General features: G+C 41.1%; 9 protein-coding genes across 13 annotated transcripts; 8 read left to right on the top strand and 1 right to left on the bottom strand.

Annotated features, from left to right (window-relative positions):
* Positions 1 to 6,695: 6,695 nt before the first annotated feature.
* On the top strand, positions 6,696 to 12,315 carry smfn (small fragment nuclease). The gene is made up of 7 exons (XM_070844173.1): positions 6,696 to 6,991; positions 7,953 to 8,036; positions 8,120 to 8,197; positions 9,492 to 9,603; positions 9,693 to 9,793; positions 10,200 to 10,261; positions 11,842 to 12,315. The coding sequence occupies exons 1-7, from the start codon at positions 6,707 to 6,709 to the stop codon at positions 11,960 to 11,962; spliced, it is 843 nt and encodes a 280-aa protein (XP_070700274.1). The 5' UTR covers positions 6,696 to 6,706; the 3' UTR covers positions 11,963 to 12,315.
* Positions 12,316 to 53,508: 41,193 nt separating this feature from the next.
* LOC139213494 (CXADR-like membrane protein) lies at positions 53,509 to 117,254 on the top strand. Its single transcript, XM_070844205.1, has 7 exons — positions 53,509 to 53,543; positions 109,770 to 109,927; positions 111,381 to 111,579; positions 114,055 to 114,222; positions 115,495 to 115,617; positions 116,162 to 116,303; positions 116,882 to 117,254. Exons 1-7 carry the CDS (start codon positions 53,510 to 53,512, stop codon positions 117,252 to 117,254), a joined length of 1,197 nt encoding a protein of 398 aa, XP_070700306.1. The 5' UTR covers position 53,509.
* A 13,292-nt stretch (positions 117,255 to 130,546) lies between these two features.
* LOC139212954 (protein Aster-B-like) lies at positions 130,547 to 164,300 on the top strand. The gene is made up of 21 exons (XM_070843537.1): positions 130,547 to 130,569; positions 136,722 to 136,968; positions 140,670 to 140,690; positions 142,339 to 142,359; positions 146,867 to 146,951; positions 147,167 to 147,270; positions 148,115 to 148,210; positions 150,124 to 150,204; positions 150,944 to 151,059; positions 151,745 to 151,913; positions 153,857 to 154,037; positions 154,240 to 154,383; positions 154,895 to 155,013; positions 155,185 to 155,327; positions 159,552 to 159,655; positions 160,241 to 160,453; positions 160,615 to 160,702; positions 161,192 to 161,203; positions 161,316 to 161,423; positions 163,141 to 163,261; positions 164,211 to 164,300. The coding sequence occupies exons 1-21, from the start codon at positions 130,547 to 130,549 to the stop codon at positions 164,298 to 164,300; spliced, it is 2,286 nt and encodes a 761-aa protein (XP_070699638.1).
* A 5,774-nt stretch (positions 164,301 to 170,074) lies between these two features.
* On the top strand, positions 170,075 to 187,320 carry LOC139213029 (dapper homolog 3-like). The gene is made up of 3 exons (XM_070843629.1): positions 170,075 to 170,571; positions 183,769 to 183,898; positions 185,545 to 187,320. The coding sequence occupies exons 1-3, from the start codon at positions 170,290 to 170,292 to the stop codon at positions 187,188 to 187,190; spliced, it is 2,058 nt and encodes a 685-aa protein (XP_070699730.1). The 5' UTR covers positions 170,075 to 170,289; the 3' UTR covers positions 187,191 to 187,320.
* A 16,859-nt stretch (positions 187,321 to 204,179) lies between these two features.
* Positions 204,180 to 227,141, top strand: LOC139212947 (myotonin-protein kinase). Its single transcript, XM_070843527.1, has 15 exons — positions 204,180 to 204,494; positions 218,631 to 218,722; positions 219,868 to 219,951; positions 220,120 to 220,215; positions 220,567 to 220,715; positions 221,688 to 221,781; positions 221,939 to 222,136; positions 222,414 to 222,662; positions 222,917 to 222,996; positions 223,098 to 223,188; positions 223,339 to 223,493; positions 224,387 to 224,484; positions 225,462 to 225,523; positions 225,753 to 225,827; positions 226,432 to 227,141. Exons 1-15 carry the CDS (start codon positions 204,329 to 204,331, stop codon positions 226,531 to 226,533), a joined length of 1,791 nt encoding a protein of 596 aa, XP_070699628.1. The 5' UTR covers positions 204,180 to 204,328; the 3' UTR covers positions 226,534 to 227,141.
* Positions 227,142 to 231,405: 4,264 nt separating this feature from the next.
* Positions 231,406 to 235,282, bottom strand: LOC139213493 (putative transcription factor ovo-like protein 3). Its single transcript, XM_070844204.1, has 4 exons — positions 235,183 to 235,282; positions 234,848 to 235,071; positions 233,222 to 233,411; positions 231,406 to 231,728 (listed from the first exon to the last, which is right to left on the bottom strand). The coding sequence occupies exons 1-4, from the start codon at positions 235,280 to 235,282 to the stop codon at positions 231,406 to 231,408; spliced, it is 837 nt and encodes a 278-aa protein (XP_070700305.1).
* Positions 235,283 to 241,993: 6,711 nt separating this feature from the next.
* On the top strand, positions 241,994 to 251,047 carry LOC139213484 (vasodilator-stimulated phosphoprotein-like). 2 transcript variants are annotated; one of them, XM_070844191.1, is made up of 13 exons: positions 241,994 to 242,142; positions 244,132 to 244,303; positions 244,876 to 245,056; positions 245,616 to 245,664; positions 245,826 to 246,180; positions 246,351 to 246,448; positions 246,545 to 246,593; positions 246,714 to 246,756; positions 247,126 to 247,168; positions 247,360 to 247,413; positions 248,140 to 248,206; positions 248,573 to 248,630; positions 248,762 to 251,047. In XM_070844191.1, the coding sequence occupies exons 1-13, from the start codon at positions 242,138 to 242,140 to the stop codon at positions 248,809 to 248,811; spliced, it is 1,224 nt and encodes a 407-aa protein (XP_070700292.1). In that variant the 5' UTR covers positions 241,994 to 242,137; the 3' UTR covers positions 248,812 to 251,047. The 2 variants fall into 2 exon arrangements, with proteins under 2 accessions (XP_070700292.1, XP_070700291.1); XM_070844190.1 differs by having other exon boundaries at positions 247,339 to 247,413.
* Positions 251,048 to 251,448: 401 nt separating this feature from the next.
* LOC139213539 (RAC-beta serine/threonine-protein kinase-like) lies at positions 251,449 to 264,316 on the top strand. Of its 4 annotated transcripts, none has more exons than XM_070844255.1 (14): positions 251,449 to 251,555; positions 253,614 to 253,775; positions 253,995 to 254,123; positions 254,296 to 254,407; positions 254,615 to 254,765; positions 255,815 to 255,946; positions 256,384 to 256,449; positions 257,384 to 257,452; positions 257,557 to 257,679; positions 259,435 to 259,563; positions 260,856 to 261,070; positions 261,154 to 261,241; positions 262,053 to 262,155; positions 262,249 to 264,316. In XM_070844255.1, exons 2-14 carry the CDS (start codon positions 253,730 to 253,732, stop codon positions 262,326 to 262,328), a joined length of 1,443 nt encoding a protein of 480 aa, XP_070700356.1. In that variant the 5' UTR covers positions 251,449 to 251,555; positions 253,614 to 253,729; the 3' UTR covers positions 262,329 to 264,316. The 4 variants fall into 4 exon arrangements, with proteins under 4 accessions (XP_070700356.1, XP_070700359.1, XP_070700357.1 ...); XM_070844256.1 differs by having other exon boundaries at positions 251,452 to 251,555; positions 253,617 to 253,775; XM_070844257.1 differs by having other exon boundaries at positions 251,470 to 251,544.
* A 3,563-nt stretch (positions 264,317 to 267,879) lies between these two features.
* Positions 267,880 to 284,206, top strand: LOC139213103 (CLOCK-interacting pacemaker-like). Its single transcript, XM_070843726.1, has 5 exons — positions 267,880 to 268,110; positions 278,745 to 278,950; positions 280,572 to 280,756; positions 282,312 to 283,655; positions 283,689 to 284,206. Exons 2-4 carry the CDS (start codon positions 278,752 to 278,754, stop codon positions 283,653 to 283,655), a joined length of 1,728 nt encoding a protein of 575 aa, XP_070699827.1. The 5' UTR covers positions 267,880 to 268,110; positions 278,745 to 278,751; the 3' UTR covers positions 283,689 to 284,206.
* The last annotated feature ends 4,152 nt before the right edge of the window (positions 284,207 to 288,358 follow it).

The raw sequence follows: 288,358 nt of genomic DNA, 5'->3' as shown, positions 1-288,358 counted from the left end.
GACCTGGGGAAGAACACACTGGCCTTTCCTGGGGGCCCCACAGTTGAAATGGTGCACCCCGCACAGGCCTCAGGACCGCACCTGCCAACCATGAGAGCAACAGAGGAACATCATGGGTCACACCCCCCACCCCAAGCAGCCCCCCCTACACCCCAACCCCTCACCCCTCATTCTCCAGCCGTTGTGGGCCCTCCTGCCCTGGACCTGCAGTCCACGGTGGGAAACGTGGACAGGCTGACAGTGGTGAAGGAGGTATGGAAACGCAGCTGCCACAACTTGGACCCCGCACAGCAGGAGGAGCTGTGGCAGGTGTTATTGGAGTTTAAGAACATTTTTGCACTGACTGAGGAGGAAGTGGGCCTGACTCACCTGGTGCAGCATGACATAGACACTGGTGATGCACGGCCCATTAAGACACGTCCCCGCCGTCTTCCCTTAGCACATCAGGCTGCTGCTGACAGTGCAATAGATGAGATGCTGAAGGCTGGCATCATCGAACCCTCTGACAGCCCCTGGGCCTCGGGGGTTGTGATGGTAAACAAGAAGAGGAGCCCAAAAATGAGATTTTGTGTCGACTATAGACCACTGAACAGCGTGACCAAGAAAGACTCGTACCCGCTGCCCCGCATCGACGAGTCTCTGGACTTAGTTTCTGGCTCATCCTGGTTCTCCTCATTAGACCTGCGCAGCGGATACTGGCAGGTGCCCCTCTCCCCTGAAACTAGGCCAAAAACTGCTTTCTGCACTGGCAGGGGGTTGTGGCAATTTCGTGTCCTCTGCTTTGGCCTGTGCAACGCCCCGGCCACATTCGAACGGCTGATGGAGAAGGTGCTGGCTGACATTCCCCGACAGGAATGTCTAGTTTACCTGGATGACATCCTGGTCCATGGAAGCTCCTTCGAGGCAGCTTTGGCGTCCCTGCGGCGGACTCTGCAGAAGATAGCGGCGGCAGGTCTGAAGCTCCACCCAGACAAGTGCTGCTTCATGAGAAAGGAACTGGAATTCCTGGGGCATAAGGTTGGAGGTGAGGGTATCAGCACACTGGAAGAGAAAGTGCAGGCTGTGAAGGACTGGCCAACCCCCGCCAACGTGAGGGAGCTGAAGAGCTTTATTGGACTGGCATCCTACTACAGGCGGTTTGTGCGCGGCTTTTCTTGCATTGCTGCACCCCTGTTCCGCCTGCAGCAGAAAGACAGTGACTTTGCCTGGACCCCAGACTGTGAACAGGCTTTCAACCATCTGAAGAAAGCCCTGATGGAGTCTCCCATTCTCATCCCCCCGGACCCCCATCTGCTATTCACCCTGGACACAGACGCCAGTGACATTGGGATGGGAGCAGTGTTGAGCCAGGTGGGGCCAGAAGGGGAGAAAGTGGTGGCGTACTTCAGCAGAACCTTCAACAAAGCTGAACGTCGCTACTGTGTGACACGCAGAGAGCTCCTGGCCATTGTGAGAGCAATCGGCCATTTCCGATATTACCTGTGCGGCCTGCCCTTCACTGTCCGAACTGACCACGCAGCTCTCCAGTGGTTAATGTCCTTCAAGGAGCCGGAGGGGCAGATTGCACGCTGGCTGGAGGAACTAGCACCGTATTCCTTCACAGTGGAGTACAGGGCTGGAGCTCGCCACACCAACGCTGACGCCATGTCCCGGCGCCCCTGTGCCACTGACGGCTGTCGATACTGCGAGAGGAGGGAGGTCCGGGAGGAGGAGCTCCGCGCAGAGGAGGAGCGAGACACCAGGCACCTCAGAGACAGGCCAGCCTGCAGAGCAGCACAGGTTGTCGACCCGATAGAATGGAGAGCGCAACAGGAACAGGATGCTGACCTCCAACCAGTGCTACGGTGGGTGGAGTCTAGACAGAAGCCTCAGTGGGACGAGGTCGCTGGGTGCTCGCCTGCCACAAAGGGGCTGGTTGAAAAGTTTGGAGCTCTCCGAGTTAAGGATGGAGTGCTTCAGAGAGCCTGGAAAGAGCCAGCTACAGGAGAGGAGAGGTGGCAGGTGGTGGTCCCCAGGGCCCTAAGAGGGGCGGTTCTAAAGGCCTGTCACGGAACCACTGGGGCGGGACATTTTGGAGTTTCCAAAACCCTTCGTCGGCTCCGGCAGAGTTTTTACTGGGGCCAGCTCAGGAGGGATGTTGAGGACTTTTGCCGCCGCTGTGACCTCTGCACAGCGCACAAAGGTCCCCCAGACAGGTCCCGTGCCCAGCTCCAGCAGCTGGCGGTGGGGGCTCCAATGGAGAGAGTGGCAGTGGACATAATGGGTCCATTTCCCCGCACAGACAAGGGGAACCGTTATGTCCTGGTCGCCATGGATTATTTTACAAAATGGCCTGAGGCGTATGCCATACCAGACCAGGAGGCGGAGACTGTGGCTGACACGCTGGTTCAGGGAATGTTCGCCAGGTTTGGGGCAGCTGAGACGATCCACAGTGACCAGGGGAGGAACTTTGAATCTGCTGTGTTCTCTGCCATGTGTGCACGCCTGGGCATGCACAAGACCCGGACCACACCCCTACACCCGCAGAGTGACGGACTTGTTGAGCGGTTCAACAGAACCCTGGCACAACAACTTGCCATCCTCACTGCAGAACATCAGCGTGACTGGGATATGCACCTCCCCCTCGTCTTGCTAGCCTACAGGTCAGCTGTGCAGGATTCCACCGCATGCACACCTGCCCTTCTTATGTTGGGCCGAGAGCTGCGGACACCAGCAGAAATGGCGTTCGGGAACCCTCCAGACACACCAGCTGTTCCACCAGGACCAGAATACGCCAGGAGGCTCCAGGACAGGATGGAGTCTGCTCATGCTTTTGCCCGTGACCAGCTAGCAAAGGCTGGGATAAGGCAGAAAAGGAACTATGACATGAGGGCAAAAGGGAGAGACTTCAGGACTGGGGACCTAGTGTGGGTGTATAGCCCCAGGAGAAAGAAGGGCCGGTGCCCTAAGTTAGATTGCCACTGGGTGGGGCCCTGTGAAGTGTTGGAGAAGCTGGGGGAGGTGGTTTACAGAGTCCAGTTGCCACCTAGGGGGAGACGGGTGGTTCTCCACAGGGACAGGTTGGCACCATACAGAGGCAATGCGTGCCCACTTCAGCCCCCAATCAACTCCCGGAGAAACAGAGCAGCCACACCCCCAGACTCACTGACTGTGTCCCCCTCCCACTCCCCACATTCTCCCCCACCCTTAAACGCACCCTGTGTGCAGCAGCGGGGCACTGCAGGACTGCAGACACAGCCTCTTGTGTCCGCTACGAGGAGGCCCCAGAGACAGACAAGACCCCCAGGTCACCTCAGGGACTTTTTATGTGATCTCTCGGGGCGAGAGAGTTAGTAAGAGGGGGGCAGTGTAGCATCCCTGTTGTTGTTGTTGTGTTAAATGCTGTTTTGAAAAGTCCCACTGTTCCTGAAGGTGTTTTGCTAGGCATGTGAGTGGCTGAGAATAGGAGGAGGGCGGGGCGAGAGTGTGTGCTTGATTGTGGTGTGTGGCATGTCTCGTCCTCTGGTCGGCGCGCTTGGTGAGAGAGAGAGCTGCTCAATTGTTCCGTTATTGTTATGTTTATGTTGGCGTGGTTACGGCCGACAGTAACCGAAGATTAGTAATAAATTACATTACTAACAACTGGGCTCGTTATTCCACCATCCTGCTGAACGTTACAGTATTCATGCTGCATTTCCAAAACGTGAGTAGTGCAGATGATACTTATAGTGCATTATTCTGCTATTGTTAAATTGGAACTTTAGTACTGTTACATTAGAATTGAATATTACAACAAAATGTTTTCAATGTCTGTTGACATGATTTTATCATGTCAATAGTACCACCATAAAAAGTCTGAGACGGCACAGAAGGGAAAAATCTCTCTTGCCTGTGAGAGTGGATGTGTGTTCTGAGAAGGTCACTCTGACCGCACAGAACAAGTGACTCTGCCTTGTTGTGAGACGCAGATAGATAAAGACGAAATGCACCAGCCACTCTGTTCTGAGTAGGAACCAAAAGTGCTTGTGTTGTGCAAAACATATTCTAAAGTTATGACTATAGATACACACCTACGCAAACAACATCCACAACTGTTAGAGTACCATAGCATCACTTCAGGGTTGTGCTATCTGTGACCCACGAACCCCAACAGCCAATTAGACACAGTTACGTACGGTACTCTGTCCAAACAACACTTTAAAAGGACACGTCTAACTGAGTTCGGGGCTCGCTGACAGAGATCCACGAGGCCTCTGTCACTCTGAGCCCAGCGCTGCACGTACTTTACCTGTGACCTGAATAAACTGCTTCTGAGAACGACAGAACTCTCCGGCTGAAATCCTTGGGCTGTCAATGATAGAATCGGGTTCGAACACTATGATTGATTAGGCATTCATTGCACAATTGATGAAGTACAGTCTTACAAAGATTGCCACCAAGATTTTACAGTGATTTTTTTCAGTGACCTGAGTGCACCAAGCTTTAACCTGCCGACATCAGACAGTCACATAATCATGCCCCACTCTTCCCAGATGGTGGTAGACAGACACACTTTAGTTGTTTTTTCCGACTTATGAAACTAAATAAGAGGAGGAAGAGGAGACTTTCTCCGTTGTGTGTTCTTTTGGCATTAAGTACAAACAGCAGCTTTACATTGTTGTGTTCTCAGTTGAGGGCCTGACCTTATTGCGACCCTCTGTTGCTGTCCAGCCTGCTGCTCACACCTCTTCCTTTATCTGTGGAGGTGTTGGCTAACTGTCCCCCCCCCTCATTAAACACACACCCACGCGCACACACACACACACACTAACACACGCCTATGATGCCCCCTGTCTACCCTCTGCCACTGTGGCTTGTCTGACTTCAGTGATGAAGTCAGAGTTCAGTGATGTGTTACTACTGCTGGTTTGTCTGTCACATGCAGAAGCTTTACTGATGACAGTGGTTTTTGCTCTTCTTTTTTGATATGCTGTCATGGTTAGGACTGCAGTAACAATAATTTCCATTATAGAGGTAATATTGACAAATTCCTCTCACAATTAAAGGTGGCCTCTTCAGATGTCTGGTTTTATCCAACAGTCCACTTCATAATCATATAAAACAGGAGAGCAAAAAACTTAAGTCACTGTTTGAGTAAATATAATCATTGCGTTTTTGCTCAATAAATAACTCAAATGATTAGTCTAATATAAAAATTCTTGATTGAACTAATTGTTTGAGTGATGTATTTAAGAGATAGAAGCAAAAGCCACAACTGCTCATTATTTTCTCTGCTTCTTTTTCATGGGTTAATGCTCTTAGAGAACAGCAGGCTAACTCCACGTCACAATAAATGAAAATAAAATAAATTAAAATACATTTAAAAAATGGATTCTGGAAATGACTGCACTTCTAGTCTAAAAAAAACCCCAATGGTGGTTACAAAACACTAGATATAAATACTCGAGATAAAATCTTATATCATCCCATTCAGTGTAGGGTTTACAGATAACCTCCTCCCTGCCTTGCTCCTGTATTGTACTGTGTATATTTGATATCTTTCATCTGCTCTGCCCCTTCATGGTCTGTGGTGGCTCCATTTAGAAGCCACTTTATTAGGCTCTCCTGTTCTTCTGCTTGTTAACACAAAATATCTACTTAGCCAATCACCGCTATTATCAATAAGTGATTTAATAGATTCTGTTTTACAACATATATTTGATCAGACTGTTGCTATTTCTTACCATTACCTCACAAGCGAGGTGAGTGTTCTTACACAGACCAAATAAACAGACTTTCCAGACACTGATAACAGTTTAGCTTGTGGTTCACTGAAAAAGATGAACATATTGGGTTTCCAATTCTGTCGTCTGTGTTTCTTTGTTCCCGTCGGTCAGCAGTCTGTCGGGTAAGACCTGGGTGCTTCCCCTACACCTGGGCCCTCCTCTTCATGTCTCCCCTACATATGCAGCTCATCGCCTCTGATTAAGGTCACTCAGTGTTCAAAATAAAGATACAAAAATAATGTAACACACCAACAACAAACATAAATGGCTCCTACAGACTTAGTACAAGATGATTCCAGCTAAACTGGACTATTGAACTGATCAGTGCTTTATCAGTTTTTGTTGTTAGCTTTTAAAAACATTGGAGCCATTAGCATGCTGTCAAGGCATCATGGACGCTGTAGTTGTTAAATGCTCACAAAGTAATTGTTTTATCGTAGTTAAAATGATGTGCGGCTGTATTGTCCAGTACACACTATGGCATCTTACCTGAAGATGTGGTCAGGGAACAATATACTCATTACATACATGGCACGGTAAAATTCAAGTTGAGATTCTCAGAAATTAATAATTCTTTAATGGCATGAATGTCAATGGTACATTACTGCCAAAGATACAGTCCATTAAAATGTATGGGCTAACAGAATGATTGAACAAAGTAGAATAACAGACTGTTTTCTGAAGGTGTTGGGAAGCTCATCTGCACTGTGTGGCTGACATATGAGGGAATTTTTCTCTTATTTCTTAGAATATCTGAGGCCCTGAATGCTTCACCTCCACACACACACAGTGTTTCATCTTCTTCCCCAACTTAATAATAAAAGTTGATCAAAAAGTAACGGCTGAAGCGCGACCCACTGTGGACTACTGTGTTTTCCTCAGTCAAGGCTGTAGTGTTGATGAGTATGACGAGATGGCATGAAGTTGTTTTTACGACAGTTCAGACCAGAAGTCGGCCCAGAATGCCGGTGTGTTTGCGGACTCCGGCATGGGCTCGCGTTACCGTGGAGTTTCTTTGCGGGAGCAGACAGCCCGTCCTCCGGTCCAGCAAGGCAGCACATCATTCACGCTGCTCTGGTGTTTGGCGGAAAAACACTCCCTTTAGTCGTATAATACCGGGGACCGCACCGGGAACAGGCCCCGGCACTACTTCCAGATTCGGTTCCATTTTTGACGTTCAGGTGTCCAGAAAAAGCAGCATGTCGTCCACCGGGATGTCCCAGAGAATGGTGTGGGTGGACCTGGAGGCAAGTCACAGGGCTACAACCAGCGTGGAGCTCAGCTAACTAAACGCTACCGTGTGAAGTTTGCTAACATTAGCTAATGCTACTCGGGCAAACTAGAGGTAGCGTTAGACGAAATTATGGCCATGTTAGGCCGCCAAATGAGCTAAGCTCCATGTTAGTTCACATGGAATACGTGCCACATGTGTAACTAACGCTAAATCATATGTAAGTACTTGTGGGGGGCTGTAACTTGGCATAACGATGTAGCTACTTTTGCCAAAACGGAGGGGAAACCTCGATATGTAACGGAAAAGTTGGTGAAAGTTCCAAGCCGTCATTAACTGTTACAGGTGCAGTGAAGGCATCATGGACGTCATGTTTGTGTTTTAATGGTTTAATTGTGGCCTTACACATCAGTGAGAACAGCTGACAGTTCACTGAGCTACTTCATGTTAGCAAGCTTTAGCACAGATGGACAGGGCAGGCTGAGCTCAGTGAGAGCAGCTGCAACATGTTTTGCCTTCTCTGAAGCACTCAGTGTTACATCTGCTTGTAAACACACTCACATGTGTAGATGAAGATTCCAGTTTATGGGATGTTACTGATAAATGATGTGACTAACCAAGCAGAGCTTAATGACCGGATGAGTGGAACTACTATCATGTGAAACAGAAATGTGTGGCAGTAGGCTCAAGATGTGTTTGGTTAGAAACTGCATTCCCAAACTCAAATTAATGGCTCAGCATGCCTCAGTGGGTTTTGGACATGTGCTGCCTGCATGCAAACATGATGGATGCAGGCGTACTACTACTAAATACTATCTACTTTTCAGCAATGTTTGAAGTGACTGTGCCTGCTGCTGATGCTCTGAACCCATCCATCCTATTAAAAGAGTAATATGGGATGTGATGCTGCCTTTCAGGGATGGACACATGTTAGTGATTTAATTCTCAAAGTTCGATCTATGTGTGTGTTTTTTAAGATGACCGGTCTGGACATTGAGAAGGACCAGATCATTGAAATGGCATGCATTATCACGGACTCTGACTTGAACGTTTTGGCTGAGGTAATGTAACCATGAATACCACTGGCTTGTCTCTTGTCTTCTACCTGCCTTGTGAATTAAACTCATATGATCTCGATCGGCAGGGGCCCAACTTGATAATTAACCAGCCAGATGATCTGCTGGAAGGGATGTCTGAGTGGTGTAAAGAGCATCATGGGAAGGTAAGCTGTCTTTGTGGTGAGGGCCCAATATAGGGCATACAATTATTTTTGCACAGCTCTGTGCGTTGCAAATCAACCAGTTGACCATTTTGTTCTTTTGGCCACACCCCAGTAAGCATATGATGTCAAACAAGTATTCTGATTACAATAACTGATGGGAAACGAGCTTTGACAGCTGAGAGCAGAGCAACAGTCATTTTCTGAAGCAATTTACAGTCCAAAGGACTTGCCTGTCTGCCTGCCTGCCTGCAGCTATATCACCATGCAGTGCCAGTCTATTGCAGGGCTGGTTCGATCCCCGGCTCCTATGAGTCAGCATGTCGAAGTATCCTTGGGCAAGACACTGAACCCCAACTTGCTCCTGAAGCAGCTTCAGTGTGTGAATGTGCACGTATCAGTATCAGGCTGCCTGCCTGCCTGCCTGCCTGCCTGCCTGCCTGTCCGCAACTAATCTCGAAAAATGCCAGATCTATCAACTCAATATTTTCTGAGCATTTTTGCTGACCTACCTCTTGCATTTGGCACGGCTGAAAACGAGCCTCACCTCACCTGTTCAGGCCACATTTTGTTTGGTCTTGTTTTGAATGGAGCATCTGCAGATTCATTCCATACCTGTTTCTGTTATCTTTGCTGCCATCTGCCATCTATTAAGCTAATTGGGTTTTTTGATTAAAAAGCACAGTTTTCACGGTCATTCCAAGCTACATTTTATACGTTATAGAGACCCTGCCAGATTTTTATAGTAGTTGTGTATTATGTTGGGTTATATCGAGAGACACATGACCCTAGCGAGGAGCGTGCATGTGTGTGTTAATGTGTGTGTCTCCTCAGAAAATTGAGCTGCAGAGATGAGAGAAGTTGCGACAGCTTCTCTATTTTAAAGACTGTGGCGAAAAGATGATGTGATTTCAGTCCATGTGCTCACTCCTGGGAGAGGCATCATATTGCTGACACACCATTGGAAATGTAGACGACATGATTGGGGATGGGAATCGAGACCTGCTTCAAATCGCCCGATTCATCTGACTCATAAGCCAGCTGAGCTTATCATTTCTGAGGGGAAGAGAGAGCGGGTGGTAGAGAAAGTGATGGTGGATACAGGTGGAACAGAGGAAAACTTTAGCAGTAAATGTATAGTGTCCATAAAATCTTGTGAATCCCGTTCAGGAACTAATGCTATATGACATTCTGTCCTTCCTACACATCAGACAGATAAGATTTGCCGTTATGGGAAATATACTTAATGTGTATTTAAAGTGTTTCAAGTGTTTTAACCAGTGTAATTGTGTCTCAGTCAGGACTGACCCAGGCTGTACGGGATAGTAAAATCACCCTGGAGCAAGCAGAGTACGAGTTCCTGTCCTTCGTCAGACAGCACACCCCACCTGGACAGTGTCCACTCGCTGGTGAGTTACTTTTTAACACCAGCAGGGCAACTGTGATGTTACTCAGCTGATTTGTCATTTGTCATGTCCTACGAAACCTCTTTCCGCAGGTAACTCTGTGCATGCGGACAAGAGGTTCCTTGACAAGTACATGCCACAATTTATGTACCACCTTCACTACAGAATCGTCGATGTCAGCACCATCAAGGAGCTTTGCAGGCCAGTGTTTGTGTGACTGTCGAGCATCTCAGAGTGTGTGTGCTCTTTCTGTGTGTGAAAACTTTCTCGGCTACATTCATTAAATGAGGCCTCGTTCTGAGTTTTGTTCAGATGTGATTGTATCAGTATGTCATTTGAATATTTTCCACATTGGTATCTCACCTGTCCTACGTAATCTGGAGGTAGAGCCATGATATGGAAACACTCTATAAACTCTCACTATAAAGGCCATTTTAATATAGCATTGCATAGTAGGCATTGTAACTCAGTGATTGGAGAGCTTCCATACTACAGTGCATCAGAAGAGATCAGATGCTAAGACGTTCTCCTAAAGGTGGCTGTATATGTATATAGGTTGGATGCAAAAGGACATTGATGTTTATTTTCATTCTACAAACACTTTCAGACGGTGGTTTCCAAAGGAGTACAAGATGGTGCCTCACAAGAAAGCAACCCACAGGTAAAAAATGAGAACAAACACCAACATGTCTCCTCGCAGCAGACAACCTTACTTAGGTAATCAGTGTTCCGATAGCTGTTGACCGCTCTGTTGTTGCAGATAGGCCTCTCTTAGAGAGGCACGTCTGTGGGTTAAAGCAGTGTCTCTGTTAGCACTATGCCATGCCCGCTAGCACTAGTGTAGTCCTGTCTGCATCTGCTCCAGTAACTCCTCTCAAATGTGACTTCAACTCTCGCTAGTCCCATTGGCCCACCACCCTCTCCCACCCCTGCCGTCACGGTTAAACGCACTCTATTGACCGGGGACTTCATTACAGGATGTAGACAGAAGCAAACTCGCAGCAACCGCCAGTGAGACTTTGTTCATGCTGGTGTTAAACCATTACCCGTGATGGAGTCCCTGTTACGAGTGTGTGTTATTTAAACCTGTTGGTGGGCAGGGAGGCAGCTTGCTGACCCAGGGGACTAACAATGGGTTGAAAACCTGCTCACAATCAGAAGGGTGACTGCAGCAGCTGGCAATGAGACTACGCTAGTGCAGGTGCTAGGAGGCCTGCTAACCAGCCTGCAGCCAGAGCACTCACAGAGATCGTGGTGGATATCTCCTGGTTTCAGCACCTTCAGCTGACTCGTACCCAGCCTTTCAGCAGAGACAATACTGCTGACTTTTTGAGCATTTTGAAACCCAATTTTCACCCAACTCAGTTTTTTTTTTTTTTTTAATCATTCAAATTTGGCTGTGTGGTTAATAACATTTTTCTGTGGTGTGACAAAACACATTTGTTATTGGTTTACACAGACTTTATAGGATGGGTTATTTAGACTTAGACTTAGACTTAGACTTCTTTTATTGATCCCCCATTGGGGGAAATTTGCATGTTACAGCAGCAACAATAGACAAGAAAGAGTGAATAAAAGCAACATTGGAAAATAAAGCAATAGCAAAATAAATGTGTTGTGATGATAAATAAATATTTACACTATGGAATATTTACATTACGGAATATTTATACTATGTATCATAAAATAAAATGTGAAGTGTACAAGTATGGACAGGAATATCAAGGAGTGGAATGATATGAATGGAAAAACAGTGTGTTAACATCAGCCAGTGATGCTGCTGTTAAAGAGTCTGATGGCTGATGGGAGAAATGACCTGCGGTAGCGTTCCTTCTTGCAGGGTGGGTGCCTCAGCCTGCTGCTGAAGGAGCTGCTGAGGGCCCCCACAGTCCCGTGCAGGGGGTGAGAGGGGTTGTACATGATGGACTTGAGTTTTGTTAGTGCTTTCAGCTGCCTTCTTATTTTAGTAGCTTTAGCCTTTGTTGCTGTCAGTTATAAATTACACTGTACTCACCAAAACATGAGCAGTCAGAGTCAGAGCTGGAAACAAACCAACAGTTGTAATTTATTGGTCAAACTACATCGTTATCTGTTAACATAACCCAGAATATTATAGCACAAACCTGCACAAATGAGATCAAAGTTGAAATGAATCCGAAGTACCCATAACGTTTGCTTTGCTGTAACTAATGTGCATAATGCAGCAAGGAATACAGTTAAAAGTGTGATTTTCTCCTCCAGAGCCTTGGATGACATCTGGGAGAGCATCAAAGAGCTGCAGTACTACAGAGCCAATGTCTTCAAAGCCTCAACAGAGGAGACGTGCAGGGTTGTAGAGAACGGAGGCAGCAACAATAGCTAGCAGTGTTGTGTTATCCAATTTCTTGAAAAAAGCAGTTTGATCATTCAGTGTGACCTATGTGATTATTGTCATTGATTTTAGTTTTCGTTCATATTTATCTGCCCAACTATCCTTTTTTTTTCAGTGTTGTTCAGAAGTTAAATGTAGGGGTTTCATCAGATGTAGCAAGACTATAGTAACACTTTATTCAGTTTAAAAGAGGAACATATGAATGTGACCTTTTGGTAGTAATTTTGTATTTGGACATCTTCAGTCTGGGTTTGGTTCTCATTTTCCTTTTTGTTTTCAAAATGAAACCAAATAAACTAAGGTCCCTGAAGAAGAGTAAAGTTCACCTCTGTCTCCTTCACCACAAATACCACAAATACTGAATGAACTGCGTGTAGTATGTTTACACAAGAGAAATGTCAAAATCACAAAAAGCAAATGCATTATTAATGAGTACTACACTTTATGACGTAGTGTGTGAGTGTGGTGTCGATGGACACTACTGCTTAATGAAAGTTAAACATTTTAGAGCCTGATGGAAACAAACCAAAAAAACATTTTGTTATTGTAAGTTTTTGCACAGTAGCTTTTCAAAGTTGATGTGTCATTACTGTCTGTGTGTATCACTTCTTATTCCAAAATAGTGCTATACATTACTTTTTAAAAGAAATAACTGGTAAAGCAGTAAACTCATACATATTTATATCATACATATTTAACAGAGAACACATTAGTGTTCAGTGTGGAGATGGAGGAACAACAGTAGATGGCAGTGTGCAACTGGGAAAGTACAGTACAGTGTTATGTCCAGTTGGAAAGCGGGAGAGAAATAAAAATGGCAAATGCTTTGAATGAAGACAGATGACGACAAATGAGCTGAATTATTATTAATTATGATGTATGATGAGGGGTCTGTTTCAGAAGATACGATTAACAAATCAGAGCCATTGTTTGGCGTTACAATGATCACATCGAAGAACTCTGTTCACATTGTACACATGACAGTTTTTTTTCACAGGCATAAATATAAAAGATAATTAACTATTTAGCAACACACAGGGTTACTTGCTCCTGAATGTCAAGTCAGCAGGATTTTACTCAACCTTTCTATCCATTCAAAGCCCTGTTTGTTCAAAGTTTAGGATTCACATCTGTCAAAGTGATGGAGAAGGTAGAATTTCAGTTAATGTTGAATCTGTTACATCTGCTTTGCTAATATTGGGCTGCTGATGTGTTGGTTGGACTTTAAGTTGCTTGTCAGTACTCATTGTTTGTGGTACACAAAGAGTGAGTGACATAAGTTTTTGTGTTTGTTGCCATTCTCATTTTATATTACTTCATAGTGATGCTGACTTCTATAAAGGCCTCTGTCCTTGAAGTTGCTCCTTTACAAATGGAACAAATATACACTTTGATTGTGTGAGTGACACAAGGGCTTTGCACAAGGGACATTTCCTAGAATTACTACGCATACACACGTACTATCCTCCCACATATATGAAAGCAATGTCATTCAAGTACTACACTGAAAACCACACACACTTATGCATTTACATACACAACTGAAAAATGTTCACAGTTAATATTGAAAATAATTTGGCATGAAAGCATGTCAGTTAAAACTCACACTTCCCCTTAGCCATCGGTATCATGTACCAGCATACAGTACTGTGGAAAAGTTTTAGGCAGGTGTAAAGAAATGCTGTACAGTAAGAATGCTTTCACAAATATAACATTTATTTTATAGTTTATCTTGATCAATTTACAAAATGCAAAGTGAGCAAGGACAGCACTGAAGACACCATTAATCCTGACCAAAATCCCCAACTCCATTTGCAGAAATGCAGCCCCAAACATACAGGGAGCCTCCACCATGCTCCACTGTTGCCTGCAGACACTCATTATTGTACTGCTCTGCAGCCCTTTGGCTAACAAACTGCCTTCAGCAAAATGTTTCAGATTTGGACTCATCTGCCCAGAGCACCTGCTGCACCCCAGTTCCTGTGTGTTACTGCATAGCTGAGTCTCTTGGCCATATTTCCACATCGGAGGTATGGTTTTTTGGTTGGAATTCTTCCATGAAGACCACACCAATGCATCTGTCCATGGCCTCAGACTTAGAGGTGCTGACTCTCGTCCCGATCGCTTCACACTCAGCTGCAAACCGCCCCAGTGTATGTTGGAGTTCACGGTCTGAGGAAGCCATCAGAACCACATCGTCTGCAAAAAGCAGAGATGCAATTCTGAGGTCTCCAAACTGGATGCTCTCCTCACTTCGGCTGCGCCTTAAGATCCTGTCCATGAATGTCACAAACAGGATTGATGAAAAGGGACAGCCGTGGCGGAGTCCAACACCCACTGAGAACATGCTTGACTTTGTGCCAAGAATGTGTACACAGTAGTAGATATATCTACTGAATCTACTGCATATCTAGTACACCCAAACTGGTAATAACGCTGCACCTACATGATCCATGTTAAGAAAAATTAAACATGTTGGCTTATGTCAGATATTTATACTAGTATTCTAGAAGATTAGGTTTTGGATTGGCAGCTCATAAAAGGTTGTAAAAATGTATATCTCACAAATATATAAAATATCTGGTAAATGATAAAATAGTATCATAGTAATAATACAAGTTTTATGAGGTATTACAGGAAATCAGATCCTGGTTCTCCTACAACTTTCTCAAGCTTAACAGTGACAAAACAGAGGTCCTTCTCATTGGCACTAAATCCACCCTTTCAAAGATATCCTGTCTCCCCCTCCCCCAGGTTAAGAGTCTGGGTGTTGTCCTCCACAGCACTCTTTCATTCCAGTCCCATATTAATAATGTCACTCGCTCAGCCTATTTCCATCTACGTAACATCTCACGTCTGTGCCCGTCTCTCTCACCCAACAGTACTGCTATTCTGGTCCACACCCTTGTTACATCCCGCCTTGATTACTGTAACTCCCTTCTTTTTGGTTTACCTGACAAGTCCATCCATAAACTGCAACTGGTTCAAAACTCTGCCGTCTGAATTATTTCCAGAACCCCTTCCTTCAGTCATATAACTCCTGTCCTACAGCAACTCCATTGGCTTCCTATCAAATTTCGTATCACATATAAAATCCTGCTTCTCACCTTCAAGGCCATCAGTAACCTTGCCCCTCTGTACCTTACCGAGCTCCTTCACACGAACATACCCAGCCGTACTCTCAGGTCCTCCTCCTCCATCCAACTCGCCCTCCCACCTGCTCGCTTGTCCATCATGGGGTCGAGAGCCTTCAGCCGCTCGGCCCCCTGCCTCTGGAACTCTCTGCCACACGACATAAAACATTCAGATTCACACATCTTTTAAAACACACCTTTTCAGACAGGCATATTCCCTTTAATCTTGGGACTGGAATGACCTCACCGCTGCACTTTACTGCTGTTTTTATTATGCTTTGTATTATTTGTTTGTCTATGTTTTACACTTTATTTATTATTTTTGTCTTATGTACGGTGACCTTGAGTGTCCTGAAAGGCGCCTATGAATAAAATGTATTGTTATTGCAGAGCGGACTGTGTTCATCGCCATAGCAACGGTTGATGAGGCTCATGGGTATTCCACAAAGAAAAACAACATTTTTTTTTTAATCAAGGAGGAAATATTTCAAACTGAGGGCCTTAGTAGTCTGTCATACTGTTCAGCTGTCAAGGACTCTTTCTTCTTTTTATGTTGAAAAATAAGAAAGCAGTGACAATGAGGAAAAATGAAGCGTTTTCGTCTCCATAGAAACAGTTGAATGCTTCCACGATTAAAAATGGACAAAATCGTGATTTTTCAGGATCAAAGGAGAAATTCATTAAAATGGATTGTCAAACTGGTCGTGTTGTTGACTTATAAAGCACACGTTTTATACTGACACCGTACCCTCCTTACTGCCACGGACTGATGTGGAGCGATACAAGGATAGAATCATGTGATTAAACTTCTCCCATTGGACTCAATAGACTGAGAACCTGCTGTATACAGGAAAAGACTCTTCAGTGTGCACTCTCATATCTAACCGTCTCTCGTTTCAATTAAACAGGAAGGTGTTCGTTTATGTAAATATTGATTTGAGCATAGTAAAAAAATGATTTAAAAAAGATTATTATTTTTTTGCTCTTGGCAATTTTTGATCACATTGATCAGGTCTGTCTCTTCCCGTTCCCCTGAAGAACCTTCCTGTTCCACTCAAATGCCTTCTGTTTGAACTGAAATCCTCTCATACAACACAGTGAAATACTGTCATACAAAACTATTATTTTCAATGTCAACTGTAAATGATTTTCAGTTTTCAACTCTCTTCAATATGCTTTCCATACAGAGCAGGTCTAGACCAAACTCTTTAATTAGAGAGAGACCCAACGATTCAAGAATTCAAAATTAAGAATTCAAGAATCCCCACATGAGCACAATCAGATATTATATATGGCAAAAGTGGCAGGAAAAACTCCCCTTTAACAGGAAGAAACCTCAAACAGACCCAGGCTCAGAGGTGGGCAGCTTCCTGTTGGGGTTGAAAGTTGAAATGCCAAGATGCTATCGACAGCACAGTACACAGAAGCTCCAACAAACCGGAAATGACGTAACATGCTTACCGTAGGCCGTAGACCAGGAGAGAGCACAGTGACAGTACTGTAGATGTATGAGTGGTTTTCAGTGTAGTATGTGAGTGACTTTTATTTCATATATGTATGTGAGAGGAATGTGTATGTGTGGTAATTCTGAATAACGTACCTGCTGGCCCCTCATACTGTATAATGTCCCTAATGACCCCTCATATTGGGCAGCACCACAGTCATTACCGTTTTCATATGAATGTTCCTGGTCTACATTATGAGGCTTCATCAGAGTGTTACATACAACACAAATACAAATACAGAGGACTATTTAACAGAGCACACCGTACACACACACACACGCATTTGTATTTTACAAAAAACGCTGCCCTGCTTTTGCAAATCGGTCTGGTACAGTAAAGGTTGAGATTTGATATTGAATTACTTTTGTGTGTATGTGTGTAGTCTGTACATAGCAATTTCAATTTTGACTCACTCCAAATTCTGTAGTCCTCATGTCACCTCTGCTTTTCATCTCAAATGCAAATCGATGGTGTAGCAGACAACTTGTGCTTTTCACACCCACACATACACTGCATGAACATGTGACAGCCTTTAGACTCAATCTCAACCCCCAGATCTGAGTTAATCTGACAAGGCAGGTCATGAAAAGGAAGGCGAGCAGCCTGTGCTAACCCCACTTCAAAGTTAGGGAGAGGATATGGAGATGGATAGACAGTGTTCTGATCTGGACTGTGTGCATCCATGCTGTGGTGTGAAAACTAGTGGCCCCTTTCTGACCCCTGACGTGCAGCCAGGCTGTCACTCAAATCTCTATTAACTTTGTTTTTTTTCTTTAAGAGACAGCTTCAGGTTTACCTTCTGACTACCTATAAAAAAAGATAAAACCTTAGCTCTGGTTAATTCTTTGCATCCAATACAATACAGCAAAAATCTTTCTAACCTAACTGGCTCTAAAGTATCTAGGAAGTGCTCCAATTACTGATGTATAGCAGTCATTATTTGATGAATATGACAAATTATTAGATGTACTGTACCAAAATGTCTGGAGGGAACATTTGTCCTGAACCAGTCCAGTTTTTAAAAATCTAATCCTCATCTGCCTATTTACTTCTTACATTAGCTGTTAACTACGTTGGTCAGACCGGCACAAAATAATTAAGAGCAAAATATAATTCAGTTACAGAGAGTTGAACTGATTAAGTAGGTTTCAGTGTTCACTTTGCACTTTTTTATGCTTCCAAGACCTTAACTGAGATCTAGCTGGGTAGAGCGCTGGCAATCCTGCACTGAGAGCTGAATAGAAATGGATAGCCAGACAGACGGATAGAAAGATAGATTAGGGTAGCAAAGGGAAGCTACACTGAAAAACCGAGAAATTCCTTGTGTATACAGTAATTCCCTTAAGCTAAGGGATTTTCAGCACAACTTTGCGGAACACACATCATGTTTGCAACAGGTTAGAGGTTGCTCTACTCAAGATGATTGTGTTGAATTTGGAGGAACCACCTGTAACATTAGTTGTGTTGCGCTATTTCAGTTGTTCTTGTTAGAGTTGTTCATTGAACATTGAACACCAATACACCTGATTTGCAATGGGGGTTGAATAATTTTGAGTGCAACTGTTGGACTGGCTCAATGTTGCTATTAAAGACTTATTTATGATACATCCAAAGTGACCGACAGTTCTTGTGGCTCAGCCACAGTCCCTGATAACAGCACAAAGATATCAACAAAAAAAGCATGCAGATAATACAAACTAACAAGTCAACCCAAAAGAAAACACAGATATTCAGCTTGTGTGCTCCGTGACAGATGTGCAGTCTGAGCTCTGCTAGCACGTTCTTCTTGCTGACTGACTCACTCTCACATGATCACTTGAAAATGACATTATACTGTGCAGTCCCGCTGTCAGACATGCCATCAAGGCAGATCTCTCCCTGTCACTGCTGTCCATCAGCAGTCATCTCTCTCAGTGATGTAGGGCTACCCAACAGCCTGTCAGTCACCTGTCACACCTGGCTTGTGTGGGAGGTCAGTGCTGGCCACTCAGCTCTTTGCATGGAGGGCCTGTGGTCACTGCTAAAGAACAGGGTAGAGTGTAAGGGGGGCAGGATTGCAGCCTCATCAACCGAACTCTGCAGGGGAGCATCATTAGAGGACATTACTTGTCTCCTTCGTGATCTCCCATCTCTCTACCTTTGTGCTGTCATGTCTCAGGGACATGGCTTCATGTTGGATGTCTCACTCTGTGCTTGGTGTATCATCTTTGGTGCTGCTGTCCAATATGGATTCACACATTTAGATTATGTTCGACTTCTAGCTTGAGGGCATGTGGGTAGTCAATGGTCTTTGTTTTATTTACCTTGCTACTTCAAAAGACAGAAGAAAAGCGCTTGCATGGGTGTTTTATAGTGTTTGGTTGCTACCTCCTGATAGTGAATCCCTTTAGAGGATCTGTACTATATAGAGGTAATGTAGCTGCTAACACAACATCTCTTCACACTGACTCACACTGGACACTCATTTCGTCCAATCCTGTAATATACCCGTGTCATGTCTTTGTATCAATACCAGCTGTCAGTGACCCTACTTTACACTTGAAAGCTGTAAGTTATGCCTTGTTTTCTGTTGTTTTGCTGTTTGTTTGGAAGGTTAGTCTGTTGAACTTGGCAGAGTAGAAATGGGATTTGCTTGTGGGAGCTGACAAATCAGAGCAGACTGGGCTTTGTGGGAGTGGGTTTAATGAGAAGAAGTCATGAAGTGATGAGAGATGATAATGCACTGAATGCAGGAATAACATTTAGATATAATATAATGCAATGTTTAATAGAAGTTGGAGTTTGGTGACAGACTATGTGACTTTGGAGTTTTTTTGACCAGTCAAAACTGGCTGACTGGCAGCTTCATGAGGAGTTGTGCAAACACAATGGCGAAACAGCCAGCAATGAAAAAACATGTTATTTTTTACCTCTGTGGAGTATTGTGTGCATTTCCTTTTTACTCTGGGAGGAGGAAGCACTGCAAAGCACCATAGTATGTTCATTTTTGGTGAGCAGAAGCCTGGCTGTTCAAAGATGAAGTGCGTTTCGCCACACTGGTCCCCCTTTCCTCCTTTTTAAACACACAAAGAACTGATCTTGGTGGCAAAGGCTGAAGCAAGCAAGTTATGCTAAGGCTAAGCCCACTTAAAGTGCTATTCTACAAATTAGTTTCATGTGGAAAGAAGACAGTATAAAAATTCTTCAACACTGGTATCCAGAGTTCACATCCTGTTGCATTAGAATGATGTATTTCTGTTACTGTAATACATTATATGACACACAGATATTAAAAGCATTAGTGAAAGTTTTGCAGGCAATCCAATATGAAGAAACTGTCTTCCACAGCATGGAAAACAGAATCTCAGCTGCATAATATTTCCTGCATGAAAATGGGCGTTACTGAATGATATGCTGCCTATGTATCCGACAGGTTCAATCAAGTTCATTTGTCACATGGTATATGGTAAAACCACAGTAAAATGAATGAAGCTGTTATGGTTCTGTCTTCATGAATTATTACTATTTACTGTGCAATTCTGTCTTCTGTTGAAGAAAAAGTCTAATATTTAATGAATGGCATACTTACCATTTTATATAGGATAGTAGGTTTTTTTATCTTGCACTTAGAGAATGTTACCTCATAAAATTCCACAGCAATGCTAATACTGACCTTTGGGTTGCTGTTTTCACCAGACGAACTGCATTAGAAATGAATTACCACCCCACAGAAGACTGTGCTCAAACTGGATCTCAGGGCTGGAGTCACACAGACAGCAAGAGTGGTTTTCTTATGCTGGGCAAACACTTCCATTGCTCTACTTATCAAATGGAGTCGAACTAGGCAGAAAATGGCCTCAAATTAGGACACTGAGGAAATGATTGTTATGTCTCATGTGTGGATAATGAATGAAAAAGCAAATGCTTATTCATCTTGCCTTGAGTCATAGAGTTCAGTCTGTGTAAACTCTGTTGACCTCTCTTTGTTTTGCGACCATGCTAATATTATGGGAGTAGTGGTCTTGACCATCATAACTACTCATATTGATAAATTTTATTTGATGCCAAGCAGTCTGATTTAAAGTGGACATAAAGCATTCAGATGATTTAATAGATTTATTTCCTTTCTAATCATCAATTATATAACAAAAATGACAAATATAAAGATAGAAAAGAAAAAAGACGCCCTGTTACATGTTTCCTGGCAAATGTGCTGCGGCCATCTTGCAGTACTATAACCTGTGATGTCATGGGGTTGGTTGGACACCGATACAACAAATACACTGGTAGAGACAGTGAGGCGACTATGGAGCCACGGGACAGAAGACAAACGTCTGAATACCCAATATCAGACTGTCTACACACTATGGTGTTTAGACCGCCGTATTCCAGACGTTAGTTTCATAGCGTGCTGCACAAAGACGACAACATTTACTAAAGTGTCATATCGCACCACCTCTCAGACATGTTTGCATCACACTGGCTCATTCACCAGCAGCATGTAACCTGGTCGGCAGTGTAAACCAACGAACAATGTTAGCAACCTTCATTTAGCTAACAGCTGTTAGCGTCAACTAACAGCTTGATAACACTAAGGTTTAGCTAGTAATTAGTACCGAGGGAACCACATAAACAAAAATGAGTTGGTCAGACAACAACTACACTATGTTGAAGGAAAAAGAAGTGTGTGTGAGTTGCTCTGCTGTCTGCTTGTCAACACAATAAAGAGTAGAAGATCGGTTCAGAGGAAGTTCAGTTCCGTGTTTTATTTTATAACTTGCAGAAGTTTAGGCACATACAAAAACGCTTCGCTACAGAAGCAATTGGACTTATCACGGGCTCAACAGGTTGTTTAAGTTCATCTTCCTCGTCTAAATAAGCGTCACCACTTAAATAGAAATGACGAAAATAAGTCATATCTGTGGTTCTCCTAACATGAATATACACTACAAGTGCCAAAACATGCACATTTAATTTCCTCTTTAAATAACTACAGTATATGATAAATATGACCAGTCTTTATAAGTGAAATGGTTTTTATGAAAGGAGATCTTCGTAATCATCATTTCACGATCTGTCCCTCAACATACATCAGAAAGAGATGGCCACCCCCAAGCCCCTCGGATTTTGAGCCTATGCAGGAAGCCCGGACCTGGCTGTCTACAGCGCAATGCATATCCTTGCGCTCCTGCCTTCACTGTGGTCAGCTGGGGCACTCTATTGCTTAATGCCCATTAAAAGTGCAACACATACCAGGGGATCAGAAGCTACTGGTGATCACCTTGCCATACTCTGAATCCTCCGTCAAATGCTCCCTACTAACGGCCACCCTATAGTGAAAAGATCAGCTATTGGAGGTTGCTGTGCTGCTGGACTCTAGAGCTGACGAAAGTATGATTGGTATGATTGGTTGTCTGACCAGTGCTGTGGTCAGACAACTGGGTATCCCCACCCAAGAGCTATCCCAAGCCATGAAGGCCAATGCTCTCAACGGCCAACATCTTGCCAGGGTAAAATATTTCATGTAATCACTGAAAAGATGATCTGACACCCCCTAGGTTCCCATAGTTTTGGGCTATCCCTGGTTGGCCAAACATAACCCACATATTGACAGGGTCACTAACACCATTCTGAGGTAGAGCACCTTCTGATTGTCGCAGTGTCTCATGTCAACTTTGCCACCAGGTGGTGTTGTGGAGCCTCCGAAAAAGTTTCCAGACCTGTCTGAAGTGCCAGCCAAATATCTGGACCTTAAACCTGTGTTCACCAAGTCGCGCCACTTCTCTTCCTCCACAATGGCCACACGACTGTGCCATTGAGTTTCTGCCTGGAACATCCCCACCTAAGGTTAGGCTTTACTCTGTGACATCACCTGAAATGGAGGCTATGAACAAATACATTGAAGCTTTGTCTGCAGGTATTATTCAGCCATCCCCGTCTCCAGTGGGTGCTGGTGTCTTCTTTTTGGAGAAGAAGAACCGTTCCCTCCATCCTTGCATAGACTACCAAGGTCTCAGTGACACTACTGTAAAGAACCATTATTCATTGCCTCTAATCTCCTCAGCCTTCAAAGATTTACAGGGAGCTGCCTTCTTCACCAAACTGGACCTCTGAAATGCGTTTCACCTGGAGTGCATGTATGAGGGAGACGAGTGAAAGATGGCCTTTAACACACTGTTGGGCCCCATCAAAATGGTGAGGACTACATGTTTCTTTGTCTTTTGAACAAAGGGACCCAGCTTTACAGCCACGATTGGTCAATGTGTGACACATGACCCTACAACCTCAGGTCAATAAAAACTCCCCCACTGCTCTGGCTCTCTCTCTCACCCTTCTCCTCTGGACCTCTGAGGGTCCAGCCCTGTTTTGGTCTCTCTGACTTCTTGTCTGGACCTCTGTTTGGAGACCAGCTCAAGCCTTGCACCTCGTCTCATATGGGCCCCTGATGGTCCATTAACAGGCAGATGCTTTCTCCTCCAGCTCCAGCCTCAGTGTGGCCTGTACCAAGCAGACCACCTTTTCCATGGCAGTGACGTGAAGCCCTGCATGAACCAAGTTTCTCAGCGTCAGCAGGTATGACCTGACGTCTGCCAGCTGATCTTCAGAGCAATAGGAGCACACCAGCAAGGGATACTACCCTTGAACTGCCGCTGTTGCCCTTGTAGTTTGTTATTTCCTGCACTCCTTGCCACACCCGCCTTGTGGTGTTGTCTGTCAGGTGGACCTCAATTTTCCTTGTGTAGACCTGTTTGGCCTCTTAAGGTCAGGTCTCGTGTTGTTGCAGCGGGCTCTGCCCCCTGACTTGAAGGCTGTGTCACGTGCTTTGAGGAGTGTGTGGACTTCCTTCGTCTTTCAGGGTATCTGGTTTGGAGACACCCGATTGCCCTTCTGCACCAGGCCCTGTTGTTGAAATACATCCCAATTAATTAAAACATTGCTTATCACCTCTACAGGGCACTGCCCTTCAAATTTGTTTTGGGTGTCAACCCCCACTGTTCCCCTCGCAAGAGGAAGATACTTTTGTGCCTACTGCTCAGGCCTTTGTCTGCAGATGTCACTGGACCTAGTGACTAGCCCGTACCCAACTCCTTCGGTCCTCAGCCTGTCTGTCTGGCAGACTGCCACTACTCTGCCACCCCCTGTTACCGAGTAGGACAAAGGGTCTGATGTCCAGGGACTTGCTCTTTTGGACTGTCCCATAAAGTTGACTCCCAGGTTTGTTGGCCCACTTCCGGTGTCAAAAAGGATTAATCCCTCTGCTGTCCATCTTCAGTTGCCCCAGACTCTTCGAGGAATCCATCCCACCTTTCATGTCACCTGTATCAAACCAGTTCGATCCAGTACAAATGACCCACGTGCCAACCCTCCCTGGCTCATCAATGGAGAAGAAGTGTTCACAGTCAAGAAACTTCTCAAGTCTTGGGGCAGAGGGTGGGACATTCAGTATTTGGACACGGTGGGCTATGGCCCTGTGGAGGGATCTTGGATCTCTGCCACTTTACATCTTTGACCCCATCCTCACCAGGGACTTCCATCGTCTGCACCCAGACCAGCCCAGAAGGAGGAGGGGGTACTGTCATGGACATTGCTGGAGCTTCCTGCTCCTAAGCCCCACCCTCCAGCACACCCCCCTCTGCTCATACTCCAGTCAACACCTGCCAGCTTTTCCTGCCACTCCCCCTGTATTGTCTGTCAACCAATCAATTCAATTCAATTCAATTCAATTTATTTATTTGTATAGCCCAATATCACAACAGAGTTGTCTCACAGTGCTTTACAAAGTGCCAACCTGCTCAGTCTCTGTTGCTGGTTATCTCATTATCCCTCAATACTTGTACCAGCCAATTTGCCTTTGTTGGTTGCCAGATTGTAGTTTGCGCTTCTATCTGTTTTGTATCCCGACAATTAACAAACACTAAAAATGATAATGTTTATTCAGAGTGTCAGTATCGTTTTTAGTGCCCCATGATGGTATGAATTGTGTCTTAGTGACTTTTCCATCCTGTCAATAATTAAAAATGTAAAAACCAGTTTGAAAGATATTCCATTACTTTCATTATTTTTGGCTAATCTAAATATATCTGCACTGGCCTTCAAAAACCCGCAACAGGCCAACTCTAATGTGCATTATAAATTAGGATTTAGTGAGTATTCCTAAATGATTAAGTTCAGATGAACATAAGTGGAGCTGCCCTGTTTTCCTCTCCAGTGACATCCTGATTCCCAGGCTGTGCCATGAATCATTCAAAAGCGTTGTGAATGCGCTGCCCCTGGCTCACCTCATTCACTAGCTGCCACTGCTCTTCTTAAAGTTAGAGAGGAGAGTGACGCACAGTGCATGCCTTACAGCCCAGACCTTACAGCTCAGACTCAGCACTGAGACACTCACAAGGTCGGACACTGTACATGACAAAAGCCGGAAAGGGACAGTGCATCTGCAAGTACGGACATTTTAAGCTCTAAAATCAAGCCATGTCATTATATCTGACACTGCTTATTAGACAGATATAGAAAAATCCATCAGACACTGAATTGTTGATGCAAGCTGGCCGTATGGTTTCCTACTGCAGCCTGATAACAGTGGCCCTACCATTATTATCAGCATCATCATGCGGAAATATCCTGTCAGGTGGAATCTAATTGCTTCATCACAGATTTTTGTCCCTTTGTGGTGTGTTCTACATGGCAATCACAGACAAACTTCGTTCAGCATTTCAAGGAGCCTTAAGATGGAACTGTGAAGTGTGAAGTGTGAAGTGTTCATGTGAGGAACCTGTGGAAAATGTATTATAGATTATAGTTCACAAATTGTAACATACCTGCATGCTTTATTTGAAATGTTAAACCTCATGGATGTTGATCACCTTCATTGTCTGCTCTTTTCTTGTTTCACAGAACTGACCTGAATTGCACAAAACTATTTTGAATCCTTCACTATTCTAAAAGACCACAATGTCTTCTAGTGTCCATTTTTATCAGTTGGCTAGCGACAGCATTCTTTCAAGTTTAACCATGTTTGTGGCTGGGGGTGAGAAGGGGAAATTTTATATATAAATACACACACACACACACACACACACACACACACACACACACACACAGACAGTGGTGGTGTGTCTTCCTCAGGCTTGGGTTCTGCGCTGCATCTTAGCTGTTCCTAGGATTGTGTTCTTCTGGACAGAGACTTCAGATGTTGTACCTGGAATCTGCTGGAGCGACTCTCCCAGTTCGTGGGTCACAGCGGCCAGTGCTCCGATCACCAATTTCACCACATTTGCCTTTACTCCCCACATCGTTTTTAGCTCCTCTCTCAGCCCTTGGTATTGTCCAAACTTCTCGTGTTCCTTCTTCCTGATGTTGCTGTTGCTCAGGATTGCTATATCTATCACCACTGCTTTCTTCTGTTGTTTGTCAGTCAGCACGATGACAGGTTGGTTAGCCATCACCAGTTTGTCAGTCTGGATCTGGAAGTCCCACAGGATCTTAGCGCGGTCATTCTCAACCACGGGAGGTGTCTTCCATTCTGACTGTGGGACTTCCAGCCCATACTCAATGCAGATGTTCCTGTACACTATGCCAGCCACTTGGTTATGGCGCCCCATGTTCACTGTTCACCTGTCTGCATCTTGCACTCTGCTATTATGTGCTGGATTGTTTCAGGAGCATCTTTGCACAGCCTGCACCAGGGGTCGTATCTGGTGTAGTAGACCCCCACCTCTATTGATCTTGTACAAAGTGCCTGCTCTTGTGCTGCCATGTGCTTCCAGCCACTGGTAGGATTTCTTGATATCAGCCATCATTTATATCTGTTGGTGGTAAATGTTGCTTGTCCCTCCAGGAAGATTCATCCTTTCATCCTCCTCTTCTGCATTATCAGGTTTCTGCTGTCTGAGGTATTCACTTAGCAGCTCATCTTGGGAGGGCATCTTCCTGATGTATTATTGGTAGTTTTGTCCTCGACAGTGGCATTCAGTGTCCGAATGACATTCCGATGTTGTTTGGTTGTTGTGATGTGGAGCAATGAGTTGATGTCTTGATCATTCCTGGCATACTACTGCTTGATGTCATCTGTGTAGAGGAGGTGAGTGATGGTTGCTCCACTGCAAAACTGGTATCTGGTGCTATTAACCTACCTCAGGATACCTCAGGATGAGTGAAATGCAAATACAAGAGTAATCCCAGCTCAGATGACGGGTCAAGAAGGTCTTTGTCAAGTGTTGGAAAACCAGGGCAGCCTGATCAGAAATGGGCTACTGGAATGAAACATAGGTGAACATATATGTAATGGATATAGGGAAAAATGACTCAAAAGAAAACACTTCAAGATTGCCAGATATCATGTTTAATTTGAATATGAGTAAATGTTCTCTTTCTGGCCTAGATTTCTTCTTTTCTTGCTTTTTTCCCAACCGTTGTGTTATCTCAGCATTACATCATCATAAAAATGTTTTATTTATTGATCACATCACATCCCAACTGAATTGACACACTTCATGTTCTAAAATATTTATTTACCATATTATTTACTATTAAATTAAGACAACACTAATGAATTTGCAGAAAATTCTTACTTGAACTGATCAACCCCCCCCCCCCCTTTTTTTTCCATTACCAGCACAGCTCCTTCCAGGCCAAAGAAAAATTACAGCACATCGATTTTGGGACCTCAGTGGAGTGTTGGTGTGTGTATGTCCAGAACACAGCTGGCCAATGAGGGAAGACCTTGCTTAAAAGTGCTGACGCAGCTCCTTGGCTGTATGAGATTGTCTCATCCCATCAAGTGACGTTATAGATTGAATATTGACATGCACCTGCCTGCCAACCACTGAAACAAAACAGCAAGGGCAACAGCTACAATCTCACCAAGGCAACTGTAGAAGGCAGCTTTTTACAGATTACATGGCTGTAGAAATTGAATTTTGAACCCCAGGAAAAAGATAGAATAAAACAACTGTAAGGACAAAGGCAAAGGACTTTTGAATAATGCAAGTGTTATGCCCCTGACAATGAGGACACGTAATCAGGAGAGGTAGAGTAACATTTCCTCAGTGAGAACTTCAATCTAATTATTTTACAAAAATGTAACAATTTACAAAACAGCACTTCCACAGCTAATCTATGTTTTTGTTGAGAGCACATGCCCGATTCAAATTGCAACAATATACACAGTATTTCTTATAAGACATAATTCTCACTTTCTCAAATATTACTATCAAGTGCAAAAGTATCTTAAACTAAGTGACCTCTCACAAAAGTCATAAAAAATTCAATAAAGTGCACGAGACATATACAGATAACAATGCAAAATATAGTACAAAATATGTACATGTGAATCCATAGATAACACAAAATGGCCTCACTCAAGATGGGGATGAGTCTTTGTACAAATGGGAGGTTGGGAGGTTGAACAGCTGAACCTCTGGTGTAGCCATAACAACCTGGAGCTGAACGAACTGTGAAATTTAACAGTGGACTTCAGGAGGAGGCCCCCAGTTGCTATCCCCCCTCACCATACTCAGCAGCACTGTATTGGCGCTTTTCCACTAGCACCTACTCGACTTTACTCGACTCGACTCTACTCGGTTTTTAGGGTTTTCCATTAGGTGATACTGTACATGACCTGAGTCATGAGAGTGACTCGTTCACAAGAATCAAACTCGTCATTTTTAAAACCTGGCAACAGCGTTTTTATTATTTCTGTGAACGAGGTAAATGGTTACACGCAAACCAACACTCGATGTCCTTAGTTGTGTTGTGTTTGTGTCGCATACAAATTACGCCACTGGAGTTTCGGGCCGCCTTGCTATGATGACCCCACCCACTTTGAGGTGGTACGCAACTGTAATGGAAAACGACCCAAACCGAGTCGAGTCGAGGTGAGTAGTGCTAAAACTGTGTAATGGAAAAGCGCCATATGTATGGTAACCTTCAGGTTTCTGGGATAGATTGTTTGTTCGCTTACACTTGTTTATTTCAGTGAACTTTGTAAAGCACTATGAGACACTCTGTTGTGATATTGGGCTATACAAATAAAATTGAATTGAATTGAATTGAATATACAATTGCCTAGGACCTAAAATGGGCAACCAGCATTGACACAATCATGAAAAAAGCCCAGCAGAGGATGTACTTCCTACAACAGCTCAGGAAGTTCAACACGCCGCAGGAGCTGCTGATCCAGTTCTACTTTGCAATAGTCCAGTCTGTTTTCTTCACACCCATCACTGTCTGGCTTGGAACAGCCATGTCAACAACAGATTGGCTTTCAAAGGCCTTGGTTGAAGGTGACCGGTGACTCCAGCTGTGAGCTAATGGCAGCAAGTGTTCTGGACTGATGAGTCAAAATTTGAAATATTTGGCTGTAACAGAAGGCAGTTTGTTCGCTGAAGGGATGGAGAGCGGCACAATGATGCAATGATGAGTGTCTGCAGGCAACAGTGAAGCATGGTGGAGGTTTCTTGTAGGTTTGGGGCTACATTTCTGCAAATGGAGGTGGGGTTTGGTCAGGATTAATGCTGAGATATACAGACAGATACTTATCCATCATGTAATACCATCAGGGAGGCGTCTGATTGGCCCCAAATTTATTCTGCAGTAAGACAATGACCCCAAACATACAGCCAATGTCATTTGGAACTATCTTCAGCGTACAGAAGAACAAGGAGTCCTGGAAGTGATGGTGTGGCCCCCACAGAGCCCTGATCTCAACATCATCGAGTCTGTCTGGGATCACATGAAGAGACAGAAGGATCTGAGGCAGCCTACATCCACAGAGGATCTGTGGTTAGTTCTCCAAGTTTGGAACAACCTACCTGCCGAGTTCCATCAAAATCGGTGTACAAGTGTGCAAGCATACCTGGAAGAATTGATGGTGTTTTGCAGCCAAAGGTTGGTCACACCAAATATTGATTTTATTTAGATTTTACTTTGCATTTTGTAAAATGATAGAAATAAGCAACAATCTAAATTTAATTCATATTCAATTCATATTAAATCAATTTTTGTTTTTGAAAGCATTCTTACTTTACAGCATTTCTTCACACCTGCCCTGCACAGTGCTGTATAGGCATTGTGTGCCGTTATTCATCATTGGTAATGATATGCATACACTCCCCTCCAAAAGTATTGGAACAGTGAGGCCAATTCCTTTATTTTTGCTGTAGACTGAAAACATTTGGGTTTGACATCAAAAGATGAATATGAGACAAGAGATCAACATTTCAGCTTTTATTTCCAGGTATTTACATCTGGATCTGATACACAACTTAGAAGATAGCACCTTTTGTTTGAACCCACCCATTTTTCATGTGAACAAAAGTATTGGAACATGTGACTGACAGGTGTGTTTTGTTGCCCTGGTGTGTCCTGTTGATTGACATTGATTATTCAAACAATAAATAGCGCTGAATGTCTACGTTCAGTTTCAGATTTGGGTTTTGCCTGTGCAGACTGCATTTATAGTATAGAGGCGTAACCAACAAGAAAACCAGAGCGCTGTCCATGGGTGAAAAACAAGCAATTGTGAAGCTGAGAGAAGATGGAAAATCAATCAGAGTCATTGCACAAACATTGGCCATAGCCAGTACAACCATTTGGAATGTCCTGAAGAAGAAAGAAACCACTGGTGTACTAAGTAACAGATGTCGAACGGGTGGACCAAGGAAAACAGCAGCAGTTGATGACAGAAACATTGTGAAAGCTGTAAAGAAAGACCCTAAAACAACTGTTGACATCAGCATCAACCTCCAGAGAGCAGGAGAGAAGGTGTCACAGTCTACTGTTCGCAGAAGACTTCATGAACAAAAGTACAGAGGCCACACCAGAAGATGCAAACCACTCATTAGCAAGAAGAATAGGAAGGCCAGGCTGGAATTTGCCAAAAAGTCCAGAGACAAGCCTAAAAATTCTGGGACAAAGTTTTATGGACTGATGAGACAAAGATGAACCTTTACCAAAGTGATGGAAAGGTTAAAGTTTGGAGAAAGAGAGGATCTGCTCATGATCCCAAACATACAAGCTCATCTGTGAAACAGTGGAGGTAATGTCATGGCTTGGGCTTTCATGGCTTCTTCTGGGATGGGCTCATTCATCTTCATTGATGATGTAACACATGATGGCAGCAGCAAAATGAACTCAGAAGTCTACAGAAACATTTTGTCTGCCAATTTAAAGAAAGATGCAACCAAACTGATTGGGAGATCCTTCATGGTGCAGCAAGATAATGATTCAAAACACACTGCCAAAGCAACACAGGAGTTCATCAGGGGCAAGAAGTGGAAGGTTTTAGACTGGCCAAGTCAATCTCCAGACTTCAACCATATAGAGCATGCATTTTACCTGCTAAAGAGCAGACTGAAGGGAGAAACCCCCCAAAACAAACCACAACTGAAAGAGGCTACGGTGAAAGCCTGGAAAAGCATCACAAAAGCAGAATGCAAAAGTTTGGTGATGTCAATGAGTCACAGGCTTGATGCAGTTATTGCAAGCAAAGGATTTGCAACTAAATATTAAGTCTTTTCACGTTAATGTATTTGAAGTCTATCTGTTCCAATACTTTTGCTCGCCTAAAAATTTGGTGTTCCGTTACAAATAATGCTATCTTCTAAGTTGTGTATCACATCCAGATGTAAATACCTGGAAATAAAAGCAGAAATGTTGATCTCTTGTCTCATATTCATCTTTTGATGTCAAACCCAAATGTTTTAAGTCTACAGCAAAAATAAAGGAACTGGCCTCACTGTTCCAATACTTTTGGAGGGGAGTGTATATAACCTTTGTTAAAAGTCTCTGACTGAACAAACTAATTCAAATTCTAATAACTGAATTTAATGTGGCCATTAATTTTAACATAGCTCATCTTACCTCTAATGTTCCTAAAGGAATACATGTAGACTTGGTGCTGCTGGTAGAAGAAAAGTGAGGGAGTCAATGAACTCACCCTCTGGGGATCATGATCTAAACGGCTATTCTGTACTAATTGTAGTAATGCAAAAATATGGTGACATGCTGTATTTGGTGACATTTAGAGGACCATGGAAAATTATCATACAGCTTCAGCATCAACCATAAAGCAGTGCAGTATTTTCTAGGTGTGGTCACATTGCTGATGGGTTTCGAAACACTAAGAAGCCTCTTTTTGTTCAAATCTGAAAGCCATTGCTGTGCTCTTGTTGGACCACATTCAAAAGGAAATAGCTCCAGGATTTGAAATAACAAGCTGCTGCATGTGTGAAAATCCCTAATGCTCCTATAAATCCACAATACCCCTTTACTCACATCCATGATTTTTGAATGAGATCTTTTGAGAGTTTGTGTGAGTGTGTGTGTGTGTGTGTGCATGCCTGTCCTGTGTAGCAACCCAGGCCTGCAGCTGAACACGGTAGCCTGTCTCTCTTGTGATCTGCCAGGGCTCTGGTGCCCCTACTGCTGCTCTGCCCTGGGCTCTCCCAAGGTGACCCCTTTTATCATCTTGCTGTTGGATCCTAGAAGGCTCTCTTCTTGTCATGCAGCACCCAGACACATACATGCTCGCACACAATGAATGAATATGGTTGTTTGGCCATGTTAAGCATGATAATGTTTTGCAGATGCACTCTTAAAAAGAGTCTTCATCCTTCCTGTGTTTGCTTTTTCTAGGCAGCAGCAGGAACCAGCAACACAGACTCAACTCAATAACTGTCCCACAGCAGTTATTGAGACTGATGATAGACTGATGATGTTGTACAAGACAACAATGTAGTCCTTCTGTGTATACAACAGTATAAGTATATAACGTCAAACAAATAACAAACAAAAATGAAATAACAGTATGCCCTGCTTTCTGTAAATGCTTTTCCTGTTTCCATATTTAAAGGTCCCAACACTGCCCCCCCAACAGAATAAAGTTGTAGTTTCTCCTATTCATGACAGTAACAACTACAATCAATATCCAAAATAAAACATTTTGCAAAATGTGAGTAAGCAGTTGGGTATTTGAACACATATTAAACACTACAGAATTAGGTCTCTCTTTTGTTGTCACTCATGTTTACTCTCATGTGATCTGCTCATCATCATCAACACATCTTACAGCAATCATTCCTACATTAGAGGGAAGCTTAGACTCTTGGTTTGAAATGTTTCTTTTTTTTTCTACACTTAAGAGTAGGCTTAAAAACTTCCTTTATGATAAAGCTTATAGCTCAGGCTGGCTCAGGCCTGGGACCAACCCCTAGTTATGCTGCTATAGGCTTAGAATGCTGGGGGACTCCCCATGATGCACTGGGCTAATTTCTCCTCTTCTTGCTCTCCATCTCTATGCTCCATGTCCCCTTAATGTCTGTTACTGTTCCTTATGTCTGTTACTGCCTGTCATGGATTGCCTGGCTGTGGTTCTCTGGCTTCCATGGATCACTGCTGTGATCTCTCTCTGTCCAACCCCCACCCAACACGGATCCTGACAGAAAGCCGCCCACCTCTGAGCCTGGTTCTGTTCAAAGTTTCTTCCCGTTAAAGGGGAAGCCTAATGCCTGCTTGCTCATGAGGAGCACAACCAACAACAACCAAAATAATAAGAGCAAATATAGTACTGACAATAGGAATATGACCAATAATGAGCAATATGGTAAGAGAAAGCCAGTGATACCCAGAGGAAGCATATATAAGGTAAATAATATCGGTTCAAGCACCGAACCTTGTGGAGCACCATATCTAACTTTAATGTGGACAGAGCACTCATTGTGGACATGTACAAACTGAAATCGATCTGATAAATAGGACAGCTTAATGCAGTTCTTTTTATGGCAATTAAGTGTTCCCATCTCTGTAATAGGATGTGATGGTCAATGGTATTAAATACAGCACTCAGTGCAGACAAGTCCACTGTCTGCACCTTCACCAGTGCTGTCTCTGTGCTATGGTTCGCTCTAAAACCTGACCTAAAATCCTCAAATAGACTATTGGAATTTAGAAAATTGCACAGCTGATTGGCTACTACTTTCTCAAGGATCTGGGAGAGAATGGGAAGGTTGGATATAGGTTTGTACACCTAATACACCTGAATCAAGAGTGGACTTTTTCAGAAGAGGTTTAATTACTGCTACTTTAAAGGACTTTGGTATGTAGCCTGTTAGTAGAGGCTGATTGATAATATCCAGTAAGGACGTGTTAATTAAGGGTAGGGCTTCCTTAAGTAGCCTAGTAGCAATGGGGTCTAGGAGACAAGTTGACGGTTTGGATGAGGAAATGATTTAAGCCAATTTAGGAAGATCAATTGGAGAAAAGCAGTCCAAATGCACATAAAGCCTCACAACTGTTTTCATGGTTTCAAAATTTGAGGTTGAATTAGAGCCTGGTGTGCACATTCCTGATGACAGTGTCTCCAAGAAAGGTTTGGTTCATGGTAGAACACACTCACACCTCTCTTGTGTAGATCCACTTAACAAACAACAGTTTCTACACTGTGATCCATCAGATGAAGCCCCTGGGACTCTGTGATGACAGTACATTTGTTTTTGTTTTTAGGTACATTCCTGCATGAGCCATTGAACATGCCCCAAAACACTTGGCATAGAAGCCCCTGAAATGCTTTGTGATAGTGTAGAAATTATCAACATACAAATCATAACGTCTCCTGCAGAAGGCATGCGGATGGGAACAGTGGCCAGTGCATCCCAATGTTGATTGGTGGAGTAGATGATTGATGTCATGGACAAATGTAAGCCTGGATATTGTACAGATGTTGATTTTTACTTTCATCCAAGAACATAAAGTAGACAGTATTTCTTTGCTACAGAATCTTTAAATGTGGCTTTTGAGGCAAATTTATATATATACAAAAAAGGAATTCATTCGGTTGAAGACATGAAGACCTTAGACTGTTAAACTGCTCAATTTGCTTGGCTAAAGCAGCCTTAATTGATTTTTGCTGAAAACTCAACAACTGGCAACAATTCAACCTAAAAAATCAGTGTAGTGAACTTATTAGCAAACAGTTACTAATTTAAACATCCAGCAGACATTGAGTAACATTTGCAGGCACTTTATTCATTCAGGCTGTGTTGAGCTGGATGTAGGTTGAATATTCACTCTCCTTTTAGCTCTGGTTTGGTCTCTGCCAGCTGTAGCTGGTAAAAGCTCCACCATGTTCACCAGCTGGTTGCTAACTTTGTCTGTCTGTTGGATGGTGCTGAGCCGATAATGTACAGTAGATTTATATTTTTCATTACGGCTGCCTGCTGCTGGATAGCGGTGACACTGAACCAAACAGTCAAGGTGCTAGCTATAAACCAAAACAATGAGCAGAAATATACTGAAACGCTCCATAGAGTTAACAGGTACTATAGAGTCAAGTGATAACTCTCTGTGTGTTCAACACTACGAGTGAGCCCTTTCACGTAGTAATCCACTGGTAATATGGAAATGATGTTTAGTACGAGTTTATGTAGATGCACTGAAGCTGACACAAATCGTATGTTCAGCCAAAGTTTCCTTTGTCTGGAAGGTGTTGTTGTGAAACTAATGGAATAAAGTACCATATTTCACTGGGAAATGAAATCTAGTGTAATAACTGACTCATGACTAATGTATTCAAAAGGCTGTGGCTATTAGCATAATAGTAACGTCTTAGAAATAAGAGCCTGGCACACTTAAGAATAATGTCCATACGGGCAACATACTCTTTGTTGCAGATGGAGGAGAAATTGTCTCAATGTCACAATTTGGGTTTAACACAGGAAGCCATGTCTTTGCCATGTGACATTCCTAGATTGCTCAAGTGGAGGACACCATCACTTATGCACTGCAATTTGTTTAGTTTAGTGGAGAGAGTGTGCACTAAATATTTGGCCAGATGTTCAGAATAAAAAAGGATTAGTGTTGACAGTTATAAAATCATTTGCAAGTCTAATGGTTGGCAGCCCTGCAGACGCCCATACGACAGTCTGTAATGCATTTAAATAACCCACTTAAAATGATGACGTGTGTGTGGACAATGATTGACTCATACTCATCATCAGCTTCACCTCTGTGGAAGGCTTAACTGTCTCTAAATATTTCAGTCCTGAAACTGTTATATATAGGTAAACAGTTTACTGGTGACGCCTAGAATATTGTGTTTGTGTTTACCTGCAAATGTTGCCAGTCACTTATTTAAAGTGAAAGGTTAATTAGAGCAAATCATCTCCCAACTCATGAAATTAATTCTTGCTAGAAACCCTTGTGTGCATCTTTGCTTTGGAAAAATGTGTAGACCAGACGGAGACCTTGAAATAGTGCTGCAGTCACCCTTTCCTTTGATAATGATGCTTGTAGTACCTGCCTTGCTTACTCCTTAAACACACACTGCAGCAGACAGGAGAGAGGAGGGGAGGTAGAACTTCACGTATCTATAATTTAGCCAACAGAATTGGGTCTATTTTTAGTTCCGTGCCACTTCTGTAGTATGTGAAGAGTGTTAATTAAGTGCCTGGCCTTTCCCCATCTCTGCTTTAAATGAACGTGATTGCTTCGTGTGTTTCAGTGAGGAAAGATCACATCTCTTTAATGCTTTGTCTTTTATCTTCTGATATTCTTTCTGAAGAATATCAGTAAAGCTGAATAGAAACTAGCAGAAGTTAATTCTGCTAGTTTTACCCCGTTCTGTCTGTCTCAGCCGCTCTGCTCAACTGCCCCCCCCCCCTATTCCTTTTGAACCTTGAGTTATTATACTTTTGAAATGGATAGAATCATGTATGTGTACTTTTGGGGAAAACACGCTCAGCTGTTCACGTATTGTTGCACAGGTTGTTCATTAAGCAGACGCAGTATAAAGCCCTGGTTGGTTTACACTCAGGTGTGATAATTCATAACTTCTCACAGTCTTTTTTCTCTTTTTTTCTGGTATCTGTCTGTGCGTGAGTGAAATCTGCTGATCTATGTGCCATGCTCTGTACAGGCTATTTTGCTTTTAGTGACTGCCAACAGAAAATGCACAGAGTTAAGGGTACTGTCCATCACGCACTAACAGGGTGACTCCCCCCCCAGATCTTTAACAGATTAGAAATTGTGAATGTGATTTGTTCAGGCAGAGCACTGTCAGCTGTGCAGTGGACTTGTAACATATGATTGTGATTTTACAGGTGTGTTAGACCCGACACTTCAGCAGCTTTCACAACTCCACACGGTGGTAACTTACCGCCTCAAGTCCTCTTTAATGAGGGGACAGTAGAAGGGATGTGGTTTTGATCATGGCGGTAGAGGTATGAAGCGGTTGCCGCCCATGTGAACACACAGATTTTGCTCTGCTGCCCAGAGCTGAACTTTTAAAAACGCTGTTTTCTTGGGGAAAGCTCTTCCAGATAGGCAGTTGCCATGTGGCTGTGTGAAAAGGCCTTTGTCCCTCTTAGTGGGCATTCAGACCAAAATAATCCTGCGTTAAGGCTGTGTTAAAACTCTAGAAACCAATCTTTATTATTAAGAGGGACATACAGTACAAATAGTTACCTGGTTTCCGTTAGTTATCTCTTACAGTAGAAAAGCAGGATCAAGCAAAATGGTAACCAGCCATTTAGCTGCCAAGAGTAAAATGCTAGAATAATGAAATGATAAAGTATACATATACATCTCCATGACTGTCACATTACCTTGACTGCCTTCCGTCGAAGTCATAGATGTTTTTTCATTTGTAATTTTTCTTTTCTTTTTTTCTATTTTTTTTTTTTTTTTGCTAATTAATGACAAACCACTTTTATTTTTGTCACAGTTTGTGTCCATGCTGACGACACTCTCTAGCACCTGTATTAGCAGGACTAGAAACTGGACATTTATTTTTTATTGATTATGCTTCAAATCTCACAAACGCACAGATATTCAAGGCCAGGTGGCACTCATCAAGTGAAAATGGTCACTTTACAACAAGTTTGTGTGGTTTGTTGAATCTGAGCACTTGATTGAGCAAACTTAAAAATAAGAGAGGTCAAGGATAAAAGTATGAGAATGTTCTTACAGGAGCCTTTTTGTTTCCCCCTTTGCACTTTTTGTTTGGGCACAGAAGTGTAGTGTGGCATCTGCTATGGTGGTAGAGGTTGTTAAGATTTCTAATTTGATGTTGGGAAATTACAAGTTTCCTTCATCACTGTTGATTTTCTCACACTTTCACAGTGTTGCTTGTCCATTTTTCTTAGGCTCTAACTTTGGATTTCTCCATCCTGAACACCATATGTTCATAATACGCACTGGACCATCAAAACTTTTTGTTGAAAATGAATTACTGGCTTTTATCAAGTCAGTTAGTGTGTATGTGTGTGTGTGTGAGGTGCGCAGCTCTGTCCCCTCCAGAGGGAAGTGGGTGGATCTCTGAAGGGACTTGTCACCAATACTGTACCTGCAGGAAAGTTAGGATTACAGCTACAACAACAATGAATCACACTCTCACTTCCACACACATCCAAATAGTATCATGCACAGTGAATATCTATCAAGCTGACCTTTGGCTGGTATCCCGGACACAAAGGGAAAACAGTACATGACCAGAATTATGAAGCAGGCAGGCAGACAGCACCACAATAAATATGATTTATGTAGCAAACAGTTTTTTCATTAATTCCAAAATTGCTGGACATTAATAATTCAAACACTATGAGCCTTGGGTCCATCTAACTCACAGGCAGGCTGCCTTTGTATTTTGGGCCGCCACCTTTGTTAAGAAGAGATTTTATGAGATTGATGAGATTTTATGCCAAAACATCACAGGTAAATACAGAAGTGTCCAAGAAATTATATTGGGCACTAACAGTGGTAAAAGGGGTAGATCGAGAGTCCTTCAGTTGCTCAGTTGGTCCAGTCGTACCAAAAGCTCCACGCTGCAACCATGAGCTGCGACAGAGTTATCGGTGAATGTCCCTGCTGGTGTGTCACTATGAGTGTATCATTTGGCCTTTAACATTTAAACCCAATGTTGTGATGGTAGAGGCTCAGTGGTGAGTGGCTGCCAGCTGTTCGAGATCAGCCCTACCTACTAAAACACTGATGAGTCATCGAAGACCAGGGGTTAATAAATTAATCACAAACACCCCTCCCCCCCAAATCATGCCTACACATGGGCTCAGCAGGGAGAACATTAAATGATCAAGTGAATAAATATTTTAAACCAAAACACAGTGCATAGAGCTTTACTGCATTATATTCCATTGTACAGAACTTGGATTGTCCCATGGTGCCTGACCTTTGTGTTTTTCTTTATAAAATACATTTCCACCAATAAATTGGTGTATAAGTAGATAAATTGGTGCATGAATATGTGCCAGAATGCAGGAAATTTAGTGTTTAACACTCTAAATTTCCTGGGGGTAACTTAATATAAAAAAGAAACCCATCCCCTCGACACCAATCTAAAGGTGTGTGCACAAACCCAACCCTATGTGTGCCATGCACGTTCTCAAGCTTTTGCCATTTTGGTCCTAAAAAATTCGAAGGAAACCCTGAGAACCCCCCATGTGCCAACACAGTGGTATCATTGAAATGAATGAGGAAGCTGCGTGTTCACCAGGGTAAAGCACGTGGGGTTAAATCCATAACTGGCATTAGTGTGCAACCCTGGAAAACACATATTTCTTCCAATCGCAGCGTAGACTAATATGCACTTATCTTCTGTATAATAAATACATATATACTCATGTCATTTAAAACTGATAGCTGGTAGCTCATCTTTCTCGCTTCTGTGTTTTTGCTCATATTCTTTTATCTTTGGCTACTTGGTTGTATCAATTTTTCAAAGTTACCTGTTATCCAATTCCTGTCTCCTGAATATTTTGCCGGTGAAAACAACCCATGGCTAGATGAATTAAGTTCATACATGCTTGGGAGACAACAAAAGATAACAACTGATGCTGCAGGGTGAGCTCAAAGCATGGCAGGGCCCTGCTCTCATATTTCCTCATCTGTTACTTGGAAAAAATAGAGTGCATATAGATAAAAGTCTTCCATATATCTATTTATGAATGCAATTCTAAACAGAGGACACAATGCATTTTTTTTGTGTTAATAGTTACGCTCGCTGTGACTTTTGGTCGTTTTGTTTAATTGCTCAGTAATGTTTTATTCATTCCTTTTTAAATGAGTCACATTTCTTTTAGAGAGAGAGCCACACATGCCTCGAACAAGGAGCACACCAGTTGATATAAAACATTCAACAGACGCCTGGTTGGAGGTGGTTCGACAAAGGATGAAAAAGTGCAAGCATAAATAAAAACTATGGGGAAAGATTTGGTTACACAGAACACTTGCATAACGCATCAGAAGAGAAGAGAAAAAAATTGCTGTTTGTTCTCATTCTTCATTTAAGTGTTTATCCCTGACCTGAAGATTCAGATAAACTCTTTAAGCTTGTTTGTTTGATATTGATTAATTGCCTGATTTCTTTGGTATCGGTAAGAGTAAGGGTTAGACATCCACGCTGCAGGACTTCAGGAGATCAGGGTCATGGTTCATTGTAGTGGAACAAAATGAAAAACATTATAAATCGAGGTTTTGCAGATATAAGTATCAGCATGTGTTGATTTTCCAGATGTTTTCCAGAGATTATAGGAGGGTTGACAGGAAATGTCTCAACACAACAAAAACAACTACTAGGGCAGCCATGTTTCACCATGCATGAATATAATGCAAACATATTCACAGCACTTCCAACCAAATGCTCACCTTTTTGACCACATTAAGAAAATAAAAACTGGCTTCAGTAGGTGCCATGTTGTTTGGTCACTTGTTCTTTTTTGTTCATTCTGGCTGTCAGCTTTGACAATGGACTGGATGTACTGCACTATTGGCACTCTCTTCTAAGCTTTAACCAGGTCATGATAATAAGTTGCTCCCTCTGTGCATTCCTGTTTTTCACAAGAAGACCTTCATGAATAATTGGTGGGGGGAGGTGGGTTGGGTGTGTGGGGGCTGTGGGGCAGGCCAAAACAGAAATGCTTTTGAAGTTGTCCATTTCATAACACAGAGAAAATAATCTAAGCTGGGGAAGAAATAAAGTCCCTGGGCGAGTTGAACAAATATGGCTGTCTTCAGTAATAAAACATTGGATGTCTGATGACAGGATTTCTTCTGAAGACAAACTCACTGACTGTAACAAATGTGTTTGTTTCTGTGCCCGTCGTTCCAAAGAAGACATGACACAAGAATAACAACCTGTGTCATTCAGCTGTCAGAAAAACAACCTGTAAGGATTTATATCATAGCTGTATGCTTTCAAGATGCCCTGTGTATGGACATTTGTAAGCCCTATGGAGTCAATGACAAACATTCACATAGAGAAACTTCGTCAGCATCTTCTTGCTAAAGATTTTTTTTTTTTCATGCAGCTTAAATTCCATTGTGCTCTTGTTTTGTAAGGGATCTAAACCTGAAAAGTCCATTTCTATACTTCCAAGGATGTGATGACACAGCTACACACGCAATGTGTGAGACAGACAGAATTTAGCTAAATCCTACATTTCAGCGGATTGTTCTAACCAATGATTACCAACATTCTGAGCTTGTGATGCCAGAATTCAAACCCAAGCCTACTGCAACCTCTCATCACTGTTTGGTAATGAATCATTTTTAGAGGTCTGGAGGTAAAACTGTCCAGTCTGTCACTGATTTCAGTGTTCTGTGTAGTAATGTTTTATGTTACAAGTTTTTAAAAGGTAAATGGTCTGTATTTTGTAAAACACCTTTCTAGTCATTTCGACTACTCAAAACACTTTTACTTTACTTCTACCTCTCAGCCACAGCCACCCCCTTTACCAGAATATTTGAATTCTTTGTAACTTTGCTATAAGAATTTAGGTCGGTCTAGTATTAAAGTTAACTAATCTATTATTAATATTATAGTTATTCCATTCTGGACAATGGCTACAACTACAATACATGTCAATGAAACACTATCACAAACAAACTATGCATTCTTAGTCCCTGGACTGCTTCACAAGTTAATTTCCTGTTCTGTTATACAAGAATATGAATAAATATGAGCCTAAATGCTATGAAGATTTACACATACTCTATATTTATAACCATACAAAAGCATGACGATGTCTTATTTGTTCCATCAAATAAAAACATCCAACACATATCTACAAAGTTGTCTGACCGTTCATTTCCCCTCAATATAACCCAGTGACATAAGCTGGTTGTCATAGATGCTATCAGACTTTTAGCAGTCTTAAGCATACCTTTGCAGTTACAATGAAACACACCCAGGCTGAGCTAAGGGTCTTATCTCAACGTATGTGCAAACCTGTAGAAACATTACAGCCAGAAAGGGGAGAAAACAAGCAGCCTGGTTTGTGGAAACAAAACCAAAAGACCAACCAACCAACCCAGCAGCCTAAAACAGGTGACCTTATCTACCACAATGTGAGGGAGGCCACTTGATCATTTTGTATATATACAGGGGTTAAATTGTGGTTCAGGGGCAGCTGTTGCTCAGAGGTAGAGTGAGGAAGGTTGGTGGTCGATCCCAGCTATGTCAGCATGTTGAAGTGTCCTTGGGCAAGACACTGAACCCTGACTTGCTCCTGAAGCAGCTTCAGTGTGTGAAAGAATGTTTTCCTCCAACTTAAATTCCTCCTGAATGAATGATGGGTGAATGAGGATGTGATGTAAAAGCGCTTTGAGTGGTCGAAGTGACTAGAAAGGCTCTATACAAATACAGACCATTTACCATTAACTATGGCCAACTCCACACGTCTGCAGCTGTCTCCTCCATTCGCCTGACGTCATCCAGACAACTCAGCAGCGCTCACCGACAAGCAAGTATACATCATTGGCCCTCATCACCAAACTGATTCAAAATCTTTACGGTTTTTATTAGCAGCTTCCAGTGACAGTCAGTAACCTGTAGTTGTTTTGGTTAAATCATGTCAGGTGACTAGACTACTTCCCCTGTATTCATTTTATTCCTCCTGTGTCGGCATTCATTGTGTAGTTAATGTTTTTGTGTTGTGTACTCTTTGTTGTCATTGTCTGTTAGATTGTTGTGATAATAAATGTGTGTGAATTTAAGGTCTGTGTCCAAAGTTTTCTGTTAAGTTTTGCTCAGTCGCTTTATGTTATTAAGTCTTTACGTTAAGTTCAGATTATCCCTGGTATCATCACTCTTGACTGATCACCAAAACATACTGTGGTGACTCCTGAGACTATATTGTAGGACAAATAGTCCAGGCATGTTCTTATTATCACATTACTTTCTCCACAAACTGAGGTCATTTCCCTACACTGTTATTTAGTTTTGTGCAGATTCAATTTTGTACTGTACCACTTTGAATATGAAAGTGCAAATTAACACCAGGCCACACTATTGGACAATCTAACCCACTTAATAGTTCCATATTTATTCCAGCATAACCTTTTCATGTTCCTTCTTCTTGATATTGCTGTTGTTCGGGATCGCTACATCTACCACCACTACCTTCTTCTGTTGTTTGTCGATCAGCAAGGTGGGGGTGAGGTAGCTTAACCCCTTGAAGGTCCTCAGAAATAATCACGTTAAAGATCCTTACACACATAAATGTGTATGCATAAAAACAAGCCATAAAAATGTTAAAAATCTTTCTTTTTTTTAAATTTTTTTAAAATAGTTTTTTAGACCAGCATCAGCCCTAATCATACATATCAAATTTTAATTAGTTTTTAAAAAAATTAACCCTTAAATTGCCATGTTTTTGTCATGATGCGCATCATTTTATGGTCTAAAATACACAAAAAATACATGAAGAAAATTGAGAACTCTGAAAAATTCACCATCTTGCAAAATTATAAGCAATATGCATGAAAAACTGATAAAATATGCTAAAAATAAAAATCATAACACACTAGAAAGTGCTGAAGACCCTCAAAGGGTTAAGAAACTCAATGAATCACATGACTTTGATCGCATCTTTGGTCCCACTCACTGACTGTTGTCACCCGTGGGGGAAGGTAGGATGGCAAAGGGAACAGGTGTGTGGACTAAACCTGCAAGGGTATGCATTCAAATAACACATCGATAACATCTTTTAAGGATTTGTTTAAAGATTACAGCGATTTTGCTTTATTAGACAGGTATTAGTCCAGTTCAATATGTATTTTCATTCAAAATTCTCTATACTTTTTTGGAATCATTGGAATATAAGAAATATGAAAACTTTTCCTCCATTTTTCTCAGTCTCTATGGCGGCCATTTTAGTTGCTTTGCCATCAAGTGGAAATGCCTGCATTTCTGCAGCTGGGGAAGTCACAGGCTCAGGCCTTTTCTAAGTGCAAACTTTGGAATGCTCAGTGTGATTGTGTGGGCTTGCCGGTCCCTGTTTATACCCCTCTCCTCCTCCTTCTTCATGCCTCCAGGCCAGGGAAGGACGCCTGTCTAGCCCACATGAATTGGGTGCAGCTGAAAGTGGACACCAAGTCTGCATGTTGATTGCGTTAAGCATACACAAGTCAGGTGGGACCCCTCTAGCAGGGGATTTTTGGGTTGCCTCTGGGGGTTGGTGAGGGTCCTGGCTTGCCCTCTCCTTGGCAGAGAAGTACCCAGCATCTCGTGAGGCCATGAGCTTCCAGTTCTGCCGTGCTTAAACCCTTCCTTAACCACAGCCACAGCCGCCCCTGTGTCTTAGGGGAGTGCGCATATGAGATTCAATATTTTGGGAAAAGGGTTGGTTCTGAGGGCCCAGACTCGTGCCCAGGCTGGGGGAGCAGTGTCTCCCTCACCCTCCTCTCTTCCACTGGAAGTGCCGTACACAGCCCATCATGTGTTTTTGCAAGGCGTGGAGGGTGGGCTGGTGGAGGGGATCAGGTGCTGCAGTCAGTGGCAGCAACTCTCTAAGATTGGTTTTGGGTTTTGTTGCACTCTAAACTTTTCAAAAATGTTTACTTTATAAACTCGCTAAAGATTTTTAACAAAGCTTGCAATAAGGACATTGGGAACGTCATCATATAGGGGAGAGGGACAAGAGACATAGGAAACAAGCCCAAATATGCAATGGGACTTTAGAAAAAAGCCAAAAAAAAAACTGCAACCCTTGACTACTGATGTCTTTAAGCAACTTCACAGAAAAAAGCCCAAAGTCACTTACAATAAGCGAACTTGGCAGCTGTGAACTGACAATGATATATACCATTGTCTTAGCCTTGTGACAAATACTGCTATACATCAGTAACTACTGCATACAGTAAGTGCCTTACAGGAATGAATGAAATATGGATTGCTTAGTGCAATCAAACAATACCATATACCAATACTATATAAAAATAAACACATATTTTCCCTTCATCAGACAGTAGAACAACAGCCGACAGTCATGTATATTTATATATCTGTCCTGTTGGAGTTTCATTAATGCTTTATGTTTGTTCTTTTTGATTACTTAAGATGACAAATCTCTCACCTTCAGAGTGATACTTTGAATGATGTGGTTACAATCTTGGCTGTCACATCAGATCACATCTTTAATTAATGTATTGAATACACATTAAATTGCATCTGCAATTTGGTTTTGGTGTCTCACCATAAATCTCAGGTTAATGTGACAGGTCACCCTTTTGGCTTGAAATGGCACAGTGAGTTCATTGTACCTACATTCATATGCTACAGGAGCATGTGTCATGTATTGCAGTGAACAGTGTTCTTACGCAAAAAGAATTACTCCAGGTACTGCGCACAATGCATAATTACCCATGCTTACATGAGTGTTACAGCGCCAATACTTTTCTGTTTCAGTCTTCAGTTTGTCTTAACTGCATCCTCTTGTGACACAATGGACTGGGGAACAATTTGAAAAAAAATTTCTGTTGAGTTAGAATTTTATGCTGATTAAAACTAAAATTGGCATGCTGATTCCAAAATTGCAGTTTTTTTTCTAGCACGTCAAGTTTTTTCTCCACAGCTTACCCTCCAGATAAGCAAAATTCCACTGATTAGCTGTAGTAAGACTTGCCAGCTGATTACGACTGGACTCATCTACAGCTATGTGGCAACTTGTTGCAGTCACAATTGAGACAGTGCGGTGAGAGGTGCGTGCAGCTCCCAATAGGTCAGTACTATCAATATCTGCAAACAGAAAGCTAGCATAGTAGGAATTAAGAGGATTTGTGCTGGCTTTTCTCTTAACCTTGTAACCATGGGCATACCGTTGTAAGTTCTATTTCGTTTTATGCTGTTTTTTTAGTTTTCGAAGCTCGTAACTATTCCATCTTAGTGTTTTATTTACATAGGTATATATTTCCTTTGTTCCAGATCATGTCTGCTCCTGTTACTTCTCGTCGTAAATGCCTAAACAACCCTGACTCCTTTTGCTATATTTGTGGTAGTTTCACCATTCCAAGTCAGGCAAACATCAGTGCATTTGTCAAACAAGCATATTTTGCACATTTTAAAGTAAAACTCGTGATCAAGACAAGCCATGGGCCCCTCACAAAGTGTGCAAGCAGTGTGTCGAGAGTTTACGGATGTGGACCAAAGGAACACTTGAAAAGTTGGCATTTGGTATCCCCATGGCTTGGCGAGAGCAAAAAGATCATTGTTACTTTTGTTTAGTGAAAACATCAGGATTTAACAAGAAAAATAAAAGTATGCCCTAAAAATATTCTAATCTACCGTCAGCTATAAGACCAATGCCTCATTCAGCTGAAATTCCAGTGCCAGTTTTCGAACAACTACCTCCTCTAGAAGATCTGAGTGATGTTGAAGAACGCAGTGACAGCAATGATGCAGATTTTGACGAATTGGCCTCCAAGATCTGATCTTAAACCTGGGGATCCCAACATTCTACATGAGCCACTTGTTGACAGGAAGAAAATAATATTCCCACCTCCACATAAAACTAGGTCTCATGAAGCAATTTGTAAAAGCATTGCCAACTGATGGCGACTGTTTAGTCATCAAGTTGAACACTCCAGAAAGAGCTATAAACGTAAATTTTTACCTTAACTACTTGCACACAATTATAATTACAGTAGCCATATCCTTTGTAAAAACATAATAGTGTTAAATAAACATTGCAGTCATGCCTGTTTCTTTCATATTTCATTGTATGTCAATATTTGAAAATTTTTATAAAACAAGAACATATCTGTTAAGTACAGTATTTTTCATATTTTTTAAGAAAACGGGGATCCTATAGTTCAAAAACTTGACGTGATTTTGGATTGGACAGTTTTGGATTCCGCACCCAAAAATTAGTTAAAAACAGCTGTCAGACCTAACTCAACAAAAATTGTGTTCCCAAGTGTAATCATTGTACTGAGTGCATTAAGGCCACACTCATGATGGTGAATTTAACAGCAAGTTATTTCAATTCAATTCAATTCAATTTATTTTGTATAGCCCAATATCACAACAGAGTTGTCTCACAGTGCTTTACAACGTTCACTGAAGTGTAAGCGAACAAACAATCTAATAAAGAGTCCAGCAGTCGATGAGGCCAATGGATCAGTCCGATGGATCAGTCCGAGGCATCACTGGCTCTTTATGACCCTCCTTCTTCGGGAAGGAAAAACTCAAAAAACCCAGTGGGAAAAGAGAAACCTCCAGGAGCACCACAGTGAAGGACAGATCCAGCTCCCAAGGACGGACAGGCTATAGCCTTGGACAACGCACATCCATTGACTGATGGAGAACCACATCAGCAGGACCAGGACCAGGACCAGGACCAGGACCAGGATCCACAGGAACCCGAGAATCACATCAGCAGAACCAGGACCAGGATCCACAGGAGCCAGAGAACCACATCAGCAGAACCAGGACCAGGATCCACAGGAACCAGAGAACCACATCAGCGGGACCAGGACCAGGACCCACAGGAACCAGAGGAACCAGAGGACCACATCAGCAGTGTGGAAGGCTGTGGAAGGTTGTCCCAAAGGTGTCCAGTAGCCAGTCAGTCAGTCGCCAGTTACATCTTATTTACTTAATATGATGAAGCTCCTCAGCTGACTGAACTGGAGGCCCTATACAGAGGGAAATAAAGTAGCGAGAGCTCATCACCTGATTAATCAGCTTGTAGTTCAATGGAGGGCTATGGTTATTCTGCAAGTTGCTTCCATGTGAAGAGTGACTTGCAGCACCTCTACGAGGGAGGATAAGTGTGGGTTACTTTGTGTGCTTGGTCTAAGCATAAAAGAGGCACAAGCGCTGTTCATTGCAATCTAGTCTCAATTAATGTGAAAATAACATCATGCCAGTTTTCACACCGATCAGACTGAGTGCAACAATCGTGGTTCTGAACAAATACCCCCGAGCCATATCAGCTTAGAGTGGACAAACAACTCTCTAACACTTGTCAACATCAAACAATCATCTCTGAAAAATCAATGCTTATTAACACTGAAGAATTTGAAGTGTAACAAGGGAAAGTCAGTCAATCAATATACAGACATCACTCAAACATAAAAACATCTCTGCAGTCCAGGCATGTAGCTGAACAGGGAAACATTTGCGCCCTCATGAAGTCAAAGGCACTCTGCTCTATAGTTCTCTTTATTCTCTCTCATTTATTATACTGAGCAGAGTGAGTGAAACAAACAGTCCATTGGAGAAATTTCCCCGTTAAATTATTCATGGTGGAGGAAGATAAACACCAATAATGTGGCAACTCAAAAATGTTCCTTATTAATATCTATAAACCATTTAAAAACATTAATATGGCTGTAAGTTACAACTTACGATTGTGACTAACAGCTTTATGACTTCTGATTTTAAAGTATGTCTTATATGAAAGTGGTACTGAAGTATTGAATTAAGATTGCCACGAGTCTTTCATGAAAAATGTCCACTTTGTAGTGAACACAAAAATACCAAAAATTAAATGAAAGATCACTACATATGCTGCCATTTTTATTTCTACTTAAACATACCATTTAAGTGGATGTCATCACAGTAGCTGTGATAAAATCGCTGCTTTTCCTATCCAGCCCGCATCAACACACGTCAAGACGCCACCAGCATTTGTATGTCCTATAAAGACAAATGGAAGATCAGAAGAGCCGGAAGTACTGGTTGATGACATGTTTCAGCATTTTCAGACAGAAATGCACTTGTTCCACTGGCATACTTCAGCTGCATAAAGTGGAAAGACTGCATTTTAAAATTGAAATGTGTTGACAGTGTCTACGTGTATGAGTAGGACTTGTTGGATATGCAGTATTGGATATTACAGAGAGTAGTTGGCCCAATTCATCCTTAAAGCAGTCGAAGACAATGGCAGAAATTAAGCGAGGAATAAAAAAACATTGTTTGGTGTGATGATAATGTCCTCAGCCTTTACTGAGCCATGAAGAATCCCTGAGCAAGGAGAAACACAGGGTCTGCTTTACCCTTGATACATTTTTAATGAGCCTGTCTTTGTTCTGCTCTCTGCTATTTCAGGAGGATTTTCAGTCAACATGCATTTGATCATGTAAACTTTATTTGCTGAGAGTAAGTGTTGATGCTTTCTCTGATCAGGCATGTTAATATCACTTCAAGGCTGATATTAGATTGAGTCCATACAGTTCAGTCTGTTGTAGTAGAAAAATGACACATTTTTTGTTGTTTGGGCTCTTAAATGCGGACTCTCCACATTAATGGGGTTACTTACATGTACATCAGATAGCCCATAGTTGTAGCCCATACAAGAGAAGCAGTCAAATCTGGTTATAAAATCTGTAATATTTGGAGTCATCTGTAGTTACTGTCTATCACCCACAGACATACAGTAGTAGACACTCTATATCTCCACTGGTGATGTTCTGCCGGCTCTGAACTGCTGCCAGCCTCTATTCTTGACTATTTCAGGGGCTTGTCGTCTTTCACCTTTTCTCCAGCAAGTATAACACATTTTCAGTTAGACTGTAGTCAGGTGACTGACTTAGACAGAAAAGCACATTCCACTGTATGACAATACATTCTCTTTGTTTTCTTGCATGTACGCATTGTTCTAAAATAAAAATCCATATATAAAAAATATGATTTCCTAATGAAACCTAATGTAACCTCTCTCGGTCTAGGCCTATTTGTACCACTGTACGTGTGTGTGTAGGATAACGGTGCCAGGTAAGGAAAGGATGGTTAGTTGCATGCAAGACCCTGTGTCTGTGTGAGCAAACTAACAACATGCTGCTTCTTAGCCTGTTGATGAGCCAGGCTGGAAGAAGGGTTGTGGTTCTTGTCTTTGCTGTCCTGGTTGCAGGCTGGAGGAATCCTTCACTGCTGCTTTACTGCTGGTGCTAACTTGCTGGTGTGCTCCAGTTGCTCTGAACATCAGCTGGCAGGTCATATTGCTGGCGCTGAGAAACTTGGTTAAAGCAGGGATTCGTGTTGCTGCCATTAAAAAGGTGGTCTGCTTGGTACAGGCAGACCTGACCTGTTGACCTGAGGTTGTTGGTTCATGTGTCACACACGAGAGAGACTGAGTGTGTGAAAGCAGGGATGCACAGCAACATCAAAAATAATAACTATGATAGAAATAATAGGACTATGATTATAGAAATAGGACTAATAATGAATAATGTGACTGGTAATGGAAATATATAATATTATCAGAAACAGTGGAAACAGCAATTCATGGAAGCCCAATAACCACAGCCAGGCCTGCTGCACCCCAGTGAAGACAGCCCAAGCTATATCCTTCTGAAGGATATTAGATTCTCTTCTAGATTTGACTGGGAACCAGTGAAGAAAAGCTAAGATGGGAGAAATGTGATCTCTTCCCCGAATAGTCATCAGTAAGTACACATGAAGCAGCATTATGGACCAGCTGGAGTCTTGAAAGACTTGTTGGGGAAGCCTGATAATATAGCATTGAAATAATCCAGCCTGGATTTAACAAATGCTTGGATACATTTATCTGCATCATTCTCAGACAGGTTCTACTTACACCTACTTGTTAACAGGTCTGAGCTAGCTAGCATAACTGCCTGCATTCTAACAATGTTCTTACTTATTACAGAGTGTGAATAACATCTTCTACCGGGCACAGTTAAACACATTGACCAAACTTTGAACAACGCAGTGGTGAATTGAACATCGGATTAACATTCCGCGGGCCGTAGTGAATAACAATGGCCGCTGACGCTAACCGTTAGTACTCCCGCGTTACTCCGACATTAGCTTGTCATGCTAATCGCTAGCGCGGGTAGCTAATGCTAACTTCACTCACACGCTCGACATATATGCACATCCCAGCCCTGCATGAACATTCAAATTCTTTTTATTTAGTCCCGTTAGCAGTCTTACCTGAACATTTAACACAGGTCAGCGAGGCTCGTGTCTCACCGTATTACTCGCTCTGTGTCTGACCTCTGAACCTCACCGGGTGTTGACAGCAACGCTTAGAGCGTCCTCTGCTGACATTTTCCTGTCCTAGCACGGGCACAGGTAACAGTCTTGGTCTGTCACTGATAAACAGAACACTCTCAACACTATATTACTCAGCAAAGGTACTGTGCCGTTGGTCTTACCCACTTATGGGTCACACAGACTTGGGGTTTAGTCAACTGATTGGTTTCATCTGACTTCACTAATAAATTGATATTACCTTGAGTACACACATATAAGTTAAATAACAGTGGTCCAAGTACAGAACCTTGAGGATGTCTAACTATTGTGTGCATGGAGGACTCATTGTTAACATGTACAAACTGAAATTGATCTGACAAATAGGATTTAAACCAGCTAAATGCGGTTCCTTTTATGCCAATGAAGTGTTCCAGTCTTTGTGATAGGGTGTGTTGATCAATGGTATCTAATGCAGCACTCAGATCTAGCAAGATAAGTACAGAGAGAAGTCGTCTGTTGGATGCCTTGGGGAGGTCATTTGTAACCTTCAACAGTGCTGTCTCTATGCTATGGTGCGCTCTAAATTGTGACTGAAAATCCTCAAATATACTACTGTTACGCAGCTGATTGGCGACTAATTTCTCAAGAATCTTAAATTGGAAGGTTAAATATAATTCTGTAGTTGGCTAAAATACCTGTATCAAAAGTAGGCCTTTTAAGAAGAGGTTTAATTACAGCTACTATAAAGGACTGTGGTACATAGCCCTCAATAAAGACCCATGTAGTAGTTAGTGACACTTTGACCTGTAGATGGCTTGACAGGAAAAGTAAGAGGGTCATCAAAGAATGTATATATACTTTTCTATTTGGTCAAATGATCATGAAAACATAACCTTGTTAAAGACTGCATGCATCAGTTACCCCATCTGTTCTCTTGGTAAGTGTAAAATGGCAAATACTGTTTCTGATTATTTTCAAGGGCCCTTTTATCATCTGCCAGGGGTTAAACTTAAACAATATTTCCTGCTCATTCTGTTAAGTTCATAATAGGCAACACGTCACTAATGATAATGTTTATGATTAAATACAGCTGTGACTGTACTTCCTGAAATAATTTGAGAATTACACAGTAACATAACTAGTCTGATGCTAATAACTATAGCATTTAACTTTAGTGCATCCTATAGGATCACATTAAATCAGCTTAGACATCAAAAACAGATGCATCATGTTTTGAACTGGATTTTTTGTATCTCTCTTTTTGTGATTAGCTATTTGATTGGTCATAATCAAGGCCATATCTCCACCTGTTGTGTTTGCACCATGTAGTGCTGAATGCACTCTGTCATGCTCTTCAAACTGATGAAAACTGATTCTTAAGGCAATTTAGGAGTATCTCTCTCTGGTTGGGTAAATGTTGGAGATAAGTTTAAAGATACAACAAAAAGCAGTGCCTGGGACTCAGTTACTGTGAAAACACACACTGAAGTATGATTAAACTAGAACAAACGCTCATTTTTTGTTAATAGACTGTAATTTCACTGCAAGACCTTATAATGAATGTGGAGGAGTGAGATTTTTACTCTCTACGGCACTGATAAATGGAGAAAGGAGAGATTAGGGTTTTTTTGTCTGGCATTCACAAAGTATATTTTAGCTAGGCTCTTTTTAAATGATTACGATCAGCATTTTTTCTCATTCTTAATGACCGCATATGTATATAGCTTATGTTCATTATGCGTAATGCAATTCCTCCAACACCTTGATTATGCAGGTCCTGAATGGAACACAGTCGAGAAACTACAAGAGAAAGATGATCAGTATAAAACACTTAAACTTAATATTCCAGAATAGGACTTACAGTATGGTGTATTTCATTTCATTTCAGATTTAGTGCTATCCCTGTATATAATATAAATCCCTACAGGGACTCATAATTTACTGATATGTTCATTTACATTATGGTGTTTTCCTACCTCTTATCATCTGTATTCTACGGTCATAATCTGATTTCTCCAGAGACTACTGGTTGACTAGCTGTAGTTTGTGATGTGCATTAAGTCTAATGGGAACTATTAGAGGTTATAGTATTCTTTATATTCAGTTACAGGAAGATGAGGGATTCCTCTTTTTACCTCCAGTATATGATGCAACGTATTTAGTGATCGTGAGGAATACATCATAGATAAGAAGAAGGGGGGGCAGTACGATGCCATGGCTGTCCCGTAAGAGGATTCGTGTGTCGGGACGCTGTAGTACTGTATAGTGTAATATCCAGTGGGTGTACGCCCATATCAACTGAAGAGGTCCCCCTTTTACCGGCTGCTACACGCGCACCTTTGTTGCACCTCCTCTTTTGGTCTCCGCGCAGTGGACCACAGGGCAGGACGGACAGAGAGACGCCGAACGTGGACTGGTGTACATCAGGGAAACACCCCGCACACGGGCTCAGGGTGAGCTCAAGGAGAAGTGGCTTTTTGCAGGCGCTGAGTGTAATAAAGCAGGAAGATGCTGCAGCGCTTGAATGATTAAGGATCCTGACGCTGTGGCTGCGCGGCGTGCCGGAGACATGCAGTATTCTTCACTCCAGGTCGTACTGTAGTTACTGTAAAGTCGATCCGGTCAGTCACAGAGACGTTCCCGATAATCTCTCCTTTCCTTCTGGGAATTGTCCTCGCTGGATGCCGGGATGCCTGCTTCTCCTCTCATCACACTGTTCTTGGGTAAGTTCACTGCACGTTCCCGGCTGCAGTTGTGATCACTGATTTTATGCAGAGAAAGACTATTAGGAAATGTGTGGTTGTGTGTGTGTGTGTGTGTGTGTGTGTGTGTGTGTGTACACATAAAGGTACTGGATTAATATTGCAGGAGTGGCATTGTCATGAATCCATACCATATACTGTCATTGATTTCACTAAATACAAGTATATAAGTCAATGTAAACTCACTATTGTGGAGCATGTCTGTGGCAATACGAAAATAACACAACAGACCCATGAGCTGTTCCAAAGGTCAGTATAAACTGTCTGTGATTCCCAATGATATATTATTATTAAGATATCTTAGAAATATTACTGTGATGTCATTGTTCACTTTTAAGTGGCAGAAAAAGTGTACCATTGCCAGTATTCAGATCACTTCAGGATATATTATAATAATATAAATGATGAATTTTCCAAAGGAAAGGGGGTCATGCATTGGTAAAAAAAAAAAATCTCCTTGTTGTCCGGACACTGTAAAGTCATGAATATACTAAGCTGGTTGTGGAACATAATGATTGTAGTGTTTATTTTCATTGTGACAACTGGGGTTTACTGCTGGCGTTCAGCTTTGGGCCTTCTGAATAATTGAATCAACCTCAAAGGCTTGTAAAAAATTCCATAGTAGGATTAAAATTTAGGTTTATCTGCCTGATGGGAATTTGTTCTAAACAATCTTATCTGTAACTTGACGCCCCCTAGAGCCAGTGTTCATGCAGTGTTCTCTGTCTAATTAATGCACACAAGTAATTGTCCTCTAGCTGGAAACCACAGAACAAAGACTCATGTTTGTCATGTTACAGTGATGCTCAGCCTGGAGCTGCACCACTAGCAGACCATCCCATCCTGGACGTCTGAACTACAACCAACTGCCATTATATTTTAGTGCTGTTAGCTGTGAACAATTTTATTTCTGAGTAAATCATTGTGGCTGTCACTGATGTCTTTTCTGTACTTAACAATTCACTCTTCCGTTACCTTTACCGGAGATATCACTGTTATAGGGGCAGCACAAAATCTCTCCTCCTGTCTTTTGTGTTTTGAATCATGAATTAGGTGCTATTCCATTTTAGCGATGACGTGGTATCTAGAATGTTTAACTTATACCCCAGACTTGAGTGAGTTAAAGTAAATAGTTTACAATGTGCTTGCTGTACATCTTCTGTAGTGAAAGTCCTATTTTTCCAGGTCCCACCAAATGAAAAAATAGAATGCCTTATGTGCCAGTATTGTGTATATGTAATACATTTATTCAGTTTGGCTCAAAGCAAATACAAATCTATTAATGCACAAGATAACATTTTCTTTCACCACTCTTGTTCACACAAAACATCATGAGTTGCTCCACTTTTTCAAATTCACCTCTATAGAAAATAAAAGGGTCCTTCCTGGGTTTCCACTGTCTGTGTGTGTGTGTGTCAGACAGCATGCATCAGACACATGTGAGCACATCCCAGCCTCTTGCTCAGCCGTCATGACAGCACGGGGCTATGACATCACAATTAGTCCAGTTGTCCATGAGGTGATTGGGGCTTTCATTAGTTGCATTATGGGCGTGAGTTCGACAGGCCATGGCAAAAACATGTTCTACCTCATGGCGCTGCCTCATTCCCTCCGCAGTTGAAAACTTGTCCTAGCTTTTGCCACATATTAAATGCAGCTGAATAAATCAGACGGAGCCACAATTAAATTTTAGTTGCATTTTCTCTGAGAGTGTAGCCACTAAGCTCTATATATTAATTAAGTGACAACATATTTGAGGGTGGTCAGCAGTCTGTTCAGTGCTGACTTTGTGGTAAGTCACTTCAGGATTGTAGTACAGCTCACACACATGTGTGGCGATTTTCAAGACACGCTGTGCTGAAAGCTATTACCATTCAACAACTGCAGACACTTGTGACCTTGAAAATGAAGGTAATACAGCGTCCTAGCCCAGTATCATACGATTAAAAGGCTTTTTATAGGAACATTTTTGTATTTGTCATTCACGTTGATCAAAATTAATTAATTTCCCAGTTGTCAAAGACTGATTGAATGACTTTTGGTGGCTTTATCTGCCAACAGCATGATGAGGAAATGAGGCTCTTGTGTCCTTTGGTCTGGACATACTCTCCAGCTCTTCCCTTGGATTTGTCTCCTTCACCCAGTTGCTTGTTGGTTCACATTCTATTTTTAGTACACTTTCTATGTGACCTTTATGACACTAATTTTTTTTGTGCCTCCTGTCCTGCGCATTACTGAGAAATATCACAGATATCCTCAAAATTCAGCTGGAGCCAGTGCCTCCCTTGTCACCTGACATGCACTGCATGTCGGGTGTCATCATGGCGTTGATCACACAAACAATTCAGCCGTATCTGTTCCCCTGTCTCTATATATAGAGGAGATCACCAGCGGCAGGCCAAAGGATCTGTCAAGTATGGAGATGACAGAAGTCTCCAGTGCCAGAGGTTAGGATGTGACATCTTGCAGCACTCTGGCCTCAAATCTCTGGCAGCCGCCTTCCCTTGTCTCTCTTTCATTCCTCTCCCATTCCTTCTTGTCCCCTCGTGCCGCCTCTGCACTATGTCGCATAAGTGACATTGACAGTCAGTAGGCTGATATAGGCAGATAGCTTTCAATTTGTGGCTTTGAATGGTAAATGGTCTATATTTGTATAGCAACTTTCTCGTCATTTTGACTACTCAAAGTGCTTTTGCATGACATCCTCATTCACCCATTCACACATCATCCATATAGGAGGAATCTAAGTTGGAAGGGACTATTCTTTCACACACGTTCACACACACTGAAGCCAGGCTTCCGTAGCAATTTGGGGTTCAGTGTCTTGCTCAAGGACACTTCGACATGCTACTGGGCCGGCCCAGATGTAGGCTTTGATATAATATCTGTGGAGTGTTTCAGTGATTCAGAACGTGCTTTTTGCAGTTTCTTTTAATGCTCAGAAAGAATCAAGTGACCAAGTTCACCTTAAACCCAGATGAGCACAAAGCTGTTATTGATAGCAGAGAGACAGGTGAGCTCCTGGGTTTGGAGGAGTTTTTATTGCGGTACTATAGAGGTTCTCAGCTGAGAACAACCGTGAGGCTTATTATGTCTGTCCGTTAGATATTACAAGAGCTGTAACAAAGTTACCAGTATGGATTCCTCTGACAGCAGATGCATGCCTTGATCCTGTGGAAGTCACTGGGCTGCATGTGTGTGCGCGCAGGCATGTGTAAAGTGTGAGTTTTAATTAGCTGAGCGCAGCAGCAGGGGGGAACTTCCCCTTACTGAGCGTCTCCTCAGTCAGCTGACAAAAATCACTGTGACAACGTCGTCTCTCTCCCCCTCTCACATCCCCCTTTCACATCCCCCTTTCACATCCGCCCCCACCCTTCTTCTTCTCTCTCCCTCCCTCCCCGGCCACACTTCATCCATCCAAACATCCAAATTCATCTCTCTTTCTCTCTTAAAGTAGAAGTGGAGACTTTGGGGAGCAGCTTTGCAATCTATACACGCCAGTGGCTATTTATAAAATCAGCTGTATTGCTGCCAAAGAGCTTCAGGCTTTTATTTATTGCACAGAAATTAAATGCGTCTACTGTTTGCTTACTTTTATGACAGGCCCTTGAGTAGTTTTCACTTAATGCTCATTTTAATGAAGAGATTTAGTTTTTGTGTTCATCCATTTCAAACATAGAGGACACCTGGTGGAAACAACAGGCAGAGAATATGTTATGATGTTTGTTAAATATGGATTTATTTCACTTGAATATTCAATCAGGTGTAGCCATTGTTATTCCAACCATATTATTCATATCTTTCATGGATGGCTGCCAGAATAATAATGCTTACTTAGGGAGCCTTTATCACCCTGTGTTGTTTTTTCTTGCTTTGAGCCCTCTAAACCAATTATCAAGTTTAGTTCTGGCTGAAATTCATGAACCAGCTTCCAGAGGATCTTATCATTCTACCAGATTGCAGTATTTTGTTGGCAGCAGTCTCAAAAGGTTTTACTATTTCAAAATGACTTCTTCTAAATGTCAGAACTCATCATGGTTTGGTATAGTGCTGTTTAAAGTTGGGTTTACACCTTGAGTTGCTCTTGAGAATGAAATGTCTGACTGGATTGAGGCCAGGAAGCGTCCTCTCCACCCGACTGTTGTGGAAGGCTTTTGTAGGACTCCAGTTCCCTGTAATGGAGACCATATGTTCTCCATGTTTTCTCTGGGAGAAATGAGGCTGATATTCATTTCCAAATTATTTGTCTTGCAATATTAATTCCACCCACTCCACAGATTTATGGGCTGTTCGGTCATGAATGTGTGCTGCAGTGACTTAGCACTGTGCTCATGAGTTGGGCTGTAAATGAGTTGTTTGTGAGAAGTAAACATCATGAAAGACAACGATCATGCTTGGTGGCTTGCGGAAATTCACTGTCCTGCTCATTAATGCTCATCCAGATCACTGTGGAGACGTGAGGAATGTCTGAGGATTGTAGATCGTGTGTGTCCCCGCTCCTGAGATGAGATGCTGCATGCATTCCAATAGAAACAATCTGCCTTTTATCCCTGTTTTGTGTGGAGGTTTTTACTGATGTAGAGTTTTTGAATCTGACACTGGAAATCAACAGTATCTGATCAATCTGACAACAATGCTGCAGGGCATGTCTGCTGTCTGAAAAGGTCTCTTCAAAGTAGTGCTTGTGCAAGGAGTGGAGAAACAGTGAGAAAGAATAGCGCTAACAGGCTGTAGCATGGGATATAATGTGCACACCTAGTGTATGCTTCGATAAAGGTTTTTGTTGTCTGATGTTAACTGATGACATGAATCTATGTTGTATTCAATCCACTGCTGCTGGTTGACAGAGCTGTTGAAAGGACAGAGCGTGTGACAGCTAATTGGTTGTGTGTATTTTTTCTGTTAATTGAAATTGAAAAGGCGTGATGAAAGTAGAAAAAATCATCACTTCACACAGCAACTGTAAATGAAATGTAAAAGAAAGCCTAGCCCTTATATAACCAAACACATTCTGTATTGAGGCGTTTGTATAAATTGGTTGGTGTTGCAGATTATTATTAATCATCAATAGGCTTAGACACGGCTGCATGAACTACAGTGGCACTGAATGATTTGTGAGTGCTGTGAGGCCGGAGTGTGCCATTAATGACCCCTGGCTAGAAAGTATCAGAAATGAAGCACATATTTTCTCTGGAAATGAAAAGCAAATAAAGTGAAGTGAGTCGTGTTTGCTGAGGAGATCAGGTCACCCATTCAGCTGAGGTCAGGGAACTGATATACTTTTCTTTTTAGCTGAACTTCCTGCCCCTCCCGCTCCTGCATTCCCTCTTGGTGTCCCCCTTTCTGCTCATTTTGCTCACAGATGGCACTGTATGATTCACAGTGACTGTGACAGTGTCATCTTTATTTAAGACTGAAATAAAATCTTCTTGAAGCCAGACCTATAGGATGCATACAGTTGCACTCAAAATCATTCAACCTCCATTGCAAATTAGGTGTATTGGCAAAATGTACAAACTTTCAGCATTGTGAAGTGAGCAACCGAAACAACAGCAATTGAAATAGCTCAACATGACAGGTAATATACAGGTGGTTTCTCCAAATTCAACACAATATGCCATATTTAATACTACTGCAGTCTGAAAAATTATTCAACCCCTTCTTGACAAGCATCTTTAGTACTAAGGAGAGCACCCTTTTGCTGTTATGACCTGCTGCAAACATGATGCATAGCCAGACACCAGGTTCTGACAGCGTTCCTGAGGAATCTTAGCTCATTCCTCATGGGCAATAGCCTCCAGCTCTGCAATATTCTTGGGTTTGCGTGCTGCGTGTACCACCTTCTTCAGAGTCGACTTCTCTTGTGCTTTTGGGTCAGTAGTGGTGTATGTCTTGGATTTAAGACATGGAGTCCTTCAGTGTTTAGTATGTGTCTTACAGTAGAAACAGAAACCTCAGTGCCTGCTGCCACCAAGTCTGGCTGCAGGTCACTCGAGGGTTTTTGGCCACCTGCCTCCTCAGAAATCTGGTGGCAGCCGTTGATGGTTTCGCCTTTCTGCCACGTCCAGGTAGTGTAGCCAGTGTTCCTTTAGCTTTGAACTTGTAAACTATGCTTCCAACAGCATCTCTAGGAACTATCTTTTTGTATCCTTTTCATTGTTTGTGCAAGGAAATGATCTCCTCTCTTAACGTTTTGGACAATTATATTGACTTACCCATATCTCTAACATGCGACCAAACATCACTAGTAACAAACCCCAGGTCCAGCCCAGGTATTTGATGTGTTCTCAAGACCACCTGATGCAACTAATGAGGCCCTTGATTAGTTGCATAGTAGGTATGCAGTAAGTATAATTGCACTCCCAGTTTAGATTTAATACAATTGTTTTATCTCTTCAGTTAAAAGTTTACACCAGTGACAAACTGAAAGTTTCCATAGAGTTTTTGCAGACATTGCTCTGAATGCAGGTGTTATTTATTTGCCTGTGTTTGTGTCAGCTGTCTCTTTTGTCCATTCTTTCTACCTTGGTGCTCATGTGCAAGGCTACCAATAAAAAAACAACAAAATGCTACCGCTCCTGCTCTGATTGCCCACCTTTGCTTTGCCTTGTAGTAAAGTGTTGCATTTAGGAAAAACATGTAATTTTCAAGAGCAGGTGGGAGGACAAAATGAGACATTGTATCCTGATTTTCAACGTTTTGGATGTGATATATAATACGTGTTTCAGAAAATTAGATGTTCAAGATTACTGTGTGTGGGATTGTGTGTGAGTGTGAGCAAATGTTATACCACATTTGGTTTATTTCGGCCAGTCAGTTTGTTGGAGCAAAGCCGTTTCCTCAATAGACAAATTGAGGTAAACGGCTTAAGAGCAAAAGAAAGGGAAAGCTCATTATGGTAACTATCTTACCCTAATGAAATGCTTCTTGTTTTTGTGACTGTGGAAAATGATGCGAAATAACAAGGTGCTTTGTCATTGTAGCAGTAACAAGCTCCAACATCTCAAAGGGGTAACCTACCATACCATAAACTCTCCTCATGGACTCTTGACACTGCATTCCATGCAAAAATACCTATTATCTGTTCTCTCTCATTAACTATTTGTCAATTAGAGCTCAGTTCTACCCAGGCTGTGTGTTCCTGTTCCTGTTCAATTGAAACTTCTGATTTTATTGGCATATTGTGGTTTCTTTTTTTTCTTTCTTTCATTTTTCCCACATTTTAATTAGTGTTCAAATGTGTTCATTTACTAAAAATCAGCTAAAAACAGTCACTCAAAATCTGTAGGCAGTAGGTCATAACCACGGACTCCAATCAGTCTACACATAGAGCTAGAGGCTATAATACTACTACTGCTACAACTACTACTACTAATAATAATGTGGTTTAATAATCTGGATAAACTATGAGTGTCTTAATCTGTTCGATCATCTGACTGCTTGTGCTGACCATCTGGATGTCACTGATTTCCCAGACCTCAGTTATTAGTTTGAGGAGTACAGGGTTTTTGTAACTGTTGTTCGGATTAGGTTCAAACTGTAAATGAACCAGATTAATCCTTTAAACAGTGAATCCAACTTTGTCGTTGGATATTTAAAATATACTTGTTGACTAATATTTAGATATATTGGAGAAAACACCAAAAATGCTGAGAAAAGGTTTCTTCAACAGAGTCTAACATTTCTACTTAATCTGCTGTTTACAGAAGACACTCAAATGTGTCTTAGGATAAGTTTAACTCATAGACTGTAATATGTTGCACAAATCTTAAGAACTAACTTAAGATGTTCCCAACTGCAGGTTTCCCCAAATTGTCCCATCTATTGTCTTAATGCAAGAATTACAGTCAGATGTAGAGACATGGAGCAAAATATGTGCAAGAGTTAATTTTAGTAATGTGACAAGTAACAAGTAAAGGAAGTGGCACAGTGACATCGCACAGTCCTATAACTGCCTTAAGACATGCATTTAGACAGTAGATTAAAACACAACACAACACAACATACTCTCCAAACACACAGTCAGTATCTATAAATATAATGGAGCAGCAGCCTTGTGTAGCACTGCATCAGTTGGACACGGATGTAGGGAGTGTTCAGTTAGTGTAATGGTTTGAATAGTGAAAAGAGAAGCAAGATCAACTACTGATTGCTGACATGCATTGAGAAATTTATTTTAAAGGCATTTAGAATGTGCTTTGGTTCTCTTGCAAGTTTCATCAGTTGACATCTTGTATTGTCATAATATACTGTATATACATATATATATATACATATATATCTTTAGCTTGTCCACTGTGCACTGGAAAGATTCCCATTGCCTTATCTGAAATTGCATTTACACATTTGAATAATTAAATTCCATGTAATCTTCACCCACTTGATATTCCATGTTATTGTCTTCTCCTTAAGAGCTGTAATCCCATCCAAGGAGAAAATAAATGACAGCTATCGCACAACCTTGACCATTTGTGCTTCCCTTTGTGCTGATAGCCTTAGTCATAGAGGGGAATGTGTGGATTCAGCTACAGAGTGCAACGAATATGTTGAGAATGGATTTCAAACATGCATTTGGGCTTATCTGTCAGTGGCGCTGGGTGATGCATGTGTCCCAGAAGCGCTCTTGAACATGTCAACAGTAATGCTGGCTGCAGAACTGACATACCAGTGGCTGGAAATTAATTGAGTGGCTGTCCCGAAATTTCACAGCACAGTGGAGTGAAAACAGCTTTGGAGAAAAAAACAATCTAGAAAAGAAAGCAGATCACGACCATATAAATAGGATTTCACTTTCTGCCATCATTGCCCTGCACAATAATATTATTTCTGTGGTTGTGAATGTGCTGAAGTGATTTGACAAATAACCAGAGGAGGCTGAATAACCTGGATATCTGCCATAAGGAATGGCCTAAGTCCATGCAGCCTCCCTGAAGAGAGAGGGAAAATGGTATTACCAGGAGTGTCAAGAGGGCTGCCGGTCAGACTGTGGAAGAACACATCTCTGAATAAACCCATTTTTTGAGGAGATTTAAGTCAGAAGTAGTCATCTCAGTAAATTGCAAGTTGTACTTTGCTGCAGTGATATGACGGACTTTTGTGTCTCAAACTTACTGACAACAAATTGGTTAAATGGACAGTGACTGTAACTGTGAGAACAAAAGCGAAAATGTCCAAAACAAGAAATAGATCTAGTGCAAGTACTTACTGAATAGTCAGTGATATCAGTGATAACAACCATTTTACACTCTTGTGTGTTTAATTGCTTCCTGTCATAAAATTGCTAAACTTGAGACATGACAACTGGAACGTGGAAACAGCTCATTGATTCTGGTCTGAAAGGTCTAACATCTCACTTGATCGTCTGTAATGTCCTCTCGTGCCTCTTTGTCTCTGTCTTGTTTATTACCAGCATGCTCCATGTTAATAGTTGACATCTGGGAATGTGCTGACGTCTGATGGTCCAGAAACACGAGCTGTCAGACGATTTAACAGGCTGGAAACAAACCCCAGGTTTGTCAGACTTATTTGGAAGAGAGAACAAAAGGTGAACGATGAAATTATTACCTGAGCTACTGCTAGACCTACTATACATACCGTAGTTTCCTAACTTTCCTCGCTACCTCCAAACACAGGTTGAGATAATCTGCATAAACCTTTGGCTTGTTTCCACCTACTGTATACTGGAAGTGATTTCACTCACCCCCCTGAATTGGAATGAGAAAGAATGGAGATTGATTGATTGATTGAATAATTGACTAAAATGACTGCATGAATGAATGTATGACTGCATGAATGAATTAATATATAAAAAATCTGAATGAGTAAATTATTGTATCAAGATTATTAGGCTTCACTGTTCTGCATCACTTGAAATACTCTCTCAAAGAGCTTCATGCCAGTGGGCGCTGCACTCTGCCTGCTGTACCACTGATGTTTACACCCTCTGTCAGACTGAGCTGTGCAACATTCAATAGTATTAAGTGTAATACTGGTCTCACATTGGTGTTACAGCACAAATGTTAGCCCCTATTATCCCAACAAAGACCTTCCTCTGAGGTGTTTTGGCTTTTATACAATAGCTTCCAGTGTATGTATGCTGTCTGACCAATTTTTGTCAAACTAGTGTGCACAGTGCAGAAAAAATCAGAAAGACATATGACTGAGTAGCTCCTGTTACCACAGTTACTAGAAGAGGCAAAGAGAGTGTGGCTGTGATCAGCACACCATCTATGCTTTTTTTTTTATTACAGACTGTTGTGTTCCCATTGAGCAGTGCTGGAGTTAAACATATGTCAAACATAATGTTTTCTCATTACACTGCCCCTGGTATACATATATGCATACACACACATACCCCATTACAACACACATTCCAATTGTTATGATACCAATTGCTACACAAATTATACCGTCCAGACCAATTGGGTTCTTTAAGTTTGCATCCAACAGACTTATATAAACAACTGACAGTTGTCTGCATGGCCATGTGTCTGTGTGTCTATTTGCAACTGCGTGTGTGTGTCTGTGTGTGTGTGTGTGTGTGTGTGTGTGAGTGAGTGAGCTCATCTGTCCTTGGTGTGCTGCTGGCTGGTTGGGTCCCTTTGAGTTACGACGATCAGTCAGTGTGACATTGTTTTGAACTCTACCTAACATTAGAAAATAGAGGAGTAAGGGCACACCTACTGCAGCAAAGCAGACACACAGCATGGCTCTCCAGCCCGACACATAAGATTATTAGTTATCAAACCCAAGTCCAATAGAAATATCTTTCTGTCTTTTGTGAGTTTGCTAATTTTTGTTCAAAGAACATTATTCCATGTCAACTTCTCTGACAGCTAGTGTTTACCTTTTGAAGATTGAGTTCTTTGTGACATAACTAACTGTTGTGGAGTTGGCTGATAAAATTGATCCTGAAAACATGTCAGAGCCTTGGTGCATTGTTAAATCAGTGGTATGTAGCTAGAAGTCAAGACTTGGGTGTCTGTTTGTGTGTGAGAGAGAGATCGCATGTGAACATCTGCCATATTGCACGTAAAATGATATTGGAATATCTCATAGCCATATTCAATACATCACCAACCCTAACTGCTTCACTTGGCTCTCAGTCAATCGCTCTCTCTCACACACACATTATAAATGTGTTTCATGTGAGCATTGGCTCCACTGTCCCAATTGATCAGCAGATGCTAGTGATGTAGATTTCAGTGTAAAATGATGGATTGTTATGCAATTTGGTATAGTGCTAGTGCCATCATCAGGTTTCAAGTTGTAGAATACTTCAGTTTGGTTTTCTTCAGAGTGAGCATTTGAGCCTCCAGGGCAGCTAAAGTGGCTGTAGACTGTAGTCTAAACCCATGAATAGTAAACTAGATAAAAAAGCTTCACCAACAAAGACCGTGCCAATAAAGTTGTCGATTTTGAAAGGTTTATTAGAAACTTAGGAAGTATGGCTAAGTTGAAGTAGGTAGGAGTAGGGGTGAGGGTTGATGGATGAAGGGGTGAAGAGTAGAAGGAAAGGGGAAAAAAGTCGTGGTCTGTTGGATGGAATATGTCGAGGGATCGTGTTGGCTGGCAACATGAAGACAGGAGGGAACTGGGGTGTTGAGACTCTGGGTGCGGGAGCCGTCTCTTCTCATCGTCTTGTAAATGAGATCCCCAGTGGTTCCTAAATTCAGAGGGGAGAGAGAGAGAGGGAGAGAGGGTTTGGGTTGGAGGGATGTGAAAACTGAGTCAAAGGGGGAAGAAATGGATATGTGGAGCTTAAATACTTTGGTGCGGAAATGAAGTGGGAATGAGGCGTGGTCATTGTTCCTGAACCTAATTATATAAAACTTCATTTCACTAACAAAGACCACACCAATAAAGTTGTCGATTTCGGTTATTACAAAGTGAGGAAGTATGGCAAAGTTGAAGTAGGTGGGACTGATGGAGGGTTGAGGAATGGTGGGGTGAGGGTTGAAGGAGGGTGGGGTGTGGGTTGAGGGATGAAGGGGTGAGTATAGAAGGATAGGAGAACGAAATTAAATTGTGGTCTGCTGGACAGAATATGTAGATGGATTGTGTCAGCTGGCCACATGAAGAGAAGAGGGAACTGGTGTGTCGAGACTCTTGTAAATAAGATCCTCAAAATAGATATTTCAGATGGTGAGATGCATGTGAGCGTTTCGGATGTTGTTCGGGTCATTGCGGATGCAGGTGAGGTATGCAGGAGAAGATCAGCAACCAAGGATTTTAATGATGTGGTCTCAAACTCCCTGCGGAGAAGTTGAGGCGGATCCGATTTGAAATGAATGCCAAGAGTAAAGCTCTGGAGATATTCTGTATTGCAATAAGATTTGGTGAAAAGTGGTGGTGGAACCAGAATCCTGTCACTCCTTTACCTGTTTCTGAGCTAAACAGAGAGTCTTGGGGGGATGCTTGACCGGCTAGTCTTAAGTTTAGTTAATGTCATATGGCTTCGTATGGACCAGGACAAGAGTCGAGTCGAAACAGGTAGATGGGCTGAGGTGCACCTGACTGGTTAGTCTTGCTGCGTTTCAGGTGGAAGACGATCAATGGAAATATCTGATATAGATGTGTGATGAGATGGATCATAAAAGTAGTGAACTCTGAGCAGCGCAGGAAACCGAAGAAAGCCACAAGGAGCATGAATTCTAGGACTTTGTCTCTGAAAGCAGACAAATATCCTGATGCAGCAGGAGATGAGGTCTGATGTGAGGGACAAACACTTTGGTGCAGGACGCGGTTCGGCCTTATGAAAAAGTTTGATTTACATGCTGATATGGGTGCAATACAAGGCTGGACATGATGCACCTGAGGAGAGTTTTACAAAGAAGTTGATTCCTCTGATGTAGACCTGATTAGTGGAAGATTTAATCCTGAGAATTGAATGGGCAATTGAGATGAAGCTGGCGAGGGTCAGGACGTTGAGTGAAAGGAATGAAATGCTGCACTGAACTGCTTCAATGGTGGAAAGCATCCTAGCATCCTATCTGGTCAGATAGGACGAGAGCGTGTGGGGAGCAACACTGTTAAGGATGGCATCTTGGGAAGCGGTAACCAATTGATGTAGCAGTGGGGTCAGTCGAAGATGGTGGCTGAAAATGGTGGGGCAGGGGTTGGACGGAGGTCAGCAGCTGGTGCCAATTGTCTGAATTTCTAGAATGAGAATCGGAACAATGAATCAGCGATTGAGTTTTTGTGACCTGGGATGTGGAAGGCTTGGATAATGAACTGGTGTGGGGCTGAAACCAGGGTGAGCGTCCGGACAAACTGCATTATATCTAGACAATGTGATTGTCCTTTGTCGATCATGTCTACAACTGCACTGTTGTCAGAGTAGATGGTGATGGTCTATTCTTACCATTCGTGTCCCCAAAGAATGGCTGCTATGACGACTGGGTACATTTCACAGGTGGCAGAGGAGGGAGCAAGAGCAGAGAACTCAGTGGGCCATGGGGCTGAGAACTATCTGCTGCCGTGGTAGCCGCCGAAATTGATGGAAGGGGCTGCATCTTTGTACCGCTGGATGGTATGGTATCTTCTGGCTTGGTGATAAAGTCATCATAAAGGAAGGAGATGCTGGTGCCACAGTTTAAGCTCCATCTTAGATGGGTGATCTAGTGAAACGTGGTCATGAAGAGATGGAACTGAGGCGGCTATGGAGAGGAGGTGTGACAAGAAGGATCGACCTTGGGGATGATGCGGATAGGATATAGTTGAGGTGGCCTAGCAGACAGACAAGTTTGCGCTTGGTGCATCTGTGAGCCAGGAGGTGAATTTGGGTCACGGCTTCGCCTATCATTCGAGTGCCTGGATTTCAAGTGGGTCGGGGAGAGGCATCTGGAGTGAGTGTCATCTCTTTGACATGGAAGCCGGGACCATCCTGGATATGTGGAGCTTAAATACTTGGGTGTGGAAATGAAGTGGGAATGAGGCGTGGCCATATTTCCTGAACCTAGTTATATAAAACATATAAAAATTTTGTGTGATCATACACAGGGCTTTTGATACTTACTTTTGATTTTGTTCCGAAAACTGTACTTGAAGACATGAATTATCATTTACTGGTTCCAAAAGGATATTCTGACAGACCTTTATTGAGAACGAAGAATCCTATTGTCCAAATAGGAAGCATTTTTCACTTTGCATCTCAGTGTATGCTCATAGACTTACTTTAACTGGCAAAGAATTCTAAAAGCCACCTACACCAGTTCACCATGAGGTATGTAAATGGTTTTTGTGAGCAGTTTTGTGAGTGTTTCTCATCTTACTCACCAACATGTTGACACTGATATACTGGACACACTTAATACACTAACATCTTAAACATGATACAGGCAGACATGACATTTGACATGTTACATGCCATTGGATAGTGCAGCATGAACATTCACTGAGGTCAAACTCAGCTCAGTTGAATAAGTCGCTATTTTAGATTTTAGAAGGTTGTGCAACAGTGACCAATCGGATATCTGTTAACTATGGTGACAAACATCACACTTGTTTGTTGTCTGTTATTGGGCTTGACCTCATTAACAGACACCTGCAATCAGCTGCAAATCTTCCCACAACATTATAACGTTCAAACATTTTTTGTATAATATGTGTCTAAATGTCTGGCATACAATACTGCATTTCATTGTTAAAACACTGCTCAATGTGCATTGTGCTTGATGCTGGAAGAAGAACACAGACTATATCGAACACTCTCTTGGGGGCTCAGGCTTGCTGTCATATCAATAACCTGCTGTGTAAGTATTGTGTATGAACAACCAGGTTACTTGTGTTCCATAAAAACATTAACTGATCCATGTGCACAGGTGTGTCCTCAGCTCCAGCTGTAGTAGTCAGTATGTCAATATGTATAGTTATCATCACAAGCCATAACTCCCTGTTTCCCTGGTAACACCTGAGGGTTTCACTAACATGCAATGGAAACGTTGTTTCCCACTAATAAATAGGACAAACCTTACATAAGACTGCCACTCAGCACATATAAGCCCTTGGTTCAGCTAGGAGCCAGAAAGCTAATGTAAGGTTACAAGATTTAAAGGCACTAACGCTGCATGCGACTGACAAACAGTAAATATAATTTGACAAAATGATTAAAAACAAGATTAACTAGATAAGCAGACATGTCATTGTCCCCAAATCAATTTCAAGATTTTCATGCACCAATGGCCAGCCATGTGTAATATTGCAGAGGGATGCATCATTTGGAACTCATAGTCAGTCAGCAGAATTAAAGCAGATCTGGGCCGGGCTCATGGGAATGAGTTACTGCTTCAAGACAGATTTGGGAAAAGAAAGCAACAAGAAGAGCCAGGAGTTGGCAAATGTTCTGGTCATTTTGTTCTGGTCACACAATTTTGAACTATTATGAATATGACAATAAAAATAGCTTTTGATAATGTTTTAATACGTGCCAGTGTTTTTTAAGACTTGATTTGCTAAAAGGGCTGCAATTGATGATTATTCTCATTATTGATTAACCTGTATATCACTTTTATTAATCTATTATGGTCCATAAAAAGTCAGAAAATTATGAAAGATATTGGTCATTGTTTCCAAAGCCCAAGATGACATCTTTGCTGCAATGCTTTCTCTTGTCCACAAGTCAAAGTCTACTGTGTATATACACTGTTGCCCATAAAGTTGAAATACCCCCAATTTTGTTAAAGCCTGAATACACAGTTTGCAAAGGTTAATTGTGGATTAAGTTTCACTGTGATATGTTTGGAAGAGTTTGATAAATAAAGTTGAGAAGATATACACTTTATTTATCAAGAATAAATCACATTGTCACAATCATTTCATGAGAAGAGGTAAAAAATATTTTATTCCAACTCTATTGGCAACAGTGTATATATATCATGTAATGATTAGCTTCTTCCTTGCAGATTAGTAACCTGCTATTAGTGTGTGAATGCTGTGTGAATAGTGTATTTGCTAAAATTAGCTTGCCAACGCCTTCAATAAGGTATTTGCTGGTTTGATAGCCAGCAAACTCTGCATTGATGGACAACAGAACACCAACAAAGGCAGTGAAAAAGAAGAATGCAATTCTGAAAGTAAACACAGATATAAATGGTCTGTATTGTATAGGGCCTTTCTAGTCATTTTGACTACTCAAAGCACTTTTACATTACACCCTCATTCATCCATTGACATAGGAGGAATTTAAGTTGGAGGAGACAATTTCATACACTGAAGCTATGCTTCTGGAGCAAGTTGGGGTTCAGTGTCTTTCCCTATGCTGACTTAGAGGAGCCGGGGATTTAAACGCCGATCGATGGACAACCCACTCTACCTCTGGGCCACAGCTGCCCCAATGTAAACAATTCAGAATCGAAAAAACAGATCAGCTGTGCATATGTTCTTTGCTAACATTTGTTAGAGCTCAGGGATACACACGTGTAAAAGCAGACTTTTGTCTGCATTTTGACTTCTGTCAAAATTGACCTTTAAGCTAACAGACTGCACTTGGTTGCAATTCAATATGGCATGTCCACATGGAAAGAAATGCATGTGAAGCCAGAACAGCAAAGGAAATGTCTTTCTGTCCAAAACGTTTATGAGCTCGTTATAAGATTATTAGTGTACATGTCTGTTTGAATGAATGAAAGGCATGTTTGCACCAAATTGTTGCAGAGTGAGCTAATTGTGGAACATCGCTTTCGTCTCTCCTTTTATTTCTTTTTGTGTGTGTGAGTATGTGGTTGTGTCTGTGTTTACACTCAGTACCTTACTTTAAACTACAGCAATTTAAAGTAGGTAAAAATAAGATGGATAAGGATAAGGATAAGATGTTCCTTTATTAGTCCCACAACGGAGAAATTTACAATGACACCGCAGACAGGAGGAGATATAAAATATACATAGTATACATACATAGTAATATACATAGGGGGAATATAAAAAAAGTAGAGGGAGATATTAGAAAGTATTGCACAGAGTGAGATTCAAGATTCAAGATTCAAGATGCTTATTTGTCATGTGCACAGTAAGAACACGAGGTTGTTCTGAATAAAAATATTACACAGTTGGTGTACATTATAGAGCCAGATTGTCAGTTTTGGTGCAGTGTGGTCTACTGGGAGCAGTGCTGGTAGAGTCTGACGGCAGCTGGAGGGACTGGACCTACAATATTGCCTGTTGCTGAAGGAGCTCTCCAGTGCTGTCAGTGTGTCCTTCATAGGGTGGGAGTAATTCCGTCACATTGATGATAGCTTTGCCATCATCCTCCTCTCTTCCACCACCTCCACAGGGTCAGGGGGTGACCCAGGACAGAGCTGGCCTACTCAGTCCTGTAGCCAGAGGAAACTTCTTGGACAGGCATTTTGTATGAGTCAGTATGTGTCCATTAATTATTAGAAACCATAATGAGGACAATGGAAATATTGCTGCTATTTCAATTATATTTTGATATATATTTATATTATATTCTGTAAGATCATCATATGCTTATAGTGTTGCTAATTTGTAAAGTAAGAAAAGCTGTCAGACAAACGTAGAGGAATAAAAAGGTACAATATTTCCTACCAGAAATGGTGCGGACTACATGTTTCTTTGTCTTTGGAACACAGGACTCCTTCTCTGAACTCAGTTTCCCAGAGTCCTTTAGTTTCACAGATATGTGCTAAACACACCACTGGACCCAGCTTTCCAGCCACCATTGGTCAATATGTGGCACATGACCCTACAACCTCAGGTTGCATGCTTATTAAAACATTTATTAAAACATGACAATATCAACGTACAAACAATCTCTGTGGCTAGCAAATAAAGAATAGGGAGAGTGTGTGTGTGTCCGTACATGTGAATATGCAAAGGAATGTAACATGGAGGACTACGAATGGTGGCTCCCTACAAAATGGCTGCCAGACCCCTTGGTGTGTGGGTCAGAGGTAGACAAAGGAAAGCCATGTGCTGTAGCTGTTAGCTTAGCTTTGTCTCTCAGTCGAGGCCTATTTGTAAAACTGTATGTGTGAGTGTGAGGATAAAGGTGCCAGGTTAGGATAGATAGGATGGTTAGCTGCATGCAAGACCCCGTGTGAGCAAACTAACATCAACTTAACTTTATGGCAACACAGTAAACTACAACACATCACAATAATTAAACTCACTGAACATTAAAGCAAATCAAAACCAATACATTGAGAAGTGAGATGTGGTGTGGAGCTGAACTGGTCTCCAGCAGAGCCCAAGGTGAAAGAGAGCTGGACCCTCTGAGGTCCAGAGGAGAAGTGGGGGAGAGAGCCAAGCTGGTCCCTCAGGGGTCCATGGGAGAGGTGAGAGAGTTATAACATAGCAAAGTTATAACAAAGTTATAATGGGATGGACAGTGGTGTTTGAGTCCAATTAGAATTAAGGCTGACAAAAGTCTATTACTGAGTGCTCAAATGAGGTTATTGCTGTTTCTAACAAATTCAAATTTGCCTATGTAACTGCAGGAAAAGTAGGGTACAATATCTGGTGTCTGTCATCCTGTCAGTACAGGGGTGGACTATGCTGTCAGCTATGACTAAAAAATTGAGCCCCGGAGATCTTGTGCTTTTGTGGATCAGGGCTGTAACACTCCTGGTAGCCAGAGGCAGAGAGGCAGATGCACTATCAATGTCTGATAGATTATGACCATATTCTGAACTTCAGTCACAGATGCTGTAGTCATCATCTGATCTTTGGGGCAGCTGACCTGTCTGACACTTTGGTGTCTGAGCTGGGTGGCTCAGTTGTTGTCCCCTTTGCTTTGGAAGAGACAACAGTTTGCCAAGCTACCTGTGTCATCTTCCTTATCTCCTGCATTGAGGGGTTACCTTGTTGCCCCCTAAGTACAACGTGAGTGCATACACATGGATGGAGGTTTTGTAAGAACAAGGCCTTGAGCCTTGAACCCTGGTGCATTCTTTCCCTGGAAGTATGTGTGCCTTAAACGTTTGTAGTACACTCTGGGATGCTCACGACGGGGATGTTTAATTTGGAGGGCTGCAACCATTGCTGTGTTCTTTTCAGCAGTAGAAGAAAATTCTTCTTTAAGCGCTTGACGTAGCAATTTGTAGTCATTTCTGACACTGGGATGTCGTGACTGTATAAACTCTTGGACCGCTTTAGAGCTGGTTTTCCACACAAGTCTGATTTTCACCCTATTTGTTGCATGAGGTTCCAGTTACATTGTAATCCAATTCCCTAAAATAGTCATTGATGTGGTGATCACAATTCTCTGGATCAAACTTTTCAATATTCTTAGCTTGGAACTCAAGCTCTTCAAAGTGGGGACACAGTGAAGTCCTGTCTTTTTAAGGCAAGACTAAGCTAGTATTATTGATGTGTAAATCATGCACTACAGTTCTCTCTGGTTGAAAACCAGGGGCTGAACAGTGGTCACTCTCGCTGTGGTGCAGAGAGGAGGCTGAACATGGAGAAATGTGTCATGCATCGTTGTCTGTGAAGAACATGGGGCAGAATATCTTTGAGAAGATAAACCACATAACTCCTCTACGTCTGTTTGAGTGGGCTGTGACGATGTCTTCAGCGGAGGCTGAGGAGCTGACTTCATTCCCAAGAACTTAGGGTCAGGTGGGAATATTTCATACCCTCTGAGTGGAGAGGGAGTAAACCTGTCACTTAAGGAAGAGTGTGAATCGGATTAGCAAGAATCACATGAGGCTGAGTGACTTTGGTGGGGCCAAATGTTCTGATTCCAGTCTGAACAATTCCTCCTTGTGTGAGCAGAAGTTTAACTCTGCTGTATGCAGGTCTTCTGAATAGCGCAGGGATTTCTTATTAGCTGCGTGAACATCATGGAGGAGATGAGCATTTTTAACCTTCCTCTGATGTAGCTGTAGCTGCTGCTTGACATTGTCTATGGTGTTATGAAGGAAGATTTTATAGTGATATGATAAGTATAGGTACATTTTTTTTTCATCAGAGCTGCAGAGCTGCACTGCAGACCTAATTCTTATGCTTGTTAATATTTTGGTACTGCACCATTAGGGACTGGTACTAAATTGGTACAGTAAATACACATTCCTAGTTAGGCCAATAAAACAATATAACAGTATTGAAATTACAGACAGCACAGAGTTGTCATTTATGACAAAACCAGTTTTTTAAAGTACTGCTGCTGGTTGAAAGCATGTTGTTCATGCTCCAGAGGCTGTCTCAGTCTGGTCTAACACCCTTACACACCTCTTCTTCCCACAGCTGTGGCTGAGGGCGACACGCCTTGGTGTTGAATCTCCTCAGGACCAGCTGTGCCTATGTGCGTCAGTGAGCAGTAGTTGGTGAAAAGGGTCGGCATTGCACTCCACGCCCACCCTCTATTCTTCATCACTCTGCCTCTTACAGTACACAGATGAGAGGGGAGAGAGCAATATGAAGGGAGATACAAGAAAAGAAACAAGACATGAAAGGAACTAACGCTTATCAGAGAAAAGAGATAAAGGTGTCTGCTTTCTGCCTCACTTTGCAGTGCTTCACACTTCTTCATCTGACTGCTCCCCCCCTGCCTCCATCTATGCAACCTCTGCAGTGCTGGTACACTCCCACCTGTTCTGCATTGTCAGTAGGGAGGACCTCTCTTTGCAAACACACACACACACACACACACACACACACACCAAGAAGCTCACAAACACAAACACACACTCATAAAAAAACACTGTATGCACGCACACCTGCAGAGCAACAGAACAGTCTGGTGCTCTGCAGGTAACCCATCACTTTCTTCAAGCACTGCACACTTAAAGTCCACCGTGGTACTATGGAGATATCTCTCTGCCAGCATGCCGATGGACAGCCTGTGCGCACATCACTAAATATGTGTATGTCTGTGATTTAGGTGAGCTGGGGAGTGCATGCATGTGTGTTAGCTTAGGGGAATTGTCGCAATAATGGGCCTCATTTATCATTCAGTATACCAGTGAATCTATATTGAATTTAGATGCATAGATAGTGGAAACAGCTTTCACAGCATATTGTGCAGCACCTACCTGTTTTAAAACCCAAGCATATTTTGTTGACTATATTTCAGTTTGGTTGCTTTTTTTTGAAAATTAAAAATGCATTGTTAAATGTTTTATACATTGTGAACAAAGCAAGGAGTGCCCACCAGTGTTTCATCATACGTTAAGACCTTTTTTACAAACTGATGTAAATGCTTCCTCAAGATCACATGGATGTCACAAACACACATGCAGACACAAAAAATAAATAGTTGTCAGAGTCATTGTGACCTGTCAGCAGCTTTTTGACTTGATTTCCTTCTTGGAGTTGGAGTTAGTTGGAGTTGTTGCGTTCTTGCTCAAGGTAATGAGGTAGGGGCACGACATGCTTTTTCAATTTCCCAGATTGACCCTGTCAATTGGGATATGGAACTACCAACCTTTCAGAAACAAGCCTGGCTGTCTTACTTTTGTGAGCATGGCCTCCACTGCCCCTGTCTAACCCAGCATGGGGCTTGTGTGTGAATTATGTGTGTAAATCACACAAACATCAGGATTCAATGTTTGGAGTTAAGCTATCAAGATCCATATTTTTTTGGGCAGTTTCTACATACATTTCCATGACCAAGAGTCTTAAGCACTTAGTTTGTGATGGAGAATGTTCCTCCTCCTGTTCAGCAATACTTTCACCACAGCACTGAGACAATAGAAGACATTAAGGATGTCAACACGTGTATTTTTGAGAAAAATCAGATGAATGTGAAGCATTTGAATCAGATGAGATTACTGGAACACGTGGTATGGTCAAGAGTAGCATTAATGCAAATGTGCAGAGCATGGAAGTAAACATAGACTCTTTTGGTTTACTGAGCCAATCCCAGCTGACATTGGGTGAGAGGCAGGGTACACCCTGGACTGGTCGCCAGTGAATCACAGGGCTTACACATATAGACAGACCTCCACTCACACTCACACCTATTTGCAATCAACCTAACCTGCATGTGTTTGGACTGTGGTAGTACCCACGGAGAGAACCCATGCAAGCAACTCCATACAGGAAGGCTCAAACCACAAACCTGAATCCACAGTGATAATCAAATCAACCAGCAGTCTCATATATAAATCCTAATGTCATTTGGCATTAGAACCACACCAACCATATTGAAGCTTCATATTAACCACAGTTTTAACACAGAAATACTTGCTTCTTATTACATTTATTACCTGGATTAAGGACCTCATGAGAGTGATTGTGCTTAATATACACTTCAGGATGATAATGCTGGGACATTCAGGCACTTATGTCATATTCATAATGTTGTATTTTTAATGATTAGGCTACAGCATGAAAGCCAATAAAGAAATGTACATGTATCTTTAACTGAGCAGTGAATCCAAATTACATATCTTCAGACTTTTAATTCTCATGCCTACATATTTTTCATGTAATTCATGCAAATTAGTACATTTTTATCAAAGAGAAGTAAATATTAATTTCTATAGCTTTAGAGTTATTAAATTGTTTATCTTACAAGCTCCTTGAGAATAGACCCCATTCATTTAATATTCAGCGTGATCTTAACGAAAAGCCACAGTTGCATTAATCATTTTTCCAGGTGTTGGCTGCTGAGAGGACTTGTTTCTTCTGTTAATTCAGATTATTTGCACTCTATTTTACACTTCCAAGCATGATAACACAATCTAATGTGAAAACCTGATGCAGCTGTAACAACTTGACAAAGCACGGAACTACCCAAGGATTCCAGACACCCAGAGGCACAGAGTTCCAGGGTCACTTTTTGGCAGTGTAAACTGCACATTTACAAGGAAATCTGTATTGCATACAAGTAATATCAACTAAACTGACAAATGTAAAGTGTAATTTTGTTCAAGTAGAGACACAGGGATGCAGGCCATGCAAAGACAGCATATAGATAATGAGTAAAATTATCAAAATCCGCAGCCATACAGAGACGTTTTCAGGGAGCAGCTGCTGTGGGTTTTAATAAGCTGACAGTTTTCTCTGTACAGTGAAGATTTCGGGAACAGCTGGTTGTCTTGTTGGAGGGAATTAGTGACAAACTTCAGAGTCTTTCTCTTGAGTGTGAGGAAAAGAGCTAAATCTAACTAATGGAGAATGAGGGGACCCTTAACATTATACATCGGCATCAGTCTGCTTTCACAGACACAGCATGGCATCACACCTTATTTGGTATTGTCATTCAACAGGAGAGGCTCTTCTCCTGTGAGTGACTGTTTGACATGGTCTTTGTTGTTTTTGGCCTCAGGCATGCAAAGTGGCTCCTTTTGGTGGATCGAGTCCTTGTTGTTGGTAATTAGGGCCCGCAGAGTATTTTACAGCTTTTGACAGATTGCAGAAGCTACTGATGCAAAGCTGTATGGAAAGTGAATAGTTGGTTTTCAGCTTGTGATAAGTGTGGAGAAGAATAATGACTAATGTGGACAGTGTTGGGCCTCCACCAGAAAATGGTGGAGACTACATGTTTTGCTGTCTTTTGAACAAAGGGTTCCCTCTCTGAACTCAGTTTCCCAGAGTCCTTAAGTTTTCACACATCGGTGCTAAACGCACCCCTGAACCCAGCTTTCCAGCCACCATTGGCCAGGGTGTGACACATGACCATATAACCTCAGGCCGCAAAACCAGCCCCCCCCCCACTGTTCTCTCTCTCTCTCCCTCTCTCTCTCTCTCTCTCTCTCTCTCTCTGTCTCTCACACTCACTCATCTGGACCCCTGAGGGTCAAGCTCTCTCTCACACCTTGCACCTCATCTCACCCGGACCCCTGGGAGTCAATTTGCAGGCCTGCAGCTCTCTCCTCCAGCCCCAGTCTCAGTGTGGCCTGTACCAGAGCAGACTACCTTTTTCATGGCAGGGACACGAAGCCCCGCCTGAGCTGCTAACTAGCAAGGAACGAAGGAGCGACCAGACTCCTCCAGCCTGCAACCAGGACAGCAAGGACAAAGAACCACAAACGTTCTTCCAGCCTGGCTCATCAACAGGCTAAGAAAGCAGCACACTGAAGGACCTTCTTCCATTTTGAGGACTGGTAACAAACTCCAACCGGGCATATATGGCATAGCATGACTGTGTACATGTATTGGTTTTGATTTGCATTAATGTTCTTTGAGTTTAATTATTGTGGTGTGTTGTATTTTACTGTGGAGCCATACAGTTAAGTTGATGTTAGTTTGCTCACACTGACAGAGGGTCTTGCATCCTCTGCTAACCTGGCACCTTTATCCTACACACACACACACATACAGCTTTACAAATATGGTAAATGGTAAATGGTCTGTATTTGTATAGCGTCTTTCTAGTTATTTCAACTACTCAAAGCGCTTTACATGACATCCTCATCCACCCATTCACACATCATTCATACAGGAGGAATGTCATTTGGAGGAGACTATTCTTTCATACTCACTGTATTACACACTGAAGCCATGCTTCAGGAGCAAGTTGGGGTTCAGTGTCTTGCCCAAGGACACTTCGACATGTTGACCCATAGGAGCTGGGGATCGAACCCCCGACCTTCTGATTGAGGGACGACCCGCTCTACCACTGACCCACAGCCGCCCAAATAGGCCTCAACTGAGAGACATGGCTTTCCTTTGTCTGTCTCTAACACACACTGGCAGCCATCTTGGCCACCATTTGGTTCTCCCACCTTTTTTAGTCCTGCATGTTACATTCCTTTGCCTATTCACATGTACACTCTCTCTCTCTCTCTCTCTCTCTCTCTCTCTCTCTCCCTATTGTTTATTTGCTAGCCACACAGATTGATTGATTGATTTTTGTCATATTTTAATAAATGTTTTAATCCACATGCTGTCTTCTTTAATATAGTATAAGAGTGAATACTGCCAACCACTACTCTGTCAAGAACTAGCTGTCACTATGGTAATTTTGGTTTTAGTTATTAAGTTAATTATTAATCATTATACTAAATTGATGGTTTAGTATTTATGATCTTTTTCCTCGTTTATTGAGGTGGTGCCCCAATCGAGGTGGACTTTACACTAAGTCCCATTAATTTATGTAATTATTAATTATTTTTAATAATTAGTAATTATTTCCAAGCTTTTGAGTCAAGTCAGGTAGTATTGGTGGTTAGTATTTTTGATTGTGTTTGTTTGTTGATGTCGTCTTTGCTGTTCTGGTACAATAATACGCTTTTTACGATCTGTTTTTCTCACGTTGAGCATTTGAGTCAGTGTTCTTGGGTGTGCTTCTGGTCGTAACAATGAGAGCAGAAAGAAACAATTGTTATTTTACTAGTTAGTTGATATTTTACTTAAATGCTACTTTAGCCCGCATTTGCTGTGTGACCTCAAACCATTTAGTCTTTTATCTGTTACAGGTCTATAGTGTACCCTAAAGAATGAATAAAAACATGTTTTAATACTTCATTCCAGACCAGCTCACTGTCACCCAAACAACTTGTTGTGCCACACTGTGAGCTGTCCTCCTCTTCTTGTTTCCCTCTGACCTACACTTCCTTCCTCCACTGTCCCTGGTCTAGTCCAGCCACTACACCTTCAATGTCTCCACTCAACCTGACTTCACACATTTGTGAAGAATTGAAAAACTGAACGCTGTCCCAAACTGGTTAGCAAAGATTGAGTGTGGAATATAACATCCCCCACAGTGAGTCTGCACTTTGTCTTAAAAAAGTTTGCACATAAAAATTTTACTTGCATTGTCTTTCTGTGGCATTTTTATGTGTAATTAGAATACTCATTTAACACTCAGTGAAGAACCGTTCTCCTCCTCACCTGTCTCACACTGCTTGTCTAAAGGCATCTTCAACAGAAATTTATTTTTTTTCTCTGAAATTAACATATTGTGTTTTCTCTCTTGGACTTGAGTCACTGCTCAGATCTCATATTCAAGTTTTGGCTTCAGGTCCTTACATCAAATGCATCCTGTGGAGTTTTCATATTTACAATCCGTGATGCTGAGCAAAATGCAATTCTTCCCTCATTAAATGACATTTTGAAATCTGGGTGGCTGTGGCTCAGAGGTGGAGTGGCTGTTTGACTTGCATCGGTGTGTAACTGTGTGTGAATGGCTCATCGTTTCCTGATGAGCAAGTGTGCATGGTAACCTCTGCCATCAGTATATGAATGCTGTGTGAATGAGTGAATGTGAACTTGGTGTTAAAGTGTGTCGTTTGTGACTGTTTTGAACTCATCCTCTCTCCTCTCTCTTTGAACGGGTTCCTGAATGTCTTCTCAGGTTGTCTCCTCTGAATTCTCTCTCTGTTTGATGGAACAAAGGTTTGGTTAACATGGTGGTACAGCTGAGTACAGTTGTAGGCTATAATCTGTTATGGTGCTGCCCAGTAAAGTTAGTGAGCAGGTTGATCTGCGTGTGTTAAAAGCCAAAGGGAGCTGGAACATTTGGGTTTCTTGTATTTTGTTAAGTGTGACATTACCGAGCATATTGCATTGCTCATTGCTGTTCTTCATAGTGGTTTGTGTATGTCCTCACACCTGGCACTGCAGATGGCATCCTGCTGTCCTCGTGGTCTCTGCTCCTGCCACTGATGTCATGGCAGTCTGTCTGCCTATTTCATCCAAACTCATTCTGTGTATTCTGGAAGAGTGTGCGCATCTACGTCTCTGCACCAACATCTATCATGTATAAACAAAATTGTAGTTTAGCTGTGTCTCTAAATTTATTAGTTCGTTAGTTATAACTGTATCTGTGCAGGCAGAGCTGCACTTACTTTTTCTCTAGAATTCACATACCTCTAAATTCTTATTTATCCTTGAGGTCCTGTCATTAGGAAATCATTACTATTGTAAAAATGGACAGGGTAATGACAGATGGGAAAGATTTTGCCCATACTGTTCTGGATGTTTGCATTTGTATGTAAGAACGCACAAAGCTTACATGCTTTAACAAGTAATAATTGCACTCCAAAGTCAGCATGTACAAACAGTGGAACAAAATATTATACAGCTTAGTAACCCTGTCATTAGGGTCCTGGTGTCCTAGGGGTTATGACTGTAACCATGATCTGCAGTGGCTTCAGTTCCCATCAAGCAGGGGACCTTTGTCGCATGTCATTTCTCATTTATCTCTCTCTCCTCATTTCCTGTCATCTCACTGCTGTCAGCTCTCAAATGAAGGCATAAAGTAAAAATAATTGCGGAAGTAACATGTCATTAAAATATATTTACAGTTAATTCATTGTCAGATACCACCTATGCAAATATATACGTTTCCTTCTCATTAATTTATCCCCCTATTACTATTGTTTAGAGATCAACAGGCTAGAATTTTAGATGTCTGAGCTGAACCGACATGATGTTATGACACCAGTTTGTTTAAGAGGACTTTCAAATACACCTAACTTCTTAAACATGATTAAAATTAAAAGATCCCATCATTTTTTGAGCAGCATGAAGATGATAAACACAAAAATGAATGATTATTTGTGATGGAGTGCAGAGGGCACATTAAGAAGTCTCACAGCCTGAGGAAAGAAGCTGCTCTGTAGTCTGGTGGTGGTACGACAGCAAATACTTCTGTATCTCTTGCCAGACGGCCGCAGAGCGAACAGGCTGTTGCTGGGGTGAATTTGGTCTTTCACTATCTTTTGGGCTCTGTACAGACATGGTTGTAATCATCCGCTGCAAGGCTTTCTGTTCTGTTGCGCCTTTGTTAAAATGAACAAGAACTTGGCATGGGAGTTTTACCTTAAGTTTCATGAAACTGTTCACCTGCTCCCTCTTAGTACCATTCTGTGTCTTCAGCTTCTTTGTTCTAAAATCAGTGATCAGCTCCTCGATTTTGCTGATGTAGGTAATTCTATGAGCACTGCTCTGCGAGGTTGTTGATTTTCTTCGAACGTAAATCCTCACCGCTGTTTGTAATCTGTTGTTGGTGTTGTCTGCAAACATTATAATACGAGTGCTGTAAACTCCTCGTCCTTTCCAGCCATTTGAACCTGATCTGTTCCTCTTCTTTACAAGATAATCTGGGAATGATTTTATAGTCTTTGTGATCACCACATGCATTTGCTGATGTACAATGCCACTACTGATTGCTCAAAATTGATGTGGCTCACCAGGGGTGACCTATCTCTGAACACGAACAAGCCTCTGCACTCAAAACACTCCTGTAGAGCTGCTGTAACTTCATCAATCTTTCTGATCTGACCCTTTCAGCAGTAAGAGAAATGCGGTCTGTCATAGCCGCCACAAATATGTTGTTTCCTGTGGTGGAGGTTTGGACATGTTGGATTTAGGTAAATCAGTTCTGTGGTTTGTTTGACTCAAATTACAATAAAAATCTGGTTGTTTTGTTATGCTGATGACCTCATACAATTCCTGCAGTGCATATTCTCGCCTGGGGGAATCTAAACATCAACTCTGACAATGTATGAGAACCATGCCTGGTTAACATAAGGCATAGACCACCTTCACTCATCTTACTGGAGTCTTTAGCTCTGTTGCCCGAGAACATGGTCGACCCATTACTGCAATAGCTTAATTTGGGATGATGGATCCAGGTCTCTTTAAATATGTGGGCTCAACAGTCTCTGATTTCTGAGTCTCATTTCAGCCATTTTATTTTCCTGCAACCGGACAGAAGCCAGGAATAGACTTTGACCCAGGTCAAACTTGGGTTAGCTTAGCTCTTATCTTGGCTCCCGTTCCCCTCTTCCTGGAGTGGTCATACCACTTTAGATGGCGTTTGGTCTGACTGGTCCGGCTGGGTGGTCTTGAGGGCACTGATCATCTCAAGGGCATTTGTTTTCAGCCCTGGCTTATCATGCCTTAGACCAGCCCACTTTAGTTCACAACCTCTTATATAGGAAATAACCTGTAGAATAATATTTGTACCATGTAAGTCCGCTAAAGTGCTATATTCTTTAGAATGTTGCCATTCATAGTTTATTTTTCTAGAACATCATTTCCAATTCACTACAAATGTAGCCACTGTGAAGTGCAGCTTCACAACGAGGGCGGCTGTGGCTCAGAAATAGAGACCACCAATCAGAAGATCAGTGGTTCAATTCCAGGGTCCTGCAGTCCGCATGCGGAAGTGTCCTTGGGCAAGACACTGAACCACATATTGCTCTCAAGGCACAGCTTTGCAGTGTGTATGAACAGTGTTCTTCATTATAATTAGATTTCTCCTGTATGAATGAGAGGATGAATGTGAATGTAGTGTTAAAGTGGTTTGTGTGAGTGAAAAAAAATAGAAAGACGCTTGTAAAAGTGCTCAGGCACACACACACACACACATGAGTGTATGTGTTCATCCTTTTCAAAGAATGTAAATGTTTTTGACTGCTTTGGGCAAATTCTTTTCAGTTCTTGGAAGTGTGCCTTGCTGAGCCTAATGAACTGAATAATGTACGGTCTTTGAAAGACAAACAACTCTGAAAAGAAAGAGTGTAGCTGCCATCGGCATCAATAATCATAGAGTCTCTAACAGGTCCAATCATTTTATTCATCTGGCATCATGATCATCCTGAATAGCATCACTTGTAGCACAGTGAACGCTAAAAATAAACACGCAAATGGCTTCTTATGAAGCCTTTCACATAATACAAATTTGAAAACACATCTCCTAATTGTGTTATGTCTGCACTTAGCCTACACACTTATACACTGCATATTAAGTTACTTATTACGCAGCTCAAAATAACAAAACATGTATATTGACAACAATGAATAATTGCTGCTCTACTAGTCAATGCAACTCTTTCTGATCCCAGAGCATATAACACAGTAACATTTAATAATAGTGAAACATTTCACAGCCCTTGAATTTCTGTAACTTTCTGTGACTTGTCTGTGTGTTAGGCTGCTATGGCTTGATGGACTCTTTCTGAGCTTTTTCCCATTTCAAGAATCCACATCTTTCCAGAACAAACATTTCCTTTTTGTGTTTTCTCAGTTTGCCTTTATGATTCAGAGTTATTAGAATTAGAATTTTGTACCAAACCGACTGTAACTTTGCAAGATAGCCACTTTATTTGTCTTATTTAGACTGAAGCCTAATTTTAGCTTTGAAATGACATTGAAACCTCTTTATAAAAGGACAACTATAGTATGAACAGGAAGAAAAGGCAATGCAGCAAGGAGAACCAAATCAATGTTCACATGTGCACCTGACTATTGTTTTAAGACAGACCAAAAAATGTTTGGTTCGATCCCCCGGCTATAAATCTGCATGTCGAAGTGTCCTTGGGCAAGACACTGAACCCCAACTTGCTCCTGAAGCAGCTTTAGTGTGTGAATGTGTGTGAAAGAATAGTCTCCTCCGACTTAGATTCCTCCTGAATGAATGATGTGTGAATGAGGATAGGAGGACAAATACAGACCATTTACCATTTACACATGAATGTAGTACAAGCTGTTTCTAACAGACAAGTTTCACAATGTCAGATGGTCTGCATGGAGGCATGAAACGCTACTGAAAATATCAAGACTATGCTAGAAGTTGACTATTGGAGAATGCAGAAAGGAACTGATGGTGGCAATTGGACAGTTCACACTCCTGTTTGATGGTGAGGGCCACGATGAGACAAATGTACTCAGGGGGTTAATTATTTGAATTCAGATATGACTCCCTCAAGTCCCGTGAATTTCTTTTCGTTTTTGATCCTTTAACTCGACCTCAGGAAATGCGAGACCTTCACCATTTTGGCAACACAACACTGTGTAGGATTCTTCAGAAATATGAGGTCTTGCAACTTGACTTGGCTTGGCAAGAGATAGTTACTTCAGCAGAAACAAGATGTGTAAATTGTGTCTTACACTTCCTTTGAGCAGTGCAGCTTGTGAGAGGGGATTCTCATATTTCAACGTAAAAAAAAACCTAGTACAGATCTTGACTCTCACATAGTCGTCTGTCAGCCCTGATGCAGATTTGCCTGTCAAAGATGACCACAGGGACAGCTTACCCAAAGCCAGCTCTTGACTTGTGGATTGAGACAGCTAACCATCATTAGCAACATCATCGTCATCTCTAATGACCACACAAACAAGGTTGGTGGAATTAGATTTAGATGCAGCATGGAGGGTAAGCTCAGCATGCACCAACCTAGAACCAATCTAAACAGACACCACCATCACAACACAATTTTGTGAACCTGAAAGGGCCCCCACAGATCATATTTCACTCTTGAATTTTGGGAATATCCATTGGACAGTAGGGTCAGTGAAGTAAACACTCCTGTGACCACATCCTCTGCATTTCACATGCATTATTAATATTAATCACCTCGTGGATATTTAGGAACATTAGCAGCAGACACCACTGATAATTATTTTACATCCTTGGTCTGTGCAGCCAACGTCTATCTATCTGCATGCTGCAGATGTATTTTAACCCATAATAATCATATGTAATCATTATCATATTTTTTATCCAGGTTTTTTAAATGGTAAATCTGTATTTGTATAGCGCCTTTCTAGTCATTTCAACTACTCAAAGTGCTTTTTTAAGCACATGCTGATTGGATTAGATGAAAAGCTAACTAGTGAGGTAGTTAGAAGGAGCTTTCATCTCATATTTCAAAGGAATGAACTCCCTCTTGGGTGTTGTTGTTGTAATAATAAACCTTTTTTATTCATATCCTCAGCAAAACTAAATAGTAAATGAGATTTCAATCCCAGCGGCACTGTTTGAATGATGCATATGTGAAAGCTAAAAAAAAATTTATCGAAAAATGATCAGATATCAGGTATATCCTCTGTGTAAAATAAGCACAAGATTTTCTTATCAACATGGGAACGCAGTTGCTGTTTATGTTTCTGAAATATTTCATACACTCATGTGACTGAACCCACGCTCTTGGAATATTGTCAACAATTTCTATATCCTTTGAGAGCTCTCTCCTGGGATAGCCTACTAGTACAGCCCAGGATGGCTCTGATCTATGGGCATGTCTATCAAAAGAGAGTGTGTGAGTGTGTGTGTGTGTGTGTGTGCGCACGTGCATCCTTGCCTCTTTGTGTCCATTCCCCAACAGGAATAGACGTAAAGAAATGGTGAGACACCCGCTGCTGACAGGAGCAAAATGCTATGGCCTTTTTGATGAATGTCCACCGTTAACATGACGAGCTGCAGGCATCAATCTAAAGCAGCCTGATTAAAATACACAGTGATGGGCAATATTTACGCTTCCAGGGGACAGAGGACCTTCAGTAAGTCTCTTTACCTGCACTATAGAAAAAGCAAGTACCACCAGCATCATGTGAAAGGCTTTAAAACATATGACAGAGTCTATAACAGGCCACTGTTAGAGATTTATACAAGAGCTAGAGTCCTTTCCTGGTTTAACAGCACTGCCTCCTAGGGACTGTAGTGTTTGGGACATGTATGCTGTATTGGAATGGGAATTCAGTGTTACCTTATTCAAAAAAGTATGAAACTGCTGCAAAACTTCAAATGTGCCAAACTGTAAAATAAGGTTTGCAAGGGTTTTTAACAAGAGAGGAATATGAAGACTGACTGTGCATGAGGTCTTTGATATTCCTCTAACTTCACTGCTGTCCACAATGTGTTTATGCTAGCTGCCTCAGGACTTATTTCTTTGAGGCTCCAGTGATTGCAGTAATGCAGTAGGCCATGACCAATATGTTCATCCTGTCATTTACAACCTGTGTTATCAATTATGTGGTAATATGACACTAGTCCACAGCTACAGGCTGGAAACTGATACCAGCCCTCAGGTGCCACGCTTGCTTTTTTGTGATGTATTTTAAGAACCAAAAAAAATCATAATGTGAGGGAATTCTATGGCTTTTGGCTGCTGGACAGAGGTTTGTTTGTAGTCACAGATAAATGCTGAATATGCAGCCTTGCATTGAAAACTATTCTCCTTTCATCTTGTGCAGCATGCAGACAAGAGCACATAGCTGACATGGCAAAGAGTCAGATCGCTTTTAGTGTCAAACACCATCGTCTGTCACTGGGTTGTACTGCAGGGGCTTCCACCTCTGGGACACACACACACACACACACACACACACACACACACACACAACTCATCTTCCACCCACTTTGTTTCACTCTCATTTTTCTCCTCTCCTCTCCCAGCCTTACCTCCCAGACTGCATTGCAGCATCAAGTGTGGCTGCTGGTTTCAACTTTGGGCTTGCCAGGAAATATGCAAGGGAGTGCGTGTCTATTAGAGAGAGAGAGAGTGAGACAGAGAGAAACATCTGCAGTTTTCAAAAGATTATCAAATAATTTAGCTTTTTTTATTAACACTGATACGCCCATTTCTTCAAAGAACATCCCCTTATTGAATTATTGAAAGCCTTTTGATTGATCTTTGCCAGAGGTCAGAAATGAATCATACATTTGTCGAGATGAGGCCGATCAAATTTACTGGCAGGGTTCATAGTAATAAAGAAGGGTCAGCAGGCCAAGTGAGAAATGCTGAGACTTGGAAACAGAGCGATTCATGGACCTATAACTCACCACAATGCCAAAGAGAGGGAGGAGGGAGGGGAAGAAGGATTGCAACAGGGAGGTGGATGAGCGGGTGGATTGATGATGGGGTCAAGCTGGAGTGAGGAGGAAGTGGTGGAGGAGGAGAAAAGAGAGGGAAGGTTCCATTTTGCAGTTGCTGGAGAAAAAAAAGCCTCCAGTTAGGTGTCCTGCATAGTCCAAACAATGAATGAGAAAAGGTCAGAGATTGGCTGTGATTCCTGGAAGAATATTCTATACCATTACACATATTATGAACAAGTGTGTTCCAATGCAAAAGCTGCAGGCAATTCAATTCATATTAATTGCTATTGGTAAATGGTCTGTATTTTGTATAGTCATATCGACCACATCACATCCTCATTCACCCATTCACACATCATTCATTCAGGAGGAATCTAAGTTGGAGGAGACTATTCACACACTGAAGCTGCTTCAGGAGCAAGCTGGGGTTCAGGGTCTTTCCCAATGACACTTCGACCTTCGGATTACTTCTGCAATTATTTTTTACTTTGCTTGTTTTGTCTTTAAATCTGGATCAGCCATTACCAGCCATTTTTTGCTTCTTCACAAACCCCATGACAACCATATAGATTCAGGTCTTCAGTAGGACTACAAGTGACAGACATACCTTTTTCATATCTGCTTATGATAGTGAATCCACCATAGTGATAGATGAACACCCACACATTTGCATCTTACACACTTCTTGCTGCTCCTCTCAGACTGAAAAATCCAAACAAAGCGACTTCCCAAGAGTCAGAAGAAAATGTTCTCCCAAAGTGGCACCTTTGAAACACAAAATTATCTTTTCCCAAAAGCGAAAAAGGCAAAAAAAGCAAAGCCAAAGCTCATTGGCTCATACTGCAGCATAAAACCTTCAATCACTATTGTTTCACAGAGCGCAGTAGCTTTGACATGGAGATGGGATTTTCTCCCTTTCTTGCTTTGGTCTCTATCCTCTCGGTCGATTATATCCAATTAAAAGGGAACAGCAATTGTACAAGCCATCTTTGTCTGGATAGCAAATCCCTCTGAATCCTCATCTGCAAACATCACTATCAAAGCCATTTCTTCTGTTGCTCACTGCTGAACAAGACACCTATTTGACATTAGAAATGTATTCTGTAGAAAAAATGTAAACAGATACAGACATGTTACTGTCAGCTGAGAGCCAAACAGTGAAGAAAGGGAAAGATGTCCTCCATAGCAGCCATTTGGTATTCATTAAGTTGTAATATGTGTTAGAGCTCATTATGGTAAATGTTGCTGAGTGGGGAGTGAGTGTTCTCATGGCAGTGAAGATAGAAGGCAGGGCAGGGCCACCTCGCTGCCACATCATTAAGATGCGTTGAGATGAGGGCCTCTTCACGTTTATTCCTCTTCATGTCAAACTGCTCGTGAACACACCATCCACGGCGCCAGTGTCAAATAACTCCATGAGCACCAGCAGGTTCACTCCACATTAACATTATCCATGCTGACAAAGAGTCGTGAGTCGTGACTCTTGTGAGAGAAAACCCCCATCAACTCTCCAGGTGAACTAAAATCAGATTCAGCGCTCATTTTCGCTCAAGATGGGAAACAAACTATTTGACTTCAGATATTTGCTGTCAGAAGTTGATTTCCAGAATTCAGGTTTGGACTTGTACAGATCCCTTGTTAAAGGCAGTGTAAATGATCCTGTTGTATGTGTGTACGTTGAAATCTGTTACAGTTGAGCCAATGGTTTAAAGATGTTTGACATTTGTCAGTTTGATGAGAGGCCAGTAATAGCTAACCAGAGTTGAGCATTAGAGAAGGAAATGCAGAATAGGCAACAAATGCTCAAGCAGCATGTTTATATTAATATCATATTTTAGTTATTTGAGAGTTTGTCATTATTCATGTAAAGTAACTAGCTATGCCAGTCATGTTGTGCTCTCAACTTGAACCAAATTTTTCTGTGGTGGAGCTTAAACACTTTCTCTCTGTGACCAATTTCAACCTTGTATCCTAGAAATTAGTTCATACTGGATGATTTTAAAACAAAGACTTGCACATTATGAGTGGAGAAAATTAAAGTAAGTGTGATGGATGGGTATGTCAAACGACGAATGACCTTCAGACTCCGGTCACCGAAACAAGTTGTAAACACAGCATCAACATATCATTACCTTTGAAGTTGATATGATGAACTTGTTAACAAATATTTGCATCAGTCACAGAGCAGATCTCATTCATTTGGAGTCGTGTTTGTGTCCACCGAATGAATATTAGTCCAATATTTAATATTTTTAGTGTTGTTTTTGGTCTCCACCAACTACTGAGGGATATAAGCGGCTCTTTATGCTCTGCTATGTTGTGCCTACTATGAGAGCGTCAAGCCAGAACCAAAAAAGTGTTGGACATTTTAACAATGAGCAGAAACTCATTATAACGCTCAGTAAAGCCAAGTGGAGCTGCAGTGAGTGACCCCTTTCACATTTCCCCATTGTTTCACAGTTTTTACATTATTTTGACACATTCTTATAAAAATATTAATTATGGCTGCTTTGACCTCAACATGACATTGTTATGACATGTAAATATCATAGAAAAAACATATTCAAATAAATTGTATTAGGGCAGACATCATTTGAAAATTTGTAAAAACAGATACACCATTTTTTTTTTTATGAATAAACCAGAACGAGTCACTGATATTATTTAGAGTGCATTGGAAAATAACATGATTTATACATTTTTCCAAAAATACATAAAAACAACCCAACACCAGTTTGATTGATATTCCCTGGATAAAAAAAATGATTTGCTCTAAGAAATCAAATAAAAACGGAAATGAACCCACATTTTTGAACATTAGTCATAAACTTTAACCATTCCTACACTTGATCTGCTGTCTCTGCATTTTCCTTTACGTGTCAGACTGGAAATGCAGAGTGGCTGTTCTGAGATCCAAAAGAACCAAAGAACTTTGGTGCGGGTACGTATTACACTGACATCAACAGATGCTTGAATGGATCCTTTCCAATTTTAGGTCTTGTGGTGAAAACTCATATCATGACATAGTCTGGTTTTAAAAGGCTATAAAGGCTGAGAAGAGTTTGCATGTCTTGCATGAAAGCTGTGGCATGCACAGAAAGGTGTGTGGTAGGGACAGGGACATGCTGCAGCCACTATGGTATGTAGTGTATGGTATGTAGTGAAAAATTATTGCAGCTGCTGCTTCAGAATTTTATAAAATGCCATGAAATTACAATTTAATGACTCTGTGGATCTGTCCGCTTCACTGAGCTCAAATGGACAAGACAGGTGAGCAACTTGAACAGTGACAGGAAATCAATCACTCAAAGTCATGACAGCCAAATAAACAACAGCACACGTAGGGAGGGGAATCAAGAACTGGTTCCAGTTGAGAACTGCTTCCAAATTGTCCGATCCATCGGAACCATATACTTTCCGGAAGAAATGGCCCAAATCATGGCTTCATGTCAGTGCAGACAGTGCAGGTTATAATGTCCGTAAAATGATTATTTCGAATAAGGACATGGCTAAAACAGGGCATAAGGAGTGCGTGGTGAGCGAGTGGTGGAGCAAGGGAAGAAAGAGCTAGTGGTAGAGAAAGTGACAGTGAATACAGGTGGAGCAGTAAATGTAAAGCTTGTTAAGAATAACAAGAATCACGTGTGTAGGAGGCCGAGCAGTAAAGGCTAAAGATGGAAGCACCAGCAATTTGCTGAAACATTTTTCCACGCAACATGGGCTGAAATTTCAAAGATGCCATGTGTTTGACACTTTACGCACTAGTGTCACTGCTTTTCAACTGAGTAGCACGTCTCAAAATATTCTATGTTATAATAACATTAGTTCCATGCAGACAGGGTTAGCAAAGAAAACCAGTGCTATACAGATATTCTCTAATTTCATCCATTTTAGATGATGACAGACAGACACTGTGTTCAGACTCAGAGATGATGCTAAAAACCTGTGCTGGCCTACTTTTTTTTCCCACACAATTGATTAGATATTGATAGGGGAATGAATAAAGAATTGGGCCGATACGCAGAATCAATGATAGCTCTGATACAAAGGAAATCTTGAATACTTCCCATCAATCAGCACAAGTACAGCATTTTCTCCCCAGGCAGATTGACGCACAGAATACAGGCTATGATGATGATTACATTAGTTGTTACTGGTTTTACGGCTTTATTGATATTAATAAGTTGATGTATAATAATGTTCAAGATCACCACGGCATGCACTCACCCACCAGGTACAACAACAACGACTGTAGCATCAAACCTGACTGTAGGCTCATCATGTCATCAAAGGCTGCTCCCCCCCCACACACGGTCTTTGTGACCTCTGACCAAGGGCGAATTCTTGTTTGATTGTGTGACAAGACAGTGACGAGGCTGTGACTAAGTCTGCTGCACCGATGGGGAAACATCAGTGGTGATGAATGCAGTGATGATGGTGATGTCAATGTGGCACTGACATGTCCTCATTAAAGGCCGCTGAATTCTAAGCAGAGCTTACAGCTGGCTCCGCTGCCAGATCACATAATTACTGACAGAGCAGATCAATTAAATACAGTCAGAGGTCACAGAAACACAGTAAAGTCCTTGAGAGAGATATTGTTTTTTTTTTATGTTTCTAGAAGGCTCTGAATCAGGGGCTATTTTTCTTAAAAAGATAAATGAAGGTCTGATTTTGTTGAATTATGTGATCTATGCTTTAAGTTGTACATTCTCCATTTGTGTCAATAGCTTGTGTGTCTATGTCAGAGAGACAAAGGGGCCCTGTTTGAATGGTTCAATCTCTACATATTAATTATGATCAAAGTCCATTTCAAGGTTGTCAGCTCTCTGTAATCTTCTCTTCTTTTGTGTGGTGGGCAACACAGGAGGTTATCCTGTCCTTTGTCTCTTTTGTTTTGACATTTTAGGAATAGAGGACTTCTCTTGTGATATCAGAACATTGTTCCCAGCAAAGAAGGTTTTATTAATCACAACAAAACACTGCTTTTCAGTGAGTAATCAAATCTATCTGTCAACACTAAGGGGGCACCATGAATCACTTCTAACTGCTACATTTCCCGTCTCAGAGTCCAAATCACAAACATATAGTTTTGCAACTGAGTATAATTTGCCCTTGTCTTGTGTCACTAAGCAGGATAATGGCTCAAAGGAGGAGAAAATGTAATTTAATTCTGAGCTATGAGGTGCAGCGGTATTCCTCAAAACCTCAGGCAAGGAATTTAAACACGACAGAGAGAAGCCATAGCTGTTTGGGATTTTATATCCCCATCTGTCAATCTGAATATGAAACTTCTATCTATCTTTAAATTCAATCTGTAAATAATAACTGTCATTATAATTATTACAGTTATTACTGTTATTGTTATTACTGAGCAGATGCAGATGTCCATCTCCCACTTGGAGATCCAGCATAGCAAGCTGGAGAGAGAACAAAGCCAAAATGCAGATGTAATCATCAACAATTCTTTTCCACCTCATCCACTAGTTCCTTTTTGAGGAATATTTCACTAACAAAGGTTATTTATTCCATTCAGTTCACAGAATTCTTGTGGTGAACATGTATAGTTTCCAGGTTCCCTTTGATCTCAGTTTCAGTCCTCCGTTGGGGCAGCAACACGGAAGCACTGTGGCTGGGTGCTACTAGCTTAAAAATACATGTGACGTGTGATCTTGTAATATTGCTTAAATTATTGGGTCATAAGAAACAAACTGAAGTTCAGTTCAACACTGGAAAATTTGACATAACTAAATTTGAGTCTAAGGCCTTTTGTCGTTAATGTGTCACTCCAATCTATCACACATTTCCTGTGGACTTGTTGTATTGGTGGGTTAGTTACAGAGATTCATAATGATAACAATAATAGTAATACAGTAATAGTGACCAGTTTTCATGGTCACTATTCCATTCCAGTTCCAATCCATTGTCAATCCTTTTTATCAGTTTGTTATAATTTAGCCAAAATATTGCTAAATATACAACTCAATCCCTGTTACTGAGTGTCAGAGTATGTGATATCACCTTAAGTACGTGGCTATGGGTGGCTCAGAGGCCTGATAGTTAAGAAGATTGTCCAGAGGCCAGAAGCTCACAGGTTTGCGTGATCATCCTTTTACTCCATAAAGGCAGCGAACTAACATTCATAACATTTCTTGTTACAAACAAATCCCACAGAGTGGAAATCAACGTGAATGGGGAAAAGGAGTTGAAGAACAAAGGTTGATCACAGAATACCTGAAAGAGGGTGAGACGAAAAGATTGATGAAGTGGAACACTGAACAGAAGAATTATGGAAAAGGACTGGGGGTGGACTAGAAAGAAGATAAGAGCAGTTTAAAGTAGATATATAGGTCATCCACAGGGGTTACGGCAGGTTTTAGTGGCACTCTGGCACATCTCCTGTCTGCGCTTTATCAATTTCCCACTACACTGCTACATGTACATACTGTGTCACCTCCACAATCCTCACTTTGATTCCTTAGAAAAACCTGACCTGCACTTGTGCTTTTTTTTTTTTTTTTTTACTGCAATGCTTAACCTTTCATGTGAGTTTGGATACATTTTACAGGCATTTGTGTGAGCTGTCTGAGAAATACAGTATCAGTTCAGGGTCAGGGTTACGGTGAACTAATAGTGATCATCATGCAGTGGATTTACACAAACATTTACAAGCCTCGTCTGGTCTCAGAAGAGTCTAGCGTTTGTATAGCACTTTGAGCATCCTACTACACAAGCATTTAATACAATTTTCAGAACGATGCACTGCTTCCAAAATTCATACATACATAGCACTTAGCATGTGAAATATTTCCCATGACAAATGCCCAACCACCACATGTATCCACAGAATTGTAGGTAGAGTGTGTGTGTGTGTGTGTGTGTGTGTGTGTGTGTGTGTGTGTGTGTGTGTGTTGGTATGAATTTGCAGTGACATACTGATTTCACCAAATCTGAATCGTGATCAGTGTTTTCACCTGGTGTGTCATATTTTTCGAAAATTCATGTGTTTAAGACAAATTCTTAACCCACCAAAATTTTTTGGACCAAATCCCACTTCTGCACCATAGTGTAAGAAAATTAGCTAAATGATATAATTGTAAAAAAGCTACAGGAGTAAGCTCACTTAGTCTACCCAATGGTTGGCAGCAGCTCATAGTAAGCAGCTGTCTCTGCTTGAAGCATTTGTTCAGACTCTTTTTTTTTTCTGAGGGGCTGTTACAACTATCAAAGGGGCAGAATGAGCATATTGTCAGCTCATTAAGTATCTCTGGGTATTTGGCCCCTAGCCTGACCTTAAGAGCATGTTGTAAACACACCAGTGACTGCTGCTCATCGCTGCACATTAACTGACACCCTGCAGAGGGAAGCTTGAAGCTTCTTAGAAGTTGGAGACAGAAGTTGCTGACAAACATAAGGGAATGTTTCAAAGATTCTGCACAGATGAAAGAAGAAGGCATTTTTAAGATGTACAGTATATTATCCAACCCAAGAATGTATGATTTTGACAGAATTCCTTGTCAGGCCAACACTAACATTCTCCTCTCTTCTGTGAAGGGAAGTCTGACATCTCTGATGCATGGATATCGCCACAATGGTGACCTTTGTGTCTGGAGACTGTATTTCCACCTTATCAGACTGACAGGTGGCTAATCTCCAGCTCAAACTCGTCTTCTGCTGATACTGCACTGCGATTTGTTGATACTAATTCACGTTGACACTGCAGGGACTTCCAAAATTCCCACACAACAAAAGAATTGGCACAGTTTGTGTCCCAGGTGTGCTGCTGGTAATTGTTTAGGGTGGTTATGCAGCTGAATACATAATTTGTGATAGAATAAAAAGAGAAACAATGCTTTTACAACAATTGTGTGGCTGATTGTGTGTCTGCTCCTCCTTTCTCTTCTCTCTCTCTCCACCAGTCTGATGGATCACTACTGATGGGATTCTGTCTCTGATTTGTTTTTGTACTCCCCTCCCACTCTATCCATCCACTAATCTCCTTATTTAAAGTCCTTACTAACACCAACCCACTAATTCATTTAACATTCATGAATTATTCATGATTTTTTTCTTCTTTCTTTCCTGAAAATGTTTATATTCTGCACATTTGATTTGTATGATTCCGTTTGATCCAGATTTTTTTTTATATTAACGTTGACGCATAGTTTGCAATAGAAATTCCATTGTGTTTGACTTTATCTCATCCTACATGCTCACCTCACCTCAAATGGCCTCTTCATTTTCATTCATTTTTTGGCACTGTGATACTCGTTCCTCTACTCTTAAGTGCTATGGAAAGACAGTTGACCTAAAGCCAAACGATGAAATTTAGTTTCCTGGTACTGAAGGAAGGTCGGTCATTACTTTGTACTCTAAAGTGTTGTCTCCGGCTAAAACAGCTGATGCATTGCAAGTGCTATAATAACGTAAATGCTTTGATTGTGAAGACTCCCCTCCCCTCACCAGACCTGCAAGTAAATGGATCAGGTACACATTAGAATCACAGGAAAATGGGAGGAAGGAAAAGAAGACTGAGGGAAATTACGCTAAAAAGAAATAGGTGGAACTTATTTGGATATCAGAACTTTTACCATAAACATGGACACTGAATGTCTTTTTCCTACAATCTTGAACTATTTTTTACAGCATTTTTTCTCCTCTCTGTCATTTTTGAGAAACACACTGTTCCACTTTAATGGCATAGTTTCAGCTTGTCTGTTTCTAGTTGCATTTGTTACAGTAACACTGGAGAAAGTACTCTCACTTTCTCTTGTGTTGATTATAGATAGATAGATAAAGTTAGGTATCCACAGGTATGTCTGCTATGTGGTTGAACTCCAAATGAACACTTCTTGGGCCAGTTTTTCACATATATAGCTTTAAACCCATCGGTGCTCATGCATGTATGCACAAACAAAGTGTTCTTTCTGTCATCTGTCTTTCTCCCACACAGCCTATTGGTGACAAGGGTTTGGAACACCTCAGGCTGAGAGAGGTGAGATGTGACAAGAGTGCGAAGTGTGGAGAAGTAAAAGAAGCGACTTGAGAGAGAAGAGAGAGACACTTATGTTGTGTTTTAATCTAAGCATTCATCTGGTTTTAATCACTCCACTTCCCCTGCTTCCTGCTGTCAGACCTGTGTGTGTGTGTGTGTGTGTGTGTGTGTGTGTGTGTGTGTGTGAGAGAGAGTGTGTGTTCAAGTGGGTTGGGGAGAAGAAGGAGGTCTTTGGGCATTTGCCAGGGGATGTGTGTTCTGGTGTATTTCCACATGGTAGGAAGTCTTCCTGTTTGCCAATTTACAGTATTTGATATGTGTGCAAGTGTAAGGGTTTCCAAATGTTAGTACGACCCGTATGCCACTAGGTTTAGGACGTTTTTGGAATCAGTATTTCTCACCAAAAACACACTTCATTTTTAGTGAAAACTGCATTTTACACGTCAGTAGTTGTTAGCTTACTTTAACCATCTTTTTCAGTGATGCCTTAGCTGTTTATTTTTTTGGTGTGTTTTTTGATGAGTGGTGTTATGCCTGACCGGGGGAAACATTAGCATAACATAAAAATGACTCCCGTCTTTCCCCACTCCCAAAGATGAGTGGGACACGAAATGAAAGTCGGTCTGGTTGGGAACCAGGATGAGTGAAATCAGCCTCAGCAAGTGCCATTCGAAAGTGGGCACCATCAGTGTCCCATCTAATTAGCAGCCAGCACCTGCAACTCAGTAGTCGCACAGAAGTTTATGAAATAGTCATGACATTTTAGTCTATGAATTTGTGTCCATTTTGGGTCCCTGAGCATGAATTTCAAACCAATGTATTTCAAAGGGATTATCTTTTCATGTCTATATCCTGTCTTTTGTAGGACTTCCGTAGGACCCGGGAGCACAGAAGCTGTACTGTTAGTTCTCATTTTATATTCGTTTTTTTTCTTCTTTTTTTTTTTTACTATATCTGCTACAGTACTCAACATTTAACCAAACAAACATTTGTTTTCCTCTCTTTGTTTTATCAGTCCTGTCCAGAAGGTCCACTGCCAGTCAAAAACATGTGTTTGATAAGTCAACAATACGAGCAGTTTATGCTATGACTTCCATCCTGAATAGTCAGGGTTTTTTTGCCAGTTTTTAATAGCAAAAGTGTCTTGACTGTTTCTATAGAGGCGACGACACTGCTTTTCCTTACTGTCACCACTTTATGTAAAACGTTTCTCAACATAAAAACATGACAGTGTCCTTGATAGCTCAACAGTATGGTGGACTACCGTTAAGGCCATCAGTTTAAAATGAGAAATAACAGCTCAGCTTCTGTGCTCCAGTCCTCCAGAAGTCCTACTGACAGGAAGAAAGATGTGATACACATATAACAAGATAATCCCATAGAAATACATTGGTTTGAAATTCGTACTCAGGGACACAAAAGATAAGAAAAAAAAAGAAGACTTCATAGAATTCGGAACTATTTCACAAACTTCCATGAGACTGGGTTGAATGATCATGTTCACACTAGTGGAATAGTGTAAAACTGAGAATTCAGTTTTCAGTTTTCTTAAGTAAAAGCAGCAATACCCCAGTGTAAAAACACTGCATTGCAAGTAGAAGATGTGCATTCAAAATTGTAGGTAAAAGTATCCAAAATAAAAGTACACATCAAGCAGAATGGTCACAATTATTGGATCATAATGTTGTAGCTGGTCATGTGGAACTCATTTTAACTGCTTCTGTATACTGTTGGGTATATCAATCTGATATACACAAATCACTAATCATATATATTCAAAAGCAACTATCAACTATACCTATAAATGCAGTGGGGTACAAAATACAATATCTCCCCTAGAAATGTAGTGGGATATAGAATAGAGTTTTATAAAACTGAGGAGCCTGTTTGCTTTTCAGACTCTAGAATATTGCTGTATTTACCACCAATACTGCACTTCTCAAAAACATGTGTGATTCCCAGGAGCGTCAGGATGATGGTGTGAATGATATTTAGAGGTAAACTACAGTAACTGTATCGCATGAACACAACATATGGCTGCTAACGTTGGCATGTAATTGTGTTGTTCTACTGTAAATTTCCCTGTCGTGGGACTAATAAAGGAATATCTTATCTCATCTATGTAGCATTTAGCATGCTAACATGCGTACAGTTTGTTTCCACCCCCTCAGCTCTGTTGATCTTTAAAGCTGCTTCACTATCTCATTGTTTTACATAATGATCTACTGGGATTCTGGGATGAATACAGTGCTTCTGTTTAATTTCTTAAAAAGCTGAACAGCAGGGCTGGCTATGTAAACACAGCATGTCCTATTTAGCTGCTTCAGATGTCTTTAACTGTGTGCTTTCCATCCACTCACAGCTTCAGGGTGTCTTGTCACTCTGTCTAACCCATGGCTGCTACATTCCTCTGTCCATCCAGCAACTTTGGGGCCCCGGGGAAGACCTATACACACACTGCTGAGTCTAGTTCCTGTCCTGCTGTGTCACTCTTTGTGAGGAGGACAAAGTCCAGACCACTGGGGCTTTAATCCATCTGCTTAAGATAAATAGGCCAGAAGGAATGTTTTGGTGTGTGGGAGTGTATGTGAATGTGTGCACTAGCTGTTGAAAACTGAATTCTTGAAATTACTGAAAACACAAACTAAATATGTTTTCAGTTTTATGTACATTCGTATTCAAAAGAAACAGATATGTCTTTGACTCCTTGTATGTAGTTGGGTCAGAAAACAGAGAGCCTGGGTGTAGTAAGGATTCAGAGCCTTTCACCACTTTATTTTTAACGGCTCTGACCAAGTCATAAGTGTTCCTCCTCCAAGTTCCTCCAGTTCAACTCCATGTGGCTGTTCTAGCTGTTAAGCTGTCAGTCTGTTTTACAACCATGTGTGGTCTAGTTCATGGTTGGCCATCCAGCAGTACTCCACCCATATTTTTTACACAATGCTCTCTGCAATGTTTTGGTTTGTTTTTAGAGAGAAAATGTCTGTATGTCAAGGGGCCTGAGGCTGCTGCACCAGACAAAACTTTTAGATCAGCTTGCGGGGAGGTTTAAGTGGGATATTAGAGCGGGTTCTGCATAATGGCAGACAAAATAACTAGCAGAGGTGCTTTGACGCAGACTTTACAATACAGATTTTAAATATATATTTGGATCTGGAAATTAAAAAATAATAGTATTACATTTCACAGTTTAAAGACATTTAAGGATGCAAAATGTCCTGATGTGCAGTAAAGAACAGATATTTTATCACAATGTGACTTCTTTTATTTAAAGGCCAAGAAGGAGCTTGTTTTTATGATATACCCTCCTCTTCATAGACAGAAGACATCTGATATCTTATATATTGATAATATGTCTTTTAGTAATTATTAAGTAAAAGTTATAGAGGAAATATCTACATCATGGAGAAAATATTATTTACATCAGCAAATAGCCACTCAGATCATGTCTCATCAATATAGCAAGGAAACGTTTCTGTTAAACACTTCTGCAAACTGTTTTGCAACTGTTCATTTGTTTTCCCAACAAAAACAAGTCCTGGCGACAAAAGCATGATTTATGTTGTTTTGATTGTATGTAGTTAACTCAAAGGTGAGGTTACGGTTTTGGTTGATCATGGCTTAAACATATTCTTATTCTCATCATGCAGCATGTTCTAGACTTTAAACTGGATCAAAGTGCATGCCATAAACGTCTCCTATGTCTGCTTCACTAAAAATAACTCTCATTGGCAATTTATTTTACAATGTGTGTCACTGCACTGCACAGGCACTTTTTATATACACACAGTCAGCACCATTTCCCACCTAATGGGCATGAAAGTTGCAAATGGCAGCAAAAAAAGACTTGCCAGTTCAAAAGTGTATTACATATATTGATTGGAAAGGGTCAGTGTTATGGAACCAGCAGCTCTGCATCCTTTAAGCAGCTGGTCCAGACATACTGAAAGGTCAGCAAGTGACAGTATATTAAATAGCACTTTTATTTCATGTTTGACATTTGGGGGATAATTTTAACAAAACTGTGATTCACACCATCAGTGAAGCCAGATGGTGTAACTTTCCATGGAAGAAGCTCAACAAGATTTAGAACATAAATATAGCTTTAAACAAACATTTTCTATGTAAAGACACAGTGGAGTAATAGTGACGTGCTTCTCTGTCCTTTGTTTAGTTTTGGTCGTTGGCTGTGCATTCATCTGAGTACATGTGACTCTGCGAATTGTTCAGTAAGTGAACCCACAGCACCCATTGCACAAATAGAATGATGAGTCAGAGCCGCTGCCCTACGGCATATTGAGGTAAACTACTGAGTTAGTAGAAACCTACGAGATTGCGTGGGTTTTCTCTGGCTACTCTGGCTTCCTCCCACCACCCAAAGACATACAGATTACGTTAATTGGTGACTCTAAATTGCCCATAGGTGTGAGTGAGTGTGAGTGTGAATGGTTGTCTGTCTCTATGTGTTGGCCAGGGTGTACGGGTGTACAATGTCTGCTGGGACTAGCTCCAGCCTCCCCACGACCCTTACGGATAATAATGGCGTCATTATTATTATTCAGGATGATTGAAGAAGCCCTGCATCACTCTGTCAGGGTTTGTTTTGCAATAATGACCAGCTCGCTGTAAATTATCCTTCCATACATGTTTCCAGCCTCAGAAAATAAAAATATATAAGGTTGCCGTCTTTTAACATGAAATTCGACCCTTTACACAAACTGAATTGAAAGAAAAGCATTTCAACTTGAATCAGAATCAGAATCAGAATTCCTTTAATAATCCCCAGGGGGAAATTGCTTTTTGTTACACACAGCTCCAAAAGAATAAGAATATAAATATATAAAAATTATGTATTAAAATTGAATGTCTATCAGTCTACCATTGGATGGATGAAATTAATGTTAGTAAGCTAGTTCATTCACTTAAGTGAAAGTAATTGGCATGATGGATGATAATGTAATATGAGCTATTCAACAGATGATGTGTGGAACTGAATCCAAACAGATTCAGTGGCCTGTCCAGTTCTCTGAAGTTCTTTACAGAACCACCATGTTGAGTAAAAACACTCCACTTCACCACCCGGTAACACAGCCACAAGCAATGATGGTGATCAGATGAGAGTTGTAATCTTGGCATTGTGCAATATTTTTGCTGTACTAAAGTAAAGTTATTTTAGGCATTTGTTTGACAACTTTTATTATATACACCTTAGAAAAAGAATGGAAGTAAAGGATAGCTAAGAATGAATTCTATTGTTTCCATTAGAAATCTATGCATAAGTGACTGGAATCTTGTTTTATTTTTCTGTATAGCATCATGAAATCCCTACATTACAAGGAATTATCAAGATAGTTTTCTATTGCACAGATAATATATTGAAGCTGGGAAGTGTTTCATGCTTGCAGGTCAAAGCAATAGCAGTTGTAGCCAAAGAAATAAAAGTTGATTCATTGTGAGTCCTAGTTCCCCTGCTCCTCCTCAAGTGTTCAAGGCAGCAGTGAAATGGATGCACGCTTCAGAGAGCAGCTAATGTGCAGAGAAACAGGTACAGCAGCAGGGTGGAGAGACGTCAGATAACATAACATATACATACATTATTCACTGAGTGTCAAAACATTCACATCTACAACTATTTATTACTCATACTTGCCATCATTCTTTGTAGATAGTTTGAGCAGTAGAGAAATGAAAATTTTTTTCTTTCTTGCATGACACAGCTACCTCTTGAGCCACAAAAGGCTTCAGAGCCACAAAGGGTTTTTTTACACAACTGCTTGTCACATATGCAGTAATATTACTGCAGATTTGTACACCGTGAAGTGGAAAATTGGTGGAAATCCCTTTTAAGCAAGGATGTATCATAATTAGAAGTGTCATATTCATAGAGAGATATTTGGAAGTAAATCCAGTGAATTCTGTACCATCTCTGATCTGAAAATGTATTTCAAGTTTACCATCTATCAAGAACTATTTTTCATCCTGGTGTTGCTATCGTATTGCATTTCTGCTTTATTAGATTGTACCTAGCAGAGAGTGACAGGAAACATGGGCAGAGATGACAGGCGACTAAGGTCATCAGCTGCACTTGAAGCTTTGACGTCATGAACACACAACACAAGCTGATCGAATCACCTTAGCTGTTCTGATGGACTTGAACACTCAAGATTTGAATGAGCATGCGTGTGTGTATTTACCCTGGGGCTCCTACTGCAAGTGTAAAAATATTAATACAATCTTAACAGACAATCTCATGACACCTGAAGTGAAAATTAGCCATTTTATAGACAGCAAAAAAAATTTAAATAAATAAAGCTGTTTGCTTTACAGATGTGCACCTGATTTATTTTGTTTTACAGAGCTCGTCATCATGCATGCTCTTCCAAAAGGAAACTCATTTCAAATTAATCATTTAGAAAGTAGGTCCCTTATTAATAGCGTGTAGTATCTGTGCTTGATGGACATGTGAGAGCGTCTTTACCAGAAATTAAGTTATTGTGCCAGTTCAGGTAGAACACCATTTCTCAAATTCAATTTCCTGCACTGACCTATATAGGCATGTCTAACCCCTTTTAATGCACCCCTACCTCTCCCCTACCAAACACTCCACTAACTAACCTTCTGCCATCCCCATCCTTAATCAACGTGGAAAGAAGGCAGGAAGTAATAACTTAATCGGTTTAGGTTGCAGTGTCTCAAACTGTAGTTTCCTCCAAACATCCCCATTTGAGCCTCGCTCATCATCTCACATGAGAGCCCCTGCATCCCACCCCTTGACCCCCTTTTTCATCCGACCCTAATTCAACCCTTCCCAACCCTCCCTGCTGTTCCAATAAACTAATTTGTTTATATAAATGGCAAAGTCTTTGTTAGTGAACAACATCAATCAGCTGAAATGCTTGTGGTTGTCCTGACAAATGACCTCTCTTGGGAATAAGAAATGCATCCTTTCTGAGTAGCACAGGCGAAGCAATGTTACATCATGCTTTCCAAGGAAGGAGGTTGGGGTGGACGGTTGGGTGTACAATGCAGGACAACAGACACCACAGTTCATGCGCTTCTACCAGCAGTCAATGTGTCTCTTTAAGCCAGGAAGTCGATCTCTCTGTATCCTTAACCAAGTTGTAGGTTACAGGAAGCAAGTTAGAAAACAAACAAATTTTGTTAAATGTTTTTTAAACAATCACATGGGTAGTATCAAAGGTAATGACAAAAAAACTTTTCCCATTTCGGTATGAGGACATTTCATCAGACTGTAAAACTAGACTGTTAACTATCTTATCTCACACCAATGTGGCCTATTATTGTTTTCCATCCAGACATCATAAGTCACCATGAGACACACCAACACCAACAACCAACTAAAAGCACCTAGCTGCATTATATACCCTTCCGGTTGCAAACCCTTTAGGCAGGCAAAACCACTTAGGTGAGACTACAACCACATGCCACATTAAATATATACATAACATAACATAACATAACATAAAAATAGAATATAAAGAATGAACATTGAATATTTACATAAATATACATCCCTACCATAACCAATAACACATACACTCAAATAATCACATACAAGCCCTTTTTGCTTCTACTCCCCTGCCCCTCATTGTAATGGTTTGCTCCTGGAGCTCTTAAACAGGTGCTTGGACAAACCTCAGGCTTTTTCGTCTGCCCCCTGCTAAATAGACAACCAGGAAAAGGTGACCACTCATTATTTGACTGCCAGTTTGAGCTAGCTTGCTATCAATCAAACATCCATGTGTGGCCATGAACCACATACGGTCATGGAGCCACTTGTCTCCGCTATATTCCTCCCCCCTTCTTCCAAGACTACTGTACTTCAATTTTCATACATGCATGAGAGATAATCAGCCACTAGCTTAGATTTCCCTGTCCGATACTGTACAGTAAAGTCATAGGGTTGCAAGAAGAGATACCATCTTGCAATGCGAATGCTTGAGTCCTTCATCTTATGTAGCCACTGGAGTGCCCAATGATCTGTCTCTAGGACAAAGTGACAGCCTAAGAGATAGTATCACAATGACTCCATGGCCCACATCAATGCGAGACACTTTTTCCACAGTTGTGTTCCTCATCTCACTGTCTCAAAGTTTCTTGAGGAAAACCACTGGACGTCTCTCTCCCTCCACTTCCTGCAGAAGCACGGCCCCTATGCCCATTCCAGAGGCTGTATGCAGTGTGAATGGCTGTATGCAGTGTGAATGGCTGTGTGAAGTCAGGACTATGAAGAACCGAGTCACTTGTGATGGCCGGCTTGAGGTCATTGAAGGCTTTTTTACAGTCCTCAGTCTGTTTGACCTTATTTGGTGCAGAGATCCATCCTATTTGGGGACCAGCACATTCAGACTGCACTACTCACTTGATGTTGATGTTTCAATAATTCCCAGCTCCACCATCAGCCCAGTCTCCTTTTTGAGCTGTGGCACTAGACGCTCTGGAATTCTGTAAAACTTCCTGCGAGGTGCAGCATTTTCACTCAAATGCACTTTGTGCTGAACCAGAGTTGTGAGCCCAAGTTTTTCCTGAAACAATTGTGGATCGAGTAGAGGCATTATATCCTCCTACTGGGAAGGATGGAGATGAGTGAGTGACACTGAGCCTAGCCTTGAATCGTTTGTGTGAAAGAACTGCTCTTACTCTTCTTCATCCTTGACCACAAGAACCAGGAACTGCTGCTTAACTGGCTGTTCACCAAATGGCTGCTGGGCTGGAAGCCGGAATTTGGCTTCCAGCAACAACATTCTCTCCAGCTGCTGTTGTGTTCTCCCAGTGATCTCTTAGCAAGTCCAGTGGCCCCCTCCTTTGACGACGATACAGCAACTCAAATGGTGACAATACGGCCGAAGCCTGTGACACCTCGCGATAGGTAAATAATAGATATGGAAGCCACTGGCCAAAATCTGAACATGTCTCTGAGACAAACTTCCTCAGCATGTTCTTCAGTGTCTGGTTGAACCGTTCCACAAGTCCGTCTGACTGGGGGCGGTCAATTGGTCCCACAGTCAGTGAGAACCTCTCTGGCTATACCTACTATAGAAAACAGTTGCAGTAGACAAGTGGCAACCTGCCTAGCCTTAACTGATCTGAGAGGAAAAGCTTAAGGATAGCAAGTAGCATAGTCACAAATCACTAGAATGTAACGGCTACCAGCAGAACTTCTCTCAAGAGGGCCCACTGTATCCATACCTATCCTTTCAAAGGAAGTATCCATAATGGGCAACGGCTGACATGATGCACAAAACTGCCGCACCTGAGTGTACATGCCTGGCCATACAAATCACCTTGCAATCCTATGGAGAGACTTTTGAAATGCCAGATGGTCTGCCCAGGGGACTGAATGACCAAGCTCCATCAATTTCTGCCTAAAAGCCTGTGGCAAAGCCATGGCCTCAATCTTGCCCTTGCTTTGGTACAGAATGCCATCTCTCACTACATAGGTTGGATCTGCCAAAACATCCACTTCACCCAGCTTCACTCCCTCAATCTCCGAGACTTTATCAAACCTGCTGAAGGGCTGACATACCATAGGGAATCTCAAAGTCCATGCACTGTCCAGGTGTAACCTGCTGTTTCACCTCGGGTTTGGCTGAACCCAAAAACTTCTCCCTTCTTCACTGAGATCTGGACTTAGAGGGTTAAACTGGGCCTGCTTCCAATTCCTCATCCCAAAATGGCAGCTCCCTATGGGAGTACTGTGCTGTCTGAGCTCTAGTTGTCATCAAATTAAAAACTGGGCCTGACGGCTCTGGGTCTGCCTGCAGGTCACTTGCCTGACTTGTGCCATGACTTCCTGTACTGGCGACTCATCTTCCTGTCCTGGTGAATGTACCAAATCTGGCAGTGTGGGGACATCAGGACCAAGAATGATAGCATAGTCAGCCTGGGAGCTAAAGCCTCTGGCAAGGGAAATGTCTGGCTACCTACATTCACATAAACCTCAACCATGGGATAATCTTTCTCATCACCATGCACACAGCTTATCTTGGCCCGAGCATCACTTCATAACTCCCTTGGCACCAAGCTCGACAGAACCACATACTGACAGCTTCCCATGTCCAAGAGGGCTACCTCACATTGACCATTCACTAGTACAGGTGCTCTTTGTACAGGCTCATACCCAGAGGGTGGGAGAGTGGGTCTGGGAACTGAACATAAAAGGGATGGCTTGCTCCTAGTGGCTGGGCAGATATACTGAGTGTAACCTATCTGGTAGGGCTGACACCTGACATCTGGCTTTGTACCTTAATGCTGTTTTGGCCCGGTTGAATTTAGCAGTGAGCTGTCTGGTGTTAGGATGATTTCTACTCTGAGCTGTACCACCACCCCTTTCACCCCCACCAGACTTACCTTGACCAGTCCCTGTTGGGGCAGACATGAAGACTTCCGCCAGGTGTGCAGCCTCCTCTGCAGACTCTGGGGCATGTTCATGTATCCACACCTCCAGGTCTGGATCCATCATCCTCAAAAACTTCAGTTCAGAAATGTCCTTTATAGTGGATTTCTCTGGCTTCACCCACTTGTGAAACAAGTCCTTCAGGTGAACATATAGTTCCCTTGCCATCTCAGCCTGATGAATGTCCAGGGATCGAAACCTTCTCCGATAGGTGTCAGCAATGGTATCTTTAACTTTGGAATCAATAATGTCCATGAGCACATAAGCACTCTACGCTTTACCTGTGAGCAGCAGAATTAATCATACAGCCCACTTCTCTCTGAGCCAACGGCAGACCTGGGCCATCCTCTCAAACGTAGTCAGAAAGTATTCATTGTCATCCTCTGCAGTGAGTGGGAGTAATTTGGGATATCTGGGTGTAACATGGCATGAAAACAGAATATAGAGAATGAACATTAAATATTTACATAAATACACATCCTTATCGTAACCAATAACGCATACACTCAAATAATAACATATACGAGCCCTTTTTGCTTCTACTCTCTCCAAACCTCATTGTAATGGTTTGCTCCTGGAGCTCGGAAGCAGGTGCTTGGACACACCTCAGCCTTTTGCGTCTGCCCCCTGCTAAATAGACAACTAGAAAGAGGTGAGTGCTCATTGTTTGACTGCCAGTTTGAGCTAGCTTGCTGTCAATCAAACATCACTGAACGGCCATGAACCACATAAAGTAATGGAACCACTGATCTCCATTACATGGTGCATGAAAATATGGAATAGTGTCATAGCAGGAGGACACATGCTTCATGCTTTGTCATGGTAGCTTCTGAATCTTTCTCTCTCTGGACGTATCATTTACTCACCACACTCAGACAGAGGGAAGTCTCTAGTGTCAGTATCAGAATCCAACATTTCATTTTAAATAAGACATTGTCTATTGAGCTTTCAAGGCACAGTCTGATGTAAAGATCTTTGCTCTGCTTCCATCCTGACCAGCCATTAGAGATGTTACAGAGCTGCATCCAGTTCCAACAGCTGTGCTGCATGATGAGATACTTACTTCAGTTTGAATTATTATATGTATTCAGGGTATTCTGGTCAGGATGGGCTCCATTCAATTAAAATATAGTTGTACATCCTATATTTACTACAAGTTTAACAGTAAATTTCACATGTGCACCACTATCAAGAGCTCTGACTGTTTATGCATACTGTTATTGATTTGACTGGGTATTAATCATTATCATTTGTCATTATTTAATCAGACATCAGACAAACAGCATGAGAGCAATCACCACAGTGATTATTAAGGTAAAAATGATCACTGCTGAAATATAATGTGCATTAAAGAGATACAGGCACTAAATTTAATTGATGCCAGGAGAAATGCTTCCTCTAGGATGTACACATCTTGATGAAATGAGCTTAGATGAAGGAGTTTGCCCTCCTTTCCTTTTTTACTTTTTTCAAATTTGAGTGCTCCTCCTAACATCAGAGCTTTGGGGCGATGTGCTGACTTGCATATGAGCAAGCAGGCAGGAAGGTGGTGTGACTTTCGACAGTTTGAAGGGTAACTGGGTCCTCACTGCGTCCCGCAGGCTCCCACTGCCACTATAATTGGTCCAGTGAGAAGTCTACTGGGAGGAGCAGGAGGGTGTTTACTGGAGCACAGCTCACCCCAGGGCTTCTTCACAGAAACGAAGCTCTCCATTTTATTTTAGCAAGTCCCTTCACTAGCCACAAGGCTCCAGATATTTTGTGGTGACAATCGCTCACAGACAGCAGTGCGCCTGCACGTGTGCCACATGTATGCACACACACACAACCATATGTATAGATATACAGAAACACATTAACAACACGTCACATTGTGCTCATAATCATTTACCCATTATCCATTTACATTCTCCAGCAGATGAAAAATGCTATATGTCATGTATGCACAAGCTCACACAGTTTGCACTCATTCTGCAGGTAAAATACACACGTACAATATCCACACCTGACACACTGATGTAATTTGCATGCACACACACAACCTTGTTATTCTATACTCGTGTAATACGTTCCCCAGCTCCCTTACTTGAAATTTAACCATCACAACTAAATGCCTAACCGCAACCCTTACTCTAATTTAACCTAAACCTAATTCTAGGCTAACTCCTAAAACCAAGTTTTAAGTCTTAGGCTCTTGAAGTTGTGAGGATCGGCCAAAACTCAAATTGGTTCTCAAAAAGATAGCTGTACGCACGCACGCACGCACACACACACACACACACACACACACACACACACACACTTTTCCTGTTCTATTTTTGCTCTACCACAACAGGCACAAATGTGTCCTGCCAGCAGGATACCACAGTCCATACAGTTGATCAGTGTCCAAGGAAGGATAAATAAATAAAAGGGGAATCAATTGGAAGCTCAGGCTTTCATCCTCAGGTAATTCTATCCCAGTCAGCAGTGCCAGTATCACTGGTGCTGCTGCATTTGGTAAGCTGATATCCCCTCTGGATTGTGCCCATTGTATCATGGATCTTCTTTGTTTTGAGCTTATCATTAGTGTACCCTGCATCAGACTGTGGGGCTGTGTGTCAGAGGGGGTGTATGAAATGCATGAAAATTTCAGATCCATTGATGTAATGTATGGACATTTATTGTATCTCCCTTTGATTGTCATCAGGATATTGTATCTTCACTGTTTTGATCATTCCATTGAAGCTCTTGCTGTTCGATTGAGTAATTGATGCCTCATTTTCACCTTCAATCTATGGCAATCATAGATGACTTAAAGGCAATCTGTCCCACATCTGCGGTCTGGCGTAGCACAGATTGTATGTCAAGTTCTGTTTAATGCATATTGTAATGTGGATGTATTGATTATAGGTATGTGATATGTAAAAACTGCACGGACATCTTTGAATATCAACAGAACAGCAACTCACAAATTGTCATCAACAGTGACTGAATGTCATGCCTGCCAAATGAGTGTTTGTGTAAAAAGTAGTGTTGCTTTGCTGCAATTTCAAATTGAGCTGAAATGCTGCCTTCAAATGCTCCTCGTGAGCTCTGACATCCTAATCCCACAGTTTTAAAGCTGACTTGACCTGCATCCAGGGTTTTTAGTCATAAATATTTAGTTGGTTACATGAGAAATCCAGTCACCCCAGCTTCTGGGTGACTGGAGTTTGATTTTAGAAGTGAGAGTTAAACAGAACAGCTTTGTGCCGTTTTTTCTGATTTATACTTGGATCTGTACTCTGTGAATATTTAATATCTGATCAACTGACCTTGGACTGGTCTGTCTCTCTACAGTGCTGCTGGGTGTGGTGACGACATGCGCCCAGACAGAGATGAAGAGGGTTGTTGGAGACAATGCCACATTGCCCTGCCATCATCAGTTCTGGGTGGGTGATGACCCCACTCTGGACATTGAGTGGCTGCTTCTCAAGCCAACCAACAGACAGAGAGTGGTGAGTGTCTGAGAGTTTAAAAGTTTATTGAAGAAAGAATAATTTTTACAACTAATAATTACAATTCAGTTTATCTTCATTAAATGGTAAATGGTCTGTATTTGTAAAGCGCCTTTCTAGTCATTTCGACTACTCAAAGCGCTTTTACGTTACATCCTCATTCACCCACTCACACATCATTCATACAGGAGGAATTTTATTTGGAGAAGACTATTTCATTCATACACATTCACACGGTGAAGCTATGCTTCAGGAGCAAGTTGGGGTTCAGTGCCCAAAGACATGTGGACATGTGGAGTTGGAGGAGCTGGGGATTGAACCACCAATCTGTTAATGGATTGACTACCTGCTCTCCCTCTGAGCACAGCCGTCCATTAGAGCTTTATGTGCATCAGTAAATCAACACTACATTAATGTGAAGACATTGCTAAAATAACCATTAGCAAATTTCCTAAAAGGCTGTAAGACCTACCATAGACCATACCATAGACATGTATAATTTCCTTCAAGCATGTAAAATCTGCAGAAAGATAGAGCCAAAAATGTAACCAAACTGCAGTAACTGTACTGTGGTTTGATAATCTGTCTAACTGTCTGTCACAGCTGAATCAAGAGAGCTGCATCAAGAGAGTGTAGGCTAAAAAGATGGCTAGCCTCAGCTAAAGCTGGTTGCCAAATGTACTTTTTGATGTATTCAAGCTGTTATTTGTGAATGAAAATTCAATGTATAAACCAACATGTTTGTTTAATCAGTTTGTCTCTCTAAATATGGTTTGTTTTTCTAAATAACATTTTAACTTCACTTAAAACTGAATATTAATGATGGCAATAGTAGACATTTAATTCCTTTGAATATTAACAAATTGCTTTTTTAAACAAACCAAAATGGACAGGTGAAAGATTGCATGAATACATTTTTCCCTTATATTGAAGTTTATCCAAAGGCAGGACCTATATATTTTATGAATCATGTTGTTTCTATGAATTTTTATGGGTATAATAATTTAAAGACTCTTCTAGGGTGGAATAAATTGCCTGGTACAAACACTAACACTTTGTCCAAGGACTGCAAGGCCTCATATAGACAGAAAACTATGCAAAACCTATCATGGATATTAGATTGTATGTGCAATATATTGCACTTTGATTAAAAATATCCAGTACATCCAGGCTGACGACATTCTAAATATAATTATTTATTATAGGATATCATGAGTATAAATATACTATTTACCTGTGTTTTTGCCATCATCATTCTTATGTTTTTATCACAAAATATGTCATGATTATGAAAAATGTATATGCACATTATCTTACCCATGTCCTCCCTGGCCTTCTGTACAAATGTAACTGCGGCACAAACATAATAGCTCGTTGTCATAGTGCAGTTCCACAATGTTGCACATGTTTATCCCATCACAAACCCACCCACCTCTTTCACTTCCTCCACCAGCTGATCACCTACTTCGCGGGAAGGGTTTTCGACCCCAATGAAGCCGAGCGTGGCCGTGTAGCCTTTGCTGGAGAGTACTTAAAAGGTGATGCCTCTCTGCTGATTAGTGACTTGTCTCTGACAGACTCAGGAGAGTACAGCTGCAAAGTGAAGACTGGTGCACAATACCACTGGAGCACCATCAGCCTCATAGTGCTGGGTAAGTGGCAGATGACACTTATGTTCAGTAAGAAAACCACAGACAGAGCACTCATCAGAACACTGTACAACCGGAAGTGTAATGAAACCCCAAAGCTCTTAGCAATAGAGCGACATGTAGTGCAGCATACTGTGACAAAGACCAAAGTGTGTGTTTGAAAGCTTAGACCAGTGATTTTACCCGTGGAGCTCTCCTCCACTTACTGTGTACTGGCAGACCAGGAAAGAGAAATTTAGAATAAATTGTAGTTTCCCCAAAGAATCGCCACCTTATCGTGGTGGGGGGTGTTGTGCGCCCCAGTGAGCCTGGGAGCTGTGTGGGGGGCTAAAGCCCCTGGTAGGGTCTCCCAAGGCAAAGTGGTTCCTGGGGAGGGGTCAGACTGAGAGCAATTCAAAAAAACCTTGTATGAAGTGTAGCCAGAAGTTCAGTGTTCCCTCGCAGGGATTAGGGAAACCGGGTCCCTCACCAGCGAGTGGCCGGTGGCTGGGCCTGGATCCACAGGGCCCTGATGGACAGATGAATTACTGCGGTGTCAACAATAATGTGGGTGCTGTACTGGTCCGTTGTGGTGAAGAGGGAGCTGAGACAGAAGGCAAAGCTCTCGATTTACCAGTCGTTCTACGTTCCAACCCTGACCTGTGGTCATGAGCTCTGGGTGATGACGAAAGAACGAGAGCCTGGATACAAGCGGCCGAAATGAGTTTCTTCCATTGGGTGTCTGGGCTTAGAGATAGGGTGAGGAGCTCTGACATCCGGGAGGAGCTCGGAGTAGAACCTCTGCCCCGTCAGGATGCCTCCTGGGCACCTCCCTTCGGAAGTTTACGGGGCACATCCCAAAGGGGTGAGGCCCCTGGGCCAGACCCAGAACTTGCTGGAATAATTATATATCTCATCTGACCTGGGAACGCCTCAGCATTGCTCAGGAGGAGCTGGAAAGTGTTGCTTGGGAAAAGGACGTCTGGAGTGCCTGCTTGACCTGTTGTCACCTCAACCGACCCCAGATAAGCGCAAGATAATGGATGGATGAATGTAGTGCCCATTATCTGTGATTTTCTGTTTTGTTGTGTTGAGTAGATAAAATAAAATAAATATGCACAAGTAAAGAACACATAATGCACATAATCCCCAGTCAAAGGTCATTGCTTTTTAGGCAAATGATAAGCACACTATGCATTTCTTTAGAAAGGTCAGAGTGCAGAGGTAGTTCAGCACTACGTTTGAAGTTCAGTTACAAGATGTCTCCTTGATTAGCTGACTGTCATTGCTTGCACAAATTGTTAGTGTTGGTGATGGCAGTACATCTATAATGCAAATAGTTCCATAACTGTTCCAATACATTGCCAGCATAAACAAACCACAGCGGACTCTATTACCCCTTTTTAAATTATTCATTGCTTCCCCTTCCAGTCTACTGAAGCCATTCCATTTCCCAGAGGTAGCCTGACCTTCACACATTAAGCATCATGTCAGTACTCACAGCAGTGCAGTTGCACTCCCTGCTCTATTGTTATACATTTCAAAGTAGGTTTTCATGTGTATGAGCAAATGCAGTGCAGTTTTTTGAAGGAATCCTCAAATTTCAATAACATACAAAATCACAATGCCTCCCTGAAATTACTGGTGGTTTAGTGAAACTCCCCTTTACCTTATCCTGAGTGCCAGCACTAAATTCACTATCCTGAGTTAAATTTAATCCTAGTTCTTTGACCACCAACACGTATATGTTGCCAGTTAATTTTAATAGCCTTCTAGTACCACCTGACTTATTTCAGACATGTGTCCAATAGAGGACCACATTCACCATGAATGACTAGTACAACATTTTCTAATTTCTCTCCCTGACACACATTACTGCTGCAAAACCGCTTCAACTCATCCAACTTACTGTTACTGACTTTGTCTAAGACGAAGTATGGCTGCTAGCTGCCTTGACAGTCAGCTGTCTGCTCACCACTGAAGGCAAAAAACCCCAAAGAGTGTCGACAGCTTCTGGGACCACCAATGCTGCCTTGTAATTTCATTGACAATGGAAACTGTGCAGACACACACCTTGCCATTTTGTTAGTCCTCAGCTGCTCACTGACAGAATCAACTTTTGTCTTAAAGATTCTGAAGTAACAATGCCTTGATGCCTGATTTATCCCAAGGTCATATTTGCAACAAGTGAGGGAATCCCTGTATGGAAAACTGACTTTACAGTATCCATCAGTCATAACAAATGAGACAGTTTATGAGTTATGAGTCCCTTCAATGAACAGGTGGCCAAATCGAAATCCAGTGTCATGTATATACTGTAAACAAGAATGCAGTGCAACAAAAATCGAACAAATAACTACATAGTAGTACTACTCTACAGTAGGGAATACTCTTATCCTTCAGCTCTTAATGTTAGCCTGTTGAGAGCATTGATATCAGTGGAGGTGGGTGAGGAAACAACATGTAAGGATATATGTGTTTGTTTTCGCTTCGCCACAGTGAAGCCATCCAAGCCGCGATGCTGGATGGAGGGCAAACTGTTGGAGGGCGGGGATGTTAAGATGAGCTGCAAGTCTGCTGATGGATCTGATCCCATCCACTACAAATGGGAGCGAGTCCTGGACAAGGGCAAGTATGCTGGCAAGCTGCCTCCACTGGCCCTCATAGGTAAGTCTACTGACACACTGGAGTATGTGTCTGCCTGTTAGTGTACCAAGAATTTTACTTTGGTTTACAGCAAAAAATAAGTAAAATAAAGGACACTACGCAATGTCTCACCACACACTAAGATTTGTAGCAGTGATAGGGTTGTGACTCTGTAAGCAAAATAGTCAGGTTTGTCGTCCAGCCCAGGTGAACAGGGATTCAGTTCCACAAATGCTGGACTGTGTGGTTGTATTTCAGCTCTGTGACTTTATTGCTTTGTGTGCTAACTCTGACAGGATGCTGCCATAAGCTAGATATAGCAATCTATTCCAATAACACTGACATTAAAATCAGTTTCAACTTGACAACTTACCTTCTACTGAACAATATATGACAAGAATACAAGGTACATGGTTTATTTGACATTCAACAATACAAGGTTGCACAATGAAATGCAAGTCCCATTATGTTACACAAGAAAAGATATCTTTTCTAGAGGAGTGCAGAGTTAAGAAGTCTCACAGCCTGAGGAAAGAAGCTGCTCTATAGTCTGGCGATACAACGGCAGACACACACTGCAAGGCCCTCCTTTCCTTGGCTGTGCACGTTCCATGCCAGTTTGTAATGTTTCCAGTCAGAGTGCTTCCTATTCCTACTAGTTTCTTTGGCTCTGGACCCCCCCACCTCTCCATTCATTCAAGTTTTCTTGTTGGGAACAATTTTAACGTCTGTGATCACCACACACACATTTGCTGATGTCACTTTTGATGTACATTCCTCAAGATTGATGTGGCTTAACGGAGTGACCAATCTCTACGTGTATCAGCCTGTGCACTCAAAACAGTCCTGTAGAAATCTTTTCATAATATATAAACCTACATCTGTGCCAAATGTGTTGCTTTTATGTGCTGTTACAAATCTTTCAACCTCGCCGTCCCACGCTGGGTGAGCTTAGCACTTTTCATGGCTCTCTTTCCTCTCTTCCTGGGCTGGTTACACTATGTTCGGTGGTGTTTTGTCCGGCCCGAACAGCCAGACAAAACACAACACTGATCTCAAGGTCTATTGCCTAATCCTTGTGTTTTCTTTCTTACTTTGATTAATGTATTTCTGTCATGGGCAATATGGACCTCCATAGGCAATATGTGGTTCAGTAATAAGGGAGAAAAGATGAAAAATGAAAGCAAAAATGTAGCAACATGGGAACTGCCAGCCAGCCAGCCAACTGTATGTGCTGACATTACCTTGGTAATACACTCTTGTGTCCTGTTTTCTCTTTGTTGCTATGATTAGATTTGAAAAACCCTGAGATTGTGACGTTGAGGAACTTGACCAAGGACAGCACCGGAATCTACAAATGCACAGCCAGCAATGATGTGGGAGAAGACAGTTGCACAGTGGAGGTCAAGATGCACTGTGAGTGAAAAAGTCTAGCTGAACACTGAGCACTGAATGGGCACAAAATCTACATCTTACGTACATCTTAGTGTAGCTCATTTTACTATTTGAGGACTCACATGGCTGTCTTGTACTATATACTGTACCACTGGCTAATGCTAAAATGAACAACAGCTGTATTACAAACCTCTACTGCAACCAACATGATTTACTGTCCTCACTATTGATCAAATCCATCAATCATCAGCTCAATCATCAGTTTACCTAAAGCGATGCAACACTAAGCCCCAAGATCTATGAGGTTGTTAGAAAACAAAGCACCTGCAAATAAATAAATAAGTCATATAGGATTTAGTGGAGTGTTAGGTACATCGTGTGAGGGAAAGTTGTAGTATTTACAGTTCTAAGTTAGGGAAAGCATTATGTATGATTATTTTACTTGCTAATATCATTAAAGCTAAGAGACATTATATTTCAATGTGAATGTTACTTTTAAGCTCACTATCAGTATACTCTTTCTGTTTATGTGTGTGTGTGTGTGTGTGTTTTGTAATTTGTGTAGATGTAAGGGGAATGGGTGTGGTAGCAGGGGCAGTGGTTGGTGTGTCATTCGGAGTCCTCCTCATCATCCTCATCATCTGGTTAGTGTTCCGCAAAAAGGAGATGAAAAAATACGAAGAAGAGGAGACCCCAAATGAAATCAGGTATGCAATGGAGAGAAACTCTCTCATGCAGTCACACCACACATGCGGTCATAAAACCAACCTGAGTCTCATGATAAAGAAAGGAAAGTAGCAATATTTATATCCATATACAGGACCATCTTTAGAAGTGAATCTAAAGAATCTTGTCTCAGATGCCAAACTCACTTGACACTAATATCATTAAAGTATATTTGAAGCAATGGGACTCGCCCATCTGATCCAATGCTCCAGAAGTAGGAAAGCTGAAGTTCATAGAGATGATTCCTTAAATGACTAAACTGCTGGCACTATTTCTGAGTTTGTAAGGGTCAGGTTGAATAATGGAGGCTGGTGGAGGTTGCTCTCAATCAATAATCAATCAATAATGTAGCCAGTGACAGAGCAAGAAAGAAGCAAGAAGCTAAGATTTTGTATGTGTTTACTGGATATAAGAGGATCCACTTCACTCAAACTGAATTTGACTTTAATATATACAGTGCTGGTGATAACTTGTCCAGGCGAATTTCAATTTCACTCTACTTCTAAATGTTCATTTGACCTGCTGAGATCACTTTTTGGAATCATGCAAATCATTTCAGGGAGGATGCGGAAGCTCCGAAAGCCAAACTGGTAAAGCCCAACTCCCTCTCCTCATCCCGCTCTGGTAGCTCTCGTTCAGGCACCTCCTCCACTCAGTCCATGGTGCACAACATGGGGGCCCGAGGCCAACGAGCATGTGTTCCTGCAGTGGCGGCTCTCAAGGAAAACTGCCAATCCACCTGTCCTCAGTCTCCACTTGGTTACAATCGGACAGTTCTCAAGACTCCTGAATCCCGTTCTACACCCACCTCCACGTCTACCTCCAACTCCAAGCCCAGCCCTCCCCCAAAATTGAGTCCTGGGAACCTGACACGCATGGGGGCCACTCCTGTTATGATCCCTGCCCAAACCAAGGCCTTCCAGACTGTGTAGAAGAGATGTAAACACACAGAGAACAAGACCAAGAGCTTCAGGACATGACAACCTGTTGAACCCAAGAGTTAAACTCTGATAAAGACCTACTTATATTATCTAGATATATTCTCACCATTCACAATCTGATACGTTCAGTAATTTAAATTTTGGGGAATCTCTGTGTTACACTAACAATAGGGGAACGAGCTGGCACAAACCGGGGAGTAAATGGTATGAGGTGAAGTCGAAAGCGTGAGCCAGACTGACGCCAGATTACATGGTAACCTCATTCTCTTTACAGAAGACAATATAATGCTCACAGCTAAGGCTGAACAAGTCAGATCAGTTCAGAAGGTAAAAGGAACAAATGGAACACACATCTAAGACATTATTTTTAACAATCCAGCAATCTACACCCTCCTAGATATACTACACCACTTTATACCTGTTACAAAATTCAAATAACCTGCACCTATGATTGAACCGACGACAGCAGTTTACCTGTAGGTTGTTAGAGTATACAAACAGGGCTCTGATTACTGAATCCCTTTGCCTCTGCTTTTTCTGTGGTGACTGAAAAATAGCATACATGTATCCATGTGTAGATGTGCACAGCCTCCCATTTTCAGTAGTTTAAGAGTGGATTAATGCAGGACACTTAATGTTCATACTATTCATACCCGACATGTCATGGTTCAAACGATTCAGAGAAGTGCGTGAGAGTTTTTGTAATTTTTCATTTACAGGATAATGAAGCATTACATTTTTGAAGATTGTTACTGGGTTCAGCAGAGGCCCTATTGAGAAAGTGCCACACTGTGATGGTTAGTTTATTTTACCTTAAAAACTTATTTAATCAAAGAACGAAAAACTGTATGAATGTGATGCTAAATGAGATGTTATTTTCTTCAGCAATAAGTTGAACCCTCTCAACCCCTCCCAAATTAGTTTTATATGACTCAGTGAATCATTTATAGAGTAGAGAGAGAATGCACTCAATACATTAGAAGTAAAATAATGATCTCTAAAGAGTGCCTTTGGTCATATTCATGCCCAGTGTAATAATCAAAGATATGCACAACTATTGACAGTACAACACATTGGAAACTAGTTCTCACAAGAAGCGTGACACTAATGAGTTAATATAGGTTGGGGGAGAGCTCCATTTATAACTGACCTACTGCATACCAGCCATAGCCAACAGACAAGAGCGACAGACGCACAGGACAGAATGAATCCTGACCTTGTGCCTCCTCTCCCATTCAGTAGAGAGGACAAAGCGGACTCCATTCCTCATTCTCCAATCAAAGTCCTTCCCTTTAATACATAATCCGACTCTTATCCACTTTCCTCTTTCAACTTGCCTTGAGAGTCTCATCACCACCTCGCTCTTCTCCCCTGACACTGTGCTTGATTACCAATTCTTTGCATGGAGGAGAATTTATACACAGCCTTGATCCAAGGGCAGAGCATTCTCATTGCTCTGTACAGTGATACATACTATTCAGATGTCCCTATTATAAGTGAATCATGGAGTGACTTAAACCACCAGCCAAAACACCTGATAAACAGAGCAATAGCCAATACTGCAGTTGTTATTTGCTTTTATTGATACCTCCTGCGTTTACAAATGTACAGTGAGTGATCACTGATGTGTCAAAGTATTTGCCACCGATGTTCCACTTTCACTCTCCACTACAGACGCTTAAGTTTATATTTTACATATCCTCTTTTTTTTGTTTAGGACAGTACAATCAATATTCAGGGATATAAACAGCTTTTTCCCACAGCCAATAAAACTGTGGAGCGCTTTCATAGACTGTAAATTGGTTAGGTGATTGCATGGACTGAACAAACACAGTTCAGCAGCAGACAAGGTGCCCTTATCTCCAGATAACCATTACTGTGATGAAACAGAAGTATTTAAGTTCCATCTCACAGCAGGTTTTATACTGTTATTATAAACTACCAGGCTTTCCCTCACATAATGTAACATTACTCACCATTTGGCTTTAATGTCTTTAGGTAGAGCACTGTGGATGATAACATAACACTATCTGTGGTTTCATCACTAAATGTTTTATCACTAAATGGCTATGGTGAAAGGGTCCTAAACACTTGGTATATTTGGTATATTTATATTTAAATGGCTGGCCACTTCAACTGCGAAAAAGATGATTTTGTTTTTATGTTTAGAGAAGCTGTGTGCAGCACAAACAAAATTTCATTTACCTCCATTGTATTGGGAAATCTCAGAGACATGTCAAAACCTGGTATAACTAGATACCCCTTAAGGAAAGTGAATTTAATTTTTTGTAATGTGGTGAACTGGCCCTTTAATAGCAGATTAGTTTATGATCAAAATCAGACATGCAACACTATTCCACTGGGGCATGTTTGGCATACATATCAAAGCAAACAGCAGTTATCATGTGGCAGGCTGTTTTTCCTTCTGTAGCTAAAAGGAAAGCTCATTTTTCCATTCATGCCATCGTCTATGGAACAGGACCTCCTGTGCTCCTACCATGCATACTGTGTACAGTTAAAAGAAATCCCTCAATAAAAGCTGAGGAATGATGGTTATATGCATGTTATAAATACTAAGCTATAGGAAGAATTTTGTTTGTTTTTGTCTCAAAGCTTATATAATATAGAAATTATACTCCCATAGTTGAAATATAATGGTCATATAAATCAAACTGTAAATTCATATTACTTTGGTTCCCATCTGATTCTGGGTTTGTTTATTGTATGCATTCAATACAAAGTACTATGTACTCTCTTGAAATGTCTTTATGTAAATATGAAAGTCCTTTTGCAGTCGCTCACTGTACAGTATGGCAACAATGGTGCCAAAAGGGGTCTATTTGCCTGTTCTCTCCCTCATGATATCAGTGCTTATTTTGATGTGGGTTTAACAAAAAAGGCTGTGTATATAGTACTCTGCTTGACTGAAAAAATGTATATTTGTATAAAAACTCAGTTTTTTTTCTTTTGTTCTTTTTGTTAAAAATAAAACTTTGAACGGAGATGCACCAAGAGCTACTATCTTTATTCCTGTTACGGTAAGTTTTTATTGTCTGCCCAGTTTGTGTGTGTTAAAAGTCACTTTCAAAGAAGTGAATCTGCTTTGCACATCTGTCCAGAAGTGTACACGAGTAAATAAGTGACATTTTGACTGCTATCTGGCATTCTGGTAATAATACATGTGTATTATTAGTACTGTGTAATTGCATCGTTTGAAAGCGGCTGGACTTCTGAGCATACAGTGGCAATAAGCAATTCCTCAATTTTCTTTTTTCTTTTAATAACCCTCTCTACTTAACTGGAAGCCACCGTCCTGTTCAGAGAAAGAATCTCTCAAGCTTTTATCAGGCTGCAAACAGCCATGCAGCTCTGCACTGTGGTAACAGTTGCTTGTATGACTGCACATCACTTTAGAATGAAAGATTGTTGGGAAGCGCTAGAAATTTCCTGTTGAGTCACACACACACACAAACTGCTGTAACTAACACAAATTCTGCTGTATCAACTCCAAGAGAAGCTACACCCATTTTACACATCAAACTCTGTTTCCAGGTGTTGGGCAGGACCATGCAAAAGTATTTAAGCCCTATTTAAGCCATTAAAAGTCAGACTTGTCTCAGTTATAACTGACATTGAGATTTACTTCTGTGTGATGTTTTATTTTAAAAGACAGTCCCTCAAAATGAAGTATTTTAAAGTGACATTGGTTTAATGTTACAAAATAGTTGAATATAAATATAGGTATTTTTGGAAGTGAGATATGCTGTTTGCATTAGCAACCATGCTCCGTGAAGTTCCATGTTTACACAGATGAGACATTTTCATCTGAATGAGAAACCTCTACGTTTCTGGGTTAGACTGAATCTGAAAAAATAGTGAAAACGAAGCCCAAAGAGCATTAATGCATTAATGCACAAATTAGGAAAAGACTACAAAATAATATCCAAGTGTTTGGATATCCAAGTGAGTGCTGCTGGATCACTATTGAGGAAATGGATGTTGCATCATACCACCAGGACCCTGTCTAGACAGGGCCGTCCCCCAAAACTCAACTCAGGGAAGCCACCGACAATCCAACAATCAGTTTGAAGGAGCTACAGAAATCAGCGACTGAGAGTGGAGTCCACCAATCAACCATACCAAGAGCTTTGCATAAAACTGGCCCACATGGGAGGGCGGCTAGACATAAGACATTACTCTAGAAAAAACACATCAAAGCACACCTGGAGGTTGCCAGAAAATCTGAGAGTGACCCAGCTAAGATGTGGGACAAGGTTTTGTGGTCAGATGAGACCTAGATAGAGCTTTATGTGCTACCACTGCCTCAACAAACAGAAAGAGATGAGATGACCAGCCTTCTGTAGGCCGCTCCTCATCTCTGATGAGTCTTGATGCTAAACTAGCTGTTATCAGCATAACACACCTGAATCTTGGACCAATCTCCTGTGTATATCTGTGAAAACTAATCATTGTTGTCAAGCTTGTCGATTTTTTTGGCATTTTTCTCACATTTTCGTGAAATTTGAGGACAATTAAATAAAGAGATGAAACTATGCTGATTAGGCAAACAACCTTATATGTTTAACCCTGTTGAGGTTCAGGGTCAAAGGTAGCCAATTTTTCCTCAGCTGGGAGTGATCCAAGGTAACTGCTTGACAGGCTGACCATAACATTGATTAGAGGTGAAGGGGGCAAGACATTCAGTGCATAATGTCAGCAGTGTGTGTGCTGAGGCAAACAGGGAACCTATTCACACAGCTTCTGTAAACACCGGCCAACTTGTTGATATTTTAGAGATCTGCTTGTCTCGTGACCGTGACACGTTATAATGAATCATATTTGCTGGCCAGTGCACAAGTTATAAAATCAATTGTGCAACCAATGTTGGCCTCTAGTGGTGAGCGGCTGCTACTGCATTATGCAGTGGAGAAGGAGGAGGTCTACAAATTAGAAAGCAGCACTCAGATCACACGGTATAGATAGATAGATAGATAGATAGATAACAACCTAGTCCGCTTTTCTGTGGATTTAATCAACCTTTGACATTTGATATCATGCAGACTTGTCAGCTTGGAGCACTGCAGTGATCAGTCTACTGGGAACACATTAATGCTTATATCATCCTAATGGCTCAGACGCCTACTCTCGAAAACAAGAATTAACATTTTCCAGCTGAGTTCAGTTTTCTAAGCAGTTTCTTTTTATTCAGCCAGTGAAATGAAAATAACATGTTCACTGATGTGCAGCAGTACAGTGCTCATGAATCACTGCCTTATGAATCACTCTTAACACAGCGCAGAGTTGCATGGCTGTGTGCAGCCTCATAACACCATCAAGGGTTCTTTCACTGCACAGGATTGTGAATTCAAGTTCAATAGAAATTCTAATTAAAACAAAGAAACCACTGGTGAGTTGCTTATTGCCACAGGACTGCACTGTACAGGACAGTTAAATTAAATGGCCACTCTGTGAAGTCCAGCTGCATCCATATGATGCTGTGTAGTCCAACCAATTCAATGTTAAAAAATGCCCATATAAAACCAAGAAATCGCACCAAAAATAATGTGTTATCAGTATATTTTGCCCAATATTGGCTAAATGTCCAAAGCAATATTTTGTAGTTCTAATGTGAACAGGTGGGAAGGACAAACCTTCTTCATCAGATTTTCTGCTGATGTAAACATCACTGTCAAAAACAGTAATAAAGTTGCACATGTACAGTAGCCCCTGAGGTACATATTATTGATACCATTTTTCTTCTCTGCCTCACACGGAATAAACCTAAAATGTATGGATGTAGTGCTACTGTCTTCACCCCCTTGGTCAAGACTGTGAAATATATATATATAGCATAATAGCATTTAAGTTGTTGTCATGTGAGAAATCAAAATCCAGTTTGAATGATTTTTCTGTATGTATCTAGCTGGTTAAAAGTACCACTTAGTGTTTCTTTTTTGGGAAGTGTGGACAGACTCTGCAGCGCCACTGCTGACTTGTCTTACCTTTATTTTGCTTCACCTCGTTGCCTTTATTTTCTTTAATTTGGCTGCTTTCATTGTTTATTCTATTGGTTGTGGCTGCTTGAATTAGCTTCTCTGTTTAGTCTGTTTCCTGTGTATTGGAATGACTCCTGTTTAAGTAGTTGCTCTGCTCCAATGAGATTAATGTTCGTTTAATGTGGTTAGCACTTTTAAGACCTTTATAGTTGAAAATTGCTGTAATTGTATGTGTTGACAATATACTAACAAGGTGTTTGGTGGCTCAGCTGTAACTGTTTGACTCTACAGAGAGGTTGCAGGAGCATGTTGCACTGCAGGTGTTGATTTTTGGAGTTATACAGAAAATGGACACATTTTGGGCACAGGCAGGGGGCCAAAGGGGGGAGGGTTCTATCTTACTTCAACATGGAATGTCTTTCTTTACGAATGATCATTTAAAACAGAATGAAAAGTGCCTGTCACTGGCCGTGTTCTGGTTCTCTGTTTCACTCACCTTCCTACCCTTGTTCCACTCTCCTGCTCCTGATCACTCACCCGGCCAGTATTTAAGCCTTCACCACTCTCACACTCACTGCCAGATTGTTCTTCGCTCCTCGATGCTGATCCAGCCTGCCTCTGTCCCTGTCATCCCCTCAGCCTTCTGTCTCTGACCACGTGTTTTGTCCCTGTCCCTCCTGGATCCCGTTTGCTCTTGGTTCCCTGGCTTTCAGCTGCTTCGACTCTCCGAGCTGGCTTCCTGATCCTCCAGTCTCTGATGCTCCTTCTGCCTGCTCACCTGGTTCCGGACCCGCTGCTTCACCGAGCTGTGCTCCTGCTACAGTCCTCACGGTAGCACCAGCTTCTGCTGAACTCTCCTCTGTGAGTGTGAGCTCTTCTTCCTAACTCTGCTCACCGATCTGGCTTCACCAGCTGGAATCCTGGGGCGTCCTCCAAACACAGACTCTGAACCAGGTTGTTATTCTGGACTACATTCACCTGCTTGCCAAGCGTAATAAACGTGACTTTGTGTTTGCACTGACTTCCTGTGCGCTGCATTTTTACTGAATGTGACACTGGATCAATGAAAATACCACAATGCTTTACAGCAGGGAAACTGATGTATATGTATATGTGAGTGTGTTAAATGGTCTGTATTTGTATGGCACCTTTATACTCAACGCGCTCTTACATCATTCACAGCCACAGCAAAAATTTGTAGGAAAAAGGTAAAGCTTGTTTTGTTTAGACTCTGCTTCTATCCAGAAACAGAGTTGTGCCGAATGCAGTCAGCAGGCTGTCTCCTTGAGCCTCAAATGCATTTATTCATGTTAACGCAGCCCTCGAGATCTCCTCTGGAAATGATGGCAGATTAATGATTCATATATGTATATATATGTATATATATGCAAATATGTTTACAGCTGCTCTTGTGTTCTAAAAGTGTGCGTGCAGCCACGAGGTGTGTGTACAGTAACCACATTTCTTTGCTTCTATGTCCATTTGTCTGTGTGTGAGGACAGATGGGATTTGTAGCAAGCAAGTAGTCTGATGATTATTAGTTGATATTCAGCAAATACTTTAATTTACAATGACTTTCTTAAATTTTGAATTATTTCATCCAGCCCACCATTGTGTTTTCCAAGCCAATATATATGGGACTGTATTCCACCATTTGTTTAGCTTCTGTCAGGACATAATAAGGGCAAGGATCCCTTTTCCTATAGACAAACTATTCATCTAGACATGGATGCAATGCACATGTACACACATATACACAGAGGCGGCTGTGGCACAGAGGTAGAGTAGGTCGTCCATCAATCGGAAGGTTGCTGGTTCGATCCCCAGCTCCCATGAGTCAACAAGGCACATATTCAGTGTGTGAATGGGTGAATGAGGATGTGATGTAAAAGTGCTTTGAGTAGTCGAAATGACTAGAAAGGTGCTGTACAAATACAGACCGATTTACCATTTACCATTTACAAACCTTCTCAGCACACACATAGACCAGCTCTGTGTAGACAGCACATGACAAATGAGGTAACCCTGTGTAAGCATGAAGTGTTTCCCTGTGGGACACCACAACAGTGTACCTGCAAGCATGTAGAATGTGAGCAGGTGCAGACCGGTAAGATAGACGCACTAGAAGAAATGGGTCACTTGGAAAGAGCAAAACATACTAAGGAGGGAGAGGGAGGACGTGGATAGTACACTTGGAGGAAAGGGAAAGGAGGTAGGTGCAGAGAAAGGGAAATCAAGGTGGGGAGGCACAAAAAAGAGGAAGAAACATTCCACCGCTGAGACTTTAAGAAGCAGAAGAAGAGGATGTACATGTTTGATCCGACATCGGCCTCTGCTGGCCCTTCAGTGTTCCATCTGAGGGCTTTGGGACAGTGAAACTCTAGTCAATTAATGGGTCACGATGGTGGTACAGAGTGGCATGGGTGTCAATCAGGGCAGTCATCAGCGAGTGTCTTACCTCAGGAGGAGGCTGGCCTTCCACAGGGTAAAGTGAGTGTCAGAATTAAATCTTAACACTCCTTTTGTGTGTGTGTGTGTGTGTGTGTGTGTGTGTGCGCGCTTTAACTACCTTTGCTTTATCGTGTGCATAGGCTGCAAAACTGTTCATTCTTACTGATTGCTGTGGTTGACTTATAAAATTCTACTTTTTCATTTAATGTTATGTAATGTTATTTGCGTTTTAATGCCATGTGTTGGTCCACTGTCATTCTGTTGAGAGGCATCACATGCATTATGCAGTTTATTCTACCCAGTTTCACAGAAGTTCAGAAAATGAAAAAATTTGAATCTACATATTCATGTCCATGGACACAAATTACTCATTTTTTTCATGTTCCTGAGCACAATTTTCAAACTAGCGCATTTCTATGGAATTATATTTTCACGTCTATATCACATATTTTTCCTCTGTTTATTTCATCAGTCCACATCAGTCCCAGGGTCCACTGCTGGTCAAAAATGTGTTTCTTTGTTTCAGGCTTTGGAATTTACATGTAGGCCTTTTATTGTTCTCCCAAGTGGTGAGGTCCCAAGATCCCCTCTTTGGCCTAAAGAGAGAGGTGCTGGCCACAGTATTTGGGGCAACTGAAGGGTCCATGTGGTCCTGAAAACATGAAAGAGGTGCAAACACTCCATGTATTCCTGAAAACAGGAATAAGGTTTAAACAGTTCATTGAGTTCATCGGTTTCAGGGAGGCTTTGGTGTCTTAGCAGACATTGAGGTATTGTTTGGGCAGACAACATCGAACTATGTCTACATTCCACTATACATCAAAATACATTCAACACGTTAGAAGGTTACAATCTCTTCAAAATCACACAAAATGAAACAAAGGGGGGAAAGAACTGAGAAAAGAAGGATAGGAAAGATTGTTAGAGGTTAGTAGGCTTACTCCTGAGACGGGTTGGAGCTAGCCAGTGGAATGATCACATACTGTAGCTGTAACCGCAGCTTTTGAATGTATCTGTATATGATGTGTGCTTTACTGCTGTAATGACCCAGCCACTAACGAGAAGCCCAAGGGCAACTACACTGATGGGGTGGTCTTCATATGTTGACACCCTACTCATATAACTTGAAAATGTGGTGCTTAGTCCAGTCGGTTTGAGGCTGAACTGAACCAATTTAGTCCCTTCTGCCTGGAGTTGCTGCTGAAGGGTGGTATCACGGTAGGGCGGCTGTGGCTCAGTGGTAGAGTGGGTCGTCTCTCAATCAGAAGGTTCGATCCCCAGCTCCTATGGGTCAACATGTCGAAGTGTCCTTGGGCAAGACACTGAACCCCAACTTGCTCCTTGCTGGCTTCAGTGTGTGAATGAGTATGAAAGAGTAGTCTCCTCCAAATTAGATCCCTCCTGTATGAATTATGTGTGAATGAGGATGAATGAGGATGTCATGTAAAGCGCTTTGAGTAGTTATACAAATACAGACCATTTACCTTCACTTGTTTGGTAGTGACCTCTGAAAGCGTCCATAATCTCAATCTCCACATCATGTCTGTCGGGGTTGAGATAATGGAGGACAATGTCATCAGTGTGTATAGTGCGTTCTGCCAGCCCATTCTATCCTTGTTGCCATTTCTTCATCTTTAATGCCACCTTGACACTTTCGTTCAGGGGATTTGGCTTAGATAGATAGATAGATAGATAGATAGATAGATAGATAGATAGATAGATAGATAGATAGATAGATAGATAGATAGATAGATAGATACAGAGACATCAGGTGAGCTGTTGTAAAGAGTTATTGCTATGGGCATCAATGCTTTCCTGTATCTGTCCTTGTGACAGTGGAGCAGCACCAGAAGGTGCTCCAGCTGGTGGTAGAGTGGTCAGGGTTGTCCATGATGGTTAACTGTTTATTTAGAGTCCTCCTCCCTTCTACCTCAGTAAATGAGTCCAGTTTGCAGCCAGCCTTCTTTATCAGTTTGTTGAGTCTGGTTCCATCTCCGGCTCCAGTGCTCCCCCAGCAGACTACAGCAAAGAAAAGTACACTGGCCACAACAGTCTGATGAAAGATCTCCAACATTTTGCAGTACACATTGAGGGATCCAAGCTTCTGCTCATCCCCTTTTTGTACACAGCCTCGGTGTTGTGCTTCCAGTTCAGTCTGCTGTTGATGTTGACGCTCAGGTACTTGTACTCTTCCAACGTGGTGGCATTCTCTCCCAGAATACGCAGTGATGATGGAGCTGTCCTCTTCCTTTGGAAGTTGATGACCATCTCACATTCAGAAGCAGGTGGTTTCTTCCTGTACAACCCACAAAGTTGTACACAAGTGCCCTGTACCCTTCCTTATGCCTGCCACTTAAACATCCCACCACTGCAGAGTTGTCAGAGAACTTCTGCAGATGGCATGACCTTGAGTTGTACTGAAAGTCAGAGGTGTAAACAATATAATAATATCACAGTAATAATAAAAGTTTTGTAACATAATGCAAAGTGGACTGTGTTCGTCTCCATGTAAACGGATGATGAGGCTCATTGATAATGATGCTGCTTCAGCTGTGAAAAACAGATAAAAAGCTTGATTTTTTGAATCAAGGAGAAAATAATTCAAACTGATGGCCTTAACAGTAGTTCGCCGTATTGTTGAGCTATCAATCTGTCCTGTTTTTATGTTGAGAAATGTTTAACAGAAAGCGGCAACAGTGAGGGAAAGCAGAGCATCTTCGCCTCTATAGAAACTGTAGAGTCACTTCTGCTATTAAAAACTGACACAAAACTTCATTTTTCAGGCTGGAAGGAGAAATAAATTAAAATGGATGGTCATGGCATTTATCAATCATATTGTTGACTTATCAAGCACATGGTTTTGACCAGCAGCAGATCCCCCAGACGCCGTCACCGCACACTGATGTGGACTGATAAAATAAAGAGAGGACGACAAAGATAGAATCTCGTGGTTAAATGTTGAGTAATGTAGCAGTTATAGTTTAAAAACGAGCATAAAATTAGAAATAACAGCACAGCCTCTGTGGTCCCAGGTCTTATAGACGTCCTACCGACAGAAAAAAAGAAAAAAAGATAATCCCATAGAAGTACAGCACTGTGCAAAAGTCTTAGGCAGGTGTGAAGAAATGCTGTAAAGTAAGTAATGCTTTCAAAAATATCAAATTTAATTTACAAAATGCAAAGTAAACAAACATCATATTAATATTTGGTGTGACCACTCTTTGCTTTCAAAACAGCAACAATTCTTCTAGGTATACCAGGTATACACCGTTTTTGAAGGAACTCGGCAGGTAGGTTGTTCCAAACATCTTGAAGAACTAACCACGGATCTTCTGTGGATGTAGGCTGCCTCAAATCCTCCTGCCTTCTGTCACTTTGATAGCAGAGTTTGGCAGTTCTTCACCCAGTTTTAAGCCTCCTACAGCTGTTTCTGTTTCAGTTAATAACTGTGTTTCAACCTACATATGAAATTGATGATCATTTGCACCTCTTTGGGATAACTGGTCAACATTCTCACTTTACAACATTTCTTCACACCTCCCAAAGACTGTACTGTACAGTGAAACTCTTCACCAATACTAACTCATGTTAGTACTGAGTTGCTGAAAACTGGACAATATAGATTATGCAGACATGGCATCCTTTACTGTAAATACTGTGTTTCACCGGAAATAATATCCTTATGATTGATAAAATGAGGCTATAAGGGGCATTTAGGCTTGACGTTTCAGTGATTGAGACGTTTTTAGAGAAAGGAGCGAATCAGTGAATTTCAGAGCGTGCCAAGCTTTTTCCTGCATGGTGTCTACGTAAGAGATCACAATGGTAGGGGTGCATCATTGTAGGCAATGTGACTCAGTAACATTTAAGCTGTCTTAAGACCAGGAGTGCAAAACAGTGAGGCAGCACTACATGTCACTTTGCTGTCTGTCTTTGCTCTTATGTGGATGGAAGAAATCATGCCTTTGTATGTCCTAGATCACAAATTCACACAGACCTAAAGGAATAAATCAAAATAGTGCTTTTGATAGTTACTTATCTGATTGCATTTATGACATTTAAGGCTTGTTGTCTCTCTTCTTTTCCCAGAGAACACACACACACACACACACACACACACACACACACACACACATGTATTAAGAGATTAGAGGCACAGCTGCCAGGACTGACTGCCAGTACAACACAGACAGTAATCCTTGTCAGAGCATTCAGTGTGTGGTGTGCATGCTGATCGCTGCCACTAAATGAGAAAGAGAGTGGGACAGGGAAATATGGAGAGACAGAGGAGGCGGTTCAGCTAAAAGGAATAGATAAGGGAGAAACTAAGCATGCTCAGCTGGTCCTCTATGTCTGTCTGTCCAGCAAATTCCTTCATCCGCGGAGATAGAGAGACTGCTGCATATGGGAGGGAGCAGTTTCTGCTGCTACTGCTGTTGTACACACACACACACACACACACACACACACACACACACACACACACACACACACACTCACTCACTCACTCACCTATGGCACAAAGACATGCGCAAACACCTTGCACATTTCCATCTGTGTTCACCTCACACACTCTCAGATGAGACTAAAAAGCTGGGCTGTTTGCAGAACTTATTGCTGGGCAGTGCTTTAGCCATCCAGGCTTTCTGTTGTGTTTTGTTTTTTGTTTTCAATCTGCCCCTTCCATGGGCACTGCTGTAAGGCCCCGAGCCTCTGAATTTACCCCCCAACTCCTCCTGCAATCTCAAAACAACAACAATACAACATGGCACGGGAATACTAACGGACTGCGTGCGCAGACAGGGCAATGGCTATTGAATAGCTCTTTCTGTACTGATGAAAGGCTTCAAGCTTACCAGGTGAGACTGCAAATATTCTCTTTTTCATGTGTACATGCACGCATATATATATGGCATTTTAAAATGATAAAAATGAAAGAATGGGTTGAAAAAATGCAAAACAAGAGTGATGCTCACGATTCATCTCTCATCTGCCCATTCTGCCATGTGTTCTCCATCAGCAAACCCTGTGACCTAAACAGCAGGCTTTCCTTGGTACTGTTCATCACTATCCACCAAATGGATTTTCTACTTACTTCTCTTATGCCTCTCTATTTATTCACATTTATCCTCATCTGCCCCATTAGAATTAGCTGCCTGTTACAGCAAAAACATCTAGCATTTGAGTATCAAAGCTAAGCTACTTCCATTTTGCTTTTCAAACTGTTGTTTGCACTCAAGCTTAATTTTAGCAATCAATGCAGTTATCATGCTATCTAACAAGAATGGCACTACGATACTCTTTAAAGCACGTCTGTTCATCTACTGATGTAATAGTTGTGGCATACCAATGTTTATTGATTGTACTGCTCATTTAGCGGAATAAATTGTGCTTGTTTGATGCCAGCTGCTTACAGATGCCCTGCTGAATCCAACATAGAAGCATCTGACCCTGTGTGCTTTGGCATAGTTCCTGCAAAAGCAGCCATTAACTATAATCCAGAGACATGTGTGCTGAGCACTGAGGGTGAGCCCTATCAAGGTCACTGTGGCACAAGTCTGGACTCAGGAGATTTTGTGGAAATAAAGTGCGATGAGAAGCACTTTCCCTGCCACAGTTACATGGAGGAGACCCAACTACAAACTGGCAGGAGTTTGAAGTTTTATTATTAGCAAAAACCAAATCACACAACATAGGTTTGCAGTGAAAGAAAGTGTGCATAATGAGTTCAAGAGTTCAAGCTTTTGCCATGGCAGTTTATGATTTTTGGCTATCTTGTATTTCTTTATCCCTACCACCACTTAATATCATATATTGTTTGTATTATAAGTATACTTATGTAAGAATGATTAAAATTTTTCACAATTTATTAAATTGTAGACAGCTTAAAAGCAGCTGAGGTCAAAGTTGAGTTTACATAAACCATGTGTCCAATAAAATCATTCTTTAGAAAAATAATAACAGCTACTGGCAGGTCAGCTAATGCAGAGCAATGGATGTACTTACAGTACAGTTGGCTTGTCAGGAATCTTCAGCAATGGGACAGCCTGCTGCTGGGGGTACAAGATGTCCACTCAAGAATGGTAGGCCGACAGATCCAGGAGGAACAAACAAAAATCCGTGTGTAGGACAGCCAGACAAGTGGGGAAACTGGGCTTTGGTGATGTGATAGTTGTTCTGTATTTGTTTGGTACTGCATTACTTCTCACTGATGACCAGATTGTTCAGGCAGCGTACCCAGATCTGATACCAGGTCTGCCATAGTTGATACCCAGATCTCTGCTCAGGAGACCTGGGTATGAAATATGGCGTCTGTCATTGCTCATGATGTTGGTGTCCATGTACCTGGAACTGCAGGTTCGCTATGCTAATTTAAATCTAAATCAAATGTAGGTTTAACCTCAGAGTGAAATTACTGATACTTTGTGTCTTATAGGCCTGGTCTTTTTCACAGTCCGCAGACAATGAGTGACTACTTCTGCACATATACAATAAAAGTACAGTATACCATACAGTAAAGGATAACTGCTATATGCCATAGTCATACATACAGTATCTATCCCAAAACATATACCTATGTATACCTATGTGACCTATGAATCTTCTTGCTGTGAGGCAACAGTGCTAACCGCCATGGTTGACTCCATGAAACATACCCGAAGTCAAGTCAAGTCAGGGATCGGATGGGAATTGGAACGTCAAGCTAGTAAACAATAACACTACTTAAGCTAGCTACCCCGACTGACCTCCTGCATGCTCGCTGTCTGTCAGATACTGGGCCGTCCAGCTGAAATACGGCTGCTAAAGCTGATTGTGTTCGTGACAATGTTCTTGATTCCATCAGATATGAAACTTCTTTAAAGCAACTCTGCTCTGCTTAAAATATGCGCCTAGTCTATTTTTGATGGCAACAATTTTCACCCTTTGCAGAAATCCAAACATTTGTGGGGCCCTATGCAATTTCACATTCAGTGTAAAAAGTTTTTCATAAACAGCATTTTATAAGTGCATGGTTGAAAATATACCAAAAATGTTTCTCACCATATCCAGTTACAGTGTCATGCTGGACATAGAAATAACACATTGAGGTCAGAGGAGTGCACAGAGTGTGTCTACACAGTGTATCTGCCGCATAGTTTATCCGTCGCATATTTTTGAAAAATTGTTTGTGTTTTATTACCACTATATTACAATGAATTGTTCAGCCCTAAAGGCCTAATTTCACGATGGCAAAACCTTTTCTGGTCATTACATAAGGTACATTAGAAAGAAGCCTGTCCCAGGCTCCTGCCATCACTGAACATGGATGCAGCCATTTAGTTCCTTGTGACATTTATAGTTTCTGCCTGTACCCACTAAAATTACCTTACATTTTCATAATTTTCACTGACTGCACCCTGCATTGGCTGCATCACAAATTACTCAGCGGTGAGATACTCTGTGATTGGCTGCTCCATGGCTCGTGGGTTGTACACAGCATCGCAATTGGCTGCTTCTGTCTCAGGCCATATCACAGGGATCTGTCCTGGGGTAGATTAGGAATCTGGGTTACTCGACAGAATGGGATCGACTGTACACAAGGGGATGAAGGACTGTACAGGAAGAAGAGCAATGTGAAAAATGTGAAGTCTCAGTGTTTGTAAGGACAAGAGTAACACTCCATCACATCCCCTCGAACAACCACCAGCTTTTAAGAGGCCTTTCATACAACCAAACTAAATATGTAAATGTTTGTCTATCAGTAGACAAGCATGACAGAAATATAGAAGAGAAGTAACCACAGTGTTACAGTTGTAACATAACATTTTCCTCCAGATTCTAAACCTGTCCTCCAGGCTTTCTATATGTGTTTTATATTTAAGTTAAACTAAAACCATTAAGCATTTTCAAACCTTAATGTGTGGCAAGTTATGCCTATATGGCTATGTGGAGTTAATGGGAATTAGAGTAAAAACTTGGTGTTTATCCAAGGTCATCATATTACTGGTAGCAGACCCAATCCAGACAAAAAGCTGGTACAAGTCACTTGAGCTTATGCTGTCCCCCTGAGAACTCTAGAAATGGAGTGTGATGGGTGTAAGCTGACAAAGATAACAAAGATTGTACAAAGCGAAGAACATTTTGTCATGTGGCCTTATCGATTTATGAACCAAAACCAACAGTTACCATTATGTCTGTGTGATTTCTGGGTTGGAACAATGCATGTGTGTGCATGAGTAATTGTGTGTTAATACAGTCTTGCACGTGAAGTCTTGCAGCAGCCAGACATTGTAAACACATCCATCTCATCGTTATGTTTAATATTGCCTCATCATGCTCACTTGATAGTATACTCTGTCACTATGACAGTGTATACTATATGATTGACATGAACATTACTGTTCATATGTTAGCAATTACCTCCCTCTATGTCAAAAATCACAGCCTGCATGAAGATGGAAAATTAAATGGAATCATTAAAATGGAACTTTTGGGCATACATACTTGGACAGCTGTTGTATTTGCACTGGCCAAACCCCAAAGATGAAAGGATGCTGCAGTTACACTATACATGATCAGAATCAATGAACCAATAAGACATTGAATGTGTGGAAGAAGGAAGGAACCCTCCTTCCTTCTTCCACACATTCAATGTCTATTGAAAGAAGGCAATAAAGCCTCATAAAGAGTTGAAGATGAGATTCATATCTTAGCGAGTTGGATGTGAGAGCAGACAGGAGAAAGGAGGAAGTGGATGAATAAATGAAGGTCTATTTAATGGGGAGGGACTGGCAGTGTGGTGTGACAGTGAGGGTTAATCCACGTCAGCAGCTTTCATTCATGAAGCTCATGAATTAGTGAGAAGTGGGAGTCACCATGAGCATGTGATGCTGAAGCCCACTGTGCAAAGCGGCAACAGGAGCAGTCTCCAGCACTCTGCTTTGACATCCAATCACAGCACGGTGGGATGGTGGGGGAGGGGGAGGGGGGGGACAGGGGGGCCAGTTGGGAGAGGGAGGACTTGGAGAGAGAGGAGCTTTGCTACAGCAGCAGGAGCCTGTGAATCATCCCACTTAGGGAAAATAGAGAGGGGAAACCGGCAAGAAGCATGAAGCACTCGCCTCTTCAACCCACTGAACAACATTCCTTGGAAGGAGCAATATAGCTATCTGTGTATGAACAACCCCCATGCATGGACTCTTTGGCAAGGATTCTCACAGGCATCCCCCCCAGCCAACTCCTCCTCCTGTCTTCTCACTGCTTCCTTGTCTCCTCCTCTTCTGCTGCTGTTGCTGTCTGAATGAGTGGATGAATGAAGCAGGTAGGGTCTGACGCTGTGGGCTGAGGTCTTCCATGGCTGCCAGGTTGGTTAGTGTCTCCTACTGCTTTGTCCCCCATCAGTGTTGCCGTCGCTCACTGCTTGCAGTGCTGTGTTTGTGTGTTACTGAGGATGTGTCACCTTGCACCATTTTACATCACACCATGTCTGCTGCATCGGATGGTTTTAGCTCGGGTGGCTTGAGACACAAACCACATGAAGTCATTCTCTACCCCACCATGCAGCATGATCACTGTGTTTGCATCTGCAGAATCATGACTGTGTGTTTCTCACTGTCAATGTTCTCTGTGACAGCTGCATGGAGCGATGTATTTCAAATGAATTATTAAAACATATAGATTGTTGTTGCATATTTATTCAACTTGCCCATAGAAAAATTGGGTAAAATTAAAATAAGGCCTTTGTAATCTCTAAGTAAAGTATATAATGTACAATAATTAGGCATTACACAGCTATGGTGTTAAAGTGTTAAAGAGTGACATAATGAGGAGTGTTCCCTGTCAAGTAGAAATGGACAGACATCAATACGGGCATCTCACTATGTGCTTTTTTCCAATGGAAGTAACACAGTTGTTGAAAACAAATGCATTGACTATACTAATGATGTCTGGATTGGCAGGAAGGCTAGATTGATCTCTATAGCTTGGTCCTGTTTGTAATTTGACCTTTGACTGAGCACTGCATTGCAGGGGGAGGTGGCATCACTGTGTATTGGTCAGTCTCAGTTCTCTGGGTTCGACACCTCAGCACAGAGAGCGAAGCAGTGGTACTGAGTTGTAATTCCTGATGTTAAATGAAAAAGCTCAACAGTTGAGAGGGACAGTTAAGAGTTGAGGCACAGGAGAACGTTTAATCACTATTCTAACTCACTCTGCTGGGCTCAGTGGTAGAGTGGGTCGTCCATCAATCGCGAGATCGACTTGGCTCCTCTAAGTCAGCGTATCGAAGTGGGCAAGACAACCCCAGCTTGTACTGAACTTGAACCCCAACTTGTAAATGTGTGTGAAAGAACAGTCTCCTCCAACTGAGATTCCTCCTGTATGAATGATGTGTGATGTAATGTGAATGGGTGAAAGAGGATGTCATGTAAAAACGCTTCAAAATGATTAGAAAGCCTCTATACAAGCACAGACTATTTACCATTTAATGTCACTGCGAATCTTGTATTAGTGTATCTGTTAGAGAACTGCAGAACAACATTAATACATATATTTCTTCTTTCCTTGTACCCTAGGAGTCCATACTTACTCAGCAATACTGTTATACCTTTGACAAATAATGATGTTAATTTTATCACTTAGCATGTCTCATTCATTCTGCTGTCTTGTGCCTTCAGATTTACACTTCCAGTAGCACAGTAATTGTATTAGATTGGTGAATTAGGTGAGAATACTAATTGTCTGGGATATGGGAGTAGCAATTCATCATCGTCATCAAACAGACAGAGATTTTTCCTAAAAGAAATTAGAAGACTGGTCTTAGATTCATCAGATGGACAACAACCATGACTCCAAATGACTGCTAGTGTTGCTCTATGTTGGTGTTTTTTGCTCAAAACTTTGATGTGATAAAGTGTCAGATGTTGTTTTCAGCTGCCCCAAAATGGCAGAAATTATAATAATAATAATAATAATGATGTGCCAGGGTGAGTTCAACAGAAAACTAGTTTGAAGCTTTCTCTCCTCTTTTCAGTACTGCTGCTAACTCAAGCCAGAGCACCCCCGCCTGCTCACCTGTCCTGCGAAAGCGCTCGCGCTCGTCCACGCAGCTGAGCCTTGAGGCTGACAGCAGCATGGTGGAGAAGGGTTCATCAGACCAGGCCCTCGACCGCTCCCCCACCACCCACGAACAGCAACCAATCTCTCAGCATCAAAAGGTCTACTCTCAGTCTGTCCATCCTACCAACACCGGCACTCGCAGTGGTGGCAAGAACTCTAAGGTGAGCACACAGAAGCAGGCACGACATTAAAAACACTGTTGTGCTTTTATTGGGTGACACACAAGGAACACAGCAAGGTAGCGTGCCGCCAGACAGTTCCCAGTACATCATCTGCTAAGTTATATATACATGTAGTATACATTTGTTCAAAGACATTTGGCAGCTATAGCATTAAGCCATTACACTATATTTGATTAGAAAATATTAAAGATGAAAAAGCACTGAACACAGACAAATATAAAGGAGATGACCAAGTAATTTTGGGAACATAGTGAGCTGATAAGGAGGTACTTGTGTACCTTGTGTGAATTGATGTGGACAAATGCAACAGGTTATAATCTTACAGATGATCCATCAGAGGTTTTTACATCAGATGTAACTCATGTAATTACATTCAGCTTTGTCTCTGAGGCTGCTGTCTTCCTGTTGGTTGTAAAGAATATACTACATGGCTGCACCATGACTGTACCATGGTTAACAAGGATCCGTCATGTTAACAAATGTTTGAAGTATATTGTGCAGCCCCCCCACGACAATTCATTTGCTTCATTAGTAGAAGAATAAAAAGATAAAATAATGCATAATAATATCATGAAACTCGACCACAAAAGTTTAAATGGTAAATATAAATTCCTTTATCTACTATTAAAAGGTTGTGTACAAACACACAGATATACAGCATCATAGTCCTATATTGGTCCACTGGTTGGTGTTGATTGATTTACTACACACATATGTACACATATACATATATACTGTATATATACATTATTGCATCATTGTTGGACCCTGCATTGGTCACTTTACCCAACATGTACCAGGAGAAAGGACACAAGTAGGATCTCTGGTCTCCAGGAGATTCTGTAGTCTGGTCTGCATAGGGCTTTGCCACATGATCATGTCAAGTCATTGCTGCTGATATATAACCACTAATATAAAATCACTTTGTGTCAGTCGCTGCGGTGTATCTCATGTTGGACTAACTTTCCCAGAGTCCTCAGGTTTTCACACTTATGTGTTAAACTTGCCTCTGGGCCCAGCTTTATCACTGCCATTGGTCAATGTGTGGCACATGAGCCCCACAACTTCAGGTCAATATAAGCAGAGTTCCCCCACTGCCCCCTCTCTCCTCGTCTGTACTCCTGAGCGTCAAGTCCTACTTCAATCAATCAATCAATCTTTATTTATATAGCGCCAATTCACAACAGCATTATCTCAAGACGCTTTACATAAAGAGCAGGTCTAGACCAAACTCTTTAATTAGAGAGAGACCCAGCAATTCAGGAATTAAAAATTAAGGATTCAAGAATTCCCACATGAGCAAGCATCAGATATTATATTGAGCAACAGTGGCAGGAAAAACTCCCCTTTAACGGGAAGAAACCTCGAACAGACCCAGGCTCAATGTGGGCGGCTTCTGTAGGGGTCCGTGTTGGGTGGAGGTTGGACAGAGAGAGAGAGAGACACAGAGAGACAGAGAGAGAGAGAGGGAGAGAGAGAGAGAGACAACACAAACTACTACTTCAGCTCTCTCTTTCCCTGGCCTTTCTTGGCTGGGCTGTGCTGGTGCCCTAGCTACAGCCTTGTACCTTCCTCGCCTCGCCTAGGCCCCTGAGGGTCCAGTTCCAGGTCTGCAGCTTGTCTTTCAGCTCCTGACCTGTAATAAGCAAACCATCTTTTTCATCGCAGCGACATGAAGTCCTGCCTGAACCAAGTTTCTCAGTGCCAGTAGGTGCGACTCAAAGTCTGCCAGCTGATCTTCAAAGCAACAATAGCACACCAGCAAGGTAGCATAGCCATAACCGTACTTTCCTAACCTGGCACCTTTATCATACGCACTCACACATATAGCTTTACAAATTGGACATCGACCAAGAGACAAAGCTAACAGCTACAGCACATAACTTGGGCTCTACCTCTGACCCACGCACTAAGGGGTCTGAGTGGCAGCTATTTAGTCTTAAGTTACCTTTTGGTTATTCCGCCTTATCTTCTTTGTTTCAGCGAACACAAGGCTGCACATGCACCTTCCTTCATTTGCATACTCTGCTTTAATATTGTATGAGAGTGAATACTGCCAAACTGTACTCTGTAAAGAACTCCAAAATCCTTTAACTAGCTATCAATATGGTAACTTTGGCTGTAGTTATTAAGTTCATTATTAATCATAATACCAAAATTGATAGCTTAGTTATTTTATGAAACTGAATCAGTTAAATCTTTTCCTTGTTTAATGAGATAGTACCCCAATCGAGCTGGACTTCACAGTATCATTAATCACCATTAATCAATATGATTATTAATTATCTCTGATAATTTAAAAATTATTTCTGATTGTCAAATTGCCCCACAAATGGTGAATGGTAAAATGGTAAATGGTCTGTATTTGTGTAGCACCTTTCTAGTCATTTCGACTACTCAAAGCGCTTTTATATCACATCCTCATTCACCCATTCACACAGCATTCATTCAGGAGGAATCTAAGTTGGAGGAGACTATTCTTTCACACACATTCACACACTGAAGCTGCTTCAGGAGCAAGTTGGGGTTCAGTGTATTGCCCAGGGACACTTCGACATGCTGACTCATAGGAGCTGGGGATCGAACCACCGCCATTCCGATTGCTGGATGACCCACTCTACCTCTACGACTGGACGCTCAGGGGAGAGAGGGCAGTGGGAGAACTCTGCTTATATTGACCTGAAGTTGTGGCAAGTTTAACCCGTCGGTATGAAAACTTGAGGACTCTGAGTTCAGAGAGGGAGCCTTTTGTTCAAAAGACAAAGAAACATGTAATCCTCACCATTTGGAGGAGCTTAACTTATTTCTTATCCTGTGTATACTGCTGTCTTGCTGTTTTGGATTATTAAAGTGTTGTGATGTTGCTGGGTTGTCCAGGGGTTGGCTACAAGTAGTGAAGGCTAATCATTGACACTGTGATCCCAGTTTAGTTCACACAGTGAACTTCTGTTCCTTATGTGGGAGAGACATCCTCAGTCACAATTATTGTGGAAGCACAGTATCATGACCATGTATGCTCAACACATAGTCAGCAATTCATCAAGACTTGAAGTGGAATGAAGTATCAAGTATCATTTTAGAAAATGGAATGACCATTTTACAGGCCCCTGCACAAGCATGGCAGGTATTTAGCCAACACAAGTGACTTCTTAATGAATACATTGTATGCTAGTTGCTTACTATGCTAAGCATATTGTACTTGAACATACTTAACAGAACACATTGATCACCTGGGATCACAAGACATGAGATTAGATGATTATAGCTTTCAGGATGGTCACTAAAATCATCTAATCTCAAGTGACCAACAAGCCAAAGTCTTGTCATGCTTTTTCTCTCAGTTGTGACATACAACAGTTCTGGTCAAATCTACCTGTTGACTTACCAGAAGAACAACATGAAGTGTACCACAGTAACATTACATTGTTTCTGGCTGTCTCACTCCTATAACTTAATTCATGTCATTGTTGTTTTCCATCACATGATGTGATTTTGTCAAAACTTTGCTAGACCTTATTATTTCTTCTGTGTTGTTTTTGCTTGTCTCAGATTGACTGGTAAACTACACAGTTTATGATGATTACCACTCAAAATCATGGATTCTTTTGTTTCATCATTTTGTACATGCCATGTCTTTGTTGTTGAATCCATTTCTTTTGTCTTTTTCATGCATGCAATAGTCTCACAAGCGGCAAACTAAAGTAAGCACAACTCTTTTCTAGATCTTTTCTTGGAGCTTCCTCTGTATGGGAGAAGCCTGCCAAGCTACTATTACGAGTTTCCTCAGCATGTTTGAATATTATAATAATTACAATATATAAATATAATAACATAATATAATAAAATAATATCCTCATCTAATTTTAATGATCCACTTCCTCCGCCTCTGCAGCAGCCTGTGTTCCAGAACTAAATGTCTCCTTTATTTTTACTGCCACTTTTTCAATGAAACCCACATAGTTAAATGTGTGAGACTGGGACACATTGAGCTGTGGCTGTCAAATAATCATGTGTAGCCAGCGATGTCCAGCCTCTGGTGGTCAGAGAGAGGGTCTTCATATAGACTTTTCCTTTGTGGTGTCATATACCTGCATCGTAGAGTGAGGCAGCTGCTTTTTACAAAGTCAGCAGACAGCAGTATCTTAATTATCTATCTTAGTTTGCCATCTACGATGCAGAACACAAAATATTTCCACACACTGATTCTCAGACGCTTCGGTGTGGTTATTATCTGATAAGCATGGGTTTGCCCACTGGAGACCTCTTCTATTTTTATCTTAGCATAGTTTACTGATTAGTCACAGGGCATCCAGCAGGGTGAGCAGATGGTGAATTTTAAGAACACCCTCTGCTGGACCACAAGGCAAACTACTTCAAATGGTCTGTTGAGCCTGTAAACTGCACATTTTCAATTCAAACAGGTCATTCCTGTTTGAATAATTAATGTTTTCTCATGTTTGAATGAAAGTTCAGTGGATCCAGTACTTCAGAAGAATTACCATGGCAGACTGCTGTCTCCTCAATAATTGTAAACATAATCAGTGGTAAAATTGCTATGTTCTACTTAACAAACTCTGAAATCAGAAGTACAGTAGCACTACATATCAGTATTTGTCACATTGGAACTATTTTTTCAGTATTCTAAAACAGGTCAGATGATGTCAGCACATGTACAACTGCAAAGCAAAAGGAACCTATAGCAAACATATAGTGGTGTTAATAAATGCCTCAGTATTGGTCTAACTCCACCTGAAGAGCATGGAATTGTAGGTAGTTTTTAGGTAGGTATGAGTTTCAATGCGTTAACCATCAAAATAATGACTGACTGCATCCTCTCTTGCTCTTTGTCAGTATGTCCTCCCAGTTAAAGAGGAAAAAGGGAATGTAAATTTGTCTAAAATCAAACATAGGCCACAGCATTTGAAAAGAAGACAGACAGCTATAACACGTTTATGAGCAGACTGTTTATATTCTCAAAGTCAAACTATCTTGTTTGCTACTTTGATTTTAATCACCAGTTTTAGACATATTGGTCATCTTAACAAACCAAGAGAAGTAATGCTTACTGTGGGAAATCTGAATAATTTGTCATATTAATGTAAAGTCTCATTGTGGAAAACTAAATGTTTCTATGGCATCAAGATATCAACTACGAATCTTTAACTGTCATCTGTGCTCCAAAACTCAGGCACTAGTTTTAAAATGTGACTTCATACGTTTAGAGTTTCACATGCCTGTACAATACTCTGCATTAAAAACCGTGACTGTTTTATTGATCAAATTCTTTCTTTTTGTCTTTGCCCTTCTCTCTGCTCTGACCACCTCATCCATGCTTTGATGTGACAACAGAAAAGTCAGAGCTGGTACAATGTAAGTTCACTGTTTCATCTACCTTTTTGTGATGTTATATGGTTTTAACTTGGCCTGCTGGAATGTTTTGAGGCACAAAACAGCAAGAGGGCACTGTTCTTCAAGAGGGATTAGAGCCAAAGCACGGCAGTGGACGAATTATTGTCCACATCACAGAGTCTGCCTTCCCTCGGCCTGCCGAAGTCTTGCCCATGCAATAGTTTTGCTATTAGAATTTGCTTAATTTGGTTTATTTCCCACTAAAAAGACATTTATCAGTGTGTCTACTTTAAGGAATACTTGAAGGAAGCTCTAATACGTGTGTGAATCTTTATTTGTTTTGTACACAGTATACTTCTTTGTATGTGTCTATTGCATTCCATACTGTTTTTGGGTGTTTGGGTAGAGATTTCCTTAGGCTTCAATTCATTGCCTTTGTTATAGTTCACAGGTTGAGTTTGACTTCAGCAGAAAAGCAGGAGAAGAGAAAAAAAGAGACATTGTGCAGCTGACCAGTGTCTAAGGGACCAAATGATCAGCTCTCACAGTGTGTCTGAGAGCAGTGCAGGATGTTGGGCATGGTTGTTCTTCTTTATTACACCTCCCCTATTTGCCCTCTTCTTTAACCATGCTGAAGATTTTCCTTTCAGCATAAAGATTAAGCTTTTATTGGCTGTGGCATACAGAGTAGAGAGGAACAGAGCCTCAGTGTTCATGCTTGCATGGCTGTAGATGATGCATATGGTAAATGGTAAATGATCTTTACTTGTATAGCACCACTAACAATTTAGTTGAGAATCTAGGATGAATACAATATTGCCAACACTTGGTTTTGGATGAGTTTCAGTTGCACTCATGATAATATACACACTGAGTTTGTCATCAGAATGGCCACAAGGAAAACGTCTGAGGACATAATAGACATAAAGATGTGGGCAAAAAAGAGATTTGCTTTTCATAAGGTGTTGAATTGTTATATGTATGTATTTATTTGAGATTAGCTGGCTAAATATTAATTTAGACAGGACAAGAGAACAGAATGAACAGGATTGACATATGGCAAGCTAGAAGCTGCTTTTGTTAGCAGAGCTGCAGAGCTAGCATGTGATACACATTTTTACAAGTGAATCCTCTCCATCTTCTTCACCTTATAGGATTTTATAAGGAAACTGTTATGTCTAACTAAACTGGCTGGACCCCGAAATGCAGACACAAGAGACTGGCGTTTCTGGTTAGAAGAAAAAGCAAGTTTATTCGGTGGAAGGTAGTGGGGAATCAGGAATTAACAGTCTCCAGGGCGAGAGTCGAAGGCTAACTGGTGGATCCCAGGGCCAGGGGCGAGAGCAGGCAACCTGGGGGGGAAACAGGGCCAGAGCGGAGGCAAGGAGGCGGAGGCGAGGAGGAGCAGGCTGGTGGAGGAGCTGGTGCTGGGAATCACGGCAGGGTAATGGACGATCTGGCAAAGAGTGGAGGACTGAGACGGTCTTTCGAAGGCTGGAGAGGTGTAGGTGGCTTGATTGTGAATCTGGTACAGGTGTGTGGAGACTGCAGGTGTGTAGGCCGGTGAACTGGAGTCCATCCATCCATCCATCCATCCATCCATTCATCCATCCATCCATCCATCCATTCATCCATCCATTATCTTCCGCTTATCATGGCGAGGTTCGCAGTGGCAACAGGTCGAGAAGGGCAGTCCAGACGTCATTCTCCATAGCAACGCTTTCCAGCTCCTCCTGAGGGACCCCGAGGTGCTACCAGATATATAATCCCCCCAGCAAGTTGTCGGTCTGCCCGGGGCCTTCTCCCAGTGGGATGGGCTCGGTAAACCTCCAAAGGAAGGCTCCCAGGAGGCATCCTGACCAGATGCCTGAACCAGCTCAGCTGGCTCCTATCAATGTGAAGGAGCAGCGGCTCTACTCCAAGCCCCTCCTCACTCTATCTCTAAAGTTGAGCCCAGACACCCTACAGAGGCTCCCCGAAAGAATCGCCACCTTATCATAGTGGTGGGGTTGCGCCCCTGTGAACCTGGGAGCTGTGTTGTCGGGGGCTATAGCCCCTGGTAGGGTCTCCCAAGGCAAAGTGGTTCCAGAGGAAGGGCCAGACTAAGAGCAATTAAAAAAATCCCCTGTATGAAGCGGAGCCAAAAGTTCAGTGTTCTCTCGCCCGTGTTAGGGAAACCGGGGCCCCCCTCTAGAACCAGACCTGAGACGGGAGCTTGTTGGCGAGTGTCTGGTGGCCGGGCTTGGATCCATGGGGCCCAGCCGGCCCAAACCCGAAGGAATAACGTAGAGGGCGGTGGCCCTGTGGGCCCACCCCTCACGGGGGCCATTACACGGGTGCATGGCAAGCCGTGTAATGACCCTGTCTAAGGACTCTAAGGACTCGGTTATGGCTGGTGAAATGTGGTAGGTCAGGTTAAATACTGAAAAAGTCAAAGGGAAACTGAAAAACATTATTAGTGATTAGTATAAGTATTATTAGTATAATCAGTGCAGCATTTCAGACCTCAAAAAGCACACACACACACACACACACACACACACACTCAAGCTTCTCCAGGAAGTGTACTGGTTCTTCCACTTCCTGTTGTTTTGGTTGTCGTCCATCACAGTCAGACAAGAGGAAAGGCTGGAGTGAAATGTAAATTTAGAAGAGGCCTCCTTTACAATATGCACACGAGCAAAAACTCTCTCTCTCTCACACACACACACACACACACACACACACACACACACACACACACACTCTGTCTCTCTCTCTCTCTCCTGAGGAACTTTAGTAAACTTTCCTTGGACCTCCCCCAATCTTTTCGACCACAAAAACACACTCACACAGACTCCTCCCACCTCCTGCACTTCTTCCAAACACTGCGCTGTCACAGAGCAATGCTTAAGGAGGAATCTTGGAAAAATGTAGCTCTGTGCTGCTCCAGTCATAACTGGTCTTTTACTCAACAAGCATTATTGTTGGAGTTGGACATCAGGAGCGTGTGTTGCATGGGTGGAGTTATGGTGCTGATGGACAGAGACAAAGAGGAGAACATTCTGCCTGAAGTGATGAGTGTCTGCTGCAAAAACTCAGTCAAGCTGGTCCTTGGAATTGTGAATCATCGAATCGTTTTTTTCCTTTGGGATATCAGACAGAGGACAACTCTGAGTTCATTTCTCTGAAAAAATATTTGGGGGTTTGTGTGCATTTAAATCAAATCTCTGAACTGAGTTTCTACAAACTAAGAGGTTGACGCAAAGACAAAGAGATGGGACAAGACAAACTATAAAAAGAGGAAAGATGACATTAGCGCAGAATCCAAGTTCATCAGCTCTCAATTTAGAGGCTGAAACAAACTGTGAGTGCGAAGTGGAGCCTGGAGCGGAGAAGTCGGCCCAGTGGCACCACTGGGCAGTAGAGGAGATCCCTGCTGTAAGTTTCTATCTACCTGTGCACTGGACCATAGCACAACAACAGAAGTGTTAGCGAAAAGACATAATTTCTTTAAAGCTAGTTGAAAGTTTAAAGAAGTTGTTGAGAAAGAGTTAAACATGACCAAAAGTTTAGTAACCATTAGGAAAAATATCAGACAGTGAAGATATAGAACTACTAGTATTAAAATTCAGTTTTGAATGTAGGGTCCAAATGTGTGTATTTCAGCCTCCATATGTGCCTCCTGGTCCTCTTTTGACAGATAAGTGCAGCGTAACTTCCAGAAACAGTAGGTTTGAGCTTTGCTTTGATCAGACTTGTTGAGGATACGCATTTTCTGACATTCCTGAGAAAAAGGCAAAGAGCTCAGAATTCATCTGCTCGGGATATTATAGCTGCGGCTCATTCCCCTCACATGTCCCCATTCTTCAGTCTGATTGGGTTAAACTGAAGAGGACATTCATTTATCACTTGTTCACTGATCAGAAACTATTTTCCCAATGCTTCATCTGCAGTGTCAGCTCTGCTCCATGTCTGTCAGAGCATGTTTTTATTGTCTATCAAAGACAAGGTGATCATTCATTGTGCATTAGGCAGAAAAAAGCTAGTTTAGGGTTAGGGTGATGACCCATCATTTCTTAATGTTTTTCCTGTTGTAGTTGGACAGTATGTTCACATTGTGAGACAGTCCCATCAAAATGTATTTATGGCATTAGTGTGTTCACATGCTAATATTTCCTAACACAAAATGTAACATAAGTACAGCTGAGGCTTCAGGAAATGTCATTGATTTTGCAGGTATTTTCCACAAATTGAAATTTTGACCTGATGATGGAACTCAGTAAAAAGTAAGATGATCACCAAAGTTCACAAAGAGCCTAGAGCCACGGCACTACTGTAAATAAAAAATATTTAGATCATATAATTTCTGTCACACTTAAAAGCCATCTACATTTCATTCTGGATGTAAACTTTTGCCCCCTCAAAGATGGCTCCCTCTCTCTGGGTTGGATGGAAAATCAGTGATTGTAAATGTTTGTATAGACACACACACACACACACACACACACACTCTCTGTCTGTTACTGTCTCTATGTATTCTCCGTAGGTATTGAGTCCCACCTACAAGCAGCGTAATGAGGACTTCAGGAAGCTTTTCAAGCAGCTGCCTGACTCTGAGCGCCTCATTGTGGGTGAGTCTAAACCACACAGAGATGGATACACCTCATGTTTACAGTATACAATAGTTACAATATACTTCAATTGCAGGATAAACATAATGCATCAAATAAACTTTGTGATGCCCTGTAGGCTCTAATTGCTGTCAACTGCTCTATCTATCTTCTGACTAGTGGATGACCCACAGACCTTTATCATTTCTTGACTTTTGACCTTGAACTCCTTCCAGATTATTCCTGTGCCCTGCAGCGGGACATTCTTCTGCAGGGACGCCTCTACCTCTCAGAGAACTGGATTTGTTTCTACAGCAACATCTTCCGATGGGAAACCCTGGTGAGGACGCTCATCTAACTTGACAGCTACAGTGTACCTCTCATAGTTTAACAATTTTCATATTAAGCACTTATTTTTGTGCCACACAACAGTGATGGTTGACTGGATTGTTTTACTTTGTGACTGACATTGTTAGAGCATCTTTAGCTTCTGTAATGTGACAGAATTCTGAGTGGAATTCAATCTGCGGGTGGGGTGTAGTAACTAAAGGAATTTGATCAAGTCCTCTCAAAAGTGGGCACTGCTTAGTGTACATAGTACTATATAGAGCACAACTATATTGTACAAAATAGAGCTTGTGTTAGTAGATCAGGGGGAGGAGAACACGGGAGAAATGAATTAGTTTGAACTCAACCAATATCTTTGCAAAGTTTTTGCCAACTAATAATCAAACACTCACCTCCTACTATGATATTGCTCTGCTAGCTATTACAACCAGGGATGTGCTAAGAAAACTAGATACTGTGATCCAAGATGGTGCCAACAGATTTCCACAGGCATCTCTGTTTTAGGATACATAGAACATGTACGTTAGATTCCATCTAGGGCCGAACTGCTGAATATGAAAATAATTTAACAAGACAGCGCTGAGAGGACCATTTTTTTTGGACCATTTGGATCAATCTCTGTACAAAAACTTATTTCTGGGTGGTTGTGACAGAAAAGCTTTTTAATCATTTTCTTCCAGCCATTTCTTTTGTTTTGTGTGTGAATGGGGAAAAAGTCTTTTGATTTTGATTTGTTTATTTTCGATATAAAGAATCAATGAGGATAAAAATGATTTTCTAAAAGTATACAGCAGTTGGCACACAATAAGTGACATCTTCTACTCTTTACTCTCAAGCTGATGGTCCGATTGAAGGACATCTGTTCCATGACAAAGGAGAAGACCGCCCGTCTCATCCCCAATGCTATCCAGCTGTGTACTGACAATGAAAGGGTTGGCAGATCCACATCCTTAACTTCAATATACACCGCTGTACTGTCTGAGCAGGCTCATTTCAAATGTTGTAATGCTTGTTATTGAATTACAAAGTAGGGTTGAAGTGTTTCCTCTATTTGTTGTATTTAAGGCAACCACATGTTATTAATGGCAAAAGAGTTCAAATGTATTGTTTGTCTTGGAGAGGAACACAAAGTACAGAATAATCTGATTATATTACTTATTGTACAATATTGCAGACTCATTTTGGTGATGATAGGTTACTTTTTAGAATGTAGATGCAGCCGTTTGTTTAGCATGTTGACACTCAGTATATTTGTGTTCCTAGATACAGTCAACCCAGTCTTACAGACGTTCATGACATAGTTATGAAATAATTTAATCTATTATTTCATGTCCATGGATACGCATTTCTCATTTCTTCATGTCCCTGAGCCTGAATTTCAAACTCATGTATTTCTATTGGATTATATTTTCGTGTCTGCATCTCGTCTTTTTTCCTCTCAGGAGGATTTCTGTATGACGTGGGAGCACATAAGCTGTGCTGTTATTTCTCATCTTATGTTCCTTTTTTTCGGTCCGGAGGGGCCGCTGCTGAACAAAAACGTGTGCTTGATAATCAACAATGCTATGACCATCTATTTTAATTTATCTCTCCTTCCATCCTGAAAGATCAGGTTTTTTTGCCAGTCTTTGTGAATGGAAGCGGCTCGACAGTTTCTATAGAGGCATAGATGCTCTGCTTTTCCTCACTGTTGCTCCTTCCTTTCCCAACATAAAAACACGACAGTGTCCTTGATAGCTCAACAGTACGGTGGACTACCATTAAGGCCATTAGTTTGAATTATTTCCACCTTCATTTAAAAAACAATCACGATTTTTGATCCGTTTTCCATAGTGGAAGCAGCATCACAAAGGAAATATGGACTGTTCTATGAATAAACAAATATGAAGGCCCAAGAAACAAAAAGCAAAAATTAAATGTGACATGTCGATATAATTAAATTGTGGAGGTTGGATGCGATTCATTTAAAGTCCAGTTTGATTAAATATATGAAAGTGACAAGTGCAGGATTAAATGAGGTATGTGAAGTGTAAAATCCAGTTTGATAACCACATCTTCATCCCATTTATATGGACATTGTACAAAGTTTGATGCACACACACACACACACACACACACACAAAATGTTGGAGTGCTTTATTGCTTTGAGTCAGTCACATATTCTTCTAACTGTAAAATTAAATAAGCAACTTTGTATTTTCCAATCACAGGCTATAAAAATCCTTTTCTCAAAAGAATCGGGGGTGTTTGGATCAGCTTATGGCCAACTGGCAGCAATTCTTAATGGAATGAAGTTGGCTTCGTTCCATTAAGAATTGCTGCCAGTTCTTAATGGAATGAAGCCAGCTGACAATGAATGAGCCCGAAACAATAGTTGAACGCAGCCAAAACATGGTGTACTTTATTTTGATGATATAAATAATGCAGAAATCAAATATCTAGTACAGACAAATTCAATCCCTACAGATGATCTATGATTTAGTTCATTAGTGTAAACAAGATTTTTGTATCATAGTCAATTAATGCAAAGTAGATGTGTTTGTCTCCATAGAAAAAGGTGGATGAGGCTCATGGATAATGACACCACTTCCGGTATGTAAAACGGACAACAAAACTTGATCGTATATTTAGAAGTGAGGAGAAAATAATTCAAACTAATGGCCTTAACGGTAGTGTTGTAATGTTGGTAATATTTAACAGGGACATGAAAAAAATGAGAAATTCATATTCATATTCATAGATAAAATTTCGAGACAATTTCATGAACTTCTGTAAGACTGGGTTGATACACTGGCGTTAGTTTGCTTCATTAAAACTATTACTGTTAACTGTGCTCTTCCCTCAGCACTTTTTCACCTCATTTGGGGCGAGGGACCGGACGTACATGATGATGTTTCGACTGTGGCAAAATGCTCTTCTAGAGAAGGTGAGACTAACCACAGTGTCGTTGCTTTGGCAGGAATGCTGCTGTAACCAATTAAATGTACTACATTAGAACCTGGTCAACCTGGTTATTTAGTTAAAGGAGGAGATTAAACAAGGTGTAAACAAAGTACATCAAGTGAGAATACAAAATGCACCAAATGTTACTGAGGAGATACTTAAGTTCTTTTATACATCTCACAATGCACTTGGATGCATCATCAGTGATGTAAACTGGCATCATCCATCAACACGACCCAGCCAGCGTTGATGAGGTTAAACAGCCTCATTTGTACAAGCAGATATTTATATATATTTTATAGTGCATTTCAAATTAATGAGTACATGATTACAGAGGTAAATTTTTCTAAATAAGTATCCATCTTAAATTGGGTGGGCACTGTAATATTCCACATGCAGTTCATCTTATTTTATCGTTCCTTCTGATGGCCTAGAGTTCGGAATTTTTTAAGCCAGTTAATGCTGATCATTTTTACCACAACTCCAAACACATAGATTTTATTTACAATGTATTTATTTTTCTTTATTTCTAATATATCTGTACAAAAGTTCCCTAGTATTAGGTTACATAGTTCCAAAGAAATGTCTGTATTTGAGACAGATTTGATTTCAGGCTTCAAAAATCATATAATTTGGGGCAATCCCAAAAAATATATGCAAAACTACTACTAATCACTTGCATGTCTCTGTCTCTGTACCTTCATTCTGTGTTCCTCTCTTAGCCTTTATGTCCAAAAGAGCTGTGGCACTTTGTCCATCAGTGTTACGGTAACGAACTTGGCCTGACCAGCGATGATGAAGACTATGTCCCTCCTGATGAGGATTTCAACACCATGGGGTGAGTTTAAACACAACCATAGTGTTTGCATCATATGTTCCATTTCATCTTACACTTTACTCACTCATGGTGAAACATATGTCTAATGTAATCATGTTTTGTGTAACATGACAATTTATTTTTGTCTGGCTCTCTCCATCCTTACTCCCTTACTTTGTGGGCAATTGTGGAAAACAATTTGTTTCCTTAAGAAAAAATCTTCCTTTACATAAGAATTGCTAAAATTGCAGTTTGAATTTTTGAGTTAATAGTCTTGTAGGCATTCAAATCAAACATAGTGAACAAATATTCTGCATATAAAAACAGATAAATTGAGATTATGTGGGTATGTACTTTGCTAAAACCCTGCACAGAAGAAGGGATGGATAAAAACAGACTTTAACTTTGAAAAGTCAAAGTGATGCACAGGCAAATCATCCTAAAATGAGATACGTAGGAGACAGAGACAGACAGAGATATTTGTGTGAGTGTGTGTGTGCGCTTGTGAGTGTCTTTAAACTTGCAATTTTTTGGTATTTTTCAAACAGTCTGAATATTTGATGTACATCATGCAGGAGAATCAGTTACAAAAACCAAAAATCATGGCCACTTTCATCACGCCCATGCATGTGTGTAGCCCAGTGCGGGCAGTGTGCAGCAAGCTGCTAACCTTGACCTACAGCTGCTGTCCGTCTCCATGGTGTAGTTACTGCGAAGAGCTGCCTGTGGAGGAAAACAATGAGCACAACAACGACACCAGCAACATGCTTGCCAAGAATACTGAGGCCAAGCTTGATATCAGTCCCGTCCTGCCCCACAAAGTCTTCCCCAATAACGCTCCACCAGAGCTGACCAGCATGGACTCTTCAGTCTCTGTAAGTAGGCAGGACAGCCATTTAACTCTTTGTTACTACAGGAAATAGGACACTGTGTCATGTAGAGACTCCTGTGCTGCTAGTAAATGTACTGATAATAAATGTTTCCAAATCAGGATTACATTTATTGGCCAGATATGTGTAAAACATGCAGGGAATTCAACTCCAGCAGCTCTTACTTTATATACACATAGTGCTGAGAACAAAAGAAGGCTATACAGCATACACAATGTACATCAACAAACATATACAGTACTAGTCAAACGTTTTGACGCACCTTCTCATTCAATGGTTTTTCTTTACTTTTGTTATTTTCTACATTGTAGATTAATATTGAAGACTTCAAAACTGTGAAGGAACTCATGTGGAATCATGTAACAAACAAGGTGTTTAACAAAGAGGCCATGTCATCTGACGGAGCCCTCCATCACTTGCCTTGTTGGTCAACAAGCCCTTACATTGTCGTCCGTTCCATCCCCGGCTCAGCATGTCGAGGTGTCCTTGGGCAAGACTCTGAACCCCAACTTATTCTTGTAGCATTGCTTCAGTGTGTGAATGTGTGTGAAAGAATAGTCTCCTCCAACTTAAATTCTTCCTGTATGAATGATGTGTGAATGGGTGAATGAGGATGTGATGTAAAAGCGCTTTGAGTATTCAAAGTGTGCCTTGAATTTTGAATAAATCACCAACAGTGTCACCAGCAAAGCCCCAAACCCCCACACCATCACACTTCCTCCTCCATGCTTCACAGTGGGAACCACACATGTAGAAACCATCCGATCACCTTTCTTGCATCTCACAAAGACAGGGGGGATGGGACCAAAAATCTCAGATTTGGACTCATCAGACCAAAGTACAGATTTTCACTGGTCTAATGTCCATTCCTTGTGTTTCTTGGCCCAAGCAATTCCCTTCTTCCTCTTGATCTTCCTCAGTAGTGGCTTCTACAGTTGATGTTGAGATGTGTCTCTGTGAAGCATTTATGTGGGCTCTAATCTGAGGTACTGTTAATTTGTGATTTCTGATGCTGGTAACTCTAACTAAATGATAATTTGTTGAAATTTTCCTGATTGACTGACCTTCATGTCTTAAAGTAATGATGGACTGTCATTTCTCTTTACTTAGTTGAGTGTTTCTTGCCATAATATGGATTAGAACAGTAGTCGAATAGAGCTATTTACTGTATAGAGCTGTGTGCTACAACTGATGGTCTCAACCACATTAAGAAGGCAAGAAATTCCACAAATGAACTCTTGACAAAGCACACATGTTAAATGAAAACCATTCCAGATGACGACCTCATGAAGCTGACTGAGAGAATGAGAGAATGAGTGTGCAAAGCTGTCATCAAAGCAAAAGGTGACTACCTTGAAGAATTTAAGTTATAAAACATATTTACATTTGTTTGTCTTCAATATTAATCTATGATGTAGAAAAATAATAGAAATGAAGAAAAACCATTGAATAAGACGGTGTGTCCAAACTTTTAACTTACGTACTATATATATATATATATTATATTGTATGAAATCTGATGTCATCATATTCACCATACCATATTTTCACACTTGATTCCATATATTCAAACTTCACATACAAGCTTCACATACATACGTAAAGTTTCACGTGTAAACAATATATGCACAATTTGTATTAAACACCAAAGGTATGGAGTTTGAAAGAAAGGGCAAAAGGGCCTTTCTTCTCTGCTATGGGCTGCATTGTGGGAAATGTAGGATCCACTGTTTCTGGAGCATAATCAATGCATTATCTCGGCCTCTGCTTCAACTTTAACCATTCTTTTTTTAAATCTGTCTTCTTAAGTCCCCCAACATCATGGAGGTGGACTAGGCTACTAAATCACTAGAGCATCCTTTTAAACAGTGGAGATCCCTGCTTTCACCAGTTTTACTGGTCGCTCTTGTTGGCTCTTGGTCCAGGAGTATGACCTGCCCCCTGTGGACGTGTCCAGCCCTCTCCCTGATGCTGACCTCCTGACCCTTCCCTTGCCCGAGAACCGCTGCGGCCAGCACAGCAGCCACGTCCCTTCACCGTCACTGGAGCTAAACATCAACCAGGACCTGCCCACCGAGCTCAGCGACTCATCTGAAACGCATGATGAAGGTGTTTGAAATCACCCTGCCACATACAAAGAAATAAGGAATCACTTTTAGATATGTAATTGTGTAAAGTATATGTAAAGTTGCCCCACTCAATATAAAACCAAAGTGTGTTTGTTGATTGCTGTAGATTTTTTGTGTGATTTTTAAATGTCTCTTCAGTTTTCTCCCCACAACACACTCACATATAACTTGTTTTTGTGCAGGTGAGGTGCAGGCTTTTCACGAGGACCTGAGTGGCAGGCAATACATCAACGGGGTATACAAGTTCGGCGTGGACAAAATGTATGATTTACTCTTCACTGAGTCTGAGTTCATCAGAGACTTTCGGGGGCAGAGGAGGTTCTCAGGTAAACCCATCATAAACGATAAACCAAAACAAAATGAGATCATCACTCCAAAAAAGTCAATGTAAAGTGGAACAAACTAAGCATGAGGAAAGTTCTCAGTTCTTTGTTCAGTAATGTGTATGCCAATGTGTGTGTGACTAGTGTGACATTAAAAGATCAACTCCTTTGTAAGTAAGAGAAATAAGTCCTCCTCGCGTGCAAAAGTATCTTTCGCTGCAGTTAAACGGGGAAACAAAGAGGGAACTGTCTACTAAAAAGGCTGCAACTATGGAGTTGATTTGTCTAACCTAGACTGCTGATGCCTCAGAGAAGCTTCACATATACTTTGCAATAAATTATTGCACAAAATGAGGACTGTCAAAGACCACTGTTCCCCACCACTGCCATTGAAAGTGCATTAGAATAGGATTTCCAAATTTTTCCAAACAGCCTGGTTGAACAGATAGGTTGAAAAACCTATCCTTTAACAAACTCTATCCCTTTAAGTTTCCTTTTCATATTTTTCTTGCAGATGTGGTGTATCACCCGTGGAGGAAAGAGCAGGATGGAAACCAGACAAGAGAGATCATGTACACCATAGCTCTGAATAATCCTTTGGCTCCCAAGACAGCTACAGTTACTGAAACACAGGTCAGTGGACATTTGATGAGCCACGGCCCTGTGAAGGCTCAATAAATGATATAGTTTGAATAATTAATTTGTTACATTTTATTAGAAATCAGTGTTGTAAACTTTGTAAACCTAAATTCTGAGTGTTTGCTGGCAGAAGTCGTGTTTGACTGTGTGCTGTTATGAGTTCAGACTCTGTACAGCGCGAGCCAGGAGAATGAGTGCTACATTATAGATGCAGAGGTGATCGCCCATGACGTGCCCTACCACGACTACTTCTACACTCTCAACCGCTACATGCTCACCAGAGCGGCCAAGAACAAGTGTCGTCTGAGGTGAGGAGGACAATATTTCACTCTCATATATGTTTCATGACAAGAAGAAAGAGACAAGAGTTTTTAGAAGATTGTAATATTTCTATAATGAAGTAGTCATTTTTTGAGAAAAGAACAAAGAAGGTTGCTTCGAATCATGTGTTTAAAGGTTGTCTCACACTCAAAATGTATTGCATGATCATGACAGATCAAAACTTTACAATAATCTCTCGGTTCACGAACAAAGACCATGCCAATAAAGTTGTCAATTTCAAAAAGTTTATTAGAAAGTGAGGAAGTATGGCTGGGTTGAAGTAGGTAGGAAGGATGGAAGGTTGAGGGATGAAGGATGAAGGCGTGAGGGTAGAAGGATAGGGGAAAGAATTGATGTTGTGGCCTGATGGACAGAATATGTAGATGGATCATGTCGGCTGGCAACATGAAAACAGGAGGGAGCCGGGGAGTCGAGCCGTCTCTTCTCATTTTCTTGTAAATGAGATCCTCTAAATAGATGCTTCAGATGGCAAGATGCATTTTAGCGTTTCTTATGTAGTTCAGGTCATTGTGGATGTAACTATGGTACATAGAACAAGTACATAGAAGCAGCTGAGGTGGCTCCAATGTGAAATGAATGCCCAGAGTAAAGCTCAGGAGATACTCTGTATCGAAATAAGATTTGCCGAAAGTGGCGGTGGACTAGTTTTAAATTTAGGTAGTCTTAAATTGGTTTGTGTGGACTAAGATAAGAGTCGAGCCGAAACAGATAGATGGGTTGAGGCGCACCTGGTTAGTCTTGCTGTGTTTAGATAGGTAGATAGAAATACTTTATTGATCCCCAGGGGGGAAATTCTGGATTTAAGGTGGAAGACGAGTATGTCGGAGGAATCCATGGAAATGGAGATGCATGATGAAGGTGAACTGAACAACCGAAGGAAGGAAACTGAAGAAAGACAGGAGGAACATAGATACTTGGATGCACCAGGAGAGGAGGTCTGATGTGAGGGGCAAATGCTTTGGTGCAGGATGCAATTTGGCCTTACAAAGACCTTTGATTAACATCTTGGGAAGCAGTAACTAATTGATCTAGCTGTGGGGTCAGTTGAAGATGGTGGCTGAAAACAGTGGGATCAGACAGAGATCGGCAGCTGGTGCCAATTGTCTGAATTTCTGGAACAAGAAGCGATACAATGAATCAGCGATTGAGTTTTTGTGACCCAGGATGTGGAAGGCTCGGATAACAGGTGCTAGGCCAAAACCAAGATGAGCCTCCACACAAATTGCATTATGTCTAGACGAATGTGATTGTCCTTAGTTGATAATGCCTACGATTGCACTTTTGTCAGAGTGGATGGCGATTGTCTTTTTTGACCATTCGTGCCCCCAAAGATTGTCTGCTATGACGATTGGGTACATTTCGCAGATCGCAGAAGAGGGAGTAAGTGCAGAGAACTCAGCGGGCCATGGGGCTGAAAACTACCTGCCACCATGGTAGTCACCAAAACCAATGGAAGGGGCTGCGTCTGAACAGCTGGATGTCTTCTGGTCTTCTGAGACGAAGTCGAGGATGATGCCAAGGAACTCCAGGAATGTACAAGGACCCTCAGTTTTTTCTGAGGAGAGGGGAACTCCCAGTTCATGGAATGCCAAAGTGTTCAGACCGTACACTGGGGGAGAAGATGGAGGTGAGATGGTGAGAAAGTTGTCAAGTAAATGGATGATGTACAGGGGCTTGTAGTGCTTCAGAGTGCTTCAGATAAAGAGTCCAAGTAGTAAGTGCCCTTCCAAAGGACGCAGAAAAGATGCCAGTAGTCAGGGTGGATGGGAAGGACTTTGAAGGCGGTGGTGATGTCTTCTTTGGACAACCAGGCTCCTCTGCCTGCAAGAGCTGGGCTGGGAATGGGGCTGTTGATGCTTGGGATGGTAGAGCCATGGGAGTAAGAGAGGTCTATGATGAGTCTGTTTCTTCCTGAGCATTTCCTTGTAGCTATTGCAATAGCAGTTGGACTAACTCTGAAGGTGGGGAAGGGAGGACTGGAAAAAGGACCGATCATGAGTCCTTCTTTAACTTCTTTGGCCAAGAATTTGTCAGCGGCGTCGGGCTAAGAGGTGGCTGATTGTAGAAAATGTAGGAGAGATCGGGCATGACCTACAAACCTGGATGGAAGCCGTGTGTGAAACCTTGTATGCGGAAGTTAACGAACTGGGCAGAAGCTAGAATGTTGATTTTAATTGGGTGTGAGGTGCTCACATAAGCCGTGCTTAGTTGGATTGTAGTTGGAAGTATGTCTAGCGTGGGCTCCACTGCAGAAGGAACAAATGTGGGGAAACCGACAGCTTGAAGAGTTGCATCCTAGGTTGTTGACATTATTGCAGACCATCCTCCCGCCCTAGTAGAGGACTGGTCTTCCTCTCTTATCCACAACTTTGGGAAGAGGAACGAGGGCAACTGGCTGGGTGTTGGCTGGTTTAGGGGTGATGGATGGTGGTGGGGCAGTGGTTTGGTTTATTTGGAGCTGGGGCACGAAGGATCGAGGCTGTGAGACTGTGTGTTGTAGCTGGATGAGAAGGTGCGCCGCATAGATCGCAGCTCACGGAAAATCCCTGAGTCCCCCAGTATGTGCCTTGATTGAATTGCTGCAAGCATCCAGCAGTTTGGGATGTGAAGAGGACATGGTATGTGTACCTAGCATCCTTTCCTCAAAGGGAAGAGGAAAGGATGCTGTGATAGAGGGATGCATGTGCTCGGGTTATGAGTGAAAGTTGAGAGGAAACAGAGGGATGAGGAAGCTCTAAAGCAGGGAGAGCTTGTGCAGGATTTGGTACAACTTGGCCATCAGAGAAGGCTGATGTGGAGGGAAGGGCTTCATCGGCCCTGGAATGCACAACGTCCCCAACATTGCTGCAGACGTGTTGCTGGGAACCTGGAAGGGTTTGAGATGTATGGGGTGGAAGATTGTTCTTTTGTTGGGAGCCTGTGAAAAGTTTGAAAAGTTTGGTCTTGAAAAGGAAAAGGAATGTTGCGCTGATTGAGTACTTGCTTCAGGCGAGCAACAGTCCACTGGGAAATGTTTGGAGTTGGGGGACAGTCGGAATGTTGGCGAGTTATATTCATGGAGTTATAGTCATGGAGGCTTCGCCTATCGTTAGAGCGCCTGGATCTCGAGGAGGTTGGGGAGAGGTGTCTGGAGTGAGCGACATCTCTTTGATGCCCTGGTGTTGCTGGCCAAAGGTCAGACAGCGCTGGAGCCATCAGAAGATGGAAGTCACGAGCACGGTGGAATGTGGACGGCTGAGTGCAACCGGGGTCACTGAAAAGTTGAGATGGTAGGAGATAAAGGAGACTCCAAAACTTCAGGAGTTAGCTGATCTTTGAACGGATTGCTATCTGAAGCGATGAGAAAGAGCTCCTGTTCCATGATAGTGGTGAGTGACCACGATGCTTGTCATCAGTCATGTCAAAACTGAGTCAAAGGGGGAAGAAATGGATATGATGAGCTTAGATACTTTGGTGCGGAAATAAAGTGAGAATGAGGTGTGGTCATTGTTCCTGAACCAAGTTATATAAAGTGTCATATCTTTTGGTAAAACATTTCATACAAAACATACATAGAAAAAGGCAAAGGTACTGTCTTGAGGTGAATTGAAGCCAGAAATCATACTTAAAATCCTAGTCATAACTAACAAAAATGAAACATGTAATATCATTGATCATTCATTGCTTAGAAATCAAAGAAAAGTACCAGGACCTGAGGTCATCACGTTTTTTCATTTTTCACCAGTATCAAAGTGATCCATTGATAGGGTTAGGGCTGACAGACTACATTCTCATACAATAATCAAATTTCACACTGGCCTGATAAAAGTAGAAAATAGACTAGAAAGACAAGCAGCTCTTCAAGTTAAAACACATAGAGACCCACTTTAGTACAGGGACGTCACTCTGGACAGTATTTGAATGTCAAGAGGATAAGCATAGGTAGAACAGCTGTAATTATGACAAGGGTGTGGTGAAAAATTAGTCATATAAGCACTTCGGTTGGAATCAAAATCACGGAGGAGCACAGGTAATATTAAAATCCCCACACTGCTTGAATAAAAAGTCCGAAGCTTAAGCATGATAATTATTTTGGAAGTTGGAGTGTAGGGCCAAAAATATACACCTAATTTTGAAGTTTATTATGTGTGTATGTGTGTGCGCATGTGTGTCTGTGCACACGCGTGTGTGTATGGGTGTGTGTCCTGCAGGGTGTCAACTGAGCTCCGTTACAGGAAGCAGCCGTGGGGGCTTGTGAAGGGCTTCATAGAGAGGAACTCATGGAGTGGCCTGGATGAGTACTTCAAACACTTAGGTCAGCACCGCAATGCAGACAACATCTGACAGACATTTCTGGTATTTTTGAAGATTTTTTTCTAACTTTGCCCTCACCACGTCCAATGTAAACTGGAGATTAAGGAAATATGAATGTGTATAATCTGTCATTATCAAGTCTTCCTCATTCAGCTGTGGTTCAGCTACGTCAGTTTATGCTTCCGTTCTGTCTTTGCCTTCTGTCTGTATCCTCCCTCTCCCATTTAGTTTAGCTCTTTGTCTGTGTACTAAACACTGTTTGCATAAACAAGGCTGGTCATCTGAGTGAAATGATTCATGATCGTCTCATAATAGTCCACTGGAGAACCAGCATTATGCGTAATTCTCCTGAATCTCCTAAGATAAAAAGGTTAATAAATTGGCTGTCCTAACAAGAAGACACAAGATAGCATTAGCATCAAGTGGCTCAAAACAAAATGCTGTCATGTCATGTCACCAGACATACAGAAATAGAATTTTCATCTGGAAGTCTTGAAACAAACAACCAAATCAGGTGAGAGGCTCCAACTGAAACCTTCACACCTCAGGCCTCCCATTCTTTTGTGTCTGGTTTCCCTCTGCTTAGAGTTGGAGCTGAATAAGTTGGATGTAGTGTCGGTGGAGCCTCATGGACAGTCACCCAAGACCAAGGCTCTAAGGAGTGGCACCAGCCGGAGGAGGAAACGGACGCTGGTCCATCACCTGAAGATGCATGGGAACACAGACAAGGCCTTGAGCCCCATCACCATGCCTGTGGATGAGGAGGAGGAGGACATCCACCACATCAGACACGTGGCAGGTCAGCTCAGCAGAGGTCAACACCTCTGACAGGAACGACAGGACAGGGATTTCTGAAAAATGAACTTTCCCTGTACTGTGACTTTGAGAAAGATAAAAGTCTACATATAGCTCCTCTACAGCAACATCCTCTTTGAGATTCTGTCACAATGTCTCCTGTAGGTTCCACGCAAACCAGACACATACCCGATGCTCCGGGAGGCCTTGCACTTTACAGCATCTCCAGACTGCTTCTTCTAATCAGTCTTGTGTAAGTTACGGTGTCATTTGTACTTTGTCATTACCCCTTGCTTGGTAATCTTTTATCCATCCTCCATCATACACCCAAAGCAAGAAAGTACATCCTCACTCACGCTCAAACTCAGCACGAGGACTTCAAATCAAGCAGACCTGACATCATGTTCTCCTGCCATCAATTTACTCAGTAGAATCCAAGCAACGAGAGTAAGTCTGCAACCAGTTATTTGTCAGTTGGTTGTTTCAGTTAATCAGTAAATTGTTACATTTTGTCTCTAAAATGCCCACGGAAGGTTCATGTTTTCAAATATCTTGACAAGCAAGAAAAAGTGAATATTTGGCATTTTTGCTTGATAAATGACTTAAATGATTGATTTGGCTATCTGAATTAATGTCATTTAATTTCCTTTAATTAAGTACATCATCTGTTTTGTTGTTCTTTTGTTGTTGCAATCTTTTGTAATCTACTTGTTTTTCTCGTGTTTTCTGTTGCATCCCATAGGATCTGTATAAGGTACTTTCATTTCTTCCATAGCCCTGATTCATTTCATCAAAGGGCTTTACGTGACTTCTTAGATAAGGCTCTGTTGTACAGGCTCTCTGAGTTTTCTCCTCTCTGACTGTAGTTTGATACTGCTGGTGGTTCTCAACATAATGTTGTTCTACAAGCTGTGGATGCTGGAGTACGCAACACAGAGTCTCATTGCACCACAAGGACCGGCACCACAGGAGAGGTAACTGCTAAATTTTTGAATTTAGAAAAGAATCATTGTTATGGTCAAATGAGCAGCAACACTATATCAAGCACAGAGAAGAGCTCAGGAAAAGTGCAGTACAGTACACACACACACACACACACACATACAGTGGGGAAAAAAAGTATTTGATACACTGCCGATCTTGCAAGTTTTCCCACTTACAAAGAATGGACAGGTCTGTAATTTTTATCGTAGGTACACTTCAACTGCGAGAGACAGAATCTAAAAAAAAAAAAAATCCAGAAAAACAGATTGTATGATTTTTAAATAATTAATTTGCATGAAATAAGTATTTGATCACCTACCAACCAGCAAGAATTCTGGCTCTCACAGACCTGTTAGTTTGTTTTTAAGAAGCCCTCCTATTCTCCACTCATTACCTGTATTAATTGCTCCTGTTTGAACTCGTTACCTGTATGAAAGACACCTGTCCACACACTCAATCAATCAGACTCCAACCTCTCCAACATGGGCAAGACCAAAGAGCTGTCTAAGAATTGTAGACCTGCATAAGGCTGGGATGGGCTACAGGACAATAGGCAAGCAGCTTGGTGAGAAGGCAACAACTGTTGGTGCAATTATTAGAAAATGGAAGAAACTCAAGATGACTGTCAGTCTCCCTCGGTCTGGGGCTCCATGCAAGATCTCACCTCGTGGGGTATCAATGATCATGAGAAAGGTGAGGGATCAGCCCAGAACTACACGAGAGGAGCAGGTCAATGACCTGAAGAGAGCTGGGACCACAGTCTCAAAGGTTATCAATAGTAACACACTACGCCGTCATGGATTAAAATCCTGCAGCGCATGCAAGGTCCCCCTGCTCAAGCCAGCACACATCCAGGCCCGTCTGAAGTTTGCCAATGACCATCTGGATGATCCAGAGGAGACATGGGAGAAGGTCATGTGCTCAGATGAGACCAAAATAGAGCTTTTTGGTTTAAACTCCACTCGGCGTGTTTGGAGGAAGAAGAAGGATGAGTACAATCCCAAGAACACCATCCCAACCGTGAATCATTGGGGTGGAAACATCGTACTTTGGGGGTGCTTTTCTGCAAAGGGGACAGGACGACTGCACCAGCTGGGTCTTCCAGCATGACCCAAAACACACAGCCAGGGCAACTAAGTGGCCTAGCCAGTCTCCAGACCTGAACCCAATAGAAAATCTTTGGAGGGAGCTGAAACTCCGTGTTGCCCAGCGACAGCCCTTAAACCTGAAAGATATGGAGAAGATCTGTATGGAGGAGTGGGCCAAAATCCCTGCTGCAGTGTGTGCAAACCTGGTCAAGAACTACAGAAAACGTCTGACCTCTGTAATTGTAAACAAAGGTTTCTGTACCAAATATTAAGTTCTCTTTTTCTATTGTATCAAATACTTATTTCATGCAATAAAATGCAAATTAAGTATTTAAAAATCATACAATGTGTTTTTCTGGATTTTTTTTTAGATTCTGTCTCTCACAGTTGAAGTGTACCTACGATAAAAATTACAGACCTCTCCATTCTTTGTAAGTGGGAAAACTTGCAAGATCGGCAGTGTATCAAATACTTATTTTCCCCACTGTACATAAGTTTAGTTTAAGGTTAACACTGTGTAGAAGAACAGTGCATGCCCTAAACTCTACTGTCCTTTGTGTGTCTGTATACTATGTGCTATCTAGATTTTAATTACATCTATATGACTGTTTGCCTTCAGCAAAACTCCTCAGACCCAGCTGGAATGGGAACAGCTCCTGGACTCACAGCAGCATTGCCATGACAATGAGCTCCAGAAGTGGAAAGAGATAATCAAATCATCAGTGCTACTGCTTGATAAGGTGAGACAGCAGGTCAAACACAGGTAGTGTAAAGCATCAGAAAATCCTTCCATTGACCAGCACCACAGCAAACCCTAAGCTGTTTGGTGGAATCAGATCAAGTTCTGTAGTCAAGACATGTCAGTCCCATGGAGTGGGGGCCAGGGGGAGTGTTTGACTATATTATGTAATCCCCAGACATGCACGCTTGTACCGTATATGTTATACATTGTTATATGTTGTAAATATTATTTGTCTCAATAAAAAAGAACATATACAGTATCAGCTATATAAGCTGATAATATGTCACTGGTATGCTTAGAGCTTGTTGCACTGACCTTAAATGGCAATTAATGCAGGTTTAAATCTTGTAAATGATTTTTTGTTATTGCTGTAGGCATCAAAATTTCATTCAGTTCCATTGTTCTGGGTGGTGGCAGAAATCTCAGAGACAAATACAGTATATTTACATATACCAATCTACATGACTGCATACCTCTAGAGCGAAGAGAGAAAATATAAAGCAGTTATTAAAAACAATCATGTACGGAAATGAGCAGAAGGATTTTAGGCACTATAGTATACTCATGCTCTTGTGGCCATTGTCTCGAATTTGAAATGAGCTTTTCCCACCTTGGGAAATGGTGGTTTGAATGACTGTAAGTTCATATATTGGTATACCGATAACATCTCATGCCAGCAGTTCAGGATGTGACTGAATGTATTCAAACACCAACAGTGTTGCACCAGCTTTTTATTTTAAAGCATGTCCATTCGTGTTTAGGAGACAGTTTCACCTCATGTGGATACTGGTAAGGACACTTTGTAACAGTGCAACTGTAACAAGTCTCAGTTAGTGAGAACTGAATTCTGTTTTCTGTTGACACACTCTGTAGTTCAATCTTAAACATTTGTTCACTGATGTTCTTGTACTGTTTCTGACTTCCTTCTCTCCTGCTCTTTCATCCAGCTGAGAGACTCCCTCCTTAAACTCCATAAAAGCATTGGCACCAGGGACTACAACTCAGAGTCTGAAAAAAGAAGAAACCAGTATCAGTGATCAATAATTTCAAGATGTGCAGACATGATGTGCAGCATTCAACTTACATTCTCTGAGCCTGTGAGGAGAATGTGGCCATTTAAGGGCAGTGCTTGTGTCAGAGAGCTTTTCCGCCTAACTCAAGTGATCCACCTGCAGCAGGTGAGAGTGCATATAGTGTCCTACAGGAAGACAAAGTCTTTGGCAGGCCTCATCTCTAAATTAACTCCTGTCTTCTCCATCTTCTCCACACACTGCCGCATCACAAAGTTATTGTTTTGCTCTTGTCACATACAGACAAAGATCAGACTGACCCAAAGCATGTCGCTTCTTCTGACTTTTGGTATTTTTGACACTTTCAGAGGTGCAAAAATAAACATAAACATTTTCTTCCCCTTTGACTACCCCCAGAAGTTGCTGTATCACTTCATTTTTACTTTGGAAACTGGGAAAATGATAGAGGACTGTATGAAATCCATAGTTTGCAGTATTTCAACCTCTATTAGGAATCAAAATGTAACTCTGTGTGTGTGTGTGTGTGTGTGTGTGTGTGTGTGTGTATGTGTGTGTGTGTGTGTGTGTGTGTGTGTGTGAAAGCAAGTCCCCATAACTTAGATCAATAACTTCTTGTGTGAATATTTGGTTTTAGGTTGGGGTAAGGTTAGGTAAGGTTGAGGGAAGTAGTGGTTATGGTTAGGGTTGGAGTAAGTTCCTGGGGAAATGAATGTAAGCTAATGTAATGTGCTCTGAATTGTTTGAAACACAACTGTGTGCGTGTGTGTGTGTGTGTGTGTGTGTGTGTGTGTGTGTGTGTGATTATAAGCCATATATGGCAGTCAGGGCTATTTTTACCAGGCATATTTGGCAGATCAGGGCTGGTTTCCCTGAGTGCTTATGCCATACTTTTGTGATTCTATGTTGTACGTTTATGTTTTCTATGGTGTTAAGGAGCATTGCTCTATAGGTTTTATTTAGTAGCAGGTTGATAATAAGCATTTTATTTGCAAGCAGAGAGAATATATGGAAAGAAAACAGAAATACTAAGGTGAAAGTGGCACATCTTTTCTTATGTTTTTCCAAAGGAATAAAGAACTGTGAAATGTTTTGATCACAGCCAACAATTAATGTCATTTCAGTGTTTTAATGATTAACATGGACACATATTCACTGCTTCATCACTGCCAAGACTGACATGCCAAATTCCTTTTTTGGATAGTCAGTCTTATTTAAGCCGTTTCTGTGCATTGCATCAACTCATGTGTGATTGTCATGTAAAAGTCATGTATTTACTGGTGGACCAACAGTCCATCTAGGTAAGCTAAATGTCAGATGCAGTCTGACGAAATCTGGGCTGACTTTCCGCCCTGGTACTGTATATTCTTCAGATATCGTTCATGTTTGTAGTTTTGATTTTACAAAAAATTTTCAGGGGCAGAGCTGATCTGCAGGAGGAATAATGTCACTGGTTTGAGTTGGAACTCGGTGGGCAGAGACACAGAGCCACAGTTCAATAGAGCACAGTTTACAGTAGCTAGCAGGCAGCCTCACAGAGAAACAAGTAACACTGTTTGATTGTAAAAGAAAAGACTTCATGCTAATGGAAATCATGAGCTCATGAACTCATGAGGTCAACAGCTACCTCAATGAGCCAGGCATGATGCCATTATGTTGTGTGAGGATATACATCAGGAGACAACCAGCTGAAATTATGATCAGTAGACAGTTTCCCTTGTCTACTGATACACCTGTGATAATATTTCCTGACACAAGGACGAAAGCTAAATTGTTGAAATGTGTTACAAATGTTAACATTTTAAAGAAATCAAATAGAAAACATCTTGAAACATTGAATTTTTGGTGATAAAAGCTTTCTGTGTTACACTGATCATAGCAGATTGTGTGTTATTGATAGCAGATTTGGGCTTAAGTGACAAGCTTCAGTCATATTTTCAATGAACATAAAAATGAGAAGGCCATATTTATTTTTTATTTGTATGCTGTGTTGAAGGTGAGAAGAAGGATTTCAGCTGTTACAAAATGTGAAAAGGCAACCGTAATCTGAAGCGACATTTACAAAAAAGAAAATCTGCTTTAATAGTGAATATAAAGCCCTATCATAGGTATTGTGTGTGCATATGACAATATTAAGTGCAATGCTAATTTAATTTGACTTTGAGAGCAAATAGCGTATAAATTATTTACACATTTTATAAGATTTACAAACATAGAAGAGGCTTTGTGAAGTGGAAAATGTGTACTTTTATTTGCATATTTGCACACAACAAATTGAAACTCATACCAGGGTTATGAGGACAAATCTTCATTTTTCCATTTGATGATCTTGATGTTTAAAGTGAACCTCACTTGCTCAGTAGCCATGACATTAATTGCGATAATTAGCCAAAGGAAACAACAATGTGATTGGTGGATATTTTTCTCACAATGAAATAATGTTGAGTGAAAATGATTGTGTGTCTGTGTTTGTATCTACAGGATGAGAGTGACAGATACATTAATCAAGACCATCGTCACACCAGAATTGTACTTGAGAGATCCAGCTGAATTAGAGCACAGATAAATGTACATTCAGTCTGTTTTGCACAAATATTCAGATACAGTTTTCTTCCACTTGACAAAACCTTGTAAATCGTATTAAACATGTGTAAATGATGCAAGTACTCTTCTCGACACTGGAACCTTAAAGCTTTTGTTTAAAACCAGAGAACTTACGGTGCTACAGTTCAAACGCAGATGTTGAGGTAATTCAGCCTAATTTTTCTTTTAATGATGACAGTTTTCGTCAATGAAATATCCTGTATAATACCACTAAAGCCATGTGGCTCTACTGTACATGAAATGCATGGCTATGCTATTAATGCTAGCGATAAGTATCATGTCAAACTTCATGCATCTATAATAACTTTATCATTTTAATGCATGAGTGAAAACACTGTAGATGAGCCTGAAAAGTAGACCCTGGTTAAAATTCAATTCAATACAGTTTAGAGTTTAACCACCAGTTGTCCGTCACCAAGTGGCGTTCATGTGATAGTTTAAAGTTTCCATGAGAACCCCCAAAAATGTCCCACAGAAACACACACACACACACAACCCCCCACCTCCCCTCCATCCAGCTCACCTGCTGGTGTAGCGTTGTATACTCCTCATGTGCTCACAATACCTAACATATGTCTTTGGGAACCTATTTTGGTTACATTACAGATATGATAATGTAATGTATATCGTAATGTAGAGTTACAGCTCAGATTAAAAGGGCTAAACACATGCTGGGAGAGGGTTGAGGAAGAAAAACATTGTTCAAAAAATTCTGTGAGTCAAGACAGGACTGAATAAAAGTGCATAAAATCTGTGAAATCTTTGTGAATGTGTGTCATTTGTTTATTAGGGTCTGATCAGTGATACACTGTCCAATAGTAGTGCAAGTTAGTAGATAATGCTGTATGCTGTACAGTAATGGGAAGGATTGCTAATATCTGATGCTTGCTCATGTGGGAATTCTTGAATCCTTAATTTTTAATTCCTGAATCGTTGGGTCTCTCTCTTAATTAAAAGAGTTTGGTCTAGACCTGCTCTTTATGTTAGGTGTCTTGAGGTAACGCTGTTGTGAATTGGCGCTATATAAATAAAGATTGATTGATTGATTGATTGCCCTTGATGACATCAAATGAATGATAAATAAATGACAGTTACTCCAAAGAGTTCTAAACTACATAAATAAACAAATAACCTAATTCATAACTGTTATACAGTCATATTTCTGCCACTTTCCCTCAAGTGATTATGAATAAACAGCCAAGGGATGCAGACATTGGAATTATAGAGGGATGTGATTCATGTATGAAGACATGTAAGTGATTCATTTCTATATACATCGACTTATCTTAGACTTAGACTTAGACTTTCTTTATTTGATCCCCCATAGGGGGAAATTTTCTTGTTACAGCAGCAACAATATAAACAGGGAGAGTGAAAAAAACAAAGCAATAGAAAAGACAAAAATAGCAAATATAAATATAAATATAAAGATAAATATAAATATAAATATATGGTTGTGATGAAATGAAATAAATATTTACACCATAGGATATTTACACTTTAGACAGGAATGGAATGACATGGATGGTAGGCAGTATATTAACATCAGCCAGTGATGCTGGTGTTATAGAGTCTGATGGCTGATGGGAGAAATGACCTGCGGTCTATTGACTTTACTTAATTATTTGTCATCAATACAGAGTTCAAATCTTTATTTCAGACTCTTTTGTATTAAAGTTCCCATATTCTGCCCATTTTAAAGGTTATACTTGTGTTTGGAGGTCCAACTAGAACAGGTTTACATGGTTTCAAGTTCTGATAGCAGACATGGCAGCTGCAGCTGTTTGCAGCCTCTGTCTGAATGCTGTTTCAGAAGAATGAAACAGAACAGTCTGCCGCTTCGCTCTCACCTTTGACATCTTATGACACGATAAGGAGAGCCAAATCTAAACACATTTAATGACCGATGGAGTGTAGTTTGGTGCTCTCATAGTTCGGCAGCCTCCAGCCACACTACACATGCATATTTATGTTGAAGAGACATTGAAAAGTGCATTTTGAATAATATGGGTACATTAACGTACATTGATTAGTACAAATTATTATTATTTTTGCCACTTGCTTGTTGAAAGGCATTCAATGATTAAGTGTAAAAGTTAAGCAAAATTAATTTTTGCAACAATTTTATGGTTAGAAACTATTGAAATCTATGCCCACTGTCACACTGTGTGTACAACATTTCTTTGTAATGTGACTGATATGGTTTCTCCATCATTATGCTCAATATTTTGTAATACAGTAGGCTAAAGTCAATCAGACAGTTCTGATTCAGCCCACTTGACTTGTCAAAGCACAGTAAGTCTCATGGTACATTGTCATTTAAAACACTCAATACGCTGAAGTAAATACACAGATCAGAGTCTGATCACAGGCTTTCAGTGATATTCCTAAATAACATCATGTCAAATCATGGAGAAACTACAAGAGCTACATTACCAAGAATGCTTAAGATTTGCCAAGTATTGGTGATGATGATGATACAGCATACTGAGGAGATGGTGAACATAAAAGTGAATCAGTGCATACATAAATCCAGTCTGCCTCCAGTCCATCAGCGTACAGTGTCCCAGTTAAATACAGACCCTGGAACAGCTCGGAGTTAGAACCACTAGGTGGCGTGCTTAGCTGTAACCGTACACCGCCTGCCAGAGATGACTTTCCCAGAATTTCGGTTAAGTTGCATTTATTTCTTTATCGTTCACAGCCGTGAGCTTTGCCCATCATTCCCAGCAGATGCATTTCCACTGACCAGTGTGTAGCACACACGGTAAACCACAGAGAAGAGGACTGTATGTACAGTGTGTGTGTGTGTGTGTGTACAGTGTGTATACTGTAGGTTTCCAGGATTGTGTGTGTACGCACAGTGTTGTATCAAAGGTGGGCCTGTGTTCTTGGTGGTCATAATACACTGCTGATATCATCTTTAAAAAGGTATTTTGACGCCAAAATACATGAAATGAACCACACCGAAGACCAATAATCTCACAAATAACCACCACAAACACTCAACTGTGTACGCCCATAGTACATAACGTCCTCTGTGACTCTTTCATGACATCATGGGGAGTTTTTAATTATCATCTTGTTGACTTTAGCATGCATTTGACTAGTGTGTCAGTAAAGTGGCCTCGGTGGGTTGTGGGTGTCAGGCAGAGCCAACAAAAGGCTGCATGCCTTCATAGGCTCCACCAACAGCTGTCCAAGTGAGCTGCAGAGCGGAGCGCAGCCTAGAGGAGGGGAATGGGTCCGAGCTGGACAGCGTTGAGTTCAGCAGCTGAAGCTTACAGCCGATGCCGCTTTACTGTAGTTCTCCGCAGAATAAGAAGACAGACTCAAGCTTTGGGCGGATTTATTTAGCTTCCCTCTATTAGGAAAAAGTGAAGAAGAAAACGGGATGTCTTTATCAGAGTCAACAGGCTCCTTTGGCGTCATGTTCCCAGCGTTCTCTCTGCCCATGAAAGCAGAGCGAAGTCGGAATAAGGAGCGCCTGGAGGCCAGCCTGGCCGGCCTGTGTGAGCTGGAGCTGCTCAAACAGAGGCAGGAATGTCGGGTGCTGAGCGCTCTCTGCCTCGGGGACTCTGCGGTTCCGCCTTGGGGGGCTCTACGGTCGGCACGTTGCGCCCTGGACGCACCGAAAGGCAACGCGCTGGATGACTACAGTGGCACAATCAAAACAGTGAGTTGAGTCTCTTGTATGTTGAAGGGAGAATTGTGTCTGTATGGAAAGGACAGTTTGTAATGCTGTGGTGTGCGCCGTGGGATCTGTTTGGGAAACTTGGCACATGTAGTGCCCCAGGTCGTTTGATAAGATCCCTTACGTGATCAGGTTTGGTGATATCAGAAGAGTTTTTGTTGTCAGTGACTCGGTTCATAGTTGGGGGGTTGGGGGGTGGGGGGTGCTTGAAGTTATGGATCATTTCCATACATGACTTGTAGGGATGAAATGCCCTGGCTTTGAAACATTTTCCTGTTCTTTAGTTTCTTGGAACACTGGAGGTCCATCCTGTGGATCAGATTACCAAACACAGAGTGTATGTGAAAATGTATGTGAAAAAAAAGAACCCCCCCAATCCTGCCATTGACCTCAGTGTGCAGTTATGAAAATGCAAAGTCAGGAGGGCCCCTAAGGCACACATTACCATTTAAGGGCAAATTTTGGGGGAGTTTCATTACTTAAGCCACTGAACACAATGAATTATCCAGACATCTCTGTCCCATGAGTTTGGATAAAGAATCACTTGAATGTGATAGATAATCACATAAAAGCTTAGGTCATTGTTTTTCGTTACTCCTCTTCCACATGAGTCTAGACTGCATCCAACCATTTTGGTCTCTTTGAAGTAGATTCCAAAATCAACATCAGAGTTTTCAAATGAACGGACTTTATATGCTGGGTAGGAAAAAATGCAATATTTTATGGTTACTACACTACCTATAGGGCCTGTTTTCCATCTGCTTAATGTCCCCAGCAGATGATGCTTTGGAACATACAAGACAGGCTTCAGGATACAACAGTTTGGATTCTCCTGTAATTGCCAAATATGCAGCATTTAATGACATCTCACTGCCTAAATTGCAGCATAATATCAGAATAATTCACACTGAATGATAGTTTGACATCAAAGCAAATTTCATACCCACAAGCATGGATACACTTCAGCTTGATTTTCAATTACAAACATTCTAATGTTCTAAATGGGTGTTTTATTCACTTGGTTTTTTGGTGTTAACAGCACCAGCCATGTATTTGCTTAAAGAGATTATACAAATCATTGCTAATGCAGTTGTAACCCTCAAAACAGCAAATCATATTTGCACTTTTGGTAAATGTTGGCACAGAAGAAAAAGAAAAATATTCCAGGAGTTTGTGTTTTTAAATGGAGAATCCCTGTGGAAGAAAGGACATTTCAAAGAGCCACAGTGATGGCATTGATTTTATGTTTACAATAGTCAAGACTGAGGCATTTCCCCCTGGGATCTGTCCTGGCAATTTTGATCCTGTATGAACTTTCCAGCAGTTTCTGAACTTGTGTGAAAGACGGTCAGCTGCCGTTATAGTCTGCAGTATTTCAGCTTTGTACAGTAGTCACTTGAATGCATTCCTGAAATGGAATGCAGTGGATACAGATACAGAGGGATACAGAGAGAGTGATGTAGGAGTGTCTAAATGAAGGAAGATAAACATTTTAGACATCACAAGTGCACCATAAAGCTTTCACTGAAATCTGGACACGACCCAGCTCTCTGAGTGGCCATAAATTTGGAAAATTTAACAGTTTAAGATTTTCCCATTGCAGTATATAGAATGTATACAGTACAACACAGTGAACGCCCTGTATGCTAGAATGCATTAAGAGTATCATGTAAGTGATGTGTAATGTTATTGATTAATGGAAACGGATGCTGACATATTATTTAATTTGTAAACCATGACACAATGCAGGGCTGCAGGGTTGTTATCTGTAGACTAATGGATACTTGAAATGACAGGAATTCCTTCTGTGAGGACTTGAGAACACCACCAGTGTTTGGAAACAACTGCAATTTGATGATCTCTGTTTTTACTTGCAGCAAAAGCTTGGCTGACCTCTAATCATGTGAATATTTGTTCAGACTGGACGAATCATAACGAAAGCACATAAACCCCTTCGATTGTGCTTATTTACTTTTTACTATTACAGCCATTAATGTCATCCTGTGTCCTATTCTTTGGCCAAAGAGATAGGCTCACTGAGATCAAGATTTTTTTAAAGAGAGACTTGAGAATGACTAAAACATTGACAGTAAGTCCTTAAATATACAGCCAGACAGGCATCATACAGGAAACTCTGAGCAGATGGCCAACTTTCAAGTTAGCACAAAAATTCATTGAAGCAACTTAAAGAGTCATAAATGTCTTCTGAAATGAAGCTTTACAATCTCCAAAGGTAATGAAATAATTTAGCTTGATTGTTCATTCAGTTTAAATGTGCTGTGTAACAGTGATATCTAATGAATTTAGTGTGCTTACCAATGAGCCTCAGCATATATTATTACGTACAACCACTCAGTGCCTGTGAGACGATAATTAGTCACTGTACTGTTACACTTTTGTTTCAAGCTGTTATGTTTTTGAGGCGCAGGTGAAATGCTGCCCCCTTTCTGTTTAGAGCAGTTGGTATGATTCTACACATAGCGTCTTTAAAAGGTGAATTCTGTTAAGCACAAACCGTTCAATCCAATGTTAAGTCATCCCTGAAGATGAGAGACATACTGTAATGTATATAATTTTGTCTTTTTAATATTGAAGGAGGGCACTTACAATGAAAAAGATGGAAATTTGGGATTTAAGATATGATAAGATAAACCTTTATTCATCCCACATTGGGGAGATTGGATTGTAAATTACACTTGCCAGGAGTTATGGCTGGATTTGTGCCACTCTTTTTATGTTGGCCGATGAGATAATTGGAGAGCAGCTATTGTAGCATTAAACGATGTATTTATGACCTGAGCGTCTTGCCTGATATATAATAGTGTAATTCAGCAAGTGGTGCTCATCAGCTTAAGTTTTAGATAAAGATCTTTTTCTACTGTCTATGGTGACAAATCGCTACAGAAAATCTAACAATTCTTTTTTTCCAGACTACAGTGAACATTTTCAGAGAGTGAACAGTTGTTGCCAAACTAGTTCATAAAGGCTACAGAAGTTTACCTTTTAACAGAGATGCTAATCGTAAGACTCTATAACGGTGGCAACTAATTGTGATGTTGAGGCTCACAAATAACATTTGCAAACATATAAAAACATTGCTTTAAAGAAATAGTTTGAAATGTATGTAACTAGTGGCAGAAGGCGATAAGCTTGCCATAAAGACTGAAAGACTGAAAACTGAGTCTAGTTCTGTTCAAAGGGAAAACAGCTCCCAACACTGCTAAAACTCACTGCTGGGATACTGTTTGCTTAATCCGTACATGTAAAAACATCTAGTTATGGCTCTAAGGGCAGTAATGTCCTGGAACTATTTCTAGGTGACCAGAGTCCAGGAACAGGATAGGTTTCCAAGGCCAGCTTCAGTAGCTAATGCTACTTTAGACCTGTTGAAGGATGTATTACCATGATTCTCAGTGCTTTTCAGGCTGGTTTAAGATCTTGCTTTGCTTCCAGCAGCGTCTTCACCATATTCTCCCTCTGCAATTGTTGGAAGTCATCAGATGACATAGGTGGTGGGTGAGGCTGACAGGTGAAGGCTAATATTTGGCCAACCAATGACTACAGAGGACAACATTCTGTTCATAACAGCAACTCTAAGCAACTCCAGCACATAATGTAAAGTAAAGGTAAAAGTAGGTGGACTGGTAAAGCAATCTTTGGTTACTGAGGTTTATCATTCATACCTGGTTCACTCAGCTCAGCTGCTGGAAACAGCCAGATATCCTGCTGTGGTCTCACACCAATCTGAGCCTTTTCAGGGCAGTCTGGTCCTTCTCAAAGTGAGCTGAATCCCACACTTATTTAAATGTTGTAGAACAGGTTCAGGGTATGGATCTGTTCTCTCTGCCTCACTGAAAATGCACAGTGCGTGCTGTTGTTCTCCATGAATGCATGGAACGTCCCCTTCCCATAATTCAAATGCCCACATTTGGCATTCGTCATCGTTGGTCTGAGGGTATATGACTTCCCTCATAATAGGATTATGCCAATGGTTAAATAATCAGATTCTTTTGGAGCACATTTTGACACATACTTACACGTGTATGTAGAGTATATGAGCTGGACTGATACACCGCTGGATCATTTTGTCATTTTTGTCTTGTCTTGTGATATTGCTGCAAAAGGCAAGCGCTGAGAGTTTCATGTCACATGTAACTCAACACGTTTTAGACCTGTTGAAACTTTGTGCCTCTAAAAGTTCACTTTATTTTGTACACTTCTTCTGAGCCTGTGTACGTGTGTGCATGTGTATGGATGAGAGGTGAAGAGGTGAAGGGAAAAGAGAAAAGGCGCCTGTCTGTGATGCAAGAGCCAGACGGAGAAAGAATGCACGTTTGTGTGGAAGAGAGTACGTGTACTTATTTCTCAGCAGGAGCTGCTGACAGCCATGTGACAGTCGACAGCAGCTGGGGAAGCAGCACAACCTTTACTGTTGCCTCCTGTATGTCAGGGGACTAATGAGAGGCACGCTGAAATGTGGACTCAAAACATGTGGTGTGTGTTTGTGTGTGTGTGTGTGTGTGGGTGAGTGTGGTCTGCATAGTCATATAACAACAATAATCAGAGCAATAATAATCAACAATAATCAAGTATTGTCGATGATCTAGAAGTTTATACTTAACCCTTGTATGGTGTTCGGGTTTGTGGGACCCGATTTAATCTGTTTTCATGTTCTTTATCAAAAGAAAAGTGATACGATTAATCATTTTTTCAAACTCAGACTCATCAATATGAGCCATGGCCAATGAGTCTGAGTTTGAAAAAATAATTAATCGTATCATTTTTCTCTTGATAAAAAAATTAAAATGGGTCCCACAGACCCGAACACCATACAAGGGTTAAGTCATTGCAGTACACTGATCTGAATAACAGCATAAGTTCAACTGAATAACGTGATATTGGAGCCAGCATTATGAGTTGAGTCTTTATACAGCAAAGCGGCTAACTAAACAGCTCTTGCCTTCCTCTACAGCTGCTGTTGAAATCACCTTTGAGTAAGGCCCTAATCCACTAACTGTCCCAGTCGAGCACGTCGTGGACCTCTCGGGCTGAGTGCATGTGTACATTTGGTCTGGTGGTGTGTGTGTTTACTGTGTGTGTGTTTGTGCTGTCATCCAGCACTGTAGGTCTCCAGCAGAGACCTCCGCAGCTGTGTGGCCAAACTGTCACTGAAGCCAAACATGAGCATTCGTGACTGTAATGGATGTACTTTGCTTACGTTTCGCACCTCACTGTGTTTCACAAACACAGTAGGATGTCTGTAGCTGCTGTTTAAGCACTGGTCGCTTGTGACGTCTCCAAAACAAAAAAAACTACCTCTAAGTCACAGCTGTGCAGCTTCAGGGAAAAATGCATTCTATAGTACAAGATTGGATACATGTGATAGGCTCTGTAACTTCTTTAGATATCACTAAGGACAAAGAGAAATATTCCAAACTTTCTCAGGTATTAGATGAAATCCTGCAGTCGCAACATACAACAACACTGTGTGTTCACTGTTGCTGATGAAACCAAAAGTTTTTTGCTACAGTGGTCCTCATCGGAATGAGAGATCTTCAAATTGCTCAAGAGGGAGTAAATGAATAATTTACTCTTCTTCTCATTGCTACAACACCCTGCGAGGGTTGGTGGGTGGCACTAAGAGGAACGTGAAAAACAGACACCTAGGCAAATGGGTCGGCACACACCACTGACTAAGCACAGCTCTCAGAGTTATTGCTCAGAAACATTCGTTATTGAGGAGTTTACCCTGAAGCTGATGTTGACTATGTAAAACATCTGCTGCAAGTGAACCTAGTTCATGCCGAGTATTAACTGCCTGTTGCACATAAAGCCAGCAACAACAGTGTCCTCACAAGTAAATCCAGAAACAGTGACAAAGTAACATACACAATGAATACAGTACCGACTAGAATGGAAAAACTGAGAGCACAATGCATCTGACAATAAACCCAGAAGACAGTTAGGTTAACTTGCTGGCTTTAATCAAGAGAAAGCAAATGACCGCAATCTTTCCAGGACACTGAAGGAGATATCCTGTTGTAATCAATATATTTTTCCAAGCAGGGATCAACTCATTTCAATGGAGAGAGGCAGAGACAACCCTTAAGCAGCTCCATCTGGCTATGATAAACAGAGCTGTCTGTTGAAAAACACAGTCACTGAAAGACTCCAGGACAGAATTGGTCCTGAGCTTTACAGCTGGCAGCCTTTAGACGACACCAGGCTTCCACAGCATGAAGTCTGCTCAATCTAGCTGATCAAATTTGTCAAGTCCTCTGACTGTACTGCAGTTCTTCCACTTCAAATGCATTTTTACTGTAGCTGCTAGCTGCCTCCTTAACCCTCATCCTGCCGCCTTCATGTCATTAGTTTCTGTTTCACTCTTCATTAGTGCTTTAGAAAAACGCCCATGTATTGGGCTCCTGGGGGACCACAGCTGAAGGAACCCAATACACCTCTGCAGTTTTAATAGATGGAACAACTCAGTGAGTTCATGTCTGCCATGGGTCCTAATTTAAAGTATCACACACTATCGGGGGAGGGGCACTCTGTCAGTCATTCTGAAGGGGACACACAGATGCGGCACACACACATTTCCAATCTTAACGATAATATTTTCCTTTTACACAATATGCAAATTTTACTAAGTTTCCTAGCATAATAACAACCCTTTCCAGATGACATTAATTACATAACTACTAACTGATAATGTTTGAATGCTTAACATGCTTCTCTGACGGCTGTTTTTTACTTACAGTCCTTAGGGACCGCACACGGTTGTCCTTATATGGAAATGTGTTTGTAGGATGAGAGTTAACCTTGCGGTGGAAACTGAGCTGGACCCATGTATGTGTCTAAAATCATGGTTCATCATCTGAAGGTATAATAACAAGAAGAATAGTCAGTGTGGAGCATGCTGCCCACATGGTTGAACAGGGAACAATATTTGGCCTGCTGTTAGGGTGTCTTTACCTCTGGTTACAAAGCAGTCCAAACATGCCATGGTGACTTTGAACATAAGCTCTAAGCCATGCGCACTGATTTAACAACAAAAGAGGAATATGATCTGAATCATCTGTTAAATGGCATTGTATGGAGTTAATGATATATCATTTCATCTCAACATTTTGCAAACATTATTGAACACTTATTGTAAAACAGAACGCAGAATAAATAGAAGAACATTAAGTTCCCAGATCTACAGAGTAAATCCAAGCTTTAGTACTACAGTATCAAAAGTCATTTACATAATACATAACCTTATCTTTCCTTTCCTATTTCACTTTGGACAGTGAGTTAAGTTTGAATGTTACTGCAATAGTTATTTTTTCATTAACATTTATGTTGGTGTTTGAGTATGTGATTAGGAGGCAGAAAGAGAAGATGTGACGATATGGTGTTTAAACCGTGCAACGGGGCTGAACGGTTTAAATTATTGATAACAGGGAATAAACACTGAATGCTCACAAGAGGGCTGCTTTTACGCTACAAATGCATAACTGCAAGCCTTCCTTTGTGAAATTACCTTTCACTCAAACCGCCTACTCAAAAAACATTCCTGCCCCACACCCAGCCACCCACACATGCACACACACACACATACGCACACATGATATGTCTCAATTTACTTTTCAAATTTAAGTCTGGGGACAGTTCAGTGGAGCACAACTCTGAGCCTGTTCTATAGTCTATGTAAAGGAAAAGTAAGGTTTCATGCAAAATGATTACACCCTCATATTACTAATTAAAGATCCCATGTTATACTCATTTTCATACTTATTAAGGACCTTACTAGAATAGGTTTACATGGTTTAATCTTCAAAAAACAAAAAAAAAGCTCGATTTTAGCTCCTGCCTCTTTAAGGCCCCCCACCCAAAAAGCCCAGTCTGCTCTGATTGGTCAGTTCCCACAGGCCTGAGCAGGTACCGTCCACCGTATTTCCTGATCAGCCCCACCATGTTTCTGAAACCACAGAGCCACATAGCTGACTGTAGCTGCAGTGATGCCATGCTGCCCAGCACAATAACCTCTAAACCAAAAACGTAACTGCTTATATATATTATTAATATTATCTGCAAACGTGGAGATCAATTTAGATTGCCCATAATATTAGTATTACAGTAAGGCTATATGTATAGGTGTACTATATGTGGATCAGCATGTTGTTAAGCATCGGATTGACTTTAGACTCACTGTCCAGCAGTCCACTGAAAATACAGCTTTGTGGGCTGAGGAGTTTAGCTGCTGGTTGCAGCAGCACATTTACATAATGTAATGCAAACATACAACAGTTTTCCCATCCCAAAAATATAGTAAATCAACAGGGTCTTGACTTCCTCAGACGATGAGAGAACGTGAAGACTGCAGCCAACAACAGTACAATTTGTGTGTTTTCCTCGTACCTTCAACATCTTCTTCTCATTACCAGCAACCATCATTAGCGAGGTAACATCAATGGCAGACAGCCAGGTCGTTTCAGGTTTTCAGTGGGTGGGGACCGTCACCTTCCTGGAGGAGCTGGAGGAGGGCTTAGGTTCAGCGGCTCTCCACCTGACGTCAGGAGGGGAGCTAAATCTAAACGAAGCATTTTTCATTCTTACTAGGCTAGTTTAAACGTTGAATCACTATGTTAATTTGATAATTACATCTTACTGTGCAGAGAAAACAACAAATCTAATTTGTTGCCAAAGTGAAGACACTGTTGAGAAAAGAATTCCTGTGAAAAGAGACAGCTTGTGTTTGTGGAATGCACATTATATTGAGTCTAGTCATAGTTTCAGGTGTTTAAATTAGTCAGCAATGACTGCATAAAGTCCTTCAGGGTTTTCAGGCCAAGTCATTGTAGGAGGATCAAGTTATGTAGCCAATAAGTTAAAGTCAGCTAGACTGTCCTGAGTCTTAACTGACTGGGGTGCAGTCTCACCAATGCTTTAGAGTGTCTGCTCTACAGCTCAAGGCTTTAACAGAATTGAGGTGTGTACATGTGTACATGTGTGGATGTGCGAGCATTCATGCATGACTGTGTGTCTGTCTGTGCAAATATATGAACATGTGTGTGTGTGAGTGTGCACTCACATGAAGGAAACAAGCAGCCATTGAGCCGGTGTGGTCTCACGTAAGTAGCTGTTAAAACCCACACACAGCCTCCTTTATACAGTGCATGCCTTACATAAGCCCAGCTTAATTTTACATGCAAACGCACTACACACACATACACACACACATGCTGAATCGCTTGCCTGCATGTGTTGAAGAGTCTTGTGACACACAGACTAAGTTAGTTTACAGTATAAGGATGGGTGTAGTACTGTTATCAATATACAGTTACGACAGCTGTATTTGGATGAAGTGGATATTTTATATTTTACTTTGGCGATGATAGTGAGCATGGATTTGTTCCAAAGGGCTGTGTTGTTTCACTTGTAACTGGAGTTCTTATGCTCTCTATCTGTATCTATTCCAATCATTTTCATCTCTGATGATGATGAGGTAACTGTTAGATAAACCACAGATGTACGCTCTCAAATTTAATTTAATGTGTGTGGGTTGAATGCCTTTAATGAGTACAGCAGGTCCTTGGAGACTGGCCCATTGAAAAACTCACTTATTAAATTCACAGAACATAACCACTACAATCACCCATGTGTCCCTATAGATGATTGTTGGCTAACATGGTACCATGCGATATGGTGAAAGACTTTAATACTTTAATACTGTGCAGATCCTTATATTACTAAAAGGAGTCACTTATTTTTTATGATTGTAAAAAATGATATACAGAAATGGTGACTTAAGGCTTGACTCAGACTTGATTGCTCTGAGACATGACGTGATGTCACTATTTAAGCCTTAACTCCCTAAAAACACGCTGACACGGGAAATCTGTCAAGGCTCGAGTTCTGACCTGTCCTGGAGCCTTACAATAGGTTCTTTGTTATCTGTAGCTTGATTCAGTTTTAATTATGATAGTTCAATGATGTCAAATTGTCATCCTCTTCTGCTCCTATTTGCTGTGGTGTACCCCAAGATTCAATTTTAGACCCTATTACATTTGCTCTATGCTTCTACTGATTTTAGAAAATTCAACATCCCTTATCTCTTACTGAATTTCCACTTATAAAGGCGGGGTTCATAATTTTAGCTCCTTTTTTAAGTTGTGTTGATCATGTCAAATGCTGAGTGGCCAAACATTTTCTCCAGCTTTCTTAGTGCAACAAAGATGTCCTCTTCATTGTACCCACAATTTCCACCAGTGGTGTAACCAGTTTTCTTTCATCTTCAAATGCCCATACAGAAATCTGGGTGTTTGTTCTAATACTGATTTTAATTTCCCTCAGATCTTGTGACCAGTTACTCCCCACCATTCCATGTTCTCAGCCAAAGTTCAAATGGTGACTGAGTGTTTTCCATTGCTGCTCCCAGACTTAAGCTCTACACTTTAAATCCTCTCTTTAGACCAATCTTTCTATAATGTGGTTCCCTTAAGTCCCTTAGTTATTGATATGACTATATTAATGCTTTAAATGTGTCCATTACAGTTATTTAACTATTTCTATTATAATCATTTAGATATGTTTAAAATGATCTGTAAGCACTTTTATCAACTTCAGTTGTCTTTAAATGTGCTCCATAGACTTGACTTCAGTTTACATGCCTAATCACATGTTTGAAAGGAAAATCTTCTTTACCACTTCATCTTAATGGTCAGCAGTCAGAAACCTGAAAGACCTGCGTTTTCACTTGAAGTTTGATGATGAATACTTGTGGCTTGTTTTGAGACTGTCGGGAGACTTGAGCTTGGCTTAAGTTGATCACCACCTTCATTGACTGAAAAAGCCATCCTTGCAACAGTCAGCATATTATTATTCCTAATTTTCCTTGTAAACCTGTCCTAACATTTAGTTAAGACCAGACCTAGCTAAGTATGACTGCAAACATCTTACCACAGTAGTACCACAAGTATGACTTTCAGTACGCATATTCGCATTATCCAGTCTTCCAACTTTCTTCTGCCAAACAGTTTCTCTTCTGGTTTCAGAGGTGTTTGGGAGTCTGGATCGGATCTTAAGTGTTTGGAGCATTGTCAGCTCCAGCAGTTTCAGACACTACTATTTACTGAAACTTTCCTACAGCAGCGGCTTCCCATTTTCTGGTGGAAGTTGTGACTGTGTAGGAAAAACACATCATTTAAAGACCTGTATACACATTTTTAGATATAATTTACTTTCTGCAGGACAGCCAGTGAATGGCGGAGGCTATGCTGGGACACCTGTGTGCACATTTTGAAACAGCTTCAATCCTCACAAAGCTCAATGTGTGGAACAAACTCCACAAGTCTGCGGAGATACAGTCCTAACTCTGTTTTTGTAAGACAGCTAATGTGTGGCATGTGGTTTTGGCTGGTACATTTTCCTCCCAGGGGATATTATTTTGCCTTACATTACAAAACCCAGCCTTACAAAAACAAAACTGAAGCTCCTCTCAGTACTGGTGCAAAGCTTTCCAATAACTTCACAGTGACTAAGAGCAAGTCATCTATCTCTGCCTCCTTCTCAAGCTTTGCTGCTGATGACGAGATAGTTTCCAGCTATGTCCCTATGACCCAAGATTAGTGTCAGCAGTTCAGTGTCTGACCAAAGGTCTTCCCTTCTGTTCCTGTGTGATGGCGCTGAATAACAGCCAGAAGAGTTGACCTTTGACCTTATTGACATAAAATGTCATAGAAAATAAAATATGATAGCTGAAACTATCACCACTACTTAAAAACATTTTGTTGGGTAAATCTTTTGCAATAAGGCATGTGAACACTATAAGTTGTCACTTTGCCAAGGTTAGATGCCAAAAGGGAAAGATTGAAAACTTTTGTTCATTGTTGAAATTTTGTTTAATAAAGAGTTTAATAAGTGGCCTCTGTGACAAGAGGAAGTACTACACTCAGTATATAACTTTAACTTTGTGATCTTTTTTATCTCCTGCAGTAGCTGCGCTATAAAACAAAGTTCAGCTGTAGTAGTTGCACAGTTAGTCCGCTGATCACAATTGGTTCTTATGTCTGATGGTAGTGCTATGAAATATACTATTTTAGTAATCCGGAGGGTGACATGTGATGGGTGGAAAATTGTGATGTTTGTGGGTTTGGTTAAATATATGAGGGCATCTACAGAAATCAACAGACCAACTGTCTTGGTGGTTATCTAATGTCTATCTAATGTAATCTAGTGTACCACTGTTGACATAAGTTTTTTGATATGATGGACAGTTTTATTGAATCCATGCAGTATAATGAATAGGATCAGTCTTTCAGTCCCAGTATTCCTCTTTAGTGGTGTTGATTTTCTCCTTATTCCCTTCTATGTCTCTGGCCTCTGTTGTTTAGACAGCTTCAACTCCTACATAGCAGATTTTTTTCTAGACTCAGTATGTGTGTGTGTGTTGGGTGGGGGGGGTTGATGGGAGAATGGTGTGTTATTGTTCCATTGTTTTGATAATAAGTGCTTGTGGTCTTAGCTGTCTGTGAATGTGAAGGTTGTTGCTCTCTGTGTGTCTCTACATCTCATCCTGGGAGATGAACAGGGAGTTTGCATGTGTGTGTACTTTTAAGTGCGTCCCCATAATGTTCCCATTGCAGTTTTGGGTGTGGATAAGTGGTTGTTTGCTTGTTCTTGTAACTTTATAAATGAATGGCAAAAAGTGAAAGAATTTCTTCCCACGTGTTACTGTCCTTGACTTTAAGTTTCTTTATGCAGTCATGAGGCTGACTTTAGTGTCAGAGCCTGGTGTTACGAATTAAAAGAATGCACAGCTCATTGGTAGCCTTTCCAGCTTGCAATCTGTTAAATTACTCATTAATTCATGATACCATGGATGCCAAAATCACCATCATATTTAGTATACCATGGCGATAATTAGGCTGCGTACCAACTCTCCACTGAAGTGTCATACACCATTCATTCTGTTGCTCTTCATACTTTGCAAAACACTAATGACATACTACAACTGAACACTGAGTGTGGTGAAGTGTTGAAGCATGGATTACTGGAATGAATGTGGACCTCAGAACACAAACACGTTTCTATTTTGTGTGCAGGCTCAGTAGGTTGTTTGGATGTGAGAGTAGTGAGTTTAGTTTAGTGTACAGTCTCTTCACACTCTTTCTGTCTCTGTTTGTATTTCAGAGCAGTCTCCAATGTATGCCTTGGGGTACAAAGGCATCTTTAGAACAGCAGGTAGCAGAGCTGAAGGTGAACGCTGATGTCAAATCAGCAGATTCCCCTACTGATCTGGAGGACAACCGACAAAGTTCAGGTAAAATCATCAACTCTGCTTTTCCCAAACAGAACATTTCATTGCAAAGCATGTACAGTTTTTAAGTGGACAGTATGTAAGCATAGTTCACAACATAAACACATGTAGTTTCAGTTGTTTTTTATTTTGAATTCTGTGCATGACTTAGTCTGTTTTGTCAGTGTGCAGATACTGAACAAATCTCCTCCACTGCCTTATTTTTACAACATCGTCTTCATTTAAAAGGCCGAGCTCCATGCTGCATGCAGGAAGCAATAGTTGTTGTGTGTTCCAGTTGCACCAAAACACTGTGTGCACCATATGACTGTCAGTCATTATGAAGAGCAATGATTCTTTCTCCCTATCTGAGACACAGAGGCCATTAAGGATGCAGTTTAGTGTCTGGCAAACAAACAACAAGCAGACAATTCTATTACACGTCCTTGGTGGCTAAGCATCCGCCATCACTGAAGCATCACCACATCTAAGCATATACTTCATGTTTATAAAGCAGCTTTGACACAGATCTGAGCACATTAGGATTTCAAATGACAAACAGTTCAGTTTGCTGCACCACGGATGCAGTAATCTTATGGTGGTGGTTATACAGGACCATAATTAAACAACACTTGTCTCTGGTATAATATGAATTGCTACTGTGCAGCAAGTGAGTAGTTTGGGGGAATAATTTGTGAAAATGAAAATGTTATTCACAAAACTGGCATATCTGGTAATTGGTCCACTGCATTGTTCTGCCATTTAACTCAGAATCCTGTAAAAACAGTGTTTTTACATGTTAAACGCAGATATAAAATTCTATATGTTCACCACATATATTCTTTTATATATATATATATATATATTCTAAATTCTAATTTCTATTTTCTAAATTTGAGTGTGAAAACAGCCAAAGCTGGCATTTGTGATGTAAAAACTGAGCACCTCCCCTTTTTCCGTGGATTCAACTGTCAGAAGTATTACCTTTCATGTGCACAATTGTACATAAAGTAATATTAACAGTATCAATCAAAATTAGAATAATTTCAGTAATTTTCATGAAAGACATGATTTGCCAAGGTTACATATCAAGAGCAATACAAGAAAATAACACTTCAATCATATTCATCCCAAATGTATGTTATTGTTGGTTGTAACCTCTCTTTGTCTTTTCCCTCCACAATACAATTTTAAAATATCAAATTCACTGTCAAATAACTATATAGAGAATTGTGTTTTGATGTTTTTTTATATTTTATAATGACAGCATAGTTTCACTCTTGAAATCCCTCTGGGAGGTCTACCCATCTATCATCTATCGCACTAACCACAAATCTCTGGTAGGAAGTGGTGAAAGCTTTTCAGGTATTTAGTAGCAATGAGATTTTCAAAGCTGTAGGTCAGCTGTGCAGAGTTTCTTTTGCTTGTTAATGGGAAGCTATATTTGTCAACACAAAATCCTTTCTCATATAGGTAAAGATACAGTACATGGCTGTATTCCTCATGCACCCACACTACTGTATCATAAACAATGAGGAGTGCCACATTGATGCACAGTCTTTGCTTCCATTTACAGTTCAGACAGTGTGCTTTATACATCAAAAGGAGAATAATTTTGCTAATTCAAGAATGATCCTGATCACTTTCTTTGTTTTTGCTCTATTTGTCAGGAGAGGTCCTTGTAGCCAAACAAAACAGATCTCCAGAATCAAATTACCACTCTGTTGTCCCGTGCTCCCTCTCAGCTCCGGAGGGGACAGAAGAGACAGAGACAGAAACATGGCTGTCAGACCCATCGAGACAGGTTATGGTCACTGATGCTTTGGGGGAGATGAGAGTTGTTGAGCCCAGTCAGGAAGATTATCAACAAGACCAAAGGGTAGAGACTTATATATTTGGATTGATCCAACGCCGAGCACTACCCACCCGCCCCTCTAAGCCCCGCACCAGCCTATCACATGATACCCGAGCCATCGGTGTGGCAAGGCAGAGTAGTTTGTGTCGCAAAGAGGAGCAGCACTCACCAATGCAGGTGTCTGTTCAAGAAATTTCTAGTCTTCCCCATTGTTCAGAGGGAACTGTTCCACAGGCTTGCCATAACCTTGATCAGGAGCATTACATAGGGACAGGGTTGACTGAAGATGCCCCATCCCCGTATAACCACCATCTCCACCAAAGTGTCCAGCATCAACGAGGGCTTTATCACAGGTCCAGGCAGGCTTCAATGTTTAACATCTCACGCTCAACCCTGCTGGACTACGCATCTTTCAGAGTGCCGCAAGTCCACGCAGACTCCAGCAATAGTGAGCCTGAGTCACCCCAACATTTCCACAACTACCCTTCCCCTCCAGCTCTGTCAAAGCCTCCCCAACTGCCTTCACCTGATGAGCAGCTCGTCAGTGCGGAGTATATTCCAGCCCAGCCCTGTAGAGCCTCTACCAAAGCTTATGCTCATCACCAGTCCAACCCCCACAAGGGCTCTGGGGTGCCCAAACCGAACCGAAGCACATATTCTCCAGAAAGAGGCCATCATCATCAGGAGCTGCAGCCCACAGCATCTCAGATCCAACCCTCCAGATCCCGAGGGGGCCCAAAGAAGTGTCGCTCAAATGAAGACAAAAGTGGTGCCAGCAGGAAGCTGGGGAAGAAGGCATGTAGGTCCCAGTCAGAGAACAGCCTGCAAAGGGCTCCAGAGCGCAAGTACAATACAATAGAGAGGGATGGTGGAGGAAGTGGAAGTGGTGGAAGGGGAAGCCGCAGTAGTCAATCCAGGAGCAAGAAACAACAGCAAGGAAGTGGCAGCTGTCGGCGCTGGCAGTCCACCCTGGAGCTCAGCCAAGACGAAGCTGACCAGCCACCCGTACAGGCACATGTGCAAGGCTCCTCAGCTTCAAACCAAAGGGAGCATAGTGGAAGGCGCACACGCAAATCTCGCCCTACGCATGCATCATATGCCTACTCACACCACCCCCACTCCCACCATCATCAGCACATGGAATACCACTTAGAGAAGGACCAGGTGCCACTGTGTCAGCTTAGTGAGGACTACCCTCACCCTGCTCAGGGTGAGTCTGAGTCCAGCATGAGTGAGGCTGAATCTCCAGATTCTAGCTCCTTGTCCAGTGACTCAGATGAGAGTGGTGGTCTGGTTTGGCCCCAACAACTACCCCCTCAGCTTTCCCTCCCATCACCTACTGCCCCACCAGGAGCACCTCTACAGCCCAAGGCATTTGTCAAGATTAAGGCCTCACATGCCCTTAAGAAGAAGATCCTACGATTCCGCACAGGCTCACTGAAAGTGATGACCACTGTGTGAAGTGGAATGCTGGCCAAACTGAAAGAACATGAGCTGCAGAGCATCGGATTATTTAGAATGATGGGCCACAAACTAGTTCACTAGATATTAAGTATAAAAATCCATGTGTGCATGAAAGTACTATGATTTTGGCTGATTTTGGCTATGGTTATCACCATATCATCCTTTGTTAAAGGATGATATGAATGGTACATTGTACTTAGGTCTTACATGGATGACTCAAAGGGTACTCTAATTTGGCCACATTGGCCCCTAAATATACAGAACTATCCACAGGCACTCACCCACTAATAAAGCGTATAATAATACATGCTGACATTTTCTTTGAAATCACAGTGAACAGTATTTCATAATTTTATTATCTGGCCTAGCACAGATTATTGCCTAGTATACCCACCATTGTAAGGGATATTCAGCCTCATGCAAGAATATTTTCATATTCTTATTCTAAGCGTTTCTCACTTCTTTGTGTGGCTGGCTTATACAAGTGTTTCAAGTCAGGTTCACCATACTGTCTTAATTCCATAAATGATTTGTTTCAACCTGATAAATCCCACCTATTCATGAATAGCTTCGCATTTGTGATTTCAATCTATGTAAAGAAACCTGTTCTTTATACCTGTTCTTTATTCTTTGGTTGCCACGTTGTCAGCCTCCATTTAGAACAAGGACTCTATGTCTCGTACTTGTTTCTCTCCTATTGTAAACAGATTTTTTAACAGTTACACATGCGAACATTTTCTGCAACCCTGAGGCAGGTTCCTTATATTCGGTCTGTGAAATCCTTGGTTTGTTGCTGAAATGATGCATACCTGTTATCCAGAAATACATTTTTTTTATTATTATACATTTTATAATTGTTAAGTCATACTGTAATTAAATAGGAAGCTTTCTTAAGGCAAACAAGCAGAAGTGAGTGCTTCCTACATGTTTTTCTTCATAAACTTACAGGTATCAGATATATTGTGGGTGGGGGTAAATGTATCTGTTAGAGATGGGGAAATGTGACTGCAGTATATAAAATTTGTAGTTTTGAAGGAGTTTATTATAAGTATATTACAAAGCGCTTGTGAGACATTTTGTCTGGTGGTTGTTAGTGGTTGAGATAATAAATCTCACTGTAGAAACAACCCACTTTCGAAAAGAAGTCTGTGAATCTTTGATATTTTACTGTACCAGACATCAATTAATTAACAATATTTAAAGTGTTTCTCTCGCAGAGTAACTAAGTATTCCTGAAGGACCTTGTTTAAATGTTGAGTAGCAACAGTTTCTACTGTTTTATTAATAATAGTAGGCTTCTTGCAGACAAATAAATATTTGCCAAAAGAATGTATTTAATGTTACAGTGTCACTTTGTTTATTTGCCAGTGTTATCATTAAAAGTGCCAACTCACTATTAGCTTCTTTTTGTATGGAATTTGTTTGACAAAATGCAGTGTATGAAATTAAAGTGTTTGTTTTAAAAATACAAAAAAATGTGTTTATTTGACTGAGAAAAACATTTTTACATCAACCTGTAGGTTTTACCAAATGGTCAGCTCATGTAAATGTCCCCAGGCAGACCACACACTTTGACACAGGTAGAGAAAACACACACACACACACATACAGAGCAGCCCTGGTCTTAGTGACTGAAGTGATAAGTGATTAAGTGAGAGTATGGGGGAGGGGGAGTTGGGGTGGTGACAGAGAGAGGGGGGATTTAAGTGGAAAGGTAAGGGCTCATGCGGAACATTGGCTTTTTTGAGAGTAATGATGGCAATATTCTTCTCCTAAGCATCACCAGCAGTACAAAAGAAGAGTAGATTGAGCTGTCATGAGCCATGTCACACATAGTTGCACATAGCACATAGTTAGGGACAATTTTATGAATACAATTTCTGCCACTATTACTGCTACCACTTCTGCTACTGCTTTTTAGTATTGCTACTAAAACTATTATCACTAATACAGATACAACTACATTTACTGCAATTATTACTTCTACTGGTACTTCTATTTACAACAGTATTACTGTGATATTTCTACTACAATTATTACTACTCGATTACTACTATGTTACTACTATACCATTCATAAAGCTAATGCAATCAATCAATCGATTTAACAATTTAATTAAGAGAGATGCAACAATTCAAGAATTCAAAATTAAGGATCCAAGAATCCTCACATGAGCAAGCATCAGGCATTAGGCGACAATGGCAACCTTGAAAAGATTCAGGCTCAGAGGTGGGTGGCTTTCTGTCTGGGTTGGTATTGGGGTGGGTTCCACTTTTTAATAGCAAAAAGTGGAAACGGCAGTGATTCATAAAGCCAGAGAACCACAGCAGCAGGACCAGGACCAGGATCCACAGGAACCTGAGAGATGAGAAAAGCACAGAAAGGCTCTGGGTAAGATACCAAGTTAGTAACAGACATAAGGGACATGAGGCAAAGGGATGGAGAGGAAGAGAAAGAGAGAGGAGCCCAGAGCATCATGGGAAGTCCGCCAGCATTCTAGGTCCATAGCAGCATAACTAGGGGCTGGTCCAAGCCACATTTTCTAATAATATAGTCACTCTGGGTGGCATTACTCTGGCTTTCAGCACCATCGTAGGGAATCTTGGAGTTATTTTTGATCAGGATTTGTTCTTTCCTGATTCCTGATTTCTGAAGTAGGAACTTGAAAATGAGCAGACTATGGGACCTTTAAGGCAGGCTTGGAGTTTATTCAACTGATTGATTTCAACTGGCTTTATTGGTAAGTATACTTTGGTATCATCTGCATAACACTGGAAAATAATGGAGCGTTTATGTTATCCAGAGGAAACAAATATAAGGTGAATAAAATTGGTCCAAGCACTGAACCTTGTGGAACTCCATGTCTATCTTTAGTGTGAATGGACGTCTCATCATTGACACGTGCAAACTTAAATTAATCAGATAAATAGGACTTAAACCAGCTTAATGCAGTTTATTTTATGCCAATTAAGCGTTCCAGTCTCTGTAATAGGAAGTGATGATCAATGGTATCAAATGCAGCACTCAGATCTAACAAGACAAGTGCAGAGAGAAGTCTTCTGTTTGATTCCATAAGGAGGTCATTTGTAACCTTCACCAGTGCTGTCTCCGTGCTATAGTGCGTTCTAAAACCTGACTGAAAATCCTCAAATAGACTATTGGTATTTAGAAAATTACACAGCTGATTGGCTACTGCTTTGTATCTTGGAGAGAAAGGTGTGGTTGGATATAGATCTATAGTTGGGTAATACACCTATCATTACATCAATAGAGTTCTGGCTCGTTGTCAGTCTGGCTTATGTGCAGAAAAGGAACCTAGGGCTGTTTTTATTAATGAGGCAGCTCTGACATTACAGAGGGCCTTCCTATTGGTTTTAAGACTATCTTGCCAGATTTTTTTGTTCTTCCATTTTTGAGGCATACCATATCCTTTCCAGTTTTTGCAAAATTTGCTTAAATTTGTGGGTATGGGAATTATACCAAGGAGATTGTCTCTTTTTTTAAATTTTCTTTTCTTTAGAAGGTTGATGGAGTCGAGTGACATTAGCAGTGAACCTGCAGCACTATCAAACAGATAATTACCAGTGACTTAATGGTCAGGCTGCATCACATCTTCAAGAAATCATACCGTACTACCCCACTAGAGCCCTGCGTGCCCAGAATGCAGGTCTACTGGTGGTTCCTAAAGTCCTCAAAAGTAGTGCAAAAGTAGAGCTTTCAACTATCAAGCCTGTGGAATCTCCTTCCAGTTTGGGTTTCCTTCCTTTTTGATCAAGTTTATAGTTAAGGGTTGGCTCAGGCCTTGGACCAGCCCCTAGTTATGCTGCTATAGGCCTAGACTAGGAGGACTACCCATGATGCACTGGGCTCCTCTCTTCTCCTCTTCCTCTCCATCCTTATGCTTCATGTCCCTTAAGTCTGTTACTAACTTGGTATCTTCCCCGGAGCCTTTCTGTGCTTTTCTCATCTCTCAGGTTCCTGTGGATCGTGATCATGGTTTTCCTGGCTACAGTTCTCTGGCTTCCATGAATCACTGCTGCGGATCGTCGGCCGCCACCACTTTTTACTAATATTAGTCTAGTCTAGTCTTGCTAATCATTATTCATACATTAACTATTTTCATGTTTTTCACTGCTACCATATTGCTAATTATTAGTCGTATTCCTATTGTCAGTACTATAGTTGCTGTTATTATTTTGGTTGCTGTTTGCTTTGCCTCTCTCTCTCTCTCTCTGTCCAACCTCCACCCAACACAGACCCTGACAGAAAGCCGTCCACCTCTGAGCCTGATTCTGTTCAAGGTTTCTTCACGTTAAAGGGGAGTTTTTCCTGCCACTGTTGCCTAATATAATATCTGATGCTGCTCATGTGGGAATTCTTGAATCCTTAATTTTGAATTCCTGGATCATTGGGTTTCTCTCTTAATTAGACCTGCTCTTTATGGAAAGCGTCTTGAGATAACGCTGCTATGAATTGCCACTATATCAATAAAGATTGATTGATTGATTGATTGATTGATTGATAGTCAAGTTGGGAGGGGCTAGGATTAGCATAGGGGTCTTCTATTGTATTGAGACATGGCATTAGTTTAAATTGTGATGGAATCGCTTCCCTAAATTTCGTCATCTAGTGAGGATATTTTTGTTGAATGGCACACAGTCCAGTAATAGGAAATCAAATACTATCAGGTAATGATTGGCTAAAATTTTTGTGAGTTTTATGAAAAAAACTGTTAAATGATCAGTTTCAATGGCATATGCCAGAATAAGGTCAAGGGTGTGGTTAAAGCAGCCTGAGAGAAGCCAGTTGAGTCCAATAATGAGATGAAAGCAGCGCTAAGACCATCATGATCATCATGGATATTAAAGTCACCTACCATAATTACTTTATCTGTGCTAAGAAGTAAAAAAAGATAGAAACTCTAAGAATTCAGAAAGAAATTCGTGCCAGGAGAGTGAACAAATAGAACTGACTTTAACGTTTACCAGGTTGGGTTTGAAATACTAAGAACAAGGCTTTCAGTTGAGTTATAATTAAGTTTGGGTCCAGGGTTGATTCATAAGCTAGAGTTGAAAATGGCTGAAACACCACCTCCTCATCCAGAGTCTCTAATAATGTCAGCATTAAATGACAGCATATTCTTCAAGGTGCAGCCAGGTTTGAGTAAGACACAATAAATCAATATAATGGTGTGATATCAGATCATTTACTAATACAGCTTTGAATGGCAGAGATCTGATGTTTAAAAGTCCACATTTAACTCTCCTATCCTGTTTAACTTTGCCAGTAGTGGTATTAATTTTGATAGATTTTTATGCATAACTCTTCTGTTTACTTTTGACTTAATAGATTTAAATGTTTTAATTGGTCGGGGGGTGGACATAGTCTCTATGTGGTTTTGGGTTGATAACTGTTCCAATGGAAGCGCAGAGAAGCGTGTAGGACCGCAGCTCTGCCTCCCGGTCTCAACTCTGTATTGTCAAGTTTTGGGGCTAATAAATTCAGCCAAGCTTCTAGATAAGAGAGCTACTCCTTCCAAAGTGGTATGGATGCCGTATCTTTTAATCAGACCAGGTCTTCCACAGAAAGACTATGAAGCCCACATTGTTTGCCGGGCACCACCTCGACAGCCAGCGGTTGATTCCATACCATAATTGCACACCAACACCACAATAATTTTAATGACCTCTGACCTCCGACCATACCTACATTAGCCAGCAATATGAAAATTTGATTTTATTTTGCCTGCTCTGGCCCCAGGGTTAGGATTATTATCAGTACTATAGTTGCTGTTATTATCTTGGTTGCTGTTTGTTTTGTCTCTCTCTCTCGCTCTCTCTCTCTCTACCTCTATTACTGCCCTACCACTACTAGTGCTAGTGATACTATTGCTATATAATTTACAGCTTGTACCTTTTTCTGTCTGTAAGAGTTATAGAGCTTGAGCTGATACTACATCACCTTTTCTAATACAAACCTATATACAATATAAACAGCACACACACACACACACACACACAGTCCTTTCTCAGCACACACACTCAGGGCCTACTCATCCATTACACTCCAAGGCCTGCTCTCATGTAGGAAGATTTACTGAATGGATATGTCTGTGCACCAGAGAAAAGGAGAGCACAGGGGGATTTCTATGGGCTGGGCTGCTTTATTACATTAGTTTTCTTTTCCAGATGCCTCACTTCATCAAAGTGGAAAAGAGGGATAGAGCGAAAGGAGAGAAAAAGAGGACAGAAAAGAAGAGGAAGGACGGCTCATAAAAGCCACCAATGTACCAGCGAGAAAGAACCTAACCTCTCACTTCTGCAAAACTGGAAGCTCTTTATCATCTATCTCAGTATTACCGACATGTTCCAAACTGCTATCCTTTCACTCTCATGTCCATTGCTTCCCTCCTTCATCCCTCCATCTGTTAGTGGTTAGAAGAAATGTGCTCCCTTCAGGGCCGGGAACCTGTAGTATTTCCTGCTTTGCCAGAGAGCAAGGGGGAGAGAGGCAAGGGTGGAGGAGGAGGAGGAGGAGGAGGAGGAGGAGACGAATGGGAAAACAGAGAGGCACTGAGCTCGAGGAGGAAACTCACACAGAGAAAGAGTAACAGAGAGATGGTGAGAGAGGGAGGGAGGGAAGGGGAAAAAGGGGAGGAGGTTGAGCGAAGGCCTTGTGCAGATACATCTGGCTTTGATTAGCCAGACAGAGAGGGTGATGGTGAGAGAGGAGACAGAGGGGCTTTTATTTTTGGCACTTGTAGGGATACAGAGTGATTGACCTGTTTTTTTTACCCTCCATCCTCTTTGATTTGTCCTTACTTCTACTCAGTTCACTCACATTTCAAATCTCTGGAAGCAAATTTTTTTAGTCTGCTATAGACAAAGCAGCAGGAAGGCAAATTCAGCACATTTTCTTCTCCATCATTTTCTTTCTCACTGAGAATAATAAGAGGTTATTCACTCACACATATAGTCTGCCATTGCTAAACATTTCTTTACTGATGTCATGTCTTCACCCAGTGTTAATTATCGTACATCAAACATTATCAGCCTGAAATCCAAACTTTTCTCTTGGCATAGTGCATGGGCAGAGGTGTGTGGTTTGACCATGTCCTGGATGTAGGACCCATTTGCAGCACTGTAGGTATGTTACTGCTAGCTGGCAAAAGAAGGTGAATAAACTAAACTTAACTAACTTTTAGAAATTGTTTAGCCTTGCTTAGGAATTTAGAGTATGTTTCCATACAATGATCATAAAACATGAGCACGTCTGCTTGGGTATTTTAGACAGAATTAAGGAGGAACCACAACTACTTCACAACATACAGTCCTTAATATGTAATTTCATGATATTGAGATGAAAAGAGCAAGTTGCAACTTACACACAGCAACATGCCCTAGAAAACGACTTTGTGTTAAGCCAAAGTGTCAGTGAGTATACAATGCCACCGTCTTCTTCCTTTGGAAAAGACACATGGAGGTATTTCAGCTAGTCTGGCCATTCTTTGGACACAGAGCTTGTTTCTCCCTTTCAGAAATTTGGGGATTTTGTTTTTAAGTTCCAGTTCATCACAACTGAGTACGTTTGAGGCCCAAAGTTTCAAAAAAGATCTAAGGTGGTGCTTGTAGACATGTGTCCTCAAAGTCAACATCATTTACTAGCATATCTGTCTCTGAAATACTGACTTTCACAGATGGGTTTGTTGCCTCGCTTTGTACAGACTGCAGCAGTGGAGGCTGATGTTTAGTCTAGCAATAATATAAAAACAGCCAAAGTCCTGTGGGGACGACAGAAGCATCAGATTAGACAAAGAGAGAAAGTTTGAAAAAGAGAGACAAAGAGTATGGCTCACTGTCAGTGTAGTTTCTCCAATCCCTGGGAAATGTCAACCAACCTCTGACAGCTTCTCCCCTGGGTCCCCCCAACCCCCGACCAAGGCTTTACATTGAGCGCTGATAAATGCAAGACACACAGACAAATTTTAGGCTGGAAGCTGGCCACACTATATGGTATTATTGCTACATATGGTCAAATGTCAGATATTGTCTGTGAGCAATGAAAATCTAATTTGCATCCTGCAAGGTTTCTCATTTCAGTCTCACAGGGTCTCTGTGTGTATGGAGTCTTTGTAATTTCTGCTGACTATGGAGATATCACGTAATTCTGTAGGGAAAAGTAAGGAATGAAATGTCAAATACAGTATAAAACATTACATCATCCCTTGTGCACCAGGTTTATGATTACTGGTGAGCCTTTCTTGTAACATAGTCATAAATAGTCATGAAACTTTCTTGTGGTTCACTTTCCTGCTCTGACATTGAACATTGTTTCAGTCTGTGTTTTTCCTGATGGATGCTTTCAACATGAAAAAAGCAGCACATCGTCAGCATAACTTTGAAGCTGCCTGTCATCGGTGGTGATGGGTCGACCACAGGGCTGGACTTTTCTGACAAATAGAAAGTACTGCCAGTGTATATCTTACTTGAGATTTATTGTTATATGTCTGCTTAGCTGCCCAATAAAAGGTTCATTTATATGAAAATGCACAGAACCACAGTCAGCTGTTATTATAGAGTCCATGTACAAACAAAGCGTTGCTCCAAATCCACGACTTTCCTTTGAAGAATGTTCTTCAACATTCTCAGCAGAATAAAGAATAGTTTGATTCCACTGTTTTTTTATTTCCAAAAATTATGAATATAAGATGTAGGTTTGTATCACAGACATGAATCCGCTAAATAACAAATATTTTCCTGCATTTAAAAGTGTGGAAATAGTAATCCATGCTTAAAGTATTCTCCACACATCCTTGTGTTGGATCATTACACTATTCTTTAAGCAGCGTCACTATTTTCACTGGAGTTCATAGCAGTGGTTTCTGTTGCTCTTCTCCCCTCTAGAGGCCATACAGTGTAACCTCATGGTCGCTGGTGTAACTTGATATGGTCTTTTATTTTGAGGGGTTTATGGCCCCTCTAGTAAACACTGAGGTGAAATTAGTGGCTACAGACCTATTTGAATTTTTAAGCAGTAAGTCACAGCAACCAACCAGGGAGTCGTAAGAGGAAGAAAAAGCTATTTCTTGTGTATTGTGGCAGCGTTGTCAATCTGAAGGTCTTTCTTTCAGATCTTTGATTCAATGAAACATCAGTGCCTCAAGAGTTTATAACCTGTTTGATCCAGTTTTATGCTTGATTTCCCTTAATGTTGTTGTACTTCTCTTTGTGATTTCCCATAATGTTGTTGTGTTGCTCTTTATGCGAGGCTATCTGTATGTACGGTGTGTGTTGATGAGTGCTATTGGCAGAGACACCTCGTATGCTTGCTGTTTACTCCCTCGGGGTTAGTTGTCTGCTGTAACATCAAAGTGTCATTTTTGTGCTGACAAGGAACTACACATGTCTTCATACTTCAGCTTTAAAAGACAGTTGAGTGTGTTTTCTGCTCTGTACTCCCTTCTCTTACTCTCTACTTTACTCTGAATTAGCAGTGAGAAAATCCTGACTATGCACATTTAAAAACAAAAGAAATAATTTTGATGATTTTGTGAAATATCTGGACATGTGTGATCTATCCAGCTATCTGCTAGTTGACTGCTAGCAAGACGGGACAATACAGCCATGGGCACAGCTAAAGCTGTTTCTGCCTGCATAGTATTCATTTTTGTATGTATGTTTGTCTATCCAGGTTCACTGGTACAGGACTTTATGGTTTGAAAAGCGAAAGCTCTTTCTGCACATCTCAGTGTAGTTATTAATAAAAAGCACTTGCATGAGAACCATGTGGATATAAATACATCTTTATTCTTGTACAATAGCCATCCAGACTGACTTGGCCTTACATAAAGGAAAGGTGAACATGGGCCTAGAGCTCTCAACATAGTCAATACAAAAGTTCTACACTGGTTTCTTCTCTTTATGTTTGTCATATCAGGAGCAAAAGAGCTCTGGATTCAATTCTCATTCGGCTTTGTCCATCTGGAACTGTAGCAGCATGTAAAATAGTATTCAATAATGTTTCTTCATAATCAGGAATTCTCATCAACAAAGCAGGCATTATTAGGACAGGATGCAGAGAAAATGTAGTAAAATCTTTTGAAGTAATTTAGAAATGTCTGCATTTCTGTTGTCTCCTTTGAGCTGGAGGAAAAAAGCAACACGACAAAAAACGTAGGTTACAAAAACAATTAGGACCGATGTTTTCAACAAAGCAGTCATGCATTTTTGTAAACAGGAGTGGGTCTGTATATAAAGCTGTTGATATATCCAGCAGCATTTCAGCACAAAATGGATATGAGCTAAACACATATTGTGTAACATGTAAATGTTATGTAACAGTCTATATACATTATGTTATGTAAGTAATCATTAGTACTCTGGTTGACAATAATGTGACTTCCCTGACTACATTTTAATGTTTTTATTATAAAGGGCCCGCACACATGTATGCAAAAATAAGGTCATTATAATTGCTGCAGTAAATGGTGAGGGCTTGGATTTAGATCTGTAGTGTCCCATCATGGTCTAATTCCATTAAAGAGGATGTTACACTGTGACAAAAAGAATGCGGTTATTTATCAATATTCAATTGTGGAATAAAACACGGATGTCTCAGAGTCTTTAGTCTTTTGTCTCTGAAAATGATGGAGGTGTTCTCCTTTCTGTTGGTCCACTAATGTCATGACTGAGTTATTCCATGACACAGTTGAAGCTCTCATTGCTACAGTAACAGCCATAACAGATATGCTGGGCCTGGGCCAAGCTTTCATGCTAGTGTTTAGTAAACTGGCTCTGATTTAGTCATTCATCATAAGCTTATTTGCTTTAGGATGAGTTTTGTGTCAAAAAAGACAAAAAATCACCCTAAGAAGTCCTGGGGGGTTATTGCTAACCTTCAGGCCACACTGTCACATACCATAGCAACAAAGTGCGGCAGTTAATCGCATCATATTTTAAACTAGAGGTATCAATCCAAAAACAGCAGTTCCCGAATCAGTTCTGTGTTCTATTAGTTCTGTGAAATAGAACTTATTTAGTCCAAATATTTTTACATGTGTAAGCACCTCAACCCTTCCAAAGGGTTTCTCTTTTACTGGGATAATTACACATGGAGAGGTTACACATCATTAACGTGACACACAGTTCAGGTGAAGAGCAGTGGTATCAGTCCATACTGGTCGCACTGATTCAGCTCCTCAGGCAGGGTGGGGCAGCCTCGGGGGGGGTGGGGGAGGCAGGCGGGGTCAGCCTAGAGAGGGACAGTTGACTCTGGGACAGTCCGATAGAAGACTTTCTGGCAACTGAGCTGCAACAGTGAAAATAGAAATACACAGTCAGGTGTTACACTGGATACAAAAACTTTGGAATTCTGGAATTCCATTTTTAATTCATCGTCTAGTTTTTATTGCACTGATGCCTTAAAGTTCCGTGATAGTGAAAAAAACACACAATAGTTTGACTTTCTGTCCCAGTGAAGCCATACTTTCAACAGATTATAATGCTGTGGGCCTTACCCATCGTCCACCCCCATTTCCTCCTGCTGCTCTCCATCCAGAGAGCACTCTGTGTGATCACCACTGATATCCTCGTCTTCCTCCTCCATATTGTTGCTCATCAGGCTTCTTGGAGGCCAGCGCAGCTCTCCGCTCTCCAGCTCACTTTGCTCTGTGGGCTCCACAACTATAGAGGGGAGACGCTCCCTCCTGTAGAGAAAGTCTTCAGGAATGGAATCTGACTCTTCATTTGTGTTGGTTTCAGGGAAGATCTAGACCAGGGAGGAGATATAATGATTTAGGTTGGACTTCAAAAATAAGCTTGATACTAACTAACTAGTTAAATACTTATTCCCATTCTAAAGGTAATGAGATTGAAAAACAATACTAACTTGAGGTTATTTAAAAAAATATATCTTCATATTTGAGATCAAGGGTCACTTCAAATCCTTGCTAAAGCAGCAATCTGAGCACAAACCTGCTTAAATAAGTGGAAAGTTATGCTGTTGTATGCATTGACATATTAAATCATTTAGATTTTCAAAGGCAAAATAACGCAGGTCACTGCAATAGAGTGAAGTAAAAGACACCTGAGTAAAGGTGGGACCTGTACCTGGTAGGCTCTGCTCCCTCTTCTCTGAACTGGACTCTCCTCCAGTTCAGATTCCACTTGACTGAGGATGGTGTTCATACTGCAGACACAAACACACAAACACACACACACACACACATTTTGGGTCACTGAATTTCACTGAATACAGAAACCAAGTCTGCAGTAAACTGAATTGAAGGTTTCATCTATGAATTTAAGCCACATAAGAATAGCATCTGCTGATCCTCATTAACTAGGATCAGGAACTAAAACCATTTTATAAATAAAGCACAAAATGCAAGTAAGAGCCAAGATGTGTTGTTACAGCAGTGTGAGATCTACTGCTCACTGAGATGAAAGCTTTGTTTATGTAGGACAAAAAAATATCTTCAAATAAATCCAGATCAGTTAAATTTGTTCAGAGTACGTGATGATGATAAGATGATGGAAAAACAAGCTAAACAGTGCAGAATACATACGATTCAAACGGTTTATTTTATAACAGTATGACTGTTGTGATTGTCAGAGAGATTGACCACAAAAGTATTTGCACTAAACCCTGGCGATGGCGCAGTCTGTTTCCTGCACACTGAAACAACAGCATTTTGTATTGGGGTCACTGGGGCAGAGTTTGATCAAACGGAGCTATATAGTCAGCTGTGAGGACTACTGGCAGTTTTTAATATCAAACCTTTATCTGCTAGACTTGACAATTCTACATGTAAAGGGAAAAGGAAAATCTGCATTAACATTAATCACTGTGCAGCTCACATGTCTAAATGTGTAGCTTCCACCTGACCCTGGGCACAGGGATTAGCCACACAGTTTAAAAAAATCTGTAGCTGTACAGATGTGAAAGTCTGGTGTGACCTAAAATCGAATAGGTTTATCTCAGGGATTTTCAACTTAGCTCAGCGCCACAGGGACAAGTGGATGTTTCACAGAGACATGTCCCAATACAAAAAAGTGGGCAGTATTGAGTATAGGGATGAGAAGGGAGGGGGGCAGGGAATAAGTTTATCCTGCTGAGTTAATCTAAGCACTTAATGACATAACAGGTTTAATCAACAAGTGACAACTCAACTCCAAAGATGGGGGGAGGATGAGAGAAGGTCTGAGATATTAATCATGAGGGAGAAATCAAGAGACAATTGGTCTCTTTAGTTGATGTATGTAAAAGTGATTGTCCAGTTGATTACTTGCCTGTAAATAATAACATAAAGACCAGACCAGGCCATTATATTTTTACGGCATAAATATTTGTATTTTCTATTCACATTGACATGTTAGCATGGAGCATTTGAGAAAGAAATCTACAGGGAAGGGGCACATGGGTAATTTCAGTGTTGTGTTGGCCAGTCTCCAACACACTTATTTCTATTTTACTAATATGGGCTTAGATAAAATCAATGGGTACTTTAACAACACTGCAATATACAATTCTGTTTCACTGCTAATTTGACCTGCAGTATAGCTGTGAGCTGTTACAGGTGGAGCAATGATTGGCATGTTTATCCCAGGCTGTTGGTATGTAATCCCATTTCCACTTCAAGGTTTCCATTAATTAAATTCAGGTATAAGAAGCCTCCTGAATCAATTATTTTCAATTTTCAAAGCCACAGTGTGGCCTAATTTTTACCATTGTTCCCTGAGAATATGATACAACTCACACAATTTGCCAGAGCTGAGCAGGAAGTTACATTGTGTAAAATGTCTCTGTAGTCACTGAGTATTTAGTCATGTAGCTTACCTGTGTGAGGCAGGAATGCAGCTCATCTTTACTGAGACTTAAAGGACCCGAGGATCAAAACAATAAGGTACTCCAAATATCTCCTTTTACAAAGATGGCCAAGAAACTGGACTATTCCTTATGAAAGTCGGCCACTCTATGCTGTCAGTCACTTTCCTTTCCTCCTCCTTCAGGTTCAGCTTCCTTTCTTCCACCACTCCCACCCCCTCCTCCCACTCCCATCCTCCTCTGTTTTTCTCCTCCCATCCCTTCATTTTCTCACAGTGTCCCAGCCAGTGACGCACACAGCAGTGGCCATTCAGACTGACGTGCAAGCCTGCTGTCCAAGCTGACAGGCTTAGTGTCACCTTCAATTACAGACAAAGCCTTGATGTAACATGTGAGAATGCAGCAGCTCAGGGCCTCAAACATACAAGTTAGCAGGTGAGTTGTTCTGTCTGAATCACAGTCATCCCATCTTGGAGATTATTTGACATCATGATTAGTGCCAGCAGCTTGCCCCAAATAACTACAGCTATTCATCATTCAGCGGAGTAGTGATGCCCTGGTAGATTATGAAGCTCCCAGATAAGGCTATCTGATAGGGAGCTAAAAGCGGATTGTGGGCAGTTCATTTCCAATCAACACGATTTCAAAGTAAACACGACTTTCTATGATATTCGGGGAGTAAAGTATACGGTTATGTTTCCAGACGTGTGCAAATCAGACACTTCAGCACCAGCTGTTAACTCAGACAAGACTGAAGTTATTTTTATCCACCAACGCTGATCATTCCATCTAATCGCATATGTGGGGTGTTCCCTTGTTGCTGCTGCAGCCACAGGAGTCATTTTCTGGTCTGACCAGTGGGAGGTGCTAGCACATTTGGGGTAGTGCTGTTGTCTTCACTGTAACTTGTCATTGACTGGTGCGTGGAATACATGCACAGGCAGCAACAGCAGTGTATTTACCATATTCTGTATGTTAATTTTGTGTCGTCTGATCCTGATTTCACAGGTGAACCATTCATGAATGTTCTCTACATTAATGTTTATTACTCTACTTCATGAGTCCTTCCTTGAACACAACATTCACATTGTTGACAGTCTGGATTCACTGAGAAATATCAGCAACGCTATCATGACGTTTGTGAGAAAATGTAGAACATTTCATATATACAATATATTCTTCATCCATATGTATATACGTAAATAAATCATGTTGAACATGTAAGAAAAGGAACAAAAATGGCAAAAACGTTACCTGGGTAAAGGTTCATCCCAGCTGCAGCATCCCATAGATGACATTACATAGTTCATGAGGATTGTCCACTGCACTGCAGTGGCCAGTATCAACATGACAGTGTGTTCACTTCCAAGTCTGTCACTAAGGAAGGCCACAGAGAGGCTACAGCACTGTTAGACTCTCCCTTGGAGCATGTTCCACTGTTGGTATTCTTGGTGTGTATTGTCTGTTTGTTGGATGGCGTTGCTGGTTAACCTGGTTGCTGGACTCTCCCATCAGCTTTGCAATGCCAGTTGGAACAGGCTCAGTTCTGAGCGTTTGAATCAGAGACAACCTCTGGAACAATTTCAGTAAAAATTTAGAAAATTTAATAATAATAATTATTAATAATAATTGTCCCATAGCTTTACTGACATCACATTTTAGAGCCAACTCCATTTGAGTGGTTCCTTTGAAGTAGAGCTCGTACACATGTGAATGTTATGCTGTCAAGTCTGTCAATGCATTATATATCCCCTTATTATTTACATCAACATGCTAAAATATATACAATATAGTACATGTTATGTACAGTTACTCTAGTTTTATTGTTCTTTAGAACAACTAGAATTACAGGCCACACATTTAAAATGTGATATCACTGTCTTAGGGCCCTGGGCAATTGGAGTTCAGACTTAAATTATCTCAAAGCAAACAAAATACCAGGACAAAACATGCAGCAGCAAAAAGAGCAAGCTTTCTTCCCTTCTTTTACCCATGCTATTCCCCTGGCATGCATCAGTAGTTGGCAGGGTGGAAGTTCCTAAAGTTGAATGCTTCAGTGCCAACAGCAGCACCTTCACAGCAAGTAATTTCTCTAGATACTGTATTTACCACTCAACTTCTGTGAGCAGCTGTGGTGTATTTATAAAGAGAGAGAAGAAAGGAGGCAGTTCTCTCAAAAAGTCAAAACAGAAAAGTTGGGGAGGAGAAAGAGAAGAGAGGACACTCACAGAGCTGCGGACACTACAGCAGAGGAGGAAACAGAGGGACAGAGAGAATCAGAATGGATAAACAGATGGAGAGCAAAGGATCGGACACAAAAGCAGTGAACTGGAGGATATGAAACGATCTCTGCAGCTTCCTTGAAAAAGAGTGAGTGAGAAAAAAAACCTGACATGGGGAGGACCAAGAGGGGTGAGAAGAGTGAGTCAGCAGGAATACAAAAATATCAAGTGAACTAAAAAAGATCCTTGGACAGTTGACAAAATAAGAGATTTGTGCTCTTCAAAACATGACTCGGTGTAACAGCAACAGCTAGCAACGATTCAGGTCAGTGGTTCCTGTTTGCTCTGTCAGAGGGGAAAATCAGGGAAGACAAGCAAACAAGGATAGTAATAAAAAGTAATTAAGTGGCAGAGGAAAAGGAAAAGAAAAATTGTTACAGAGCATGGACATGCTTCTCTACTGGGTTTCACTGTTGTAGTAGAAAGTTTGGAGTACTTTGAATAGAGGGAGTGGAGAGAGAGGGACAGGGAGACTCAAACACCAAAAATGGTCTGGAGTCAGAGCTAGAGAAATTGCAGGCTTGACAGATGCTGCACACCCATGGGGCGAGAAGAATAAGGAGAGAGACAGGGACCGACAGAGAGAGGAAGGGATTGACATATAAAGACAACTGGAGAGAGAGAGAGAGAGAGAGAGAGAGAAGAATAAGTAAACAGAATACAGAAGAGGGAACATGAACTGTTAAAAGAGGATGTTTGTGTAGACACACACATTCATGTACTGTAATCAAGCAGAGTAGGTAGAAGTAAAAGGCAGGTCAGAGGGGCTGGGCGGTGGGGCAGGGTGGTAATCCAGAAAGTGATCCAACGAGTGAGTGTGTGTTGGTGGGGGGGCTGGGGGTGCAGGTGGGGGGGTTGCAGTCCAAAAAAGATAGTGAGGGTGGGCTGTTACTGTAAATGTGATTCTCAAGAGACTAACCAGAGCAGCTGTAAAACCAGAGGTAGAAAACGATCCAGTGTGTCTCACTGTTAACCCAACTCACAATGAGCACCAGGATTTCACTGCCACTCTAAACCAAACCAAGCGTCATGTCAACGGGCCCTGGCCTTGGTGCACCTGACCTGGCTGAGGGCCCCCAGACCACAGGACCGGTCGGGCTCCAGACCCTGTTGGACCTACTGGTGGGTGTCTTTGAGGAGTTCTACTCTTCGCCCTTTGCAAGGGAGAAGTACGTCTCTGGTTTCCTGCAATGGGGTGAGTGTTTTCCTCTTATTTCTACGCATGTCTGTGTTTTCTTTATATATATTTAATATGTTGTTCTACTTTTGCTTGCATGATATGTGAAGCCACTGGAGAACTCCTGACAACAACAAATTCATCATTTCATTTAACTATTAACTGACCTAAATTACTCATTCAGATATCCTGATAGAACATGTAGCTTAGCAACGCCTTTGTTTGGCTGCTGATCAAGAACAATCAACTGATGCATTACACAAACCATACCAAACATAACATCATGTCTGACTAAAACAGTTTGTGCCACATTCCTGGGCAGAACATTTGTTCTTTTACATTCATTAACTATTACTATCACTGACTAACTAACTAATCATTGACACAAGAAATCCACTAATTCCAATATGTGTGACTTAGCAACCATAGCTGTGGATTTTGAACGCCCTGCTACCAAAATACGTTCATACTGGATGATTCATGATTTACATGCAGAGCCAACATTCAGTGCCAATGCAAGAAGTAATATGTTTTTTCTGATCTGATGCCCCTATCGGCAGGATGACGTCACTTGTCTGTGGCTTCCAAAACTTTTACCAATCGCTGTTACTAAAGTAAAACTGAGTTCTGGTCTGACTGGTTATGGGCTGGATAGGTTTGGGGAAGATCATGGTTTGGATTAAAAATAAGTACTTGGTTCAGGTCATAGTCACGGGTAAAAGAAACTGATGTTGATTCTTGGTGGGAAACAGGAAACAAACAGCAGTCACAGTCTGATGTTTGATATGGTTGTTTTGAAGGAACCTAATCTCTAATAGTCTCTTAGCCAGTGGCACACACAGATGGAAAAGAGAAATCTCTTCCATAAGAAGGATTAGGGTTCGTTTGTGCCCTAAGGTCATACCAGGCCTGCACTCAGGCGTTACCACAGAGGCACATGGATGTATTTGGGTCAACCAGAATGGTTCTTGAATTCACCAGAAGCTGCCCTGTCTCCCAGAAATTACCTTTATATACAACTAATTTGTATTTTCAACACATTATTAGGGAAATGTAATACCAACTGAAAAATGTTTACTATGAACATAATGAGGAAACATTTTTGATTAACACACCTGGCAAGCTGGAAAATGATGATACTGACAATGTTTTTTATTTGTTTTCTGCATTCAATTTCATACATATTTCATTTGATTTCAACCAAAATAACAAAAATGTTTTTTCCCTAATCTTGACCAAAGAGCCTGACCACCTGCAGCTCCACCACAGTACATAGATTTCATTCACTCAAAGAAAAAGTCTAATTAAAAAATTTAAAAATATAAAGTGAATATATTTCAGGCAGCGATTTACGTTTGTCAGCAAAACATAATGAAGGAAACAATTTAGTCACATACAAATGTAAATATATGTACATACAACCTTAAGTTGCTTATTGCTTAAAGCCATCACACAAGGTTTCAGTCTGTTCTCATTCACAAGGTGTCAAATACCACCACTTTGTCAGCCTCTTTGGCGTCCGATACTGACGCACAAGGCACCCTTTAGCATCTGCATTTGACTCCCTTTCTGCATCTCCTTGAGATGCTAAAGAGCAACATAATGCATGACAGTAATGGCAAACTATGTGTACACATAATAATAATAATAATAATAATAATAGTAATCATAATAATGCATTTTATTTGTAGTGCACTTTACATTAGCAAATCTCAAAGTGCTAATTATTAGTGTAACATGTTATTTACATGAGGTAGGTGGGTTAGATTATCTAACAGTATATGCATGCATACAATGTACAGTACAAGCCAGTTTGGGTTTATATTGACAGCGATAATATTATGATGCTAATAATGATAAATACTCTGCTAATTATGCAACACTATTGCCAGTGCTTGATCATTCATACACAAACTGTAAATCTGCCTCACCCATCATCAATTTTATTTGTTGTAGCTGTGTTAACTGGCTTACATCATACGAATGTCAAGTATTAAGTGGTATACTGAATGTGTACAAAACCCAAGAACACAATAACAAAAAGATTTCTTTAATCATGATTATGTTTTGTTTAACTTTCCCGAACCGTTGGGGGTCTTGTTGTGTTTTGCCTATAAATGGTCAGTGAAGCTTTAGGATTTAGGATTCTCACTACATTTTCTTAATGAACTTTCTTCCTTGATTAATGCATTGAATTATGATTCTTCATCACACGGCACATTTCTAGTACACATAAATATTTGAATTTATCTTTATTTAGTTACCTTTTTGGGGGGTTGTACATTTATTTGATAGAGACGGTGAGAGGCAGTCAAGAAATGGGGGAGAGAGAGGGGTACAGCTGGCTGGAATCAAACTGGCAAGGGTTGCAGCTGACCATCTGGTTATGTGGCATGTGCTCTAATCTCTCGGTTACCAAGGCATTCCAAACAGCCGCATTTGTTTTGAACAATGAAATTCACACTTAAAGAAAGTTTGGTACTGTTGTTTTAAATTAATCACATCCAAGTGGAAAATATTTTTTCAAACCATATGAAAGTTTTAAAGTGATAACAGGAAATTGGTCTATACATTTTGGTTCTGAAACCAGAGGTAGAGTGGGTCGTCCATCAATCAGAGGGTCGGTTGTTCGATGAGTCAGTATGACAAAGTGTCCTTGGGCAAGACACTGAACCCCAGCTTGCTCCTGGAGCAGCTTCAGTGTGTGAGTGTGTGTGAAAGAATAGTCTCCTCCACCTTAGATTCCTCCTGAATGAATGATGTGTGAATGGGTGAATGAGGATGTGAGTTGTATAGTGCCTGACTAGAAAGGCGCTACATAAATGCAGACCATGTACCATTTGCATTAATGTTTGTGATTGGGGAAATTAGGGGAAACTGCAAATTAAAAGCACATGGCTGACAGAGCAGTATGTGCAACAGAGACATCGGGGTCAGTTGAATATTTGCAGTTGAAGCACAGTCTGCCAACCACTAGTTTTTAGATAATCTTTAGATCATTCTATTTTCCAGTCTTTGCGAAAATAGCCCCAACAACCAGTCCCCATGGGATTATGCACAATGTAGGGAGGACATCAGAGCGTGGCATATGAACTGCTCTAATGGATAAGTACTGTTCTCACTGATATATAAACGGAGCAGACAAAACAGTAAATTTCACCATGTTAGCTTGGCACTGGGAATTTTTTATGAGAATTTTTCATTATTTTCTGACATTTTGTAGACAACATGATTTGTCCATTTATTAGAAAACTAAGATTACTAAGTTACTTGCAGCCCTATCATTATTGTTGTCTTCGCAACCTCCAAACAGCACTTCATTGGCATTGCTCAGTGCCATTATACTCATGCTTCTAAACTTCAAACTAAACCAACAATCAAAACACCACCAAATTCAAAGACAAGATCTGATGTTTGTATGCTTAAAAATAAAGTTAGGTCAGACTACAATAATCGAAGTATTGCAGAAGTTGGATATAGAGGATATTCATATGTGAGTATGTGCACCCCATTGAAACAAAAAGCATGTAGCCTACCATACATAAATACATGGTTATTCTACAGAACAAATTATTACACACCACCCATATATTGGGTTATTATTATTTGTTGACCATATAGATTAAATATGAATACAACATACATAACAACTGAAATATTAAAATTCAAAACAAATCTGTTTTTAAACAGATACTATTAAATAGCATTAACCCAATTAATTATTTTATATTCACCTAAATCCACACTGGATTCCATTAGTTGACAGACCAACAGGTCAGGTCTACATTTTGCAGGGATTACAATGTCACTGCAGCTCTAAAGTGAGCCTCACTGTTTTGAGCAAAGGATGTGCAGAGAATTTCAGAGCTGAGCTGAGCGACCACACACACACCTGCCCCAGTGACCTCTGTAATACAGTCCAGAATACCTTGTGCTTAAAAGCAACAGGAGACCACTCCAAGGTCATGAAAGGCAACACTCCTCTGCTGACTTTGCTCTACTACACATGAACCTCTCTGAGACTTTTCAGATCACCAAGATCACCAGGACTCAATAACACTCATTCTATATAGAGAATAAAATGAGTAAGATGTAGATGTAGATGTGAGAACACATTTATTGCTTACATGCTGTAGTGGCTGTAGCAGGTGTCTTCCTGCATGCTGGGCATTTTATCAGTTGGAAACAATTACACACTGTACACACTTTATAATGCATAAAGACATTGAGTGGCTCATAAATGCTGCCCAGTTTAATATTAATGGCTGCCTGCCACTACTCTGTGTGTACATCTGTTGACATGTCATCACCCCTCAGCTTTCACCCCCTCCAGCCTCAACTCCTTCATTCTCTATTATTGACAGAACCTGTCCATGCATGTGACTGTTACTGTGTTGTCTGCTATTGTATTGTCCAGTAGCCAGGGTTGGGGGTGGGAGGACTAAAATGTTTCCCCAGTGATGGGACACTCCAAATTTAACCACAGCATGTGTCCAAGAATGAGGATCAAGTTTCAGAGTTGGCTGTCCTTCATTATTGATGAAGCAAATTTCTGGGTTTAGCTGTACTTGAGGTCTGAGCTTCAGAGTAAATCAGTAAATCATAGGAGAGTTATTGGCAAGGAGAAATGCTTTCAAAGTATAAGTCTTCTTACTCTTCCCCCCCTCAAGACAGAAACAACAACAATCACATGTTCTTTGTTAAAGACTTGAAGCACTTAAAGCAGACACACTGGTACAGCTGAGGCTGATGGCAACCAAAGTATTGGACGAATTGAAATGTTGACCTTATGATGGTGCTAGATAAAAAGATGACAGATGACAGAGCCAAACTTCATGGCAATCTGTCCATAGCTGTTGAGATACTTTAATCTGGGTTTAGGATGGTGAGATTCACTGATTCGCATTAGTGTATCAGCATAAAAGTTCATGAAGTCATCGCCCTGATTAAAAAAGTGTGCACCGGATACAACTTAGGATGTCCTCGCGAAGCATCTTTGTATCGGTAAAATTGGATTTATTATCCCTTTATTATCCCGGCCAGGCGTCAGCCTGGTGGGGACCATGTGTTCAGTTGTGTTTGTGCATGCATGGATCTGTCTGCCTGTCTGCAGCTTGAAAACTCTCATCTCAGTTTGGTATTGTTTTGAACAGGAGCATCTGCAGATTAATTCCATATCCAATATGATGTGATATACAAACATTCTCCTCTTTTCTGTTGTCTTCGCTGCCATGTTGAGTGCAGGAGAGGCCTGGGTTAGTTGGAACACTTTTTAATCTACTGTATTTTTTTGCTATAATTCATGCTCAAATATTATATCCAGTAGCGAATGAAAGATTAAGGTCTCAGCTACACACAAATATGTTTTAATGTACACGTTTTCTAAATTTCACCCAACCTCCACTGTTACACAATTTAATTACTTGTCAAGATGTCACATTCAGTTTTTGCTTTTGTCACCTTCATATAATTCCCAGAGCTACACTTAATTTGTTACTTCAGTGTTTAGTATACGCTGTTGGCCCCACCAAAATGGTGAGGACTACATGTTTCTTTGTCTTTTGAACAAAGGGCTCCCTCTCTGAACTCAGCTTCCCAAAGTCCTTTACTTTCACACATAGCCTATGTGCTAAATGCACCCCTGGATCCAGATTTATAGCCACCATTGGTCAATGTGTGGCACTTTATCCTCAGGGGCTGCTATCACCAGGGCTGCCCCACTGCTCTTCCTCTCTCCAACTTCTCCTCTGGACCTCTGAGGGTCCAGTTCTGTTTCACCTTGGGCTTTGCTGGAGACCAGCTCAAGCCTTGCATGTCATCTCACCTGGGCCCCTGACGGTCCATTTACAGGCCAGCCGCTTTCTCCTCTAGCTCTGGCCTCAGCGTGGCTTGTACCAGAGCAGACCACTTTTGCCTGAACCAAGTTTCAGGTATGACCTGAAGTCTGCCAGTAACAGGAGCACACCAGCAAGTTAGCGAGCTGCTAACTAACAAAGAACAAAGAAAAAAACCAAAAACCACAACCTTCTTCCAGCCTGGCTCATCAACAGGCTAAGAAGCAGCACACTGAAGGACCTTCTTCCATTTTGAGGACTGGTAATAAACTCTAACTGGGCATATATAGCATGACTGTATACATGGCCAAGCAATGGTTTAATCTTGTTAATGTATTGGTTTTGATTTGCTTTAATGTTCAGTGAGTTTAATTATTGTGATGTATTGTAGTTTACTGGGTAGCCATAAAGTGAAGTGGATGTTAGGTTGCTCACACAGATACGGGGTCTTGCATGCAGCTAACCATCCTATCTATCCTAACCTGGCACCTTTATCCCTCACACTCACACATACAGTTTTACAAATAGGCCTCGACTGAGAGACAAAGCTAAGCTAACAGCTGCAGCACTTAGCTTTCCTTTGTCTACCTTACTGTAGAAACTGAAACCTAAGTGACTGCTGCCACTTAGTCTTGCTGCAGGTCTTTTGCAGTCACTTGAGGGTTTTTGGCGTCCTGCCTCCTCAGAAATCTGGTGGCAGCTGTTGATAGTTTCCTCTTTCTGCCATGTCAAGGTAGTGTAGCCAGTGTTCCTCTAGCTATGAACTTGCAAATGATGCTCCCAACAGTATCTCTAGGAACATTCAGTGCCTTTGCTATCTGTTTGTATCGTGTGCAATGCACACATGTATGTAAATATAATTTCTTTTTTCTTTCTCATATTTTTAGAATTGCATTTATTTTTATCTTTTGTTATATCCATTGCTTTTGCACTAATTCTTTTCCTGACGCTTTCTGCACTTTTTCTGTCTCCTTTGTTGCTGTAACAAGTAAATGTCCCCAGTGTGGGATAAATAAAGTCTCTCTCTCTCTCTGCAAGGCAACTTTTTGGACAATTCTCTTGACAAACCCATATTTGTAACATGCAAACAAACTGCGAACAACCCCGTGGCTGGTCTGGGAATTTGATGTGTTCTATCTCAAGCACACCTGATGCAATGTGCATGTGCTTGAGAAAGCACCCGATTTGCAAATGAGTGCTCTTAAGACGGATTCTGTTCAGGCGGTTGAACTATTTTGAGATTCATTAAAAGTAGCATTTTGTGTTGAATTTTGAGAAACTACCTGTAATATTAGTTGTGTTGAGCTATTTCAATTGTTCTTGTCTTATCTTGTCAATGAACACATCTTAAAGTTTGTACATTTTGCCACTACACCTAATTTGCAATGGGAGTTGAATACTTTTGGGTTGCAACTGTACATCAGTGACAAACATCGGTGTAAATAGCTAAGTTGTCTTGTGATACTATCTCATGACTTCACATGTTCATGACTTAGGGCCATTATAAATTCCCTCCTCATATGTGGACAACAAATGCCTTGTATCTGTTTTGTATCAGACCGAAAGGCTGCCTACTCAGACTCATGAATTGTGCTATAGAAATATCTTTTACTATTCATCATTACTATTACAATATCTGAGCATATTAACTGGTACTCCAATGCCAGTGAAGACATTTGCTACATATCACCACACTTGGACAGATGATTCTGTTGGCACTTTATTTTTGTTACTAACGATATTTTGACGCAAAAACATGGAAGGACGAAAGAAGAAAAACAGTGATGGAGTCATTGCTAATTCCTGTAAATGTTGACTCTGGCTCTGTACCCATCACTAGGAAAGGCATGTAGGGAGTGACCACATCATAAGCAAAACAGACACAGTGGGGACGGAGGGAACGCTCCATGAAAACTGAGCTGTAAGGTAGAGAATTTGGTGAGAAAACTCAAGTATTTTTATTTGGCACCAGTGGTCTGTGAGAGCCTCAATCTTCTGTGAAATTCTCTTCTGACCATCTGGCTCACCTCAAAGTCTCACACATAATCCACCAATTCTTCTTGTCATAGCATAAGTGGATTGATCAAGGCTGACACTGATCTTCACAGAGGACACAACACCTTCACAGATTGTTAAAACTGCATTATGCCACTTTTTCCACATCAAAGGGATGTGTTACTACTAACACATTTCCTCATTTGCTTCTTGTCATATATAGCTGTCATAGGGACTATTTATTTGGTAGAATGTAGTTCTAATGAGAACTATTGACAGCAGTGTCTGTGAATTATCCAGAGTAATGGGAATACTGGTTCAGGAAAAGCACTTTGCAGCACAAACAAAATTACATTCACCTCATATACTACTGTGGTGGAGGCAGGAAGCTCAGAGACATCCTTTACAATTTACCAACGTTATGTGCTTTGTGTGATACAATTAAGTGAGAAAATTAATGATCTATACATCATTAGTATGGTTCTATGTATGTTTCCCTACCTGTCTGTCCACTTCCTCATCATCACCTTTTCAGTTATTCTACTGTTTTAAGGTGTCAACCACTGTCTCTGAGTGTGGCCAGCCATAAAGCAAGGTTAAAGTAAAGACAGTAGAGCAACAAGAGGACCCACTGAACAACATTTTGAACTGTGGCAAAGATTCTGCCATCTGGAGAAGATGAATGGGCTAAGAGTGACAGAGAACTGCTGCTTGACTATGGAAAGCCAACCCACTCTCACAGAAGTTTGTGAAATTGTCACAAAATGTAATCTATGAAAAAAATGTAATCTAAAAAAATCCATGGACGCGAATTTCTAATTTTTTTCGTTTCCCTGAACATGAATTTCAAACTAATGTATTTCTATGGGATTCTCTTTTTTCAAGGTCTATATCCTGTCTTTCTTCCTGTCAGTAGGACTCCTGTAGGACCTGGGAGCACAGAAGCTGTGCTGTTATTTCTCATTGTATGTCCATTTTTTAACTATAAGCTGTAGTTCTCAACATTTAACCACAAGATTTTATCCTTGTTTTCCTCTCCTTATTTCATAAGTCAGTGGACATCAGGGTCCACATCAGGGTCCGCTGCTGGTCAAAAACGTGTGCTTGATAAGTCAACAATACGACTGGTTAATACTATGGCCATCTATTTGAATTAATTTCTCCTTCCACCCTGAAAAATCAGGATTTTTGTCAGTTTTTAATAGCAGAAGTAGCTCAACAGTTTCTATGGAGGCGAAGACACTTTTCCTCACTGTCATCACTTCCTGTTAAACATTTCTAAACATAATAACAGGACAGTGTCCTTGATAGCTTAACAATACAATGGACTATCATTGAGGCCATTAGTTTGAATGATTTCCTCCTCAATTCTAACAATTTCAAAAATCTTGAAACTGAAAATTTAGATGTGGTGTTTCTACTAATTTGGCTGTTACTAGATATTTGATATATTGCATAGATCTCTTTTTACAACCCTACTTTGTAAACTGTTTGAACTGCCAATCCAAAACCTCATTTTCTAGAATGCTAGCTTAAATATCTGACATAAACCAAAAAATTTAATGTTTCTCAACATAGCTCATCTAGATGCAGTGTAATACTAGGTATGTGATATATTCAGCACCTAAAAGTTGCACCTAAAATTATTCAACCCCTATTGCAAAGTGTATTGGCAAAATATACACACTTTTAGCAGTGTTCAATGAACAACTTAAACAAGAACAATTGAAATAGCTCAACATAACTACTATTACAAGTGGTTTCTCCAAATTATTTTAATAAGATAAGATATACTTTATTTTCCCCGTGGGGAACCTTTTCCTGGACTCCGTTCAGCTGCAGTTTACAATATAGAAAAACAACCGAATAGAAATAACTAAAATTAAAATTAAATAAAAGTGCAGCAGCAGCATACTTCACAGAAGTAAGTATACATGTGTAGAGAAATACATACATAAGAAATGCACACATATATACATACATACACACATATATATATATATATATACATAAGTATGTACAGTACTGCTGCATATATTCCACACACATGAACATTGAACCATGTAGCTTATTGCACTGAAAGTTAATGTTGGTTATTAAGCAGTTTGATGGATGTTGGCAGGAATGAGTTCTTGTAGCGGTTCAGCCTGGTTCTGGGGACCCTGAATCTCCTGCCGGAAGGCAGTAGCTAGAACTCATGATGCAGAATGTGAGTCGGGTCAGTCACAATTTTCTGTGCCAGTCCGGTGACGGACCGCTCATAAAGCATCTGGAGGGAAGGAGGGTTCCTGACCCCCATGATCTTCATGGCAGTCCGCACCAGACCGATAATTTGTGACCTCGACTGCACAGTCAGGTTGCCGTACCAGGCCGCAATGCCGTATCTGATGATACTTTCCAATGCAGCCCGGTAGAACAACAGCATGATCCTCTGCTCCACTCCATAGACCCTAAGTCTACGTAGGAAGCAAAGACGCTGTTGGAGTTTGGAGCAGAGACTTCCAACATGTACCCTCCAGCTGAGTGTGTAGTCAATGTGGACCCCCAGATACCTGTATGAACCCACCTGACTGATGTGTTTGTTTTTAATGACGACTGGCCCGTGGTCAACAACAGTCTTTGGATCAAATATCATCTCCTCGGTCTTCCCCACATTGAGCACAAGATGATTTTGGTCACACCACTGGACAAATTCCTCTATTTCTGAGAAATAATCCAGTGGGCTACCGTCAGCGTGCAGCAAGCTGACGATAGCTGTGTCATCAGAGAACTTAATAATAAAGTTCTCTGGGTGTGTTGTAACACAATCATTTGTGTACAATGTGAAGAGGACCGGGGAGCTGACGCAGCCCTGTGGGGCGCCTGTACTTATCAATCTGGGTTCCGAGAGGGAGCTGTTGACCCTGACTTGCTGTGTGCGCTGTGTCAGGAAGGAGTGAAACCACCTCAGGATGTAAGGGTTCACGTTCATCTCTTTCAGTTTTCCCAAAAGCAGGTGCGGCTGCATTGTGTTGAACGCTGAGCTAAAGTCAATGAACAACACACGTGCATAAGCTTTGGGGTCATCGAGGTGTTTACTGACCAGATGTGTGATGCTGTTGATAGCATCATCAGTGCCGCGACCCTGTTTGTAGGCAAACTGAAAGGAGTCTAAGTGTGCATCCACCTCCCCCCTGAGCAGAGTCACCATCATCCTCTCAAAACACTTCATGACTATGGAAATTAGAGCCACAGGACTGAAGTCATTGTTGACCACAGGACATTGTTTTTTAGGAACCGGAGTGATTATTGATTTTTTCCAGAGACTGGGGATGGAGTGTGAGTCCACAGATCTCTGGAAGATAGGCTGCCAAGCCGCTATGAGCTCCTCCTTTGAGCAGAAAGGCAGATATCCCATCCGGTCCTGAAGCCTTTTTTGTGCAGACAGACCTGAAAGCAGATTGGACATCATGGGGATGAATCACCAGCCTTGGGTCCTGCTCAGTAATGACTACTACAGTCTCAAAATTATTCTATCCCCGAACAGAATCCCTCTTAAGAGCATTTACTTGCAAATCAGGTGCTTTCTCAAGCACACCTGATGCAAATGATGAGGCCCTTGATTAGTTGCATCAGGTGTGCTTGAGATAGAACACATCAAATACCTGGACAGGCCACCCCTACTTTGCAATGGGGGTTGAATGTTTGTAGGTGCAACTGTATGTCCCATCCAGAACTGTTTCTTACTGTCTTACTTTACAGCAACTACATGTTGGAGATGACTTGTGGAAATGAGAGCAAAAAATGGACATGTCACCTTCTCAGCTACCTCTTCACCAACACACCTGATAAATCTCCTTGCTCTGTCATTCTTCATGAAGAGGAATAATTTCCTTGAAGCTGGCAGAGGTGTTGGCAGAGCACTTATGGCGGTATTCTTGAGTAAAAACATGCTGGCATACAGGCATGGGATATGCACACATACTGTGCACAGACACATACAGATGTGCACTGCTCCATAGAGTAATTTTTTTTGGTAGGATAAAGCTGTGGCTCAGAGGTAGAGTGGGTCGTCAATCAAGCGGGAGGTTGCTGGTTCGATCAACGGCTCCCATGAGTCAGCATGTCGAAGTTGGGCAAGACACTGAACCCCCACTTGCTCGTCTCCTCCAACTTAAATTCCTCCTGTATGATGTGTGAATGGGTGATTGAGGATGTGATGTAAAAGTTTGAGTAGTCGAAATGACTAGAAAGGTGCTATACAAATACAGACCATTTAGCATTTACCACAGCTGCAGGAAGCACAGAGAACAGGACAGACAGCAATGTCCATTTCCTGCACAGAAACAAACAAATGTCCTTACTTACACAAAACTTACTTTCAAAATCTTATCAATATGTCAACTTTGCAGCAAGAGTGGTGAACACTGGACCTGGCTTGCACAAGCATCTGAGATTCATACAAGCCAACAAATCATCCCCACCTTAGGGGGGACAACATCTTAGACAACATCTCTGTGATTCAAGTTTAACCAGGTATGTAGCAGATTAGAGGGTGTATATAAATGGTCTGATGCTGTCGTGGGATTATGTTCTATATGCTTATGCATGCGTGGAACAAGAGGTCAGTAGCTTGTTGTCTATCAGCTGCAGTAGCTAGTCAGCTATTAAGTAGCAGTTAGTTGGCTGATGCTATTCATCTCTGCCGATATGTGACCAAGGATTAAAGCATATGGTGATAGTTTTCACTACAATGATTCCACTACAATGTGTGTTCACGAGTGCATTACTGTCAGTCCGTTGGACATGCTCTGTATACAAGCACAAACTGCAATTGTGGCCTTTGTTTGGTTTGCTCCAGATTTGCCCCATACCTATTACACATTAAGTTTTTTTCCAAGTCTAAGACACCTTGTCTATATAGAGTATATAGTCTATAGTATTACAAACATGCCGGGGAAACCAGTAATTGTAATAGTTAGAGATGTTTTGAAAATCATTTTGGGTAGACAATTTCCAATGCACAGCAACATATTACAAGAATCTGAGAGGATGTACAGATTGCTATGAAATGTGAGAACTGAAATGCTTCATTCTTCCCTTTTCTTGGAAGTTCTTCTGTGAATCTGTATAGTAGAGAACTGGAGTTATCAGTAATGTGTATATCAAAATGAATGCTGCCTATTCATTAGTCTGTTTCTTTGTAAAAGACTGTGAAGCAGCACAGGTCACATGGCTGTCCCAGTCTACTGACCCAGGGCTACTGTGTGCAGTGGATAAAGGATCCTTTTGACAGGATTGTCCTGTTGCTTCAGGAAACTTTTAGCTGTGATGCGAGAGTGTGTGTGTGTGTATGTGTGCCTGACATTGCTCTCTGTCCTCATCTAAAAGCAGTTTAACAGTGGCTCTGCCACAGTTGCATTCCTCTCTTATGTGAGGGGGTAGGGGATGAAAAAAACCTAAAGGTCTGGAAGACTCTCTTTGATTCATAAATGATAGCCGTTATATTTAGCTGTACAGACTGATTCCTATTCAGACTCTGTTGAAAAGGAACTCCCTTTATGGCAAATACAATATTCTGTTCAGCTGGAAAGACACACAGCGGCAAACTGTATACACGTGCACAGCTTTCAGGAGGTCGGTGTTATTTTAGAGCAAAAATTAAATGACCAAAACTGAAAAAGAAACAAGGCAAAGCAGTTTAGGAGATGCAGAAGGTCCATGAGGTCAAGTATATACAGACCTGACCTCATCACCTTATCCAGCTTAAAAACACTGGTATCAGTCTTCTCATCTCTCTATTACTGCAGCAATAAAACACATTCCCATTCCCACATTTTACTAAAATCATATATCTGAATGCATTTAGTTTAACAATCCCCCCTTTGAACTTGATTTCATTCATTCATTTTTGGGTTCACAAATTTAGACAGAAAATTCAAGCGTGCAGTGTTTCCAGTAGCTCATCCTTTTCCAGGATTGTAATACTGACAGAGAGCTGATCAATTCCATTCAGTTAAATTACTTATCAGTGGTAGCCAAATGGTGCAATTTGTTTACAAGTAAAATAGAGTAAAATATCACAGTACTCTATATTCAGTTGTGATTTCCACTTTATAGAGCCAGGTAGTACTTTTCCAACTATATTCAGTTGCATATGAGGTTCAAGTCATTCCATCCGAAAATCAATAAAAAAAATCACTGCAATACCATCTCTTGTTTTCTTGGTCCAGAAATTGATACCAGCCAACCTCCATTCACATGTCCTCTCTAATATTTAGGCTAATGAAACACGAGTGATAGCTTTTGGCAGTCATGATCGCTCTATGCTCTCTTCCAATCACAGCGGAGCCCCTGGTAAGGCAGGTGAAGAGGACCCGCATCAAAAGAGAAGACTTTCACATCCTGAAGGTGATTGGCCGAGGAACATTCAGTGAGGTGAGCACGTCATTCCTTTTAAAGTGTGATGGTGAGTTCTAAGTATTGTGGTTTGCATTCTTTTTCATTTCATGAGCAATGGCACGATGTATTTGTAAATACAATCATTTGTGTCTGGTTCTGACTGCATTTGCACTGCACTTTAAACCACATTCAAACATGTTTGCTTGTAATATCCATTTACAGGGTTCACAAAAAGTTAGGGATATTCGACTTTCAGGTGAAATTTATGGAAAATGTAAAAAGTTAATGCTACAGTGATATTATATCATGAAAGTAGGACATTTAAGTATCAGCATGCAATGGTAGTTTGTTCATCTTAAACAATTTATTGAAAGAAAATCTACCAACAGTGGTGGGTAAACGAGGGTAAACGTAAAATTGGGATGTGGCCAAAGGACGTCCACTCCTCTCCTTTCTGTGACTCTTCCAGTCTCTGTATCGCTGTTGCAACCTCCTGATGACACTCTGTGACCCTCTAAGCTCAGTGGACACTTCTGTCTGAGGACCTGTTTGAAGCCTCCAGTTTTGAGGTGCTGCTGATCAATAGTTAGGTGTCGTCTTGGTCTCATGATGTCAGAATGTGAACAGCACGATGAGGAGGACTGTTAAAATACCAATTCTAATTGAACCAGGAAATGTATTGGTGGTGGTTCATCCTGAAATTTCACCTGAAAGCCGAATATCCCTAACTTTTTGTGAGTAGTGTATTTACGTTTGCATTCATCATTGTCTCCTCTTATTATAATAATCATCAACAATACTTCTCCACATATCACCAGACTCCATTTTACCATTTTTTATATTCATGCTTTTGATCAGACAAGTTCAGGTGTGATTTAGATTCATGGTACTGAATCATACCCTGTTTGCCAAATGTACTGGCAGCTCAGTACTATAACAACTATTGACATATCTCAATGAAATATTGAGAGAAAGAACCTGCAGACTTATCTATCCATTTGTATCTAGAGAGCTGTTTATGTGATGTGTAAACACCACCTCCTCACTCTGCCAAACAGTTCTAGACTATCACTGACTTTTATGCACGAATTGGTCTAATGACTTAAGTAATGCATGTATCCATTTTGTGCATGTGTACTTCATATGGTTACCATGGTTACTCTGTCTTGTCACTGTTACAGGTTGCTGTGGCAAGGATGCAAAGCACACAACAAGTGTATGCTCTGAAGATTATGAATAAGTGGGACATGCTGAGGCGAGGAGAGGTACTCACACAAACACAAACCTGCACTCAGATAAAAGGAAGAAGAGTCAAAGGGAGGCACATACTCTTTGGTTTAAGCTGCTAGTAGCTTAGTGTGACATACATTTGACTACCTGTCTAAATACTTGTGACTTTAATCCAGCTGTCTTTGTCTTTGTGTCTGATGTAGACAGCATGTTACCAGGAGGAGAGGGAAGTTTTGCTGAGGGGTGACAGACGCTGGATCACAGAGTTGCACTATGCCTTTCAGGATGACAACTATCTGGTACATATGAACATGACCAACTCATTTTGTCAAGTGAATGTTTTGCACAACTGTGTCGTACTAGTCTACAGCATATGCTGTTGCTCAATATAATATCTGATGCTTGCTCATGTGGGAATTCTTGAATCCTTAATTTTGAATTCCTGAATCGTTGGGTCTCTCTCTAATTAAAGAGTTTGGTCTAGACCTGCTCTGTATGTAAAGCATCTTGAGATAACGCTGTTGTGAATTGGTGCTATATAAATAAAGATTGATTGATTGATTGATTGATTGATTGATATGCATATTCTTGTGTATTCAATTTAAAACTCATTACCATTCTCCCACCCAACCACACCCCTCTTCCCTCAGTACCTTGTGATGGATTACTATGTAGGGGGGGACCTGCTGACTCTGCTCAGTAAGTTTGGAGACCGGATCCCAGAGGACATGGCTCGGTTCTACCTGGCTGAGATGGTCATGGCCATTGACTCTGTCCACAAGCTGAATTATGTACACAGGTAGATTATTCTTCTCTTAAAAAAAAATGTGTTGTTATGCCTCCGCACCAGAGACAGCTGTCGCTGGGGGCATTATGTTTTCGGGTGATCCGTCCTATTCTCATGAAGGTCATACCACAGGAACACCTTGAGGGAACTGCTTGTCCACTTGGACTTAAGGATGACGTGATTCAATTTTTTTCGTGGCCATAATCCAAAACTTCATACATTAATTATGACAACATTTCACACAACTGTCTGATAGGGTGAAATTATTTGTTATTATTATTGCTGCCCCCCCTTTCTCTCTCTCTCTCCCACACCCAACACCCTCCAACTTTTAATTAAAGAGTTTTGTCAAGACATGCTCCATATGAAAAGTGCCTTGAGATAGCGTTCATTATGAATTGGCATTAAAATTTGATTTAAATTGCAGTAGTTTCAGACTGCAGAAACACACAATTTACAGAGAAATCACAACTAAAGTATTACAGGTATAGCTCAGATTTTTTGGAGTGGGGTTGAATGAGATACTTATCTATAGTCATTGTGTAGTAGATGGCAGTCAACACACCTTCCTTGGAGAGACGCAGCCAGGAGTCTTCATACAGAAGCTAAGCAATGTACTGTTGTAGACACAGGCAGCAAAAAACTTATTTTAGCCTCCTAAAAAAGGCTTGCATAAAATCAACATGCTTAATTGTGTGTCAACCACCATCTACTGTAGGTAGTACTCTGACCATGGATAAAAACCTCATACAACCTCACTTTAAAAAATGTGAACTATAAACTATTTTTGTTTTTCACATGGTTCAAACATTACATCTCTGAGTAATAAGCTCAACATACTGTAGCTCACAGCAAAACATGTATGTACTGTCTCTAGGAGCAAGACGTTTACAAAAACACATCAAATAACCTATGACATGTTTTAGATTAATGAAATCTGACCTTTAGAGATACCAATGGCCCCCTCTACCTTGTCTCTTACAGAGATATTAAACCTGACAACATCCTGCTGACAGCTGATGGACACATCAGACTCGGGGACTTTGGTTCCTGTCTCAAGCTCCTAGACAACGGGATGGTGAGAGTTGAAATTTAGAAGTTTCATAAATGACGATTGATGGTTTAAATACGTTTTCATGACAGTGACAGTGTCGCACAACAGAACAAATGTTGGAAATGCAGGTCATGACTACTGGATATTTTGAAAATCCATCAGCCTATTGATTTCATTGCAGGTTAATTCGTCTCTAGCAGTCGGGACTCCTGACTATTTGTCGCCAGAGATTTTGAGGGCAGTAGAGGGAGGTGGAGGTTATGGTCCTGAATGTGACTGGTGGGCTCTGGGTATCTGTGCCTATGAGATGCTGCTGGGGACTACACCTTTCTATGCAGAGTCCATCTCAGAAACGTATGCCAAGATCGTCCACTTTCAGGTACACAGCACACAGACAACGTATGCAAATAGCTGATGAAAATTAGAATTTCAGAGCCTGAGAGTTTTGTAGTGAAGTTGCTGTTTCTGTACACTTTCCAGGCTAAACTACAAGACACACAAGTATGAGACATCACTTTTATGTTTGTGTGGTGGTGGGTTTAGCAGTATGAACACTGGAAATGGTACAGCTAGAAGAAGTGTTAACATTACTAGTGGTATCAGAGGCAGTAGTGTAAACACCAGGCATTTAAAGCATTTTCCTCTTTTATCCCCAGGACTATTTTGAATTCCCCTCTTCTGGGCCTGAAATTTCAGACAAGGCTCATTCCATCATCACTGGGCTCATCTGTGAGAGGGAAGTCCGTCTGGGGAGGAAAGGCTTCAGTGACTTCAGGAGTCATCCGTTCTTCTGTGGACTAGACTGGGGTTCCCTGCATAAACACCCTGCCCCCTTCCTGCCTGAAGTATCTAATCCCACTGACACCTCAAACTTTGATGTTCTGGATGACTGTCTCAGTGAAATGGTATTGTCTAACCTGATGTGTGCCTGAAGGAATATTCCATGAATATTGAATGAAAGAAACCCAGAATTATTTTATGGATGTTAAATCCTCCAGAAAACAAGCATTGATACAGATTATGCATTTTTGTTGTCTTCCAAACTTTTCCAAACTTTATGCCATGGCGATGGGTCATAGTGTGATTCCATGTTAAATGTCCACAACTTCTAACAAAATAACACCAGCTGGTGGCTGTTGCTATCTGTTGTGTTCTACAGGAAACACTGTCTGATGTAATGGACAGAGCTCCAATAGGAGTACACTTGGCTTTTGTTGGATACTCTTACACCACTACCAGGTAACTTCAACTTCATGACTAACATTTTGTGGGATCAATTGACTCTCATTGCCCTTTATATGGAGTCTTACTGTGTTATTCAATTGGTCTCTCTTTTATAGTCAGACAGGTGCCATTGACCGCAGTCAAGACATCATGATGCAGATTGACCACACACGGCTCAGGGACTGTCTTTACACACCAGAGAAACTGGTACAAATGTATGGCCTCCATTTGTCCATTTATCAAACAAATGGAAGTCGAAGTTTAATATGCAGGATGTAAAAGATAGCTGTAGTTATATATTGTGTAGTGTGTTTTCCTCGTTGGGCTGGTCCTGATCTACCCATGGTTTGAATTCAGAGCCAGCTGTGGCAGCTCACAGACACTCTACCAGACAACCTGCCTGCTCTTCTGGAGCTGCCACTCACTCTGGAGCAAGGTCCTACTGCATCCACCCACACCACCACCGAGAAGGAGACTGACGAAATATCTGGACTTGATGAAGACTTGCAAAGGTATCAGTTGTCACTGACACCATTTTTAACCAATCTATGTCCTTTATCAGGTGGAGCAGCCCACGCTGAGGACAAATTCTTTTTAAACAGTATCTCTTGAAATTACAATAGGTTTTATTCATTGTTCTTCTGTGGATAACAAGCCTTAAGATGCCCGGTTGGATTTTATATTATTATTATTATATTATTATATTATTTCTATTGGGTTCCAAGGAGTTATTAGAATCTGGCACAAGCTACACTCATTTCCTTAACTGAGTCAGAAGAATCTCCACACCACAGCCATTTTGTTTTTCCATGCAACAGATGTTTAATCTTCCAAAGTGTATGTTAGAAGTATCAGCTCAGACATCTCATAAAGACAGTTTGATTTGTTGACATAGTTAGAGTTAGAGTTAGAGTTAGAGTTCCAGTGAGCTCTATTGGCACATGTACTGGGATGTACAAAGTCTATGTAAAGTGTATGGGCTTTCAGTTATCAGATACACTTATCAAACACAAGAAGAATCCAGTTTTTTGGGGGGGAACCCTTGAATCACACATCATAAAACATTTTCCTGTCAACATATATTTATAATTTTTAAACAGTGGCTCATTTAACTGGTCTAAGGTCCTCAGATAAGCTTTCCTCTCAACTCTCTGGTGACTAACCTTGTCTTTCAGCTCAGCTAACAATAAAAATAATGTCAGAATCAGTTTTAAAATTACATAATGGAGCACAACTACAAAGTATTATACTCTTAGGTGTAGAGTAGATTCACCCTTTTAACAAAGACCCACGTCCATTGTTGTAATATTATATCATTTAAGCTTCACTGAAATCAGATGAAGAAACAAAGCAACAGTGAGAAGATATGAAGAAACTTCACAGACGTTTCTTCTTTGTCCACCAGGCGTTTGCAAGAAGCAGAAAGGAGATATTGTGAGCTGGAGAAAGAAATGGAGCGATTGAAGGGGGAGATGCAAGACTGGAGAAGCTCCAAGGAGACAGGCAAGGGATTAACACCCCTATTTCCTCATGACGTCATCATCATCATAATCATCATCATCATCATCATCATCATCAACATCATAATCATCATCATCAAACACCTTCTGCTCCTCTCTGTTTCACTCTATATTGTATGCTATTATGCTATGACACCATAGAAGCCAATATCATTTTGATCCAGTGATTCGGTGGTTAATGTTATCATAGGCCTATAACAACTAAGACTAATAATCCATGCACCCATTGGTAAAAAGCAATGAAATCAACAGGGAATTATAGATGTAGAGACGTGGCTTTTGTTTTCATTTTGTCAAATTTAACCCAGCCAGGAAGATGCCAGGTATTTCAGTAACATGACCTAATCACACAGACATCCACACAGACCAAGTACTACTTTACGGTCCTGAGTCTCTTAAGAACAACATAAATGTGAGGTGGAATGAGTTCCAGACAATATGAGCTACTCTGAATAAACACAGTGCTGCATAGTCCCAACAGCATCTGCTTATATTGGAGACCTCAGTCAGAACATGGTGGTAAATACCCACTCTAAGAATAGCCTTGGTATGCAGGAACTTGGATGCCCGTTTCCATAAATCAATACAGCGTCATGAGCTTTTAAAAGAGGCAGTGTTGAGGGTCTTGCTGCCTCTAGACTGATGAATGAAGGTGTTATGACCTCCAGACGTCTTGGTGCAAAACCATGTGAGCAAAAAACACGTGGCTCACTGCATGTGTGATGATAAAAAGACATCAGTCAGTGGCTTACTTCATTCCAGTCACTGCTTTCTCCATCACATCTTCTCTCTGTCACTGTCACCACTTTCACCACAGTAAATATGTTCCTTTGGTTCTGTTCTGTGTCTTTGTGTTATTACAAATCTGGCTGGCCAGTTGTGCGCACCAAAGCTGTATGCCTGCAACAGTGCCACAGTGCACTACGGGCTCTGATGTTCCTCTTTCTCCTCCACTCACAGAGCTGAGTATCTGCCCAGCATCTCTTGCTCTGCCTGCCCACTGTGTGGATGTACCAGGGGATGTAAGCGTATCTTTCATGTTCTTTTTCTCTGCCTGACATGGACAACAAAAACTCTTTTAAAACAGCATGTAACATGTTTGCTTCTCTAATTCTGCAGGCTTGCTAATTGCCAAACACAGACTTTCTGTGTATGACATAAAATGTGTACAGCTGGAAAAGCTCTTATTCAAATGGAGAACCTCTGTTTATATGTCCTATAAAGCTGCTGTCTCACTTGCATGTGTTACAGAGGGAGAGAGCACCCCCATCCTGCCATTACCCGCTGGTGATTCCTCTCCACCGCCACCTGCTCCTGTTTCACAGGGTATGGAAAAGTTCCTCAAACAGTAGTCTGTCATTTAGGATTCTACTGAGGTGGGATTTTTTTATACTATTGATAGGTTTTGTAGATGTGTGAGGAAGAGTATATCATCATTAGTGGTACAAGAAGTATTCTGTTCTTTGTACTTACTTAAGTAAATGTTGCAATGCGACAATGTCTAATAATGCCGTTACAAATACAAGTGCTGCATTCAAAACCCTACTTAACTAAAAGTGCAATGTCTAATGAGCAAGTATATCAAAAGTAATTGTATTAAATATGCTGCCCACCTGTCAGTATGTATTGATGCATTCTTTAACTTGTCTTAGTGATGTATTACTATGTAAACATCCCTTTGTATGTTAGTATTGTAGTTGCTCAGATGGAACTACTTCAAGTTTAAAAGGTGTATTTTCTCTGCATCACATGGCTGTACCAATCACAGCTTCACCTCTCAGGAGTGTGTGTGCAGCAGAACATCACCCGAGCAGGGGTCCAATCTAATCAGCTAGTAATTGATCAAATCAGCTTGCTATCATTTAATTTGATTTGATCTATTCCAAAGAAATAACCCTGGTATACACTTGTTTTTGTTCTTGTGTTACAGGTTCGCCTGCCACAGGTGAGGAGTGAGTCATACCTGCTGGTGTGTGCAGAAGGGGGGGAGCTCCAAGCCTGGGAGAGACACTGTTATACTGAGCTTTCCTGAGAGTGCCTTATGGGGGAACATTGCTGCGCTCTCCCACTATAACAAGACAAAGGAGTGAACCCTGCTCTATTCTCACTCCCTGCCCCACTCCTTAACATCCCACGATGAAGGATGAGCAGGACTAAACTGTGACGAGAGCCACTGGGTGCACTGTATGAGATTTCCAAAATGAAGTTTTCAAACTGATATGATGAGATAGGCAGGCAATGAGGAAGAAATGATGAGGATATCTTCTGACCTACCTTGCCTGCTTACCAGACTAAAAGTTACAATAGAGATGCACTGAGTTCAAAGCCCTACTGTGTGACAGTGACAACGATGTTTGAGTGACAGTGAGATGTGCCAGAAAAAATCACTCCATGAGCACACTATCTTCAGGCATTTTAGACCATATTGGTGCATTTAGTTGTTACAGTGAATATGATTTCATTTGTGTATCATGTATCTGCACCCAGGGGTGGTTTGTAGTTGTGTTGCACTACTATAGGCATGTTTTTGCTGTGCCTGTTTTAGCACTGAAAAGGTTATTAATGATGACCAGGGATATCTGTATATTAACTTAGACTATACCACCACAGGCTCTTCCAGTGTGAAAGTTGTGTAGCGTATAAAGTCAAGTATGAAACATAAACATAATTCAGTTCTGTTCTTTTACACTAAAGTCAGGCTTGTATAAGCGGACTGATATCAACTGTTTCATTCATACTTCACAACGACTGGTTCATTCACAGCTGTGTGGCCACCAGCTGACTAGTAACATCCAGTCATATTCGTGCCAATGTGCTTTGCCTTTATAATCATGGCATCTGAATTTTGATACATGTTTTATAATGAAGTAGTCACATTAAAGAATTTGCCAGAATCAGGTATAAAAGCTCATTATGTGTCATTTGTGTGTTGTTGGGTTGTTTAAAAACCCTTAATTTCTTCATTCACACAACACTGAAGCGACTGTCTTTGCCTGCTCCGCCTTGTTCGCATGTTTCAAAGAGTCAAGCAACCACATTTTCTGTGCCATCTTCTTTGTTATGTGTATTCCTGATCCATTTTACCAGGAAGCTGTTAAGTACATTGCTTGATTCGACAGAGCCTTGTTTAACCAAGAGGGCTAACAACGTACTTATAGAACTGGAGTTACATTACGTAACTACAATGTTCTGTGTGACACGTACAGTGCCAGCTGAAAACAAAAGAAGAGTACTCGTTGTTGCTACTACAGCGTTGAATCCAAAGCGTAGATTGCAAAATGTAGATAACTATATTTATTGTTGTTGTATGTTGTTGAAAAAAATAGATTTGAAGCCTAAAAAAACCCTTCATGTCATAGTGATGCCCCTGAGATACACACCAGCCTGCATGGAGCCAGTGTTTATTATGGCAAGAATTTTCTATTTAGTTTTAGTCAATTTTTCAATAAGATTTTTCCCATCCAGTTTCATGATACTGTAATGGATTTTGCTAAGGGATATTTCTCCTGGCTGTAAAAATTCCAAAGAGAATGTGCTCTATGCAAACCCTGAACCCTGAATGTGTTTGTCATATAGACTGAGAATGTGTTACTGATTGACTGAACGTCTTTCATATCAAATAAAATTTGATGGCTTAAGTTTGTCAGAAAATGTGCAAAACAGTCTTATTTCATTCACAAGTCGTATTTATGTTCTGCATACATCCACAACGCAAAAAAAGAGTGAATGGGTCATGAGCCACTGCCTTCTGCTGAGGTGTTGTACAGTGTAATGACTCAGGGGACAAAGTACCGCTGCTGCTGCTGCTTCTCTGGCCTGCCTGGGTGTGGAAAAGAGGGAGGCTGGTATTGTCCATGGTGGCCTGCAGCTTGTTCTGTGTGCATCTCTCCACCACCATTTTATACCTAGGAATTATACCAAGGAGCTTGTCTCTTTTTCTTTTATTATGTTCTTTTTTAGAGGGACGATGGAGTCTAGTTGTCGAGTCATTCGCAGGGAGTATGCAGCACTATCGACCAGATAATTTGGCAGGGGCTAAGATTAACATAGGGGTCTTCTATTGTATTGAGACACGACATTAGCTTAAATGATGATGGAACCACTTCTTTAAATTTGGCAACAGGACTATCAGATCTAGTGAAGACATTTTTATCAAATGTCACATAGTCCAGTAATTGTCTGTGGTTGGGTGCCCTACTTTGGGTACCAGAACTAGACATGATGTTTTCCGCAGAACTGGAACCCTCCCTGTTTCTAAGTTCAGGTTTAAGATCCTCTGGAGAGGCTCTGCTGTTTGGGCTGCACAAACCTTACACAGTCTTGGACACACGCTATCCAGGCCAGCTGCTTCTCCTGGAACCTCTCGAGCTCTGCCCTCACCTCGTCTGTTGTGAGGGACAGGGAGGGCCCCGGTGACAGAGGAGCGTTGGGGCTACGAAGGAGTGGAGGAGATGGTGGAGGGAGGGTGGCTACCACTGAAGGGGTGGAAGAGGGGATGGGTGAGGCAGTGCCATCATGGGCTTGGCAGACATTGACCACCATGTCAAACCTACTGTAGAACTGGTTTAACTCATTGGCCCTGGACTCATCACCCGCTGTTGCCTCAGTGTTCTTCTGCTTGTAGCCAATGATCCTCGTACCCCTGCACACCTCTCTGGTGTTGTTGTGCTGCTGCTTTCTCTTCACTTTCCTTTTCTAGACTTCCTTGGCCTGCTTTAGACTCCTCTTGAGCTCTGGTTGGACTTGAGCCTCTCTTTGCTTCCATCCCTAAGGCCTCCCTTTTTCTGGTTGAGTGTCTTAATATCACTGGTGATCCAGGGTTTATTATTGGGAAAACAGCACAGTCCTTGCTGGTATAAATGTGTCACTACAGAAGTTAATGTAGTCCGTAGTGCAGTCAACCATTCTGTCAATGCCAGTGTGTGGGTTATTGTTATTTTCCTGTGACCCCAGCAGTACATCCCAATCTGTGCACTCAAAGCAGGTCCTGAGAGGCTCTCTGGCCTTTGTTGTGGGTGGTTGCAGGCTGCCTCAGTACACAGAGTTTGTAGGAAGACTTAAGAAAGGCCAGATTGTGATCTGATCTGCCAAGTGGTGGAAGGGCTGAAGTAGTGTATGCCTCCTTGGTATTTGCATAAAGCAGATCAAGCGTTCTGTTTTCACTTGTGGGACAGTCAACGTACTGTGTAAAACCAGTCAGATGGAAGGCGATTAAAATCTCCTGATATCACGATAAATGCTGGGTCTGTATCTTCGCAACAGCTTTGTGGATTATGTCACAGCCCAGCTCGAGGTTGAATGTAAACAACAATGGCGACGATGTGAGAAAACTCAGTTCAATATCCTGACAGCAGATCTTCTCCTTTGCAGTGATGTGACCAGGGTTGCACCATCTGTTGTTCACAAACAAAATCAGTCCTCCCCTTTATTCTTTCCTCTCGCTCTGGTGTCTCTGTCTTCTTATACCAACGTGAAGTCGGGTAGATCCACACAGGAGTCAGAGATGTTATCGTTCAGCCAGCTCTCCATAAAACACATTTCACCATGAGCACCAATCAGAGGCTACCCCTCTTACTTTGTAAGGACAAATATTAGCTAACCTAATGCTACGTGAATAGAGGGTTGGCTACATAGTTACCAATGTGCTAACACACCAGCAGAGCTCAGAGCAATAACCTAATGCACAGCAGACCGTTGAACAGGTAGATCCTTGCTGCTGTTCACTCCTTTGCAGTCAGGAGTCACTTCAATCACTTCACTGACACATTGACTGACCTCTGGTCTGCTGTTCAGAGAAAATGAAGTCCTTGCAGGACTCCAGTTACTGCTTCAAAACAAATCTGGTTATTGACTCATACATCCTGTCTCAGGTCATATTTTCTCTTTTTTCTTTTTTTTTTTTTCTTTATAAAATTACATGTTTTTTCTCATGACATTACAGCTTTTTTCATCAGTTGAACCAAAGATAGATAATAACATGTGCTAAATAAATGTTTCTTAATTATGGACAGCATCAGTTTGGTCAATGATCTGCAAGTCATTGTGACACAAATCCCTGTTTTTGTCTTCATTCTCAGCTACACCTTTTTCATTACAGTCTGAAAGTCAGTGTCACCCTCCATGCTATTCTAAGAAGTCCCTCACTTGGAATAGCAACTAACTCCAAGAGGAGCAATCTCGAACCAGCTGAACCAGATGAACTTCATCATCAGTGAAGAGCACAAATACACACTTGAGGCCACCAAACAGGACACTACACTTATCCCCTCTTACTGACTCTTTTTGAGACTTTATGAACTTAAAGCAGGTATGACTAATATTTTTAGAACAATGTATCAAATGACAGCGTGAAAGCGGTCACTTATGGAACTTTTCCATTACACAGTTTTAGCACTATTTGCCTCTACTCAACTTGACTCTACACGGTTTCGGTCGTTTTCCATTACAATTGAGTACCACCTCAACGTGGGTGGGTCCAGTGACGTCATTTGTATACGACACAAACACAACACAACTAAGGACATCGAGGCGATGTTATACCTGCTGCTCGGTCTGTGGCTTTTTGTCAGACTCCAGGTACCACACACGCAAGGTAGTACCATTAAGAATAAACCAAAACCATTAAGAATAAGTTTTGATCCTTCATTTTTATTTTAATATTAAACATAGTGCAAGAAAAAATAGGAAAAAACACTAAAAATTATTTTAAGAAACGGGTGTATTACAAGTAGTGTTGATTAAGAACAGTCATTGAAAAGAGAAACTGATGAGTGAACACAAAATGGGTACATACATAGATGGCCTAACAGTTGAATACTTCATTAAAACTAACAAACATTATGTTCATTAATAAATGGCTTATGGAACAGCAACAATATAATGTCGTAAAGAATTGAAATGAGTGCTACATGTAGAACGTAGGGGTTGCGTACAGCACATAGGGGTTGAGTTTACAGTCTGCTGATGCAAAGCTGTTGGTCTCATGGGCTTGGCGGCGGTAGTACCTGCGGAGGACAGGACTCCCGGGGTGGCATTGTCTCACATGGAGGAAGTACTCATCAGGACGGTTTGAGGTGTAACCACAATCCTCACACACAAAGATCTTGGAGCGCCTTTGGCGGTAGGCATACTGTTGGTGAACGCCATGAATCTTCCTCATATGAGACTCCAGAGAGCAACGCTGTGTGAAGGCTTTCTCACACAGCTCACACTTGTAGGGACGGATACCTACAGCAAAGGGAGACAAAAGAGTCTTTTTTCCTGTGCACATTTGTGTGGATGTAGTTATACATTGTTTGGCATTAGTGGCTTTACAGTTGTGTGACAAATCTTGCAAGTAAGGCAGCAGTTGTTTGGGAACATTGTTTAAAAACAAGTTAAGTGCGACATGCCTAAAAAAGCTTATAAGGATTTGATTGTTAATTTCAAAAATGTGTTATTTATTGTTATTCTTTAATAGTCTGACTGCAGATTTGTTTCAGAAGGATGCATTTCATTTGGCTGCTTTTAGGCTTTGAACTGATTATAGCTGTAAGCAGTGGTAGAATGTTACTAGGTACCTTTACTCAAGTACTGCACTGAAGTACAATTTTTGGTATTTTTTGCTACATTTATTTCACAGCTATAGTTCATTAACATTATAATTATATATAATTATATCAAATACAATGCATTCTTCATATAGTAAATCACACTATCCATTACATAAAGTAATATGTTAAATATTTAGGTTCTTTTTTCATTTTGGCATGTAAAGCATCTTTGAGTATCATCAAGTGTTGAGTCAATAAAATATATCGTTATGAAAGAAGTTAAAATGAAAATGACCATGTTAATCAGCTACAACGTTAAAATACTGCTGACACAACACAGCATCAGTAATAATAGTCTAATAATGGGCAGCATGGTGGTGCTGTGGTTAGCACTGTTGCCTCACAGCAAGAAGGTCCCGGGTTCGAATCCCGGTTTGAACCCGGGGTGTTTCTGTGTGGAGTTTGCATGTTCTCCCCATGCTAGCGTGGGTTCTCTCCGGGTACTCCGGCTTCCTCCCACAATCCAAAGACATGCACATTAGGTTAATTGGTAACTGTAAATTGCCCGTAGGTGTGAGTGTGAGAGTGAAAGGTCTGTCTCTGTCTCTATATGTCTATATGTCTCTGCGATTGGCTGGCGACCAGTCCAGGGTGTACCCCGCCTCTCGCCCGAAGTCAGCTGGGATAGGCTCCAGCTCCCCCCGTGACCCTGACGGATAAGCGGTATAGAAAATGGATGGATGGATAATATAATAATCAAATAATTTAACCCTTGTATGGTGTTCAGCTTTGTGGACCCGATTTCATCCGTTTTCATGTTTTTTATCAAAAGAAAAACTATACCATTAATCATTTTTTCAAACTCAGACTCATCAATATGAGCCAAGGCCAATGAGGCTGAGTTTGAAAAAATAATTAATCGTATAATTTTTCTCTTGATAAAAAAATGAAAACGGGTCCCACAGACCCGAACACCATACAAGGGTCAAGACTGATAAGAGCCACTTTACATAATAAGTACACCTTGCTGTTTATGCATCTGTACCCTTACTTGACATGTTGAAGACACTCTTCTTGTAACAGGGTATTTTATTTTGAAGTTCTGATGCATGTGCAGCAGACATAATTTCCACAATTCCTACGTGTGTGTATGTGTGTGTGTGGGTGAGAGAGGATTTAATTCCTGACCTGTGTGTGTTCGCATATGCCTCTTGAGGTCAAAGGTATCGTTGAATCCTTTGCCACAGAATCGACAGGGATGTCTCTTCACCAGGCTGTGGCACTTCAGGTGGCGAGTCAGCATGCGCTGCAGAGGGAATATCTTGTGGCACACCGAGCACATATAGTCACCTGAGCTGGGAGAGGTACGGGCACGGGGCTGGAAGAGGCAGACAAGTTCACAAACCTGCTTCGTATGACAAAATGATTGCTTCTTTTACTTTCAGAGAAAAATGTGTAGTCTAAACCATTGTTAATATACAGTAAAAGTGCCAATCATTCCTATGGTATTCAGTATTCACCTTCTTGTTTGAACATTATGTATTGCCTTTGATACCACTGGCAGTTTCATCTGAATGTCATAGCCTGCTTGGTAGTCAAGCCATTCCTGCTTATCTAGCACCATTGCTCTTACAAATAGTTACTGGTCACAACCCGAAAACGTCTGATCCAAAGCACCTTTAATCCAATCCTCACTTAAGCAAAGGAAATATACTCTACAGCATGACCCAGCTTTGTATCTACAATGTATTTCTCATACTCATATCACTTTCCTAGCTCATCCTCTGGCCTGCGTGTTCTTGCATAAGATAATCTTCTTGCCTCTGAATCTCCTCTACAACCAGTTACCTTCCTCCACCTGCTGTTGATTTGCCCCATGAAGGTTGTGCTATGCTCAGTCCATCCATGCTGTTACTGCCTTAAAATATCCTTTTGTCTAAGTTCTGTACACCATCTTATGTCCCTACACTCTGTCAGCATCCTTTCCAGCCTTTGCACATTTAAACTCCTCTGTTAAACTGGTTACAGAGCAATATAAAACCCTTTGTATACAGGGCTACCTTGCTGAGGCAGCATAGGGCTCCCAGCTTCAACATCATACATTGTAAGGGGCCATAGCAATAGTGGAAGCCGACCAGCGCTGCAGTTTAAGTTTACATGGAAAGCCATATGTCTCAATGCTCTTAATGCTGTCCACTACAATTAATAGTAGGTTCCTTATCACTAAGAGCGGCTTCATACCACTTACCTAAACTATATAAAACCTCTTACTATGTGGACACCCTCAATGATGAGAGCCCCCTGGATCTGAACATTTGCACAGGCGTCTGTGTTACATTCCGCCTGTAACACGGCTTTAAAACCCATAAGACCCAGAAGAAGAAGTCTTCATCGGATTTCTATATCCAGACAGTTAGATGTAAAGAACACTTTATTCCGCAAGACCCTCCAAAACTCATCCCAACCCTGTGGCCTTCACAGCTATATTCAAAAAATATTCTCATCATCTGCCATTAAAATGATGAACAAGCTATGAAGGAATTAATACTTGCACTTTACAGTTAAACTGCATTATGTGCTAATGCATGTTTATACTTAGTTTTCTTTGAATGCTATGTGTATTTTTGTCTCATGTATGATTTTTTTCCATGTGTACCTGCAAGAGTGTCAAAGACACATTTCCATTGTTTTGTGATGGACAATAAAGTCTTTCTGATTCTAATTCTGCTCCTTTGCCAGTCCATCCGCTGGACAATGTTGCTTTTATATTAAAGGAGTGATACTATACTTATACTAAACTAAATCTGACCTTACCTTTGTTCCTCTGACAAGCGCCAGTGTACCAGGATGGTAGAAGGAGCCCTTGAGCGTCAGTGAGGACCAGTCTGGCCTGGCGTCAGCCCCTTGTCTTCCTAAAGATACTGGCACACTCATTCCTGCTGCTGTCCCACATTCCAAGTTGGCTACTGGCCGAGCCACAGTGGCAGGCTGCTGGGTGTCAGGACTGCAGGATATCTGCTCCTCAGCATTTTCACTCCCTAAAAAGAAACTCTTCTTTACTTCAAAAGGCTTAAAATGTATTGAAAATAAAATAAATTTGTATACTGAAAATAAATTTGCTTACTATTTACTTTACTTGAAATTCTTACCTGCTGTTTTATCTTCTTTCCACTGAAGTTGTTCTGGTTCCTTCCATTGCCACGCTCTGCATGCCCCACGTTTCTTTTTCACAAGGAAAGATCTTGGCATCTTTTGAGTTCTCTTATTCCTTGTTTTCTTCCACCTCCGTTTACTTCTCTTTTAACTGACCTTCAACCTCTGATCCAACCCTCAACCTCTGATTCAAATGTTGCGCCGCTTTTAGTTTTTGATCTGTTATGCATAAACCTAGATATCACCTCACTTCCAATCCTTGAATCCAACTCTCATACCTCAGCGACTCGCAGGTAGATTATCCCAGCAAAATCACAGCGCTCATTTCAATAACACTCTCCAGGAAGAGTGGTAATGGTTTCGAGCTATAGAGAAGGGGGGGGCTTAGTGTTTTTACTGGTGCACACCTGTGTTGACTGTGCGCGTGCGCCATTTTAACTGGTCCCCCGCTGGTTTTGCATGTCAGGTAGTGAGAATCCGGCAAGCTTCGCATTCAAGTGGACCTTAGAATGCAAATTTTTGCCCCTACCAAGCCCTGGCCCCAGACAAAGGGCACGGTCTGAGTAACAGGAGCAAGCACAGAGGAGCCACAGCCTTAACTGCTAGGTAAATCAGCCCTTTCTCTTTTTTTGGCCTTTTCTATTGCAATTGTTTGGTGGGATTACAGAGCTTCCAAAAATGTACACAAAGGCCATTCACATACAGAGAAGATGTCAAGCACTTGCTGTCTGTTGATTGTGTTCTTTGCAAACAGTAACTACACATACATGATGGCACTTTCTATCTTGTTGTGCTGTTATTCTCGCCATTTACATAGTGCATGCTGGGATAGGCAACTGCTCCTGCAACCCTGAACAGAAAAAGGTGAAATGGATGGAAACTGAATGGATGGAATAATTACAATATCCCAGCAAATCTCCAGCATGCTTATATTACTTTTATTTCCATTGAGCAATTCTGCTAATGAACAGTAATTTTTGAAAGTAAACTGCAGAGCCGTCTCTAATTGTCTGCACAGTCCGTGTATGCTGAAGAGGAAAATGAACTGCGTGCATCTTATTTCACTGGACTCTGCATGGCAAATACAAATGCAGCCAGAGACGAAACCCCATGCAAATAGCAATAGAGGTCACTTCAAGAACTTCAGGAGGATCATGTTGTACAAACTGTACAGTAGTATAAACACACCTCAGTCCTGCCTTACTGCTACATTTAGCCATTTTTATGATGCATGGTTCGATCCCCGGCTGCTCTGGGTCAGCACGTCCAAGTGTCCTTTGGCAAGACACTGAACCGAAACTTGCTGTGTGAATGTGTGTGAAAGAATAGTCTCTTCCAATTTAGATTCCTCCTGAATGAATGATGAGTGAATGGGTGAATGAGGATGTGTGAATGAGGATTTGAGTAGTTGAAATGAGTAGAAAGGCGCAATACAAATACAGACCATTTGCAGTTCATTGCATTTGGGTTTTCACATATAATCACATTTGCATTTGTGATGTAAAGTTCACATAATTTCCATACGCAGATTTTCTGGACAAAATATCAAATATCCACTCTGTTTTGCATGAATCAGAATTGATTGAAGAATGTAGGACAAGTGTAAAGTATTTATTTGTTGAGTTTCTGAGGAGGGAAAGTAAGAAAGAAAGAAAGAACTTCATGATATTCCTTTTTTTTTTTTTTTTTTTTACATGTGTCACTATCTTCAGTTCAAGTAATTAAATGGTCCCTTAGTTGATAAATCTCCATGTGATGATATGGGTTGACATTGTGTCAGCATCTCCTAAATGCCTGCAGGACGAAACTGTGTGCTGCAGCCTTCAGCAGCTGCACTCTAACTGTATGCAAAGCCCCTGACTGTGTGCTGCAGCATGGAAATTAAATGGTAAAAAAGGTAGCTCCACTTTACTTCATACTAGACAAAAAACTGACCCTTCAAGTGCCACCTGGCTAATATCAAGCTATTTGTCCACTAAACACAGTGAGCTAACCATGATGACCAAACTGGATGTCTTTTCAGTAAATACTGCTTGTGATTACACTGACAGATTCAATATGATATTTTTCCTCAGATGAGAGCTTCCTGATAACTGAAGAGCCCAAAACGAGCTCTTGCCCAGTTATGCTTTAATCACAACTGTGAATACTGTTAATATGCTTAAAGCTGTCTTGCAAAGGCTGATAAAGCTTTGTTTAATCAAAAATAAGCTTTCCTCCAGCGTCTACAATGGCCTGACTGACTTTTTCTCTTTTTTGTTTTGCTTCAGGTAAATGACCAGTCTGAACATGAACACAAGAGGCAATGTTTAACTGGTGATGTGCTCGTTGGCCACACCCTGGTTGTCTCTTTCAGTCAGACAGATGAAGGCTTGTGTGTGTGTGAACTTGCTGCTCCTTTTGCTATTGCTGCTACTAAAACTACACATTACCACTCAGTAACAACTTAACAACTAACACAGGAGCTTTGTAACAACATCATGCAGTTGTACAGTTTATACAGTTACAAAGGGATTACATAGAGCCCACTACAGACAGTTTCACTTGAGGAAAAGTACCAAAATATCCATAGATACTTTTCAAATTCATTATTTTCACCTAAATATGGCCATATGAACAGTTTCTGTTCATTGCTCACTATTTGAGCTGTCTGCATTGATTGCTTGTCTGTCTATATATCAAGGATTAAAACATTCAAAGATATATTTTGTCATACAGTTTTTGCAGGTCACCACACTGACTCCATCAAATTCTGGACATCAGTTGGGCCCCAGCCAGTTCCCCCACTGTTTCTCAGGCAGTGAATATCCTGATACAACTGCTGCAGCAACTATTTACAAAACATATGATACTATTATTGTGCTTGTATTAAAGTTCTCTGAAATCAGGTTTGAATTGAATATTTTAATGAGATTTTAGATTAGAATCTAACCTCAGTCCATAAACATGCACCTCAATCCCAAGGAACTCTGATGTAGAAAACGTAAACCCATAAGGCAGGGGAAAATGTGAAAATCACAAAATGCTGTAGAGGAAGTAATATAAGACTTAAGCACAAAATAGATACACTACTCACAAAAAGCTAGGGATATTCGACTTTCAGGTGAAATATATGAAAAATGTAAAAAGTTAATGTGACAGTGATATTATATCATGAAAGTAGGGCATTTAAGTAGAAGCATGCAATGGTAATTTCTTCATCTTAAACAATTTATTTGAAGAAAAGCTAACAACAGTGGTAGGTATACCACAACAAAAAATTTCGGTGTCTCAATAAATTTGGATGTGGCCAAAGGACGTCCACTCCTCTCCTTTCTGTGACTCTTCCAGTCACTCTGTATCACTGTCACAACCTCCTGATGACACTCTGTGACCCTCTAAGCTCAGTGAACACCTCCGTCTGAGGACTTCCTGTTTGAAGCCTCCAGTGTTGAGGTGCTGTTGATCAATTGTTAGGTGTCATCTTGGTCTCATGATGTCAGAATGTGAACAGCATGATGAGGTGGACTGTTTAAATACCAATTCTAACTGAAGCAGGAAATGTTTTGGTCGATTCATGGATCAAACCTGTTGTGAATTTTGCTGTTAAGCTTCTTGTTAGAGAACAGCAACTTGTGCAAAAAGTACTGAGACACTGAACAGTTGGACATGTGCATTCAAAGGTTTAGAGAAGGTCACATTAAGTTCACCTGGAAAGTTTAGAATGCATTTTAGGTTCATCCTGAAATTTCACCTGAAAGCCGAATATCCCTAACTTTTTGTGAGTAGTGTATGTTCTGTCCTAATCCAAACAAGTATTATCAAGCTATTAAAATAGCCTTGATTTGACCTGATCCTGAAGTACCTACACCCCTGGATAAGATGATTCAACCTTTCAAAGTTCAGGAGGTACTTTATATGCCAAGCTGATGAATTAATTTATGTTTCTAATGAGTGTTGATGGCTCTGGACCTTTTGGTCTGGTTTCCTCATAGCAACACATGATACCGATCTGTATTTAGTAATACGTCTTATTTTCCAGTGGGTGGGGTGCCTGTGTCACAGGTGGTATTTACTTTGGGTCCATTTTACAGGCGTTCATGATTGTGTCTGTTTAGGTTGAGTTGCCTAGAGCCAAAAATAAAAGCATGACTAGACAAGGACCCCTGCCGGTGGAACTAACCAGAAGCCTATGTCAAAGCACCTCAATACAAAACCATGCAGAAAACCATGCAGAAGTGACACCTGGCTATGAGGTGTAAAAAGCAAATACTGTGGAAGTCACACTCTTATTGTTCAGCTCCCCTCCCCTGTTATGCGGAACTGAACTGGCTGAACCCACAATACAGACGAACACAGACAATGGTAGGAGACTTGGTTTATTTGCAACAGGGCAGGAGGTAGTAGCTGGGTAAGGGCAGGCTGGCAGAGTGAGGGACTGGACCATGGTGGAGACCAGGGGGAGCAGGCTGAAGAAGAGGGAGCAGGGCCAGAGTGGAGCAGAGACCTGGGGGAGCAAACCGGAGAGGGAGACTGGACCGAGACAAGGGACAAATGCAAAAGCTAGCGCTAGAAAATCTGGAGAAAATGAGCCGTCCCCATACGGGAACGGACAATCTGGCAGTGAGCGAGAGAGTGAACAGGGCTTATAAAGACAGGGGAGGAGTAGGTGGCTGAATTACTGATGAGGAACAGGTGTGTGGGTGGATAACCGGGAGTAACCCTCCTGACTCCACTCCGGCGACAGACAGGGGGAGACAAAAACACACAAGAGGGAGAGAGACAGCAGGATCATGACATCCCCTGTGTGAGCTGTGTTCAGTATATTTCTCGGGAATTGAACACAACTTGATTAGGAAGCCAAACCAGACAGTGTAGATCACATGTACTATCATCTCATCTGTGCTCTTCTGGGAGTTTTGTTTACCACTTCACTACTTTAGTTCTATAACCTACATTTGGTACATTTTGCTTGTCATTAATTTCATACTGCTGGACATGTGGACTTGCTGATCATAAGGGAATGCTTCCGGATGAGCATGTTTCATGGTAATAGCAGGGGATGCTGCATGCAGGGCTGATTCTCTATAAGATGATGATTTTAGTACCAGTGTTGAGTGATAACATGATGCTAGTTATTATGTTGCATAGTACAGTCCCAGAAACACAGACACTGTCTGTTCTCAGTGAATGACAATGTTAATGAGATTTAAGGTCCTTTTTTTGCTTTTTCACATATCTGTTTCATCAGAGCCATCAGACGCTCTATAGTTCCAATGCCAGCTCTTGTCAGAGGTACACCCCCCCCAAAACTAAAACCTCTTTTTGTTATTGCTGTTACTTTATATACATATATTGTTCATATGCAAATTAAAAATATCCATGATTCATTTGTTAACTTGTATTAAGCTGATGTCCAGTAATATGATATACTGCTGCAAATCCTGTTGAGCCTGGTACAGAGACATTAAGAGAAAGAGGAACTGCAGTGATCGTGAGAGATAAGAGGAAATGAACAACACTTTGATATGACAGAGAAGCTATTTAAGGGCCACAAGACTAGCACAGGCACTCAAGGTTACATGTTAACATGCACACTATATACAAAACATATAAATCATTTAATATATATTCATATATTTGTCTATGACAGTTCAAAGGTACTTTACATTTTTACTGATATGTTGGAATGAAGACCAGAAGACTCCACAAAAAAGTGTCTCCAAGCTGGCCCAGGGGGACAATCATACAATATAACCTTTGGATATTTTACAAAAATGTATTCCTCATTTTCTGAATTACTATTTTTATTTATGCAGTAACTTAGAAGCAGGAATAATGAAGTTGGTAGTTCTTCTTTCATAGCTACTGCAGCACAAGGAGGAAGTGAAGTCCTTGTTAGCAGTGCTGTGACACAAACTGAAGGACATCAAACACATCACCCTTTGTTACGGAGTGACAGGAACATACAACACAGTTGATAACATAGAATAAACGCAGCCACCTGTGCCTTCCTTTTGCATGTACAAAGATGTGATGACAGAAATGTATTTGCTAAGAATCATCAACATTGAGCTATTCTAATAGTTTAATGGGCACTTCCCTCTTTTCAGGATGACTCGGAACATTTTGATGTGGCTTTTACCCATCAGCTCCCCTTCACTACCCCTGACACTGCAAACTGTATATTTACTATATACTGTACCTGCAGTGCTGCTGCTACTCTACTACTACTACATCCACTTCTACTACTACTGTTCCTAATCCAGTTTTGAGCCCATTTTAACATGTTCAGAACTGAATATGACTCTATACTACTGCTGTCGAATACTAATAATAATACATATACTATATAATAATACAGAGCAGTAATAACTATTTGCTTTGAGCGATGAAATACAATAACTCCTAACAGCTAACTGCTGCTCGTCTTGCATGCAGCATTGAACCACAGCAAGTGACTCTTTATCTGCAGTAGTCTAAATAATTAGAAAGAAGCCTCATCCTGTGTACAAATAACGTAAATATTGTTGTTTTTCACACACACACACACACACACACACACACACACACAGTCAAACACACACAACCAGCCACTATTTGTACTGAAAACTACCCTGCTCCCCAAATGAACAAAATTGTATGAATGATGGGAGAAACCAGACCTGTGTCACATGGAGATTAAAAAGGATGAGATGTGAAAATGATATTTTCAAAGAACAAGTGCAGAAAACAAGAACAGGAAGAGAGAAAAAAAACCCTGGCAAGGAAATGAGAATACAAAGGCAGAAGTGCAAGAGGTCGGCGTTATACAAAGTCACTGCCGAGGTGTGCAGGCAAGAATGACAGCAGTTTTGGCTGAATAGACTGCAGATGCACTTGCGACTGGCAGCAGGACACGATTAAAGTTTTGGAGAAGAAGCAGATTGTTAAAAAGCAAGTCAAACCTAGGATACTGACTCCAGCTTGATTATGGGGTGAGTACATTTCTAACAACAGTGATAATGTTAATTTCCTCAAAACTGTTATTCTCCCAAATCATTTAGAATGCTTCATGCATGAATAACTGAAACGCTGCAAAACAGAACTGCATCCTAACAACTCTTCATTTGACTTGCCAAACAAGTTCTTCGGTTTTGACTACTTTTCCTGCTGTATGCTCTCTGCGGCTTGTAGCAGGTGTTCTGTTTTTACAGCTGTCATATATGAAATAAAAATGTCAGAGCTGGAGTATCTGTATTAGCTGTTGACAAAGCATACTATTAAATCCAGAAAATTACTTTCAGAAGGCTGATTTTGAGAAGTTAGTTACAGGATTAACTGATGTAGTCCATATTAGGCAACATTTTACTGAGCATAGGAAGTGGTCGAAACATGACAACCGTTTTGGCAGGAAGTAGAGATTTCCCACAGGTGATAGACTTTGCAACATTAGAGTGAAAATAACACAAGTTCTTATAAGGTACAGAGAGTGAGTGTCTGAAGTACTGCTGCAAACATACCTCCATTTTCTATATCCTCACTTTTACCTGAAAACTTGAAATCTGAAAAAATAAATCAATACAAATATATGAAACACTTTCCACATGAGACAAAATCTGTCAAATGAATATAGATTGTGTGGGTTATGTAATGAATAATCCACAAAAAATATGAATGCATCTTTGTCTAATTATTTTATCAGAAAATCAATCAATCAGTCTTTATTTACGTAGCACCTTATTTATATAGCCAACAGTGGCTGAACCACTGTTAGTTGAATATAACTAACTACATATACTGAAGTTCCATACTTCAGAACAATCATGAGGCACCTTACTTTCAACTTTCATTTTCAGAGAGAAATATCTTTTTAACGTTTATTTGACAGCTATAGTCACTTCTCATGAAAACCATGTGATGATTTTTACGTTATGATGCATTCTTACACATGATACCACCCAAATATGTTTACATTGAAATTAAATTCAAAAGTTGTTGCTTTTATACACTATATGATTAATAATCATCAAATTATATATCATCATTTATCTATAATTTATGGCAGGCCCATGCTGCTTCATGAGTACTTTTACTTTGATACTTTAATCACACTTTACTTAAAATACTTTCTAATTTTTGCTTATGCATATTTTTGAATATAAGAATATAATATTTTTACATTGTGTTATTACTGCTTTTACTTAAGTAAAGGATCAGAATGCTTTTTCCTACCCAATGGTGTGTAACAGATACAACACAACAGTGATTCTATTGTATTCTGTAGATCCAGTTGTGAGTTTTCTTGTCAGGGCAGCAGAGCTTTGTAATACCTATTGACATTGTTCTATATGAGCCCCATATCCATACCAAAACCTTTTGCGATGCCTTGCTTTGAGGAACGTAAATGTGTTTTACTACAAAAATGCCTTTTCATTAAACAAATGAGGCCAAAGTTGTCAAACGTGAAATGCAGTCTCACCACAAGCAGCCGTACAGGAATGTTAATAAGCCTAAAACTGACAAGAAATATGAATAAATAGAGAATTCTGTAATTAGAGAAGTAAAAATGGCAACTAACACTGATCTAGTCAGTGGACATAGTTCATGCTGCCAATTTTTGGTACTTGACACTGCAATACTCATGCTGGTGTTTAGTGTGTCTGGAATAAAAAGATAAACTGTTGAGCATCGTCCAAGGCTCTATCTACTGATAGAGTTAATCTGTCATTTATCAGTCTATACCTGTATATTGAGCCTGTCCCAATACACACTGAAAGGCAGGACACACCAACGACAGCTGAGCAGAAATCTCACCTGTTACCAGAAACAGTAGTAAATACTCCCCACCGAAACTGAGGACTAAATATGGATATTCATCGACTTCACTGCACCTCACACTGCATAATTTTTTGGTTGACCTCCACTTCCTTGAACCATATGGTCTTTTCTGGTACTCTGCTGCAAGTAATCTCTCCCTCTGACAGTGAGACCAGCATCTGCCAGGTGAGGGCAACAGTCATGCTGTATGATGACTCCAGCAAGCGCTGGGTGCCGGCTGGATCTGACAATCCTTCCTTCAGCCGCGTCCAGATGTATCACAACCCCGCGGCCAATACCTTCAGAGTGGTGGGCCGCAAACTGCAAGCCGACCAGCAAGTACGAGACAAGTGTAGACGCACACACTCATTTTTGCAACATAAACATGTGCAGTAAAAACTCCAAATTCAAAATCACAACCTATTAGAAAGTTGGATTTAAAAAGGAAAAGTTTGTCCAACCTCTCTTTTGCTATCAGCTGATGATTTCCAGTCATCAGTTCATAATTTACAAGAAGCCAGCAGGCCTCTAATTCATGTAAGTGACCCTCTGTACTTTTAAGATCCCCTCCATGCATCTTTAACATACAAAAGATTGTACTATGGTAATTTAAAATCCGGAATTTATAGTTAAACAGTTAAACGCTTGGACAGCAGGTGTTTCCTTCACTCTGCTGACTTCACTGCGATGTCCGTCCCAGTGCATGTGCACCACTGATTTCCTGCATGCCATCATAAACCATCTGGTGAATTTTAGTTGCAGTGTGTTCTTAGGCTGTTGAATCAACTCACATGTGGCCTGTCTGCCTTTCGCATTTAATCCCATTAGATTTTACAGGCGCTCAAGACTTTATAAGATGTGCCCGCCAAACTCTCAAATCCTCTGCTCAGTCACTGTCGTGTTCATGCCAGGTGGTGATCAACTGTCCCATTATCAAAGGGATGAAGTACAATCAAGCCACAGCAAGCTTCCATCAGTGGCGGGATCATAAACAGGTGTGGGGGTTGAACTTTGGCAGCAAAGAGGATGCTGCTCTTTTTGCCAGCTCCATGGTGCATGCATTAGAGGCTACCAATGCATCGGCAAGCACAGGTAAGCACAGCAGTGGAAGAGGTGCTTCTGTGTTACTCATGCTGTGATCTTTCTATGGTAACAGAACATAAATCCATATTAAAGCTTGATTATGTCTTTTAAAAGTAACTACCTTAACCACTACTTGAAACAATAAATGCAACATATCTTTTTTCTCTTTGTTATAGTCCAGCTATGTCTAGCTATGTTAATTTTGCTATGTTATAATATATTAGCAAGAGCATCTCATTTGAAAACACATTGTCCATCCATTATTCAGCAACATCTTGAGTGTTCTTCTCAATTTAAAAAGGACACCAACTAGATGTGAGATAATGAGATGAATGTAAGTAAAGTCAAATATGCTCACAGAAAATGTACTATTATTATTCGCATCAAAAGTACTTGTTCACATATTTCATCAGCTTGATAACACCTGATACAATGTATTCTATGAATGCATAACCAAAATTAATGTGAGGCTACAGCTTAGGCTTGCATCTACTGCTTCCTTTTAGTTTAAATGGTCTGGACTCAGCAGAACACACTTGCCACTTAAAACAATTATGTTTGTGCTCAGGCCCAGCTCAGAATGGACCCTCTGCACAGGAGCTGGAACACCAGAGAAGGTACAGCTCTGCTGAATCATTGATTGCTGTCTTGATTTTTTTTTCAATTAAGTGTTTCAGAAAATGGAGACAAATGTAACCACAAGCCTAAGTTAATGTTCTCAGACATGTAATTTTTCAGCTTTACACATCTAAACTCTGAATTATTTGTTGATGATCAGACTCGAGCGTCAGAAGCAGGAGCAGCAGGAGAGAGACAGGCAGGCCTATGCTGCAGCATCAGCTCCCATTGCCCCTCCTGCCCCTCCTGCCCCTCCTGCTCCTCCTGCTCCTCCTGCTCCTCCTGCTCCTCCTGCTCCTCCAACCTCATCAGCTGCTCCACCGGTCCCAGCAGCACCCCCACCACCTCCAGGCCCACCGCCTTCCTCAGGACCATGCCCACCTGCACCTCCACCGCCTCCTCCTGGGGGTGCAATCCCACCTCCTCCACCCCCGCCACCTACTGGAGGTAGTGGAGGAGGGGGAAATGATCTGGCTGCAGCTCTGGCTGGAGCTAAACTGCGTAAAACAGTCAAGGTAATGTGCACTTCATCCTGTGTGTGCTCTAATGCAATCACCCTGGCACACTCTTGCCCTACTGTATGAGCCTGCATAAAACGATGTTTGGCACAAATGGTGGATGATTTTGGTGTCTGTGGACCACATTTCTGTGAATATAGTGACTGGAGATGTTTTTGTGTGTCCAGGATGAGGGAGAAGCACCAGCCCCCAAACCAGCATCCTCATCTGGTGGAGGTGGAGGAGGTAATCTAATGGGCGAAATGAGTGCCATCCTTGCAAGGAGGTAAGTTATTACCAGAGAGACATATAGGACAGATCTGTCTGTGCTGAACTGATGTTAGGGATTTCTTAATGTCTCTAATACAACTGTGTGAAACAGGAGGAAAGCTGCTGATAATCCTGCTGCAAAAAAGGAAGAACCTCGTAATGTAAGTATCCTGGCAGTGATTTCATAGTGACTGAATTTCCTCTCATCATTCTGTTATATTTTGGAAGGAGCAGTAAGATTTGAAATATGATAACTTTGGGATGTCTGTACATGACTGCAGGAGGACTCTGCCTCCTCAACATCAAAATACTCAGGATCAGGAGGTGAGTAATGTCACTTTCACGCCTCTGACAGGGCAGTAAAATAGCCGAGTCATTGGGTTTTCGCTTGATTAGGATCTTCTTGTCATCACACCACAGTACACAACACTGTGAGAAAGCAGTTTTCAATAGAACAAGAAAAGAAAACAGGCTCCTTAGTCAACAAAAAAGACAGAGGCTTCATTTTAGAATAACTTCATATAATAAAAATACTTCATATGTTTACAAATCTTCATTCTTTTCACCACAACATAGCATAGTATTAAGATTTTAAATATGTTTCAGGTTAAAACAGACACTAAAAACTAACGAAATGCACAATGTTATATCATGGCAAACACTGTTATAATACATGTGATCATATTTCACCAGAAATCAATGGAAAGCCCAAGGAAAAATCTGACACCATGCCAAGGTACAAGCATGAGCCATCAAACCATCACAAACCACATGACTGATCACACGCTACGTTTCACAGACACCATCATAACGCCACCTTCATCAACAGTCTCTTCTCTGATGTACATACAAATTAAAAAACCCAATCAGCAGTGGCCTTAAAGTATCTGCATGTTTTTGAAACAGGGCCAAATCTTTAACCAACAGTCAAATGGACTCCAGCTCAAGTCCCAGCTCCTCCACTCCTCCCTCAGTGTCCAGGTATCCCCCCCCCCGCTCTCTGTCCTGAGATGCTACGGCTCAGCGCTCTCTGCTTTACGCAGCGTACAGTATGCTGCTCCAGTGAATCATATTGCTGCTGCTTTTGTAGGTGATGCGCTCCCTTCAAATTAATCACTACAACAAATAAAGCACCTTCGGTGGTTTCTGTCTTAGCCTGTAATTATAGCAAGACACTGTCACAACTAGGTGACAGTGTCTTGCTATAATTGCCTACCGCCTTCTACCTCACTGCAACATGTTCTCATGACAGCGTCCTTAGTTACATTCCTGTTATTTCCTGTTGGCATGACAATAAACTGTTTGCTTGTGAAGTCTGAATATCGGAGCAGTAATAAGCATTGGCATTTACCCAAGTTAAGTGTTTCCATAATGTTTGGACTGTCCGTTTTGGTAGCGGTTAAATTATACTAGCTGAAGGAACTTTGCTCAGATGTCTTTATAAAGACTTGAGGAAGTGGTTGCTCTTACAGAAGCATTATCAGTGGAGGATGATTCATTTTCAAACATGGATTACTGTTTTCTGCCTGTTTGCTGCTTTTCTGTTTCACCCTTTCACCAATTTACTAATACCTATGAAGTGTTTTTGTTATTTCTGTCTGAAATCATTTATGCTGCTTCTCCTGTCCTGCTCGCTCTTGGAAAAGACCTCCTTGATGTCCAGAATTCTGTTTTGGCTAAGAGTAAATATGGGTGTTTTTATCTCAGGATGAAGGTGGTGAAAAAGAACTCAGATGGGGCAGGAAATTATGCTGATATGCAACAAATCAAACAGGTTGGTTTCTCCATCTGCATTTTAACATATAATGATACCCTGCAACTCAACAAAACAAAAACAAAACAATCGAAATACACATAATGTGCCACAGGAAATGTGACTTTTCTTTAAAATTCACAGAGATGCTACACAAAATGTTATCTTGTAAGAGTCTGTATGTGTTTCCCAATCTAATGTGATTTTGCACCACCAGGGAGTAATTAAGAGTTGAACAGACTGCAGATGCAAAGTAACACCTTTCTGTTCACAACGCAACATTGCATCATAAGATATCACATAGAGCTTTACTTTACTGGTTGGCTTTAATTATGATGTGGGATTTTTCAAGTAAGAACTTAAGGTGTATGTATTTTGTGTTTGAAGGAAATTATTGAAGAAGTGAAAAAAGAACTTCAAAAAATGAAGGACGAGATTATCAAAGGTGAGTTCTAACTTGTATGCCATCCGTTCATCCGTTGTCTTATGAAGTTAAGTAGTGCGTGGAACTATTCATATCCGAAGAAGAATTTTGTGTTATATCTGTTTATATATTAGTCTGTTTTTCTCTTCCAGTACTGATCCAGGAGCTGCAAAGTGCACAGTCAAGGGGTGAAGACTCCTAAAAGACAGAAAATGGAACAAGAGAACTGTGAACATATGTGAATGTTTTATCATGCAAGGTTCAGGGAATTTACATATTTTACTCAACAGAAACTGTTTTATCTTAATTAAGTCAAAATCTGAAATGTCATTGTATTTCTTTTATTTATCATTCTGTTTTCTGATACTGGCCTTTTGAGGCTCATATAGGTATTTAACAGTAACAAAAATCAATATATGGGCTGATATTCCCTTTTACATGAACACATGACATGCTCAAACATTTTAAATAAGAATGCCTCCATTTTTTAAAGAATTATGACAACAATATGTACTATACAGGACATATTACTGTGCAAAAATAAAATTAGCAGAGTTTTATGGTAACAGAGACACTTTCTCGAAAAAACCCTCAAACATATATCTAGCATTTCTGTACTACAATGACTCGTTACTCACACAGTCACAGGGCCGACACATAGAGAAAACCACTCACGCTCACACTAACACCTACGGGCAATTTAGAGTCTCAGATGGAACAGTCCTGGTTAAATGCATCCACCCAGGAACTTAAGAGGGACGAAAATGGAGGAAAATGGGGTATACATATTTTATAGGATCTGGAGAGACGCAATGGAAAAATGATCAGAAGGTAGTTCAAGAAACAAGTGTGTCCATCATTTCTAATTTTAATTTAGTAAATCAGTATTTTAATTTTTTTTAATGAACAGAGTCTTGTATATACCTTCTCAAGGTAACCAGCAGGAGGGATAGCACAATTATTATTTTTTTAGACCAAAGTCTAAAAGATCATGTCATTTCAATTGACCATCTTAAAACCTTGGGTGACACCATGAACACTGCATTTGGGTTGGGATGGCTTTTTTTCTTACCTCTTAGGCAGCACCTACTTGGTCACCACAAGTATTTACTCTTCTTCTAAAACTTGCATTACCTGTGGTGTACCGCAAGGTTCAATTTTTGGTCCAGTTTTATTTTCCATCTACATGCTCTCACTTGGTTGAATCATCAAAAGTCATAACATCTATGCACACAAGGACAAGGACAAGGACACTTCGACATTAGAGCTGGAGATCGACCTGACTGATTGATTCTGATTGATGGACGACCCACTCTACCTGTGAGCCACAGCCTCCCCTATGTCGTTATAACAGGACATCAGATTTCTCTAATTCCTGTTTGATTTAGAATTGTGTTTAACCCTTGTATGGTGTTCGGGTTTGTGGACCAGATTTAATCCGTTTTCATGTTCTTTATCAAAAGAAAAATTATACGATTAATCATTTTTTCAAACTCAGATTGATAAAAAAATGAAAACGGGTCCCACAGACCCGAACACCATTCAAGGGTTAAAATTTTACTGATCGCTCTTAAAGCAGGTATGGGTCCGGCTCTAAGCAACATAGAATGTAGACCCCATATGGACCTGATCGCAGCCTTAGAACCTTAGGTGGGGTACCTGCTGGCTATTCTAAAATCTAGATTAAAATCCAAGGGTGACCATCCAAAGGCATTTGTCAACAGGCTTTGGAATGACCTGCCAGAGAAGATAAGATTGGCAGAATCACTGACTTCTTTTGAACTTGAACTTTCTTTTTGACCTTTTAAAGACTCACTTTTACACAGCGTCGCCTTTTTATGACTTTGTATTGTTTTTTGTATTTTTATTTTCTATTTGATTATTGCTGCTTTTATTCTGTTTGTTTTCATTTATATTTGCATCTTTTTATATTCTATTGTCTTTTATCTATTCTGCCATCTGTATCTTTTTTCTTCCTGCCTTCTCTCTTCTGTTTTTTGTCTTCTTCTTCATCTTAATCTTCACTGTTTAGCATTCTGCTGTTATGTACTGTTCCCTATACAAATATGATTCTTATTATCATTATTGCTGTTGTTATTATCATTATTGTTGTTATTATTATTAGTAGTAGCAGTAGTAGTAGTAATAGTAGTAGTAGTAGTAGTAGTAATAGTAGTAGTAGTAGTAGTAGTAGTAGTAGTAGTAGTAGTAGTGGTAATAGTAGTAGTAGTAGCTTGTAATGAACAGTGTTGGAACCCACTGCAATACATGTGAGATGTTCTGATTGTGAGATGTTGCATGAACCTATATCCCCTGTAGGATTCCCATCCTGTTGAGCTCATTTCTGTACTGTCCACAGAAAAATAATTGCAGTGTTTAGTGTTTTTTGACATTGACAGGGTGTGCCCTGCTAATAAAACAACATCTTTTGTAAAATACTTCTGCTTCTTGGTTGCCTCTTTCAAAAGTTAGATGGTGGAGAAAGGGAGAAGGTGTTGACATATGGGGGTTAAGGTCACACTTGAGTCACTGAGTTACTGCACATGGGAGCAAGATTATACAGATAAATCTAATTTTAGACCAGTGTCAAACTGTATATAGCTCTGACATGTGCCCTAAAATACATTTTGTTGAAAGGCAAAGCTCAAAAAGTCTTACACCTTCAGTTGTAGTGTATTATAACTATTTAAATAAACGTGCCTCGTCCTACGTTTACTGGTGAAAATGATCTATAGCCACGGTCAATCTATCTCTGCTCAGAAATCACACTCACTTGAGACGAAGTTGCGCCGTCTTGCCTGCAGGCGGCGATGTGAGTCTAGCGAGCAGCGACCATACCGAGAAGAAGAGAGTCCATGGTGTTTTCCTGGGTGGATGGCCTGCACTGGATTTAGCCTGTCAAAACTGCATTGAAACGAGAGCAACGTGGGATAAAGTCAGTGAAATGTGCGTTGAATCTTGTTGTTATATCATTAAATGTAAAATAAATTGGATTACGAGATAATTTCAGGAGCCTGTGACTCATAGGTTATAAGAATACGTATTTGACTAACCTACCTCGCCATTAGCAAAGCTAACATACATCAGTAACCTACAAGAAGGCACATAACGTTAATCGCTAATGTGAGGCAGCGTTTACTATTAATAAACATTTCCAATGTATGGTAGTCGAGCATTCGTTATTAACGTTACGGTAACTTACTGTGGTAAACTCACTTTAGAGTAGCGAATGGAAAGTCTAAGTGTGTCTTGTTGGTTTTAAAACACTATTTTTAATGTTTAAAATGTGACAACTATCTCTGCATTACTTAGCAGTTAACGCTACTTCTACCTCAGCGTTAAGTTGCATGACACTTAACATTAAACTAGCTGAGTTACTAGAGATTCACAAATCTGTAATTGGTGTATTGGTGACTAAACCATAAAATAAATAGATGTGTCGTAGATCCGTTGTGAGATGTCGGTTGGCTTATTAAGTGAGCTAGATTTAATTTTCCTAACGTAAACTCCATGAACAGTTTGTTGAATTCGCCGTTGATTAATCGTTTTTAGCACAGAGCTAGCTAACCAACGTTACTGCTAACTAACGTTAAATGGCAGCTTAGCTGGCAGCCTAGCAAACAGCCAACAACAACAACGAAACAAGCTATAAATTAACTTAAAACTGCCATTTGCCTGGCAAATCAGAATAGTGAACCAGATCAACCAGACTTTCCAATACGTAAAAGTCTTCCTTATCTATAACTATCTCAAGCCATATATTTCCTATTAAGTGTATCGTTACTTCAATTGTAACGTTGACGTGCGTTAAAATGCAGCACTTCATCCTCCGGTAAAGTTAACGTTACTTCTGCCTGTCAGGGCCACATCACACACGAATGTGTAAAAGGGTAAAAGTACACGCTTTGCGCAATCTGTATAGAAATGTTGTGCAGTTTCTGCAGAGGTGTTTTTCTTAGTGTATCCTGTTCAGTTCTGCGAGTGATAATGATGGCTCCTGATATCCTCAACGGCTCAAATGTTCATTTTATCGGTGTTAACTGGTGAGCAATATGAGCCGATGTTCGTTAGTGTTGAATTCACAAGTGCTTTATTTTTATGTGTTGTATGTCGAAATGAATTGTGACTTTAAATAGACGTGAATTACTCTTCACACGTGCGGCTAATTTATGCAGATGAACCACAACGCCATTGTCTGTTTATGACTAGTTTATATGTAACGTTGCCTTTGGGGAGATGTTTGTCTATAGTAGAGGCCACTAGTAAACTCAAGTTTTCACCAGTAGATAACATTCACAATAACCTACTACAGTTGTGAGGATGTTTTAGTACTTGATTATAGAAAATGAATCAGCATTATTCTGTGTTACCCCCATCCTGCATGAAGATTTGCTGCTAATGTGTATTTTATAACATTTTAGATGGAGTACATTTGGCTTTTGCACTGTTGGTCAGACAAAACAAGACCTTTGTAGACCAGACTTTACTCTGGGCTTTGAGAACTAGTGATAGATATTTTTGATTATGCCTGTTTTAAACAACATCGCATAGTAATTGGTATAAAAAATAAGAGTCAGTTGCAACCCTACTATTTTATTTACATCATATAGCCCCCCCCTGTGACTTCATTGGGGGCATGTGCATAAATGAAAGTCTTCAAAAGTATTCAATTACATAATGATGAGCTCATGGCTGTAAAGGGAGCAGAGTACAGCCGGGCTTGTGTTTAACGTTGGCTCTTAGAAGGTCTCACAGGTAAAGTGCTTCTCTGCAGCTACTTGTTGAAATCAGACGAGCCATTACAGTAAATCAGAATGTTTTTTTATTCCATTTTAAAATATTTAAACTTACAACTAGTGACTATTTGTCTGGAAACAAGTGAATTGATTATAGCTTCTGTTACCACAGGTGACTGTCTAAATTCTGCCACTCTGTTAGATTGTCCTTTTGCTTTGAAGAGCCTGAAGATGGGCCTATTAACTTTGTACTGCTTGTTTCATTCAGCAGGTGCTGTTCAGATTTGATAACTGTGACTGAGACTTGAACGGGCCTAGAGAGAAATCCACTGTTCCCCTCCCCGACCTCCTGTTCCTGACCCTCTCTGAAACACATCTCTCACCATGAATGAAGTTAATGTAGTCAGGGAGGGCTGGCTCCACAAGAGAGGTAAGGAGCATGAGGATCAGTAATGTATTAACATGATTCACCGTGGAAGAAAAGCTCAGCACTACAAGTGTTATGACTGGAAACCCTTTGACACAACTTGGTCCACATCTAGATTTTTAACTCTAGATATCAATTAGAGTCAAAGGGGTCATCTCAAAATCCAGGTGATGTTCCCATTGATTGATTGTACTCAGCGTGGCATCTGTTTTTCTGACCCAGGTGAATACATTAAAACATGGAGACCCAGGTATTTTATCCTGAAGAGTGACGGCTCCTTCATTGGTTACAAAGAGAAGCCTGATCTGAATGACCAGAGTTCTCCACCACTTAACAACTTCTCAGTGGCAGGTCAGTCCAACACATGGTAAAACAAAACTCTACGCAATGGCCTTTCCTTGATAGCCCATGCTTCCTACTTCCTAAAACTATCAGTTGGATGTTTTTAGCTTCATACAATTCTGTTCCAAGTATTTAAATCTTCAGCTACCTCCAAACATCGATCTAAATGTATTTTTCACAGAGTGCCAGTTAATGAAGACTGAAAGACCCCGGCCCAACACATTTGTCATCCGCTGCCTTCAGTGGACCACTGTCATTGAACGCACCTTTCACGTGGACAGCAATGAGGAAAGGTAAGAGTTGTTATGATAAATATGATTATATTATAGCATATTATATTAAACAAGCTGCTAATTTTCCACCAAGCTTGTGGTAAAAACATTTTAAGTGACACCCTAATTGGCATTCAGTGGCCTCTGTGCGTGGCAGACTCTCCAAAACTTGGTGCATTTCTTTGATGGAATGCCTTGCATTTTCTGGGATTTTTTATTGCCTCTCAGAGAGGAGTGGATGCGGGCAATCCAGTCTGTGGCAAACAGCCTGAAGATGCGGGAACAAGAAGAGGAGGAGCCGATGGATATGTTCGGCTCACCCAGCGAAAGTAGCCTGGAGGAGATGGAGGTGGCTATGTCCAAGAGCCGCAACAAAGTGGTGAGACAATCATTTATTGGAGACGGAGAAGATACTGTGCTCAAGTTTGATCTGATCCAAAAGACTCTATTAAGGAAGCAGTATTTTGTAGGGCTGACGTCCTCTGATCAGTTGATCAGGGTGGTCAACATGCTCTCGCCTTACCAAAATTTCATTGGTCTAACAACCTCTCGTGTTAATTTGATAAGGAACTAAATCAGGAATGGACATGTTAAGGGACAATATAACATATAACATCACAGGGCCGGACGAGAGCATGCGTTCCTCTCCTGGTGGTGTTACACTGTCTGGCGTGACCAGTTTTCCTGAGTAGCAACCAGCATAAAGGCCTTGAGGCAGCTGTTACAGTGAGATTGTTCTAAAACCTACTGTATCCCATTGATATATTCAACAGTATTAATTGTGTTTAGTTCATTAAACCTGCAATAATGGACTTCTTTGGCCACTTGGGGGCAGCAGATAGTTTTGGACAGTAAAACTAAGATGCCTTGTTTTTTTTGTTTTTTTTGGGGGGTTTTTTTAGTTAGCTTTCAGCAACGACAACTCCGGTCAAGTTACAACAGCATGCCTATGGCTAAGACTGGGAGCCAGTGAACCCTGGTCGACCCCATTCATTTCGTCAATTCGTGGTTATTTAGAGGAGCAATGTGTAAAGACGTTCCTCTTGCTCTAAATAAATAAGGAGTCAGCATCTAACATGCACCTCCCACCCTCCACCTCCCCTAATAAACTTAAAATGTTCTCATAAATGTATAGCCACTGCCTCCTCTCATTCAAGGGTCACTTATTTGTCATTCTACAACATACATAGAACATATTGTACACAGATAATTTAATTTAGAAAAGAATAGGATCAAATAGAAAAAGAACATAGTAATGTAGTTATGTACACAAAAGCATGGTATTTCTCAATGGCTGTGAATTAATCTCTGAAGAATAGACTTCTGTTTTTTTAGTTTAGATGTACATTTTAAAATATATAATAAAGATAATAAGAACCTGAAATGAACCTAATGAATTCTCATGCTTAAGTCATGTGTACATTTCAGACAATGAATGACTTTGAGTACCTGAAGCTGCTTGGGAAGGGGACATTTGGGAAGGTGATTCTGGTCAAAGAGAAGTCCACCGGAGTACATTATGCCATGAAAATACTGCGTAAAGAGGTCATCATAGCCAAGGTAAGAGTTACACAGTTACAGTAATCACTCATCTTCCAGTTGACTGCTGCAAAGTACTTTGTACCTCCATAACTTCATACCACCGATGCTGCTAAGTGTGTGTGAGAAGTGCCTGGAAATGAGCATTTACAGTAAGTTCATTATTTACCATGACCACATTATCTCCCTAACTTTACCCAAGTTGTTTTTGTTGCCCTATCCATTGCTTTATTTCTTTCTTTATATAAAAACATTTATTCTCAAACTGCTGTCTTATAAAGTCATGCTGCTCACATTCCTCCATCTTGACATTGTGACATTCATTGTCAGTTTATCCTTGTACGTACAGTTGGCTGTCTTCAGATTAAAGATGATTTCAAGCAAGATAGCCACCATCCTGATGTCTCCTGCCCTTAATATTTTGTTTTGCATTTTCACAATAATTTTTTTGTTGGCAGGATGAGGTGGCCCACACAGTTACAGAGAGCAGAGTGTTACAGAACACACGACACCCCTTCCTCACGGTGAGAACACTTACAGATGACCCAGATGATAGTAGAGCTGTGCAGGAGCTCTGCTGGTCAATGCAGAACTTTCTCAGATAGAGCAGCCAGCACTCACTTTCTCTTTTTGAACCAAATGGTCCTCAGGTCAGTCTGAAAGCTCTCAGTGCTGAGCTCCTATTGGATGATTTCTCCATACACTTGGTTCTCCACTGATAGTACTTATCAGCATGAGTAGTGTGTTGTTCACACACACTATCTTTTAGCCACACTAGCAGTATCTGTAAGAATGTCAGTGTGAGTGGTTATTGATCCTCTGACTTTTCAGAGCTACCATCTGGTTAAAATGTTAGTGTGTGTTAGTGTTAGTGTGTGAATGTTAGCAGGCTAACATTTGGCTAAACATCACAGGTGATCTTTGTCATGTGTGCACGTTAGCATGCTGGCGGTACAGCCTCACGGACCCAGCCTGCACACTCTTTGTCTCGACTCATAACTGTTGTGTACGGTATTTGTATTTACATTCTTGCTAAAAAAAAAAATTTCAAACTAAATGCACATATACTTTAGTTATGTGCCTATGGTTCCTGCTAATTATCTATAGATGTTTTTCTCCTAAAAACTCTTCAACATAATTACATACCCCTTTTTTTACATCACCTTTCTCTATTTCAGTTTCAGGTACTTGACTCTGAGACCAAATTAGCTCTGTAAAACATAATTGGCTGTCATGCTGTTTTCCTGTGTTGCTCTGTGTACAGTGATCAAGTCAGACATACTGAATATTTTTTCTGAGATCAGCGGCCCTTTTAAAGGACATTCATCACACTTGACCACGTGCCTCTTCTCATGCACATGATTGTTTTCCCCACCTGATTGTAAACACATAGGATGGAATAGTGTAATTCATGCAGAGATTCACCATTACCTCTAATATGATTATTTTCTCCTTCAGACACTGAAATATGCCTTCCAAACCCATGATCGCCTATGTTTTGTAATGGAATATGCCAACGGAGGCGAGGTGAGACCTTACATACATGTCACAGTCTCATGGAGATACTAATGTCACTTGCCTTGCACACTCAAACCGATCTTCTCTAACATTTAAGCATCTTCCTCTTTCAGCTCTTCTTCCACCTGTCACGGGAGCGAGTGTTCACAGAAGACCGGGCGCGCTTCTACGGTGCTGAGATTGTATCTGCGCTCGAGTATCTTCATTCACGTGACGTTGTTTACCGTGATCTGAAGGTGAGTGCTCGTAATATCCATCAGTGCTGGCATATACAACATCCCTTGCAAGGTCTAAATCATGACTTTAGAGAATATGTTGAGATTAATTCGAACTTTTACCAGGGCACGTTTATCTGTTGAATGAAGAAGACATCTTCAGATGAATAGAACTGAAGCATTAAGAGGTATTTAGTAGCAGCTCAAGGCCAGCTTGTCTGTTTGTCATTGTAGTGCCTACATGCTACATGCACACACTTACTGTATGTATAAATTACTTAGTTAGTTACTTATATTTATATTCATGTATATGCACTCAAATAATTAAATTTAGAATAGAATAAAATTAAATAAAACTGTCAACCATTATAATTGCATACATATATGCATATCCATAACTTAGTTAATCCTTATGAAAATTATTCTTAAATTGTTCAATTCAGATGTTCTATGATAATGAGCAGTAACATAAAACTTATTTGTTGCCTCATATATAGTTGAATAATACCGCTCAATAAGTAACCTATAATTACTGTTGAAATTAAAGTTAATGATTACTAAGCAGAAGTTGTTTCCATTCACATGGAATTTTGTAAGGAGAACACAGTAATCTAAAACTCTGTGAGAGTGCAGACGGAGAGTTAGGATTCCTCATAGAAGAGCTCAGCCACTGTATTGATGTAGTGTGATGAGGTATTTAGGCTCTACTCTCTCTCTCTCTTTTTTGTCCAATGGTCAAAAGTCTGCAACATGCATGAATATCCAGTGAATGTTCAGCAGACAGTGAGAGCCTGTAGAGATATGAACACACTGACAAATATGATTTTGTATGTCCACCCCTTAAGAACAGCGACATGAGTGTACTCCAGCACCCACTGTTTCTATAGGAGTGTAATCCTTTCTGTACACTGTTGACATAGTCTCCATCATTGTGTCATCGTTGTTATATTTATTAATATGTCACAGTGCAAACTAATACTCAGACTTCAGAGAGACTCGTCTGTTGCAATAAGCTGACTAGAGCTTAAGTTTACACAATGTCAAGTAGAATTCATTTACAGTGACTTCAGGGTAAATTAAGAGTTTTCTTCCACCTAAAAAGTGTTGCTTACTAAGCAGCCATGTCAAAGTGCACAACTCTGTTCTGTCCAGCAGAAAATGCTTGCCTTCTGGAGCAATTCAGCACTTAATTTTACTGGGAAAGTTCAGTGAAGAGTGTGGCCATAAAACACTTTATGAGATCTCAGCACAGCTGAGCTGAGCTGCTGTGGCTTCTGAATGTGGCTCAGTGCTACTGCCAACTCATCAGTCCGTCAGGATAGTGTCCCTTCACAGATGAAAATGGCCAACGATGGCATATATTTCCAACAGGTTACTGTGCTTTCAAACAACATTGTTAGCATATCACAAAGCCATGTTTTCTCTTTGGTCCCACTGGTCAGCATGTGTCACTGATTGGTACCATGGAATAGTGGAATAGTATTAGTTCTGAGTCAGCTTGAGAGTAGGATGGCTTTTTAGGATTAAAATAAGTCAGTCTTTATTTATGAGACTACACTGCAGACCAGTCAAAATGATCTTGAAAGAGGCTCCAGAAACTAAGCGGCAGTAGCAAGTCTCAGTAATGGTCAAGGAACACTCGGCTACTGAGTATTGATTAGTGACCTAATCCATGGTTCCATTATGCTCATTTGATAAAGATCTGATGAATTAGAAGTCATTATATTCATGATCATAGTACTCTGGGCTCATCTGTGTTATTTTACTCTCTTTCAGCTGGAGAATCTGATGCTGGACAAAGATGGCCACATCAAAATCACTGACTTTGGTCTTTGTAAGGAGGGTATTACCCCTGATGCTACCATGAAAACCTTTTGTGGAACTCCCGAATATTTGGCACCTGAGGTATTTGCCGAGCGTCTGCTGCTGTCACACTGAAGCAAATCTGAATTTGCTACCCACATTTTCTACACACATTACAGACAGCTGTCATTGCTGAGACACTGATGTGATAAAAATGGTGCAAGTGAACAGATTAGGTGCAGGCCAGTGCCTATATTTGTTAAGCGTTTAGGATTTCCTTACAGGAAACATTCTGCAAGTTAAACTGCAACTGAAACTTTTTGCTCCTGCTCCTTGCATGTAGCATGTTCTCACGTGAGAGAAAGAAACATCACAGTTAAGAGTGATAAGCAATGATTCTTAAGTTTTCCAGTATGCAGACATCACAGTTAAAATAATGGCAGGCTGACCTAGATGGAGTTGATGTAAGTAAAATTAAATGAAACCCAGATAATTTGCCACTTGTGGAGCAATTTGCAGACAGTGGCTGAAAATATAAATTACACCCACACGACAGTTCATTTTGTGTTGTTGAGCAAGTTTCAACTTTTTGTTTGCCATAAGAAATCCAGTTAAATATGGATGTGCCTAACCCATAATAATTTATATACAAGAAAATGCTTAATTGTATCTACACTGAGATTTTTGGGCAAGTTCAGGCTGACTTTCTTCCCAGAGATGTTTTGATGATTGTATTAAGCAGAATTAGAAGATAAATGAAAAATAAGAGTATGTAGAATAAGTGGTGAATCCACGTACTGACCAGGCTTGAATACCTAATGCATAAGAGCAACGTCCAGCTATCAATGTGGTTATCACATGTTCATACAGTCGCCTAGTCAGGACAAATAGAACTTAATGTGCTGAATGGCAACCATAGAATTAGCCTTATTTTCCTTGCTGTTGAACTGTCCTGTCAGAGGAGTCAGAGGTCCAGAACTGTTTCCTATCTGGGTTCACGTTCCTTTGTGCCCAGATGAACTGCAGTTTTCAGCTGTAAATTCTCCCACTCAGTCTTCAGAAACTGTTTGACAACTGATTCGGTCTCTTTTTGTTATCTTAGTTTTAGCAGTGACAGGAAAACCACATTCACACACTCTGATACTTAAGCATGTTAGACACCTGCTGACATCAGTGGTGAATGAATTCTTCTTGGCTCTAAAAAAAAACAAGATGCAACGGCCATGAAACCAAGATGGTGACGCCCATGAAGCTAAACTAGAGGCCTCATAACAGCAGTCCACAAACCAATGCGTGTCGTCACGGTGGTTACATCCTCTTGTTATACACAGTCTGTGGTCACTTCTTAATGCTGTTGTTGAGAAATCTTAATCGGGTAAACGTCTCCTTGACAGGTCCTAGAGGATAATGACTACGGCCGGGCAGTGGACTGGTGGGGCTTGGGTGTCGTCATGTATGAGATGATGTGCGGCCGTCTGCCTTTCTACAACCAAGACCACGAACGTTTGTTTGAGCTCATCCTTATGGAGGAGATCCGCTTCCCCAGGAACCTGTCACCCGAGGCCAAGTCACTGCTGGCCGGCCTGCTCAAGAAGGACCCCAAACAGAGGTAACCGAGCAGACTGATCATGAGTGTGTATTCCTTTTGGAAATACCTACTTAATTCTTACATGATCTCGTTTGGACTGACAGGTTAGGTGGAGGTCCCAATGATGCCAAAGATGTAATGAGTCACAAATTTTTCATCACCATCAACTGGCAGGATGTGGTAGAGAGGAAGGTAAGACATCCTGCAGCTAGAGGAAGTCAAACTGAGTTTTGCTTGTTTTCTCACAGAAACAAAGCATCCCTGTGGCTGGCTGCTGAGTCAGCCTTCACATCTGTGGCTTCTGACAGGCTTTAGAAATCATCAAGTCTGGCCCTTGATTGCTTATGGATTAAATGCTTATATATAGAAAGATGCTGTCAGGATTGGACTGTGCTGCTGGTAATGTAAGGGACTGAAAAACATAGCAGATGTCAAGTGGCTATGAATTTACTTTGGACAGATATCTGGCTCTTTTTTTAACTGGTGATCAGTATTGAGTGAGCTGTTATTGCTGGTTATTGTTTATGCCAACTGATGGTGGCAGTATTTCATGAAAACCTACACAAAGGAATGGATATGTTTATAGCATAATGTCTAATGTATTTCTTGATGTGACTAAGAGAGCTTATATATTAGCTTTTACTAAGTGCGTGTTTGCATGCCATGACCCTGAGTGTCCTGCATTCCTAAGTCTTGGCTGGATTCAGCAGTCTCCCAACAAAAAGCAATGCTGTCCACTATTACCCACAGCCATCTTAATATCAACAACATAGTGAGTCCATTCAGAGGAGCCATATTTAGTTCTGTTTATGTTTGAAAGTGAAAGGTTTTCAGGAACGTAGGTCAGCGTCAGTGAGGAATGTTTTGGCACCGATCTACCCACTGGTGGATATATTTTTAATACTTCACGAAGTACACAGGCAGAATGTGAACAGCAGATCCATGCTCAGTATGTTTCTGATCGAATGACCAGTTTACTCGTGTTCTCCCTTTCCTGCATCAGCTCACCCCACTCTTCAGACCACAGGTGACATCAGAGGTAGACACTCGGTACTTTGATGATGAGTTCACAGCACAAACCATCACACTCACTCCTCCAGACAAGTGTAAGTCAGCTGAGGACACTGCCTGATCCACCATCATGGTCTGATTTCATGGCTGGAAGGTGACAACTGACTTCTGCTGTCTTGTTCTTACAGATAACAGTCTGGACTGTGAAGACCCCAGCCAGCAAGCACATTTCCCCCAGTTCTCCTATTCTGCTAGCATAAGAGAGTGATTCCTTTTCTGGCCCACACACACACAGAAAAACACATGAGGCAGAGACACCATGGCCACGTCCCCTACAGCTATACAAGGACCAGAAACTCAATCTTTACTGAGGCTTTGGTCCTGTCAGGATTTAAGTGCCTTGGCTGGCCGCCAAATTTTTCTATCGTCCACACTAAGGTCAGAGCCTCGCCACACTGGCTGTACTGTATCAAACTGGACTTGAGTACCTCACATAGTCATCAGCACAACTCAACAACACAATCAGGACTCTGTAGCACCTCTGGATGCTTAGAAACAACTGCTGCTGCTTTTTCAGACTGGATACCGCCACTCATTTTTAACACTTGCCTTTTTCTGTTCTTACGAGAAGCAATACAATTCCTTCATGACATTTCTAAGTGCTCTTCTTCAGAACTAGCTGTTACCATTGGCGATAGGCAGGTTTCTATATGAGGGAGGAAGAAGCAAGGCAGTTTGCTGGGTGTTTTTTCTGTAAGGTGTGTGTGTGGATTTTTGTTTTTGTTTTGTTTGTTTTTTTTTTGAGAAATCGGGGGCATCAAATCCAAACTGTATCATCATCAGTTTAGTGTGTCTACGAGAGCATGCGGATGTGTGTGTCTTAATAAAACGCTTGCCCCAGTATGCATCCGGAACAGCGGATGAATTGCTAACATGATGATCAAAGTGTCTCTGCGGAGAAAAGCTTTAACAAAGCTTTGAAACGTGAGGCATCAGAGAACGAGGCTGTCCTGTTTAAACTGTATGCAATGACAACAAACACAAACCAAATCACATGTTTGTTGGTTTGCTCTCATCTCAGAATGTGATCTTTGTGAAGAGATCCGTCAAGTGTGACACAGCAATTAATGGGATTTAGGAATACCTAATGTGCAAGGTGTATATGTTATTATTGAAGATGAGCTTTTTTTAATTCTAACACATTTTTGATCTCTCTTGATCAGCAAAATACACTCAGCCATGTGATTTAAGAGGTTTGATAAGCACTTAGTGATTTAAAGCAGACCTCATTTTATTCAGATGGGCATGTTCATATGTAGCTGAAAGCTTCCTGGATTGCTGTCAGCGCTCATTATTTTTGAACACCTCACTAAAATGTGTCCATTGCACAGAGGGTAAAAAAAAGCTCTGAGATACCAAACGTTGGTAGACACCGTCCAGTCAAACTCCTAATCCTGTTGACGTCTCTTGTGATCAGTCTCTGATTAACATTAGGCCAGTGTTGGATTAGTTAAATTCAACGAAGTTCTTGTATAGCTACTTGTGTTTAAGCTACATGTAACATCTGAGAACTTTGCCTTTATGTTTTTTTTGTTTAATGAGAAAAAAATGTGGAAATACTCAAAAGTGAAGTGTTCATTGCTCTGTGAGGGAACCCGCTCCTACCTTGTGTCAATCTCTGTTAACATTCAGAGCTCCTTCTCTAATGTGTCCAGCTCTCTTATACCTGTACGATATAACTGATCTTTGTGGCCTCTCTATGAAAGAAGCCTTTTTCTTCACGTCATGACTCACCATCTTATACTTCGTCTGTCCCAGACTTGACTTGTCTGAAGTTGTGGCTGACAGCTAACATGTTTTAGTATCCTCCTAGCAATCATGCATCTGTCTTGGTAAATCTTGCTTTTCCAGTGTTGAATGTGCCATTAGATTTCATTGGACTTGTCCTAGCTGGAGAGCTATGGAATCATCCAGGGAGCTGTGAACATCACGAACATGGTCCATTGTGAGATTTTGTATCAAGTGCAATTGTGACCTGCAAGGATGTCTTTTTTTTAATTTTTTTTTTTTATTGTTTTGCATTCTTCCCATCTATTATTGATTGCTGCACAGCATCCAGTAGTAACCAGGGGCACCGTTAAGATTTGCAGTCCTGGTTAATCATCTTTGCAGTGCTATACTGTACATGAACATACACGACCTTGTATTGGTGCTTCACTGTTAAGTCACTGGTAATAAACAAAGAGCTGTCGCACACAGTGTGCCCAGTGTCCCGTTGCTCACAGAGCTCTCTGCCACATATGCTGTTTTCAAATCATTTCCGTTATTTCTGTTTTTGTCTGGTTTACGTTCTCCACTCGCTGTTTTCCTCATTTTTCCTGTGCCCTGAATCTCCTTCAACGATGGACTCAAATTAAGCAAATTTATAATGGTTGAAAGAAATGTATGTTTTCAGTGACATTATTCTGCTCAAACAGTTTGTATCTACTTCTCTATGAATGTAATTCTGACAGACAATGATCCAGTACACGTTTTCAACTGTCTTAATACATCCTCATGTTTGTGTCTTCATTCTTTTCATCCGTCCACTTACGAGCCCTAGTTCTCCACTCAGTCGTAGGATTATTAGGTATAAGCACATGTGAGTATTAAGCTTACCTAATCCTTTTTGGGAAATAACCATTTACCTTAAGACAGGAAATGTATTGTTAGTCCCCCCCTTCCTTTTTTCGCACCTCGACACTTTCCTCTCCCCTGTGTTGAAACAGCCTGAGTCAGATATTGGCAGCACCTGACATGAGATGACAAAAAGTGGAGCCGATCAGCTGGGTGCCACTTTTTAAGATACAGATATGATGAGCCTTTATTGATCCCCAGAGGGGGAAATAAGCAGCAGCTATATTAACTGAGATAAAAATACAGAGTGAAGTGACAGTGATGAGATAAACAGCAGCAGTCAGCAAGAGTAGTATATATGAACAGCATACACCAGGGTATTTGATTAAGTAATGTTTATCTGCATTAATGTTGAAATGTAGTATATACTGCAATAAGACACAAGATCTACAGTAAAATGAAATGTAATATTGTGTTACATAGTATAGTACATACTAAATACTACAGCAATACAACAACGTCAAATATGGTTGTAGCACAGCTGCGCATTCACTTAACTTTGAGTTTTGGTTCTTCTCACATAGTCACCACATAGAAAACAGGGTGTGCAGAACATTCAGCACGAGCAGCCCCTTTTCTGATAGCTGCAGTGTGAATGACAGGGACACAAGTGGACCAGCTTTGTTACTGACCGTGAGGTTTCATCACTGCAGTGCAGTCTGAAACGTCCATCCAACAATATGAAAGGTCTCTCTTCCACAATGAAACAGACATTTTTTGTTGTTTTTCTATGGCTGAGGAAAATGTACAAAAACAAATCTGATGGCTCGGAGGTCATGAGGTCATGAGGTCATGTTCTGTGAGGCCAGGAATGATATGACATCTATGACCTGATAAAAGGTCAGACATGCAGCAGGCTTCAATATTCAGTTAGTCTTCTCTCCACTGTTGTTTGTCACTAAACAACTGCGGGTGTGAGCTTATGATTTGATGCACTGTGCTGAAAAAAGCTTTTGGTTACAGTGTCTTCAGACAACAGTATGTGGTTTTGATGACTGTATTAACCCTCATCCTGCCGACGGGCTCCCACAGACCTCAAGGTCACATCTCACAGGGGCTCTTTTTCTGTTTTTGTTTCCGTTTTAATTAGTGTTTTTTTTAATACCCATGTATTGGGCTGCTGGGGGACAGCAGTCACCAAATGGCATCCAATTTAACGCTGCAGCTGTAATAGATGGAACTATTTATTGAGTTCATGTTTGCCATGGGTTCTAATTTAAAGTATGAATCACTATCAGGGGGGTGGGGGGGGGCACCCTGTCAGTCATTCTGAAGGAGACACACAGGTGCAGCACACACACATTTCCTATACTAAACACCTATTTACAAAATGGAAATGTGTACCTATAACTTTCCTAAAATAATAATAATACTTTCTTTTTCAGGTAACATAAATTAAATAACAATGTTTGGAGAAGAAATACGTGAACATTTTGCAATGATAGTTGTTTCTTGAGTAATTTATGGTGGGGGTTTGCCAGTCATAGACTGTGTGTCAAGTGCTGTGAGGATGAGGATGGGGGCAGTTTGGAGAATGCAAGGTGGAGCTTGGCTTGGAAGTTTTGCAAACATTCAAGGTATGAGTGAAAACCAGATTTCCCTGCTGAGGCCTACTCCTCCTCAGTTAACACAGCCCGAGCAAAACAGTGTTCTTCTCGGGAAGGCGTGAGACCTCCCACGTTGTGTCATGTTGAGGGGATGGAAGAGTTACACTTATGTAAGCAGGTGACACTGAGCTCGTCTCTGTCTCTCCTGAGTCTGTGAGAGATGGCGGGGCTGCAGGGTGCTCCCGTTCTCACACACGGATGCCTCACGGTGCTTTTCAACGCACCCCCCCCCCCCCCCCCCCCCCCCGCTCCTCCTCTCCACAGCAGGGAACATGTGCTGCCGGGGAGCGGCCACGCCTCCCGCCGCTGCCTCACATGTTACCGCACACATCCACTGTCCGCTGCGCTGCGTTCAGGTCCTGTGGAAATACGAGACAGCTCAGGTTCATCAGTAGTCTTATATATACATACTGATGTAGGAAGCTTGGGGGGGGTATCACGGTGTGGGGTACTGGTGCACGGGTTTGGGTAGTAATACATGAAAACTGTCATAGTCTAGACTTTGCTGTATTAACCTTAACCCGGGTAGTTTCCCGTAGTGGCATTTCCAATAAAAGGACGGTTCTTCCGTAATTGCGGCCCCTTTACCAGCCCCTCGTGCAACGACAGCATCTGTAACTGTCAGGCTGTACAGATGTGTCTTCCCCACAGAGGCCAGTCCTGACCCTGGTCCACACTGGGCCCGGTTCGTCCGACTGAACGCCAAAACGTCACATGTAGCCTCTCTACGTACATGACGTCAGCTGCCTGCTGCTGTTTAAACCTTGATACGATGAGCGGTGATTTTTTTAGGATCAACGACGTTTCAATGAGGCCAAACACGAAGTCATGTCAGCTGTGGAAGGAGCTCCACGTGCTGTTAGCAGGGCTGGAATGTCAGCACGCGCCCGCAGACAGCTAGCAATGCTGCCTTCAAGGTCTCCACGTAAACTCCACTCTTTTCAATCCGTAGAGATTTGCTAGAAGAAAATAATTCTGGACAATCTGCTATTCGGTCGGTGCTGAACTGTTTTACAGACCAAAGAGCTAAGAAAGTCCTTTCTGTCGTGGGGTAGTTGTAGAATAGGAAAAAAAAATCATGAATGATTGAATTACTTTAATTCATAATGTCATATCAATCATAATATCAAAGACACCTCCATCTTATTTGGTTGAGTTTATAAATTCTTCCATTTCCATGAGCATGATTTCCACAGCGATTAAAAGCACCATACTATTGCTAAACGCTCCCCTCACGTGGATCGTCCACGTCACCACCTAAACACGTGTCTCAACATGGCATTGGACAAACCGCCGCCGTTACGTCGTCACAGAGGACTGGCACGCTCATTAATATTCAGATCGTGGGGGCGTGGTCGCAGAAATGAAGATCATGGATGCTTTCAGTACATGATGAAGCTGACTGTTCCCAAGACCAGGGTGGACACTGCGGAGGACAACAGCCTCACGATGTGACTTTACTTACTTTTCTTACTTTTTGTTTTATTTATTTGGTGAAGTGGTAGTAGTGGTAGTACTATTGTGTGTGTGTGTGTGTGTGTGTGTGTGTGTGTATATATATATATATACAGAGAGAGAGAGACAGAGAGAGAGAGAGAGAGAGAGAGAGAGAGAGAGAGAGGGAAGCACATCTTATTCTTGTGTCCAAGAAGGATTTCTAATGTCAGGACTGGTGAAGGCATTGCCTTCTTGCGTGTGGAGATGCTCTGTTTTCCTGCAGCCACAAGTAAGCTGCTTTCTCTAAGTCCGTGGATAAAACACTGACAGGTGAGTTGCTTGTTCTTTGAGTTTCAAAGTGTTGTAACTCTTGTTCAGTGACCTTGTGTCTAGCATGAGCCTCTTCCACCTGCACTTTAATAACATGTCATGAGCAGCTGTTCTGCGCTGTACTGTTATCACAGACTTAGAACGTTTCTAATGTGTGTAGTGATTGACACGCAGGCATTGTCTGGGAGTTGCTGTGTGGACTCACAGCAGGCTTGGCTTGTTTGTTTTTTCTCAAGCAGCAGTGTATTACATAACAGTGTTGGAGGTGGGACTGCACAGTCTGCCAGGGTCCTCCTGCTGCAGGCTCATCCGCATGTGCATGCTGTCAAGTTTACACAGGAGGCTTAGGCAAAGCACATGACTGACACCACCGCTCTCATGAATGGGCTCAGTGTAACACCCTGTGTGTTAAATGCAAAGTGTTTCTTTTTCAAATTATGTTAAAATACTTACCCAGTTTACAAAAAATACACTTTGATATTCCTTTTCCTGCAGGGGGACTCATAGATGGTACTCGTAGAGTTCATAGGGACTTTTATCTGCATTACTATAATGTCACTACAATAGTGTGGACTATGTTTGCATTATCTTCTGTTCAGGAATCACTGTAGGTAGTTTTCAACAGATGATGAAATAGGCCTTATTGGTCACATTTGTTTTATTTCATTTAAAATAAACTGTAGCTGTTATGTTTACAGCACATACTTTCTTGGCTGATTAACCAGTCCAGTTTTTCATAGTGTGTCCTTTTAACTCTCTTTTTGGTCGCATGTTAATGAGATTCTTGCCTCAAAGAGGACTTCTGTCACATGGAGTCGTTGCTCCTCTAAATCAAATTTAAACTTTGGGGTCTGAAGAAGATAAACTAATACTGTATTAACTGGGCTGACAGTGCCATGTCATGCACATATTGAGTAGAGGCGATCTGATTTTAGAGCAACTTGCATTTTACTAGCATATTAATGAGGAATAACAGATTTTTGTATTGTACAGCGAGTCTGTAAGCTTTAACCATTCCATATATATTAAATATAATTATTCATTGAGGTCAAATGTCTTTTGCATGAGAGACCTGAGAACAAAATACATCTATACAACCCAATAAGACAAGTCAGTAACAGAATAATCATCACACTCACTCACTCACAAAAGAAACATTTTCAAGTATTAAACATAAAAACAATTACAATAAGAGAATACTAATGAACAATGCCTGAGCAGATATTGACACGTCACTCTGTATGACAAAGAACACTATCTTGTTACAAGCGTAATTCAAATGTCACACGAAGCTGTGAAGGTGTGCAGAGATGGGCTGAGGCAGGGCAGCTTTTGCCTTAGGAAAACTCTGGAGTATTGTTAACAGCACAGCAATATGTTAACATTTCATCCTCGAGCCCTGTATGGGTCCACTTGCTCAGGTGGAAGGATGCTTCAATCTCAGAAGAGCTTTTGCTACTGAAACTGCAGCAGCATGTCTGCAAGGAAACACTCAATCATGCTGCAGTAGGAATTTTTCTACATCCTCTCTTTGACTAGGAATGTAAAGGAGGTGACAGTATGTAAGGATGGTCACTCTCACACTAGTGTGTTAGTAAAAACACCAGGGGGTAAGATTCAAATAAAGGTTCCAGTCAATCGGATTCACGATGTTACAGCATGCTTTGCTTGTAATCAGGTTTATTACCTTTGTCCAGTTACTGGGTAGTATCAACTACATGCTAGTGTAACATTATACATGTTTCTTTATGTTGTATTTCATGCATCTCTCTGTGAAGACATCCTTAAACAAAGGTTAATAGCAGAGTTATGGTATATAACACGCACTTGCAAACCTACTGGTCAAAGCACATGCTATTCCCATAAAACTGAAATAATCCTAAAAAGAAGTAGAATATACTGTAAAACTAACTGAAATTGACTTAAATGGCATCACTGAACTCACACAATAACTTCAGGAACTTCACACAGCAAAGAGCACCTGTTAGATACGTTCAAACTGTCTCTGTCTCTTATTGTGGGAGCCCATGTTAGTAAAGCCTACACCGTGTGAAGAGTCCTGTCCAATCCACTGCTCTCAAACGACAAGGTCTTCTCACTGGCTTTGCTATTCTCACATCGTCACCCCAAGTACAGTACTGTGAAAAAGTTTTAGGTAGGTGTGAAGAAAGGCTGTGAAGTTAGAATGCTGTCAAAAATAAAAATTTTAATTCTTTATTTTTTAGCAATTTCCAAAATGCAAAGTGAGTGAACAGAAGGAAAATGTAAATCAAATCGATATCTGGTGTGACCGCCCTTTGTCTTAAAAACAGCATAAATTCTTCTAGGTATACTTGCACGCAGCTCTTGAAGGAACTCGGCAGGTAGGTTGTTGCAAACATCTTGGAGAACTAACCACAGATCCTCTGTGGATGTTGGCTGCCTCAGATCCTTCTGTCTCTTCATGTGATCCCAGACAGACTCGATGATGTTGAGATCGGTGCTCTGTGGGGGCCACACCATCACTTCCAGGACTCCTTGTTCTTCTGTACGCTGAAGATAGTTCCTAAAGATATTGGCTGTTTGTTTGGGGTCGTTGTCCTGTTGCAGAATAAATTTGAGGCCAATCAGACGCCTCCCTGATGGTATTGCATGATGGAGAAGTATCTGCCTGTATTTCTCAGCATTGAGGACATCATTAATCCTAACCAAATCCCCAACTCCGTTTGCAGAAGTGCAGCCCCAAACTTGCAAGGAACCTCCACCATGTTTCACTGTTACCTGCAGACACTCATTATTGTACCACTCTCCAGCCCTTTTGTGAACAAACTGCCTTCTGCTACTGTCAAATATTTCAAATTTTGACTCATCAGTCGAGAACACCTGCTGCCATTTTTCTGCACCTTAGTTCCTATGTCTTCGTGCATTATTTTGAGTTGTTGGCCATGTTTCCATGTCCGAGGTTTGGCTTTTTGACCATAATACTTCCATGAAGACCGCTTCTGGCCACACTTCTCCAGACAGTAGATGGTGTTCCTGGGTCCCACTGGTTTCTGCTAGTTCTGAGCTGATGGCACTGCTGGACATCTTCTGATTTCGAAGAGAAGTGAGCATAATATGTCTTTCATCTGCTGCACTAAGTCTCCTTGGCTGACCACTGTATTTATGGTCCTAAACATTGCCTGTTTCTTTGTGCTTCTTCAAAAGAGCTTGAACAGCACATGTTGAAACCCCAGCGTTCTTTGAAATCTTTGCCTGGGAGAGATCTTGCTGATGCAGTATAACTACCTTGTGTCTTGTTGCTGTGCTCAGTGTTGCCATGATGACCTGTGACATCTTCCACAACCTCACCTTGGTAGCAGAGTTTGGCTGTTCCTCGCCCAGTTTTAAGCTTCCTACAGCTGTTTCTGTTTCAGTTAATGAGCATAACTTGTTAATCATAGAGGTTGGACAGAGAGAGAGAGACAAAGCAAACAGCAACCAAAATGCCAACAGCAACTATAGTACTGACAATAGGAATGTGACTAATAATTAGCATTATGGTAATATTGAAAAACATGACAATAGTTAATATATTAATAACAATAACATGACCAATATTGATAAAAAGTGGTGGACGTGAGGCGTAAGGATGGACAGGAAGAGGAGGAGAGAGGAGCCCAGTGGGGAGTCACCCGGCAGTCTAAGCCTATAGCAGCATAACTAGGGGCTGGTCCCAGGCCTGAGCCAGCCCTCAACTATAGGCTTTATCAAAAAGGAAGGTTTTTAACCTAATCTGAAATGTAGAAAGGGTGTCTGCCCCCCGAACCCAAACTGGAAGGAGATTCCACAAGAGAGGAGCCTGATAGCTGAAAGCTCTGCCTCCTGCACTACTTTTGAGGACTTTTCTGGGAGCGCAGTGCTCTAGTGGCATAGTACGTCACTATGAGCTCTTTAAGATATGATGGAGCCTGACCATTTAGAGCCTTGTAGGTGAGAAGAAGTGCTTTAAACTTGTATTCTAAATTTAAATTTATTATTCTAAATTTGAAGGGAAGCCAGTATGGGAGAAATATGATCTCTTCTCTTAGTTCTCATCAGTACACGAGCAGCAGTGTTCTGGACCAGCTGGAGAGTCTTTAAGTACTTATTGGGCTTTATCAGCTTGGCTAACGTGCTGAACAGAAATCTAGGGCTGTTTTTATTTTCTTCTATCTGTGAGGAGTAATAGGCTCTGGCATTACAGAGGGCCTTTCTATAGTCTTGCTAGATTAAGCGGGATTCTTCTAATTTGGTGGCACGCCATTCCTTTCAAATTTTCGCAAATTTTGCTTAGGTTTATGGGTCTTGGAATTATACCAGGGAGCTTGTCTCTTTTTTAAAATTATCTTGCAATGTCTTCTATGAGTTGATGGACTTGATGGAGTCGAGTGTCATTCGCAGGGAACCAGAAGCACTATCGACCAGATAATCAATTTGGGAGGGGCTAAGATTAGCATAGGGGTCTTCTATTGTATGGAGACATGGCATTGGCTTAAATACTGAAGGAATCACTTCCTTAAATAATAACTGTTCAGTTTCACTACCATATGCCAGAACCAGGTCATGGGTGTGGTTAAAGCAGTGAGTGGGTTCATTTACACTCTGAGAGAAGCCAGTTGAGTCCAATAGTGAGATGAAAGTGATGCTCAGACCATCATTGTCATCATCCACATGAATATTAAAGTCACCTACTATAATTACTTTATCTACACTAAGGACTAAATTTGATAGAAACTCTGAGAATTCTAGAAGCTTCTATTCATCACCTGTCGAGGCCCTGGGTGGCAAACTGTGTGGTCATAGTCCTGAATAAGCAGTGTGGTTGCGGGGTGGTTAGGGTATAGGACTGGATAGACGAAGGAGGGGTTCATTCCCTCAGCATGGTGTAGTCTCTCTCCAATGTGTATTAGCAGTGCAGACTTTGCTTGTTGCAGGTACTGCTTTCCCAGGTTTTAGTAGGTTATACTATTTCTGGCAGATTAGTAGAGCGGAAGTGCAACCTTACTCGGCTGTATTTATGGTAGTCTACACAGTTGTACTGGTACTTGATTCTACTTCCTCAAAAGTAGTGCAGGAGGCAGAGCTTTCAGCTATCAGGCTCCTCTCCTGTAGAATCTCCTTCCAGTTTGGGTTTGGGCAGACACCCTCTCTACATTTAAGAGTAGGCTAAAAACCTTCCTTTTTGAGAAAGCTTATAGTTCAAGGTGGCTTAGGCCTTGGAGCAGCCCCTAGTTATGCTGCTCTAGGCTTAGACTGCCAGGGGACTCCTTTATGCTTCATGTCCACTTAATGTCTGTTACTAACTTGGTATCTTGCCCGGAGCCTTTCTGTGCTTTTCTCATCCCTCAGGTTCTTGTGGAACCAGGTCCTGGCTCTCCTGGCTATGGTTCTCTGGCTTCATAAATCGCTGCTGTGGATCGTCAGCCACCGCCGCTTTTTACTGATATTAGTCCTGTTATTCTTCATGTATTTCAATGCTACCATATTGCTAATTTATTAGTCACATTCCTATTGTCAGTGCTATAGTTGCTTTTAGTATATTGGTTGCTGTTTGTTTTGTCTCTCTCTCTGTCCAACCTCCACCCAACACGGACCCCGACAGAAAGCCAGTTTCTTCACGTTAAAGGGGAGTTTTTCCTGCCACTGTTGACTAATATAATATCTGATGCTGCTCATGTGGGGATTCTTGAATCCTTAATTTTGAATTCCTGAATCATCGGGTTTCTCTCTTAATTAAAGAGTTTGGTCTTACCTGCTCTTTATGTAAAGCATCTTGAGAAATAAAGATTGACTGATTGGTTGATTGATACTTGGCCTGACCAAGTTTGGAAGTCAGTGGGAAGGTGTCAATCTTGTGGTGAATAAGTTGCTGTAGGAGGCAATTATTCACGAAGAAGCTTCTGCCACCTATGGATCTCATCGTCTGTATCAGTGTGGTCCCTGATATGCCGCTTGAGGGCATAAATCGCACAACATTGGCTGAAACGGAGGAGGGGGGGTCAGGGGCTTAAGGCAGATCCAGGAAGCAGGAGTTTTCTGAGGTTTTGGTCCTTGAATGTGAAGGAGCAGTTGATCTCCACATGGTTCTTGCCATTGTAGTCAAACATGTGGTGTGGGCTGAACTATGATATGATGTCATATGTGGTTCTAACCAGTTACTGCGCACACATGGATACAATATCTGTTCCTTGTCTTCTCAGTACAAACACACTTTCATTCACATGACTTTTCTAATTGGTCACAGGAACTCAGTAAAATTCTACTCTAACACAGTAAACTGCTGGTATGGTTTGATTAAATTTTACAATATAACCTAGCTGCTAAATTACAATTTATTCCAAACAAGGCTGTCTGATGGCCAGCTTAGAATGCGTTATATAATCTTTATTTAGTCAGGCAGTCTCATTGAGATTAAGATCTGTTTTACATGAGAGGCCTGAGAACAAGCAACATGGACAAAAAATACTATTACACAATACACAATTACATAATAGCAAGAATTAAAGAGGCAGTTACATGAAACACAAGAGTCATAGAAGACATTGCATGATCAGGCATTACAAAGGGTAATGAATGACACCAGTTCGAGATTGCAGTTCTTTCCATTTAAAAGGTGTACTGTACCTTAAACCAGTTCTTGACTAGATATAAACCAAAGTTTACCTTAAACCAAAGTTGGTGCATACATTAGGGATATCTAAGGGGAGGTAGACACTGGTTGGTGTTATGTAGTTACTGGATTGAAATGAGAGAAGTAGTCTGAAATCTTCAGACGTAGAGCTTTATACATGAATAAGATGAGATGGCTGTTTCTTCTTACCTTACCTTAAGGACGTCCATCCAACCTTCTGGTACAGAGAAGAATGATCAGTCCTGAATAATTTGTGATAAAGCGTAATGCGCTTTAATACACAGGGTTTATCAGCTGATGAGTTGATAGAACAGCATGACAGATAAAAAATCTCTCCATAGTCAAGGACATATAAAGGTTGGCAGGCATGCTTTAATCCTATACAAAAAGCCCAGTTTGATTTTCAATTTTGGAGTCAAATGTTGAATATGAATCTTGAATGACAGTCTGCTGTCAAGCCAAATTCCCAAGTATTTGTATGTCTCAGCAAAATAAGGATGGCCTTTAATGTTATAATGGCAGGACAATGAGAGTCAGTGGTGAAGGGGAGTGTACCACCTCCTGTACTGTACTGTGCTAGTTTGTCACCAAGAAGTGCTACTTCAAAAGAATCAAGTGAAGACTGAAGACGAGTCAGGGCCTGGGCTGAGTGGAGCCTGGGGCATATAAAATGGCATCATCAGCTATTGGGAAGAGTTATGTTATTTATGTATATTGTGAATAGCACTGGACAAAGCATAGACCCCTGTGGCACCCCATCTCTGATGCTAAGAAGGCTTGACTGACTAACAACAGCAACAGTTTTATGGCCTATTTTACTCTAAATTGGACGATGGTTTGCAAAATGAAAATCTTTATGTGTTTAAGAAGAGGTAAAATTAGCAATTGAGACCATAAAGTTATTAGGAAATGTTTACTGAGGTAATAAATCAAGTGAGAAGTAGTCATTTTCCCTTCAACTTCCATACAATCAGGCTTTTTTTGGAAACAGTGGTGTCGTCCCCTGCTGGTCATTAGAAAGAATGCAAGTTTAAGGCACTGGCACCAGTTTCCACCCCAGAAGCCACTGCCACTTCTTTTATAGTGTATCCTTACCAATAATTGAATTGAATTATTATTATCATCAGGGGTTATATTGAGGTTTATTATGTGGAAAGGCTCTGGGTTCAGGTGTTTGTAAATCCTCTTGGTCTATCACAGATGGGCCTGAAAATCCTACCACCCCGGCTGTGTGCTCCTGTGGTCTGTGCTCCTGTACAATAGTGCAATGGTGCAGAGTGCAAAGATCCTGGAGTAAATATGAAATAAGTAATGTAACATGTTACAAAATATACAGTACGTAGATTAGAAGGTCATCCTGACTTTCTAAAGCCTCCAAAAACCTGAAAAACTTATTCAGACCTGTTTTTTTGTTGTATGAAATAACTGAATGAATGGTTGACAAAGACCCAGTTTCTCAGAGGAATGAAAGTAAGAAACTAGAAAGTTCCTCTTCAAACTCTGCTATTAATTTCTATTCATCTATTTCAAACAGCTCAAATATCTTTTCAGTAGCTGCAGTTAGTCGCTGCTTCACAGAAGCTCTCAGCATTTGCACTTATATTTTTACTGCAACTTTTCCTCCAAACACACTCTTAACAGCGTTGTGTTGTTAGGTTATGTTCGGGTCCGTCTATTTCCAGGTAGCTAGCTAAGTTAGTTTCATTTAGCATTCATGACTAACAGGAGATGAGTGTGAACATTGCAAAAGTTTGCACACAGTCCACTTCTACAGGTTTATCTATACAAACAGGCTCTGGAGGTTCACTTTGGTTATATCTAGTCAAAATTTGAGTATCTGGCTGTAGCAGAAGGCAGTTTGTTCACTGAAGGGCTGGAGAACAGTACAATAATGAGTGTCTGCAGGTAGCAGTGAAGCATGGTGGAGATTCCTTGCAAGTTTGGGGCTGCATTTCTGCAAATGGAGTTGGGGTTTTGGTCAGGATTAATGATGTCCTCAATGCTGGGAAATACAGGCAGATACTTATCCTTCATGCAATACCATCAGGGAGGCATCGGATTGGCCCCAAATTTATTCTGCAACAGGACAATGACCCCAAACATACAGCCAATGTCTTTAGGAACTATCTTCAGCGTACAGAAGAACAAGGAGTCCTGGAAGTGATGGTGTGGCCCCCACAGAGCCCTGATCTCAACATCATCCAGTCTGTCTGGGATCACATGAAGAGACAGAAGGATCTGAGGCAGCCTACATCCACAGAGGATCTGTGGTTAGTTCTCCAAGATGTTTGGAACAACCTACCAGCTGAGTTCCTTCAAAAACGATGTTCATGTGTGCTTAGAAGAATTGATGCTGTTTTTAAGACAAAGGGTGGTCAAATAGATTTTTCCTCTTCCCCAATTTACATTTTGTAAATTGATAAAAATATACTATTACATTTTGTATTTTTTTATTTTCTTTCACACCTGCCTAAAACTTGCACAGTACTGTATATTGGGTTGCCAGGTCGGTCGATCAGTCAATTCAGCAAACGATGCATGAGTTTGGAGCACCTTTGAGGTGAGCTTAGGTGAGGAGAGCTTATTGGAAGGGTTGGCTCTGGGCATAACTCCAGACTGAGCGCCAGACAGCTCTGGCCAATTTTACCCCTGTTATCATGATTATATCTGTGTTGCTGGGCTGTTACTGGTGTCCTTGGGATCTGCATTGTGTCCTGATGTTGCTCACAGACAACACAAGTTGGCATGATGAAATAAAACATTGGATCATTGGGAAGAATGCTGTTGTGAAATAAAAGCAGACTTTGACAAGGACATCTAACTATAAAGGAAGGAATCTCTGTCTGTATTTGGCTGTAACTGTCTTTGTGTATGTCCATGCTGTTGTGGTAGTGCTGCCTGAAGTGGCCAAAAAAGGACAGTGTAACAGCAGGAATAGATGCATATTAAAATCCAAGCTGTGGCTGACTTCAACTCAACAAAACTGCTAACTAGAGAGAACGTCCACTAGCCATAATGCTAATTTTCACTATACATTAAACGTGACTGACTTTTGCAACAAATGAGATGAAAGTTAGCTTAGCTTAGCTTTAAACCTAATTCTCATTTTATAATGCTAAAAGTTTTAGCAACTTTAAAACAGCATCTGTAACGGTTAACTCTGTAATGGGTGTAAGACATATTGCTAATAAGTAGACATCTTCTGCCATGGTGGTGTATTAAAGAGACTTTTTCTCTTTTTGATGCACTGCTGGCACTATTTCACTGTGAGCCCTGATATTTTACAGTTAAAGAGGAATCAAGCATATTTTAAAGATGCATCAGTGACTAAATTTATGTTGCTTGTGATTTTTATTATCAGTGAACTGCCTTTTTTGTCTGTGAATAAATTTACATGCTAACTTGAATTTACCTTGGGTTCCTCTAGCGTATTACCCGGTTTACTGTTCAGTACAGTCTTGTCCAATCCTTGGAGTTCTAATGAGCATTATTGTGAGTTGATATTTGAATTTTGATCGTATACATTTCCATTGTTGTTCAAACACTCAGACGTGTATGTGTGTCTCTTCTAGGATCACCACAGTGTGTCTGTGTTCTTCACCTTTTTCAACAAGCATTCATTTGACTTCACACTTGGTGTGTGTATTACTGAGGACCCAAGGAAGTACAATGTAGAGTGTGAAGTTGATCAATGGTATGGTTCTCTCAACGCTGCACTTCCATTGGTAAAGCATGTGGCCTGTTCCGAATGATGGCCACACAAACAGGCAGCACACAACTCCTAACACTGCATGAGCCAAGCAAGCACTGCGAGCCAAATGGGCATGCACTGTGAAGGATCACACCCAGAATGGGCACTGCAACGCAACCGTTATGTAATAAAAAGAAGCAGGATGAAATAAAATGTTGTGATAATGATAATACATTTTTGAAATGTATTCAGTTATCGTATTTGCAATCTTGCAGTAATCATTTGATTATTCATTTTTTATCATTTTTAAAGGTCTGGAATGCCAAAGGAACAGGGGCATTTTGGGGAGCGGGCTGCCCGAAGCACCTCAAAGGTTGCAAAAGACAAGAGTAACAGTGCCACCCTGCGGGCTGCCCAGGGTGGCACCCACTGGGATCAATCCAGAATGGGTGACATGAGCAACTGCATGCTGCGCTGTGACTCAGAAAAGGACTCTGAAAAAGACTCAGGGTACTCAGGTAAGCAATTGTCCATTTGGATGAATGGACATAGACATGAATGCATGAATACCCTACAGATTTCATTCACTTAAAATGTGTTCACAGGACATACCAAATGACCCCCATTCCAAATTAGGTGTATTGGCAAAATTTTACAAACTTTCAACTGAATTCAATGAACAATTCAATTCAACACAATATGCCACTTTTAATGACTACTGTAGTCTTAAAATTAACTATCAACAGCTGCCACCAGATTTCTGAGGAGGCAGGTGGCCAAAAACCCATACTAAACGCTGAAGGCCTCCATACCCGAACTCCAAAACGTACACCAAAACGTACAGACAGGTCGACTCCAATATGTTCAAAACCATATAAATAAGCCACTGAAGTTCTGGGATTCTGTTCTGTGGAGCGATAAAGCAAAAGTGGAATTTTTCGTTATTTGCTGAAAAGAGCACCCTGCCTACAGTGAAGCATGATGGTGGCTATGTGATGCTCTGGGGCTGCTTTGCTTCTTCTGGCACTGGAAACCTGCAGAGTTTGGAGGGCAAGATGGATTCAATCATGTATCAGGAAATCCTAGGAGAAAACGTCATGCCGTCTGTGAGGAAGATAAAGCTTGGGTGTCATTGGACCTTCCAACAGGACAATGCTCCAAAGCATATCTCAGTGTCCATCAAGGCTTGACTTCAGAAAAAGTCCTGCAAGATACTGGAGTGGCCATCACAGTCACCTGACTTGAATCCCATAGAAAATCTCTGGCGGGATTTGACTGAGTATTAGAGAGCTGGAGGCTATTGGCCATGAGGAATGGGCTAAGATTACTCAGGAACACTGTCAGAACGTGGTGTCTGGATATGCATCATGTCTGCATCAGGTCAGAAGACCAAAATGGTGCTCTATTAAACACTAAAAATGCTTATCAAGAAGGGGTTGAATAATTTTGGGACTGCAGTAGTCATTAAAAGTGGCATATTGTGTTGAATTTGGAGAAACCACCTGTAATATTAGTTGTGTTGAGCTATTTCAATTGTTCTTTTTTGAGTTGTTCATTGAACACAACTAAAGATTTGTAAATTTTGCCAATACATCTAATTTGCAATGGGAGTTGGATTATTTTGAGTGCAACTGTACATACTTACACTCATACATTTAGGTTCAACTAATATCTGTTTTAAAAGGCTCATATGTTACCTGATTATTGGTCTATTCGGGTACGTCCTGAGAACAGTGTGTCCTGCTTCTCACTCAGACAGTTACAAACACTCACACCTGGTAGCTGTTGGAGCTTATTTTTTACTTTCCCCAACCCAGATTTATTCAACTGATCTGGGGAGTGAATCAGCAACCGTCTGACCACAAGAGCTGAGCTTTAGGCTACCACTGCTGACAATCAGTCATTTGTCTGCAAATCTACTAGTTTATACCAACAAATTACACATTTCCATGCTTTACATAGAATTATATTAATATATGGGAAGTAAAATGTATGAACTTATACTGCCTTGAGACAGTAAAAATCCAAGTGAACTCACACTAATAAATTGGGTTTTTCTTGGATTTGCCTTGTTGCATCTCTTTTCCCTCACCTCTGTAGCTCCTCTTACACTTACTCCCTCTTCTCCTTCTACCCCAGAGGCTGGCTCTGACTCCGTGCACACTGATGTAGACGATCAGCACAGCAGTGTAAGCGAACTTCATAGGGAAAGCAGCAAAAGCTCAGCCAACAATGACAACAGTGTGAATGCTGCAGGCCACAGCATGCCTCCTTATGAGGAGTTCACGCCCATTTATGTCATCAAAAACCTGGTGGTCAAGCCGGTGAGATATTCAGTCACACTTAACAACTTGCTTTTTCAGATGTTCTTCTGTGTTGCATCATTAGAGATTCAAGGACACTGGTGACTCTTTTTTAAAGTACATTCAGTCAACAGTCAGTAATTATTATCAAAGTGGATCTTAAGTGTTTCCTTTAATAAATTGCCAACAGATCCACAGTAATTAGTTTTTTAATTGACTAACTGATTAGCAATGCAATCTCTTTTGAAAGCCACTATATTAGGTATGGATATCTATTGAATAATAACAGGTCAAATGACCTTACAAAACATCAAGTTAGCAACTGCTTCATAAACACATCTAGCTAACAAACAGCTATTGGCAGTGGGCACAAACACCTATACAATATATTGCAGTTCAATACTATAGTCCTGAAATATATAGTGTCGTACTGCAACTAACAGTTGTTTTCTTTGTACTTTTTAAAAAATCTAATTAATTTTAATCATAATTATTTATGTGGTCAATTAAATGTCAGAAAAAAATGGAAAAATCACAGTTCCTGAGAGTCCAAAATGTTTACTAAGCTGTAAAACAGAAACAAATAGCAAATTCTCACGAAGAAGATGGAAAGAGGAATGTTTGTTATTTCCTCTTCAGATATTAGAATGAATCTATTATCAAAATAGTTGACTGACGTATCAGTGCATGGACTACTTGTTTCATTTCACCTTAAAAACAGTGCCTTGTGAAAATTGCTGAAGTAGCATTAACTGATATTTTCCTCCCACTTGAGGGCTGCAGAAACAAGCTGTAAACACAGCACTGACATATTGTCACATTGTACAACTGATATAGCACATGTGTTAAATCAGACTGCTACTTACTTGCCCATTCAGCAGACACAGATCAATGTTATCACTCATGTCTGTGTCTTCGTGCTGAATTACGTCCAATATTCACTCTCCTTTTATCTCAGTTTTGGACCAATTCCTGAAAAAATATCTGGCTGCTACATGCTCAACTTTCTTCATCAACTAGTCAATAACTGTGTCTGTCTGCCATTTGATGCTGAGCAGGTAGTGTATTTATTAGAGGTTTTCACTGAAAACAGCGGCCTGCTGCTCCTGGAAACAGTGCTCATGAGAACAGTGAGAGTGAACTTAAACAGTAAAGTTGTGGGAAGTAGAACTGAAATAGTATAACTGTGTGTCTTGGTTAGTACAAGCTACAAATTTCAGAATTGACATTTTCACTTGATCCATTTTAATATGAAAATATTAATGAGTTGATCTAGATATTTTCTGAGGCTGAACAGAAGAGATGTTCACCATGTTATACAGGTGCTATTATGATAATGTGTTCCTAGTACATGCAGTGAGTATCAAAAGTAAATAATTACATTCTAATGAATAGTTGGAGCATCTATTAGTCATGTGTCAGAACGATGACTGGTCTCACTTATTTTTGTGTTCTACTACTTATATCTTTGTGACTTTAACCTCCTCTTCATTTTTCACTCTTTCCTTTACGCTGGTCTCCTGGTTTCCTTTGCCACTCACATAAAAACCCTGCTCACAATCCCCTGGTGGTATAGTCCAGACCGGAGCAGCTTCTACATGCCCCCCTGGCGTGGGGCGGAGGTTGGCACAGCCTTACGAATGCCAAAACGCCCACCCAGCTCTTACTGATTCAGCAGCCAGCAATGCCTGACCCATCCCCCTCTACCCTGACTCCTTCATCCAGTCTTGCTGCACCACAAGGCCAAGTTAAGAAAGGAAGCAGCCGCAGCAACCAAAGCCACAGCAGCAAGAACCACAACAAGAACTCATACCTGCCCATTCTGTATTCTTACCCTCGCATTGCCCCCCACCCCAGGAAGGAGAGCCATCAGGGCAAGGATTCCACATGGGTGGAGGGGGTTAAGGAGAGTGGCAGTGAAGGCCAGAGCCAGAGAAAGAGAGTGTGCACTGAGGAAGAGAAGAGGGAGGCTGTATCTACCACCAGCCACCTCCTTAAGCCCCAGCAGCAGCATCAAAAGGAGGGACGAGTCCACTCCCACTTACAGTATGACAGCAGGGGGGGGCACAGCCGCCTCCCCAGCTCATCTCACTGCCCAATACCAAGCCATGCCTCCTCCACGACCCAACATAAATCCCACCACTACCAACAAAAATCAGGCTCCGACAGTGTGGGCTCACCCTCCATCTCCAGCTCCCAGACACCCTCCCCGCCTTCTTCCTCTGACTCCCCCTCATCATCCTCTCCTCCTTCTTCATCCTCCTCTTCCTCCATGACTCACAGCCCGTATCACCTGGCTCCAGACAGCTCATCCACACGCCATCGGCGTTTCCTCAACACGACTGAGATCCTGAATCAGTCAGGCCTGCTGTCCATCACGCTTCGCACCAAGGAGTTGCTTAAGCAAAATGCCGCCACAGAGCGAGAGATAGCTCAGCTCCGTCAGCACACACATCTCCTGTGCCAGGTAGCCAGCCAGAATGGATGCAACAAGGGCTCAGACAGCCTTGACAAACTCCTCCAGGCCATGTCTGAGTCAGGCTTCTACCCCAACTTAAACTTAAGCCAGGTGGAATCACTCAGCAGCAGCCACCAACAGAGCAAGGAGAGCAGTGAGGAAGACAAAGAGAAGAATAAGAGCATAAGAACCACAAAGACACGCTTCAACCCATCGCAGGTGGTGTCTTTACACAACATAGATGATGGAACATCGCCCCCCTCCCCGCTGTTTGCCCCCTCGCCAGAAACAGAAGAAAGAGAGCACGCTGATGGTCCTGTGGACTTCATGACCACCTTCCTCTCTGCTTCTTTTCTCAGGTCTGTTTCTGAACAGGAACGCCACCCAGCTGTCATGGACAAGAACTTAAACGATCTCACTATGTTACCAGAGAGCTCAGTGCACAACAACTATCTCCTCTAGCTTCTCTTGAAGAGAACATGGACCTTTAATGACAGTCAGTGCGACAAGTGGACCTAGCAGTATAGGAGTGAGGAGGTTGTGTTTCTATTGTCAAACTGAATATGGCTGGTTGAAATGGTAGAACGATGATTTTTTGACTTACACACATGATTTAAAGTTGAACATGATTGATATATTTTCCTACTTTTTAGTCAGGGATTTGGTCATTTCAGGTATCCATTGTTCCTCTGTGTTTTGCAGTCTGTGGACAGGCCAGTCATTCAGGTGGTCTCGAAAACATGAGTCATGGATATTCCCAGCTTCAATAGGCTGATAACAGTCTTTTGCTGTGATGTGTCGCTTCAGAGCAAGACTTTGGTAGAAGATAACCTAACATTGGGACTGACAAGCATTCACTGGTTATTACAGTCACTGAATCAGCATTTCTGGACAGAAAATCCTTTTGAATACGCAATAAGTGTTGTAGTTATGTAATATTTGGTTTAATGTCATACATGTATCACTGTAGCTCACTGTATTTTACATACAGGTGATGTAAAGATCTAAGGTTTGATATATTTAATGAGAAAACACAACAGAAACAATTAACTAATGCAGTGACAAACATTCACAATCACTATTTTATCTTGCATGTATGTAGATTCACAATAAAAGAATCTCATCAACAGTATATTTACTTTAATACAGTATAGTCAATAAGTGTAGTCAATAGTAATTCTTACTGTCCAACATGTCAAATGCTGACTTCTGCGTAAATTGCACATTTTGTCATTGCTATTTTGTGTATTGTTTTATTATTGTGTTATCTAGATGAAATGACCACTGCAGACTGGGTGTAAATGACAATTAGTTACTCTTTGACAGAATTATTTGACATGCACTGCATGACTTATTGTTTTATACAGTCTGTATCTTCTGTGTGCTAGGTGAGATTTTGAGGCCATATATAGCATTTAGAGATTTGCAAATTGTTATGAAACTCTTAAAGCAACTGTTACATGTTGTAATTGAGATAGATAAGACAGCACACCAGGCGTCTCAACTCATACACAATATGGGAACAGCTGTTTGCAATCTTAATTCACAAATGAGCTTTCTTTGAAAAACTGAAAAGATATGATTGTCTTTCATTGTCTTTTATGCTATTGTTGACTGGGAGTTCATGATTTTGCCACTAATATATGTTCATATTCTAATTACATATACAGATGTCCACTGGACCTCCATAAGTGGCTCTTTGAGATTTTGCTCAAGTACATACCCTACTGTAGACACACCTGAATGACTGGTCAGATCTGTGGATATGTCCAATGATCATCTGCTACAGGCAGGTGTGAAAGTGATCACCTATACTCACTCATAATCACTTGAGGCTTCCTGCCTGACAGGACTGTGGATGTGGACATTGCACATTGTAGTTTTTCTCAGTATGGATAAGTGAGTGAAAGTTCTACTGATAGTTTGAATCAGATAATTCTATGTCTCACTTGGCAGTGCATTATTGTAGATTATTTGCTTTTGAATGTATGCAGTGTGCAGGATGGTGTGTGTGTGTGTGTGTGTGTGTGTCTTTGTATAGTTATGAGAACAAATGTTGGTTTTACACTATGGTTTCTTGCATTGTGAGGACATTAGGGTTAGGGTTGGGGTTTGGTATTTAGTTCAGGTTAGGTTAAGGGGCCGGGGAAAGGCATTACGTCAATGGGTGTCATCACAACTATAGAATAACAGGAATGTGTGTGTGTGTGTGTATGTGTGTGTGTCTACATGCTAAAGGGTGTTTGCAGATGTGTTATCTATTAGCTTGTAAACATGCATCTTCTTACAAAGATAAAATGATAGATTGAATTATTTATACCTAGGCTGATTGTAGATGTGAGACAAATAAATCATAGTTAGGTATATGAAAGATAAATGGACTCTCTTCACATGCTCTCAAACACAAGTTTAAAAAATAAATCTGCTCTGACCCATGAACAAATCTGTTGAGATTGTGTCTTTGATCCTGTTCTTGTTAACTTGGACTTTCCGTTGCTTTAAAGCAAGCCTTAGGTAGCTCCCAGATGAAACACTGAAAAGTACAGGAGATCACTTTTTCAAAGAGAATATTTAAGGTAATGTTACGAATACATGCTTCATAAATATTGTTTTATAAAAATCAACTTAGTTAGGTAACTGTAGGAAGGTAGATATTTGTTATTATAGTTTTTTTTTACAAATGCTAAGCCACATTTATCTATAAATTCACTTGAAAGAAATCAGCAACAGATAGCTTCATTTAGTATCAGTGTTGTCTTTGTAAAAGTGTGTTTTATGTATTTATTTGTCATAAACCAAAACTCCATTACAACAAAAATACAAACACTTTATTGCATGGGCTGTGCTTCCTGACAGCACACTGTATGTCACACAGGTGAGTCAGAAATGTTGCGCTATGCCCTAACAAGATTTTTTTTGCCCTTTTTGCAGAGACAAATTCCATGTGCAGAATGCCAATGAATTGTAAAGTAAAGGTGGTTCAAGTAGTGCAAAACAGAACTCTACATTTTCACTATACATATTTGTATAGAAGAGCTACAGACACAGAATTCCAACAGTGCTCATCAACCTTGTCTTATACAGTTCTCATCCACATCACACCTTCTGTCCTCTCTTGTAATCCACCCGGGAAAGGATCTTTCTGATGCCTGATCATCAGGTTTAGGAGGTGGTTGAGTTTGAGAGAGAAAACAGTTCATGAAATTTGAAAGATGTGTTCATTGAATGCATTTTGTGTCAAAGCAAAGACTTCTTCTGTGCTGTCTAAAGAATAATGTGAAATGTGAGTTAGCTATTGTACAAAACTGTAACAGAGCTCATTCCAAAAGCCCTGACATTCATTATCATTAACTGGAGACATCAGAACTGGAACCCAGTTAACACATGATGCAGCAACAATGATGATGGCAAGTAATGTCAGTAAAATCTGTGCCACCCTGGTTCATCGTGCGCTCATCCATGGCAGGACTATGAGAGAAGCTGGACAGCTAAGACAACAATGTGCAGGTAACTTCTGTCCTGTTCAAAATGTTTCCAATGTTTGGAGTACAGCCCATCTGTCATATCATCAGCATGTCAGTACAGTACACGACAGTGATGGACAGTTCCACCGACTGCAGTACACAACCTTTCATTCCAGTACAGCAGTACATCTTAACATTTGGGCAGCAGTGTTTTGAATGAATCTCAGTCACGTATTTGCTTTTTGTCAGCTTGTGTTTGCTGAGGGCAAAGCTTGAATTACACCCAGAAGTTAGATCTTTGGACCATTGACTGTGAGTTTTTAAAATTGTGTCTGAAGGTTTAGAAAATATTGAGTTATTCCAGGAAATTTCAGCAAGAGAATCTGTAGTGAGGTGTGTGAGGGGGTAGTAACCTATTGAGTTTGTGCTGGTTTGTTAGGGCTTAGCTAGTTTGATGATGTTTAAAGAAACATCATCAAACTAGCTGAAGTGACTTTGTGAAGCCTGATACACACAGCATTAGAACTACCTGCTTCTGTTGTACAGGGTGTGTGTGAAGTGTGTGTCACCCAGTTCAACAGTTCAGGCTCAGTGGTGTGTTTTTAATAGTTTTTGGACAACAATGGAGCTCTATAGCACAGAGGAAGATCTATCAAGCGACACAAGCACAATACTTGTTAAAAAGATAAAGTCATTGTTGGTTTTGATCTTTTCATTGGATTTGTTGACAATAAGAGCAATATAGAATATAATCAGATGCATAATTTAAAGATAGCTTGAAACATGACATGACCTTAACTCTAACTGCTGTTGATGTGACCCAGGTAAGTTTTAAAATTATGCTTATTCTGGTTTTTTTTTTTTTTTTATTCAAAAGCTACTTTTTCCTCAATATTTATTATGCATGTCATTTAAATTTACACTAAACTGAAGACAGCTGTAGGGTACAAATGCAAGAGGAGTGCAAAAAGGCTCATCCAAACGTGGACATCCAGAGGGACAAAATGAAGAGGACATTATCTGAGAGAGTACGCTTCATTAAAAGCCACTCCACCAAAAGATATTCAGGAGATATTCATGGAGTTCCTGTATAAAAGTTTCATGTTAAATAGGTTACTTGTCCAGACAAAATTGTAATGTAATGTATATAAATAATCAGATTTTCTATGAAATGGAGCTCATCTATAAAGTTGATGTGGACAAGCGGTTAGTGGAAGGCTTTGGAAAAGCAGCAGACAAAACTGTTGCAGAGGCCAAAAGGAGGAGCCTGGGCGAGGAGATTCTACTCCAGTTTGAGAGGGCACTCAACCAGGAATGTGAGGAGGCCCACAAAGGTATTCAGAACATGTAAGGTCCTTCAAATATATTTTGCCATCATTGCTATAAAAACTGCTCCATGTTTTTTTTTCAGTGCTGCAATACTACTGCTCCTGTACCTCTTCAATGAAAATCCAGACAGGCTATATGTAACTGACAAGGTAAGTACATCACCAGTCATTCATAGGTAGGGCTCTTGCATGCCTATTTGTTTTCATGGTACTCTGGAATGTATTTCTCCTTTGGTTTGGTTAATTTGGATGGATGACCACAGAAATACATTAGTCCCATCATGCCCATTGGAAATGATGGTATTTTCTTTTGCTTGACACTCTTGCAAAGAACTTAATTTTTTTTGATGCATATGTAGCCCTGTATAAAAAT

The sequence above is a fragment of the Pempheris klunzingeri genome, chromosome 14 (genome assembly GCF_042242105.1).
Source record: "Pempheris klunzingeri isolate RE-2024b chromosome 14, fPemKlu1.hap1, whole genome shotgun sequence".
Lineage (NCBI taxonomy): Eukaryota > Metazoa > Chordata > Actinopteri > Acropomatiformes > Pempheridae > Pempheris > Pempheris klunzingeri.
Note: the sequence above shows the minus strand (reverse complement) of the source record. Positions and strands in the feature narration are given on the sequence as shown.

Coding starts and splice junctions, on each gene's coding strand:
- smfn (XM_070844173.1), top strand. CDS start 6,707: ATGCCGGTGTGTTTGCGGACTCCGGCATGGGCTCGCGTTACCGTGGAG. Junction 6,992..7,952: donor TGGTGTGGGTGGACCTGGAG/GCAAGTCACAGG, acceptor GTGTTTTTTAAG/ATGACCGGTCTGGACATTGA. Junction 8,198..9,491: donor GTAAAGAGCATCATGGGAAG/GTAAGCTGTCTT, acceptor ATTGTGTCTCAG/TCAGGACTGACCCAGGCTGT.
- LOC139213494 (XM_070844205.1), top strand. CDS start 53,510: ATGCCTGCTTCTCCTCTCATCACACTGTTCTTGG. Junction 115,618..116,161: donor AGTGGAGGTCAAGATGCACT/GTGAGTGAAAAA, acceptor TAATTTGTGTAG/ATGTAAGGGGAATGGGTGTG. Junction 116,304..116,881: donor GAGACCCCAAATGAAATCAG/GTATGCAATGGA, acceptor AAATCATTTCAG/GGAGGATGCGGAAGCTCCGA.
- LOC139212954 (XM_070843537.1), top strand. CDS start 130,547: ATGAAAGGCTTCAAGCTTACCAG. Junction 146,952..147,166: donor CTCTGAGCGCCTCATTGTGG/GTGAGTCTAAAC, acceptor AACTCCTTCCAG/ATTATTCCTGTGCCCTGCAG. Junction 161,424..163,140: donor GGACCGGCACCACAGGAGAG/GTAACTGCTAAA, acceptor GTTTGCCTTCAG/CAAAACTCCTCAGACCCAGC.
- LOC139213029 (XM_070843629.1), top strand. CDS start 170,290: ATGTCTTTATCAGAGTCAACAGGCTCCTTTGGCGTCATGTTCCCAGCG. Junction 170,572..183,768: donor ACAGTGGCACAATCAAAACA/GTGAGTTGAGTC, acceptor TTTGTATTTCAG/AGCAGTCTCCAATGTATGCC. Junction 183,899..185,544: donor GGACAACCGACAAAGTTCAG/GTAAAATCATCA, acceptor TCTATTTGTCAG/GAGAGGTCCTTGTAGCCAAA.
- LOC139212947 (XM_070843527.1), top strand. CDS start 204,329: ATGTCAACGGGCCCTGGCCTTGGTGCACCTGACCTGGCTGAGGGCCCC. Junction 223,494..224,386: donor CTTGATGAAGACTTGCAAAG/GTATCAGTTGTC, acceptor TTTGTCCACCAG/GCGTTTGCAAGAAGCAGAAA. Junction 224,485..225,461: donor GAGAAGCTCCAAGGAGACAG/GCAAGGGATTAA, acceptor CTCCACTCACAG/AGCTGAGTATCTGCCCAGCA.
- LOC139213493 (XM_070844204.1), bottom strand. CDS start 235,282: ATGCCAAGATCTTTCCTTGTGAAAAAGAAACGTGGGGCATGCAGAGCG. Junction 235,072..235,182: donor GAAAGAAGATAAAACAGCAG/GTAAGAATTTCA, acceptor GTTTCTTTTTAG/GGAGTGAAAATGCTGAGGAG. Junction 233,412..234,847: donor CGCTTGTCAGAGGAACAAAG/GTAAGGTCAGAT, acceptor TGCCTCTTCCAG/CCCCGTGCCCGTACCTCTCC.
- LOC139213484 (XM_070844190.1), top strand. Junction 248,207..248,572: donor ATATGCAACAAATCAAACAG/GTTGGTTTCTCC, acceptor TTGTGTTTGAAG/GAAATTATTGAAGAAGTGAA. Junction 248,631..248,761: donor GAAGGACGAGATTATCAAAG/GTGAGTTCTAAC, acceptor TTTCTCTTCCAG/TACTGATCCAGGAGCTGCAA.
- LOC139213539 (XM_070844255.1), top strand. CDS start 253,730: ATGAATGAAGTTAATGTAGTCAGGGAGGGCTGGCTCCACAAGAGAG. Junction 253,776..253,994: donor GGGCTGGCTCCACAAGAGAG/GTAAGGAGCATG, acceptor TTTCTGACCCAG/GTGAATACATTAAAACATGG. Junction 256,450..257,383: donor CACGACACCCCTTCCTCACG/GTGAGAACACTT, acceptor TTTCTCCTTCAG/ACACTGAAATATGCCTTCCA.
- LOC139213103 (XM_070843726.1), top strand. CDS start 278,752: ATGCCAAAGGAACAGGGGCATTTTGGGGAGCGGGCTGCCCGAAGCACC. Junction 278,951..280,571: donor AAAAGACTCAGGGTACTCAG/GTAAGCAATTGT, acceptor CTTCTACCCCAG/AGGCTGGCTCTGACTCCGTG. Junction 280,757..282,311: donor AAAACCTGGTGGTCAAGCCG/GTGAGATATTCA, acceptor CTGGTGGTATAG/TCCAGACCGGAGCAGCTTCT.